The sequence below is a fragment of the Chiroxiphia lanceolata genome, chromosome 13 (assembly GCF_009829145.1).
Source record: "Chiroxiphia lanceolata isolate bChiLan1 chromosome 13, bChiLan1.pri, whole genome shotgun sequence".
In the NCBI taxonomy this organism is placed as follows: domain Eukaryota; kingdom Metazoa; phylum Chordata; class Aves; order Passeriformes; family Pipridae; genus Chiroxiphia; species Chiroxiphia lanceolata.
In genome coordinates, this window is record NC_045649.1 from 14,462,705 (window position 1) to 14,751,062 (window position 288,358).

General features: G+C 41.5%; 4 protein-coding genes and 1 long non-coding RNA gene across 7 annotated transcripts in view; 3 read left to right on the forward strand and 2 right to left on the reverse strand.

The window, feature by feature from the left end:
- Positions 1 to 77,304: 77,304 nt before the first annotated feature.
- VSTM2B (V-set and transmembrane domain containing 2B) lies at positions 77,305 to 218,746 on the forward strand. Its single transcript, XM_032701390.1, has 10 exons — positions 77,305 to 77,370; positions 100,214 to 100,265; positions 195,790 to 195,931; positions 196,649 to 196,739; positions 197,044 to 197,170; positions 197,626 to 197,895; positions 198,527 to 198,711; positions 200,306 to 200,335; positions 201,091 to 201,517; positions 218,039 to 218,746. Exons 6-10 carry the CDS (start codon positions 197,823 to 197,825, stop codon positions 218,125 to 218,127), a joined length of 804 nt encoding a protein of 267 aa, XP_032557281.1. The 5' UTR covers positions 77,305 to 77,370; positions 100,214 to 100,265; positions 195,790 to 195,931; positions 196,649 to 196,739; positions 197,044 to 197,170; positions 197,626 to 197,822; the 3' UTR covers positions 218,128 to 218,746.
- On the reverse strand, positions 134,501 to 135,571 carry LOC116793501. Its single transcript, XR_004359506.1, has 3 exons — positions 135,459 to 135,571; positions 134,996 to 135,089; positions 134,501 to 134,615 (listed from the first exon to the last, which is right to left on the reverse strand). It is a non-coding gene; the product is annotated as an uncharacterized LOC116793501 (long non-coding RNA).
- A 19,318-nt stretch (positions 218,747 to 238,064) lies between the features above and the next one.
- Positions 238,065 to 241,326, forward strand: POP4 (POP4 homolog, ribonuclease P/MRP subunit). 3 transcript variants are annotated; one of them, XM_032701115.1, is made up of 7 exons: positions 238,065 to 238,105; positions 238,595 to 238,647; positions 238,734 to 238,957; positions 239,607 to 239,684; positions 239,902 to 239,963; positions 240,301 to 240,402; positions 240,884 to 241,326. In XM_032701115.1, the coding sequence occupies exons 1-7, from the start codon at positions 238,099 to 238,101 to the stop codon at positions 241,018 to 241,020; spliced, it is 663 nt and encodes a 220-aa protein (XP_032557006.1). In that variant the 5' UTR covers positions 238,065 to 238,098; the 3' UTR covers positions 241,021 to 241,326. The 3 variants fall into 3 exon arrangements, with proteins under 3 accessions (XP_032557006.1, XP_032557008.1, XP_032557007.1); XM_032701116.1 differs by lacking the exon at positions 238,065 to 238,105 and adding an exon at positions 238,146 to 238,191 and having other exon boundaries at positions 238,593 to 238,647; XM_032701117.1 differs by lacking the exon at positions 238,595 to 238,647 and having other exon boundaries at positions 238,072 to 238,105.
- Positions 241,327 to 258,208: 16,882 nt separating this feature from the next.
- Positions 258,209 to 264,432, forward strand: PLEKHF1 (pleckstrin homology and FYVE domain containing 1). The gene is made up of 2 exons (XM_032701565.1): positions 258,209 to 258,269; positions 262,138 to 264,432. Exon 2 carries the CDS (start codon positions 262,150 to 262,152, stop codon positions 262,969 to 262,971), a length of 822 nt encoding a protein of 273 aa, XP_032557456.1. The 5' UTR covers positions 258,209 to 258,269; positions 262,138 to 262,149; the 3' UTR covers positions 262,972 to 264,432.
- Positions 264,433 to 279,032: 14,600 nt separating this feature from the next.
- Positions 279,033 to 288,358, reverse strand: part of C13H19orf12 (chromosome 13 C19orf12 homolog) — a 10,403-nt gene continuing 1,077 nt past the window's right edge. The window contains exons 2-3 of the mRNA XM_032701312.1: positions 282,668 to 282,844; positions 279,033 to 280,461 (exon numbers count right to left, since the gene is read on the reverse strand). Of these exons, the coding sequence (XP_032557203.1) occupies positions 280,196 to 280,461; positions 282,668 to 282,827 (426 nt within the window). The 5' untranslated portion in view covers positions 282,828 to 282,844 and the 3' untranslated portion in view covers positions 279,033 to 280,195. The remainder of the gene's footprint in view (positions 280,462 to 282,667; positions 282,845 to 288,358) is intronic.

A 288,358-nucleotide genomic window follows, 5' to 3' on the forward strand; every position in this document is an offset into this window, starting at 1 on the left:
GCCTTATTGCTTCCTAAAATAATTAGTTCCTGTTGGATTTATGGCTATCACACAGATTAGATTGTTGATGTTATGGAAATAGTAGTTGTCAAAAAGCTAATTTCCACAATTTATTTGTCTGACTTCTAAGGAATTTCTAATGCAGTTTGACCTTTATTTTGAATCAAGGTGGGTTTTCTAAGTTGTGGCTCAGCTGGGAAAGGTTCATAACACATATTTCAGAACCTGTTGGAGGTGATGCTGAACACTTAGCAATAAGAACTGATGCAAATCCCAGTTCTATCTAGGAAAATCAGACATGACAATGTTACCGAATATTCACTGTCTCATTTTAAATATGTATGTGTGCTCATCCTTGCTTCTTTTGGATAACTATATCAGAAATTCAAATCCTTAGTCACATTCCAAGCAGAGACCAGGATGTGTACAAACTTCTTGCTTATGTGTGAAACAACAGGGATTGCTTTTTCCACAGATTTTGTTTTGTTCGGTGGGTAAAGAAAGAAAATCACTTTTAGGTCCTAGAAAACCAGTATTTTTGTAAGTAGCATGATTTTTTAAAACATAAATGAGAATCCTCTACCTTACTTTTCTCTGTAGGAAAATAGAAAACTCTTCTTCTGTAGGAAAACCCTTTTTCTGTTGGAATACTGACATTCAAAAAATCTTAACTTTTAAAAAGAAACATAAGAAATCGAAAATATGGGTATTTCATTTTAGTGGTACAAAATTGTTTATTGGAATGCTGGGCACAGAATATTAATGTTTATGCACAGAGAAAAACACGTAAGACCTGTATTATTGTACATTTTATTTAATTTATTTTGCCTGCAGGCGCTAATTTCATTCATTTTCATTGATTTAAAGAATGCATTTGAGCTGAGTTACTATGCTTAAAGGCACCAGCAAGTGATATAATAGGACTGTACCTGTAGTTCAGAAGGAAAAGATAAAAGGAAAAGAAACTGTTATTCCTAAGGAGAATTAAAAAGGAGGGGAGGAAAGCCCTTTTTAATAGTGATTCATTTTCTTCCTTTTTAGTACAAAGTGATAAAAGGAAATAAGTTCATGTTCCAGGCCTCAGACAAAGTGTAAGGTCATTTACGAGGATGTTATCTTCATGGGTGAGGAAAAGTTTGTCGGAAGTGGTTAAGGTTGAAAGTATGGAAAGCGGATTAAAACATCACAAGGAAAAACCAGACTGTCAAGATGACAGAATAAACCTGTATACCCATTTTCCAATTTTCATCTCAACATGAAAACACAGCGTGATCATGAGTTTCGGTGATAAGAAACAGAATATATCGGTCAGCAGCTTGGTAGGAGGGGAATCATGTTTTTATAAAGCAGATATTGGGTTTCATAAAACGGAAATGTGTTCCTAAATTAATGGTTGTGTTCTCTGTTGCAAGAACTGTTTTTAGATAATGTCCAGTTTTTACTTGGACTGTATGAAAAGTGACAGAAACCCTCCTTTCCAGATACACGTCTCTGCACAGGTTCCTGGTCCCTGGGGTTTGAGGTGAGTTTTGAGCAAGGCCTTTGTATTAATTGAAGAACAAGGGCCAGGGAGCAGCACATGAAAGGGAGATGGTTCCTGTTTGCAGAGCAGGGTGTGAAGGAGACAGAAGGTTCAGTCACGTGTATCCACATGGATACAGTGAAAGGGATGAGATACTGAGGGATTTGAAGGAGGGATGTGAACAAGGGCTGGACTCGGTCTGAAGGATGAATCCTCCTGATCAACATGTCCAGCGGTGTCCACAGATGTGTGTTGCTGATGGCAAGAGAATGTGTAGATGTCTGACCTTGTTTTGAGACACACCACCTTACCTGAGGAATTGAAAGGGAAAATTCCATAACAGCACTGTCTGAAGTGCTGCTACAAACAGAATGGCATTTTGACTGGAGTATTTTTATCAACTGTTTCATGCAAAAGTGGCTTTGAACCTTCACCTCTGGGTGGTATTTTAATTCTCTCTCCAATTAAGGGAAGTTTGGCTCTACTTCAGATTTGTTATAAAAAAAGTATCATGATTTCTCTACTATTGCTCTGTGGTTTCTTGCAGGGATCATTCTGTTGACTTGTGCATGATTTCACTGTGCAGTTAGAAGAAAATGACATTCTTCCTCTCAGCCAAAGGGGAGAGTGTCTTAGGCATCAGTCCCATTTACCAAGTATTGCCATGAGATGTGTGAGTCTGCTGATGCCAGTTTTGTAAATTGTTTGCTGAAAAGAATGAATTTTAGAGGCATGCTTAAAAAAGATAAATACCTTCACCAAAAATTACAAATTTTTGCATTTGTAGAATGACAGCTTAATTATTATGGAGAAATTAGATCCGTTTCTTATTGTCTGGGTAACTGTGCATTTTCTGTTTGGCTTTGGGAATGTACTCCTCAGCAAATCTGTCCAAAATCATGGCACAGTACTTCAGTTATGCAGTAATATAAATCCATTACAGAAGTTGTCTTGGCTGGAAGCATGGGTTGTTTTTTACCTACCTGTTGGAATTCCATTTGATTTGCTTTCTTTGCCTTCCATCCCTCCTCATGAATTTTTTTCCTGTCTCATTGAGGAAAAAAATGAGAGATGCAAAAAGTTTGAGAGAAAAGAATATTAATGGGTGTATATGACAGTTGAAATACATTTAAATTATTGTTTTGTATCTTTTGTCACTAGTAGTGCTTAATACCAGATTCTCTAGAGGCATATGATTAATACTGTTTTCATTTTCATTCCTATGAGAGAGAACTATTTTTTTCTACAGAGCTTTCCTTCCTTTTATTTGCATAATTGTCTGGTTTGAGTGTAACTGTAACAGAAAAACCTGTTAAAAGCATCATCTCTTTGTTCATGCATGACCCCTACTGCATATATTGAACATCATTAGGATGTTTTTTTTTTTTTAATTTGCAGCAGTCTTTTGAAATTGCAGGGATTTTTTTCTGGATGAAATGTAGTGTGGCCAAATAATAACTGCACTTTTCCTCTTTGTCCAGGTGTCCTGGTTTGTTCTTTCTGTTTGGTTTTGGGTTGGTTCGTTGTTGTTGTGGGTTTTGTTTTGTTTGGTTGGGTTTTTTGTCGTTGTTGCTTTTTGTTTGGGTTTTTTTTCCTAATCAGTTTCTTTTTCTCATTACACTGTAACTTGGCTAAGATATCTTGGAGTGGAGGGAGTTGCTTACCCAGGGATGTATTTTGTTAACATCTGCTGTGTAAATTTTATTAACTGATCTGTGTCAGCAAGTTCATAATTTCAAAATACTTGTGTTAAAAGGTCTGTTTTACACTGCTTTCTCTCTACGGTGAGTTTATGCAAGGCAATCTCCTCAAATAACTAATTCCCTTCTTCCTTTGGGAAGGGTGTTGGTTTCTCCTAGAGAGAGGAGAGAGCACTGCTGACAAAATGCACTGCTCTGGGTCTCTGGTTCTGGAATTCTCTCCCCTGCTCCCTTGGTCAAAAAGCATCTAAAAAGCAATCTAGATTCTCACTGGGGTGTTTTTGTGGTATGTTTTGATGCATTATACTCCTGTGTATAGAAAAAAAAGAAGAAATTTAATTTGGATTTTATGAGTTGTGAGTTTTGGTTGTGCTTTCAATGGCTGTAGGTGTGTAAAAGAGGCTGGAAGTGCATTTATTGATCTCCAGGTAAATAATAAAATGTGATAATTTTCTATCTGCCCTGAGAAGTATGTGCTGAATGTATCACTCTTCTCCTTTCATGTGTTATGGAATTACTTAAAGGATTTTTTTTTTTTTAACAGAATATTGGGAAAGAATTAACACCATAGTTTCACCAGCTTGAAAGTCGTGGAGATACATTTATTCAGAAGAAATTTCCTCTTATGCTCTCTGGTATTGATGCAACCTTTGTAGTTTGCTGTACAAGCAGCTCTTTGCCAATTTTCACAATAGTGTTTGGCACTAAACTCTCAAGCTGTTGAGGCCTTCAGGAGTTCCTTAGGTACACTGAAAGTTTTCAGGGAATCAAGTGAGCTCTATTAGTTCTGTATTTGCCTTTCAGAATATTTTCACTGTGTTTCTCACAAGGAACATCCTTAACTGAATGCTGGAAAATTCCTGTGGCTTATGAAATACCCGAGGTTTTTGTTATGGTTATAATACTTGCTGTTTATTTCTTTCTGATATCACAAATGTTTGCAGAGAAAACCCACTTTGACAGGTAATAACTGATTTAAATAGTCAACATCAAATACAAAAGGTTTATGAATATTAAGCAAAACATCCTGACAAAAGGTGAGGAGTCTTTGCAAGGGTGAGATAGTCTGCACATTTTGATGTCTCTTTTAGTGGAATCCTCTTTACTTTCAATTCCATCTTTAATGTAACAGACGTTCTGTAAATATTGTTGCTACTGACAAGAACATCAATTCTTGTTATTCATAAAGAGACTTTCAGTATCTGAGCAGTAAATAGCAAGCAGGAGGAACAATGGCTTGCATTTTTATTTTCTAACGTACATCCCTTTGCTAAAAAAGGGAAGCAGAGTCAATTTGACACTTACCAAACCCATACTGCTTTTGGGAAAGGGCTGATTTTGAGCAGAAACCATAGTCAAGTAAAGGGAGGTAAATTTGTTAAAGTAGATTTATTTCCTTCATGTATTGTTTGCCAAATAAACATGATTGGGGAACTGAGATATTTTTGCAGCAATTATAAAATTGGTGGTTGTGAAGGGCTCACTTTAACAGACAGTGTATTGAATAGTTTTGCTCAGAGTGATTGGTGTAAGGGGTGTGGATGTGGGCATTTCTGTGGACAAAAATCTAGCTCACATCAGTCTCCATGAGTAAGGTAATAGTAAGTATGATTGTATGGCCCTATCCACACTTCACATCAAGTGGGTGCACAAGAGTTTGCTGCATTGGAGTCCTATTCAGTGCAGACATCAGTGAGTAAATAGCAATTTCAGCCAAACAAGGGGGCTCAGTGGAGTGCTGTTGCCACTGTTAAAGAGCCACATGTCCAAAAAGAAGGGTTTGGGAAGGGGGTAGAAAGGTGGAGAATGGGCATCATCTAGGAGTTGCTCAGTGGGTGTGGGAGGAGCCCTGTGGAAAGAAGGGGCAGAATATGAACGTGTACCTCCTCTTTCCAAATCCAGTGTCAGCCTCCCTCTCTGTTTGCCCAGGTCCAACCAGAGCTGCATCTCTCAGAAATGGAAAATGCTTTCCTAAAAGGCCAGTGCATAAATGCTAAGGCAAAGCTATTAAAATCCTTAGAGTGTGGAGTGAGCTTATGATCTCAGGGCTGGAATAGAAGTTACTGACTGCTTCCCACTTTCTAGTCATTACGAATTTCAGGTGCTTGTCACGTCTGAGGATTTAAGTTAAAACTGGGAAAAAACCTGAGTCATTCTGACAGTACAACTTGACACATTGCCAGTGAAGTCTAGGCAGGAGCCAGAGCTGCATTAAACAGCTTAGTGTGGTGTTATCTTCTGCCTTTTTCAGCTGCAGAAATTGCTTTGCCATGTAAAGCAGACACCACCAAACAGAGAAATGAGTTGTGCATATATGCCAGGGGACACTGGGAGGGGAGCAACGGGCCATGAAGAAAGGTCTGCTCCTGCCTTGGTAGCTCTGAAATATGTGGAGAACCAATTTGTTTCTGGTTTGTTTTTTGTTTTGTTTTGTTTGTTTGTTTTGGTTTTTTTTGGGGGGGGGGGGAGGGGGTGTTTAATTTTTTTTATTATTATTTTTAAGCTCCTTTCCTTTTTCAGTGCCCAGAAATGCCTGAAAGGAATAAAATTTGAATTAAGTTTTGCATTTGCCACTTTGTGTATGTAATTTTCATGCATAAAGTGGGAGGAAAAAGTGGTGTTCTGTTAAAAAATTCAGTTTGACATGTTACGCGATGAATAATAGCAATACTGACTATGCTGCATAAATACTCCATGGAATGACTGCAGCAGTGACACTGTAGGTCTGATGTTACCTGTTGGTGCTTTCAAACACTGGTAGATTCAGAGATGGAGTGAGAACAGGTCAATACTTGGGTTTATTCTGTTTTTCAGAGGGGTGGTCCAAGTATCATTAGATCTACTCATTAGATCTTTACAATAAAAATCATCTTCCAGCAGTTTCACTACTCTCACTGTGTCTTTTGTGAAGTGCACAAAATGACAAAATTCTGAACCGAATGATGAACAACACAGAGAAGGGAAAACAAACATCTGCCTCGTGGAAGCAAACATTCCTGAAATGTAAGGATTATTACTTGTAAGATGAGATGTTACAGCTTGGAGGGGATAAACTATATTAACTAAGCTCTTCCCTTTTTATTTTCTATTCAACTCTGTTGTAAAAATAACTTTTTTTTCATCATTATGGATATATATAGATGGAAGACCCTGTTCAAAATAAATACAAGAGTTCTGCCTAATAATATCCAATGAAGCCACAGGGCACTTTGAGTGTTTCAGTCAGGAGGACATACAGTTCATAATTTTTATTGGGGGTTTGCATCATTGACAGGAAAAGTTGTTCTCCCTCTCTTATTTTTGTGTGAGTGTATGAGGTTGCTGGTCATGGGCAGTTTTAAGTCCTTCTAAATATGCATTTCCTTTAATTCATTAAGAGACTTTCATGTTCCAACATATCCATTACAATGACAAACTGACACTGTAAAATTAAAAAGCCTGCAATTACTCACTTGGTTTGTATTTTAATCAAAGCTATTATAATATGACTCTAGGGAGCCATAAATGGCAAAACAAAGGGGTTGGGATTTATATGGGACTTCTGTATACAGAATATCTAAGTGGAAGGAGGTAGGGAAGAACAAAAATGTTGGATGTATCCAGGAAGGATAGCTTCAAGTGTAGTTTGACCAGAGCCTAAAACAAGTCTCTGGCCAGCTCAGGATCAGAGATCTCCAAACTATCACAGCTTCTCCTTTATTTTGGCTTTTGGGCATTGAGACTATTCAACAAAACCATGCTGGGCCAATACGTTATTTTTATGAGTCATCATTTCATGAAGATCTTAAGTAAAGAAATATAGAATAAAAATTTGCATGCATTGTGGCTGCTGGGAAGGTGGTAATTGTATCATTTACTTTTCTTATAAAGTGAGTGTGTGTATGTGTGCTTGTTTGTGTGTAGGCAGGAGAGGAGAAAAGTGTGCAGCCCCTCGCTTGTGATTTGTGATTTCAAGAGGAATTTTCTCATTTGGTGTAGAGCAAGTTGGATTCACTGCATCTCTCAGGCTGCAGAGGTGGGACATCAAAAAGCGAGCAGCAGTGGGTACAGCCAGAGTGAAACTTGTTCACCCAGCCCTGAGAGGAGCTGGTGTTTCCACTGCACTCTTGGTGCGGTTGCACCTCCTGTCCTTGCTCAAGACATGTATTTTGGATGCTTTTCCCTGTGAGGAGCAGGAATAGCTCATGTGTCACAAAGCAGTTCTCTCCTAATTTTTATTGGAATCTTTATGCTTTTCTGTATTGCCTACAGAATTTACACACGACTGTATAATTTTGAAGGAAGCTAAATGAATAAAACTGCTCTGACACTGGGATGGCAGCTGCGCCTTAGAACTTCTTGTTTGTCTCCGGGTTTCACACAGAAACTAATGCAGATTTAATGACTATTTGTCACTCCCCTGGCAAAGTTATGAACAGACATTCTCATTTTGGACCCAACTCTGTCTTTACAAAAGATGGAATAGCAAGTTCTGTAACAAAGGCAGCATCCTGCAGTGGCTCTTTCTTCATGGAGTTCCCCTGTGGATCTGACTGAGACGGCCAAAGGTCACCAGCATCCACAGTAACTAACCTGGCTTTCTTGTGGATTTGTGACCAGCTGGAATTTGTATCTCCTCTTCAAAGAATATACAAAACCTCCATAGGGTAAGACTAAGAGGTTCACTGTAGAATTTAATGAAAGCAACACTAGCAAGTTAAGCGCTGCTTCTCTTTTTGTTCTGCTCAGCTTGTTACCTGATGCATCGACCACCTGTCAATATTTAAGGTATCATGAGAGAAAGGGGCTTCCTTTCTGTGAGCAGTTGCAGGTACAAAGTTGGCCAGTGCCCAAGCACCAGTCTGTATGACCTGGGAATTGCTGTGAGCATTTCACAGGCTATTACTTGTTAGCTGATCATAGCCTTTTCTCATTCCAGCAAATCACAGTTCTATTTTGCTCCTGTTCAGAGCATTTTCTGTTTGTCAGCACAAAGCTCTTCTCAGTTGTGTAAACTAGGGAGGAGCAAGTGATACGGTGGAGAAAAAGTAGTCCAGCACATAATCCAGGTACTTCAAAATGCTAAATGTGTGACACTGATTGTCAGAGTGACAATTCCCCCAAGAGCGAGAGTGGAAGTATTTTTCTAATTACTGTCTGAGCCAGATTCCCTAACTCCTAGCAAGGAGCTACCATGGCCCCAGTGGAGAGGCTTTCCCTCCTGGGCAGGCAGTGGGGGTGCTCTGGGCTGCCGAGATTTCACCATCTTCAAGGCCTTGTTCGCACTAGGTGGCACTGCAATAACACTTGTTACACCTCCCAGTGGATTTACAAAAAACCCCACCCAATACCTAAACCAGTGGAGTTATCTTGGAGTGCAGCAAAGTTAGAGTTTTCATTCATTAGTTCCTTTTGAGTATCACTGCTTTGTTGGGAAACAAATATATACATGTTATATACATGTTGTTATTAACTCTGCATGCAACAAGTAGTCCAGAACCACCCTGAGCACACAACCCCACCTCTGATGGGTCTGCTCAGACTGGCTTGTGGGTTGCTTTTGAATCTTCGTTGGGTCATGCAGTGCTCTTTTAAAACTCTCTGATTTTGTCACTTCTGTTGTAGTTCATAGCATATAATGTTGGTAGAGCTGCAGTGTTTAAATATTTTTTCAAATATTTTTTCTCCACTGGAACCTCCTACTCTCCTGTTCGTAAATTCTTATGATCAGCACATCCTTTATGTCTGAATATCCTTTCAACTATTAACATGTAGTGCATTTCATAGTACTTTCTTTTTAAGCCTTAAAAAAAGCCTAACTTTAACTTAGGTTAAAAGTCTTTACACCTGTGTCTCATAATAAAACTTTTCAATTTTGTCTGCTTGCTCAGCCACCCCTTCTAATTTCTAAATGAGTTTTACATCTCTCTGGCATTAGCAGCGGGTTCTGGTCTGATTAAGTCTTGCATTTCTGTGATGATTCTCATTCCCTAGTGCTTTATAAACTTTATTAACTGGTGGAACATACTACCTATCCTTTGCCCTTGATCAAATTAATAAACCTTTAGAGTGAAAGACAGTAAATGATTTTGCTGAAGGTGGAAGGGGATGACAGAAAGCTTGGGGTATGATATACAAACTACTGCAGGCTTCGGGATTCTTCCACCTGAATAGGACAAGTGAAATATCTTATCAGTGTCATATAGATTTCTGCAGTGAAATCATTCAGAAGTGATTATGTGAACTAATTCAGGGTCTATGGTTTCTACTTCAAAGCCATAAAGCAGAGTTCATGCTGTCACCTAAAAAGGAACATCAGCTGTCCTAGATCTTATTTGCTGTAAACAGTGGTAGTAGGTGTAGCTTTGGATCTTTACTGCAAAGAGAGACAGCCTCCAAAATCCATCCATGAGTGTTTACTAAGAAGAATGGTCTTGCGAGGATGTTGCTGGAGCTTAATGTTATTATATTGGGTAGCTCTGACTGACATATTGTAAATAGATGTATGTTCAGTACAACTGTTCTCCCGTGTTCCTGAACAAAGCAATTACTGAAACAGAGAACTGCAAACTGCTGTTATAGGATGTGGCATATGGAAAGATGGAGTTCCCTTCAGCCTCAACCCCAGCAGGACAACCTAGTTAATAATTTCATGCTTCCTAAGACTTCTACAGATTTCCAAAGCTCTTACTGAACAGGAACTACAATTACATGTGGAAGAAAACAGCAAAATACATATAGAAGCAAAGCTGTGGCTCTACTACACAGTGTAAGGGAGGTTTGTCAGCTACTGAAATGTGATTTTTATTTACCACATCTGCTGGGTGTTTTGCTTAATAACACTCTAGCTAGAATGAAACTGTCAGGCTTTTCTCAACAGCTTGTCATTGACTTTAAGGGGAATAATAGATTAAAGTACTTCTGTACATTAATTTACAAAGCTTTTTTTATACACAGTTTCCAAAATGTAACCAAACTTTTCATGGTGGTCACTACTGTGAAGTATTTTAATTTCAGATTCTGAAAGTCTGGTGTAATCTTCAAAGTATCTTTAGCAGTTCTGCCTTTGGCCCCAGGCCCGCCACGCTGTGATAGAGAATTATCTGTTGGCATCTGTGGAATTCTGCAGTAAGTTTCATGGCAGGATATGGATTTTTATCTCTTTCAATTTGTCTCTTTTTAGCATTTCCTAAATCCTACCCATCAGTGTGTTTTAATGCAGCACTCTGTAATTCAGAGGTATTGCAATAGGCATTTTCCTCCCTCTCACCTGTGAGGTTTACTGTCTTTAGCACAGTGCTGATCCAAGGAATTGTTGTTTTCCCTGCAATTTATACCATAATATAGACCATGGGAGAAGTTTGTTTATATTTTTCACTCTTATCTAGTGTAATAAGGAAGTTCTTATTAACACCATCAGATATTAAATTTTATTTCTAAATTGCAATCTGATGACTACTTTGCATAGTTTATTGCCTAGACAGGCTTTTTATGTGTAGTGGAGGGATAGGAGCCCATGCTGTTGATTTTTAATATTTTTGGGTTAGCATGGCTGACAAAAAAGAGGATTTTGCTATTGTGGTAATGTTTTTTTCCGAAAAAAAGTAATCATCAGGTAAACATTGGATGAGGGAATGTAAATGAAAGAAATGTGGATCTCAGGCAGAGCTGGATGTGACCTGAAAGATTGCTGTTCCCTGACACTCTTTTAGGTAACACAAGTCACAGATGATGAGGTAGCTCTAATTTAAAAGTGAAATTCTAAATTTTGTTGTTTGTGTGGTACAACAAATATGATTTGAAATGGTCCCAAGACAGTTTTTTTCTTCATTGCTTGTCAGATTCCTTTGCTGGCAATATTTCAAAGTGCTATAAAGTTATTTTGTCAAATTGTTAAAGAGAGTTAAATCATAAGATGTTTTTAAAAACCCAGGAAACAGCTGTTTATATTCTGCAGGAGTGTAGACAACATTTGATTTGTGACTGTTATAATATTGTTTAATCCTGTCCTGTTTGATTTTTTTAATTTGTTGAAGCTGAATTTGACAGTCTTTAGGTCCTTAGTTTGCAATGAAATCAAAACCATGCTCAAATATAAGTGAGGAACATGACAATAAGTATGCAATAATTCTTTTTATATGGAAGCATTCACTTTGAATGAATAACTAATTGTAAAAATAATTGTACTCCAGTCTTTAACACCATGCCTGAATTTCTATATTTTTTGTATTTTAATGACTTTTGTTTGCAAGAATTCAGAAGGTTTTACCTGTAGTGATTAAAGTTGACTTCCAGAAGCCCTGCTGATAGAAGTATTAATGCCTGATTTTATGGGCCTGCAGTGTAGAGTACACACTAATAGGAAACAAGTGATTTAAATCTGAATGGTGGGCACTGAAGGACCCAAGCTAATTAATAGGCTTGTGAATAAAGCTCTTGAGAAAGCCCACCAAGAACTGATGGGCTTCCTTATAGCTTTACTCATAGCACACTGATTATATACTGAGCTGCACTGTAAATCAATTAAATGTTCTTGCTAGCACCACATTATTAAGTTCATGTGGTCTGATCATTTTAGCTTTGCATCCGTGCTGTTGCCAGTTCTACACAAGGGACAGACTGAATTTTAAAATTAAAATTACCTTTTTTTCTCTTATATATATGAAAAAGAACAACACTCTTGAAAGGTGTATGAACTGCACATGAAAAATACAGGTGAGTGGGCTGGGCCTTGAAAATAGGAATGGACCAACACAAAGGCTAACAAACCTTTAGAAAAAGCTTGAATTTGAGCCTACTAAAACATTTTATCAAGACATATTAGTTGTCTTGAACCTAAATGTTCAGGGGGAGCCCTGAACTTTGGAGACATCCAAAACAAACTTTACACTTGGAAGTACTCCTGTGTAGAGACAAATTCTAGGGAAGTGAAGGATAAAACAAAAAAACTTTAAATGCAGGTGATTCAAATGAAAATGGAATTTCATTGCGTGGGCTAGAACATCCACAGCACAGGAACCCACCCCAGCAGAGCTGTGAGATCATCTCTGATAAATCAAAGCCCAGAATTTGGCAAATGCTGTATTAAAGAAGAATCTGTAGCTGAAAGCAGTATTGCCACCCCAGAAACACCGAAAATACCGAACTGTACCAAATGAGATACACACATTAATACCTTGCCCTGGTGCCCAACTCTTTGGGATTCACTGAGCTTGGAGCAGATCAAGAAGCAAAATCTGCTTTGCACCATTTTGCTTGTTTAAGTCTGGGATCCTTGTACAAAATTGGGATTGGAACCCCCAGTTCCACCTTGCTCTTGGGGTGACCATGGGGGGACTGTGCAGTTCCATGGTCTACTGTCCTCCCTTTCATGTCCTCCCAATAAGCATCCTGCTTTCCCTTGGCATCCCAATTTCCCAAGAAGAGTCTGTATGGCTGAGGACTATATCATGACCTGTGCAATTCTGTGCAGATTTAGGTATTTCCTGTGTCAGTGAGTACAGGCCAGTATGCCTATTAATGCTATTTTTTTATTAATTATTACTTCTTTTCTTACATGATTTTTAAAAATTTCATCCTGCCTCTCAGCTCCAAGTTTCCTTTTTTTTTTGCCCCTCTGGAATTGAAATATATTTGTGTTTTGCAGCCTGAATTTAATTTTAATACAGTTCAATAAGGTGAATTTGTTTCTTCCTTTTTTCTTCTCCCTACATTCAAATGGCAATGAATACTACTGGTAATCAGGAATCTATAAAGAAATGTCAAATTTCTTTAATGTTTGGAAATCTCATTTGCATGGAGGAAAAACAGGTGAACATTTCTGTTGTAATAATGTATGATATCAATTGCCATCCTTAATGAAGAAATAAATTAAGAATATTGCATGCACAATAAAAATGTGCCAGATTATGTAAAAGTTATGAATGGTATATTACTAAGTCTAAAGTATAGTTTATTAAATGTTACATAATCTCTCAAGCATTTTGAAAAAATTAAAATTAGGGATTGGTTTCTCTGTGTTCAGATCCCCTTGAACAGCACCTGAGCAGTTCTGAGCTGTGCAAACAGTTCTACAGGAGTGAATGTGCTAAAAGTGTTGGATTAGTGGGATTGTTTATTTAGCTGTACCCATAGACACTGAAGAGAATCCTTTAAATTTGGATTTTGTCCTTTCTTTTTATTGCTGGGGTGCACTGTGTGGTGTAAGAACATAATCTGGAATTTGCCTGGACACTGATTCTTCTGGGCACGGACACCCCAACCATGGAAGGAGGTTACCTCCCAGGGCTGAACCTTTTTCTTTCATATTTTTGGTTCAATGAAAACCTTTTATGGTAAGAAAAAAAATTAAGTTTTATCTACTTTTTTCGTTGCTCAAAAAGACCAACACATTTCTGGTGATGGAAATCTACCCTCTGGTGCCTTCTGCTTTTCCTTGGCCATAGTGCTGGGTCATGCTGCACCTTTCCCTGCCATGGGCTCTCTGCCTGGTGATTCTTCTACCTGACTGTGAGTCTGTAGAAACCTGTGCAACCTGGGTGAGATCATGACCTATTTTGTGAATTTGCATGGTGCTAAAATGGATGCAGTGCTCACCAAATCGGCATGGCCTTGCTCCTCTGGTTTGATATGCCCTGAATTTCTAGACTGGTCTCCTGTTGTGTACAGCTGTTGTGATAGAAGGATGCACTTTTCACAGGGAAATATGGAGAGATGAAGAAGGGATCATGGAGACCCACAAACCACCTGCTTGCCTCAGGCAAAAGTCATTTTCTTGTCAGCATGCTTAGAGATTTTCTGCAAAGATTGCTGTGTTAACCTACATTAGTTACTCCCTGTGTCCTGATGTAGGTGGAATACACCTTATCTCAGTCTGCACCTCTCAGGCATGGGCTGTGTCCTCTGGCAAACTAGAATGGAGATTACTGTGTTCTTGCTAATCAGAGAGGGAGAAAGAAAGGTGCTGTCTTGGTAGTGTAATGGCAAGGTATTTGTACGAGTGTAAGTGGTCATTTGTTTAAACTCTATCGCTTTGTACAGTTCACAGGAATTCTGTAACTTAATTTTCAGAGGAGGAAACTTTCTGTGGCTTGGTGTGAGCATGAGATTGATTTGTGCTTTAATAGAGATTTTCCCCATAACTCTGGTCACATCACTTGGCCTTGGTCTGGTAAAATGGGTTGCTGGCAATTCCCTGTATTGCAGACATGTTGCAGAAGCTCACAATCATACCCTAAATTTGTGAAACAATTATATTGATAGTGAGGGAGTTGTTAGTGCCATAGAATTGCTGTTGCTCATTTTACATTGCATTGCCACGATGTTAATGCAGATATTTATGTGGGTTTCTGCTAAATTTCCCAACTGCTCTTTCCTTGATGAAATACATTATTATTATTACCTGCTACTAGTGTCACAAACAAAACTGCTTGTAGGTTTATCCTGGATGGCTGGATGTAGGGTGGGGTTTGTGTGGTGTTTGGGATATGAGTGGAAGGCTTCTCTCCACTCCTTGGGATTTTCTCTTATGATAAAATGTCTAAATGCATGTGTGGTAGTTTGAGTTAATTGACATTGGGGGGAAGAGGTAGAAACAGGTAAATGCAAATTGACAATCTGTCTTTTCTTCAGCACAAACTATTGGAAGAAAGAAGAACTGTGAAAATAGTGCAGTTGTATTTTCGTGTTTATAGGCAGTGCTTAACTAATACAACTGGAATTTTAAGGAATCTCAAATTGTGCTAGGTGTGTGACATGGTAAATTTGACCAGCTGTAGCTGAGTTGACCATGTGTGAACACCAATTATTGTGGTACATGGTAATATAATTAGGAGCATCAAGAGGAAATTAAGAAAAAGAGAAAGGTAAGCTGAATATCAGGTACTTTGTTACTCCCAGGGGCTTTTAAAATTAAACTACAGAAGCTGTAGACAGGGTCTGTGTAGGAAACAATTTTATTCTGAAAAGGCCTGGGCTGGCTCATTTTTATCTCAAAGTTCTGCCCTTCTGTGCTCAGTGAAGCATCTCTAGGTAGCCCCGACAGCTGGTGTGCGTGGGATATGTTGACTTCTCGGCTAATGATCCCAAACAAACAAAATAAATACTGGATATTGTGTGTTGCCCCATAAAAGCTGTCTGTGCTCTGTCTTGCAGCAGGTAGTAGCACTGCATGTCTCTGATTTGTGCAGCATCTCTGATATCCCAGACTCTCTCCTCGCTCTTGTGCCAGCCAGGTTCTTACAGATCGTGTTGGTATCTACAGAAGGGCGCAGGGAATCCTCAAAAGTTCCTGTGTGAGAGGTGTATTTATGCTTCATTTACTGAGTAACATGCGATGAATTTTAAGAGGACAGTAGTCCTTATTTCTCCTCCCTGGTTCCCTGCCTAGTAATATTGGAATATGAGTGAAGGAGGAGGTGGATGCCAGAAAAGAGAAATGTTGTTGGAGAAGCGTGAGGAGTATATATGCCCTGTAAAAGCCATCTGCCATGGCAGGCCTATGTGTGGCTGTGGCTAGATAAGAAACCCTTTTTCCAGCTGGTTGGCTTTTGCAGAGGACTTAAGTCCCAAAGAAGTTTTGGGGTAATAGATGAAATGACAGCAAAATGAGTTTTCAAAATCCAAGTGGTGTGTCAAATTGTGCAAAGGAACTTTAATGTCAGCAGGATTCTCTTCTAGGTAAAACTCAAGTGCACAGGAATAGCTTCAGTGTTCTGTGGTTGGAGAGACTGGTTGTGCATCTGAGGACTTAGAATTGTGTCCTGGACTCTTGATTTCCAGGTCAAATAAGTGCATGGTGTCAAACTTTAGATTCTTCCCAAGTACTAGTTTCAAGCTCTCTGAATTTTTGTTACCAGGAATTAGGACATAGAAATACTTGCCAGTGCTTAATTGCTGCCCCTAGACAATACATCAGTACATTCTTGTAATAAAATTCACGACTCCCTTTACATCACTATTAATCTCAGTGATGCCCAACTGTAACAGCATTTGGAGTCTGTCCAAGGAAAAAGTTTCTTAGATTGGCAGGGCAAAAGGTTTTTACAAGAATAATTTTTTTTTTTTTTTTTTTTTTAATTAAATGCTGGTTTCAAAATCACTGAAAAGGAAAACAATGTTTTGAGTCCTTTAGACTGTATTTCCTTTTTAAAGTTCTGCAGTATCCACCTCTTTCTGCAGATAGTAGATGTCTGAATACAGTTAAAATAAGAATTATAAAAATAGCAGGATTACTATTATTGGTCAGATTTTCCTCATTTGAATTTACATGTTTCTGCAGAATCTCTATGCTAAAATATTACAGAGAAAATAACTTTCCCCCACAGTGTTAATCGTATCTTTTTTAACCAAAATCTATCATAGCTTATTTCTATTTAAGTTAACCACAATGTTCCTGATACATTTTATAAGAAAAAGGAAGTTCAATGTGTTATTTAAGTTTACTTGTCAGAAGAGTGGCATCATCTATGACTTTGATTTCTTTTTCTATAATTTACTTATCTGAGCACAGGTTGTTTTATACGTTTAAACTCCCTTGTGACTCCAGCATTACAATTAGGCTTCTCGTTGCAAATTTTCAATACTGTGGATATAAAAAGTGATCAAATAAGAATTCCAGGCATATGAAATTTTTTCGGTGTATAACACATAAGCAGTTTTACCATTCTTCTGTACTTAATCTTTGAAAACAAAAAAACAACACTCTCCCCCCCCCCCAAAAAAAAAAACCCAAGAGAGGATAGAGTCAATAAAAATACATTCTAACAAGTCATGAAGCATGAACAAGGAATGATAGATTAGTACTATGTTTAATCCTCCTGTTTGAGTGGATGATCCATCCAAGACTGCTTTGATCTATTGTACTTTCTGGGCAGAAAGAAAGGCAAAGTCATTCCATTCTTGTCACACAGAATATACTTCATATTCTGTTGGCATTGGTAAAAGGGCAGCAGGAAATGTTATAGAGATGAATCCAACTACAATGTACAGTCCTGGGATTTTTATCTTAGAAATCATTGACATATTTGCTGAGATTTCAGTTACAGTAATTAAAATGAAGGAAAATGCTTAGCTACTGTGTCTAAGATCAGTATCTAATAGAGGTGGGTGGGAAATAGTTTGCAATCTCCTTCCTCTTCTGTTTTTTTCTTGGTTCACAAGAAGACAAGATGATGCTTTTGAAAAGATAATCTGGAGAGGGGAATAAAAAACCATGTTTAAGAAAATTAAAATGTCTCATTTTAGTAATTTCAAAACAATTTAATCTTTTGCAAAAACAGATTACTTACAAATTAACTTCTGTCTCAGAGTGTAATTTGCCTTGGCTGAATGCTAGATATATTTTTTTCATCTCTGTGACTGCAGATGAGATGTTTTCCTCCAAGCAGCTGAGAAGGGACAGGGATCTCTGGTACTTTTGTCCCCACTTCAAAATCTTTTTTCTGAGATTTTGTGATGTGTCGTATTTCAATTAGTGGGGACCTAAACCACCTTTCTGTTACTTCTGGTAATTACTTTGTGGCATACATGGCTCTGGAAGATCGTTAATGTAGTACTCAATAAATAATTGTCAGCAGACATGTAGGTGGAAAGGGCTGTATAATAACAGAGTGTTCTGTCTTCAGTAGTTCTGGGCAGTGGGGGATGCCCTGGAAGCAGCCTGGGGAAGTTTGCAATAGTAGAACTGCTCTCTTGTGAACATGAATTTCAGAGACTAAACTGTCCCACCGTGGAAGTTGCAGCACTTTTGTTACCCACGTGGTGTGTTGGGTAGTACCCTGTGCAAAGGGGAACTCACTTAAATACGAAGTCAGCAAAGTTAACTGTCCCATGCTGTGTCCACACTTGTTACAGCAGTCATTGGAACAGAAAAACCTATGCAGGAGCTTCTATTTTAATATTTTATTTTTATATAGGAGCTTCTATTTTAAACATTAGTTGAAAGGATTAATGGCATTAACATGTCAGCGATATTTTTTTACTCCTCAGTAATAACAACCAGCATGTTGTCTCAAACGTCAGTAAATTACCAGTGTTGTTTTTTCCTCCTGTATTGATGAGCTGTTGGGATTTCAGACTGCTTGGTAAGAGAAGCATACCAGAATACTATGGATAACAACAGTGTTTTCTCTGATGAAGTTAAGTTTGCCATCTTTGTACTACTTAGAACCAGGAAGTTTTTACTGACATGAAATATTGTGTGTGTTATTAAATCTTATTGTGCAGTGCCTTGAACACTGAGTGCTATCTAAGGGTTTGAGATCTCAGTCATATACTAAGTCTAATCCAAATGCATGAGGTTTTGGACGAGTAAGCAAGTTCTTAATTATCATTAATCATTATCATTTAATCAGGTTGTATTTGCATTAGATAGATTTCTTCATTGAGTTTTGACACTCAATGTCTCCATTGGGTTCACGTATTTTGCTGTTGTTGTGCTGGTACAATTGAGTTTGGAAGTGTCAGGAACTCCAGCAAGGGTCACAGCTGGCCATAGCAACCTGGCTGAGGACAGTGTGGTGCTGCTTCTGCCCTAAATAGGAGCTGCTTGATCAGGAGGTAAGAGCTCTGAAAATAAGCACGTCGACAGTTTGCATTACTTATTAATGGTGTGCTTTGGAATCTGCCCTTTTACATCCAACTTTTGAGGCTGTATTTGCTTTGAATGCATAACAAACACAGCATTAAAAATATGACACAACCAGTGCAGTCTTTGGCAAGTGCCTGGGCCCCTTATTCTGGGGACCTTACATGGGATAAGGCAAGAAAGGAAACAGATAATTGAATTACCACTATGGCTAAATCAGTAAGAAGCAATTAGTTTGGATGCATGAGGTGTGCAGTTCTAAAACCATACTCTTCTGTCACATGTGAGAGAGAGAAATGAGCATCAGTCATTGTGTACAGCTTCTGTGGGATGCTGGAATCTGTGGATGCAGAGCTGAGGAGTGAGTAGAGCTGTTGTGTGGCCAGAGGGATCCTGAGCAGCAGATCTCCTGCTTGCCATGGGATGAGGAGGACTCGTCTCTTCTGTGAGTCAGTATTGTCTGTTCAGAGCAGCACCTGCAATGGGAAGGAAACAGGGAATCCTGTGGCACATCAAATACTTGCTGTGGAGTGCATAGGTGCTCTTCAGCTGTATCTTTCTAGCTTTCTAGCTGTCCTGGAGAAAGATATAAATAGGGAAATAATCCATAAAGCAATAGGAGATCATATCACTAACCAAAGAAGATTTTTTTACTATTGTCTTTTCTTACATCTTTACCTACTTTTCTTCTATCCTGCTGTTGAAAAAACCTAATGTTTTTTCTTCTTTTTGAAAAATGTGATACATTTTTAATATGTCATTGATATTTGACCCTTTAAAAAAATTACCTGTTTCACAGATACATTGGTTATCTAGGGCTCAACCAAAGAAGCTGTGTTTGTAAAGAAATAGTACAGATTAAATAACCTTTTCACTGTGTTTAATATGTTGAAATAGAATAATCCTTCCAAGAAAGTTTGCTGGCTTTGCCATAAATGCCTTGTTTATAACTGTGGGGATGGCTGTATATAATTTTAATGTGTAAAGACATTGTAAAGGTACATAAACTTGGCATTCCTCTACAAAGATGGCCATGGTGTATAAATTAGGCAGTAGGCCTTTCCCACTTATAAAAGACAGATAGTTATCTTTTGTGGATGAGTATCACCCTTTGCTATAATTCCCTGTTTCATGGAAATAGACACTATGCTATTCCATTTCAGTATCTCTCTTTAATATATTCATGAGTCTTTTAAAGGTGTTTGGCTGCCTTACTTATCTTGAAATGTCTTTTTATTTCAGGATACTTTCCCATAAACTTGTGTTAACTCCCACTGAAGAAACTGTGTTAAGATTTCCCTGTTTGCCATGTTCTGTGGGGAATATATATTGCCAAAATCCCTCAAGCTGGGTGTAAGTTGATCCATGTCTGTTGTCACCTCCAGGGTCCTGGTTCTCTAAAAACCTATCTTTGTGTACTTTTAGAAAACCCAGTGTTCAGGGTTAGCCTTTGCATTACTCTTATCCTGGTGCAGTGTCAAGGGGCACATACAGCAGCTTGGTACCTTAAAGCCCTCAAGGGTACAGCAATCTATTTTGTTTGACACAAAATCTGCTATATAATCCTGAAGAAATACTGCTTTCTCCAGTCAGTGGAGTTTTCAGAAGCGACAAGTATTTGGCACTCTTATTTTGATTTTTTTCATTGGTGACACTGCACCGCTTTTCAGAGTGATTACAGGTTCTAAGAAATTATATAAATGCAGTCTACACTCTCTGTTTTTCTGTGCATGATACAAGTTTGTCAGTGTAGGTTATCACAGAGTGATTGCTTTCACTGTTCATTTTCCTATGTTCCTCTTGAGGTTTTATATGCTTATGATTGTTTAAGAAGGACTTAGGTTTGTGTTTATCTGCCACTGGCATCTTCATTTAACACTTTGAATGTTTGTTCCATTTCCCAGACAACTGATGATTATGGAACATACAGAGGTTCTGCAAGAGAGTGGGTTTTTTTACCAGACTCTTGAAAGTTTATTTTTATATTTTGTTCTTTCTGTTATAAATCTGTTTTTAAAACCTGTAATTAATCTTCTGGCTACCTACTTCCCCATCCACTGCACTGAGTGGTGTTATCTCACTCAGACATTTGTTTCTTTAGAAGTTTGTTGTGAGAGTAAATTGAAAGTGTGAATGTATTGATAGCAGCGAGGTAGGATAGATAATGAATGTGCTGAAAATGGAATGACAAAGGATTGAGTACAGACGAAGAAGCAGAATCAATCTCTAGCCTTTGTATAGTTATGTGTCAATCTGGGGGTCAGTTCCCTCCTTGAAAGTTTTCACTGATTCTTTTATGTTAAGTTAACTGAGCCTAAACAACAGTTTTACCAGCAGATGCACCACAGTTGTCTGTCAGTGCCTCTGCAGGTACAGCGTAAACAAAATGTGCTTTTTTTTCAGTGAAGAAAATCCATTGAGGAGACTTATGTGCTGGATAGCTGTGTGATCACCACTGAGGCAAAGAAACCATTTTATTCCCTGCTATCTTCTCATTTTCTATCACTTCTGTTTTTTTGCTGGTATTCTATCAGTTTGTGATGAGAGATTTCACAGAAGTATTAAACCAGTTAGGTAATTCTTTACACATTCTTTACACGTTTTACATACATCAAATATTGTACTGCAAAATATTAACAATTCATTAAAATATGAACTAAAACTGAGCAGGATTAGTCATCACTTTCTTGGCTGACATTGCATATAAAGAGTTTGCTCTCTTCTGATTCAGAAAAAAAGGCTCAACCTTGATTATTTCTTTGTCATCCTGTGAACAAACTTCTGAATTTCCTTTAACGTTGCTCAAAATTGTGTAATGTTGTTCCTATATTCTGTAAGACCAAAACAGTCTTATAGCTGAGACCTGGAACATGGTTTCTTCAATGAGGAATTCATATCAGAACAACGAATCCCCAGGATAGGCTTAAAAAATAATGTAAAAAAAAAAATCCTAAAGCAAAGCAAGCTTGAATTGGGCTCACATTACATCTGCATGATCAAAACAGTCCATTAAACTTTAATCTTCTTCTGAGACTGACTCAGGCTAATAGTTAATTGGCAGATACTAAGACTTTTATTTTTATATCAATTCAGTTGTATAACTTCATATTAGCTGAAAGACTGATATGGCATTCTTTTTATCAGCAACACCTCTATAGCATGGCAATGCAGAAATAGCTTGAAGCTGTTAAAACACTTTACTTTCCAAGTTTTGTAGATCTCTGTCTGACATTACCTCTTGAATTTTGTGCAACCTGTGAAGGATGGTAGATGAATGCTAAGCTGTCGGTTGGACAGCTGCAGCAACTGGTGAGCTGAATGCTTAAATTTTAATTTTTTATAATTCCATTAATAGTTTCAATCAAAGAAGGAGTAGCTGTAGGAATTATAAAAACCTTCCTGACCTCATTATGAGTGTTAGTTAACTCCTATCTTTCAGGCTAGCTGCAGTCTGTGTGCTGGACACTTGCATAGAAAGATGTTTTAAATTCTGTGTGTGAGGCCATATAGCTGAACAAATGGCTTAGATTTATGACAGAACATATGAACTGACACTTGAAAATGCAAAACTTAAGCCTTCCTAGATGAACAGTCACATTTTGTAATTTAAAAATATGTCCCAAAATTTTCAGTAGCAGTGTGTAGTTTAATCCTTGTTGTATCCTATGTCATTCGATACTGACCTTTTCACAGTCTGCTGTTCAGTGGTCAGATACCTCTGTTCTGCTCAACTAAAAGAGGTGATGCACATCTCTGCATTTATATTCTGGTCCTTTCCATTAATGGCACTGAACCCTTTGTATGGTATCACTTTAAAGGATATCCATTTTGACTTGGCAGACTCCTTCTGGATTTAGTGTTATATGACAACAGTGCTGTGATGCAGGACCTGTGACCTGCAGCCCAGGCATCTGGCCATTCTCAGAGCTGGGGTGAAGGATAACTCTTTTCTCTCAATAATGTGAACCTGTAGCATAGGGGACCCTGGAAAACGTGTTGTTAAGGGAGAGGAGTGTGAAAATTTCTGCTTTAGCCTTCCTTCTGAATATGCAAATAGACATGTTGGAATATTCTTTTATTGAATATGTATAGCATGTGCTCAGTTTTAATCTGTCTTTTGCAGATGAGCAAGAGCTGAGTATTCTGAAAATTATTCTAACCTTTGCTAGATGCCAATATACCCTTTAGTAAAATATCAGCAGCCAGGTATGAGAACTGGGACTTTACCCATTCCCTCTGGGATCTACTTTGAATAGCAGCCATTTATTCTGCTTTGTCAACAATGTACTACTGAGTTCAGCTTAGGACTGAGGACTGGCTGCTTCTTTCTCATCTGTTAGGTAGACACAAAGCAGATTCAAACAGGAGTCTGTAACTTCTCTCTGCTCATGGTCCTACTTTCAGCAGTTTTGTTGACAGTGTGCCTGGGGAAGTTTCTGGTATCTTGGTACCTTAGTGGTGCAATTTTTAATTTCCTGTTCACTGAGAGTCAGACAGATAAGTGGCAAAAGGCTAGGGACTCTAGAGGCACTTGTTCAGTAGGAAAGAGCTGGTGGCAGCACTAAGCATGCCATTAATATGAATATGATAAGCTCTTATGCTCTCAGTGCCATGATTTAAAAGGTGGGACTTGGTAACTCCACAGAGAACTATGATCAAAAAATATTGCTGGGGCTGTGACCTCCTTCTCTTGAGCTGTGCTGGGTGGGATGGTTCAGTTTAGCTCTACTGAGTCCTGCTCAGGAGCAAACCTGTCTTGGGGGAGAAATACGTTCAGCACCTGCTTTCAGCTGTCACTGTGATGTTAATGTTAATCACCACGTCACTGAAGAGCCACTGAATGCTGTGTTCTCACACAATTGACAGGTATACAGGACTTGAATCTTTTTAGCAGACCTTAACTTGTTAGAAGGGTTGTAGGAGCCACCTTGTCCTTTTTCTAGCATCTCTCCCCACAGTGCGATGTCATTTTTTCTTCCCAGTGTAGGACTCAGCTGGTCTCTCATTGTCAGTGTCTGTGTGGGCAGCCTGATCTCTTAAAGAACACCAAAAGTGGGGGTTTTGTTGGATTTGGGGTTTTTTTGGTAGGGTTGGTATTTTGGTTTTGGGTTTTTTACAGCTTGTGTCCATTTCTAAGGTGCCCAGCCAAAGCATAAATGGAGTTGTTAGTTTGTACCTTCTGTGACTCTTTACAGAGACTATTCTTCATCAAGCCTGAACCAAAGACCAACTAATGAGTGCAAATATTTGAAAACAGCGCTCTTCATGCAGGTCATGATTAGAATGGAGTAGAAATATTACTCCCACCAGGAACAATCATACAGAATCTGGATGCAAATTTTACCTTTAACTTATCATCATGCACATCTAGCTGGATACCTGCATTTCTTCTCTTTCATCAGCACTATTCAATGATGAAAAGCCTTTTTTGCTGCTGAAGGCATTTTAGAAAATGCCTGAAAGCACTGTGAAGACACTGAAGTGTGTCTGGGTTTATATAATTTGAGGGTGAGTGAAGTTACATGACAGAGCTTAAGATGGTCCAACAGCTTTATCAAAACTGGAAGAAAAAAACCCTTTTCCTTTCTGTTCCTCCTGTCTGCCATAGTCTCATTCCTATTGCTAATTGATTCCTCTGACTATGCCAGCAAAAAAAGGCAAGTCTTGTTGCTGACTAAATTCAGTCCCAGTGAACACCAAGAGTCAGTGCAAGAGAAAGGATGGGTCTGTCAGGCCATGAGATGGAAGAATGAGGGAGCATGATTGCATGGTCTACTCCTTGTCACTGCTTGGCTTTGCCATTATGTTTCTTCTGGATTACACAAACGAGCAGATTCAAACACTGTTGTGGTTTTGTGAGTTTTTGTTTGTTTGTTTGTTTTTTAGGTGGGGGGGTGTTTATTTTCGTTTTGTTTTTTAAATAAGTTCTGAAGCTCAAGAGATGCAACCTGATATTGGCTTCTCACGTGTTTGCCTAGAAGTTTTCCTCTCCTAAAGCTCCTGTCTCTCTGGTTGACATCCCAGTTATCAGATGCCTTGCAGCCTTTGCTGGAGAAGCCCTGATGTCAAGCTTTCCTTTAGGTTTGCATTAATTTAAGCAAATCAGCCAAATACCAACCAGGCAATTCAGAATCCAAATTCCAGATGCTTGCCCCCCTGTCCAGAGTTTAGAGCTGTGCTTACCTCAGGCTCACAGGAGTGGCAGCATTGTATTGAGGATTTCTTACTTGGCTGGATACATGGGTTGCCACTGGAATTATGTAGCATCACTGAAAACTCTTCAGGCAAAGTTTTCCTTAGGGAAAATTAATATCAAGCTGTGGGCTGGCAGGGCCAGATGGATGTTATATCTAAACCTGTGTGTAAGTGGAGATGGTGCCTTTGTGCTGTTCCTGTGACAGGACAAGGGATGGAGTTGAAAGCATTCAGTCCTGGCTGCCTGCAACGAGGGGCCCCAGTGTGGAGGCACCAGCTGTGACATTCCAGACTGGGATGTGTGATGCACAGCCTGGAGTTGCAGAGCTATAATTGATCATATAATTGACCAGTTTTTAATATGTATCTCCCACAGGATCCTGCCCCCCCTTCTGTGGAAAATCCCAGGTTTTAGTCTCACTGTGTTTTTACTTTATTTCTAGACCTGAGCCTTGTTTGTGACCATCGAATGGTTTTGCTTTGTCAGGGATGTTACTCTCTCAGTTGGCTGATTTGATGAGCTAGCCTCAGCATGAAGCTTCAGCCTGGGCTGAAATACTTTGGAAACATTGGGACTTCTTTTTCAGAATTAGAATCTGAGACATCTCTTAACATTTCTGCAGGCAAGAGCCAAAACAAGTATACTCCTTTAAAATAAGATATTAATTACTAAATCCAAAGTTCCTGCTTGAAATTTGTTGAAACCAAAGAAAAAAAAGCGTATACAATTTTATTTCAAAACAGTAAAGAATCAATAGCTGGGGGTTTGTTTTGTATTTTAGTAGGAAAAGTAAATAAAAGTTAATACAAAATTTCTATTAAATTCAATTTAAATTTATTGTAAAGGAAAGACAGCTAATATATCTTTTTTGGGTGAGAAAGGAGAAGAAATTAATTGTTCTTTGTGAACATAAGTTTTCAGTGGTTAGAAAACAGCGTGTGCAGACAATACATTTTATATTCTTGTCACTTGGAAGCAGAAAGCAAACACAATTACAGAAACATTTCATCAGCTCGGTAAGGAATCTGAATATCATAGATGCAGCTGCTGGCATTCTCTCTTGTGATAAGCTCAGTGTAGCAGAAATGGAAAAAATCAGTATCCACATGAATGAGGCAGAGGTTGACTCTTGGTTGTGTGATCCATTTTAATGAACACCATACTTTCCATTTGCTCCCCTTTTACACCAAACAATGGAGTTCCCCCTCAAGCACCTGCAAGGTAATAAATAGTCTCCTGCTGCAAATAACAGAGTTCACCAATAAAGCACTCCAAAACATTTTTGTCAATAAATCTATTAAGATTTCCATGAAGGACATCACGTGTTAGATGGATTGAATGGATGGAGGAGAAAAGGGGATAGGTTGGGCTTTAATGGAGGGAGATAGTTGTTCTCAAAAATTAATGACCCATAACACTGGAATATGAAGTTTGGTGGGTTTTTTCTCTCACAACAAGTGCTGTGCAGGCATATGTAACACAGCTTTCTACATATTTATGCAGATGAATGATCATAACCTTCCTACTACAAATGAGGCAGTTTTTCTTTTGATGCAAAATAGTTAACCCTGTACTGTAGCTAAGATCTCAATTTCTGCTTTTTGGGAAAAAAATTGAGATATGCTGGACTATATTGTTATGTAAAATTAATTTTTTCAAACAGATATTTGGAATGAACTGCATTTATATTTTTTCCTCTCCTATCAGAAATACATATGGGAATTACCTGAAAGTATAAAAAGGCTGAAAGATATAACTTGCCAGTATTTTTTTAGTAATAGTATTAAGTATTGATTATTTTACTGCATGATTGCCAAAATGAGAATCTTCATACTGGCACACACTTTTAGCAGCTACTAAATTACATGGATTTGAACTTCTTTTACCTATAGGGTTTCATAATTCAGCATTTGTCAATTTGCAGACATTCTGTGGCTCCCAAAAAATAAAAAGGACCAGTAGACTTTTTACAATCAGAGCAACCTTCAAAATTTCAGACCTACTCACCTACGTAGTATTTTAAATTAAGAAGTAGAACATGTGAGGAATTTTTAATTTGTAAATGTAATACTTTGTTGCATTTATGAGATGAAGATATAATAGGACCCACTAGAATACAGTTGCAGAGATTAATAGTAATACTATTATTATAGTAATAACTTTGGTGATGATGTAGGAAGCAACAGTGAAGGGGTACCTCAACGTTATTTTCTCTTGCTACTCTCATTCAAGGCATCTGTCAGGGACTCCAAGTGCCCCCTGCTCTGTCTGTCTTGCTTTAGTGCTGTTAAATGTGCACTAGAGCTGGATGGACACAAGCCAATTACTTTCACTGAGAATTTAGTTCATGTTTTAAAGCAGGTTTGCAGAAGTTCTTGGCTAGGACTATAAGCCACTTATAGCAGGATCTGTCTTATAAAGAACACTTGCTTTCTTTTCTTGCTATTAGGAAAGAACCAGATGGCAACAGTTTGGAATAAACTTGTATGCTCCAAGAAGTTCTGTCATCTTAAATTCTCTGACAAGAGAACACCTGTCATCTTAGCTGTTTGTGCAATATGTGTTGGATGGTTCTGTGAAAACAATATAAAAGCACTTTCCAAAATGATGCAAAAATCGGGGAGGTTCCCAAGGGTCATTAAGTGATAAAGAGATTTCAATTCAGTTTCTAATTAGGAGAACTATAGGCTTGAAAAGCTTTGTCATGCCTTCCAGACAAAGCTGAAATGTTTTGCCAGGTCAAATAGCATCACAATGAGATTTTTTTTCCATTATATTTGAAATCTAGAGAAGTAGCAATTGTTACCAGAAAAAAGCTGCATTTCACTCTGAGTGCTACAGCATCCAGACTTCATGGATTGATCTGGAATGGAGAATTGAGTCCACCTGCATTCCAGACTGCTCCAGGCTTCTGAAGCAGTAACCCTGAGGTTTAGGATATATTTATTACATGCCAGTCCCTTGTAGTGTTCATTGTTTACAGATAGTAACTCATGAAATCTTGGTCCTTCCCCCCGTGCCCAGCCACATGGAACTGTGTGTCTGCTACAGTGTTTGAGCTGACAGATCTGGATCATTTAGCTCAGATCTTGTGTTCAGCCAGCAATCTACTCCAAAACCAATGTTTTAATGCATACATTTTTGTTGAGCTTAAAAATGTGTCCTACCTAGAATGTCAGCTGGCTTGCTGGTGCTAGCACAGCTACACCCAGTCATTTTTGCCCTGTTCTGTCATCTGTTGCAGTGGCTGGGTTCCAATTATGTTGTTGGGAAAGTTGCTCTTTCTGCCTTGGCCTATCCTGCTCCCTCTGATGAAACTGCTCCAACATCCAGCACAGGCTGAATGGCAGCAGAGTGTGGGGTGTGCCTGGGGCTGAGCAGTGCTGTCAGGCTTCTGGGCAGCCCCCTCCCTGCATCCTGTGTTGGGAAGCCCCTGCAATGGATTTTTTGTCCTCTACCATTGCCTCATATCCCAGCACAAAGGAGGTTAACACTGAATATGTGTCTCTCCTAAGAAGCACTGAGTAATCCTTCCTTGTCCTAGCTCAGAAGGCACGTAATTCTGTGGGCCAGTTCCCCACTCGCAGTTATCATGCCAAATGTAACATGGAGGAAATCCAGGGACAGAGGATTGATAGTGTACAGAATTAAATCTCAGGTCTTTCAAGATTAGGAGTTTCACTGACCATAATTATGTCTCAGATTTTAGCAGATGATCGTTCTTATGGCTTGCTACAGATCCAAAATATTTCAGCATGTGAAATACTATGAAGTATTTGCTTGGTCAGAATTAAAAGGTTGAAAGCAATTCCTTTTTAATAATATCCTTTCTTTTTAATTAATGATTCAAGAGCAATTTTTTCCCCCTGCATTTAGTATTGAAGAAAATATTAGAGTAAACAACTTACTGTACCCTGTGCATAGCTCTGTATTAATCTTTATGTAAGTAATTGTAAACCATATTGTGCAAACAAAGATTTTTTAGTGACTTGAGCAGTTACAGATGAACATAAGTATGTACTGCATTGCAAATATCATGCCTCCTTATATGTTTTGGCAGACCTAGTAAGCAAGCAGAGCAAACTGAAGTTCCAAGCAGTTTTGTATCAGCTGGCTTTGATGGTAATCTGGATTTAAATAGCATCTGAAGGAATTTCTGCTTGGATGAGGGCTGCTGAGCAAGGCAGTTGAGAGGGTGCTAATAGCACCCAGACTAAATGACAGTGAGGGTTTCTGATCTCCTGAGTGGAAAAAAAAAATCTGTCAGAGTCATGCAGCATATGAGTGGTCTTGTTTGATCCTCAGGGGGCAGGTGGCAGCATCTGCACTTTTCCCCCACTTGGAATTGCTTTTAAGACTTTTGCATTGGGGGTGTGGTGAGGTTGCCACAGTGCTCTGGGTTGTGAGGTGGAGTGCTGCAACATGCTCCACTGGGGACATGGAGAAGAAATCTGCTTCACACACGCTTTGTGATTCAAATTTCTGTTGCCTCCTGTTACTTAAATCTTGGGCTTGATTTTTTTTTTATACTTTATGATTCCTATGGATTATTATTCTGATTATGTCGAACTACTGCCTGCATACAACAGTGGATGTGATTGACTGATCAGGTGGCACTTTTGGCTTATGTTAGTGCTTCTGTTAGGAGGGCAGGGGTTGGAAATTCTAATGAAAGATGAGGGGGGGTACTATCGTTTATCCTGATGGGGCAACCAAGTCTGGCAGCATTTAGATGAGGATTATAAGATTTTGGGTTGAATTGAAAGGCCATCTTTTCCAGGCAATTGATGGATGTTGTTCTGTAAAGAAGTGGTGAAAGATGGATTTCTCTGAATTTGGCCTGGGGATTTTCTTATAGATTTTTAAAATAATTTAGATTTGCTTTAATAGAATGATGTAGTGGGTTCTGGATGATAATGGTGAAGGTAGTGCCTGAGGTGTAACAGCAAAGAAGTCTTTGTTTCCTGAGGTTTTCAAATGTTTTAACTAATTAAAGAGAACAGAGTCCCATGCTACCACTTGAGTTACCACCTCGATTTTCCTCTGAGAGCCTTGCAAATGCAGAAACTTTCTGCCTAATACTCTCATAGTGTGCACTACAATATGCCAATTTCTGCAGATGGCATTACAGGGAAGCCCATAAGTGCAGCTGACTGCAAAGTTTTCTGTGCTAAACTGTTGGATTTAGAGGTTCTTTTCAGTGATTGTGCTGGTTTGGTGTTGGATCAGACTCGGTGCCACTTGTAGGTAAGGTGCAGACTATACTATGCAGATGAGATTTGGGATGGTGGTATGCATGGTCACATACTCTCTTCCTAGTCTTGATGATAGGCTCCAATCTGCTTCCAGATGTCTCCATCCTCCACAATATGTTTCAACCTTCGAACCATGCTAAAATGACTTTATCTTTTGTAATCCCCTTAAAATTTCCCCTGGCAGTGATAGCATCCATTTGGTTTTATTGCTTTATGTGCAGGGAGCAGGGAACTTTGCACCAGACAGCCCTGCCCACCTGTCCCTGGTTTGTGTGCTGTATTGGGGTCTGCCCTGGCTCCCCAAGCTGGGACAGGTGCCCCTTATAGAGTGATTGTTGAGCCATGTGCAACTCTGCAGGCTTTGAGAACAGGGGAAGATAACACTTGGACTTTGCTAATCCCTGCAGGGCTGTCTCCTCCTGCTTGTATCCTGCCTGGAGAAGAGGTGGCCAGTGTCTGTCCCTTATGCTCTAAATGCCATCTCAAGAAATGCTAAATTTTCTAATAGTGATCTTGGAGATGCTATATATTACTTTCTTACCCAGTTAGTTAAACAAATATATGATACTTTTACTTACAATGCAGATGCTTTCAGCAGAAAACTGCCAGTTTTCCCAAAAATTTTCATTATATAACTGCTTTCTCTAATGCACATACAGGCATTTCTTACAGTACTAAAAAGGGATTTTGAGCTATAGATCTCTGGAACAACAGCTACATCCAGTTGCTAATTAGATAAGTACCAGATGCTGGCTCCCTTCTTCTCGTTTATCAAATGCAGATCTCACACTTTTTCTTTTGCTTATATCCATTCTTGTTATTCATACAGAGCAGGAGTTACAACACAGACCTTCAAAGATTTGCCTTTGCTGATCTGTTTGCTTCTCGCTCTCATGGGTGTGTCAGACCTTCTCTGTAAAATGACACTTTCATTAGGATCGCAGGCAGGGCTACAACCACAGTCCTATGTGTTTCTGCTGATGCCAAAGGCTGGTATCCAGTGTGGCCCTGCAAGGATTCCTCTGTGTTTTGGATCAGAAAGGTTCCCACTCCTCGCACTGTCATGCAAGACAGAGAGCCCTCTGTCAGAGCCACCTGGACCAGGGCCCCGGGAGAGTGCAAGTCACTAGGCAGAGACAAAAACTGTCATTCTGTCCTCCTAATGTCATCTGGACTTATGAGGGGAAGTGAAGTGGTCCCCTTGGAGCCTGACTCCCCCTTGAGCTGCACCACAGGTGCTCGACCGTTCAAAAGGAGAGAGACACAATTGGGGGCAGAGAAAAGGTGCACGAGTGCATGTGTTGAACACTGCTGTTTGTATTCTTTGCTTGTTTGGCTGTTCTCCTAATCAATAGGATGATTTGCCTGTGCAGTTGCAGTAACTTTTTGCATAAATGGGAGAAAAGTGAAACAGATATCTACATGCATGTGTGCTAAGCACATAACAGGGCTTAACAGCACCAAACTCACTCTCACTCTCACTCTCTCACTCTCTCACACTCTCACTCTCTCACTCTCTCACTCTCTCACTCTCTCTCTCTCTCACTCTCTCACTCTCTCACTCTCTCACTCTCTCACTCTCTCTCTCACTCTCTCACTCTCTCACTCTCTCACTCTCTCACTCCTCACTCTCTCACTCTCTCTCTCGCTCTCTCTCTCTCTCTCTCTCACTCTCTCTCCTCTCCTCTCTCCTCACTCTCCTCTCTCTCTCCTCTCCTCTCTCCCCTCTCTCTTCTCCTCTCTCCTTCTCCCTCTTCTCTTCTCTCCTCTCTTCTCCTCTTCTCTCTCCTCTTCTCTCTCTCTTCTCCTCTCTCACTCTCTCTCCTCTCTCTCTCTCTCTTCTCTCTCTTCTCTCCTCTCTCTCCTTCTCTCTCTTCTCCTCTCCTCTCTCTCTCTCTCCCTCTCTCTCTCTCTCTCTCTCTCTCTTCTCTCTCTCTCTCTCTCTCCTCTCACTCTCTCTCTCTCTCACTCTCACTCTCATCTCACCTCACTCTCTCTCTCTCACTCTCTCTCTCACCTCTCTCTCTCACTCTCTCTCTCACTCTCCTCTCTCACTCCTCTCTCTCACTCTCTCTCTCACTCTCTCTCTCTCTCTCTCTCTCTCTCTAACTCCTCTATTTTAAAGGCAACTTCTATCATGTAGAGTGGCCTTGGCCAGGAAGGTTAAAAAACAGACCAAATTAGTGCAGAAACTAATGAAATCTCCTTCCCCATCCAAAGTTAAGCTAAGAAGCAAACACATTATGATGAAATTTCTTCCTTTTGATAGTTTTTTGCGTGCATATTTTCCAATATTTTTTAGACTGTTAATCATTAAACTTTGATAAAACTATGCCTTTTTGCCTTCTACCATATCATTATAGAGAAGTGAATTCCAGAAATCAGCATATGCCAGTGCCATACTGGCACTATGTTGCCTTGGCCATAGAATTTTTATGACAGCTACTATTCCCATCAGCATTCTGACACTTAGAGATACCAAATGTTACTGGTTTACTTCTTGGAGGATCTCTTGTACATAGTTTCCTTCTGCAAGACTTAAATGAAAGAGAGCTGATCAGGAAAGCTTTGTATAATATTGACAGAGAAGGCCCTGTACTCTTGTACCTCATACTTTGTGGTAGGTTGACCTTGGTCAGCTGCCTACCCAGCTGCTCTCTCACTCCCTCAAAAGAATGGGGGAGAAAATAAGATGGAAAAGCCCAGGGATTGAGGTAAAGGCAGGGAGAGCACTTGTCAGGTATTATCATGGGCAAAACAGACTTGGCTTGAGGAAAATTAATTTAATTTATTGCCAATTAAAATAGATTTGGACAATGATAAACAAAGGCAAATTGCAACACCACTGTTTTCCTACCCACATTTCCCAGGCTCATATCCACTGGTTCATTCTCAGCTGCCCCTCACCAAGTGTCACAACGCTGAGTTGGGGTCTGTCCTTAACAGTTTTTCTCTGCTGCTCCTTCCTCCTCATCCTTTTCCAGTTCCAGCTTGGGTCCTTCCCATGGGTTGTGTCCTTCAGAGCTCTTTCCTTTAGCCCCAGCATCTCTGACAAACACCACTGCTCTGTGTGTGCAGCAATACTATTTCTCCTCTTTCCTCATTGGCAGGAAAGAGTTGGAATCTGCCTGTGCTGCAGAGCAGGTGAAAGCCATTCACACAATGGTGGATGGTTTGGCTTTTCCTCCTTGCAGATGCAGCTGATTTTGGAGGTGAAGTCAAGAGGGAGAACTGTGCCTGCTGCTGGGTGTATTTACTCTTTGCTGTAGTTATTTCCACCTGTCATCACTATTTCTTTATCTCTGTGAGCATGTGGCATGTTAACAGAAGTTAGCTAAATTTAGCAGTTTCCTTTGTGAATTTAGCCCTTCTGCTTTTTAATATCATGGGTGATCACATAGCAAAGTGATAGGCAGTGAAGGAAGGAGAAAGCAGGACTATTTTTCACTGAGCTAAAATGTTGGCAGTTGCATTTCTACTCACTCTGTCAGTGCTGAACTCCTTTGGAGTCAAGTGAGCAGAACTGCTTGGTTATGTGAGAAGCACCTACCCCTTAGGAGCCTTTCCATTGCCCTCCTCCACAACCAGGGTAGTTCCAGCTCTCCTTGCTGCTCATTCAACTCAAACCTTGCTTTATGGGAGTTGTCAGGCTTTTCTTTCACTTGTATTGACTCAGTTTGGTTTTTTTTATTTTTCTTATTGTAGCCATCTGAATGGATGTGATTTTGTGTGATTTTGGGGTGAGGTCTTTTTCCACATGAAGGAAAAAATAATTGCATTTACTTTGAGGCTGACTTAGATGCAGGTGAAATATTTAGCAGGTCAAAGGAAGGCTGGTAAAAGTCAATTTTAATTTTATTGACCTGCTTAACAATCAAAGTGATCTGAGAACCTTGCAGTGCCTAGAAACATGTACTCTGTGCTCACAAGGTGGAGATTTTATTTTGCTTATGTGTACACAATTGCTTTGGAAATCTAACTCCTTCATAAATCTGTATCTGCTGTAATAAATTGGATTCAATGATCAGCAGGGAGGTGTCCAGATTAGTCCTTTTACTATAACCAAATTATACTGCATCAAATTTACTTCTTAAGTGACTATTTGACTCTTCTGTGCAATGAGCAAAAGAAACTTGGCACATCCTGTGCTGAGATACATGCAGATTATGCAGATTCAGTATCTGTTGTGTTGTGTTTAATCTTGGTTTATTTAGTCTATGATATGCCACTCAAATGTTTTTGGTTTTTTTTTTTTTTTTACTCCTCTTTCAAACTCCTAATCCTACAGTATTTTATATTTCACATTTCTGTAATTCTCAGTTTTACTGTAGCCCAATGTGTAAGTAACTTTTTGATGTGGCTAATTCTGGAAGGAATACAGGAACTGCCTAGGGATGCAGTGACATTACAGAGCCCTCTGAGACGGGGAGCAGAGTGGTGTCCAACGAGGGAGCACTGGAGAAAACGTTTGGAAATCTAAACATGATTAACTAGGACAGAATTTGGCACAGTACAGTAACATGCCAGGCACTGTGGAGGGAGAAATGCTTAGGCTCAGGTTCTCATCTGGAGGTTGTCATTTCAGTATGCTGCTGGTAGCAGACATGCTCCAGAAGCATTTAATTTAGGCCAAACTCCAATAAATAGAAGGGTCTGAGAACGTGCCTTGTGTCATTGCTGCACTCCACTTGGTGACAAAAAAGGTTTCAGCTCACCCTTGTCTCTCTCAGGGGCAAAAATGAAATCTTGGAAGACTCACTATTTAAGCATTGTGTCTGATGCAGCAGTTCTTTAGAGGTGCTCCATAAAACAGTGACTTCCCACATCCTGCTGGCTCACCATGTCTGGCAGGATGGTACACAGGGTTGGCACAGGGTAAATTGGCTGCAACTTAACAGTGGTATCTATTTCTTATACTGTACCAAATTTTGTTATAACACGTGACATCTAACCTCAAGACAGTGGTTGTATGAGATGAAGTTCTATTTTATTTGTGTACTGAAGTGCATCTACAGTAACAGCATCAGTTTTTAGAGTCTTTTCTTTTACAAAGAGGTGGCACAATGGCTTGGGCTAAAGATAGACCATGTGCATTGCCAGACCTAATAAGGGCTTATAATATAATGATGATTAGCAGACTAAATCACTCCGATTCTGCAAAAAGAGGCAAATTCTCTATGTGTCACTGGAAGCGATGGTGGAGATTTGACAGCAGGTTTTTGCTTGCTGCCTCACGTAAATTCTTGTGCAAAAGAATGTTTTTTGGGTGTAGTCACAAGATCAAATGTATCTGTGTTGATAAATCAAATGTAGAAATTGTAAGACTACTTTAAAAAGTATATGTGCTGTGTATGAGTATGCATGTGTCTACAGAGATGCATCTATATGTGCATACACGTCTGATGAATGAACTCTGAGGGTCTTTACAAACAGGACTCAGTTTCTCGTTGACCTTTATGAGATCAGTAATATGAGTAACACACTATGCTTTTCTAGACTGACACAGTCTGTTTCTATAGAAAGTGCTTTCTTTAGGGCTCTATCCAAAAGATCACCACCCTGGCACAGAGGAGAAAAATAATACAGAGCTCTTGCCGTCAGAGACAAATAGTTTTCTACCTCAGTACACATCTCTGCTACTAAAAGTGCACTGCAGCAAGGAAATCCATTTACAGTTTTTCGTTTACATAACAGTTGCAATGCCCTTAAGAGCCCCTGGTTGTTTCTATATTCTCTCCCCCAGTTGTCCTGCAGTAGAACTGTAATAAAAAGCCTGTTTATGGAGAACTGGTGGTGTTCTGCAAAGTGTCTCTCAGCCAACCTTGCAGGTCAAAAGCAGGTGTTTTGCCAGCTTTCAAAGTATTCTCAAATAATAACGTGGAGATTCTTACTTCTTCCATTACAAGAGCTCTTCAGCTGAGTGCAGGTACCTTTTACAATATCAGTGTTGCTGTAGCATACCCAGGAAAGGAAAAGGCGAGTGGGGATGGACTGGCCTTGTGATTGCCATGTGCCTGATTGGCCACAGTCTGTGTCTGGGGTAGCTGCTTATACCTGTGCTGGATTCCCTCCCTGCCATCCCTGAGGCATGGGCAGCAGTGCACCCTCACAGCTGTAATGCATTCTCGAGCTGTCTTACTGTGCATTAGCTCAGTTTCTTTGACTCCTTCACCTTTGATCCTTTTGTTTTGTTTTTTTGTTTTTTGTAACTGTGCATCCAGTGACCAGATTTTTGCATACAACAACAATCTTACTTCATATCATGGGCTTAGAAGGACTTTTGTTTTTTCTGATCTGCCATTTTTCCTCCTCAGTGCCATGCCTGCCCCTTTTTTTGAGCTCCATAAACTTGGTCCCCACTGTTTAGCAGACTGGGAGACTCCATGAGTCTTTTCTCTTATTCTGCTTTGATCCTCCACTAAATAGAAACTTGTTTATTCTTCTGCATCTTAACCCGTGTTCCACTGACAAACCTGTGGATGCAGCTTACCCATATGTATTTTCCACCACATAACACTGACACCCCAGTCAGCCATTTGTTTCTTCCTAAGCACTTTCAAATGCTGTTGTCTCTAACTTTTTTTTTTTGATCACCTTCCCCAAAAGAACCATAACCCTATGAAATTGTCTTCTGTCACCAGTAATTTTTGTTTATACTGGTGAACTCAACATGATCTGAAATTGGAGAACTGGACTCCAGCATCAGACAGGTAAGTGCAAGGAAGGAAACCCACAAATAGCCAATATTTGGGCTGGTCAGCAAAACCAGATCTGGTGGTTATAGCATATTGTCATCATAATACCAACATGTGGCCAAAATGCAGTGCTATTAACAGAAAGAAGAAAAGAGGAGCTAATTTTATAGTTTGGGATGTCTTAACTGGAGTTTTGTATCTGTCATGAGGGAGGGACATTGCTTTTTTTCCTGGAATTTTTGAGCCTTCAACTATATCATGCATTCAGTCCTGAGTTTCATCCTTTAAGACAGACATACAAAAATGAGAAAGAAAGGAAAAAACCAGAAATGAGAAGTTTGGCAGATTTAACCTCTGAGGGAAGGTTGAGGAAATTAGATTATTTTGCTCTAGGAAAAAAAGAAGGCTAAAGGAAACCACAGTAACAAATATCTGATCTGTAAATGATGATATAAAGAAGACTGTGATTTCTTTGTTTCTGTGTTCTCAGAGGCTAGAACAAGAAATAATCAGCTTTAATTGCAGGAAAGAAGATACAATGCAGGTATTTACACCCCCCCCAAACTTTTGCACTGTAAAAATACTGGAGCAGTAGAAGCAGAGGCACCTGGGTATGTGGTAGGGCATCCTTAGAGAGTTTTTCTTAAGGAGTATTAAAAAACATCTGTCAAGGGTTCCCTCGGGTATTCTTGATTTTCCCCATAGCACAGGACATGGAGCAGGTGATTTATGGAGATTTTCATTGGACTATTTGTATGTTTCTGCCATGGACTGTAGCCTCTCATTTTTACTGTATTTTGATTGCTATGATACAAAATTGAAATACTTCACTAGAACTCTTCCAAGGGCTGTAATAAGATCTCACGATGAGAAGTGGTGGATACTGCAGGAAATTCATTTTGTGTCGTAGAGCAGGTGTTGTACATCTTAGAGCAGGGGCTATTGTGTCTTGTAATAATAGAATTATGAGTTTGGGAGTTCTCACAAAGTGGCATTTTCCAGACTTGCTAGTTTGTCAGGCTACTCTTTTTTTTTTCCTTTGAAGTCCAGCCTGTATAATTTCTTTATGTAACACTGTAAATGTGCTTTTACCATTTCAGCTTATTCTGTCTCCTCTAGAAAGGGAGAGAGGCAGAGGAGACAAAACAAGAAGCAAACTACTCAATTTGGTTTTAAATACAAAAAGCTGACATTCAGAGATTTTTTGTTTTAACTTTTTCTTAAGGTCAAAAGGGACCTTTTAGATTATCTCATCTGACCTTGACTTGCTTTAATTAATTAACAGTGTCAGTGCTGGTGACAAGATGGTTTCTGATGATGGCATAGAAACATGTCCATATTCAAGGGCTAGAATATCTTCACATACCATCTAAGACTGTGCATTTCTGTATATGGACACATTCTATTTATGCTTTTATTTACATCACTGAAATATTTGGTCTTCTCTGTCATTAACAAATTTATTCCATTTGTACAATTCTCTTGCTTTCTGAGAGCATTTTTGAGTATTTATAGGAGTGCAGGTTTCCTGGAAGCAATATTTCACAGTGTGCTAAGAAATATATGACCATGTTTGCAAACTAACAGTTCAATAATTGTTTTAATACAGATCTTGCCATTTTATTTGATGTAGTAAATAATTTTTTTAAAGTCTTGATTTAGATTTTTCTTAAAGTACATTTCCACACCATTTAAACTCCATGAATGTGGAACTCCTGTGGACAGTTTTCATCTTTAACATATTTCACCTGTGGATAAATGATAATTTTCATCCTCATGGTAGTGCATTTCTCATTAATTAGAAAATGTTTGCTATAGTGACTGCGAAACAAGTTACCTGAATAGTCACTACTGATGGCTATGTAATAGGAAAGTATTTAAAAAACCCAAATAGGCAAATGTATCCTTTTTTGGGAGACTTGAAGATGATACAAATAGTTATGAAATGTTTATTATTTTCTTACTTCCTTATGTTTAGGTTTTTTTAATCATCTGTCTTTTATTGCAAAAAGAACTGGAAACACATTCTGCAATTGTATAAAACTTAACACAATGTATACTGACTCAGACTAATGGATGATTTCTAACACAAGTGAATATAGTTCCTTATATTTCTGACTTATTAGGATACTTAAGCTTGGACTTAGCTTTAGAAGTGTACTCACATCTTAAGTACATTATAAAACAAATTTAAGCACTGAACTGAAAAGAATGGAGGCAAATCCTTCAATTTTTTTACTTATTTAATATACATAGGTCAAAAGGCATTTCCACTGTTAATTCCTTCTTTATTTCATGGTCACTCTCAAAATACTTTTAACAGAAGTTCCAGTCCTGAGCCTGACTTTGCAGGAGTCATGTTGAGCTTGCAGACTCAGGACTTGAATCCTGACACTGTTAGGTAGTGAAGGCAGCTTGTTTTTGTCAGTCTTTTTTCAACTGCTCAGGAGTTCATTGTTTTCAACAACTGAAAAGTAGTTGATAATCACAGAGAAGCCAAATGAGATCATCTTGAATTGTGGGAATTCTGCCTGTACTCTGTGAGCCTTCCTAGCAAAGGTAAAGATTTTTTTCAGAATTGATGTATTATGTCTTTATAGGTAAGATTGGAGTGTTTGGAATAGAGAGCTGTTAAAGAGGCTTGAAATGAGGCACTGTGAGAACAGAGTTTGATTGAAAAGGTAGAGAGTAATGAAATCCACCTAAGAAATGAATTATGGGTCACACTGTATTATCCAAGGAACAGAATTAGTACAGCCCAGAAGAAAAGTGAGTGCACAGTATGACAATAGCCCAGGGCGTATCTGGGAGGAATTAGTAAAATGAGATTATTTGCAGTACACAGTGCAGAACACAATAGACAGTAATGGCTAAAAACAGCAGGAAAGGAAACAGGTATAGATAGCAGCATTCTGCAAAAACACCAATTAGGCACTTGCATAACTGCTGCTCGTTGTGCATGACATCCATGATAAGCTACCATGACAAGATTAGTCGAGAAATGTTGTATGGATTTCACAGAGACCAACAAACCCCATCCTACAGGGCTCTGTGCAGGCTGTATCCTTGTCTGTCACTGTAGAGTAGATGATTTCCAGGGGCTGCTGGAATAAGATTATTTTAATATAGTTTAAGCAAAACAAAAAAAGCCCCCAAAAGAATATGGTTTGTTACGTCTTTCTGTACTTTTAAAATGTGCTGTGACATGAATACTTTAAGCCAAGTCTAAGGGAGGGCTGGAGAAATGAACTTTTCTCATTCATGAGTCAATGTTTTGTTGGATCAGCAATGTATCACTCCTGCTTGTGCATGAACCATTGGAAATTAAACAAAACAAAGGCGAGAAAAAAAAAGAAGGAAATATAATTGCTTTAGAGTGAAAGCGCCCATAAAAACATTATATGCTTTATTCAGTGGGCGCTGATTCTGATAGTGGCTGTTCTGCCAGTTGCTAATGGCCACATACCTCTCCAAACCTTGCTTCTGAGGCAAGGTCCAGTTAGGCAGGATTCACTGTGACCTCAAGGACTCACAAGTTCTCCATTTCAAAAGGCGCAGAGTGTATATCTAAGTTTAGATTTGGCTTGTTGTATCCAGCTCAAGCAAATCTCTGCTGGTAAACTTTGACCTGGAGTGATGTCTGCCTGAGGTACATTTCCACTGTCGTTATGAAAATAGGAAAAAAGGTTGGTTGTGGAGTTGATGACATTTGATTTGCCACTGGGAACCAAACCCATTAATTGAAGCTGTGGTGACTAATCCATTTCTTTGCTCTGCTTCGTGGGATCCTGACTTAACAGTTTTTGTTACAATCAAAAATTCATTCATGCAAATGCACCTATTGTGATCAAAGTAATCAATTTTTCTAGCTTGTAGTCATCAGGATCAGGATTCTGGAAGCATATCCACGTATCACTGAGTGCTCCCAGGGTGGGACACATGTCTATGTGTGCTGGAGCGGACAGGACAGCAAAGCAAACATGAGCATGAAGCACTAATAATGCTGCAGTCTAATAGTGGCGTGAACCAAGACATGAATATGGATCTTTGAAATGAACATGTAGGGCTTGGTGGTTGGTTTTGTGGGTTTGTTTGTTGTTTGTTTTCTTTGGATTTATCTAGTTTATAACCACTCTAAGTTGAGTGTACAAGAGAAACTGCAGAGAAAATACAAGAATAGTCCAATGAGGTGGTTTTTTTCTTTGTCTTTTTGTTTGTTGGGGGATGATTTTTTTTTTCTTATTGATTTGCAGATTAGGCTCTGGAACACTTGGTTCTTGGGTTGTTTTTTTTTTTCATCTATTATTCTTGTGAGGGAGGAAAGAGAGCATTACTCAGAAACGGCTTTTAAAGAAGCAGGCTTTTAATCTAACTACATATAAAGTACAAGTGAAACATTACTAATGGAAGCCTCATGAATACATATGCTTTATGAGTTTATATTGGGGAATAATCTGAGGATCCCAATAATAAATCCCTTATTCACTGATTGATAGCACTTGAATGATGTAAATCACACATATCTTTGCTGTCAGGTTCCGGTGGCCTAATTGAGATTAGCAAATAACCTTTCCCATCTCTGCAATTTCCTGTCTGTGAATAAAATACAACTATAATGCTACATAAAGACAAGTGCAATGAGCTTCTTTATGTATTGCTGCTGCCCTTTTCTTAGCCTTATTATACTGAGGTATCTCAAAGCTTGTTTTGGTTTTGGGAAATTGGAAGTAGTTGTGACTTTCAGATTCTTTTGAGTCTGTGTCAGTGTGAATGTAAAATGCATAGGCTGAAATATTAAGAGGGTATTGTTATTGAAAGAGGAACAGTGAAATGTGCCTTGGATTTTTTTAGAAAAAACTGTCTAGAGGTAAAATGTACATATTAATGTCCTCAGTGGAAATAGTATCTTCTTAGTTATATCCAATGTGTGACTTGTGACTCTATTTTTAAAACACATATTGTAAAAGAGAAAGTTTGGTTTGGGGGGGCTTTATGGGAAATCCATCTGTTTTCATATGAGGGGAAGACTTTTGCCTGTGGTGGCTGAGGGTGCAATGTTCATAGAGCCCTTACTCTCTGGGTTATGGGGTAAATTTTTTTAAAATTGTCAGGACTTTTTTCTGGTTTTATGACAGAACAAATGTGAGGAGTACCATGTGTGTTGACATAAACAAGGTCTGAGCAGGTTGCTCAGGTCCACACTTGAGACACTAAATTGGGCAACATTTGGAGGCAATCAGGGTAGAAATGTTTATTCTTGGTCCTCTTTTCATTGAACATGTTGACCTGCAAATATCCTATAGTCTTAGTGAAAGTCCCAGTCAAGCTGCTATGTGGGCTTAAAGCATCGTTAAGTTTGGGTGAAAGGGTTTTATTTATGGATGGAAGGGAATAGAGGAGAAAAGCTATAGCCCTTATTATACAGAACTCTGTAGTAAATGTGTATCCTAAAATTTCATAATTAAGGAAATTTCTCATATTTTCTCATCATTAAGGGACAGTGCAATGCCCTTGATCCTAATATGTTCTCAGACTAGTATGTTATAGATAATTGGGGTTAGAGAAGGGCCATAAAATATGTAGGCTGGTGTAAATGTCCTTTATAATGTAGACTCTCTTGCGTAAGTGCAGGGTCTCAGGTTGATTTTTTTAGCTTTATAATAATTAACATAGATAAAATAAACCTGCATGTCCTTGGTTAAGACCAAGAGCAGTGTTAAATAGTACAATGACAACAGCATGTGCTTAATTTCTCAGCATTCCCTTCAGAAGAAATCTCTAAGCCTTTTGTACTGTTAATTAGCAAAGCAATATTACTTTGCTGAGCTGAAGCCACAATTCTCATTTAATAATCTTCACTGTAAATTCTACATAATTGCTTATCATTGCTCATATGCATGTGTGTGCACAGTTGATATAGCAGTGGCTGAAGGAGAGGAAAAATGCTTTGTGTTAGGAAGTCACTGAACCATGTTAAACAATTGTGGGAATAACTCTTATTTTCGTGACTTTTGCACATGTAACTCTGAACCATGAAACTCCATTCAGATAGATTTGTCTGGTTTAATACACCAGCACTGTAACTTTGTTAAGGTCAATTGCAGAGGACTTTTGCCTTTTCATTTGCTGCCTTGGAGGGGATACTTGCTTTTCGTTGTCTTTGTCAAGTTACAGCATTTTATCTTGTTTAACATTAGCATCAGGGATGTCATATCTGGTGGATGTTTTATTTCCCCAATTAACATCCAATACATTACTTTGAGGTTTCACGTGTTAGCTGGAGTGGCAGAAGTATTGCTTTATTCAAGTGTTCTGGGATTCCAGGAGATTAAAAAATCAGTATGTTGGCGTAGATGCTAAAAATTAGAACAGTTTTAAGGAATTATGAAAGCCTGAAAATGGCACATTTGAGCCTTGTTGATGGTGACATTTTAACCTCCCTCTATTTTTAATGGATGTGTAAAGCTTAGCTTTGTAGCCCTAGATGTGTGCTTGGAGCAAAGTTCTTTAGGTCCCTAGAGAAGCACCAGGAATGTTTCTTTCGATGAGAGTCTGTGTGCTGCTCGTCACCTGTGTGTGTTCACACTCCAGCACCAAGGCCAGCAGCTGGTCACAGTCACTCTCTGGGAGCTGGGGCTCTGCCTCAACGGGGGGCAAGAGCTGCTTCACCCACCCTGATGTGTTGTGTGTTTGCAGGAGGGTCATTTTAGGTTTGTAGTCTTCAAAGAAAGCCTGTGTCATCAGCCCCCACTAATGGTCCTGCCATTTAGGTTGCTGATAAGCTCAACTCTGCTGAAGGTCATGGCCATTAAACCCTTTCCACCAGCCCTTTGGAAGAGCTGGTGGGCTCTCCAATATAACTTCTAGTCAGAATGTTTTAATAAACCTCATCATCTAAGAGAATATGGTGAAGATAGATTATTAGTGTTCCTTCTGGTTAATAATCATAGAGAATATATGTATAAAATATATCAGAATATAGTAAATCAATATAATAGAAACGAAAGATCAAGTTTGGGAGGTGGGCAGTTTAGTAGGAATTTACCCTTGAAATTCTTTATTTCCTTGACCTATGTTTATAAGAAAGGAGTTGACCTACTGCAGTCAAGGACTCTTCTTTCTTTGTCAGGTTTGTTATTCTGGATTTTAGTTATCCAGTGTAGATCATGGAGTGTACCTGGAAAAAGGGAACATCAGGGTACCACAGCAGTGTGATTGTAGATCATGGAGTTACCTGGAGCTAGAATTTTATGGTGAATTTCCTACAGCAATCAGTCTTTTGTATGTACACTGTGTATATTAAGTATTTTGGATTCACATTGAAATTAAGCATTTTGCGGTAAAACCCCTTAAAATCCATGTATAAATTAATTTCAAAAGGAAATTCTGCAAATGGTGTCTGACCTGTTCTTTCTTATTTAATATTTATATTGTGTGTGCATAAAAGCTATGCAGTGCTTTCCAGGAACTCAGCATCTGGCCTGCTTCCAGCATGTTTTTCTGTAGCCAATGTTCTGGAATAGCTGGTGATTATATACCTGTATAAGTGATTAAACCACATTCTCATTACAAGTGAAGCTTAACAGGGTTTTTCCTTATGGTCCAGGACAACGCGTTCCTCATCAGTGTTCTTTAATTACTTATCTATTCCTCCTCTCTTCCATTTCATTTCTGCTCAGGGACATTTTCTGACTCTGCTGACCATGTTATCTTCAATAGTGCCCGAGGGATTTGCTTGTCTGCTCCTTTGGCATAGTCCTAAATTAGCTCTGTTCACATTTGTACAGTATATAGCACTGTATTTAATAGGACAATCTCTGTTCCTCTTTTGGATAATAGTATTCCAAGATAGTCTTTTGTCTGGTGATTTCAGTCAGAACATTTGTTGGCATGATATTAGTTTTTTCTTTCTTGCTACTAATACACAGAATATTTGTCAGCAAAGCCAGCAGTTGACTCTGCTTGTCCTGTACTGACAGGATCACTCACTAGATAGAAGGTTGGATTCCATTTTCTTCAGCAAAGCTCAAACTAAACAAATAATTCAATTCCCATATCGATGCTGGCACACCTTCCACATTTTATGCAGGCTGGGCAGATGTAACTTTTTAAAGATAGCTCAGTGGGCTTTTTGTTCGTTTTGGTTTTGCTTTTTTTCCTTCCCAGTGTGCCACGCTTGAACATCTCATTCGGGAGATAACGATGGTTACTTATTATCACATTTAAAATAAAATTCCCTAAACGTTGTTTCTTCAGGCTTTCATGTCATCATATTTGTAGTCACACCTGCTGCCTGCCGTTCCTCAGCTCCTGGAAAAAAATCTCTGGGTAGACAGAAATGCGAGGATGAACCTGCTCACTCACTGGTTGGTGATTTCTTAAGCTGCTGTCCTGTACATCCCATCATCGTAATAAATTGGACTTAATGTTAAGATACTTCACCTATAGCTTTATTTTGCCTGCTACTCCTGTTCTTTCCCATCCCACAAAGATTTGATGCAGTAAGTACCTAGAAGACTCTACAATATTGAAGCAGGAAAAAGGGTTTATCTGCCTGTATGAAATAGATGTGGTGCCTGCCTATGAGGGGTGGTTTTGGAATGCAACTTATCATAGAATCCAAAATTTTCTGTGCATGTTCAATGTGCAAATGATGAAGAATAGGAAAAACCCAGTGGATACGGATTAAAAATGCAAAGACTGGAAGAAATGTTTTAGAGGTCTCCAGCAACCTGTTGAAACAGCTGGTTGGAAGAACCATCAGCTGTGAGCACTTCTGGCTGTTCTGTCAATGATGCTCCACAAAGCTGTCATTAACCCATGGAGTAGCAGTGCATCCACTCGGAGTGCCCAGGAGTGCCACAGTGGATTGCACTGTCATCCCAGTAAAATGAAACATTGACCTCCTTGAATGAAGCTTCTTCCAGTAGGAGAAGAGCAAACATATTACAGGCAGCGAAGGAAGAGCCAGGGGAGGAGAGAAATGAAGCAGATAGCACTGGTGGTGCTGGGTATTTGTTTTTCTGTTTACTTACATTTCATTTCACAGAACGTGAGGAGACAGACCCAGAGCTAAGCTGAAATGTAGGTTTCTCTCAGCACGTCCTCTTTTTCTGTAAGGAAAAGTAGAATGATCAGAATTAGAGGAACTGAATGTTTGATATTTGGAAGCCAATCTACTTGTACAATCCGACTGCTCAGACATTTTAGATGCATTTGTGTTCTCTGTGTGCCATATAGACCTTGTATAGAGAATCACTGACAGAGATGCACAAAACTTAAAGGAGGGTGAACTGCTCAATCCGTTTTCCCACTGGCACTTTTGTAAAGTCCCACTGACTTCAGGAGGACTCCTTTTGACAATAAACAGCTTTTAATGCAACGATGAATGCTTGTATATTCAATGTTGCTTTCAACACCAGTCCTCATTCATAGAGGAAGGGAGAACAAAAACTGGAAAACAAAATCTAATTAATCTAAGCGTATTGGATGCTTGTTAAAATTCACCTGTCCTGGAATGTCCATTTATCATGATTATGACTGAACAACCAAGCTCAGAAAGGTGCTGCTTCTTCATTTGATGCAAATCATGATTTATTACCCTGTTTTTAGTAATGGTTAAATCTAATGAATGTTTCTGCATGACAAATCATTCATCTTCAGAGTAAAATTAGACATGTATTTTTCATGTAGAACATTACACAGCAATTCATGGGATACAGAAATCTTGTATCACTAAATTATTGCCAGGGCACTGGCTGCATATAAATTTGAAGAACACGTGTGCATATTAATGTTTTAATATGATTAGCCTCCTGTTTGTAAAATTATGTAAATACTTTCATTTGACCTAATCAATTTGCAAACTAATTTGCAAACTGCATTTTCCTTCATGCTTATACAGTCCTTGTCATAGATCTGAAAATACATGCCTTGATTGAATAACTGCCTTCTTTTTTCCGTTCATTGTACGTATATCTAGGAGTAGCATGTCCCATCTTTAATTAGAGGATTCCTAATTAGTAATAGTACTTTTCTACCCAAAGTACTACTGAACAGTGCAGCTACTTTTAAAATTATTTATTTTCTTTTTTTTAAAAAATTTTTTTTTAAGAAGAGATATTTTAGTATTACTGCTACTCATTTGCTTCCAGGCAGCTCTTTATAGAGATCCTCCTGAGTAATTCTGCAGTACAGTCAGCTGCCGGTTGGGCTCTTGATGTTACTTCTTTAACAGAAGCTCCATGGATTTCATAAAGGAGAATCAGTCTTTAAATGTCTAGTAGCAAAAGATGATGTAAATTAATTGCATAGATTTCTGTGGAAGTCTGCCTGCTTTATTCTTCTAACATTATTGTAGCAGCATATGTTTAATCTACTTCTAGGCTTTTAGTCATCAGAAAAACTTGAGGCAGACGGTGCTCTAATTAAACCATTTGCTGTAAACTGAGCTAATTCTGTGATTGTGGGATAAGACATTGTGCAAGAACTGGGGTTTACAGAAGAGCTCATGCTTCAGGTGTTCATACTCTGGCCTCTCCTTCTTGTGCACAAAGTGATTTGTTAGTAGGATCATGATACAATTATATAATAGTATTATCAGCAGGCCAGCCTTGGGAGCTGTTTTACTGAGGGCTGTGCTACAGGAGGGTTTCTAATCCACTGAGGAGCTGGTCTGGCATCTAAGGTCTGTTTTAGTGGTCTTGGACAGTAAAGAATACAGGAATCAGAGCAGGCTCTGAAAGGGGTAAGGGCAGTGGTTTGGTAATGATCTGTCTGGTTATGCTGGCAAAAGCACGTGTCCAGGTGAAGGAAATGGTGCTGTAATGGTGTGAGAGTGGACCAAGGGAGAGGGGAATTAGTTGGAAAAGCAGTTAGTCAGTTAGTGGGTCAACTGATCTCCCACCCCAGCTCCTTTCCCCTCTGACCACTCCTTACTGAATTGTCTTCCTTTGTGCCACAGGTTCATTGGTGCCCCTCAGTAACAATGTGATCTGCTCGGGTCACCTGGACACTGCCCTGTACTGCAGTCAGCAGGAGCTGTGATGATGGGATAGATGTGCAAATGGAAAGGGTCTGCGCTGCATTCCTTTGCTGTGAGGAGCTTAGTTCCATGTGAGAAGCAGTATCTGTGAAATGATGAAGTTAACTTCATAGGAAAAAAAAGTACTTTCTGTACTTTCAATATTTTACAATTTTTCAGCATTTCATATTATTTCAGTGAAAGTATTCAGTGAATCGAGATAATTATTTTCTATTATTTTCAGGTCAAGAGCTCAGAAATCCAGTGAAGGTGCATTAATACTTTTTTGTTCTTTGAAGCTATTGAATTCATTTGGTTAACACATCTCAGTGTTTGAAGTCAACAAGGTGGTGATTTTAAATGAAAGTTGGGAATTTATGCCACTATTTCATTGTTAGTGCTTGGTTGAAAGTCCCAATTATGGGAAGATTCATAATAAAACTGATAACAAAACAGCAGCTGAAGTGAGAGGCTAGAAGATAGATGAAAGTGGGTAAAATAATTAGCTGTCTCAGAGTTGATGTGGCAAAAAAAGCATCTCAGGATAACAAATAACTACCACTGAGAGCATCCATTATATACAGGGAAAGGTAAGACAATTACTAACTAAGGTTGTTGCAGAATCCCTCATAGTTTGGACATAAACATGATTTTACTGAACCACTTCTCTGGTTGTTGAATCTGCCTGCCCTTCTAAAGAACATCTTGGCTTAGTGTCGGAGCTGTGGGGATCTTCTGAGCAGACAGTATGTGTTTTATGAACAAAAATGGGAAAATTCTGCAAAATACATTTTACAGATGCTGAGTGTAGGCACTCACACTCATGCATGTTGGTGTTTTATCTCCAAACTGTGGAGATGAATGCCCGTTGGATGTGCCTGTGGGAGGAGAATTTTATAGTTTCTTATAAAAGTTATATAGACACCAGATTCAATTATGACTCTGGAGAAGGAAACTGCATGTTTATTACAGAAACTGGAAGAGACACAGTAAGTACAAGGTTTTGCTTTGACTGTTGGTTGCATCAACAGGAAACCCCCTTAATTATATATTTCAGAAGATTTGACCAATAAATCACCTCCTAAACAGCTTCCCCCGTTTTTAAACTGAACTATATATGAGAGTTCATAAAGTTTTGGGACAAGAGAAGGTCACTTGCTTCTCTGTAAAATGCAGAATGGGTAAATAGTACTGAGAAGTGACAACCTGCCTGTCTGGTTTCTGTCTGCTTTGGCTGGAGTCACAGAGGATGTGAAGTTCCCAATGGATTCCAGAGTATCTCCTGCTGCCATGTAAGAGATTCTTTGTCTAACATTCTCCTTTCCTTTTAAAGGGAGATTGTGTGTGTTTGCCATGCTTATGTGGACTTTCAGATTTTAAATTGAACATTTTAGCATACTTTATTTTAATTAGAAAGAAAAGCATCACTGATAGTAGATGAGGGAACAGACACTTCAAGCATAACACAGTCCCTTAAGTAGACAACAGGCAACAGAAAGATCAGTCAGAAGGTTTCTCCAAAGCAAGATAATCCTCAAGAATCTTCCTTGTTCCCCAAGAGCCCACCATATTAGCTTAACATTTCTCTGTTTTCAAGAATTTAGATCTTCTTTCCTCTCCTCGTAGTGTCCCTTTAATATCGAATAATGTTTGCAAACTTTGAAGCAGACAAAGTGTCGCTTTTCAGAATTTTGACAGGATACCTCGCTGGTCAGTCAATAAAACAATGCCCTAAAGGCATGTCTCAAAATCCCAAATTTTGACACTCATTCTCGGGGAACAGACGGAAGAAAATGTGCTAAATGTGCTGTGTATGTGCTCATGTAAAATGAAGAAACTCTTATGAAAGCAGTGGTGTGTCACAGGGGGAAAAAATGAGGACGATGGGAGAAAAATTAGGCTAAGCCGTGTTTTAAAACTGAAATACATATCTGATACATGTCAGAAACCAGTCTTAACTTCTGTGTGGCGTTTTATCACAACTCTGAATTTGGTGTTTGCATTATGCCGCAGAGCTCCCTAGCTTGTAGAGAAATTTATCTAAGAGGATTTGGGAATTACAGTTCATGCCTAAAGCTATGCTTGTCCATCAATAGACTGTGGGCAGCTCTATACCTCTAGTTCTGCAGTTAATTAGCTGGGGTTTTATGGGTCAGGGATTCTTGTGCAATTTTATTGTTCTCGTTGCTTAAAAGTAATACAGTGTTGTAACAAAACTTTAGAACTAGTAATGTTTGATAGTTGGGACATCACTAGTATTTGAAAAAGCAATACTAGTTTGTGTTGTCCCTGTTTGCTGAACACCTGGATTAAATCTTTGTCTCACAGTCTTAATATGCTGAGTTCCAGACATTCACAGCTCAGTTCTCTCTCCTGCCCATGAGGTTGCCAATGTTATGATTTTCCAAATTGGATTCTGTATATTTCTAGTTTAAAGACAGTGGGTTTTGATCTCTGATATGATGCAGTTTCATGGATTTCTTCCTTTTATGGATTCCTTTTCCTTTTCTGATTTATATTTGGACCTGTTTTTGTTTAAGCTGCCAAAATGATAAAAGCAATGAAAGAAATCTATGCTGTTGTTCCCGATTAACTACAGGATATGGGGTTTTTTCTTTATTTATTCTTCCCCATCCAAGCTAACTTTTTTCATATTTGTAATCAATGGAGAATTAAACAAGATGGAAAAAAACCAGTGCAACAGGTCATCAAGAATTTTCCACCACAATTCAGGGGTCTACCTATTCCAAAAAAGTTCTAAATTGGAAGAGATGATTATGGAAAAGTTTAGAAAATCTTCATTATAGTTTCCATTTCTAAATTATTAACCACTCATTGAATATATGACAAGAGTGACTCAAAAGGGTGTGGGCAACTCAACTGTAGAGTTCAGTACTTCAGTGTGATGCAGAAATTTAATCTATTTAGTAGAGTTGTGCTTTGTCAAAGTCCAAAAGTAAGTACTTCATGTAAGTGAGTAAAGCAGTCTCTGCTTCAGCCCCGAGTTTAGGACAGGCAGCTGTCCAGGCTGGAATTACAGTATTTTCAGCCCTTTGGATTGTAAAAGACCCTGCTGGGCAGATTGGCCCAAGAATTCTCTCAGCATGTTGGTAATTCTGGTGTTTGCTGTGTATTTGTGACTTTCATACCTAACCACTTCTTGAAGAGAGGTTGGTTTATTGAGGATGGTTTATAGAGACAAATTTTCTTCCTCTCCTTTTTTTCCTCCTTATCAGCATTTCCCTGCTAATGATTCACAAATGCATTAAAAACAACATTCATCCAAACCTGATACACAAGCCACCAAAACTGAGATTCAAGTGAAATTTCTCAAAACTGTTTGTAGTGAGTAAGGAAAACATCTTGTTAAAAAGGTGTATGTTGATTTACAGTTAGCCTTAGACACTGTGATGTGGGAGAGCTTTCATTACTAAGCTTAGTTGCTTTTGTCAGTGCTGCTCCATTTAGGTGAATTCTTCATAGTAAAAGTGGATAATGGAACTACACTTTAGTCTTGTATTTATCTGTGTATGGAAAGGGAAGGGGGAAAGTCCTAAATGCAAGTACCACAGACCTTGCCTTGAAGATGACTACTTTCTATTAAATACATAGGAGTCAAAGCAATAAATTAAAAGGCTTATTGAAATTCTAAGCATTATTCCATTCTCATTTTACATTAGTCTACAAAATGGCCTCTTCCTTGATAAAGCTCCAAGAAATTGTTAGTGGTGCAGTCTTTGCCTGGTTTACACTGTTGCTATTGCAAGCGGTTTGGCTGCTTATTTTATTTTACCTGTCTGAGCTGAGTAGCATTGCTGAGGATCCCTTTCTTTTCATCCTCTTTCTCCTACGACTTCTTTTAACTGGATCAGTGGATGGAAACTTTATTTTATGATAGCTGGAGCCTCGAAATGGGATTTCATGTTAAGACTCAGTGGTTGTGCTGCCTTTTGTGTCCTTTCGTTAGGCTGTTGGAGATTAGAACAGTCAGACTGTGGGTTAAAGCAGAATATTATACAGTCAGATTGTAGATAGAAATGTGCAGAGGAACTGGAAACATTATGCTGCAAAAGAAGTGAATGTACTTGAGAATGAGAGTTGTTAGAGTAGGAATGCAATGAGGAACCATTAGCAGGTGAAAACTCCTGTTAGACCAGCTTTGCCTCTGAGTTTCTGATATACAAAAGATCATATTACCTGTTGAGCAAATGTTTATAGTTCTTTAGACTTCTTTAAACTTCCTGACTGAAGATTAAAAATACAGTCGTGTATTCCTCTCTCTCGTGATCTCTGTTAGGGCTGCAGGTATTTTGCAATTCAGAATCTATACTATTGCTGAATAAATAATTTATTTTTTTTCACTGCATATCACATACTACATGTCTGGTCATGGCATAATCCATTGTCTGACTCAGTGCAGGTAGGTCTAATGAAGAACTCCTTGCAAATTAGTCCAGTGGCTATTTTATAAAAATTGATATTAACTTGCATTCTACCTGTGCTGTATCAGGCTGTGAGAATGCTGCAGGTGACAAAACTAAGGATCTTGCAGGTCTTTCTGGTTTTGTTACACCAAGAATTAAATTCCATCTCCAAACCAGATATTCTTGCAAAACAGATAACTCAGAAGTTTTATGAAAGCTTCAGATCCAGAGTACATTGAATTTCTCATGTAAATGTCTAGAGACTGTTCCTCAAGTAAGTTTTGACTTCCATCTGTCTTCTAAGTTACTGAAGTGCTACTCAATGGTGCTGTTTTCATGACTCATAAAGGTGAGTAACAGCTGCTGCCTTTAGCAGCATTTTAGTAGTTCATTCTGTGATAGTCTTCAATAATAGCTCTGCCCAGTGCATTGATGAAAATAAAATATTGAAAGAATGGCCATTAGTAGCTGAGGATTCCTCCTTTTAACCGTCCTTCATATGAGAGCTGGTGAGTTGCAAACCTTCACCATCCTCTGTTTTCATAAAAGGAGTTGGCAGGGCTGGTATTCAGAATTGGTCAGTCCAAGTTTGGAAGTTCTCCTCTAAAATGGGTGACCCAAGACTGAGTGAACTATGCCAGGCTCACTTGGAAACTGGAGTTTTCCTTTTCCCAGGTAAAATTCAGTCACAGGTCCTCCTTCTGTCACGTGCAGTGTTAATGAAACAGAACGTCTCCCTGCTCTCTCTGTGTGAGACTTGCTCTTCTGCTCAGTGCTACAGGGGCAGATTTACAGTGATCTCAGCCAGTTCTGTGGCTTTGCATGGAAGACTTGCAAGTTTTGTGATGTAGACATCTAATTGCCTTGCTTTTGAGCTACAGCATCCTTACACTGATCAGCTGAGCGGATTAATATCTTCCTTCTAGAACTGACATTCCCAATATCAGGTGTTTGAAATTTCTAAACAGTTGGTTAAAAGCTGTTGCTGGAATCTCACCCAATAGCTGAAAACAAATTTAAATGCTCTAAGGAGGACTGGTAGACAAACCTGCTAATTTCAGTAAGTCTTATAAATACGCTAGCAAGCATGCAGTGTGTGACTGTTGTGTAATACTGAGATCTGGGCACAATTTTCTCCAAAATATAGTATCTTTCAGGAAGAAAATTAAAGCATCTCTGACAACTAATCATTAATTTTCACAAAGCTGTGAAGTAAGTTTGGGCAAGGCAAGATACAGTGAGGAAAAGCAGGCATTAGCACCCTCCATCTGTGTGATAGCCTGAACGTGGAGAACCTTGGTCACAGCAGATAAACCCTCATGTGACGTTCTTTGATGGAGAAGAAATCCTTAAGCACAGTCTGCAGCTCTGCTGTAGGGCTCTCCAGCTCTCCTGGTCACAATATTCTATTCTAAAGGGATTAATGGAAATCTTGTCTGGCATCTCTGCTGAGTCTACTAAACGCTGAAGAAGAGGATCTGATTTGAAATATCTTTATTCACACTATCTTATGCATAATGATGTGGAATAAAAAAAAAAAAGCAAGTGTTTTAACATACTGAGTAACTGCCACTGGTGATGAATTATGTTTACAAGCTACCATTCAACACAATGTGCATAAGTACCTTCCTTGGCTGGCAGTAACCACATTCCTCAGTGGGACTAATCCAGGACTGTAGTTTCTTGCAGAACTGGGGCTGCTGATTTTTAGCCATTTCACCTGGAAAACTTGGGTAAAATGGAAATTTTCATTTCGAGTGGCATTTTCTAGAAAAACATCAAGTTGCAGTTTATGTATCATCCTTCAGCTATTTGATGTAGGAGAAATCGATGATAAGTTCATATCCTCAACTGGAACAAATAAATCAATTAATAGCCTAAAAAGGGCAAAGTCAATACAAAGCATAAAACAGTGTTGGCCTAATTAAAATGTCCTGTGCACCTCAAAATTACTTGCTGTCTAAAACTATTGAATAGCAGTTCCCAGTCTTCCATAGGAAGAAAAAAAAAAAGTAGATTTCCATAATTTGCAACACAAAGTTTAAAAGGAGCATCCTTTTTGATTAGGAAACTGAGAACACATAACTGCAACAAGCACCAGAGGTTACCTTTCCTAAACTGTTCAGCCCAAATCCTGCTGACTTTGGAGGAGCTTTGAGGCTGTTTCCACATGGGTTCTTGAACAATTTTCCTGATATGTCAGGCCTGAGCAAGTTTTCCATTAATTTTGGTCAGTCTTCATTTTCAGCTTGCTGTTTCTCTTCCTTCAGAGCACACACATTTAAGTGTTGCTTTTACAAGAAAAACTTGTTGTTTGTGTCTTGGCTTCCCTGGGTGTGTTCTACAATTGATCCGGGCAGTGATACAGTGTATGGAGCTGACACCTCCTCACACCTCTTTGTTTTACTTGTGAGGAAGATACCTCTGTATTCTATTTCTGGTCTTCTAACCCTTTATTTAGACTTAACTTGTTCATACTAATCTCTCTGGATGTTTTGGGAGAGAAGAAAAATAGGGTAAGAAACACGTAAGGTAGCAATCAGGCAGTGACATAGTGATTATCATTAGTATCCACAGTACTGTTATTATAGTAACAAACAAATGAAAAATGGCATAAATATCATGCTTTAGGATATATTATTTGTTATTTCTGTATTTGTTGTTGGAACAATAACGAATTAACTTTTTTTCCATCTTGTGCCTGCTAAGGCACATATTTTAGTATACTAAAATACAGTACATATTTTAGTAATACTAAAAATATGGTGTGTTAGTTTAGCTGGTCTGCCTGGTTTTCTTTTGATCTCTTTTTCCTGAAATACATACTTATAATGATAGCTTCAGGAAAAGACTAATGTAGGATTTATACCAGTATATATGTGACTTTTATCAGCGTTGTTTTTCTTATTTTGGTACAGCATCTTTTACACTCTTTTGTTTGCAGGAAGATAAGCAAACTGCTACAATTCTCAGCATGGACAAGAGCCCCATTTGGCAAGTTCTAACATGCGTGAGCTTCCTAAAATGTAAAGATGGGAGGGCAGCTGTTATCAAAATGAAGTTTACTAAGCCTCAAAAAAGGAACTGAAAGCCAGTGGGATGCAAGGTCATAAACCTGCCATAGTTTAAAATAGGTGGGGTTTAAGTTCCTTTTATGTTCTGCTGTAAGAAAGATTCACCAGGAGAATCTTTCTACTTCACTGAAATGTCTGACTGTACAGATTTCTTCATTCTATGGTAACATGAGATTTGGAAATCTTCTCATCTACATAGCACTAATACTGCTTCTTTAAAGATTTTATTTTGAAGGGAGGTTGTGTGTAAAGTTGTTCTGCCAGAGCAAGGGAAGACTGACGGTTGAGGACAGTCACGTGGAAAGGAAAAATACAATTTTAAACCTTTAAACTAAGTCAGGAATCCCTGATAGATGGAGATGACACAGCTGACTGTCCTGGTTAGAGTGCACCTCATTCCTCTTCACCCCAAATTCCTCTCCACCACATAGTGACTTCAGATTGATAGCCCCATAATTTATAATACATTGTTATTATTGCCAAGCAATATTGATTGAAGTAAATACTGGATACTGGAATATTGGTGTTGTATCATCCCGGTGTATCTTCCTGTAATATATGTACTGACTTAATTGCTTTTCTGATTAAACAGAAAACTGAATTTGATTTTAGAAGTTAAGACTTACTGAATTAGCCTATGATCCCAAGTCACTTAACTTGATCTATTTGGGTTTTTTTGGCAGTGCAAAGGTATGCAGCTCTGGGGCTTTTGTTTGTTTGTTTTAGTATTTTATTTTTAATATTGCAAGCTAAATAACCACATCCTGCTACTGAAACTGCTTGGATGGAATCAGAAATGACTATTACTCATCTAGTCTTCAAAAATTTGTTGACAAATGCCAGCAAGGGAGACTCTTTGAGTCACTGCGAAAAAACAAAAAGCAAATAAACACAGTAGAAAGTATGCAAGTAAAAATAAATGTCTCCCCTTTGTTATTGCAGACTAAGAAGTCTACCTGGTCTCTATCTGGTAATATTTCAGATTATCTAGTTCAGTTTTGGTAGGGTTTGGAGTCTTTTTGTTCTGTCTCTTTTCTGAATGTGTCAGGGCTGTCACAAAACTGGACAGATTCAATCTCCATATTTACCCTCTGGGAGCTGCAGCACAGGGCTTGTATTTAAACTACACAGGAAGAGCAGAGCATTTATCAGGATATTGGTGCTCAGGCTATCAGGCCTTTGATCCCTGTGTAACACAAGGCAGTGATGTGAAGGCTTTCTTTTACAACTCTTTTCTCATTGTTTTGGTTATGCAAACGTGTGCAGACCCCACTTGGGCTATACAGGTGATACTGCTTCATTCTATTCTTGCTAATGCTTGTATAGCTCCTAAAGGCTCTTTGTTTCCATATATTAGATATGGGGGTTTTTTAATGAGAAAGCTTTTTCTTACCTGATAAATTGGGGGGGGGGGGGGGGGGGGAAATGGTGTGTGTGCTCCTCTGCTCTCCCAGCCACGCTGTGCCTGCTTGGGGCACCTTCCAGCCCAGGAAATGTAGCACTGCACAGCCTTTCCAGCCATCTGGGAAATGGGTAAATGCACTCATCCAGAAAGTGGCAGCACTGGTCTTTGCAAAAAGTTGTGAGCTCCACGAATTCAGAGCTGTAGCATGTGTGTTTCTCATTTTGTCTTTAAATAGGTTGTTGAGTAGGTTTCCAAAAGTCATTGAGGTATTCTCTGGTTTTGGGATTCACTGAAATATGTTTATTGCTGTTTTCTGGGGAACCTTATTATCCTGGTTAGTATGTTTACACATATTTCCCATTCCCTTCCTTGAGGGATTACAACTGTATCAATATAATTATATACGTGCTGAATGGCACGGAAAGTTTCAGTGGGGTAAGACTTTCCTGTCAAGAGAAAAGCTATGTTGTTTACTTATAGAAATTAGACTATTGACAGTGTTAATGGTGTTTAAAGCAGACATTTAGAGATGCCACTGTTTGTGTATAAATGTTTTATAATTAATTGGAAGTAGACTTGAGGAAAGCTAAGCTGATGGGATCATAACCATAAGGCTGGTTTGTTGTACTGATTGGTACATTGTGTGTCTAATTGTTTGTTGATCTGGCATGGCTCACAGATGCATTTAATGATTCCCTCTTGGGTTGCCGTAGTTTGCATTGATCTTCCCAGACACATGGGAGGATGAGATGTGAAGGATGTGGTTTAATTAGGCTACAGCTCTATTAAAATAGCTCGTCTGGGAGCTCTTCAGCAATAACTTGTAAAGTACAGGTCATGATGTCTCGAGTTACTGCCAGCTGGTAGAAGTTAACATTTGCCTCCCCAGGCTTTTGCTGGCACCTGCTGCACCCCATCATGTGAGGATTAAAGTGCTTGAGGTTTCTAAGCATAGTAGTAACTGTTAGACTGTGGCCTTATTCCTCAATTTCTTGTTCTTTCTCAATATGGACCCAGGTCTCTCTTAATAAGTCATCTGCATGGTGAACTGCTGGAAGGGCATCAGTTATTGATTAGCTTATTTGTCCTGCCCATGGTTTATGGGTTGCTAATAGTTAATAGCTTTACAAAATATGTTCCCTGAGTGGAGTGTCCCCCTTGCTCCAAAAGGGCTCAAATCAGCTGTGACTGTGGTTAGCAGTCACTGATTTTTATTGTTGCATTTCCTGTCCGTAATTTACACATCTTCTGGCTTTGTAACTCTGTAAAGGGCTGAAATAACTTCTCCACTGCAGTGTTTCAAAATCAGGCATGTGCAGACAGCGAGTACTTAAGTTTCTGTGATAGATATTCCCTTGGAATAATTGTATTATGGTCCTGTCCATGCCATCTGGATTTCTTTGTTTTACCAGCAAAACTCTGATGTACAGCAGTGTGGCTGTAAAAAGAAACTTTTTTTGCAGTTACTTTTTTCCCTTTGAAGAACATTAGAGAAGTTAAGATGATTTCTGGTTGCCCTCTTTTTCTGTAGGACTCACCTGCTGTTGCCCAGTATGGACTTACAGGGTGTCAGGTCTTTGCTGCTCCCTCCCTGCTGTGAGCAGTTGTATTGAAAAACATCATATAAATCTTTCCATGCAGGTTTTTATTCATCTTGATGGATATGACCCTTCCTGTAGCATTACCAGTGACAAACTAATTCAGCACCAGGAAGTATAACTGTTCTGATCATGAGGGAATGGCTTAAGCTGAAGGTTATAAGGTCTACATACCCCTGCAGGATGCAGAAGAGGCAGTGATTGCTGAACACTGCTGCCTGCTTCTTTGCCCTTGTGCCCTGCAGTCATTCTTGTCATCCCAGCACAGGGAATAATTAAATCCTACTCGGTTTTTCCTGTTAATCCAGATATAGCCTAAAGCCCTGCCTTTGAGGCAGGAGGAGTGTGGTTTAGGATTCATTTTTAATATGTGCTATGGTATTCTGTTTTTCTGGATTCAGAGCAGTTTGTACAGGTTTGATTTCAGGAAGACACAATGTTTATCCTATGCTATTTTAAACTATCACATACTTTGCTAAGTGTAGCAATTCCTGATTGTTCCACTTCTAGAAGGACTACTGTTGGTGCCTTTTTAAATTATTCATATTGAACTGTAGATTATGAACTTGTATAGCTGGAAAAATATTTTTTAAAATGTCTTTCATGTTCAGTTCAGAGGCAGATCTTGTTATGTGGGCATGGGAAGGAATTTGGAAGAAAACATCTGATGTCTGGATATGTCTATAAAGCATGTGAAAGATTGTGCAAATAGATGTTTACTTCTTCATAAGCACAAAACCTTTGCCATTCTTCCTTTTATTTTTACAATGCCAAAAGCAACGCAGTAGGCTGGTTATAGCATTTACGTGCTGTTATTATACAAATGTTTAGGAAAACAAATTGGATTACCCGATCAAGAAGGGAGTTTAAAACCAGAGTCTTGGTTCTTCTGCTATGCTTTCAAATTCCGTTGTCTCTGTAGCATTGGCTTGCTAGAAGAATAATTTGCATGTTAACTTGTTTAGTGCAGTGCTGCTGCTTGTTGTAGTCTGTATGGTTAATTAGGAATCTGGAATCGTATGCAGCTCGTGCCTTGTTTGTTCTCAGCTGGCCTGTGCTTGCATAAACTGTTAGAAAATGCTGCACAAGCACAATTCCTTTGGAATTAGGTTTGAGTTAAATTGTAAATAATTTAGTCTTTTAGCCTCTTTGAGATAAAGATATTCAGCTGTGAGTTTGCTGACTGACAAGCCTCCCTTTGGAAAGAGAGGGGTGAGTTCCTTTTCTGTGAATAGTTTAAAGTACAGATAAATTATTGCTATGAAAAAAATAATCATAAAGTAATTCTGCACTGTTTTTACTTTGGTTTTGTTCTTTGGCTGCTTGTGTTCTTAAAAGATTTTTCTCTGTAATAACTTTAATACTAATGAAGTTATGGCTGCTGATGTACATGTTCTCACTGTGTCTGAATATTTCTGGAGTGCTAATTATTTTTTCAGAGAGCACCATTATATTATTATATAGATATGTATTATTACCAATTTTAAGGCAACAGTGAGACATGATCTCTCACAGACAATTAACTTTTTTTACTCTGTTGCAGTTTTCCCAACTATTGATGTAAGAGTTGGGTGAACAGCTTAGTGCACTAAATAACAGTATATTTTACCTTGTGGACCTCTTTGTTGATCTGTGGCCTTTGTTAGCTTTGGTGGATTTTAAGAGCATCTGCTACAAGTATAGACTGAGTCATTGCTAGCTAAAGCAGCCAGTTCCCAATGTATTATGTATTGAATTTATTTTGCCTTACTCTAGGAAACATTTTTTGTTTTATGTTTTTTTAGGGGGGGGGGGTGTATCATTGCCCCAAGTAACTGTTGCAGTCTGTCAAGTATTCCTTTAATCAGGCTTTTAATCCATTAGCTATAAAAGGCAAATAACTGGAATTATGAAAGTTTCAGTTCAAAGGAAGCAATTCTGCCTTTCACAGAAAAGGGAATGAGGGGCTAAAGAGAAGGTGGAGCCAGACTCCTCTCAGAGATGTGCTGTAAAAGGACAAGAGACAGAGGACACAAGTTTCAACACGGGCAATTTCAATTAGATATCAGTGAAAAGCTCTTCACACTGAGCATGTTCGAACAGAGAGGAGGAGCAGCTTCCTACATTCTTGGGGAAGTGGACAAGGAAGGCCCTTGTCTGTTCCCAATTTCAAAGCTTGCCCTCCTTCAAATGATACCTTGTGTTTCCTCTCTGCTGAAATGATTTTAATATTCTTAGTTAACTCAGAAGAGGCCAACTCACCTCTGTCATGTTCTGAGGATAACTCAGAGATAACCTACATGTGACGTGTGGGGGTGGAATCAGCCCCATCTGTGCTGTGTTCAGTGTTCTCTGTTGCCTCAGTGCTGCTGTGCCAGACCTCAGGGGAGAAGGGTTGGATGACACCTGGTTTCTTTTGAAACACAGATTATGTAATTTGAAACACAGGTTATGTATTCTGAAGCACAGATTATGTCTACCCTTAACCAATGTATAGTACTTCAAGTGCATAATTGTAATGTCCAAATTTGACCAGTCTCTCCTCTCATTTTGGACTGATGCCTCAGAACTATGAACAGATCTTCCAGGTAATCTTTTACTCAATCAGCTAATCTAGAAGACAATTGTAAAATACAAATAAAACATCTCATGATTAACCTATATCATACCACACTTCAGACATCTGACTGTAGTTGCTCATTTCAGTTTTTGCAAAGAAAACATGAGACTTTAAAATGGATTTTCAGCTATAAGCACTGATATCCTATCTGAAGATCTGCCATGGAGGGAAAAAGAAAAGTAGATTTTTTTTTTTTTCTTTTACGTGGCTTTATGGTTTGTTTGGTTGAAGTTTTTTAATTGAAATGGAAAGTTTTGTTGTCAGAGAGCCTGAAGCATATGAATTCTCAGGTCTTATTCCCAATAGGAATATTCACATAGTGAGGAATATTTTTGAAGAGTGGGAATTTTCAAAAGTAACCGAAGAAAAATTTTAGAATATTACCTTTGTAGATTTCTAGAAAAGATCCTTTAAAAGCACACTAAAAATACCCTTTTTGCATCTGCATTAAATTCCTAGCAAGTCTGTGCTTTTATTGATTATCTTTTAATGCAAACATAATCTTGAGACTAGCAAACATAAATGAAAGAAAATATACTGTACCCAGTCATCTATAAGCACTATGGAGTATTTAACATATGTGTGTGAATATTTGTATTAAGATGATGAGTTCTTATTGATCATCTTCATGTTGAAAGAGACATTTGTGCATTATAAATATTGAAAATGCTTGTATGCTGAAAACATGAATGCAGATTTTTTGCAATTGGATATATAGGTATAGAAACTTGCTCTTATTAAGACCCTACCAGAAAGCAGTGGGGCTCAGTGCAGGCACATTAACATGCATGAAACAGATGAAAGAATCCAGACCCAGATTTTCAGCTGTCTGGAGACCAGGACAAAAGTTTCATCATTACCTTAAATCTAAAGTAACAAAAATAGAACAAATTGGTTCAGGAGACAGAGAGAGATGTATGTCTGGCTAAGGGATGGAGTGCGGGGAATTACAGAGGCACCCATGAGAACATACTTAAAACAAGCTTGGGAAACTGGAACAGACATTATTTGGTCTCCAGCTGTACACAGTACATGACTGAGCAATTAACTATGATTCACTGACTTCTGCAGATTTGAAGTAAAGCAGGATATATTTTTATCTAAAAAGTGGAAAAAGTTGACAATAGCAGCAGGCTGGCTGTGTGTGTGTGTAAGCATATTTTAGGGAAATCCATTTTTCAGAAAAAGGAGGCAGTTTGTCTTAGCTTAGGGTAGTGGAGCTGTTAGCATACCTAGGTATTTTTTGCTCACAATCTAATCCAAAATTTAGGCTTGATTAAAAAGGATATGACTAGTCTAACAGAAATAGATTAATCATGTTGTAGCAAAATAATCTCTGATAAGTTAGTTTTGGCTTGTCTTCGTCTTGACCTGTAAGATAATTGCCTTGTTTAGAAGTTCAGCTTCTGTAAAGTCTCAGATGCTGTTAGTGAGTTTAATCCCAAAGTCAGCTCTGTATTGAAAGTCAAACTTTGATCTTTAAAGATGGAAGTGGTAAAATCTGAGGATTTATTCAAGCCTAACCCTACTGAAAACTGTCAAGTCTCTTCAGAGATGTATGGCCACAGTAAGACAACTGTGCAGAAAGACAGGCAGCAAAAAAATATGAGTACTAAATAAACCTAAGATGTACCAGAATTAACAGTAACGTTTTACAGTTATAATTTGTACTTCCATGTTATAGGGCTCAGAAAGCCATACAGTTATATTAAACGATATCAGTTTTCTCCTTTGGAAGGACTTGTAGAAGCAAATTCTTCAATTATTAAAATCAGCTCAGAAGATTTAGTCCAAGATTTATTTAGTAATTAAACGTGGCAACTTGGATTCAAATTTCAAATCTCATCTGTATGGAGTTTTCATAACACACAGTAAAAAGTTCTTGAAGATTTGTAGCTGAAGATGTCATTTTTGCCCTCCATTATAATATTTCACTACAGTACCTCTCCACCATTCAGGGTACTTTTGTTTATAGTATGGGCTCTGAATGGTAGATATTTTTTTGGGTGCAATTCTCTTGTACACATACAGAAAGGACATAGGAAAATAGCAAGAGTCTGTTCTTTGCATTTGCCCTGCCTCAGGAGAGATGTTACTTACTTGTGTGTCTTATTCTGTGTGTCACTGTTCATACCACCATTGGTTTATGCTGCAAATAACTTCTAATATCAGTTTCTACTAAGTCCAGTTCAAATATTTGTTGCTCAGGTCTAAAGGCATAATCAGACCTTAAAATGTGTCCTCAGCTTATGTCTTGAAGGTAGTGGGGGAGTGGTGGTGAATGGAAGAGAACCAAACACAAGCTTCCTCCCCACCCCCACCTTCCCAAAAAAAAAAAAAAAAAAAAAAAAAAAAAAGCCTATGGATGTATAAAATCCAGCTGGAATTAATGACATTTAGGCCCTGGGCAGATGAGCAGGTGTGGGAGATATTCCACAGAGCAGCACCCAGCTCCAGCTGTGTCAGGATGCAGGAAACTGTGGGCCTGGGACGTGGGATCTCACCAGCATTTTACCCTACAATGAAGCTGTGTTTGGGGAAAGGATGGGTAATGTTGGGAAAGGATCTTTCCATTCGTGCAGGTGCTCAGGGTTGTGATGGTTGGATATTTTTGCTTGTAATGTTTGAATCCTTATGGAAGGAGGGGAATTGGTACATCTGGTCTACCCTAAGTTAAACCTAAGTGTGAGTTATCTAGTGGGGTGGTTGTTCCCAAAGGGCTTGGAGGAGAACACTCCCATCTGTGTGTTTCCAAGGCTCTGTTATCACCAGAAATCCCCAAAGGGACTGTTTGGGGATTTTTCATAGCTCAGCCCAGGAAAGTGAGAGGGGCAGGGCAGCAGTTGGTGTGAACTCTTGAGGCTGCATCTCCTCTTAAGATCTATGGCAATAATGCACCAGCTTTATTAAAAAAAAATTTTAAATCCAAAAGCTCTTGTCTTCTCCCCAGAGACTGGATTTCTTTCTACTGTAGATGTTTTTTTCCTTGACTGGTGAAACTGTTGAAATCTTTTCAAAGTATTTAATTGGCACCTGGGCCAAGAGAGGAACAGTAACTGGTGCAGGTACTCTTCTTACAGGTTGAAGTTCTGGGCTGGCCCTGCCAGAAGTGATTCCAGCTGGCTGTGCAAACAGTTATCACCTTAATTTCTGTGCATGTTTTCTGCTTTTGAAAGAGATTAATTGTGTATGGGAAGAGGTGATGGGTTACCTTACTACTTGCTGTAAAATTTCAGATCTTTGCAGAGAGCTGTCATAGACCTCACAAGAGATATTTTATTGAGAAGAATTAAATATAAAACATCTCTAAGGAAATAAGTAATGTTTTTGTTGTCAAATTAGTTTTATTCATTTAATATTCAATATTTACAACAATGATTTAAAATAGCTGAAGTGATTTGGGACCCTGAGATTTGAATCTTTTTAAATGTTCATCTGTCAGAGTGTTGTATTATCCTGAGACTTATTTCCAAAGCAATGTGCTGGAATACTTTATTTGCAGTGACTGGATGTGGGCTCTGTATATTCATTCTAGCAGCACACCATTAGCCTAAGCTTAGATGCTGCACTGCACTTACCTCCTTTACAAATGCAGCTTTAAGAACTGAATGTTTTCTGTTGTATCCTTTGGAGTTTAATGAGTGCTAGCAGCAGACATATGTATAGAACTTGATGACAAATTAAGCATCATCTTTAATTTGAACTACCTCAAAGTTTGTGTGTAAATGAATACAGAGGAGACAAATAATTCCCATTTAACGTTAGTCGCTTTTGTGGTTACCTGAGCTACCAAAGAGCAAGGAAACTTGTTCCAGGGAAAAGAAATCCCTGGGGCAGTAATGAGATTAAAACGTGTGATCGATCACCTGTGTGCTGCTGTGACCTGCTGGGCTGGAAGATGCAGTGGCTTTCTTGGTACCTGGCAATAGCAGCACCGGTGGCTGCTCTGTTCTGGGTGTTCCGTTTGCTTCAGTGCTTTTGTTTATTGTAACTCAAAGTAATCTTACACAGATTCTTCTGCCTTTGCACACTGTGACAAGAATTTTGCTCCTGAAATTGTTGTGACATGCTAATGAGGCAGAGGACAGCACAAGTAGATTGGAATGCACATAATGCCTTGATGTGGAGGAGGCAAAGTGGATTCTGTGTCATTTTAGAGTCTCTGTGCAGACAGGTGTGTGTCTAAAGGACTCCATCATGCAGAAGGGGTGATAGAGGTTGAAGCTGTTTTTATATAATCAGTACATATTCTTTTCTGATGTTGCTCTAAACACATTAGGGAGCAGTGCCATACTCTCAGCCTCAGACATCCCAGAGAAACTGTTTTATGGCACCCTACCTGACAGCTTGAACAGAGATTGTAAAACAGAGCTAAAACCATTTTATTCTGCACTCTGTGAATTCTAGGCCTTAATGCTGAGTAGGGATGAAACAACTTCTTGCAAATACTTAAATGCAGAGGAAATTATAAGGTTAAGTGTCAATTCTTGCTAGTTTTACAAGACTTCAGTTTTATTGACTTTAATATTTCCTGGGAGTATATAAAGATTCTCGGCTCAGAATGTGATGCTGTTTCATACAATCTGGAGTTGAGAAGCCCTGTAGTTTTTGTATGTTAGTCCTTCAGTTTTACCTGTGGTTTTGTTATACTCCACTAGAGATTCTGGTGGCTTGACAGTTTATCTCAGGATGAAAAAGATGAAAAAGGTCTGAACATTCATCTTTCTTAGTGCTAAGTCTGTGTTTGTTCAGTTGGTTTCTTGAGAAACTTGAGGGCTCATTTGCATGCGATGAATTAGGAGGAAATTAAAGTACTGGAATTATAGAAACTAGGGGAAACAGGATGATACCAAGTGTGCTGTTTGGAGGCTCTGAGCCAGCATGATGTGTGGCACGAGAAATTTGGATTCCAAATGGACACAATCCAGGGGACATTCACAAAAATTATCACTAGTCTGGAAAAATAGTTTATGAAGAAACACTGAGAGTTACAGTTCTGTCCCCTCACTTTACTCTTTGTAGCTTCATGAATTTTTATAAATATACTGAAGTGATTGCACAGAGAGGGGATAAATTTCTCTTTAGATGCAGGAGACAATGTAGGCTTAACTGTGGTGTGCTAGGAAAGGTTCCCTGGGATGGAGTGGGGCCTTTGCCTGTCTGGAAGGTTTTTTCAGGGATGCAGCAGAGCTGGTGCTGCTCTGCTCGTCACTGCCTTCTGGACATCCGTGTTCAAAACAGATGGATGGAAACTGTAAGGGGGTGGGAAGAGGCTGCTGGGGGGGATGGACGTGGTGGCAGAAACTGGAGGGTGCATAGCTTGTGATGGCAGGAGGGTACCACAGCAGCTGCCACTGTGCTGTCCAGGGCATGTCTGCTGCCTCTGTATTCCTTGGGAACAAAGGCACAGGTGGGAAAGATCACCAAAGAGCCCTTGTTCAACCAGCTGGAGCTTTGGGTTCCTGTGGAAATCAGAAAAAGATGCAAAGCTTTTAACAATATCTGAGGTTTCAATTTAAGATCATTACTTGGCCTCACTCTTTAAATAATACTGCAGTACTTAAAAAACAAACAAACAAACAAACAAGACCAAAAAAAAACCCCCAAGCATACAACAGTTCCTCAATTTTCAACCCAATCTTTTGTTTGCTCAGGTAGTCTTGTTTCTTTTAAGTACCCTGAGATATGGGACTTTAAAATCTGAATAAAAACATTGCTGTGTTGGTAGTGGTACAATGCGAAAGTTTCTCTAGTGTGCCTTTAACTGGAGTCAACTTTTAAAGCCCCAGCCTACTCCTTCTGATTTTGCACAGTGCAATTCACTTTATAGTGATTTTTTTAATGGATTTTTATTTTTTTTTTCCTTGCATACTTCTCACAGACAGTAAATTGATGCTAGTGCCTCATATACTGGATACAGGGAAGAGGCTGGGGGCTAGAAAGCCTGATCAGTTAAAATATGTGAGAATACTTTAACCTGTGAAAGAGAGTAACAGCAAGAAAAGGTGATATTTACACCAGAAACAGTAGCACAGAGGTATTTTATTGTATACTGGCTTCTATTCTTGTCCATCTGTGTCTGTGTTGGAAAATCATGTAAGAATTCATCAACTTACTTTCTGTCAGCTTGATTTGTTCCTTTTTGACCTGAGCTGTGTGGTTGGAATTGTAGCACTTGAATTGTAGCCTTAAAGACTGCAGGCTCAATAATAGTTATTTTCTGAAGTGCTTTAGAAAAGCATTCCATATTGTTCATACAACTTAATTGTTGTAAACTTGTGTGGTTCAAAGTTATTGTTTGTTTTCTCTGATGAAAGTTGTGGTATGGGATTTGTGGTGGGGTTTGTGTTGTTTACCTTTGAACATGGAAACAAACCCAATGCTAACATATTCTTTTTTAAGTGCAGTTGTGTGTGTGGTAAAATGCTTTGTTTAGTAGATTTTTAGTTTATATTTATTATAAATCAAGGATTTTAGAAAGCATTTGCCCAGTTCCTCCTATTCTTCTACCAAGAGAAGTAAGGCTAAAAATAAACTAAAATGTCCAAGTAAAAAAAAAAACAACTGGAAGAAAAGTCAGAAAGGTGCTTAATTATTGCAGCCCATTAACATCTTAGATTTTTTAATTGGGACTATCACATATCACCTTAGCAGTGACAATGCGTTGGGGCGCTTTTTTTATTTATTTATTTTTATTTTATTTTTTGGGGGCAGGGGGGATTGAGGAGGAGGGATGGGAATACCCAAAGGTATTTCAGGCAGGTGAGATGTAGTAACTGATTACTTGTGAATTTATGCAGGAATGAGAAAAACTACCCAACTACCCATTACAGAAAGCTTGCTTTTTTGGTTATGTGTGTCTCTTGATTAGTATGAAGATATTCATATGTATTCAGTAGTTATTTTGTTTACTATCTTTGCCAAGTGAATGTGATTTACCTGTTCAATAATTCAGTAAACCAATGACGCAAGTTGATGGGAAATATATGAGGTTGCATTAGACCATTTATCATCAGGAGAGAAAAGATTAGGCATTCAGTGAATAAATAGCACCAAATTCATGACAGCATCCAGACACCTGCTGTTGTGCTTCTGGTCTTCTCCAGATGTGAGGGAGGACTGTAAGCAGCATTCTTCTCATTCATAATTATTCATGTAAGCACAAATTAGTTCCAATAACTATCTGCTGTAAAACCTGCTATAATTATTGCCAAAAATGGCACAAATGTTTCAGAAAGCAAAGCTCTGAACCAAATCTAGTACAAATTTCTTATATCAGATTTTGATCTTGCTTACATCAGTAAGAGCAAATCCAGCAAAGCTGATAAAGTTAGTAATTCCTGACTAATATGAGGAATTAGTTGTACACATGTAGCTGATAAGTTATTACTTTATTCTTGATTTTAAGCCATTCATTGATGTGGAAACAGTTGAGCTTTGCTTGAGCTCATTTAGACAAATGATTGTTAAGCGAAAAATTAGAACATTCAAAGAACTCTCCAAGGAAGTGCCCAACTTCCCTAAGGTTTTGGAAACTGTAATTGAACGTTTCCTTTACTTATTAGCAACTGTTGTCACTATCTCCATGACTATTGGCAACTGCCTGGGTTAGTTTTCATTTCTAAGTCTTTTGAACTTTGCTGTTTGGAGCATTGTGTGGGTTCCCCCTTCCCAGAGACTTTAATGCTGGTTGCCACAATGGTTCTTGTTGTGGGGCAGATACCAGAGTGTCCTTAGTACTTTTTTCGCAGAAAATTGAGGAGACCACAAGGCAAATCAACCTCCTTGTATGTGAATGGTTTAATTAAAACTCCAAACAAAACAAACAAACAAAAACTCCACAAATGCTTCATTATACCCTCTCCTGGTGAACTTCCCTTGCTGATGCTGTCCAGTAAATTCTCTGCTTGTGTCAAGGTTAACTTAGAGCTCTGGAAAACTTACTGTGCAAAAATAACACAGACTCTTTCAGCTACTTACAAGTAACATGATTTTTCTAAACTCTTGTGTTACCGAGATACAACAATCTGGAAGAAACTCAGAATTTTCCTGTCTTGAATTTTGTTTCTTGATCATATTTTGTCAACTTGCATGCATACACCCCTATAAATTTAGATGCAAAGTGCCTGATGTTCCAGAGACCACAAAAATCTCTGAGAATACTCTCATATTGCAACTGTTCAGTGCTAATGAAAACAACAAATTGGCAGGTCTGACATTTTTATGTTTAGGGTAAGAAGGGGAGATTACTTTGGATGGCACTGACTGGACTGAGTAGTGATGGGTTTGATTCTTGAAGTTTGAGTGTCAAAATGTGTGAATGAAGGCCAAGACTGCACATAGCAGGGAAAGCAAGGATGGAAAGTATTGGTGTGGAAATAGAAAAGCTAATCTTAAAAAAGACTTAGCTAAACCCCATTTCTGCATGATATAGAGAGCCCAGGTTGAAATGCACTGTGCAGCACTCTTCCTGTCTGCCAGCTCATTTTGTATTTCTCTTTAAGACTTGATCTCTTTGAATTACTGTTACAGATGTGAGCTTAGACTCTTATTTTATTCATTTGTTTTATTCTTGTGGGTTCTTCAATAGCAGAGACCCATTCCAAAATGAAATGTGTAGGACTGGTGCTTAAGGTAATTCAATTTTTTGTTTTTTCATGGTTTCTGATTTTTCTCTTTTGGTGCCTTATAGACATCCTTAAAAAAAGCCTACTGAAGTTTCTATGAGCAACTGGGTTATTGCATTGAAGATAATTTCTTGTAAGGTTTAATTGCTGCAGAATCTTGGGCAGATTTCCTGATTAAACTCTCATCATATTTTGTATTTGAGCTTCCTGCATCAGATGTCTGCTTTGTCAGGTCTGAGTAGGCTGATCTAAGCTTCTCTGGCAACAGGCAAACGAACAGAGAAATGCAGTTTAAGACAGAAATCTGGAGCAAATTGCATCTACAAGGTTGGGTTCAGCTGAGGGCTGAATTGTTTCCTGACATAAGTTCTCAGAAATCACGTAATACAAGGTTGGAAGAGGCCTGAAGTGTTTGTCTTGCCTGAAGTCAGGAGCTATAACTTGGTGTTGTCCCTAACAGGTCCTTACTTAATGTCTTTATACAAACTTCTTATTCTGAAACCTCCCAGCCCACCTATTCACTGCTTCACTGTCCCTGCAGCTTCCTTATGCAGAATGTGAGTTGTCTTTGTGTTGGATTAATTTTCTTCTCCCAAAAGTGGTGTTAGAAAATAGACCCTTCGTTTCTATGTATTTGAAGCATAACATTCATCTCCCCTGCTCCTCTCTGTGTTCAGCTCTTTTGCTTTATCCTTGATTCATTTTTTTCAGCCTGCTCATTCCATTCTTTTCCTCAGGATTTTTTTATTAGGTTCCTGTCTTTTTATTCTTTTTCCAGAAACTGAACTTTGAGCTGTCTGGCTCCTTTTTTGGTTGAGGATCACTTCTACAGGTAGTTGGAAAACGGTGACTGCAGGACCCCTTGGGTTACTTCTGTTGTGAAAATATTTACTTTGAGTGCAAAGGGATTAATTTGTTACTAATTTGAAATTTCTCAAGTTTGGTTTTGTGTTTCTCGTTTTTTTCTTTTTGGTACTAAAATTGCTTGTATACATGTGTCAAAGGCAAAATTGTGCAAAACCAAGAGTTAATATATGATGTACCTTTGGCTAACAAGGTAACACTTTTGCAAATTAGTTATGTTTGAAACCACACTGCAAGATTTTATGATAAAAATTCCACCAAGAAACTCCATGATGTGAAAGTCCAATTATTTTGAAGCTGTAACTAAAAATTGCTCAGAATAGCACTTTTGTTACAATGCCAAAAACCTAATAGAGATACAAAATAAAACAGTGGAAAAACTTTTCAGATATTCACTCAAAGCTCTAATGAGCTCAGAACATAGTGCACAGGCAAAGCCAAATTCTGTTTTCAGTGCAGGCTGCAGCTGAAATTTATGGGTGCATTATGCAGAACTTAGTGATAGAATTGTAGGAAATTACCTCTTTCCGTTAACATTGCATTTACTCAGTGCTGTTAAATTGGTGCCTTTCCTTTTGAGTAATGTTCAGTAGAACTGTAGTTGTCTCTGCTTCCTCTTGGAGAGGTTCTCTGGGAAGAAACAAACTGTCAATAAGTTGGATTACAAGGAAATATGTTGACTGACATCATTCACGTGCACCAATACTTTCTGGATGCCAAAAGCATGCAAGTGTTCCTTGAAATGGTACACAGCAAAGAGGGAGTCTTTTGGCAGTGATACAATGAGATTTTAAAAGGAATTATTGTACCTGAGGTGTGGGAATTTATGGTATCCCTTTGTACAGGCAATCTAAATGTTAATTGGTAACTATAACAGTTTCCATTTTTAATATCTTCAAGCTTAGCATTAACCATTTTGTCTTTCCTTGCTTTGCAGTTTTAGTTGCTTTGGTTTATGATGAAATGTCTTGGATGTGAAGTTCCACAGTACCTTGATCTCTTAAACCACAAAAGCAATAAACTTGTCAAACTATCCACTAAACCCTGTGCAAACACACAGCATAACATTATCCATCATTTGCAATACCTGAAAATAGCCTTTTGCCCACAGCTCCCAGGGTTACTTGCTAATTTTAAGACCCAAACCAAATGCCACAAGTCTGGAGCCTTTTGGATTTTTTTCCTTCACATCTGCCTCTTTTAATTGTTCTTTGTTTCTTCCAAATTGCCTCTACAGGACACAGTTGCAACCCTGCAAGTGTGATACAGCCTCTGAGACTCTTGTGTTTGAGAGGCAGTGACTGACCCCAGAGCAGCAGTTGGAGCCACCCTGTGTGACATTACAGACTAGTTACAGGGACAGCCCAAGAGGCTTAGGGTGGTGCAGGGCTGTGTGTCAGGGGAAGACAGGGGAATAAAAGAACTGTGATGAAGAACAGGGCAAGGATGTTAATGATAGTGAGTCAGTTAGTGATAAAATGTTTTGAGGGCCTCTTTTTTTTTTTTTCAAATTCTGCATTTAAAATCATGTCACATTGTGTTTCTTGGGGAATAACATCCTGCAGTATTTGAGATATGAAATGAGAGCATCACAAGCATTTTGTTAGCAAAAAAAGCAGAGATACTCTCTCAGAGGTGGTGTTATAGAAGTTAGACACAGTGGAGATGTGATTAGTCTGGAAAGTTGTTTGTGTCAGAGGCTGGACTGTCAGATGATCTTGGGAAGCCACAGGAGAATTTGGTGAATGAGTAAGGTGAATGAGTAGAGATCAGAACCATGTTTAGGCTCAGTAATAGCTTATACTGAATCCAGAAGAGGTACTACTTAAATTTGGGATGAGAAGGGTGTGAGATTGGGAAAGAGCTGCAGTAGCAGATGTAGAAACCAGTTCTAAAAGTTCCTTTATGAAAGAATTGGAAGTAAGGTCAAAAAGTACTTAAAATCTGAATGAAGAGATCAACTCCTTTATCCCAATTCTTTCAGTGACAGGGGAATCTTTCCTTAACTACAGAACTCTTACTGACTCCTGAGTGTCATTCCAGAGTTGATAACCAGTGGCACAGCAGTGACCAGTGAACCGACAGACCTGCTCTGCTTTTGCTGATTTCTTTTTGGTTTGGGGATGTTCCTTTGATTGTTGCTTTATTGATTTCTTATGTGACAGTATTTGAATGTTTCACTGTTAGAGAAAACTCACACTGGCTGTGTCACTCCTCACACTTCACCTCCGTTCTGGCGAGCTCTGTCTCTCAGGGATGTTCTCACACAAATGGTACTGTGCACGGGCAGCAGTTGCTGTCCCCAGGACTGGGTCCAGGTGTGTGCTGTGCCAGCAGCATGGATATCTCCATGCCTGGAAGTAATCTGATTTCACTGGCTGAGTTGTCAGCAGCTGGAGTGGATTCTGAACACCCTGGATGTCCAGACTCAGGCTGCTGCTGCCTGGTGTTAAAGCACAAGGAAGTGACTTATTGCCTGTCTACTCCCAGACAGGAGGAAAGTGCCAAACTACTTTTCATGGTTTTCCTTTGTGGAACCCCTCTATCTCTTCTGCTTTCTGTAGCTGGAGGAAGCTGATTCTGCCTGTGTGCAAATCCCTTTAGATTTCCTTTTCCCTGTCTTTCAGTGTCATCCGTCAGCCTGTGAGCTGCCCAGACTCCTTGTCCTCCATAAACCTCAGCAAAATGGCTTAGGAGGGACTGGAAAGGGCAACAGGTAACCTGACAAAAACAGTAGAATCTTAGAATTAATTGAATTTATGTATTTCTTAGTAAAATAGCATGTCTGATAACAAACCCCATATGTCTTAGCATTGATTTATGTTTGCAACGTGCTAGAAGTATAGTGTTGATTGGTTTGAATATTTTTGACTGAGGAGAAGCAGCAGCAGGAAAATGTTAGGGTGTGTTTATGTTTTGCAGCCTGTTTTCATTTGAAGCTACCTATCTTGTAATTTCTTTTCACTTTCAGAAAAGGGAAAATGGCAGACCTGGGGACAGTTTCTTAACTCAGTTCTGTTCCTTTTTATAATGTAAGTCATTGAGCACTGTGAAAACTGCCTCCTAGGGGAAAGCCTCTCTTCAACAACTAACACCACAGCAGGGCTGGTTTTGGTCTTCCAGCTGCTATCATGTTATTGCCTGGGTGCTGTCCCTGCTGAGAGGAGGAATGCAAGGAGAGCTCAGCATCAGCAGTGCCTGCTGCAGGCTTCTGTTTGGACATACTGGAAACTCCTCTCTTGCATGGGAGCTGCCCAGGGCTTTTGAAGAGTAGTGCTGTGCAGTGGATGCCATCTCCCAGGGAGAAGCCTGTTTCTTGGGCATAATAAAATTCAATCTATCTCAAGTAACAAAACCACAGGAGAACTTCATCAGTGTGCCAGCTTTTATGACTCCTGATTTTAAACAATGCGCTGATGAGCTGTAGGCATGTCCCCTAATGGTACTGAAATTAATTTCTTTTCCTTCTCTATCAGTTTTAAGTCTTGCAAGCTCTGTGTGAGCAAAGTGTGTGGCTGGACACAGTCTGGGGATAACTGTGCTTCCTTGAGTGGCTATTTCAGTAACCACTTCTGTATATGGGATATCTAAACAGACAGAGGAGGCAGGTGGCTGATTAGAATTAATTACTTGAGGATTCAGATCTGTCTTGTTTAAGTTCCTGTCACTGAAACCAAAAGAAACATAAACCAGAGCCTGAAGTGGTATTATTTGTGTCAAATTTCTTCCTGAATCTGAACTCAGAACAAAAGCTGTTACAGCTGTCTCTGCTTCCAAGGAGTGCTGCAAAATCTTGCTTGGTTTATCAGTTACTGGAATCCTTGAAAACTGTCATTAGCAAACTCTTTTCAAGTTTTTTTATTTTAAAAGTAATCTTTTTCCTGTTTATATTTTGAGAAAAACAGATTGAGAGTTTCCAGAACTAAGTTAGTGGATGACTTTCCCTGATTTGGAGCAAAGAGATTATAAACAGAGAGTTGGTACAATGGTGAAGACTTTCTTGTAGGGCCGTGGGTGATTCAGTTTTGATTGCTGGATTTGGGGAATGGGTGAAGATAAATGGGATCAGGAAGTGGGGGGGGCTGGGGAAGGAAGGGAAAGGAGAAGGTCTCTGACTTCTAAGGTTTTATCCTAGATCTGTGAAATCAATGCACTCATAGTTCCTGACAAGTCAGCATTTTCTAAAGCAAAAGCATTTAGGAAAATTCAGTATCTGTTCAGTGCTTAACAGCATAAATTCTGTATCCTCTCACTTTGTTTGTTTGTTTTAGTACTAGCCAAATTTGCACAAAAGCGGGATCTTTTGTTTCTTTGTAGTTCAGTTGATCCTCAGCATAATATTTATACCGTTTGTGTTTGTTAAGTGGTCGCTGTGTAAATTAGCATATTGCATAAGGTTGTAACTTCAGAAGGAGTATATGGACTACAAAAACATCTAAACAGCATACTATTTTTTATGTAAATGTTTGTGTTAATCAAAATTGAAGAAAGGAATGGGGAGAATGAGGACTTCAGAATTGTTTTGAAGGTGTTTCTATTGGGGTTTATTCTGTTCTTTAAGCTGTGAACGTGAGTGAATATAACCTGTATTCTCATTATATGCACAGACAGAAGTTTTATGTTGCTTTCTACCTGCTTAAATCAGATTTTCTTCTTTTCTCTTGTTATGCAAATAGGAATGGGAAGAGCATTTAGCCTGCAGTAGGCACTGTGTAAGCATCTTGACTTCAGTCCCAGAGCACTCTTTACAGATAAAACTTAGAAAATTATGAGTAGTATTACATACTGGAGTGTATCAAAGAGACTCAAGCAATAATGCTTTAAATTGAATTAAGTCACTGATGTTTTGATGTTAAGTAATTTTTGTATGACTGGTAACTTCGTTCAGTGCCCTTTCTTTTCTTTCTGCAAGACATTTTGCGAATAAAACTGTAGAGATCTAATTATGTAGGAGTTAGAATAAAATACCAGTTTCTGTGCTGGTTTTTTTCCCTATTTTACTCAGGAGCCACTCATTGAAAAGTATCAAATCCCTAAGGAAGGCAGATCTTTCCAATCATGGGTTACAGTTTGAAATCTTAACTGTGATGTTGATTTTGAGGTCAGTAACACTTATCTTAGAATAATTTTAAAAAGAAAAGGAAATTGATTTTAAAAGAAAAAGACATTTTTGCTAAATCAGCCTCCTACAAACATATTTTGAAACTGGTATTTATAGTAGAAAAAATATTCTAAATTATTTGCTTAAAAATGAATTTTTAAACATTGATTTGAAAATATAATAATTTCACAATAAACAACAAAATGGGTCATCTTTTATTAAGCACTTATGAGGTCTTTGAGAAAATGCTGACCAGTACCTGCTCTTATCTTGTTCAGATGCACATTGAAAACAAAGGTTGAACCTCTTGAAGAAAAATGTTGAACTTCATAAAGAAACAAAAAATCTAAGATTCAATAACTTATCAGAACTTTTTGTGTTTATTTACTGCTTGAGGAGAGACTTATCAGAGATTTCTTGCAAAACTAAAAAAGTTTAATCTGGTAACCTCTGTAACTTTTCTCTCAGTGGCACCTTTTCTCTTTTGAAATATCAGCCACTCTACTCCCTTGGACTTGAGAACTGAATAAGGTTTTTTTTAATTGGTCTCCAATGCTAATGAAGCTTTTTTTTCTTATGAAGACATTTTAAGAAACCACAGGAATTGATACTACACAAAGGGCAGGATTTTTTGTCTGGTGTATTTGTTGGGGTTTTTTGACTTGTTACTTAGGACCTTAGGACCTTTTAACAGTCAGAGGAACTCAGTAAAAGCCTCTTGGCTCCTACTTGTTTGTGAAACATCTGCCCAGAGGGCTGTATAGAAACATGGCTGAAAAAAGGAGTGAAAAAAGTATCCAAAAGTTTCTCTAGAGAAAGAGATGGAGAAGAAATACTTCAAAATTATGTAGAGCTCACTTCCTTTCCGTTGTTTGTTTGTTGTGTTTTTTTGTTTTGGTTTGGTTTTTTGTTTGTTTGTTTGTTTTTGGTTTGTTTTTTGTTTTGTTTTTTTTTGGTGGGGAATGTAAGAGAAGCCAATTCTTCTACATGTTGTCAAACTGCACAAAAATAGACTTTCAAGAAAGTATATTTGACCTGAAGCAGAAGTTGCAGTGGTTGTGTAGGCCTCTAAATTGAAGAAATAATCTTTGAACTGCCTTCAAATGTTCGGAATGGTGTGGGTCAGAGAGGCAGACATGGCACCTAGAGGGAAATTTTTGTCTATTATGGAGAGGGCGAAAAAGTGCCTGAAGGTACCTAAAAAACACTTAAAATACAGATGTGCTGTCAAACTGGAACAGAATCTGTCATTTTGGTTGGGAGCTTGCTTTATTTAAAAGAGTGGAGGAATGACAATTTATATTTTGAGCTTTAGCCGTGTGCAATTTCCAATAGCAAAGTTATCGGCCCCTTGAAGAGTGTGGTAATATCAGGAAAACCGACAGACCTCAGCCCACAGTGGCTCCTCAGAGCAGAAGGCTGTGATGTCCAGAGATAATTGCAAGCAGAGTAACAGGGATGTTCTCTGAGCTGCACCACAGGACCTCACTCTTCAGTGATCCAACAGCTCGTCAAAACTATGAACTGAAATACAATACTGGAAAATAAAACAGCTTGTGCCCTATTGCAGCTTGCAAAAAGCTGCAAGATTCAGGGGTGCAGTAAAATGTTCTCAGCCTTGGGTTCCCCGGCCCCAAAGGGAGAACTTTGAGGCATCGATGTTCTGCTGACCAAAACATCGAGGCAGCTGTAGGTTCCTTCCACAAGTGACTGAATGCTGAGGTTTGCTGCACAAAGTTGTCTTTAATACCTTGTGGGAAAACAAAACCCAGATTTTAAATCTTACACCTCTCTCACTTGTCAGTTAACGTGTAACTTCAGTGCAAAGTGAGTGGGGACCTCTGTGTATCAGGTGCAGGGAAGCTGCCACACATTTAGTTGATGGAGGCTGTGCAGTGTTTTAGCAGCATATAATGAATTGCTTAACCATGTAAGCAGCAGCTAGAGGTGATTGTTCCAGGGAATAGCAATGTAGTTTAAAAATTGCACCATGGAAAATAGTAGATGTTTATGACTCTACTCTTGTGCAGGATTTACAAGAAGATCTTTAATAATAGCAGTGTTGAACAATACTAATACTTTATTAATTCTTCCTATTTTTTCTGTTTATTATATTAAGAAGTTCATTAACTCCTTCCCTCCTTCCTTCAGATAGGATTAGCCATTGTACAGGCAGTGCAGAAAAAACTCTGTGTGTTCAGGAAAAATATTTCGTACAGAAATACAGTATTGCTTTCCTCTCCTCATCACTAAAGCACCTATATGCATATTCATTGAAACGAAAATCATTAAAATAGAAAAGTGAAACAGGTTATATGGTCATACAGGGGCCTTTTAAAGAAGGTCTATTCTTACCTAAGCCATATACCTGACCCCTCTTGTGCTTCTAAATCCAGTAAGTACAAGTGAAAAGAGCAACACTTTTCATCATGCTTCTTCAAGAAACTAATGGCCTATGTGACCATCTTTGTAATGTGGGAGAAGTCCTCTTTACAAAGATAGTTTTATTTCATCTTAGCACTACATACACAAGAAATATATACCTGATGTGTGGTTACCCATTACTCCCTGTTTTAAATGTATATTCCGTAGTGGTACCCTTCAGGAATCCCACAGGTCTCAGCCTGTCTCCTTTTCAAAATTCTGTGCATTCCTTGAGATGCTTTGAATCACAGTTGAGATTCTTCTAATACTTGCATATAAACCATGATCCCAGTAGTAAGCTGTGCTCATCATATTCTTTTAGAAGTTATTCTTGCCCTAGGAAATGTAATTAGCCAGAACAGACTGGGTAAGTGACCCTGCTGGTACCATTCAGCTATAAGGAGGCTGATGTTTTACATTTTGCAGGCATAGAGGTTGCAACCACTGTCAGGCTTTGTGTTTAGTTTGTTACTCTTTATCAGTAATTCCTTGTTGGCATGAAGAAATATCTGTGCTTTAGGAGTTTGGCACTATGTAGCTTATTTTAATGGTGTTATTAAACCTATCTCGGTTTTATCTGCATCAGGCAATTCCTTTTTCTGCTACATATTATGAAAACATTCTTAGTCAATTTATTATTGATATTAATTTTTAATGTTCTCTGTACTATATGCTGGATAGTGTTATGAACTGTTTCTGAAACCAAAGTGGTTTGTAATCTAAGGAATTACTTACGGGGATGCTTCAGTGAGTACCTGCTGCTTGCACGTGGGCTCATGATCTGGTCCTGCCTCCCAGCCCCTCTCACCTGCAATCCCTGCTGGACCCTGGAGGTTGTGTAGGGTAGTGTGATGTGCTCTTTCATGTGCAATACCACATCCCTGCTGGGCTAGGGGCAGTCTGATATAGTGAAGAGGGGGAGCAATGAACAGTTCAAAAGCTCAGTTATGTGGGGTTAAGGAAAAGTAGGAAAAATATGTTAAATGCAGGTCATGGCAGAGTTGGATTCAGAAAAGAGGTCCAAATCTTGTATCACCTTTTTTTGCATTGATATGTTATTTATTCTATTTAATTTTGACACGAGGAAGTGACTGAGGAACTACATGAAAGCCCATCTCTTTTCCAATTGCTCAAAAAATACAATAATTAGCTGTTGAATATTTCTTCTAGTGTACAGAGCCCTCTTAGCTCCATTAACAATACACTGTTATGGAAGTAAAATGCCATAGCCAGTGGATCTTTGTTGTAGATAAAAGCAGATCACAAAAACAGTTCTTTTCTTCTTCACAGAAGAACTTGCTCTAATAAGATTTCCTTCATAATCTTAGAACCTGAGCTTTGCTGCAGGTCTCAAGACTTAGAGGTCCCAACTTTTACAAGTCCAGCTTCTTCCTTTTAATAAACAAATCTGCATCACTAAGGACCTCCAAATGAGTGCTCAGAGATCCATGACTCTGCTAATGCATTATGAAAATGAAGTGGACTCTTCTAAATGGAATACAGGTGTTCATCCAGAGCGCTGTCAAACTTGGTTATTGAGGGATAATGGGCTTCCCAATGTAAATGACAGTGGCACAGGGACCAAGCTTTCCATTTTAAATACAGGCAGTATGTGAAGGCCCATGCCTGAAAATCAATTAAGATGGCTATCATGGTGGAGATTTTCCAGGGTCAGAGTCCACCAGTGCAATAACTATCATGTCGTTGTTAATAAATATCGAATGCTTTGCATGCAACCCTGAAAAATGATTCATAAATGAACATTTGGATTTGCCTCAGATGTAACCAGGATGAGCCATGTTTAATCCTCTGAAAAGGAAAACATGATTGAGCAGCCTGCATTCCTCGTACCAGTAAGGATCTCCTACCTGAGGAGAAAATGCAGGATCAGGCTTGATGTAAGAAAAAAGAAAGAATTTGTACACTGCGTAAACATCTCATAATGAACCACACAGATGACAGCAGTAAAACAGGATCCATTATTCATGCTCCAGGCACAAACAACAGTGCAAGTGTATTTCCAACACATACAGATGAAAGGATGCCTAATAACAAGCCAAAAATGCCTAATGTTTGCCAGCAGTCCTTAATCAACACCACAGATGTGATTGACCATTCAACGGGGAGATAATTTCTCAATATATGACCATCTCTCTTCACTTTCTGGGCAAAAATCTTACAAGCAGTAAGATAAAGATCATTTTAAGGCCACTGGCATTTCAGAGTGAGGGATTAAAATAGGGTACAATTCCACCTCTCTCCTCTGTAAAAGATGAAGAATGTGAAATTTTTGAGACCTCTGTGCACTTTTCATGTGCTTCTGCTCCAAATATACCAGTGCCTCCATCTCTGCAGGTGCCTAATTCTCTCTTCCTTTTGAATTGGCTCTAAAATAATTTCAGAAATGACATCCTTCTATGCCATCTTCCTCGTATTTCCTCAGCTTCTACCTTAGGAACTTGAAATAGCAGAAAGATTGGTAAAAGGAGTCACAAACTTTTCTCTTTGGTGGTTTCTAATTTTGACCCAGTGAAAATTAATACAGTGTGTAACTTTATTGCTAGCTGTGAAAGAAATCATTTGAATTGAAAGCAACAAACATTGACCACTAAGAGATTATAATGTCTGGTAGATCCATGGTTCAGTACATCTGAGCAAAATTGCTGCTACTGTCCTATGCATTGAAAATGTTCTAATGATAATCTGTAGTGTAATTCAGGGGTGATTTTTTCCCCCCCTTCTTTTTGTCTTGGTAGTCGAACAAGGCATCAAATACAAGAAAAAAATGGTCAACATAATATCTTGGGAGGGGGACAAAACTACTGTGATTGTTAACTACCTTTATATAAATGTTTTCATTCTTGCACTCCACAATAGGTGGTTACAAAATTAAGAGTTTGTTTATTTAAACAGATAAGACAGTATCTAAAGGTATGCAAACTGACAGAATAGTACAAATATAATACAAATTTACAGATGTTGCAGTATAATTATAAAGCAAAATCTATGGAAAAATGAAGGTTGTAAGTAGAGTTTATAGAAATAAATATTTCTTTATTATTATTGTGCAGCCTTGGAGGTATTTTAATGCTCTTTCTTCCTGGGATAAAAATGACTACTTGATATGCTAGAAGCTAAATCTATGGAAAATTTTCACTTAGTTCTATGTAAAATAACTATGGACTGTGTCTCATTGGGGCCTGGCCAGCTTGGTGATGCTCTGTATCTGATAGTGGGAAGAATAAAAGCCTTAATTTATAGTCCACTTTTTAAATTTGAAGGATTTTCTGTGCACTATATATCTTTTTATGGTACAGAATACCTTGGAGGAGTATCTGTGGCTCCACAGTTCACTTTCTGGATGTTTAATAACAGCAAACAGTAAAATTTATTTAGTGATGGTGAAACAGAGGAACAGAAATTCCTGAGGGGGCTAAGTTCTGATTTACTCAGCTGAAGTTGCAGGGAATAAGTAGCAATGAAATATGAGTAAAAATATTATGGCTAAACAAATGTACAAATCGTTTCAATCTCTGACTTTCTTTGGGCTGTTAAGAGAGCTTCAAATCCCTAATGATCTTAGATTTCAGATGAAAGTGGGTCAGCAAGGTGCAACTCTTATGAATAGTTGTTATGGAAAAAAACCAGCACTGTCTTTCAGTCATTTTTCTGAAACAACATTCATATTTGGTCCTTGTGCTGTTGGAAAATTTTCATCAGAGATGTGCACATGGCACAGCATTGAGCTGGATATTCCCAACACACCCACACAGGCAGAAATCCCCACCCAGGTTGCCAAAAGCAGCATTCTTGCTGGAGGCTGTGCTCAGTCTCCACATGCAGTCCAGGTTTCTGGCCCTTACACAACCCAGCTTAGCTAGAAAAGTCTGCATGAAATGCTTTCTCCTGAAGAGAGAGATGATCCTGTTCGATCATTCCTTATTTTGCAGCTGATGTTTATAACTTAATAGGCTTTCTGTGTGTCTCTAATAACTCAGCTGGGTTCAGAAGTATTTAGTGTGACGGTCAGGGAGTGAATTTTGAGGTGAAAATTCTCAGATGTAGACTGTAGAGTAATTGAAGGGTGGTCATCCAGGGAACAAGAACTGTAACAAGCAATAAGACTTGTAATAAGTAATAAGGTTTGGGATCTTTGAACTGCAACAAATAGAGCATTTGAAAATATTTTTGTGAAAAGTGAGGAAGATTCCAAAAGAGTAACTCCAAGGCAGTGGAGTGTTGGATGATTTACATACTGTGGGAGCAGAGACTGATGGGATGACATGGATTTAGTGACCGGGACACTTCCCCAGGATGTGCAACATCTGAACTGATATCCTTGCTTCATATTTCTTGACTAGCAATTCCCTTCCTGACCTTGCAATTGATTTCTGACAACAGCCTTTTCCTGAGGATGGGGAGTTGCTGTAAGAAAGTTCTGGTTTTGCTAATAGCATTTTGTAGTTGAGGGAAAAGTATTTAATTGCATTGGCTCTGATGTGAACACAGGGAAATCTTTTAGGAAAAAACAAACAAGCAAAACCCACAAACAATCAAAACTCTTTCAGCAAGTAGTCCAAGTAAGAAACTGGAGATCTGAATAAGTCTCAAACTTCCTAAGAAGTTGTCATGTGAGGATTACAAGTATTTTACTGGCAGATTTCTGTCCTGTGTTACCAGTGTAATTTGAGGCCCTTATTCTCTGTGGATTCTGGTCAAGAATTTAAAAAAAATTTGACTATAATCTTTCATGCAGATAAATATGAAGGCATAGTTTTAGTTTAAACATAACTTGAAAAAATCAATTGTACGCATTAAGAAAACAAAATAGCATGTGCATACAGAAAGACTCTCTTATAAAATCTCTCTTATCCTATGCAATAAAAAACCTCTTACATAGGACTGCTGGAAGGAGTGAAGAAATGAGAGCCTTTTTTATTGTTATTTAATGTGACCTGATCAAAGATAAAATTGCTGATGAGTGTCAGTCCTCAATAATTAGTGAAATACACATTTTCCTTTAATGTCCCCACTGTCTACTCTGTAATAAAAATTATTTAGTTATCAGAAATATGTTGTGCTGTACTTGTGTTGAGCAACATAATTTCATTTGTCAGTGGTGATGCCCTGTTCTTCTGGATTATTTTGGAAGGTACAGCTCAAACCTTCTTTCTTGCAGCAGTGCATCTAAATTTGGACTTGATTTGCAGGGTGTGTGCAAGGGCCCCAGCACTGCTACCCAGGCAGGGTATGTTAGTGATGTCACTTTCCAAAAATTATTTTTATTTCTTTTAAATCTGTCAAGGTGTTATTGCTAGAGAGCCAAAAGCAAGCACACTCATAATCTTTGATTTTTCTTTTCTGGGCTGGAGAGAAAGGCAGAATATCTAAATGGGGATTAAAAAAAAAACTCTGTAGTAGAAAAAGTAAATTCTCTAATTCCATGTCAAGGGATGGCAAGAGAAGGCTGTTGCCTCACCTCCTGGCTCCTGTACAGCTCTGCTGATGAGGCAGCCCATTGCCAGGGCAGACAGGCACTTACCCGAGAGGCTGCAAGGGAATCAGGTCAGGACACGATGGTGCTTCCCATAATTTATCTGTGGAGAATTGTTTTACTCCAATCATCATTATAGGCAGAGGTGAAGGGAAAATTTAAAGGAAATAAATTTGTCAGGTCTGTTGTCGCTGATTTCACACAGTTGAACTTGAAGCACTGTTGGTTCTCCATTGCCTCTGTTTCACTTGAGCTGAACGTGGACAGCCAGCTGAAACAGGAGATACTCAAAATCACGCTCAGGGTTAATCTCTTGCAACCTAAAGAAATTTCCTAAGCTGACCCTCATCTGTGCTTTTGGAAATAAAGGAATCATTTGGCCAACGCTTTCTCCATTTGCAATTAAACGTGCTGGCAGCTCTCCAAAGGGTGCTCTATCAGCAGGAATATTTAGCAGCACAGAGGATATCATTTCAATATAGTGACCCAGCCTGTTGCCAGATGGAATAGAGGGCTGTTGAGTGAAAGTAAAGCTACAAATGTTTTTGTGAGCAAAGGAAACCATCTCTGATTTTGGGTGGGAGTGTGATACAGCGATAAGGAAAGAAACACAGATTTCTTTGTTCTTTTCAGGATTTTCTACCCTTTTGTTTTCCTTTTTCTTGTTTGTTTTCATGTTATCTTGAAAAAGAGACTGCAAAACTTCTTTTAAACCATATTATCTTTCATTTTGTGCCAAACTATGAAGTGACATGCAGCAGAACTGCTTTTTCATGCCAGCAGCTGGGAGGTCTGCCCTGAGCCCAGAAAATGGGGGAAGAGTTGGGGGAAACTGCAGGTCTTCACAGTTTTTGTTGGCAATTTTGCTGGGCTCTGGTTTCAACAATGCTGCTGGGGAAAGAAGCTGCCAGACTGGCACAAACAGTCCACTACTGCCCTTTGTTTCCTGGTCTCCATCTCATGTCAAGGTTCAGCATGGTCCTCGTTGCAGTGTGCTGGTTCATGGTCATGGAAGTGGAAAGGTAGCTTATGAATCAACTTTTCAATTCCATTCTCCAGTAAATGAGCCTCATGCAGTGTTTGTTATGTTGACAGCTGACATTTAGCTTTGATTATTTATGTTTCATAATATTTTGGAGCCTGGATTTGATGGCATAGGTTTTAAAAGTAATGAAGACTTCAAAATAATGAGACCTCAGCATTTGGCTGCTCCTGCCACAGTGAGAGCTGGGGAGGGAGGGGTGAACCTGCTTGTTGGTCTCTACAGACTGGATGGCAACAAACTACATGGGGGCTTCTTGAAGAAATTGTCTTTTTGTTGCTAGAAGCAAAAGATCTTTAGGCAGTTCTTGGTTACAGAAAGAATACTACATTTCTGTTTGTAGTAATTATTTTTTAACCTAATTAAATTAATCGTCCATTCAGGAATTTCTTTGGGATGCTTAAGAATTGTCTGGTTTGGGGAGACATCTTCCTTGTCCAGTTTTAAAAGAATCATTCTTTCTAACTACTATATGGCAACTGTTTTTAAAGTTGTAAGTCAGAGAACATAGTATACATTACCTTCTTACCACAAGTTTCATCTGTGCATTTGTACTTTTGTAAGATCACCAGGCCTTGATCTTGTTTCTGCTAAGCACTTTTTCCTTGCAGTAATGAATGTCTTGCTGTAAGAGGATTTCAGCTGGGCAGATGTACCTTAATGTCTTGCAGCAGGATTTACTGTTTTATAAGACTGATTCTGGATTATTGTGTTCTTGGTTGGAATGTGGCAAGTACTGCCCATCCTGGGACTCAGGTTAAAGGAGCAGTGCTTGTGGGAAGCAAACTTAGACCTATAAAAATGCAGAGATCCTTGTACTACAAACAAAACAATTTAATTAAGCTCAACTGTATAATTAACTGTTATACTCAAACTAGCCCATACTGTACTGCAGAAATAACAGACTTCCAGCAGTGATCTGAAGCTGGCTGAATCCTATTATGCAGGGACATGCCTTCAGTATTGTTCTAATTAGGTGTTGTATTTGAAACTCTTTCTAGCTGTTTATAGTTAAGTTTCTGAAATTACCATTATGCAAGTGCCTTTCCAGAATACCTCATGGAGAAAGATCCTTTTGGCAAGGGGAAAGCTCCCAATCTGTGATTCCCATACTCAGTTTTATGAGCAAGCCATCTGTTGGCTAGAGGGGGTTTTTAGAAGGCGTTAAGGCAGTTGAGCAACTGCAGTTGCTCAAGATACTGCAGTGGAGAAACTCTACCTGCAAGGCTTTGTGTGCCCCTCAGGGCAGTCCTGGGGCATGTCCATGTCCCTGCCCTGTCCTGCAGAACATGCTAGTCTAGTAAAGAGCAGTGATCACACTTTGCAGAATTCTTGTCTGTAGATTGTTTTAGCCACATACAGAATTATAAAGCTATTAGTGCTACAGAGGGCAAACACTCAGAAAGCTCTACAGAAACAGGCTTGTTCCCTAAAGTCTTTGGAGGTTTCATGCATTAGCTAATGTAATATATTTTGTTACCATCAAATCTTGTTGCCTGAATTTTTATATGTGGTTGTTTTATTGCTTTTAACTTGGTAGAATCATGCTAGTTAGGATTGAGCCCTACAGGATGTAGCTGCTGTTGAGTAGCTTCCTAAATGTCTCATGTACACCTTTTGTTGTTGTATTTCAGCCTTACTTTGACTACTGTTTCATTGCTGTCATTGCTGTGGGTTTCCTGGAACTGCTGCCTTTTGCTTTAAGACTCAGCATTTCAGCGAAATGATGCTCTTTTGTTGGAAAATTAAGCACAGAAGGTATGGGAGAAATCCCAAGAAAGACATAGTTTTCCATTTCAGCAGCAGACCTTCAACTTCTGTCAGTGCCTACCTTCCTATTCCCTGTCACATATATCTGACGGGTTTGTTGTTGAATGTTAATTTTTTTTGTACCAGTTTGACACTTTCATATGGCAAGAAGTTGGCATCAGAGTTGAATGTTGAAGTTGAGTGTTATCCTTTTTTTCTTGCTTCTTACAGACTTCTTCCTAATGTCTTCAACAATCTTATGCTTTTGCAAATGTGCTTGTCTGAAGTACTGCTGCAAATTAATTTCCATATCTAATTCTTCTTTATTTCCCTCTGAATGTTATTGGGGAATAAAATCAAATGTATACAATGTGCACCAAATGGGATTGCCTCTTCCTTTAAGGTCTAGATATTGTAGACGTTTGTTCTTGCTGTGCAGAAAAATAATGTTAACAGCTGCTTAATCTAGTTAGAAATGCATCTTGCTGTGTATTAAAAATTACTTCCACTTATCTTTTCTAGTGGTATAATTTGTAAAATCACATTTAAAGAACCGAAACAGCCTAAATGTAACCTTGTTCAATATTTTTTTGTGTTAATATGCAGAGGGGGAACATTTAAAAGGCCTTTGAGCATATGACAATTAAAATAGATACCTAGGAAATATCAACCTTTTAGGCACTATAGTACTCCTAGAAATCTTGCCCAAAGGGCTTATAATGGTGCTAGATTATTTCAATTAAAAAGAAAAAAAAGAAATCATTCTGCTTCTTTTCAAATGGGATTTGCTATTTCTGGAAACTATTAAATGTTCAGATTGAGGACCCACCCTTTATAAATTAATGCAGCACAGAAGAGTAATTAAATTTGGTAATCTCATTAAAGCTTTTAATGGAATTGATCATTTCAAAGAGTTTTTCTGGTTATTGGGATTTCTGAACAAAGGAGTCACTATTGGATTATTACTGTTCTTTTCCAGTAGCAGTTTGTTTTCAGCTGCCATGCAAGAAAGTCTTTCTGGGACCTTGATTTGTTTCTGTTGAGGATGGGACCAAAGTGCAATTCCCCAAGGAGATGAGAAGCTCATTTGTAGTGTTCTCCTCTAGATTGTTAGTCACTAGTTACATAATTTTTTCCTAAAGCTGATTACAAACTTAGGTCTAACATCTATTTTGAAAATGCTTGTTGATTAAAGCAAAAAGCTAGAGCAGTCATTTTTTACTTTTTGTAAGTATATTTAGCAAATAACTTGCTCATATCTACCTGATTGAATTCTTCAGTAAAGAACCACTTCAGCAGTCTATGGTTACTGTGAAATAAATAAAATCCTTATTCCCGTTTTTTTCCATTTAGAAACTTAAAGTTGTACTATTGCAATATCATGAAACTGTAGTGTATCGCTGTAGTTATTTTTACAGAACTTGGCTCGTTGTGTCCAAGTTAAAAGAAAACAATGTAAAAAGGCAAGAATAATCCTACTGAGCTTTTTTTTTTTTTGTATAGCAGTAAGTTCTACAGTGTGGATGTGTATATTTTCCTTATTGCTGTATGCATATATATTTAAACCCATTACCTTGTTTTGATGGCCCCCTTCTCCACGATATATCTGACTTTTCTTCGATCATATCTTTTCTAAACTGAGAAATTCCACTAATTAATCTCTTTCTACATGTAATTCTGTACCTCTGAGTAATGTTTTCTGCTCAATGATATCTGTTACTGAGATAATCTTTTACAGATGTGAGAACCGTGTTCACTATTAAAGGTGAATGGTGACGGTAAACTTAAAGGAAGTGAGAATACAGTATAAATGACTGCTTTATGGGTTAGAAATAAGATTTGTGGACATGTAGCCAATTTTCCTGCCATACCATACATTTTTGGTTAATCTACAGGTCAGAATCAGGACTGCACAGTAAGATTGTTTTATGCACGAGTAGAACAGTAGACCAGGTTAATATAAAAGGGAAGCAGAGAGAACCACTGTTTCCATTCCTAGAACAGGCCCTTCAACAAGATACTTTGAAACCCTAGATAATACTTAATCTTGTGCCACCCTGTGAGTCCATCCCTGTCACTCCCCTCCAGTCTCATCCCAGCTGAAGGGTTGGGTCAGGAGCCAGTGCTCTGTAGGCAGTGACACCTCTAGAGAGACACAGACTAAAATTTGTTCTCAGGTCTTAATTCTGTCCCAGCCTCTCCTGGGAGAGCAGATATAATGGTGGACTTGGTGTAATTACAGCAGTTTTCAACAATATTTGCTGTTTTTATCCAGAAATGTACTGTGAAAACTTTTATTGGCGTAAAATCGTAATTAATGTCAGACTAAAATTTTTCATTTGTCCCTTACATCTCAAGTGCATCTCCAGAAATAAATGTTGAGAGATTGCTTCAGACCTCTGTGAGTGTTTGCTGTTAGAGATACCATTTATTTTACTTCACTGCTGCAAGATTTATTGTGAGAAATGTTTGTGGAAAGATTGATAGACCTCATTTCAGAAACACTTGCTGGGGACCCAGGCAGCTGATTTGCAGGTACTTCCAGGCTTCTTGGTAAAATAACTGAGTGGGGAAAACCAAAACAGCAAGGACAGAAGGTTTCTGCAGGTTTTCAGCCATTTCTGTGCTGTGACTGTTCTCTCAAGTGTCATGTAGGAGACAATCAGATGCCAGTGGAAATCCTGACTGCCTTCCTTTTATGTGCAGTGACTGGGGGCACAGGGGACAGCCCTGTTCCTGCCCTTTCCAGATTGCTTAGTGTGCAAAGCAAAGGAGCAGCCGTGGGCACTCGTTTGCCTCCCGTTAACACACACAGTCTGCAAAATGTATCTGCCAATCATCGTGGTGATTCCTGCTGTGCTTTTACGGGAAGAGCCGATGCCTGTGTCCCTTGCTTATCTAAGATTCTCTGCAGTCAGTGATAGAAAGGGAAAAAGATGCCTCTGATTCTCCAGCAGAGAGGAGGGTTCTCTCTGAAATTGCACAAGTAAATCCACAGTGCTTGATCCGAACACTTCCTTGTACAAAAAGGGTCAGTTTTAATATCAGGGACATCTGCTTAATCACTTCTCTACTACCTCAAAATTCTCATTAAACTATTTTCAGTAACATCATCACGATTAAAGTGCTAGTAAAATACTGTAGGAGCTACTAAAATGACATTCAACTTAATCTTGGCTTTGCTAATTATTAGTCTTATTCCTATGAATGAAGGGTACATTAGACTTTTTGTTAGTCTCTTCTATCAGGCAATACCATATACTAAATTGAAAAAGGAAAATAATCTTGATTTGACAATAAAGGAAGCAAGAAAGGAAAAAAAATCATGCAAGGTTCTCTCTAACAGCTGATTTTCATGCGAGTCTGGTGACTTCAGAATATTGAAACATGGAAAGAAGGAGAGTCCAGTGGTGAGAATTAGGATGCAGTCTCTTATTATTGGACCCCCAGCAATGCTCAAGGAATAGGACTTCCATGTGCCTGATGTACATAATTCCATCACTAGTTCCTTTAAATGAAACAATTTTTAAAATTTCTGGCTTCAGACTGTATTAAAACAGCTGCACTTTCCTGAGGAATGCTGTTCAGTATAACTACAGTTTATCAGCTCACAATAGAATTTCCCTACATTTAAAGCATTTGAAAATTAGAGTACTCTGAGTCTAACAAAGACTTATGTCTCTGATACGAAAAGCTTACCAATGTAAAAGTGTGCCAGCTAAAGACTGGGTGCTGGGAAATCAGATAATGGGCTTCATCAAGTTTTCTGAAAGAGTCAAACTGAAATATTTACTGTTTGAGGTCCCACCAGCTCCTTCTACAAAGAGATCCCTCTGTTCTGGACTCATGAGCTGCAGGCTGTGCCTTGCCAGCAGTATGAAAACAGGCTGGGCAGAGAGGGAATGGTTTAGGTGAGGGTGTCTGTAAATATTCTCATGTACAAGAGATAGTTTCTTTAGTGATAGTATAACATGATGCCTGTGAGACTGTGAGATTATTTACTGAAAGAGGCTATTCACAGGAGCATGTAGTGACAGGATAAGGGGGAATGGCTTCAGACTGAGAGTAGGTTTAGATTAGATATTAGGAAGAAATTCTTCCCTGGGAGAGTGGGGAGGCCCTGGCACAGGTTGCCCAGAGAAGCTGTGGATGCCCCATCCCTGGAAGTGTTCAAGGCCACATTGGATGGGGCTTGGAGCAGCCCAGTCTAGGACTAGTGGAAGGTGCCCATGGCAGAGTGGTTGGAAATAAGTGTCTCTTCCAATAAGTGTCTCTAAGGTCCCTTCCAACCCAAACCATTCTATGATTATATGATTCTGTGCCTACAAAAAGCTACAGGATCATACACATTTTGCTGTTCATGCTGTCTTGAAGTGCATCCCTTTTGCCTCCTGAACTTCCCTTTAGGGTGCTTTCTGGACTTCTGCAAGAGAAGGGGGGTCAGTCCTACAGGGATACAGATGGAGACTTCCCTGCTGGAAGGCATAATGTCATTGTCTGTGGTTAACCACACAGTATCCTCCTGCCCAAGGAAGCAGTTTGATGTCCTGGGAGCAGCCTTTAGCAGTTGAGAGCTCCATGCATTACTTGGTTACAGTATTTAGCAGACTTGAGGTCCAGTTTTAAAATGCAAAGTGAATAGAAACCATTCCTGGATGAGATTAATTAATAAATCAGAATGGTCCCTCTCTCAGCATGCCCCAAAGGCTTCATATAACACAGAGGTACTGACCAGCAGACTCTGGCACATGGGCTTTTATTAGTGCAGTTTATCTTTTACCTGGGGCCTCAGCTAATTGCATTGGCTTTAGTGTAAGGTGTTTTCAGATGGTTTTGGATGTGCTTTGTAATGTATTGTATCCATGAGCATATGATCTGACTGAGGTTTTTTCCAAATGGGTTTAATTTGCCCACTAAAAACTGAAATTAGCTGAAATTCTCTGGACTCTTTGAGTATGGAGTTGGATTTGGGGGGGGGGGATTTCTTTTTTTTTTTTTAATATAAAGTTTTCTTTTCAAGATATTTGATAAAATGAAGGCCATTCTTGAGGCTTTGTGTTTCCAGTGCTGCAATTCTAAAGGTGGTACAGGTTAGAGGTGTAGTTCTTTTGTTTGCTTTTGAGGAAGTAAATTTTCATGAGAAATATTTGCTATACTGCTTTTCACAGTATAGTATAAGCGGTACTGTTAGATGACAATTTTTGGATGTATTACATCAAAAATGGAATTTTACATCTATATAAATTCAATTATAAACTGTCCTAAATATTTTCTGTAGGCTAAATGTTAAGTTTTTCAGACATATATTTCAAAACCAATTTCAATAAGAAACCTATTTTTTATGACTCTTAGCCCATAATGTTGAAATATCTTGGCATTTTCAGAAAGATAGAACTTCAAAACGTCTCAGGTTGTCTTGCAGAGACCAGAGTAATTCCTAACAGTATTTATTGTCCACCCACTGTTAATAAAAATGTTTTCATGCAATTTACAGCTGATATTATCAGCTACTCTTGAAAAAAAAAATATTTATTCTCTTGAAATTTACACCAGCAAATATTTAAAGGGAGTGAGGAGCAGGCAATTCTTCCTTTATATCTTGCTGTACAGTGAGGAGATTTCCAGCATCAAAGAGCACCTGGTCCTTCTGCTAAGGAGTGTGCATGTGTCTGTGTAGCTGGGCTCGTGCACTCTCTGATCATCACTACATTATTCTTGTTCCCCAAAACATGCTGTTGATCTTGTGTGAGACTGTACTGTGGGGACTTGTAAAAGTCGCACATTTTCCAGGAGAAGTTAGGCTTTGTTACACTTAACAGCTTGTGTGTGTGTGTGTTGATTAAATAGCACATTATTTTTATGAGAAAGTCTCTTTGTATATAGCTTAAAGATAAGGTGGAAACTTGACATCGTTGCTTTAACAGTGCCAAAATAAACGTCTGGTAAATTAGTACAAATAAATGTACTTGTGGTTTACTGTCTGTGGGGAAAAGTGTTTTTCACTTCAAAATGTTGGAGCTAGCAAATTGGGAATGTTGATTTATCCTCGCTCGTGCTCACAGTCTTTTAAAATTCTCAGGTGTTTAGCACATGTGAGTGTTTAAGCTCCCTTGTGATTAAAATGCCAGTCCTGCTTGGCCTCATAATAATTATTAGTGAGACTGAGAGTGTACCCAGTCAAACACCACATGGGTATTTGAAACTAGTTTGGAGCAGATGCAACACTGACTTGTAGGAGGCGGCTCTGGATCCCTCCTGGGCACATGTCTGGTTTTTCAGACGTGTACCCAAGGTCAGGGAAGATCCCTTTGGGGTGCCTTAGGTCTGGGCTGCAGACAACTATGTAATTTCTCCTGCACTTGGATGGTGGCAAGGAAGTGCTGGGAATTTTCTGCTTTAATAATACTGTCAGAGTTCAAGCTCAGCACCAGCTCACATGAGTTAAATTACAGAAATAAGCTGTACTAGACTTGGTGTTCCCATGCAAGGGCTTTGTAAGTGTATATATTAGTTATAGTGCTCCCTCTTTCTGTGTCTTTGGTGACCCAGTTTTCCTGCTGTCTTCCCTATCCCTAAGCATAACTGAAGGAAAGTTGCTTAGAGATTGGTGATCTAATTTTGATTTCCTTTTATGACAAGGTAACCCTCTTAGTTGATCAAGGGCAGCCAGTTGATGTAATCTTTTGAGATTTTAGTAAAGCTTTTGATACTGTCTCTCCCAGGATCCTTCTAGACAAAGTGTCCATCCCACAACTGGATAAATACACCATGTGGTGGGTCAGCAATTGGCTCATGGGTCAAGCACAGAGGGTAATAGTGAATGGGGTGACATCAGACTGGTGACCTGTTACTAGAGGGGTTCCCCACTAGGTAGCACACTGCCTATCCAGGAATCATAAACTAATTTTGAAAAAATACTTATCACTCTGATAGACAGAAGTTTATCCATGTGAATATTTTATAATTGACACAGCGTTCTCTCATCTTACTGGAAAAGGCAGATAACTCATCTGACCCTGTCCCTTACTCTGTAGTACTTCAACCTGGCACATTTCTTGGGGGGTTTGATTTCTTTCTCTTCATGAGAAGTTATAAATGACATTCACACAGCAAGTCTGTGGAGGGGACTGAAGATGAATTCTGCACTGTCTATAGCAGAAATTGGGTGAGGGAAGACCAGGCATTTTTCTATGCTGTTGTATAGGCTGTTGAACCCTATAATACCTCTGGGCAGATGTTTTGGTGCCAAGTGAATCTGGGAAATTGCAGTTTATTCTTCTGCCTCCCCCATAAGTTCAGGCCTCTCTGGAGATGAACTCCCCTTGTGTCCCTTCACTGGGGGAGCTGTGCTGGTCAGTGTGTTCTGTGGAATTTCATCAGTGAGTTTCGTTCCTCAGGAGCTACTGTCATCCTTCAAAACATTCTTTTCCTGCTTTCTTCCTAAGCCCAGCTGGAGCTCTAGGTCTGCTATCCCGTTTCCCCCAAGCCGCAGGTTAGGACCAGCTTTCACTTGCTGTTACTGCTGATACAAACCAATGTTGATTCAAAGGTTTTGCCCCATGACATCACCTCCTTTCTGAACCCAGACTTAATGAATGTCAGTAGAGTCAGCAGTACTGCCTGAAGGGCACGTGTGAAAACCAAGGCAAGAGTATCAAGAGTATCAAACTCTAGGCCAGAAAGTACTTTATACATTCACCACTAGAAATCATGGAGCTCGGGTCACACCGTTACTGATTTCGTCCGAAGCTAAGAGAAATAAATAAATCTTGAAAGAAGCTGTTAGGGATTAATTTTGAGAAAGGTCAGCTCCTCAACATTTTCTGGATTCCAGAAATACTTGTTCATTCAGTTGCAATGCCGTTGGCAGTTTAAAATATGGGTTTGGACTTGTCAGAAGGGGGGTAATCTATTAATCAGTACTTCATCATCTACAACTGCTTATCTTCTCTTTTCTGTGGTTCCTCTTATTAGTTGGACATCAGCATTGTCTACATAATTCATACCATCCATCAGCAGGAATGAAGTACACAGCAATATATCAGTTTGACTAAGCTCAATAAAGCAAAAGAGAAGTAGAAAATTATTGCAATAATCTTAAATCTTTAATGATAGTGGAGTTAAATATATATCATTTTCTTTACTCATTACTGTAGCGATAAAGGCCTGTGCTAGTACATAGTTCTAATGGGACATAGAAAGTTTCTTCTTATTCTGTTAGAAAAAATATTGTTTCCTTTTTCTTTTTTTTTTTTTTTTTGAACCTTTGGGACAAATGGTTTGATGCCAGAGTTCAGATAGATCTTGGAGAGTACTTCTTCCGAACTTTATATAAAAAAATTAACTGAGCTTCTGATGGAATTAACTTCAGTCCAACTGTGCCTCTTTCCTGTGTGTTTGACAACCAAAAAAAAAGTGTGTTAAAGTTTTCAATGGGAGAGATTCAGCTGTTCCAAAGAATGAATGGCACTCATTTTTGTCTTGGTTAAAAATACTTGCAGATGTTTCATTAATAAACTGTGTCCTCCTATGAGAAGGGATTAAATTTGATGGGAATGCAGGAAATGTTCTTGCTGCAATTTGCATGAAAGTTTCCTCAGCTTTGGCAGAACCATATGATGCACAAGGCTTATTATACTTGTTTGACAAATGTTCTGAGGATTCTACAGCTGGCTAGAAAGCACCACCCCAGGGCTGCAGGGACTGAGCTGAGCTCTCCCAGCACATTTTCCTTGGACTAGGGCTTGGATTAGAATGGACCTTAAAGCGAAAACAGAGCTGCTCTTCCTGTCCTTACAGACGTGAGCCCAGGCACAATCAGGGCTGAAAGGAGACAGAGGAGGGAAGGATGAAGGAGGTGATGTGAGAACTGCAATCTGGTGAGGCTGGAGTAGGTTGGAGCTGCCCAGATTGGAGACTCAGGCTGAAGTCATGGTGTGAGGAAGGGCAGACCCAGATGGCAGATGGGACACAGAGATGGAAACAGGAACCGTGTGGGGCCCTGGGGAAGACTGGTCAGTGGGTGAGGCAGAGCATGGAGCAGAGGCAGAAGTGCAGACAGTGCTGGAAGACCCTGTGGAGGATGAGGTGAATGGAGGAGGCATGAACAAGAACATGTGTTAGCCCCACCAGAACTGGGGCAAACCCACAGATTTCTCTGCTGTCAGTGTTAAAGGGTTCTCAGGAGTTTTACAGTGATTTTCTAAGTTTATCTGCCTTTACACAATTTCGTGCTGTATGTTCAGCTCTGCTTATTAAGCTTTGAGACAAACATTAACGTAAGGCTGAATTAGGAAATATTACAGGGAGCAGAAGGAACAGGTTCAGATTAATTTATTGGTTTTCTCCTTTTCTTTTAGTCTAGGACATCCCTGCAAAGAAACTATAAGGGGAAGCTTTTGAGACTTGACAGGTTCAGAACTGTTGGGATTACCTGTACAATGATGGATGGTGCTATACAGCAGCAGCACAGTAGTGTTTTGGCAGCCCATTTGCCAAATCTTGCAGAGGATTGACTCAGAACCCACAGTGCCTCAATCAGTGAGAAACTTTCCAGGTTAAGAGCAATCCATGGGATGAAAATCACACCCTTTTTGGTGCAAAGGCTTAATATGAAGTAATTGCTTTTAATTAAACTGTTCTGAGTGAGTCTGAACTTTGCAACTTCAAAGCAAGTGTAATAGATGTTTTTGTTGCTTTATACCTATCTCCATAGTCCCAAGAATTCTGGTCACGTTTTAGGTAAGTGCTGGTCATGAAAGCAATTTATGGATTAACATGGATTAAAGGGAGGTTCTTTCAAAGGAATATTTCAGCAGTAAGAATGATAGGCCTAAATGGCACTTCTTGTAAAGTTTCTAAAACCTGCACTTTCTGCTGTCTATTGGACTTATAATCAAAGCTCTGATTTAAATTTTCCTTAATAACTTCATGTGATAACTTTTCTGTGTCCTCTAAATTACTTTGTCTATTCCAGATAAATTGATCTCATCAAGAGTGAAAGGACATCTTTTTTGAAGCATCAAATCTTTCTTGCTAGAATCTAGATTTATTAACTTCACATTAGGAAGTTAATAAATGTTGTCCCTCTCTCCCTTCTGGGGCCTTTAAGGAGAGAATGGACCAAACATTCAGAGGTTTAGGACATTTATGTGTAATGAGGAGTACTTAAAAATTAATGCATCTTTATGCTTAGAGGCTGACACCTTATATTTGAGAAAAGCACCTTTGGAAGGTTTTGTTGTTGTTGTTGTTGTTTCTGCTCTTTTTTGTTATTTGAAGAAATCCATCTGGGACTTTCAAATCTGTTCTCTCAGACATTCTGTGTGTAGTAAGATGTTCAGCTCCTTGCTTCAGGCTCCAAATTGAGAATTAATGAAATGGATAGTTTTAAAGCACCGGTCTAAACATAATTACAGCAGAAGGTGTTACTGAGATTGTAACCTCGAGTTGTACGGTAGCTGTAGAGATATCATTCCCCAGGGACACCTCCCAGCAGTATAAAAGGATGAATAGCAATCCAGCAGCCCAGACCAGATGTGTAGAGCAGGTACATACAAGATAGACAGCAGAATGGCAGAAGCACTGATGTACAGATTTCAGAAGCAATACCATCTCTGTGCTCCTGAAGAAGCCTCAGGAAAAACTGGGAGATGTTCTTTTTAAGTGCTCAAGATGTCTGCTGATGACAGCTATGCTTCTAGAAAAAGATGAGTTTTCAATTATAAACTGTAGTTATTCAACCTATAGAACGCTGTTCCTTACATATACAAGCTATTCTCAAACGTGGTTGATTTTTATTTAGAACATTTAGGATACTCTACAAGTATTTGGACCCAGGAAATAGATTTATTCAATCAGAAATACATAAATATTGATGTGGCAAAAAAAAAACCTCAAAGAATCTACTTTTTAAAAGCATTTAATGGAAATATTTACATTCTATTTGTTGAAGAGGTATAATTTCAACTAAAGCAACATTTGAAATACCTTTAATTTGCATGAATAAGTACAAATTCTTTCCTCTGTGACTATTCTTTTGAAGAAATCCAACCAAAGTACTTATGACTTTGCCTGAAAGCTATAGTTAGCACTAATTTAGCTAAAAGTATGTAACAAAGAATATTTTATCCAGCTGTAAGTGTGTGATGAATTGGTGGGAATATATAGCCATTTGTTATGCTTATATAGCAGTTCATAGCTGTAATAATCCTGGATCACTTCACTCTTCTCTGTGAATTAGGCAATATTAATATCCATTTTTGTCAATGGAGATTGAGAGACAGGGAGCAAGAGAGCTCTTACCATCTGCTCTTAATGGAGGCTTAACCTTCTATCTCTCTCTGCCCATGCAGATGAACTTCTTTCAAAACTTTGGAAGTACTTTATCTGTAAAGTTCAGGTATCTCCTAGGACCACATTGTCACAGTTTTGAACTTTTGAACAGAATATCTCTGTTCAGGGTTGAACCCAGAGGTAAGGCAGAACCAGTGTGCTACAAGGTCTCCCAGAACATCTTCAGAATCACAGAATCATGGAATCAACTGGGTTGGAAAAGACCTCTGAGGTCATGAAGTCCAACCCTTGATCCAACACCAACTGTGGTTACCAGACCATGGCACTAAGTGCCCAATGGTTTGGGTTGGAAGGGACCTTAGAGATCATCCAGTTCCAACTCCCTTGCCGTGGGCAGGGACACCTTCCACTATCCCAGGATGCTCTGAGCTCCATCCATTGTGGCCTTGAACACTTCCAGGGATGGGGCATCCACAACTTTTCTGGGCAACCTGTGCCAGGGCCTCCCCACCCTCCCAGGGAAGAATTTCTTCCTAATATCTGATCTAAACCTACTCTCTGTCAGTTTGAAGCCATTCCCCCCTTGTCTTGTCGCTACATGCCTTTGTAAAAGAGCCTTTTTGGGGGCTCCCTTCCAGCACTGGAAGGTCACAATTAGGTCACCGTGAAGCCTTCTCTTCTCCAGGCTGAACAATCCCAACTCTCCCAGCCTTTCCTTGTAGCAGAGCTGCTCATCCCTCTGATCCTCTTGGTGCCTCCTCTGGGCTCACTCCAGCAGCTCCATGTCCTCCCTGTGCTGGGACCCCAGGGCTGGAGGCAGCTCTGCAGGTGAGGTGTCACCTGAGGGGGCAGAGGGGCAGAATCCCCCTCTGCCCTGCTGCCCAGGCTGTGGGATGAGCCCAGCACACGGGGGTTCTGGTGCCAGAGCACATGGCTGGGGCAGCTCCAGCCTCTCACCCACCAGCACCCCCAAGTCCTTCTCCCTAGGGCTGCTCTCATCCTGTTCGCCCCCAGCCTGGACTGATACCGGGGTTGCCCTGACCCAGGTGCAGCACCTTGTGCTTGGTCTTGTTAAGCCTTGTGAGGTTCCCATGGCCCACTTCTCGAGGAGTGGGATGACATCCCCTGCTGCAGTTGAATGAGTGCCGGCTACTTTTTGAATTTGTCCACTGGCATCTGTGGTGAATTCAATAACTCTGTGCCTACAATAGCCTGGAAGATAAAGCAGTACTTTTGGGGCTTTGCTATGGGCATGTCTGTATGAAGATTTACTGAATTTGGGCTCCTGTGTCTGGCTAACTAAGGCTGTAAAGCCTTCAATGATTTGCCTGAAGTTACCTAACAATTCTATTGTGGAGCAAATAATTTAAATTGATATCTCCAAAGTTAGTGCCTTCCCACTCACTGTCGATACACTGATTAGAAGCTGTCTGAGGCTATAAGTTAGTACTTGTAACTCTGTTAAAGCTGTTTGGAGTGTGACAGCTTCCAGCCTGGTGCCTCTTACCAGGCAATTTGCAGTTGAGTTGGAGAGCAGAGGAGCAGCGTGGGAGCTGCAGCTGTGCCATTTCCAGCCCTACACCAAGCACTACCAGGCATTACCTCTCCAGCTCTGAGGCCTTATGGGCTGAAGTCAGGAACTGGGGAGAAATGTTTTCTTCTTGGTTGTTCTCCATATTCTTTTTTACACGTGTAAAATACTGATTTATGTGGAAAAAATACTCCTTACCTTGGCAGGAGGTAACTCTCCTATCTTTGAATTCAGTTTCTGATAACACTGTCTTATCTTTATATTAAAGTTGACTCATAATCTTACCATAGTACCTTTGCCCATTTCAAACCCATCAGGTTTTTTATAGGTTCTTTTCTTTTGTTTCTGATATTATTGTTAACACACTTTTATTAGGCAATCTATAGAGCTCACATCAGGCTATTTCACAATAAGTGTTCCTAATCTTCTCTGTAAAATTCACTCTGTGCATGTTTATCTTCTGGTGATTCAAACTTGCTTCCAACTGTCTGCTTTTTGTATTATCATAATCTTGATTCAAATCTAGCTGGTTAGGAGTTGACACAAACAGGTTTATTAAGGTGTCTTATTCTGTCTGACAGATCTCATATTTAGTAATGCATTGTACTCCTACCTTATTGATCAAAAAATCCTTTTACATTATTCATCTTTTTCTGCCAGTTTGCAGAGCTTGTTGCTCAATTGATTCAATAGTTCATTTTACATTACAGTATTTGTAAACGGAATTTCTTATGTTCTAATGTAGACGTAGGGAATACCTTAAAATTCCCTTCTAAGCCAGTCAGTATTTTCTGAGTAATAAATATATGTATCAGTGTTGTTGTAAATGAATTTTACTTCTTCTGAAGGTTTAGGGGACTCTGCTATGAAGTTATCTACTTGCATTAAGTATCAAGAAAATACCTACACCTTTTAATGCACAAGAGCTTTAGGCCTGTGACTTCCCAATCCCCAGCAAGTATTCTGAGAGGCAACTGCTGTATAATATCTGAAATATCTACATCATCTGCAACATCTATATTTTTTACAGATATGCTGATCAAAAAAAAGCCAGAAATGGACCTCACCTGGGCAAACTAGAGGTAAGTAGCAACTCTTCTGTAGCCATTCTGAGCTATGCCCTTTTGTTCCCTTATTTCCAGAGGAGCCTGCTACTGCTTATTGTACCTGGTAAAATTGGCAGAAAATGTTAATTTGTGTATATGTGTTTATGCTGTAGGTACAAGTCACCTGTGCTACAGTACAGAAAAGGAGGATAATATAATCTATACTGAAGGTTTTTTCAGTAAAGACTGGAGGTTTTTTTAATGTGAATTATGCCCTGGTGCCCTCAAATCACAAAATTTGATTTTCTTCTTGTCGCAAGGAAAGTTTCAACGAGAAATTTAACGGGTCTGATGTCGGTGTAACTCTGGAGCTATATTGTAACTTCACTGCTTCAAAACTTTTTCTTGGCTCCAGCCCCACAGCTGTGTTAAAGTACAGGTGCCCAGAGGAAATGCACTCAGACACTCAGAGTACTTGCAAAATACTCAACTTTCCTGAACAATACAGGCTGAATGTTCAGGCATAGCAGAATTCCTGCTTTCTTCCCTTGGAGCTCCTGTCTGTGGACTGGTACAGTTGCCTTTTGTCCCACATCACCTTGTGGTGAACACTGAGGGCAGCAAGCACACATAGGGATCAGGAATCTCCTGGGGCTGCTTTTGCATTGTGTCTCCATCCTCTGCCACCACTCCCAGAGCAGAAAATGTGGCCTTGGGGTCTCGGTAACAAGTATTCCCATTCCTTAGACATGCCCTGACTAGGTGTTTGTCTCATTACGAATGTGTTAGGCTCACAAAAATCTCTTACCTGCTGGCATGATGAGGGACCTGGAGAAATATGCCTTCTATGTAGCATCTCATAGTGATAAACAGTTTCCATTCACAATTTTAGGCATCTGCAGGCTTTGACTGACTTCACAGTGCTCACCTGCATGACATTAGACATTCATTAGACATGGTGATTTGTGTTTCTTTTCTTGCTCTCTCAGTTGATGTAAATTGGTATGGCTGACAAAACACCAATCAGTCAGGTTGTCTTACCCTAAAAAAGCCTCCAGCTGGGTGCTCTAATGTGACACAGACTTTCCCAGGGCTTAAAAAAGGGTCTTTGAAAATTAAAGAGACTAGTTTAGTATATAAACGGTTGTGTGGATATACACTGTACTTTATATGATATAGCAAAGGTAGAATGGGAGCAATTGTGGTTACTCTCTATAAATGGACCAAATGGAAGGTAGAAATGTTGAGTTAAAGGGCAGCGTTGGCACCAGAACTGATATAAACTTTCTACAAATAAATTTAGTTTGGTAATGAGAAGATTGAGGTTCTGGAGCAACTTTTCATTTAGAGTAGTGGGAACAAGAAACCAAATTACTTCTAAGATGGAACTTGCTTGTTTATGAAGTGTCTGTGCCGTGTGGCTGCCTGTGATAGCCGGGAATTGCATTTGATGACCCAGGAGGTCCCTTCCAGTATTGCTTCCTATGAATATGCAATCATTATGAAAATAAATAAAGCTTCTGGTGTGCTTCACTGGTTGCAGAATCCTTTCTGTAATAACCCTAGGAACCTTGCTGGAAATAATTAGCAGAATTACCAGTTATAATCTGAAAACACAGAAAGCTGAAGTGACTGGAGGAATAATGTGAAGAATTTTTCACTCTCTGGATTTGGGTGGCAGAATTGTGTATGATGCACTTCCTTGAAAGGGTAGTTGCTATTAAAGCAATTTGCTTTATGTCTTTTGCTTGCATTTACAACAGAACATCTTTGTATTGAACCGTATATTCCCTCTGCTATTGTGCTGTATCTGTGTGCATTTTTAGCTGTCCATCCCGTGCTTCTATGCTGTATATTTAATTGGCAAAGGAAATTGCTGGCATTTACTGAATATCCAGAATTAACTTGTCCAAGATTTCCTTCTCTGCTAAGAAAGCAGGCCCTCCTTGCTGTTGCAGTAGTCAATGGTTCCTGAGTGACCTCCTGATCCTCAATTCAAGCCTTTCAGGTGGCTGCCTCACTTGTGCTTCTGCAGGTGGAATACAGATCCTCCCAGGGTTGCTGGGGCTGCTGGCTGTATTTCTGAGCAGATCAGGCCTAACAAAGCAACACTGCTGGAAATCCAAATGTGCTCTGTAAAGCATCATCAAAATACTAACAATAAATCACAAGAGTCTGTGCTATGCTACAAATCCTGTGATTCAGTGTGTCAAAAAGGAACTATTGGGCTTCCAACTTGGGATAAAATAATCACAGGGAAATAGGTGGATCTGTCAAGTTGTTAAAAGATAATGCTGAAATATGCAGCAATCTGCTCAGCAATCAATCTGTCAAAGATGGTAAATATTAGTCTAGAAAATAGGAAAATAGACCTTTTTTTACGTTAGTGCTTGTGAAAATAACTTGTATTTGACTTTGCATTTTAATACTTGCATCTTTAACCCACACTGGAAGGTTAGAGCCAAAAAAAAAAATACAAAAAAGAAATTATGTTTAAAACAAATGCAAAACACGAATTAAAAAAAAACCAACTTAACAACCCTAAATCCCTGCTGTATGACTTTGTAGAAGACAAAGAAACAGTTTGTATTTAGAAAAAAAATTACTTAGCCAAATCCAGTTGTAGTTTAAACAAATCTTTAAGGTTCATTTACAGTACCAAATCCTAATGGCCCTAGAGACCTGACAAGAAGGAATGGAAAGTTTCAGCTTCTTCCTGCGAAATTACAAAGTCACCTTATCCATTATCAATTGCCATAAATCTCCCCTGTGTACTTAGTGACCTAAAAGATGGTTAAAATACACTGACTTGCAATGGCAAAAGGATGACTGGACATATTTGGCTAGTTCTGTACTCAAACTGTGTACAATATGCAAACACAAACCCTACATTTTCAGTTTTTTAGCATCATGAGGGAATCTGCTTTTGGGATTGCTGATAATTGATCATCTCACAAATGAAAGGAACATTTATGGTGCAGCATTGCTATTACTTGGTGCCTATTAAAGAGGGTGAAGAATTCTGCAAATGCTATAGAGTGCAAGAGGCTGTTTTCAATCCACTGCAGATGTTCCCATTCCTCACCATTTCAGACATATGGCTTAGCTAGGAAGAAACTTATTGTCCTCTTTAACTTCTCAAAGATCATTAAAAAGCAATGCACTTAGCTGTGCTGTGCTTTGCTGTCACTGTGCAGTGCAGAGGAAATGCAAGCCTGTAAGATATGATGTAGATGTAGCTGGTCGTGCTTCCTAGAGTTAAGGTTTCTTTGTATGTCCGTTTTGTAAGATTTGTTTCTGCTGAGTTGAGCTTTGTCAAGCTGAAGTATACTTGGCTGCTGCTATGGGATGAATTTGAGGCTCTGTCAGCAGAAATAATTGAGCTTCTTCTTGGAAGGAGACAACATTCTTAATTGTTGGCTGGAAAGCTCTCACACTTCCACGTTTCAGACCAGACACATTGTCTAGAGGGTTGTTTTGTTGCTGGGGATGAGCCTTTTTTGTTATTCTCCTAAGAATCCAGCTAAATCTAGTCATGTTACTGAGTTACAAAGCATGTGCTTTGTTAGAGGCTGAGCTGGCTTCTAATTAAGATCTCACTTTTCCTGGACCTGCCCAGGCTCAGGGATACATTCAGACCTGCTTTAATCAAGCAAGTTCCAGAAGGGCTGGTAGAGGTGGTGGGTGCTTGGAGTGGCAGCAGCTGGGATCAGTGGAGTGCTAAGGGCTGCTCTCTGTGAGAGTTGTCCAGCTGAGGATGTTCCTGGGGTAGGAAAAAAGCATACATTCATGGAATTGTGCATGCAGAATGCTGCTTAACTGGACTTTGCAAACTGAATGATCTGTCACAACAATATTTTGCATGCAAGAGAGGTAGGTAAGTTTAGTTTCAGCTGGATGTCGGGGTGGTTCAGTGCAGAGAATTTATTTAAACAGTGTTCTTTCATCTCCCTTACCTCAGGATTCACTACTCCCTCCAGTGAGCCCCCAGTCAGTGCAGTTTGTCCTTCTGCCTCCTACCAGCTTCAGGGTGATCCAAGATATGTATCCCTGTTGTAAATACGTTTTATGTGAAAGATGTAGTTGTAATGTGAGTTCCTGGATTTCTTCCTGTGTATTTGTGGCAGACAGCTCTGCTGGTGTGTGGCATTCTCAGTCTGTAGCAGATGTCCACCTATGTAGCCTCTACAGATGCTGCTGACAGCTTAACAACTGATGTAGTCTAAAGATAATTAAATATTAAGTCTTGAATAGGCTCTAGTATCCTATCAGTAATTGAACTACCATAATATATTTGCCTCTGTTTACTGCTGTGCACTAAGCCAGATGCATTTCATCATTCTGATCCTTTTCACACAGCTTTTCTCCCATAATGCAGCTTCATGTGTAAGCAGTTGTGTTAAGTAGCAGCCCTACAAGCTTCCCATCTGGCTTTGCCATAAGAACAGGCTACATGCAATAAATGCACCTCTGTTCTTAAACCAAGGAAGAGCAATTGCAGAGACATTCTGCAGTCACCTGTGGGGAAAAGTCTGTCCAGGGTATTCATAATTCCTTCAAGCTTTTATGACTACTGCTTGCTATCTTTCTCCTCTCCTTTAATTATCCGGTTTGTTTCCTATCCATGATGTTTTTCCTTGCACCCTATATGTAGGTATATTTATTGTTACAGGATTGAATGATCCTGTATGGTTCCCTGAAAATGTTCCACACAAAAACCTATGGCTTCAGTTTTGCCAGAACCATACAGATTTTGCAAATGCATCAATTTTGGAGACTCACTTCAGTTACTCCTGAGACAGCTTTGCTGGGGCAAAGGGAGGGGGGGAGGCAACATTGCCTTTGAAATTTCTGGCTCTATCTGGTCTTTCACTAGCTGCCTCTCAAACATGAAGTGAATTTTCTGCCTTGCTGTAGCTGCTAGTCAAGTCTCTTGATATGAGTGTATGCAGCAAAGCAGTCTCTTTCAGGAGGGAAAGAAATGACAACTGAAACCGTAAAAGCAGGCTGCGTGACAGAGAGCTAGATACATGATATCAGCTAAAGGTTTGGGGTTGTTTTCCTTTTTTGTTTTGTTTTGTTTTCATTTTTGCCTTAAGGGGCAGAACTCAGTTCTACTGGTTCTTCATGCAGTCCATTAGACAGCAGCATCCAATGGTGTGTATTCATTATTCACTATAAATTGAAAAGTTATTCTAATTAGACAGTGATGTAATCCTCCTGCTGCTTTGGATCAGATGTCTTCCAGTGTAAACAAAAACCCATCAGACTTGAAGAAGTGGGTCAGATCAAGAGACATCACGGTGCATTATAGCATAATCCAGTGGAATTGGTTCTAAAATGGTGCCTCTTGGTGGGGGAAGGGGACACTGGACTACAGCCTACACTTTGAAAAGGTCGCTGTAGTGGAAGAGTGTAAAAATTGTTTCTTCATGTCATGTTTTTTTATTTCAGGGTATATTGTAGGTGCTACATTTATACAAGAAACCCCATGTTCTTTCATGTGCTTTGCCTGTCAGTGCTGCACGAAAATTTGAGTGAAATATTCTTTCAAAAGTCCATTTGCAGAGCAATGAAGTGAAACCATCTTAATCTAACAGTATGTAAAAGAGTATAAATTTGGCAGTGACATATGGATGTATAATTGTACAGCTTATGTACTGCTTTAATGAGGTATAAAACTTGTCTCAGAAATGCAGCTATGCAGTGACTTTCATTCCACAAATCCATCAGAACAGCATATCAATGAAACCATATTCTTTCCACAGTGTTGGAAGACATTTGTTAAGCATTAGCACCAGTTGTCATACGGTTCAGAGAGTCCCCATAAGGCCTGAGAGTGTTGCATTTGCCCTACTTGGACTTACTCTCACTGAATGATTCTGTTATGATTTAATATTTCTGTCAAATGTTAGACTCCCAGGCTCAAAGGACCATCCTGGATGTGGGGAAGTTTGTTGCAGGCTTTGCTAGCTCTGGTTTGGAAGGAATTTGAAGGGGGTGCTAGAAGAGGTATGAACACAGCTGCAGGGAAGTAGAGGCAGAAACAGAAGACTAAAGCACCAAAAGAACACACAAAAGAATAGAGGTTTTGATCTACTGGAAGTGAGGATTCTGGGGAGAGCGATCTTGGAGGTTTCTCTGTCTCCAGGCTGTTTGCATAGCTCAGCTCTGTATCTGAGGGATCCCTTTCCATAGTCTGTATGTTGCTCACAGTCCCACGTGTTTGGGAGACAGTGAACAACCCCGGCATTGGAGGAGAGATGCTTTTGTCTGTATGGAGCTGGAATTCAAAGCTCGTGGACACTACCTTGAAGATTTACAGAGGTAAACGGGGGGCATGCAAGGCTCTCAGTTAAGATCAGCACCATGGATAGATAAGCAGACTAGTGAGAAAAACTCAGTTTTAAGAAGTTTGAAAATAAACTTTCCATCTTGCCTGAGTAGTTCAATTTATAGAAACAAAACAAAACAAACAATCCTCCAACAAACAAACCCCAAACCAAAATATAACCCCCTTACCCCCCCCCCCCAAACCCTCCCCACCTATTCCTTGTTTCATTTCTTAATAAGTAATTTCAGCCAGATCTTTTTTGTTCATTCGTTAATGGTGTAGCTAAATGCAATGGAATGCCTTTCCAAAGCTGATCAGGGTTTCATTTTGCACTTTATCAGCATGAAGTAGGTAATCTGAGCCTTTTCATCTCTGGGTACTCATCTGTGCTCAAGAGAAATCTGTTAATTAGAGCCTTCTCTCAATATGGATTTTCTTTCTTTCTGTGTGTATGTGAGTGGAATCAGTCTTTTAACAAAACAACCAAGTAAGTTTGTGTTAAGTGCTCTGTGGCAGCACTGGATTTGCAGACACAGAATGCAAGCCTGTTGCTTTTTGTGTTGGGAGGAAGGCTCCATTTCTTCTGTGGAGGAGAGAACTGAATAGAAGAACAAAGAGTAGTTTCATACCTAATTATTTGCCAGTGGCCTAGGCCCTGTATGAAATCAATAAATCTGGCATCTATTTTCCCCAACTGCTTGTTGAGAGAATGGATTGCAGAGGTTATATCAGCCCAGGATATCAGTATGATTAAACATGTCATATGTGAGCTTTTGTATTGTCTTTGTGACCTCAAAAAACGTATGAGTCATAAGAGAATTGAAGAACGCCACAAATAACCCCATTTTCAAATGGGCCCTGAATAGAGCTTTAGTTCAAATACACAGGATCATGTCTATTCCACTGTCAGAATTATTGTTATCTGTCTTCTAAATATGTAAGGACTATCACAGTAGACAGATGATGTGCAGATGTTACCAAAAAAAAGAGAAAAGAAATAAAAGAGGGAATGTGAACATCTCTATCACTAAAAATATCAAAATCAGTGGTGATCAATGACTGAGCATTGTCCAGCAAAAACTAGAGGGACCAAAAGAAGTCTGTCTTTCCACAAATAAAAACAAAACTATACACAAGATTTATAAGCATCTGCTTGAGATAATGGGAGACTTGGAAAGGAGATTGAAGTGATAGAACAAGCAGGCAAAAAGTAATGCATGGATGATCCTACAACTGCCTATAAGATTTTAAAGTTTATCACTATAATAACTTCTCCACAATGTACTGATAAAAAACAACTTGAGAACTTTACTGATGCAATTTTAGAAAACGATCAAAACATAGTAAAATTGTGTTAAAACAACATGGAGTTTAGATTAATGAGTTAACTGTCTTTTGCACATTTTCAGATAATTTACTTAAACCAAACTCTATGAGGAAAAAAGATTTTATGAGTAATCCTAGTAGCAGTGCATGTGACTAGGTGGTATTATAGTATTGTATATAAATAGATGTATTTTTCCTTTCAGTACCTGTTCATTAAATGCAAAAATTCATTTATACATTCCTGGGTTTATTTTACTGTATTTTACCCTTTTGCAGTCTTGCTTAAAATCTCTTACAGTGAATGTAAGTTTTTAAATTTCAGTAAAATTATTCCATTGTTTATGTCAAGGGGATTAAAGGAGGTCACATTCCAGTGCTCTTTTTTTTTTCCTTAGAGCTGAATTACTGAGAGAAGTCATCACCTTTAGGCACTTAAAATTTTACACAGTGTTTTATCAAATACTAGAGCCATGTCTTTGGCTTGAAAATTCAAATTTAATTGATTTTCTGGCCATGCCAAATTTAACACTGACAATGGCAGGGGTCCAGTGTACGTGAGTCACACATGAAGCCTGTCTCAAATACAGAGGCATCTCAGCAATGAATTATGGTTTCATTCTTTCAGATAGTCAGGTCATGGTGAGCTGACAATAGTAATAATTCTTGCCAACTTAAAACTTATTTTCTTAAATATGATACATAATATATGATTGATAATATAATTGAATATAACTTATATAACCATGAGAACAATGTTTTTCTGTAAGGACAGTCAAATACTGGAATAGGTTCTCTGGACATTTTTTGGATTCTCCCTGTATAGAGATAAATTTAAGTCTCCATTGGAAACAGCTCTGAGCAAGGAGGTTGGGATGAGGCGATCTCCACAGGTCCTGTCCAACCTCAGCCTTTCTCTGATTTAATATTTGCAACGTGCTTACTGTGATTTTGTTAGACTGGGCCTTTCCATACCAATTTTCACCCTGAAGTGCATTTTGATGACAAAGTTTCAAGTCCCAGTAAGAGGTTTATAGTGGAAGTGCTGACAGAACCTTTCCTCTGAGAGTACAAGTGTGTCACTATTACATAGAGCAAGAACATGGAACAAGGTCTAGAGTTAGGGATTGACCTATAACTCCTGCATGATAAAGCATTAGTAATGACTGTAATTAGCAATTATCAGTAGCAGTCTCCTATGATTTTCTAGATCATATAGCCCTTTAATGTCTGCTTCCAATTTCCTCTTAAATTAGTAGAACATTTATTTCATATAGAACATCTGTTTCATAATGCATTTGATCTAATTTTCTTATGCTTTCAAAAATTATAAAAAGAACCAGCTGCACCTACTTTTATTTTTTTGGTTCTAGGATTACATTTTATCATTTGTGCAGGGAGACATTTTCATTTTGGAGAGGTCGTCCTCTATGTACAATATCTGTTATTTCAAACTCTAAGGAAGCTTAATTTTTGAACTTAGGCACCCTTTTTTTTTCTGTTTTCTTTCTCTTTAATGTCGTACTGGGCGGGATTTGGAAGCAGGAAACTGTTTCAGAGAGAGATGTTCAAACCTAGTGAATGTTAGTCCCTTCCCCTACCATTTGGGATCTGCTGCTGCATTTGAAAGAATAAGAGGAGAAATGTTGCTGTTCCATATTTCGTATTGGCAGTGGTTTAATTTCTGCACTGAGAACAGTGATTTGGTGTTACCCAAGTGTTATCACATGGACCTAACTCTGCAAGTTGCAGTGCACTCATTTCCTGTTAATTTTATCAGCTGTTGGGACCCCTCAGAACTTTGAAGCCAAATTATGCAAGGCCAGTTGGGAACCTTTGTGGCAGAGGAAAGGTATAAAGGTAACCTATTTAACCTCGTAAACTCAGCGACAGGAAAGTGGTTTGAACAGGAAGGTGGAAAAGGACTGAAGGGAAGAAGAAAGGCTCCTTGATTTAGGATTGCAAAGCCAAACTTATTCTTCTTGTAGATGCCTGAGAATTTAGTCTTCAAAGAAAGGACAGACATCAAACTGATTATTAGAGAATGTCATGGTTTTTATTTTATTTGCAGCTATCTACTCCTAAATTTTAGTGCCAGGTATAGTAACAATCAGTTATATATGTTCATTCGGGAATATTTACCAGTTTATTTAAATTGAACTGCACTTACTAGATGAAGTTTTAAAGAATAATCTGTAATATCCCAGAAGCTTCATTGTGCGAATGCACTCTACAGCAGGGCAGAGCTGTAGAATGGAAACTACTTGGGCAACATTTTTCCCCTCCAATCTTTCAGATTTTCTGTAGTCCTTCTCAGCAGTGGTGAAGGATTTAGTACTCTTTATATTAGCTGAGTTCTTATAAGCGTATCTGATAAATTACTCCTGTATAAATGCATGAAAATATACAATATCTCTGGAAATGACAAGAATATCAGAAGTGACAGATAATTTATTTGTATGGTTGTTGACTGGACATGAAGTCAGTATGAGCAATATGTCTCAGACAGTGAAATACTGACTTTAAACCTCATCAGGCTTCAAGGTTTCTGCCTACAATGCTCTGTAAAAACTAATTGTTAAATATTCTGTGGGACCTCTGGCAGCTTCGCTGGTCAGACGTAAAGCTGAGTTTTCTTTTTTTCTCCATTAATAGTTTAACTGTGTATGATTGTGGAGAAGGGGGCTGAAAAATTCCACTGGCTGGATTGCTCAGGTGCATAAAGCCATGCACACCTGGGTGTCCTCGAGAGCAATGAATCCAGGAGCTTCCGTGGCTCCTGCTGCTGGACTGGCATTGCTCACACTGGGGAAATTCCCACAGTACTCCCAAACACTCACAGATTCCTCAGGTCCCAGTTGTAGCTCCTGTCTCACTTCTGTTCTCGTGTGGTCTGTGGGTCTAGATGCTGAAGGGGAAGATTTTGCAGGCTGCTGGGGTGTGCACACTGGGGAATCCCATTTCAAAAGTCCTTTTAAGCCATGTCAGTGTTGCACCACTGTCATTTGGCTGAAGCATTTTGAGTCCTTGTCAGCTCTTCACATTGTTTTCTGAACTTTTAATCTACTTCCCCACATTTAAATGTCCCTTGGTAAGCCTCTCAGAGAACTACCAGGCCTGCTTGCTTGCTTGTTAAGCTATTGTTGAGATACAAAGTGAGATGTGCATGTCATTGATACACAAGAAAACAGAAGCAAAGTGCAAAAGCCCATTACCTTACTGAGTTCCCATACATTGGGAATATATGTTGCTTTGCTTTTTGTCAGGGGTTTATAGTTTCCTTCTACTTAACTGTCACAATTAAAATATAACTTATTGTCAAATATATTGTCTTTGAAAAAAGAAATTGAGTTCTCTCTGGGGCAGTGAGAACCTTTGGTCTTTAAAGTCCAGCAAAGCTTGCATTTTTTGGGCTGTATGAGCCTGGAGGAGCAGCACTGTCATTCAGAAGTCAGTTCTGCTCACCCATTAGGAAAACACATTCACACTAATGGCTCTACAGTCAATCAGTGACAAAGACCTACAGGAAGACATACCTGTTTCACTGTTCACTGATCTTGCAATTTGATCAATATCATTTTGAATGAATTTTTTTTTACTTTGTCTGTAACATCTCTTTTTACAGCCAGACTGAATGTGCACCATAAAACTGTTCTGCAGGTATTGCTGAAAGGACTAACCATGTCCAAGTCCACAGTAGAGGCTCGACTTCATTCAGCCCCATGGTTTTATCTGTTTCCAAATGAGCTCCTATTATTCTGTAGTACCCTGAGGGAGTTATAGTCATGATCTCTTTGCTGGCTCTTTGAGATGTTGCTGTTCTCTGTAGCAGAATTTCTTAGCGTGTACCACAGCTTTCTGTTTGCTTCCAAAGTGTTAGGGGAGCTTTCGGGCATTTAAATTTTGCTGTTGTGTTCAGAGTTGTAAAACCAGAAGAATAACTCTGAGTTTATTAAAGGTGGTGTGTGCCTGTGGTTTTGAGGTCCTGATATCCCATGGTCCTGGGGTAGGACCATAGAGAGATCTCCCTGAAATGTCTGTGCAGGCTGTGCAGAGGATGGATTGGTTTTCTGTGCTCACCTGTCTCTGGCTGGCTGAAGAGGTCCTTCAGCTGGGAGAGTCCGTGGGATCTGCGTGGATGTGACTTGGTTGCTCTTGTGAATAAAAGCTTCTGCCAGTGCTTCATTTCCTCTCTGCTTTTCACCACTGCAGCTGCATTCAAGCTAGATTTCCAAGGAGAAGGTAAGAACTTTAAATAAAAATACCTACACTTCTGTGAGTCAGTTGTGGTTCCATCCAAAGAGCCAATATCATGTAACTTATGGAGCACAGAGGAGATCAGAGGCTTGTAGCAGAGCAGTTTGTTTATTTATTTTTAGTCAGTCTTTCATTTCATTAAACACGTGACTTTCTGTAAGCTGTGTATTACCCAGCAACAAAAATATTTCTGCACAGAGTAGGAACCAAGTAGATGGTTCTCTGTTGTTGCTTTCAGTTGAGGGGCGCCAGAGGTTACCAGGTAATCTAGTTGTTATCTAGAAGGTGCCAAATTAGGTACAATATCAAGGAAACCATGTCTAGAAGATACTCTATAGCAATATGTAAAGCAGTTGACTCTTAGATGCCTTACATAACTGAGAAGTTAACTGTTAGAGCACAAGTGTTAGTAGAGGCAACAAAAAGATATCTGGATGTTGACATGTTTTGTAGAGATTTTGCAACAAAGGGGAAGCCTGTGACTGGGAAACTAGGATCAAGAAATTTCCTCAAGCCATATAGTCTGAAAGCAGAGAGGAGAGTTGCTGTTAGTTGTAAGCAGAATACAAAAATGAAGCAATCATTGTAAATAGGGGTTAATGCAGTGCTAATTAAAAAAAAAAAAAAAAAAAGATTTCTGCTGCATAAAAAATAAGGGAAAGACACAGTCTGTGTCAAGTAGGATGGAAACTTGGCTGGGCTCCACTCTTATGGTCTCAAAATTTTTCAGTGACCTGCTGGATGGTTCTCCCATCTGTAAAATGGCATAGAATTAATAATTACCTTCTGAGGTGCTATAGTATCCTACCTTAGCAAATTAATCAGATTCATAGGCTTAACAGCAAACATATGTAACTAACTTCTTCCTATGACATGTAAGTAACTTGTCAGAGATGCCAGTAGGTCTTATCTTCTAAAATGTGTCTGTTCTTTCATGGGTTCATGGACAAAATGTTCAGCATATCACCAGCTGGCCCACAGCAGAACTAACTTCTAAGTTCACAGACTATAAACAGCAGAATTATGGAAAAGTAAGAGTGTAACTCTGAGAGAAATAAAACCCATTGTTATGATAATTCTTGTGTGCTGCCCTTTGTTGGCTACAGACTGTAGTCAGAAGGGCCATTTTTTATCTAACCCAGATTGTGACATATCTGCATTTTACAAAAGTTATCAGTAGGTTTTCAACAGAGATGTCTGGAAACTTTCTGTTTTCTCAGTCTCCTAGCAATACAACTCCATGATAAACTTGAGGTATTGTGAATAGAAAGTCATGTTTTTGAAGAGCATTTAATAGAATAAATGGTAGAAATGCATTTGTAGTTCATATAACTGGTACCATGTAAGAAGAGGTAAAGCCAAAACTTCCACTTTTTAATGTATAAAATGTGTTTTCATTTGTAATTCATTGGCAAGACATTTATTGGCATTTAAAATAGACACTATTAGATGTCAGTTAGTGGTTTTTTTTCATAAAGGTTATATTTACTTTTTTTTAAATCACTTAGTGAAAGTAAGCTTTGCAAAAGCACAGACAAGATGGTCAGCCATTTATAGACTTGCATTGTCAGCACACTGTTTTGCAGTCAATTGTTACTTGTCTCCTACACTTGAAAACAGAGGCTTGGTGTTCTTTCTTCTCTTTTTTTTCCATTCTGCACAGCTAAATGCATATATTAACACAGTGGTATCTGTCTAAAAATGATAGCATGAATTTTAAGAAAAGAGTAAGTGTCCCTAACATGTCAATAAAATTAAATGACATCCTTCCCCTTCTAGCTTTTCTTAAGCTCAGGATTTCCTGTGTCCTTTCAGCAGTGCTTTTAATGGGCTTTGAGTTCATCATGTTATTGCGTGGAGGATAATCTCCATATGGTGGAGGTCCTGCCAGCCCTACCAGAAGGGCATTGCTGTTCCTTAGTAGCTTGGAGATTTTGAACAGAATAGCAGGCAATGAATTTTGGAAATTACAAACATAATCAAGTCCCCGTTTCCAAAATTAAGAACGTTACTTGCAGTGTACCATAATTTTTGAAGCTGTTTTCGGAGCATGTACTCTCTTTGTCAAAATGAATCCCCCAGGGGGTAATGTATTAAATGAGGGTGAAAATGGGTACCTTCAGTGGGAGTGCACTGGAATTAAATTCATAGCACATTACCACAATTGTAAAGATATTGCTAAAGAAGTTTTTATCATTTTGTATTTGAGGAGTATTCAAAAAAGTATAATTGAACCAACAACCGTGGCATGATTTTAGGAATGCGTGATAACCAAAGGTCTGATTGCATTCATCCGAAAGGATTCTACTCGAATCCCTGAAGGCCTAATGAATTAGTGTCTGCCCCAATCATGTTATAATGAGGCATAAATTATTTATAATGTTTGTTGAGGAAAGGAAAACCTCTTTAAAACCCAGCTTTTGCTACCGGTATTTAGAAAAGTGCTTTTTTTTAAGTTGATACACGGAACGGTTGCTGTGCTTCCCACATTTATCTTCAGTCTCATTCACTTGTCCCATAGCGTCAACTTGTTGATATTAGTGAGCTATTCATATTCTGATTAGAAAATATCTGTAGGTTGTTCCTAAATTTTTACTTTCCTGTGAAGACAAAGGCAGTCCTGGCATGAGCCAAAGCTCTTGAAGTCACCAAGGACATTCCTATTGCTCTTAGTGGGCACTGTCTCCTTTACATGGCATTTAGTGACTTAGTTGGCTGGGCTGAAGTCCTCTCTCAGAAGGAAAGGCTGGCAGAGGCCAGGCTGGCATTGCACTCCAAATGCAGCTGGGAGATACTCAGAGGAAGAACCCATCAAGGCCAGAGTAACCACAGAGCTCTGCCCTGTGCTCTGTGTGTCAGCAGCCTTGTCAGGTGGGAGGGAGGAGGCACATGGAGTCCAAAAGCACCCCTGTTCTGAAGACTTCAAACAGGGCAAGGGAGAAAAAAGAAAAAAAAAAGAAAAAAAATAACAGCACCCCAAAACCAGAGGTCTCAAAGTGCTGCTCTGAACACACACATTCACATCCATGTGCTGTGTTTTACACTAACCAGCTGTTCCATGCAGGGCTGAAGTGGGTGAAGGGTTCACTCTGACCTCACTGTGCAGTGGGTCCAGGCTGACCACCCTAAGCCCTGCCTTGGAAATACTGTAGGCTCAATACTGTCTAGTTCTCAGGATAACCCCCAAATTTTAAAGTTTTACTGTTGTTTTATTCTGTTTATTTCAATCAGTACGGGTGAACAGCATTTTTACACTCCATACACACATATTTTTTCAGCATGTAGAATCTCTCCCTGTAATGGTGGTACATGAAAACACATTTCTTTGACAGGAAGTGAAAATCATGGCTAAAAAGACTACTTCAGAACACCTGCTGAACAGTCAGAAATCTCTCTTAGACTACTCTTTTTAACAGACCTGTAATTTCACAATCTATGATATTAAAATAGAGTTTTGCTATATGGAAGGTCAGAATGGTAAAAATGCTATTGTGAGAGAGCATTATCTCAGCATTCTCAGTTTGGATCCAACTAAATCTATCAGATAAATGACAGGTGATTTATACTAACAAGGAATTGTCTGAGAGGAAAAGAGAACTGAAAGAGAATTCAATTGAGATAGACATGAGTGAGGAGAACAAGACACTCGAATTTCTCAGATGTGTCTAAGCATGTCATTGTATAGACAACAGCTAAGGGAGCAAAAAGAAATCACTGATCAAGCACAGAGGCAACCACCAAACAGTAACCAGGAAAAAAAACCTCTGGAGAAACTAATTTAGGTATTCTGGACAAAACTAGATAATGAGGAATGTACCTTAACACCAGTTTATTTCACTGACAGCCCTAAAATGTCACTTGTGTATTTACTAAAAGCATTTATCATCATACTTTTAAATCATAGCTAATAAGAATGCAGCTGAGACACACTGGCAGCTGGTGTGAGGGGAGCATGGCAGGCAGAGGAGGTTGAAACCTGCCTGTGCCTCTGAGTGTCCTCTGCAACACATCACTCGTGGTGCCTGATCTCACTGGAGCCAGTCCTGATCTCAGTCAAACTGGCATTTCCCTTTCCGTATTTCTTCCCTGTGCCTTTTTTTTTTTTTTGGGGGGGGGGCATGGTGGCAATTCTTACAATTGGCAATTCACTGGAGCACAGTGAACCTTTGTGAGGGAAAAGGCCACCATCGTAGTACACCTCAATTGTTAACTTCTGCTGTTGGAAAAGGAGACTTTGTTCCAAGAAAGAGCCGACTGAGCTGATGGTTCAGGTCTAAATAAAGCCCGTGCAGCTTTTGAGGACTGGCTTATTGCAAGGCTCAGGGGAGTCCTGCAAGAGGGTGAGAAGCAGAGCAAAGAAAGGAGCTCACAGAGCCCAGCTGCCCACACGATGCTGCTGCTCCCCAGGGCTTGGGCAGCTGGAAACAGGGGCTGTGTCACTGGGAGGGAACATGTCATGGGGTGAAGGGAGAGCTGTGTAAGGAGGAGACCACCAGGCCACCTGCCCCCTGGCAATGGGGAGACAACAGTCCCCTCAACACCACCAGCAGAGCAGGGCAAAGGGACAAGGGAGTTGGCTGGTGGCTGGGTGAGCTGCAGGGCTGGCAGCTGAACCACACGGTTGTCAGTGACTTTAGGCATGTGTTTGTCAACCTGACGTGCATTAGGAAGGGGGATGTAGCAAGGAAATTCGCTTAGATTTTCACACTTTCATTTTATGAAAAGCAATGAATATTCCACTTGTTTAGAGGGCAAATATAAAAGCTTGTCTCTGGTGCAGCTGCCATTTATTCTGTTGCAGTGTACCTTTCTCTTTTTTGAAGTGAAAAATTCATTACTTCAGACCAACTGCTCCTTTTTTCCTCCTTTATTATTTTTAAATAATCTTTGAAATTCTAGAATAAAAAGCTGGAAAGAAGTGTCAGAGCTGAACAGATCCAGTTCCTACACTTTGGTTCCAGCATTGCATAATTAGATCTTCTACAAACTTAATTAAATCTTCTTTTAGTGCTGTTCAGACCTGTCTACAGCTTTCCATTTGGTTATATAATAAACCTGTATCATTGTTTAATTACATCAGCTATGTTGGTTGGCTGAGCTGAAACCAGGTTGCTTACTTGAAGACACAGCATGTAAAAGAGAGAGAGCAAACATTTATTCTCATTTTCTTCAGTGTGTGCTTTGATGTGTGTAGTGTTCACCTGTGCCTGTCTGTTCATTGTTTCCAGGTAATTATTGCAATTTAAGATCCATTTAATTATAACTTGTTCCTTTTATTTTATTAATAAGTCAAAAGAGTATATATTTCTCCAGTCTGTACAATGAATTCATTTTATGGTAACAAGGGAAGTTCTCTTTTCAGTAATGATGGTTATATTCTGGTAATTTACGTAGCCTAATTGGAATACTTCTTGTCGTAGTCCTTAAAAATAACTTTTTGGGTGCATTGCCAGTGCATTCTAATGCCAATTACTCATACAATTTGTCTTATTGATGCCACTCTTCTGTGACTCTACGAGTATTAAAAATTCTTACTGTCATTCTATGGATCCTGTTAAATGTTAAAACTATCTGGGAACGTCTCAATCGATTAGTCTTGTGCAAACATTAGATGGAGAACGATAGCAGTAAATTCCATCTTGAGCTTATGCTGCAAGTACTAATGCTTTAGTCCTTACGAAAACCTTCTGAATTTTTTTAAATGTTTAAAGTGATTATAGGGAAAGCTGACAGGTTTAGGGCCTAGAAGTCAGTGCAAGTATCTATTTTGCATTCATATTTAGGAAGTTTGTATAAGAAATAGCAGTTGTAGATATGCAATTTATACCCTTCTGCATTAGTTTACTGTATCAGGGCATGTTTTGCAGTTGAACAGGAAAGAAAAATCCATTTGCTGCCTGGGTAGTTCCCATTTTATGTTTACATGTAGTTTACAGTGAAGAAAATGCATTTTTCTTTCCTCTGAGAAAGATGACTTGTATCCATTTGCAGTTTGTATGTTATCTGGGAGACAGTGTATACTGCCTATAAAGTGTAGTGTCTGTACTGAACTATAACAAATAGTCAGATTCTCATATTTTCCAAGGATTTCAGTCTTAACTGAAGCAGAGTAGGCAACAGCTTGCTTTACACTCAGAAGATTCCCAAAAGATTGTTGTCTTTTGAGGCAAATAATTAAGCAGTAATAATAATAATTAATCACTGATGACCTCCATCCACTTTTCCTTCAGAGGTGTCCTTCACAGGACAGTGACTGTGAGACACATGCCCTTTGTAGGCAACAGGCTCTTTTCCCCAGTAGGTCATGTTTATCAGTGTGATCCCAAACTCTGGGCCAGCAGTGGAAGTGGGAGCCCACATGCTGATTCTGCCCCAGTGTGCTCCTTCAGACCTGTCATGGATCTGCCTCTGGCAGGTCCTTGGGGATAGGAGTGGTTCAGTGGGACAACAGATCATTCCCACTCACTACCTGTGCCATTGCATTCCCTCAGCTGTGCTGAGCCTGGCTTTGTTTCTGCCCAGAATCAAACTGGATGGCCAAGCTGAAGGATAACATTTTTAAATGTCATTGTCTTAAGGCAGTTTTTATAGATTTTGCTCTAAACACATGGAACAAAACCAAGCAGCTTTAAGAGTCGAACATAAAAATATCAAGAACAGAAAGTTTCAGTGCCTGTGACCATAGAAGCTCACTAGAAAGCTATTGTATTAGTCTTTGGTATTCCCTTCCCCTTTCTCCCTAACTTCAACCAAAAGTATAATCCACTTCTGATCAAGGACAGTGTGGCAGATCCCATAAATTATTATTTGTCTGTGGCTGCCGGTGCTGATCTCTGACTTGAGAAGCCACCTGGGCTGGGAGGCAGAGATGGAAGGGGTGGCTGCCAGGACAGAAGGGATGTGCTACTGCCAAACCTGAAATGCCCTTTTAAAATAGCAGCAACTGCTGGAATCATCTCGGTTTAATTTTTTAAAACATGGAAAGTTGCTTTCCATGACTGCAGTCCTGTTTCACTCAAGAAGGGGCCCCACAGTACCTTACCTGTGTTTCACCTGGCTCTGCCACTGTCTGTGACAAAATCAGAGAATGTAGTTTGAAATTGTGGGCCCAGATAATCTGTGGAGACCAAAGGGGATGCCCCTGTAGAACTTCTGACTGTCGGTATCAAAATTTTGAATCATCCTTAAAGAATTTGAATCTACTTATAGCTTTAGCTTCTAGTCTTATCTAATATTGTCTGCTGGAGAAAATACTAGGAAGCCCTAGTAACACACACATGCACATGTATCTTGAGCAAAGATCAAGGTAACTAGCTAGTATTTGGCTGGTAATTATTCAAGCCTAAGGACACCATTTTCTTGAAAATACACACAAGGGAGAAATGAAAAATAACCATAATAAATTATTAATTTTAAGGAAATTAATATGCTAGCTGCAAAAATAACCACTCTGAAATGCAAATATGGCTAGTATAGTTTAGCTGGTTAGATATGTTATAAATATAACAACTGTTTATGGAAGTTATCATAAAAGGTTATTTATAGGTTATCATAAAAGTTAGTTTTGGATACACAGCTTCTCCCACTTTAATTCTATGTGAATTAGGTAAATATAAATTATGCTATTTCCTGCAAATTTTTTAGACTAATTTTATTTTTATTTTGACCTGAATACTTATTCTGTTTATATTTGTAATTCTCCAAGGTATAACTTCATCTGCTATACAAATAGAAAATTTGCTTATTGCTGAGAGAGAAGCCTTTAAATATTTAACAAAATCATGTTATGATTGCAAAAGCAGAAGAGGAAAAATTTTGGAAATCAAAATGCTGACTATATAAAGTTTATGTTTTTAAGGAATGTGTGATAAATTATAGCTTTGTCTCACATGTATGTGTTTTGAGTGTAATAGTCCTTTGGACTTTTATGCTATGGACTATAGGTAAAGAAAGTCACTCTATTATTTTAATTTTCCCCTTTCTCAACGACTTTTACATGTTTAACATGTTTGCTATTAAAAACTTGCATTTCAAAACAATTCAGGCCGATCTTACACTAAAAAATACTTAGAAAAAGTTGCCAACATTTCTAATCATTGTAGTCAATTGTGATATTTAATGTTGGAAATTCAGTATTTGAAATATAACGTTATATGTCTTGGATTGGATTGGCTTCAGATGAGACAACAATTTGCTTCATCAGACAGATATAAACTGTTCTGTATATAGACATGCACAGTTTTACTTCAGTCAGGAAACGTTAAGTGGATTTATTTATGCAAACATATTCCTCACCTGCTATGCTACATGGCACTGATAACTTATTCTGGTGGGAGATGCCAGTGGTATCCCAGTGTGGCTCCTCCCAGCTCCTGGAGGAATTCTGTGCCCCTGGGTATGGAGCAGTTCTGCAGCAGAGCCCTTCAAATGTGCCTCGTTGTGATCCTTCCCTCAGGAGACACAACAGCAAGATCCTTTTCAGACAAATTAGATACTTTGAAACCTTAGGGTAACTTAGTTTGCATCATCGATAGTTGAAGAACCCACTATTTGATGGTAGTTTTATAGATTCTTATGATCTATGTAACAAACTAGCTGATAATAGCTAATTTGATCAGTATTCTCTTGGAAAAGATTGTCACTGGTTGTTATTTGTTTGAAATCTGGCTGTTATGGAAAAAAAGGAACATTGTTAGAATGTGTTTCAAATCCTGGGCTCTTCAGTTTCAGTCATATCAAGGTAAAAGTGCAAATGTGTAGGTTGGGTGTTTAAGGTGAATTTAATTAGGAATTGCTGTACAATGTTATTCTGTAGAAAGATGCTTTTCCTAGTAGCAGGTATAGTGCTACCATAAGAATATAGGGGAAATATTTTAGTCTATTGGGTGCCTTGATTTCAGTCTTCTAAACTCTTTTGTTCAGAACCTTGTGTTTTAAAATCACAAATGTATCTCTCAATAGTGGCAGATGATTCCCCTTCCAGACTGTAAAAACTAAAGCCAGAAAAGGGGAATTGTTCACAGCAGTGCTCTCACAACTTGATCTTTTGACAGTTCACCTGTAAATCTGTTTAATTTCTTGGACTTTCTAGAGGATTCTGGGTGATGTATCTTTGTTACAATGCAAATCATGGTCACCCAAAGAGCACCTGAAGTGCTTACAGGGTTGCACTGGCAATTAGTCTGACTGAAAGCAAAACAAATAATTTTTTTATTGCAAGAAAAGGTCCATATGCTTACAAAGCTCAGTACAAGGAACCTTATTCAGTAATTTTGGTGTTAAACTCCCGTGTGCTTTGGTTATGATAGTTATCCAAGTCACCAGTTCTCCAGCAGTGGGGTGACATACCACTTCTTGAGGACTAGAGAGGAATGCCAAAGGAACTGGAAAGGAGCTGAAAAAGTTTTAAAGAATTCAGATTATTCTACCAGCTATCTCAGAGTTTGCTAGCAGATGCAAACAGAGGGCCAAAAGGTATTTTCAGTAATCTGGGAAATACTGATGGAAGAAATCCTTAAATAGCTCCTTTCCTCTTTATGTTCAGATTGTTAAACAAGGGTATTTGAACTGCTTTCTGTGCATGGAAAAACACAGAGGGAATCTGCTGGATATTTCTATTCTAATTTAAAAGAATATAGTATATCAGGGGAATATGAGGGGAAGGAATATTATGGAAGTGTGTAATCTATTTTTTGCTAATCTACTGTAGTACATGAAAATGAGTGGAAAAATAATCTTGGCAGTCTCTGAATCACTTTAACATCAACACTGACTCCATGCTTTGAAATTGCATATTCTGCCTCATCCACATTCTGCCTCCTTCCTTGTCTGTAGCTGTAATGAATGTCTGGATAATGCCTATTGATGCAGATGATTGTACTGGCATTTTTGCCTTTCAGTAACCTTCCCTTTCAAGCTGTGTTTCTGCACTGATCCTTTGCTCTGCCAAAATTCCTTCCTTTGGTTGTTTTATATGGAAATGCCAAATACTTACCATTTTCCCTGTGTTTCATTTCCTTGGGCTTATTTAATTTTGTTCTTGCAGGTAAATGATACTGTGAATTACTAGGGGTGTAGGGGATAACAGATGTTTGTGAAATGCAAAATTAAGCCTTCCCTGGCTTTGTTTTGAATTACTGTTTTTCATTCTAATTACATTTCTGGCAGAATTCTAGTTAAAATGAATACTCTTTTTATTTTGTGACAATGTCAGTGATTGCTTTTTTGGACATGCGGTTTGTCTGGTAAGTTCTATGTTTGGGTTTCTTTTCTCTTCATGCAACCTCTCTCACTGCCTTCTTCACATGTTTCTGGAGCTCCTGGCTCTGTCAGTGATAAATTTCTACCCAGGATGGGTTTGTTTCTGTCTCTTCTGACTTATTCAGTGTCTTTGTATTGGGAATAGGAGAAAAAAAGTGAGAACTTCTTTGGGTATATGAGAAGACAGAAATCTGCAGTTCAGTACAGTTAGCCTTTAAAAAAATACGGGGGTGGAGGGGCAAGAAAGAGGGATTACTCTGGAAAGCCTCATAGATTATACATCTGCCCCTGTAATTCAAACTGGGACTTAACACAAAAGTAGTGAAGTTGATTGAGTAACTTAATAGTGGCAGAATAATCTCCCTTTTTCCGTGGCATGTGTCTTGGAAACCCTCCCTCACTAACCACCCCCTCATCCTCTAATGTTTGAATGCTGTTTGCTGTACCTGCCAAATATAAAATTAAACACCTGCATGGTTGTTATGCACAGCTGTATCCACCTGCTGAGCATGCCACTTGCCATTTGCTTTGATTAAGAGCAGGTTAAGAGAGACTTCAATTAAAGAAAGTTTGTAACACAGTTAAGCATTCACCTCTTCAGCCTCTTGCCTTGATTATATGTTTTCCTGCTTTTCTACTTGATAAAGGTGAGGTATTGACTCCAGAAGAGACACAATTTAATGATAACAATAGATACTGATTTTTCAGTTTAAATATAGAGCATCTAGACAGCATGCTTAGGCTGACACATTGGCTGTGATTTTATGAACCAGCAGTTCTTTCTGAAAGTGTGGTAGGGGGCTAAAAAACTGCTCTTGGTTGCACAGCCATCATGTAGTGTAGTCATATTGTGTTGTCCCTATTTGTAAAGATAATATATTTCCATGATTAGGATAGGAAATTATTCCATGGAAAGGCACATAAGCCAAGAAAAGATTTCACAGACCTGTGTCATAATGGGGATGCAAGACAGCCCAGCAGTATTGTGGAGTTACCCCTCTAAATGGCACTTGAGGGCACTGAGGGGAATGACCTCAGTGCAATCCCAAATAAACATTACAGCACCCAATCAGTGTGTGCTCAAATCACAAACTTTCTTCTTTCTAACTGCTGTGACTCAGTAGATTTGTGTCTTGACAAGAATTAGCTATACTGAAGCAAACAGTGATAAAATGCACTCAATTATCCCAATGTACAGTTGATACAGATATTCTTTGTGTAGCACCTTTTGCCTTACAGCAGTCACAGCCCATGGTCTGTAGGTTGCAGTAAGAGGAGTAATCAACTATACATTTAAACAAAGACAAAACATATCCTATGTGTGCATGTGATTAAGAAACTCAGAGTGGCATCTGGAGGCATGTAGTCTAGTTTGCTGTTAACATCCTGAATTTTACAAGGGAAAAGAGAATGACAAATAACTAGTGATGTTAATCTTCAAGGGATACTTTTTGGTTCTTGGTGGTCATTCTTCTCAAAGGGAAGCCCAGAGGACCTCTCTGGAGTGAAACTGTGAAATTTATAAGCCCTATTAATACTACACACTTCCTCTGTTATTCCCAAAAATGTAAAAAAAATGTATCTGGATTGCATCGGAAAATTGCTGTTAAGTCGTCATGGGTGAAATTAAGCTTCCCTTGTTATTTTCCTTGTTTGGGAAGTATTAGGGAACATCTGCAGCTAGAAAGTATGTCCAGAGTAATTTTCTGGCTTTTTCAGCATGGTTCATCCAGTTTTCCAAAGGCAATAAAGTGAAATAAAGAACTTCAGGAGAGCACTTAAACAAAGCAAGTTTGAAGCTTTGCATTGAGGCAGCACTCAGAAAAAAGGTGCAATGTATTAATAGAACAAACCTTATGAGGATTATAGAGAAAAGAGAGACTTTCTTTTCAGTTGAATGGCAGTCAATTTTTGAATTAATGTCATGTTAAGAGAATATGTAGCTTTAAATCTGAAATGTATTGATTTTTGCCTCTTTGTTTTATGACATTTACTTTTCAACTTAGCTGGAGTGTCTTCTGAATCTTTGCTACTTTTCATCACGTATTTTCGTATACAGACCTAGCAGACGTAATCTAGGAGTGAAAGTAGGAAAGAACAGGTTTCAAAAGAAATCTTCCTCTAAAACACAGGCAATATGTTGAGACTTCTAGCATTTTTATATTTATTAAAATTTTATCTAACCACATCTTGTCCACAAGTTTGAGACTTATTTTGGATGCATGAAAGATTCCTTTGTTCAAATCCTGCAATAAGCATTATAAAGAATGTCAAAATTTTGTATAATAATAATTTTTGCATTATCTATTGAGGTCGTAAATTAGCCTTTCCAAGGTAAATCTTGATATCTTCCTAGAATTTCACACTGCAGTAATGCTGTAATAAATGTTTTCTTCCTGACCTTCTCAGCCTATTGAAATAGAGCTTTTCTGAATGCAGAATGTTTTCGACATTAATTGGCATTTGGGAATGTGTGGCTTTGTCAAGACTCAAAAAAAAAAATCTGTTTTCGTGACAAAAAGAAATGAGAAGGGTTTTTTCTCACAATTCATTTATCTGTGTTCTGGGAACTTGCTAAGACAAAGAATAGACAGTTTCAAGTGTCCATGCTGAACACACAAAAGATAGGGTGAGGGCCGTGTTTCATCTCAGGTACCTCTTGTCTTAGTAAACACAGGGAATTTGTGGGTGTTCTGAGGTCTCATTCTGACCAAAAGTTTTATCTCAGACATGAAAATATGTCTATGTGAGATGATCAAAATTTATGGTCTTGTAAGGATTTGGCTTAAATGAATCTGATTTTTCTAACTGGAAGGAACCATTTTGCCACAATCTTCTGTGCTGGTGTTGGTAAAGATTCACTCATGCTCAAGAGGAGCTGCATGAACTGGCATGTTGCCACTGGCAGCATCTTTAGCACTTGTTGCACACTTCAGTTTTCTCAATAATCTGGAGGAAAACAGCCACTGCCACTGCAAACAGCTACAACTATCAACTAAACAATTTATAAAAAGGTTAGATTAGAATATCAATCAAGATGACAGGTTTTACAAAACTGACCTTTGTAAGCAAGAGAGAACTGGGTGAAAGTCACTTTGCATTCTGAATAATGCTGGTAAACTGCAGTGCAGATACTTCAGCCACTTTGACTGTGGGGACGAATGATCTGTGGTGGGATTTAGATTATAACAAGAAAAGTCTGTCTGTTCTTTCCATCCAGCCTCAAAGCTCTATCAACTGACCTCAGAATTGAGGTTAAAAAAGAATCTGTAATGTTAGCACCTAATAATATTGTGGTGTTACTGTGTTCTTTGAAATCACACTGCAAGTTTATAGCACTTTATAGTGATTTCATATTGATTTAGCATCAGAGGTTATCAAAATAGAATTTAACCCAAAGGTTATGTCCTTTCAGTGAGCCAGAATCTGAATTTGCTTCTTTATCTTACTCCCATCCACTAGCAAAATCCTGCCCTAGATTAAATGCTTTCGAAAATAACATCGTGAAACGATCAAGACTAGGGAAGAAATCAGCCTATACTTTATAGTGAGGTGGTAATAGGAACCAGCCTGGCTAGGATCACCAATATCAAGTTAATTAGACTGTGCCCAGGGCTGGGGCACCTGATGAGGTGAAACTCCAGGCTGCAGCTGTGAGTTTATGCAATTCATCATCAGGCAGCTGTCCTGGGCTGCAGACACCATCACTCTGTGGTCAGAGCTGTGTTTGCTTGCCTGGATTAGGCTGACTCAAACCTGTGCTTATGGGAAGGAGCAGCTCAGTGAAGACAAGCTCCAGAAGGAGAATCTTTAGGGTTTATCCCAGTCCTTGTACCTCCTATATTATGTTTCCCGTTTGATCCTTTCTAACTCAAAACAATTTTTTCTTTTGATTGATAATCTAATGTCCAAAAGCAAACAGAATACATCTACCTGGCTCTCTGCATCTTGTCATGATTTGCCAAAATTATTTTGGAATTTGATTTTTTTTCTGGGAAGTCTGTTAGCAGAAAAAGCAATCAGACTTAACAGCATGTATGTCCTCTAGCAAAACAAAAGCCCACATCTCCAGTATAGTAGGAGTAAAAGAAAAGGGGAAATTGGGACAGCAATAGGACTGAAACTTTTATTCTAAGTGCTTTTTTCTTTAGTACTGTGGTTCAGCTACTAGTCAGAGGCTGTCTAAACCATATTCTGCTTGTATTCTGAGATCTGCAGGTCTTATGGTTGTCTTATATGTACATCTGGCTTGCTGTGAGTAGTCTTAATGCTTTTTAAAATGTCATCTATCTCTGATAATGGGTTATTATTCAATACACCAAAGAACTGATGTCTGTTGTGAAGTGGACACAGCAGGAATGCAGCAAACACCATCAGTGGTGTCCTGGATAGGAGAGGAGCACAAAATTCAGTGATTTATTTCTCTGACACTTTATTCGTTAAGGCATTTGTCATTCCTGCTCTGTTTGGGGAGATATTATCCCACTGACTCTAGGCCAAACTGATGATATTTCACTTGTATCCACTGTAACTATATCTGTTGAGATTTTTCTTTTCCTTATAGGCTGTTTTTTCTTTTTGTGGAGTTATCTTGGCGAAATGGATAAATAAGATCTGTGTGCTGAAGGATTCAAATCCGGTTGTTCACGCCCAGCTCCCAGCCTGTTTGTAGCCTGCCATGGTCTGGGTGCAGAAGAATATCGTTCCTTTCACAGAAACACAGCTTGGTTGTCAGCCAAAGTTTCCTGTGAGAGACTTTCCTTCAAAATCCCAATGTTAGCATGAAGGGGAGAGCATGGAAAATGGTGCAGGCAGGAGCTGGGCTTGTGGCCTTGTGACATGGAAGTCTTTCACTGGCTCTGACCTGCTCATAATATGTTCACTCACAGGAATGAAGGTGAATTCCACTTATTTGTCATTCCCCCACTGCCAGTTCTTTTCTGCTGAACTGCCAGAGCCTTTGTTGCTGCTACAACTTTTAGTCTGAGACACAAAGTGAAGATTCACTAGAACAAGAAGAGATTCAGTTCACTGGTATTATCTGCCCATTTTTCCTGCCCCTTTCTTGTTCAGTCAAGGTTTGCTTCAGAAAATCTTTGGAGCAGACATAAAGGTGCAGAATTTCAAACTCAGTTATGCTGAGAAAAATGCCATCAGTGTTTTTTCAATAAACAAATAATGTCTCTTCCCCTCCCCTGTGCAAAGACACACAGTGTCAATAGAAACAATTACTTTGTTGTCAGTTAATTTAAAAAGCTACTTGGAGAGAAACAGGCAAGCAGTTTAGCAAGATTGATGTAAATGGTGGATTACTTAGGATAGATGTGGATCCAATCTAAAAACAGGAGGCTTCTTCTGTGTGTTGAGTCTTACATATATGTTGAGAAAGATTTGAATTAAGGAAAGTGATGTTTGGTTTTTTAAAAATATCTTTGTTTATAAAGCCTGCAGCTAAAGTGAAATAGGACCTGGATCCCAAACTAGTAATAGTAATTTTTTTTTCCCCAACTAAACTCAAACTCTGAATTTTTCTAGTAACTTATCAAGTTTTGCCCTTAAGTTTGCTCTGAGATGTCTGATGTAGGAACTCTAGTTTAATCATGTGTAACAATCAGTTTTAACAACACTGTTACTTCTTGAAATCACAATAACCCAGGTTTGCTGAGAGATCATATGGTGAGATATCTTCTTATTCCAATAAGAACAACAAATTGCTTTAAACAACTTGCCTTGAGGCAAACATACAAAGGTGAAAGTTCCTGCAAACCCTGTAGCATCTTTACCAGTTTTACTCTTTCATCAAATAAGTCTTGGCTAATCTGTAGTTACAGTATGTAGATGTTTTGTGATCAGTTTTCTTTGAAGCAGTTCAGTGAACATTAGAGTTTTGTTCTGAGCCTTAAAGGGCAGTAAACTTTATGGCTTTCTGGTAAACTTTTAAACTTTACACAGCCAGCTTTCTTCTTAACACCAGCCTAATTATAAAACTAATATTTTAAAAAGAAGCAGTTATGCAGATGACCCAGGTGTAAACACACACACAAAAAGAACAGAGAGTCTGCTTTCCAAAACTTGCAGGTGAGCACCATATACTGAACAATTCACCCAGACTGTGCTTCTGCCATTCCTGGCAGTTAAGCATACAGGCATTAGTACTTCTTTTAAACTAATTTGATACAGATCATTTTGGGCAGACTGTGTTCAGGGGAATGGTGATCTTGAAAACTTATCCTTGGGTATGTAGAAGTCTGGGAAACTGGGACATGAGTCATGGAAATGCTTGCAAGTCTGCTTTCTTATAACTCTGGCAGTTTGGATTCTTACTTTGTCTGCAGGGCACAGATTAGGCTGGTGCATGGAGATGCAGGCAACTATCCCTATTTCAAAGTGACTTTTTTCTGCAATGTCTCAGTTTCCCTTTAAAAATGAAGTATAAAGGCTTTTCTGTGTGAAGAAATCAGGGTGAAGCGAGATGTGCTGCAAATTGATGGCATGACATCTTTTCTGCTCTACATACTCCTTCATGCAGTCTCCCTGGTCATGGTTAAAGACATTCCCTTTCCCCTGCCTCTCCCAAATGAAATAGTTATAAGTGATGGAGAGATGTCAACTAAGCCTGAAGGGAACCTGCTATGATAGTTTGGAGAGCTGCAAACTGCCTTATTTATTCTGGCACAACGTTAATCAGCTGTCCTGCACAATCAGCTACATGTCACCCTTGTTAACAATTTAATTCTCCCTGTGAAAAAGGGAGGGAGAGGATGATGGATATTTATAGTTCTGTCTTTGAGACCTCTCATTTAGTGCCACCAAGAGAAGGCAGTTACTGCCTTCAGCATGAGCACCACTACGGGTGTCCAGAATCCACCCTGACCAGAGTAGGATAATGAGGAGCCTGTATGGACTCAATGAATTTATTGCAACTCACATGCCAGGTTTCTTTTCAGCTTCCAGAGCCTTGTCATCCTTTGCTTCACATGGATCTATAGCTATGCATGTATCTGCATTTCCTCATTCTCTGCCTCCTGCTTAAAGAGATTTAGCTGTGCAGTGGGAAACAATATTTTTAAGGAAAAAAAAATTGCCTTTCTGAACCACAGCTGCAGGTTCAGTTGAAGTTTAAGAGGTTTAAGAGGTTTATGTTGCAGACCAGTTCTTAATCTGAACAAAATTATACCTGCTTTTAATACAGGTAAAGACTTCCCACTGGGAAGCAGAAAAGAATGAGTTCAGATAAGTGGCAAAAACAGTAAAACAGAGAGGGCAAAATGTAAATATTCAAAGTGACCAGCAGAAAACATTTGGCATTCATAAAAAGGCAGATTTGCAGGCACGTGGAAAAAGAGGCTGATGGCTGTAATAGCAGGAGCAGCAGCATCTGAGGCAGAAATGAGAGAAATGGTAGTAGCTGGGACAGGAACAGATGCTGAAATAGCAATAGCAGTAATATCTCCTTGCACTGCACACCCGAACCACCCATTTAGGGGTGGCCAAATAGACTGTTACAAAGCAAACAGACCATTATGGTCCATTGTACAAATATGTATTTGGAAAAATGTTGATGTGCAGTGGCGTGGTGGAACAGAAGTTGCTGTGTGTGTTAAGCAGCCCTGGATCCAGGCCATTCATTAGCAGCAGCCTCTCTGCAGAGGGGCCTCTTTTCCTTTCTGTGAGAGGCAGTAATAAAACCACTCCAAAATTTCCAGATATACTTTTAGATTTTTAGTCATTGGGTTTTAGTTTCATAATTATTTTTTTTAAGGGAAAATACTTTGGGCACCAAATCTGTCTTCCTCAAAGGTTCTCTACATTCCTTAACACATTTTTTCCTGGATGATTTCCAGGGTGATTTTCACAGCTCCTGTTTAAGGCCAATGCCTTCTCCTTTAAAAAAAGTTGCTCTGGTCTTTTAGATGTTACAACTCCACATTCTCCCTTTGAATTATGTTGTGCTGCAGCAACTTAGCAGAGAAACAAGCCTCTTGACTTCTGTTTGAAAAGTGGTACTTCAATTCTTAATTAAAAATCAGTTACTACAGTTATGTCAGCTGACTTTGCAGTGGGTTTGGATTAGGAGCATGCATGTACATACATTGCCTATGTGGAATAATTAGATTTCCCATCCAGTCCTCATAAGACGTCTTCACACATTTAAAATCTCAATTCATTGTTTTATTGGAAAAAAACAAAGTATAGGGAAGACCCTTTTTGCCTTTCAGCATAAAAAGGACTCTCTGAATAGTCTGTGTGCAATATAAGTTGCTTTAAAGACAATTTCTTAGAGGAGCAGGACCTTGATTCAGCAAATTCTGAATCTAAGCACTGGTGCTTAGCCCTGCACTCAGGAGCTGCCAGACTGCAGTAGCAAAGCACTTTGTTCAGTGCTGTGCGTGACTGGTTTTAACAGTTCAAGTATCCTGTTAATCAAAATTGGGTGTCTGTGCTGTGGGCATCTTCCAGCACTTGCTTCCACTGGCCAGGCTCTGACCTTCCAGGCACATGTGCACAGCTCTGCTGCCCTTGTTGAAGTTTTTGCCCCCAAGTATAACCTAAAAATGTCCAGTCATTTAATTGTAATAATAAAGAAATTGTCCCCCATGCAAAGATGTCTGATGGTGCCTTTAACCTTGGAGCTAAATTTTAGATCTAAATTCTAATTTCTAGTAAACTTAGGATTAAAATGGAGATGTTGATACAGCAGAATCGCTGCCATAAAGAGAGCAAGTCACACTCTTTATTGTAACAGCTCTTGATTGCCTAGCAAAGAAATGCATAATGAATAAACATTATTTTAAAAAGCTTGATAGCACAATGAATTTTTCAGTGGGAGAAACAGAAGAGAGAGTATTTAAAAATACATGAGTTTCATATTTGATTATAAGTCAAGAAGCAGCAGAAAGAACCAAAAAAATTGATAGCAATGGCAGCAGGCACCAAGCTTTCAGTCTTGAATTAATGAGGTAATTCATAATAGAGAGGGAGTGACATAGTGATTAGTTAATTACTGTGCAGAAACATACAATTAATGCACAACTGGAATTAGTATACAATGAATTAAACTGCCACAAAATGCAAGCACCAAAAATTGAGAAGGAAACCTTGATTGTTGATTGAAGCTGTTATTACAGCAAAAAGTCTATTGAAATCACAATAGTTTAGCTCTCAACGTGTTTTGTTTGTGTGATCTGATTCCAACCTGTTAATAGGAATGCTGTGATGGGGAGTGTGCATTCATTACAAACTCATGTGCACACAGGGGCAAATGAGACTGTAGGGCCAAAGGGCTACCAAGGCAGACTGATGGGAAGCTTGTGTGCTTTGCAACAGGAATCCTCTGCAACTTTTGACAAAACTAATAGGTATTAGTTTTGGCTGGGCTGCCCTGTCATCAACCTGTCATCGACCCAGGGATGTTTCATCCCATCCCAAGGCTGCCAAGGAGTGATGAGGCACAGAAGAGAGCTGTTCCTGCCCATGGATCCCACACCAGAAGCCCTGTTGCAGCTGCTCCACGGGCTTTGCTGTACATTTGGTATCTTGTATGAGTGCAGAGGTAAGGAGTGATTTTGCACATGGGTGTAGGTATCTATTTTGTGTGATCTTTATGGACCATAAAGCGTAAGGGCAGCTGCCAGGTCAGGAGCAAATGGTGTTTACCAAGGGAGTCTCTTTTCCTTCTGAGAGAGTAGGGGTTAGAAAAGGTTCAATAGTGTGAGGGAAGGAAATATCTCAGACTACATCACATCATAACATGCCTTGGGTCTGTTTTAAGCTATGCCAGTGGAAAAAGCCTGTTCATCTTTATCTGTCTATCTATCTATCTATCTGTCTATCTATCAATCAATCTGTCTATCTTCTATATGTATAGCAATCACAGTATAGCATGTTGCACAGCACAGGCTGCATGGGGGCTGCAGGAACTGTGCTACAGCTCACAGCAGCTTAACAGAAGGCTGCAAACCTTGGTCTGCAGATGCTGCATTTGGTGGAGCATTTCTGCAGCAGTTCAGACAAGAGTTTGCAAGTGCATGTTTTTAGCTTAGATTGCAGGAAATTGAGCTGATAGGATTGAAAGATCATACTAGTCTCAAAATATTATCTCTCTTTCCATTTAGCAGTGTAAATAAGAGGTATTTTAGATCTAAAATAAGATCTGGTTTCTATCCCAAGGAATTAAAAATCTGAAGTAGAAAAGTAATTTATAATAGTGTACCTAAAGATATCCTTAAGGGAATTAGGTGGAAGAGGAAAACTAGAATCTGCATTTTGCAGAAGGTGCTTTATGCGTGGAAACTCTGAAGTCATGATCATTGATTTAGTGTCTTGGATATTTGTTGTGGTCTAACATGTACTGCATTGCTGATACTTTATTTCAGCTGAATTTGAAAATAAGTGGTAGTGCATTTTCTTGGGACATGGTATTTTACCCTTTACCCTTTTACTTCAGATGGCTTATAAAGATCAATGAATTAATAGCAAAAACATTTTCAAAATAGTATAGTCAACTTTTATGTCAATATGAAAGTATTAGTGGTATATAGTGTTACAGCGTTATAAAAATGCAAAAATTTCTGGACAGAAACAGGAAAAAAATTATTAACTGATAATTTTAAGTGTCTTACTGAAAGAAAGCTTTTATCTTAGAAATAGTTAAGATTTAGAAAAGAAAATCTAAAATAGAAATTCTAACACTCTTCTTCCAAGGGCCCCAATTTAGCAAAGAACTCAAACACTGTTAATTTAGTTACTCAGAAAGACTCTGCCAGACAAGCAAAGGTCTCTGAAAGCCTTTCATTATTGTCACCAGAAGCTGTAAGAAAGTCACTAATTTTGTCCAGGTAATTTCTGAAACAGACCTTTTTTCAATAAGTGTGAGAAAGTCCACCTTTAGTAAGTGCTGAAGTCTGACCCTTTAAGTTGAGGACAAAAATCTCACTAAATTAAATTGCTGGCATTGGTGATGCTGGGAGTTACAGCAGGGATGAGGCTCCTGGGCTGTGTGTGACTGCTGGAGTGCTGCATCTTCCTCTCCTCTTCCTGCTTTTCCATAAGATACCACAAAGATTTCAGCAAAACAAAACCTTTAGAAATATCCCCCACCACAAATCAGCAAATTGCTGGCTTTGTCACATGTGAATTATTTTGAAAACAGGCTTGGACTTCTCTTCATTGCTTGCTGAAATAATTTTCATAATCAGATGTCTCTACCAAGATCTGGTTAAAATTGGTACTATGTCACTCAATCTGCCTTTACCAAATTAGAAGAAAATTGGGGTTTATCCAGCCTTATCTCAGATTTCTTTCTCTTTCTCCTATCCCTCTCTCCCACTGCTGTTCCACTGAGAAATTAACTCAGCCTTTCTGTCAGTGTGAGGGCTGGGTTGGGAATAGCAGGAAAACCTCAGTTACTAGGAAAGGTATTAGTTTATAATAAAGTGCTGATCCTTGAAATGTTATTTTGCTGTTTGAATACAGTAAAATAAACAGCAACAGAAAACCAAGTACTCTGTTAATTTAAATGGTTGGCTTCTTAATATTTACAATATTCTAAGCAACAGAAATAACTGTCTCTGCTTGTAGAAGTTATTTCAGCAGTATTGTCATGAAATGATCATGCTTTTTCACAGATATTAAGTGGGTATGAAGTTTTTGGTATTCTGTGCTGTAGCTGAGGAGGAGGGAAACTTCCCAGTGATTAACAGTTACAGGCTTCTCTCCTCACCAATAAAGCAAATAATTTACTAATGACTCTTCTCAAAGATGCTTCTGTTGACATGAGCGAAGCAGAAAAACATGCTGCTCATCTTCAGCTCTTAGTGTGGGGAGAGCTGCCTTTCTGGAATAGGTGCCATTTAAGGTAGAAATGGATGTGATTCAGTGTTTGCAGCCAGGAAAGCAGTAAAATCTGGATCTGCTAAACACACCTGTACAATAATGCTGACTTATATGCTGTAAGTCTTTTTTCTAAATTAATCATTTTGAAGTATGTTGCTCTTGACCATTGGCTCCCAAGCACTGATGAGGTTTTTTCTCTAAAGTAAAGTATTAACAATAGCAACAAATCTCAAAAGCTGGGAGGTTTTAATTATTTGCCATTTCCATGGTTGGGTTTTAGCTGAGATCAAAACCCCTAAGAATGATAAAGGCTGATTTCAGAGTTCTTGAGTCCAGGATTTGCCAACACTTTCACAAGAGGCAAGTGGTATTTCAGGCTGTAAAAGAAATTGTCCTTTACAGAACATGTGACAAAGCTTTTTCTTTGATAACATCATCCTGTGTCACAGAAAAATTTCCTGTGCTCCATTCTGAGGAAGAAAATATTTTACCCTAATGGCAAACTAAAAGTAAATTGCTGTGTGCTGAAGAGCAGAGAGTGAGTAGGGAAAGGTTCTGCTGTAGCCTAACAAGAAAGGAATTACTTTGTATTACCTCAGATGCTTTTTTTGGTACAGCAAAGACCTGCATCATAAAATACAAAATGGTCTGAAGGGCTTTAAACTTTGCACACCACAAAATGCATTATGCAGCTCCATCAGACATGAGCGAGGGTTGTGCCACTTTCCACCCTGCACAGGTAGAAGCTGGAGTTTACCTCAGTTATTCTTCTGCAGAGGTTTGAGACTTGAAGGAACATTTTTCTTCTCTCTGATGTGAAGCTTTAGTTCCTTCTTCTGGAAATGGGAAATCTGCAGGTAGATTTGGAACAATTCAACATATTGAATGTTCTTAATCCAACAGGTACTGAGTCTGACTGGATAGACAGTGAAACTTCAGTTACTCAGGCAGGGGATATGGGATTTAGTTTGGGGGCAGAAAGATTAACAGCCAGTGACCATGATCTGTGTCAGAAAACCAGCCCCTTACTACAGGGGCTATGAAGATGTACTTGCAAGTTTTTATTTATTATCCATTCGGTCAGCTAGTCTCATCTTGGAGTCTTTATTCTCAAATTAAAAAACAAACAAACAAACAAAAACACAAACAAACAACAACCACCAAAAAGCAAACAACAGTTCCCTCGTTTGTCCCAAAAAATTAAACACAGATTCTATCACCTTGCCCCAACAAAACCACTGCACAGGGGTGGATGGCAAATTGCTGCCATGGCTTCATGAAAACTTCAGAAAACACAGTGTGTTGTTTCTTCAGACTCAGTTTTGCCAGACTGAGTCTGAAAATACTGTGCTGAATTCCCTGAGTTCTGGAATTATAACAACATGTCACAAATAGATGCCTGGCAATGCACAGCCTCACCAGACAGAGTGACAGAGCAGCACATCAAGGCTGCCCCTGGTGTATCTCCACTGACATCGTTGCACCAGGGATGAGTTCCACAGACACCACAGGAGGGAAGGGTCCTGTGCATCAGGCACAGGCACAGATCCTGGCTCACGTGAGTGATTATCTCATGTTAAAAAAAGCAAATGTAAAACTAAATCATCCCCGTGAATATGTAACTGAGAAAGTTTTACTTATACATCAAATGATTATTCAAATAACATCTAGATGTGGATGGCCTCAACAGAGATCTAAGCACTGAAATAAGTTTTAGTCTAGTATATATTTTATGTTTAAACATAAATATAAATGTATAATATAGATAATATTTTTGTACAAAAATACCATTTCAGCGTTACTGTACGGAGGGGTTTTTAAGTGGGCATTTGGATGCTATATGTGGCTATACCTCTTATATCTAGGTGAACTGAGAGAAATAGGGAGGAAATACTCACCTCCTTAGATGCTAAAAATGAGGTGCAGCTACAGTCTAGCTCTGCAGTGTTCCCTTACAGCAATGGGGAATGGAGTGAAAAAAACACGAGTTCATTTAACATGGAGGAAAAGAAAGGAAGATGGTAACATGTTGACCAGTACTAAATGACATTTACACAAGAGGTTTATTCATCAGGCTCCTGTACCATTTCTGAAAATGTGCTCAAGTGTTTTTTTCTTTTATTTCCCTCCCTTTTCCTGCATTTCTAAATGCATCCCTCGTATCTGTTGTTTTTAGAGCACCTGCAAACTTAACGTTTAGGTGCAAGGTCTGGCAGCAATCAGGTATCATACTCTGACATTCGCTTTCCTACATGTTATATTTTATTTTACAACGTCATAGGAACACCAAACAAGTTTTCTATTAGCTTTAATTTTTCTTTCTCCTTTCCTTGCTCTGTGAGGGTAGCACACCTCTCAGGATATTTTAAAATACCTTCAACATTTTCTCTGGATAATTCCATTTCTGAATGCCTATTCACATTCTCCCCACATATTTCTCTTAATATCTGATATTTTTCAAAGATTGGAAGGCAACATTGCACAGTAAAAACAGTTGACATATTTGATTTCTCTCTCTGCATCTCTCAGGTGGTAGCATTTGTCATCCCAGGGCAGAGCAGCTGTTACAAAGCTTTATGGTGAATTGTCCATGTTTACCGTCCTTCAGAATGGCATTTTTGCAAGTCTTTTCCTTAAATTGTTTATTGCAGAGCCCTATTTTAAGCTCTGTCTCTCCATACAGGCTGAACTGAATAGAGGGGCACTTACTGCCTTGTGGGAAGTGCAGTCTGGTCTGAGCGCTCTTGCCAACAGTCGGGTTTTTACATTGATTTCAAGGGGCTGCTGATCAAATCTCTGTACTGTGAGCTGCAGCTCAGTTTCTCCCAGTGAATAGCTTCCTATGCTTGAGGTATTCAGGAGTATGATCTCCTCCACTCCAAAAAGCTCTGTGAGAAATTTGTCTAATATTTCTCATCTTCCCATTGATGCCAGTCCCTCAGATGTGTTTGTATCTGCTCTGGCAGAGCTAGATCTCCTGTAGTCTCAAACAAGATTTTTCTTTTTTTCTTTTCCTTTATTTTTGAGGGGGAATAGGAAAATATGGTCCTGTGCTTTTGAGTCCTATGTTCTTTTAATGCTCATGGCCATCTGTGCACTGAGGCATGACTATGTATTAAGAACTGGATTACAATGCAATACTCTTTTCTTGGGTTTGGTATTGTTCCCTATCTTTCACCTTCTTTATTCCTGCTTTTTTCTGATTTCCAGACTGTATTTCTTATGCAGTGCCAAATTTTTCTGTTTCTTTTGCTCATCAATAGGACTTTAACTTCACTTTCGGTGAAATTAAATTATAAAATAGGTTATGCTTTAATATAATTCAGATACTACTATCTGGTGGACATTTTTAACCTCTGAACTTAAAAATTCAAAAACATACCCTGAAATATTTTTCAGTTCTCTTGGAACTAAAAAACTTTTCATTTGGCTAAGCCAGATCTGACACATGAAGCAGCTCTGTAGGATGAACCTTCCTTAGTCTCAGGAAAGTGCAGCATCATTATTAGGGAATTCCTAAACCAAGGCCACTCTCATGCAAGGGAGCAGCCTCATGGTGGAGCAATATATTTTAGATGAAGATCAGTTTTCTGAATCAGTTTTCTTTACTGATATCAGTTACTTTTTGGGGTGGATCAGGACCAGCTACCACGTTAGATCCCATGTATTTTTCTATAATGTCTTCTTTAGTGTGCTGGTATAGATGGACTGATTTTCATCTGTTTAGGGAGTACAGAAAGGTGAGGGAATGAGGGTGGATTCCTGAGGAACAGGATGTGTCTGGGATACTGTGGAGGCAAATAAATTTTTGTCTATAGGCAATGGCTATCCATGACAGACTCCATGCAGATTAAGCAATTAAAGATTATGGTAAAAGCCATGGTGATGAAAGCCCTTGAGACTGTTGGCCAATTTCCACAGGAAAGAGCAATGCAAATATATGCAGAAATGCCATCAGTTCAAACCTCTGCTCTAGATCCAACATGGAAAGGTTTCAGCAGGTTTGAGATAATTTGGGAGGAAGGAGAATTACTTCAGATCCCTAGGCTGCACTCAGGGTCCCTCCTGTGTTCATCAAACACTCAGACAGCCCCATGGATAGGATGATGGCCTCTCTTGGATATCCAGTTTCCTTGCAGAAAGTCTGTTCTCTCCGGCAGGTTTTGCCACAGAATGTTTTTCCTCCAGCTTTATGCTGCATATTTAGTTCTTCAAACTGCTCAGAACCCGAGTGAAAATGAAAGCAAGAGGCAGCAGGAGGTGCTTTGGATAGTTTCCAGATACGTACTTATCTTCCTGAGCATACATCCTCTGGCTCTCCTAAGCACACTGAGTGCTGCACTCAGGGCAGTGAGGAAAGTGCACGGTCAAGTAAAGCAATCAGTGTTATCTGAAGCCCACTGAGTCTTTTCCTTTATCCAAAACTGTCCCCGTACCATTAGCCTTAAATGACTGGTGGCTGCTAAAATATCTGTAATCTTTGCAAACTGGAGACACAGTGAGGTTTCCTGACTTCTCTGCATAACCCAGCATTTCTGCAGTGTATAAAAAGCCTCTGTGAACACTCACAAAGGGCCAGTGCCTCAGCTGAGGCCCTTTGACTTCGCTGGACCTTTGCCAGCCTCCACCAGCCGAGAACCTTTTTTCTTGTATTTTCTAAAGATACTATTGGGAAAACACTTTTGAAATCCAATGAACAAAGTTCAGTCAATAAAAAGTGAGAAAAAAATAGCAAGTACAGCAATTGAATGAGTAAAATTGAATTCAGAGGTGGCTGAATGCTGCTGGTTGATGCATTTTTCTATCTGATATTACTGATTTGGCAAAATGGGAACATTTCCCAAAAATGCATCAGGTTTTATCAGAATGCTATGGGAAATCATTGGAACCTTTTCGTGTCAAACATTTTATTTTGGCTATCATGCAATGAAGATTGAAAAATCCCTCTGGACACAAAGCAGTTTGATCCTCCTGAAAGAAAATATTTCTGAAATCTCATTTTGCTGTAAATTGCTACATTTCAGCTTGTTACTCAAATCTGACAAGAAAACAAATGCCAAAATTCCCAACAGAAAGGAGATTTAACACAATTTTAATAAGGACCTGTTTTAATAGGAAGTTGAGAACTATGAGTGAACTAGGCAATCTTATTTTTAGCAGGGGTATGCATTACAAATGAAATCCTCACAGTCACTTAATAGAAAACAATATAATATTAAATAGTATCACAGCATTTAAAGACAACGTGTCATTTTCCTCTGCCTGTGTTTAACCAACACGAGTTTCACAAGCTCTCAGTCTTAAGTGCAGAATGCAGACACTTGCTGGACTCAGGAACAGGTTATTGGCATAAGCATATCTGACTTTTCTTAACACATTTCTAGATGAAATATGAGAATGCAATAGGCAACAGAGTCAGAGGCAAGAGGATGTCTAAGCCTGCCAGTCCCACTAAGAGCTGGGATAGGAAGAGTGATTTTTTACTTGGGCGCCTTCTGCTGACAAAATTGTTGAGGATTGTTATTTGGAGTATTCAGCACTTGAGTTTCTGGTATTTTCATGCTGTTTTTCCCCACAGATTATTTTCCTGTTGGTAAGCAGTTGACGGAGGAGATAATACATTACCTCTGCAAAATTATCAATGCTAGAAATTTGATCCATTCTCTGAGGTGGGCTGTGCTGGTAAGGCAGGTATTTTTAGAGATCTTATATTGAACAGGAATATTTTTTTTTATTTTTTTTTTATTTTTTTTTGCTTTGAATAATGTAAACCATTTATCTTCTTTTCTGCCTCTGGAGAGAACATTTTCTGTAACTTAAAAAAAGGCAATAAAAATACTTATCTGAAAAGCACACCACACCTTGGAGGTGCGTAAGTTTTCCTTGTATCAGAGCTCCTTTGGAGTCATTCCCCTGGCAGAGTTCCTTAAAAACTGCAGGAATGGGCTTCTCCATTAAGAATAAGGTAAGTCCAAAGTGCACTTTCATGACCCAATTTGGGGATTTATTCCTCTCTTCTGTATTGATAAAAAGTCCCTTCTATTTCAAATGAAATATATTCACAGTACTGGGCCTGAGTTCTCAGCTCATAAGGATATTTGCATTCTGAAGGGGAGCTGATTTTGCTCTAATTCCACTGATTTCACATATTTTTTAGTTGTAAGGAGTAAAAGGTTTCTTAGAGCAGAGGATCATTATTGAGAGAAAGGATCTTAATATTCTCCTTCTGTTTCCTACCTAGATGTGGTGGGAAGATGAAAGTTAATCTCTAACCACTCCATTTCCTTTCAAAGAGGGAAGAGTCACTGAAGCATCATTTGTGTTTGTGAGCCCCACTGGAAAGAGCAGGTGAAGCATCAGATTCCTGCACTTACTGAAATTTTCCTGATTAGTTTTGCACCCTTTTATTCAGGAGCATGAGAGTGTGCCTGGCTTGGTCTGCAGAGGACATGGAGTTACACAGCTGCCAGTTCCACTGGGGTGTCACTGACTCTGAATCCACTCCCACCCTGTGCTGTTGGTATCTGTGCTAAGCAGCTTCCACTGCTCAGGCTGGATTTTCTGAAAACACTTGGGGCAGTGTCATCTTGTTCATCCTGTGTTTCAGGGCAGGAGGGATGGTTCTCATTTTGCTGTGCTTTCTGTGTGTGCTTATAGCAACTGCAAGAAATTGTGTACTTCAGTAATTCCTTTCCTGAGTCAGAACACTAATCCTAATCAGTTACAGACCATAGATTTCACAACCCATAATGTCAAAGTTTTCCAAAATTATGCTGCACAAGACTTTTTATGTTCAAGTCTTTATTTTCACCTCAAAGCCCATCGTAACTAGGGGAAACATAAATTACTATCTCTATATAAATAGATATTTTATGTATATATTTATTAATTTATGGAGCTAATTTTATATTTATATATCAGTAATGGTTATGCAAGGAGTAGAAATCCCAAATGCTTCCTTTTTTTTTTTTTTTTAATTTAGAAGGATGAGTCAGAATTTCCTGAAAAGTAAGTGTAGGCCATAAAATCTATACTTATTCTGAATTTTAAAACATTTGAGTAATATGCAATATGAATATTTGCCTTGCTTACCTCTCTCTGAAACCCCCTGATAGATATCATACTAGATTAAAAAAGTAGTAGAGTGACCCCCATTTGCCCCAAATGCCTTCTCTTAGATTCCACTGATGCCACCCTCGCTTAATTAAGGAACTCTTTAGGGATTATGCAAAAATCACACTCCATATCCTCTGCCTCTGATGCCCAACACACATCCTAATCCCAGGTTTAGCCATGGTCAGGTTGGCCACATTTTGCCATGAACAAAATCCAACAGGACCCCTGTGATGTCACGTCATATATTAATTCTTGAAGGCTTCTGGCATTCCAGCAGCCAGCGAGTTCCTCTGCTGCCCTTATACCTTAACCCAACCCTAAACTAGTTTTGCAAAGAGTATTGAGGTTTTTTACTTCCTTCTAAATTGTTTCCAGGCGGGTCAAACACATTATTTTGTTCCCCAGGTCAAACACAGCCGTTTTTAGTGACTCAGTGCACTGCCCTGGGTGAAGCTGACCCCCACCATCACAGGCAGGACTGTGCTCGTTTGCAGTTTTCCAGCGCCCAGAGGACACTTCTGTTTCTCCTGCAGGCTGTGCTTGGTTCATCTCTGGGTTAATGAAGATGCATTTCCAGCGCTGAGTGTGCTGTTGGTCTGAAGGAGCCCTGCAGCTCCTTGCCTGGCACTGAGCAGCCCCTTGGGGAAAGGGGACAGCTCCCGTGTAGCTCCAGGAACAGCCTCAGGACCGTTTCACAGGGGCTGTGTAGATTTATCCCTTGTGCTCTTGTTCAGAACCTGTGAAAGTGTCAGAAAGTTGTTAAAGACTGCAGTTGGGTTTGGCATGTCAAAGTGCTTTCCATAGAATATACACTGGTGGGCAAATGCCAGTAAGATCCCAGATGTCAGACATATAAATCTGTGCAGGAGAAGGAGTGCAACCTCAGTAGCACCAGATAATTGCTGTTATAGTTGTATCTCTCTGTACCACTTAGCTGTTCTTGGGTTTGTTTTTTTTCCCCTTGTCTAGTCTTTACTGTCACCTTATTTGATTTTGTGTCTCTTTTATAATTGAGTACCCATGAGCTACCTTTGTCAATTGCTGTATAAAATATTAAGGGGAAAATTCCTGTCATACAAGAAGGTGGGTACAGGAACAGATACTCTATAATAAGGAAGAGTGGTGTGAGAACAGGCTTGCCTGTTTGGGTTAAATAAGATCTCCTTCTTCCTGTAAAATTATAATTTAGTCAGGGTAAATATTAGTTCTATGACTGATTGACATACAAATTAGGCTTTCCACAATGCTTTGTCTCAGGCAGCAACAACAGCATGACATTCTCCAGGCATTCAAGCTGTTTTGTGTATGCAGGGGCTTTACAAGAGAGCTCTCTGGTGAAAAGCTTGCCCTATTCCTAGGTCTCTTTTCATAGCAAATCTGACCCATTCATTACTGCAAATGGCTCTGGGAGGGCTGTGTGCTCCAGGGAGTAAGGAGTAGGTCTTTGGCAACAAGCTGCTGAATGCAGATTTCTGTGTTAATTTGTTCTGTAGGTCACTGTTCATGGGAAGCTGTTGAGTAGGATTATTTTTATTGTTTTGGCTTTTTTTATTTTTTTTTCAACTTGCATTTTATACTTTTAAAAAGTGATTTTTTTGTTTATGTCAAGACAGTTATCTCAGTCTACCTTCTCTTGATAGTGGATTTTTCTCCTTTTGTACCCCAGTTTTGTCCTTACTCTTCCTTCAGCTTGGGTTCTGTCACTGGGTTTTGAGTAGTCTGTATTTTGTATCCAGTAAGACCTATCCATCTTTGCTTTATTTTCCACTTGCCCTTTTTCTAATTGCTTTTGTGGCTAAGTGAAAACTATTACCAGAGCAGTTCTAATACGAGTAGAGATTTCTGTTAACCTTAAAAACCTCAACTTGCATGTACTTCATGACGCTGAGATGTCTCTTTTGAGGCTGTGAGTTTAGATACCTCTTGCTACTTGGATCAAACCTGAAGCCCTCAGCAAAGATTTTTGGACATTGGGATTTTATGGTGATCTGTTACCCTGGGAGGCTGAATGGGATGGGACAAGAAAATACATGTGGAAGTTGCTACAAAAATGATGCTTTCAGTGTGATGATATGTCCTCTGCTAGTGAGCTGTGGGCTGTTCCTTACACTGTTGACCTCCACTGTCCATCAGGGCTCTCCAAAGGCATTATTAAAAGGGTAGAGAAGCTGGAGCTGTTTCTTGTGGCAGAGTAAATCAATTCCCATGACTTTTGTCAGATAAACCCACTTTAAATGTGAAACTTACTGGATTTTTCCCATACTCTTGGCAGCCTCAATATATGTTAAAGTGTTTGACTCCAGAGGGTTCCGAGGGGTATGTGTATGCTCTCTGCCACCCTCCAGGAAATAACCTGTTCTTTTGAAACACACATTGTATGTCAAAAATAACAGTTTGATAGTACAGAGCAGTGTGGTATGAAGTGGTTTAAACTTTGTTGACTTAAGTGCTTTCCACAGGAATCCAGGGGGCTGCAACCATTCCCCAAACAGCTATGTTTTCCTAAGAAAATACATTTAGGTAGTCAAATTAAAACAATTACCATGTTTCTTGAAAGAAATTAAATATTTCTTTGAAAGAAATAAGGTAGAATAAAAAGAAGGGGTCATTTTTTTTTTTTCACTTTACCATTAAGCAGACTGTCTGACCTCTGGCTGACAGAAAAAGAAGCAATTCCACTGGAAAAGAACTTATTTCATTCACAAGTGATGAAATGTCATTGCTGGGAAAATGCAGAAAAGATTGTGTAGGACAGATTCTGGATGGCTTGTGTAGGGCAGTGATCCCAGGTGGCCCTCTCCATTTTACAGCATCACAGCAGTGCTCCTGGAGGGGAGCAGCAATCCTGACATCTATGTCAGCCTCGGATACAACAACTGCCTGTGACAGACAGGTCACTCTCCGCAGTCCTGCAGCAAGTCACTGCTGTTTTAAAATTCTTGGGGTGATGTGGAATTGCTTAGTGCCCACCACTTGATAGGCTGGCTCGTTATTAAGTTCAGCTGCAGACATGCTTTGATTGAAGTATGTCAGCACCGAGTTGTGAGCTGCCAGAGTTTGTGGTTGAGATAGACCATCTCACATTAATCAGCTCTTTGGCCTTGGCACTGACCCCTCTGCTTTGTCGAGTTGCCCAAGGGGACCAGGCCACTCACCACAGCCCTCACAACTGCTGCAAACCCCCGGGCTGCTTACAGGACTTTAGCCCTTGTAAACACTCGGGCTGTGGCCTTTCTTGGCTTTCTTTTCCAAGGACAGCAAAATGAAATAACTGCTTCTCTCCTTTTGTACTTGTGTGCGGACACTGATCGTTAACGGGCTGGCTTTTCTGGGCTTGTGTTTAATGTATCAGAGCATCTTTTGTGCTGCACAATTGCAGTTGTTTCAGGCAATTGTTGCAAGCATGTTAGAGCAAGCTTTTGCAGAGGGTTCTCTAGGCTGCCTGTCTGCTATCCAGGATAAATTTGTAATCAGGTTACTTGTGTCAGAGCTGCATCCTGGCCTCTCCTGCTGATGTTGATTGTCCCAGTCTGTTTTCCCTGAATGTGAATTTAGGTTGTTTCAGACTCAGTTCTTGTGCTAAAATTTAAACAAAGGAGAGGATGCCACTGGCACACAGGAGACTTGCTTCTCCAACCTGGGAAATGCTTCTGGTGTGAGGAATGGTGGACAGTTGATAATCCAACATAAAGTTCAGCTGCAACCTTGTCCTCTTCACTGCCTTTCTTTAACCAACAAGATATATAAAGAAGAAAAACCCACATTATCCAAGTAGATTAAGTAATAATTCTTCATTTTTTTTTTTCAAGGCATATATACTGTGATCATTAAGGCCAAAGCCACTGAGAGCACTTGACCTGTGAGCTGACTCTATTGAATAAGCCAACTGGCTTATTTCTCACAAAGCCAAAATACAACATTTGCAGATGTTGTGAGTGTTCAAGCAAGCTACAGTGGAAATGGGAAAAGGCTTTCTTTCCAGTACTCTTCATGATCAGAATTAAACATTTACCATTGACACTGATCTAGGTGGTAGACCTTGGGTGTTTCTCACTAAATTTCCTGTGATACACCAATTTTCTTCACTTCTTCACATCCCTGGTTACCACTGCATTTGTTCTCTGCAGTTCAAAAGTGCAGAGACCATATCATTACTCAAGGATGTTTTGGCATCTTTACAAAGGCTGAGAAAAAAGCTCCACAAAACTTTATTAGAAAACTAGTGTATCCAATACCCTTCTACATGATGAGTACTTGAAGCTTGGAGAACCTTCTTCTGCTTCTTCTGATTATTGGCTTGGTTATTGTTATTTAAGCAGCTCAGAAAAAGATACAGACCTATACAAATGGACAGGAGACAGTGGAATTGCTTCATTAGAAATCTGAATCAGTTCTTGGATGGGCAAGAAATTTTTTGCAATAGTTAAGAAATGAAGTTCTTCATTCATTATTAAATCCAGCTGTGCCATATCAAGGAACAGATTGCTGACATCTAACCAGTAAAATAAATACTCATTTTTCATGGCAGTCATGGATTGATGCACCATGAAATCTTCTAATAGTCCAGATCTAAAAGCACGGAACCATAAATTGTTCTATTGACACTTCTAGTAGCAGTTTTACGGATGCACTTAAACTGCCGCAAGTAAAATTTTAATTGCCTAATTTTGTGGAAATTATGGACCCAGATCCAGGCATTTATATCTGCAGCATGGTATTTGGAAAAAAGAGCTTATACTTCATTCTGTAAGATTGAGAGAGTGTGAATTTGAGCACTCTGCAGCTCCTAAGTCAACAAAAGTACGAATCATTGAAATTCTTGGGAGTGAAGGCCAGGGGACCTGGAGAAAAGATGTCTGAGGGAGCGAGTAGGGAATTACAGTTTGATCTTCCTTGGTTTGCTTGAAATGCCAGCTGAATGGCTTTGCATCCATGGTCATGCCTTTAGGCATTGATAGTATATGTTTCCTGCCAAAATTGATCAGAGGTAGAGGGAACCTCCTCCCAGATGGATCTCTAGAAACTCATTTCCCTGGCCTGTAAGAGGATTTTACAAACCAATTGCTCTGTCGACTCATGTCATAGTGATTTCCAATAATTCATAATCCATTGTACATGGAAATCAACTGCTTCATTTCAGACAGTTAATTAATGTTGCAAACAAACCCTCACCCTTTTGGATGGCTTGATTTTGTCTTCCTTCTCCCCCTTCTCCCCACTACCTCCTCTTGATTTATACTATCACATTTCAGAGGAGGTGCTACATTACCAGCTTTGTGCAGTCTCCTTTTGTGGGGCTTCTCTGAACCCACGTGGACACTCAAAGGTCGTGTTGAGAATGCTTTCCTCAACACTTAGACCTAAATGCTTTCATTTTCCAGGGCATCCACTAGAACAGCTTTCCCTTGGAGGAGTCTCTGGTTATTTGTGCTTGAAGCAAAAGTTAGTGAGAAGTCTATTGACCCTTTAAGACACCAATATTCAGCTATTTGCTTGTTGTTCTTTACTTGATAAATTACTAATTTAGGGTGAAATCATACTCTTTAGTGGCTCCCTGTTCATAAATCACAATCTGACATTTTTCCTCTAGGGGAAGATTGTTGTTTGCAGTATGCTCTGCCACCAGAACAGATGACAATATTAGTTTATCAGGAGAAGCCTATATTTTAAAAAATAAACCCTGATACAATAAATTCCCAGCTCTCTGTATTGCTGCTTGATTTTTTTTTTTTTATTGCCAGATTGTCTCCGTGATCTTGAGCTCAAAAGACTTCTTATAGAAAACAGAGAAATCCAAAATGGAATGTATGATCAAATGGACAGAAAGGGGAAAGCAGTGTTTCAATTTGACAGTGGTTTTTACAGCCTGCACAGGTATTATAGCAGATTATTTATGCTGATGAGAAATCACACACTGCTCTCAATTAAGCAGCATGTAATCAAGAATAAGAATTTACTGAAGCTAGAATCCAGCCTTTTCAAGAATCTGTGAAGGTGTTCTTGTTTTAAATTGCTACTACAATATTCGAGGGTAGATTTTTAAAGATGTATGAAGCCCTTGACTCTTGCAGAACTGGAACTTTACATTGTGTGTTGTTGTCTGGCCTTTCTAACAAGCATACAATGCACTCTGAACTAGCATCAAGGTCCCTACACGTATAACTCACAATTTCCCTTTGCAGGAAGACTGAGACAGAGAAACTTGGCCTTGGGGTGAACCCAAGAGTGAACTGTGGGGCTTTGCCTCCGGTTTCTTTGTGGTAAAACAGGAGCAGTGTGAGAAGCAGCACTCAGGGCTTCATTCTGAGCAGGTTGTGTTCTTTGTTCCCCTTTTCTCAAACACTGCTTCAGAGGAAGTTAGAGAGGAATGACTAAAAAGCAGGAGGGAGGGAGGAGGGCAGGAGAGGATACTCAAACCCAGCTCTGCTCCTGACACCAGCAATTTCCATGTCCATTCCTGCCTTGCTGCCCCTTTCCCTATCTGCCAACCACTGCCGAAGCTCGGTTGCTCACACCTTTGTCTTCTGCCATTATAAATGGTGCTGCTGATGGACTTGGATTCAAATGTGTCTTCTGGTGTGCATCAGGTTAGAGGACTCTTGGACAAGGTGCTCCTCACATTCCCCGTGCTCAGGCCCTGGGATTGACAGGGACTCGGCAGCCGCAGCAGCAGTGCTGAGCTCTTCAGTCGTGCTAAACACATTTAAAAAAGCAAGACCCACAGGTTCTTTTGTATTCCAGTGGAGTGCTGCTGGCGTAAGAACATTGTTCCGATGGGTCTGGAAATGTCTTCACATCCTTAATGTGTCTTTACTTCAGAGAAAACAGGCATGTGCAATTAATTCTTATACGTATGCTACTTGACCCTATTTGAAATTATGTGTGTATATGTGCAAGGCAATTGATTCCCATTCTTCTGAAGTAAGAGAGTGAGGGAGATTTTTTTTTCTCTTTTTCCTTTTTGCAGTGGCAGGGTAAGGATTCAAACTTAGGGGTTTTTTCCCCCCTGGATCTGTGCTGCTGCTTCCAGATCACGCTGTTTGGGGAAGTCCTCATACAGAGGAGCTTCAAGCAATAGAAAGTGCATGATGAAGAAAGATGTATTTTAGTGATTATCAGTATGCAGCACAAATCAAGGAAAATCCAACAGCAATTTCTGATTTAGTCCTTAATGAATTTAAGATAATTCACTTATTTCTGGGAGAGAAATGGTCTTTCTGAAGGATGCTGTCATGATAAGAGCAATAAGAAATTGTTATCTCTTGGAACTAAGGCTCGTGCTCCAGTGCCAGTTGCCTCATGAAATCAGTGTGCAGTGTACTTAATGTACAGTGGGTTTGGTTCTCTCTCTGGTGCCTATTTAAAATGTCCCTTGGGATAAGAACTTAAGTGCATAGCTTTAGGGTTTGCAAATTTTATTCGCCATCTAGAACCCTCTTCAGTGTTCAAGTAGGCAGGGGTATGACCTCTGTCAAAAGGAAATACAGGCAAAAGAGGAGAAGGAAGACCAAGTGACAGACTCTTCTTTGTGCAGTATCATCTTTAACTTTGCTTCCAAAAATAATTTTAGCTCCTCAGAAACAAGGTTAATGCACACAGGCAGTTTGATACAATTGCTGTTCCTTTCCACTCGTGTTGTAACTCATAAAAATGTCTTGCACCATTTATGCAGAGTCTGTTGTACTTGACATAAAAAGGTGGAAAGAAGTTGTTTCGTGAAGACTGTACCATGGTCCTCTGGGAGTCATGAAACTCAATTTTCCCTGAACATAATTAATATCTTTCCCATTATGAACTCGGGGAAGGTCCATGTAGCCCGAAATGGCAGCAGACTAATCGTCAGAAGAGACACAGGGCTGAGAGCATCATATGCTGGATATTCATTTAGAAAATGAACTTGAGGGAAAATCAGAAAGAGGCACTAACCTCAGGCTTTATGGCTGTGCCCCACCATCTCTACAACCAAAAGAGGGGACTTTCACTGACCTACAGCAGTTGCTATGCAGTGGAGTGGGTTGTTTCAGCAGCACCACTGTCACATTTTGATGGCACACAAGGGGCCAAAATCATTCCTTGATGCAATCCCTCTCACTTTGCTGAAGGAGCACCATAGCTGAATTTGGCTCATGCTTTCTGTGAATTGCAGCTTTTTACCAGAGATACAACTACTAAAAGGAGAGGTCAGCACAACATTTTCCATCCCCATGAAATATTTTTTTCCTCAGTAATTATGGCCCATGACATTTATCACCAGGTAGCTGTGCCCATGTTTTTGTCAGATGTAATGCAGGCTGGCCAAAGCTTACAAGACCATACATCACTGGTGAATGGTGGGGATGAGATGGCCTGGAGCAGCTGGTTATTCCAGGAGAGGGCTTTTAACAGTTACCAGTTAGTGAAAAAGGGACAAGTGGCCAAACGGGCCAGATGTGATTTTCATTCTCTTTTTGTGACATTGTGGGGTGACAAAACAGTACATGGCCTTCATGTGAAGCCTTGATTAGCAGATTCAAGTGACAGTGTAGTTCCAGGGAGGAGGTACTGCTTGATCACCTACCAGAAACCTGAGGAGATAAAAAACATCTTTTATCCATTGAAACATGGCCATGGCAGCTGGGCACAGTAGCAAAAGACTACTCTGGATCAAGAGTTTCTGCCAGGATGTAGTGCATCTCTGAGGCTTTTCCTCTTATTTCCCAGTAGGTCTCTCTCCTGGACAACCGAAGTATCACAGTCATTTTCCCAACAGTCAGAACAGAGCTAAATGTTCTGCAGATTTGAGTGCAGTGGAACAGCACTGCACCTGTCAGGTTGGGTCTCATCTGCTGCCCCTTGGACATGTCCTGCTTATCGGTTTCCACTTTTATCACCATTTTCTGCTCAGGAACATTGAACAAAACCTTCTTTAATATTCCAACAAAATAAGTTCTCTAAAGTGATTTTGAACATATGTTTGATGTCTTCAACTATTAGACTTGTGTTTTTATAAAAGAAACCTCTTTTATATGTTATTCTGGATGAACTAGTTCAGACTTCTTCAGGGATCTCACTCTGCTAACACCTCTGAGCAAGCACATGGGAGCTATGTGATGAGCTAGATATAGTTAAGCCACCATGGAAAGCTCCCCAGACCTTGAGAGTCAGGCCAATAATAAGCAAAGTATTTACTGGTGAAGTGAGAAATCAAGGCTTTGTCTGTGTTTCCTGAACAAGCCTCTGAAATATTTTCCCCCTGGGAAGGAGACTGACTTGTGGCTAAAAGTGCTCTGAGGGAACAGCCTGAAAGAGCCTGTGGCATGGCATAAGCTCTGCTGTAGGAGTCAGGAGCTTGTCACACAGGGGGAGCTTTGGGAGGGCAAACAGGGCAGGAGCCTTGTATGGAAGTATGTGGTATTTCTCCCATTATAGCCACCTCTCCATTCTATGAGTTCATCTTCTGGTTACTGCAGGTAACGAGCTTGTGAATGTCCAAACTTTGATAGGTTGTACCATCTCAGTGTGGCACAGGATACTAAACCTCCCATGGAAGCCAAGGAGAGTTCAGCATCTATTAATTCTGACTGGCTTCACAAATTAGGACCAAGTCCTTCATTTACCAGTTATCTTCACTTGTCTGGCAGTGATCAAGCCCACTGGTGTTATCCTATTTGTATAGGTCAACAACATTAATTGGTTTTCATGCATCTTGTATATTAAGCATGCAAAGCATGGACTGTCTTGCCAAGAATAGAGGCAGAAGCAAATTAAAGAGTGCTTATGTTGGGGTAATCATAAGATGCTTCCAGGTAATTTTAATAAATTAGTTGTTCAAGTCACTCAGATACCACTAAATTAATATGTCTAGAGCAATGTGCTGTATTTTCTATCAATCATTTTTTTTATTCTTCTTAATTACATTTCCCCCGCTTTAGCTGTTGCCTTCTAGCTGTGGAACTGCTACACTTTAGCTGCAGTAGGTACAAAGATTAGAATACAAACAGTGCATTTAGCTCTCAGCAGGAAACTGAGTTTAAAAATGGTTCAGTGAGTGAGTGCACAACAATGTTAAATGTGGAGTGTACCACAGACTGAGGAGTGGTTGTGAGAATCCTGTTCAGCTAATGCATGAGGAACATACCTAGGGCTAAAGAGTATGCAGAGATACTAGAAAAGACAGCCCTGAGTACCTACCAGGCTATTTTTGTGTAGATAATGGAGGCCACTTGGCTTTTACTAAACATCAGAGTTGAAAATTTTAAATAAAATAGGTTACTTTCAACCTAGCAGAGACTACCCTTCTCTGCACAGTGGTATTATCGGAAGTCCTTGCAGCTAAAGAAGCCATGGGAAATGTCACTTGCATCTTCAAAGGCCATTTTTTTCTTTTCCCTGCCACTGATATGTCAGGAGCAATTTTAGTAAAGCCCAACCAGTTAGACTGGCAAAGAACCACTCCAGACCATCCCTTCAGAATATAAGGCCCTGATCCTGCAAATCTGCCCTGTCTTCACAGGCAGCTTCTGAGATTCTGTGCAAGTTTACAAGTTACCTGCACTGTGCTCTTCACCAAATGATCTTCTCCAGTAGCATCTCTCCAAAACTTTAACATCTCAGCATGCACTGGAACATAGGATTTCAGGCTAGTGAAACAGGAGCTTCAGCAGAGAGTGCTGAACTGTATTGAATATACCAACAGAGCTTTATTAGCTTCTTCTTGTTTCTGGAGACAATGACTTGGCAGGGCATATGCAGAGAGATTTGGAAAAAAACAGGGAATTCAGTGCAGAAGCCCTGGCTTACAGCCATGGCTTATCCAAGCCTGAGGTTGGAATGCATTTTCTTTGGGTGTATTCCAAAGGGAGGGGAATGTCTGATGTACTGACAGGAGGGGATGTAAAATTGCAAAATTGGCACAAATCTGCTGAAGATACGAGTGAGAAAATCATTCTTAACTGGCACCAATAAAATCTTTATGATGAAATAGCTATATTTAGATTTCTCCCTGTTTCTCCATGCATTTTCTGGGTGTGGCTTCTTTTCCCACTTTTGCTAAATCTGTGAGGTTTTGCATGTTTTTAATAAGTAGAAATGTTAACACTGAACTAGTGCATCCTTTAAAACAAAACCTACATGTTGGATGAGCTACAGCAAGTGCCCTAGTTTTTATTGTTTATGCATGATGTCAGCCACAGTGTTGCCTGGGCATTAAGGTCCAGCCCTAGAGTCTGGATTAACTGTTTGCATTTTCCAATTCACTATGTATTTACATATGTCCTGCTGGATATATGTAAATACATATATATGCTACATATCAATGTAAATACATATATATGCTAGATATACATATCTAGCAGAATTGTTTTGTTCATATATTTAATAATCTGGCTAGAGATAAGATACATAATCAAACTGTAGCAGTCTCTGTTCTTGAGAGTCCTGTTTAACAATACTTCACTTGCATCTGCTTAATTCAAGTGTTATGTTGTCAGTCAGATTGTATGATGGATGTTTAGGGGAAATACCAACCTAGTTTTAGCCAAAGTGCATCTTGAGTTTGAGAGTTCTTGTTCCTTTTCCTCTTACATTTTATCTTTTTTCCAGTGTATTACTCTGAAATATGTATGAATGCTTCCAATCATCATTTCTGGCCATCTGTGCAGTCTAGTGGGGATTTCAGAGGCTATTTCTAGTAAAATTCCTCATTTCTTGTACATTTTCTGGAGGACCAAACTTGTACAGGAGATACCTGAGAAATGCCCTTGTGGTTCTGAAGTGCTGAAGAGAAGGGCACATAGAGAACAATACAACCAAACAAAAGCTTAAGTGCCAGTGGACTGTCCATAAATACTTGATAAAGCTGAACACACCGTTCTGTAAAGCAAGGCAATGTGTGCCTCGTATTAAAATGAAGTAGACTGTCAAAAAGTGGATACAGGTTATCAAGACAAATATATTTAAAAGCAAGATCTGCTTTATTGGGAAAGCCTCTCAAGAGAAGGAGTGGAAAATTCTTCACACAGATCTTTGCAAAATGAGATAGGTCAAAAATAATCAGTCTAGGCTCAGTGCTGAACTAACTAGGTAATAGAAGACAGCCTCAGGTCTTTTCCATGTCTAATTGTTATGCTCACATGAATATTCTCCAAATTCAGGTCACTCAAATCATTAGGTGCTGATCACAGATGAACATTTCCTAGCTTATTTGCATTTTGCAGTATGTAGTTAAAGGTTTAGGAATTGTGGATGCAAATTTAAGAAGAGAGGTTGGAAGAGCTGAACTAACTCTGCATTTCATTGAAGATCTAAGGCCAGCAATTGTCCAATGTGCCTGAAGCTCTTAGAAACACAAGTCCTAATTTCCCCTGAATGAATTGTAAGTGTTCAATTTTGAAACAATGGTTCCACTCTTCTAATTTTAAATCATCTAAAATTTCTATTTACAAGTCGTTCCTCTAGAATTTCTCATACTTAGCAAGAATAAACAAACTGTTCCCACAGGCACAGTATTTACAGCTCAGCATCCTCGTTGTTTCATGAGTAGTGAAGAAACTAATAGATCTGTTGTTAATCTACCTCATCAGACTGAAGAGTCATTTTTGCAATGTGAAGTCCCTAAAAATACAAACTAGTTTAGTTTTGGACATGCTAGCAATCCCATTTCAAGAAACACTTTGCTTCTTGAGTATAGAGTTAGGTTTTTATGATGTTTGTGTAACATTTATCTCCTAGGAGAACACTGTTAGTGTAAAATTCTCCTTTGTATGCTTTTTGTTCTGTTCCAGACTGGGGATGGGCCTTGGTAGTTCAGTGGCATATGATAAAATATGTATGTTATCCTACTGCAGTTTGGTTTCTGTTTCTCACTGAATGTAGCATCCAAAACAATTTTTGTACCCATTTGCTATGGCAGTTGATTTTTAATTTTTTCCTTTCTGATTTTGTTGTGAGAACAAATTCCACCACAACAAAAAATGGGTTTGTGTATTTCTGGCCCAGCCAAAACCATCTTCCAATTTAGAGCTGCTAGAACAACCCCAAAGACTTTATGCTTGCAGTGAGACCCTTGTATGCAGAGCATAAGAGCAGCTTATATAAATTGGAAATATCCAGGGGGCTTTGAAAGAATCTTGAAGCTGTAGTTTTGTTGTTGATCTCAGAAGTCTCTGGTTACGAATACAAAGAAAGTTTGCTATAATAATTCATGGTAATGGGGTCATGCACCCAAATAAGAACATGTCTCAGAAAGTGTATTTACACTGCAGTCCTTGTTGAAGCCCCATGGATGAAGGAAATATAGTTGTAAAGCTGAACACTCACTCACCAAAAGGTGACCTTGAGAGTTTTGGTGTTGCATTTCCATTCATGAGGTAGAGAGAGGTTATAAAAGCAGAAGAGGCTTAAAAGGCCCTTGGCTGCTAAGGCTGTGAGTGCAGGTGGCTAACAGTGTCCTGAACACCTATCTCAATGTGCAGTTCCTCACCTTCTTCCTCTGCATTCAACACAAACACACCAGCTTGTATTTTCTGTTTAGAATAATAATCCATAAAATACCCCAGGTATCGTGTCCAGCCGCTCCGCCGAGCCCAGCTGTGTTGTCTGTGACCCTCCCAGGGCATCATTCACTCCAATCGTTCACAGCTTGCCAAAGCTTTTATTTCGTTTTTGTGACAGGGTTTGTGGCTTCATTTCAGACATATGAGACCTCCCCAGGACTGATTGACTCATCTCTGAAAGCAGCAGATAGGTCCCCCAGCTTGCTCGGCCACAGCTCCAGCATCTGACAATCACAAAATTGCATTATGGAGCAATTCTGCAATTGCAGAACCAGATGATGTCACATACTGGGCTGTTGTCACAAATTGAGAGGATGCTTTGGGAAACTGGGCTCTGTGGAAGGGGGTAGTGGCGATGCCTTGGGACTGCAAAAGCCCACAGTCCTCTTTCAGACCTAGGAGTGAGAAATGGCACAGCACCTTGAAAGATTATCTGAGCTTTAAAAACTAATACAAAACTCATGCTGCCTCCATTTTTTAAAACTACTTGAAACATCATGTATCAAAGTAACTGGAAGCTAAGCTGAGGAAAAACCTTTTGTTTTTTGCTAAGCAAATTCATTGCAGCTTCACTGGGAAAAGTTCACTGGAACATTTTTCAGTGCAAGACTGTTGCCTAAATTTGTCACATTTCCTGAATGTGCTGTCAAGATGAAAAATGTCACCAACAAATCACCTACAGAAATTCAGGAACATGGGAATTGGGTAGTTTTGGGGGGGGAATTTTGTCCTTTTTTTTTTTTCTTTTTTTTTTTGCTATGGGAGAAGGAGCCAACATTTTACTGCATCTGAGGTTTGTGTCAGCTCCTTCACTGTTTGAATTTGGAGCAGCAGGAACAGCTAAGTCAAACCTGGAGTCAGGCAGTGTAGGTGTTCTGGTTCTGTGGGAAGCAAAGGGGTTTATTTTGGAAGAATCAATATGACTATTTAATCATCTGTCTGTGTCTACCACCTAGTATGTTAAGCTCACTGTACTCCCAGTAGTGTCTGGGGATGATGGAAACCTGGTTTAAAGTTAGTGCTGTTCTTTGGTACTTAGTTGATGTTTAGTATTTGTCTTTGGCTCTTTGGTGATTTCACCAGAAAAGAGCTTGGAAATTCACTCAAAAGGACTTTTCATACTGACCTTCAGTGAGGGCAGTGACAATCTGGGTCTGATGCAAAGTCCTCTCCAGGGAAGAATCTGCTATAAATTGCAAAATCCCATAGAATCCACTGAAGGAGAACTCTGAGAATTTTTTTTCCCACCCCTGAAACTACTACATAAACTTGAGTGTCCTAAAACCTACATATTTGTGTTTTTCTCTTTTACAAGGTCCACTGAAAGAGCTACGTTAAAAATGAAAAATAACATATATTTTTGAAATTGCTGGTGACGGTAAGAAATGAGCAGGTTACTCTGCAAGGCTTAGCTCTGTAGGATCAGATAGAATATTTATATGTAACTGTTGGGATACTTTGATGTCCTCATTTTCCTGTGAGGACCTCTGCCATCACTGTGAGAGGGAGATCACATCAGAGCTGAGAGGGACAGAGGACCCCTCAGAGTAGAAGAGCAGATATCTAGAAAGAGAAATCTGGCCATTTTAACAGGGACTTTGATCTGAGTGGAGGCAGCTGTATTCTGTAAATTGACTCTGAAAAAACATCAGAAGAGTATTCTCCAACTATGCACTGAGCAGGAACTTTTCCTGTTGCAGTAGCTATCATGCCTTTGACATAAAGCTGAGAGAATATCATGTTATAAAGTTCAAGTATCCTATTTATATTAATTTTTTTCAGCTTTGTTTCCTCTACCTTCTGATTAAAATGTGTAGCCACTCTGATAGAGGTGCACTGCTGGAGCTTCTTCTTTCATTTGAAGGTACTGATAATGTCAAGAAAACAAATGGAAGAGAAAAGCTGTCTGATTGAAAGTAAATACTTAGAGCAGTTTCAGCAGTCCTTTGGGCGGGAGCTAATATAAAGTTGCTTAGTAAATCAGTAAACAAGTTAAAATGTGCACAAAAAAGATAAAGAAGTAGAATACCATCTGAAATGAAGAGCTCCCAGGAAATAAATCAAACAATCAAATATGTGAGGAGCTGGGCAGAATCTCAATCCCCTGTGCTGCAGAAGGCAGACACGACTTTCCTCTCACACTTCTGCATCTCTGAAGTTATTGGTCATAATTGTAACTATTTCACAGTTCTGTCAAGACTTACTTAACCTTTATGGCCAATGTGCCTTGATGACAGTCTTTTCAGTGGAAGACTGAGGAAATTTGAATCACTGCCATTAGCACTGTACCAGTAATTGCTGTGAAGCTCGAGCCTAAGTTTGATATTTATAAGTCTATGAGAGATGGAGATAATGATAATTATTTTAAGGTTTAAGGTAAGAGGTCAACTTGTTCAAGGTTCACAGAATGTATTCATTTCACTAAACAGGTAAAACTGCAATAAAGTTACATCTCTAACAGAACTTGGACTTAAAAAAAGGCAAGAAATCTGTAGCTTAGTTTCTCTGGAAACTGAGCACACAGAAACCCACTGTGCACCTTTGAGAAATCTTTAATAATGCTTAAGCTGCTACTGCCCCATTTTTTGCATCCCTAGCAGAGTCTTATAGTTTGGATTGGGCTTATGTATATCTTTTGGGTTGTAGGAGGCATGTAGTGAGTCTTATTTCAAGTGTTTGAAGCTAGATGCTATTTTTTTCATATTTATCTTACTAGAAGATTCTCTCATTAATAGTCAAAGCATTATGATGGAAAAATGTTTCACACTCATGTGCTTATGCAGTGTTTGCAGATAGGATGATATTCACTTTAAGGATACACATCTTCAGAACCACAGCAAAGTTTTACCTGGCTCCAAAGGATCTCTCCAGAACTATGGGAGTTCAGGTTTTAAATAGATGACCTAGGTGTCTTGTTTGAAGACATATAGCCAGTGGTGTTGACCAACATTTTAAAACACATGATTTTTCTTAGAAATTAAGACAGATCAGGGGAAGAAAGTTATGAAGAAGGAATTGTCTGTGTGTGTATGGTCTTACCCAGTACGTGCTGAGCAGGACAGGCCTTCCTTTGAAATTAGAGGAAAAGTCTGGACCAATTTCCAGTCTTCTGGGGCTCACCTGCTTACTAGTAAAAGTTGTGCTGGTGAATGCTCCCAACAAATATTGCTGCTCAGAAAGGCTGCTTAGGCACAGTTTTGCTGATAACATTTGCCCCCATGGTACCTCATTAGACTGGCAAACAGAGTGGCATCCCTGTGACCGTGACCAGACACCAGCTTGGAGGAATGTTGGCAGTGTTATAACCCTCCACACAGTCCCCCTGCTCCCTCCTCATGGAGGCTGTGCTGTAGCATGCAAGTACTGTATTTTGGATTTGATCCATTGAAAATCCTTCTCTGTAAAACCATTTTGGGTGTTCATTTCCTCTTTTGTGCCTTGTCAAAATCTGAGTGGTTGTTTGTTTTTCTTTACTGTCAGTGTACTTCATCTGTCTCTCACAGTGCAAGCAAAAGCAAAAGTGTTCAGCAGCTTGTCAAAAAAGGTTTCACTCTGCTCTCTTGCACCCTGACCAACCCAAAGGGGACATTGCCAGTCCCCCTGTGTGCCGGACTTGCGTCAGCTCTGGATCCAGTCTGGATAGTGATTAGTGACCCCTGCACTCATCATATGCATCGGGAACTTTTTCTAAACCAGAGAATTAAACTTCTGTCAAGCACTACGTGAAGCAATCAGTGTGACTGGACAGTTCTGCCTGGTTAGCCCATAAGTGTAGACAAGAATAAATAATGATTCGAGGCTGTTCAGTCAGCCATAACCACACTCTGTTAGGGACTCAACAAGACCAGGGACTGTGGCCAAAGCCTTTAACCACTAATCCAAACCAATTTCCTCTCTTTCTCAAATGCTCCACGATTTGAAAGCTTTTTGAACAAAGAAAAAAAGTTTACAAATTACACCCTTTCTAACTGAGTTTAACAAAACTCTCACAGAAAACAGAATTTGTGATGCAGTCACATTTTCTAAGTCAGTATGGCTTTGTACCTAAAATTGTATAAGGATTTTAAATCTTCCTGAATTGAGCTGAACTTGAAAATGTTATAAATACCAATGTTCTTTTAGATCCAGAGATGGGGAAAGGAATTCCTTACCACTTGCTGTCCCTTTTATTCTTCTGGTATTTTGAGTATGTCAAGATTATGTGTCAAAACTATGCTTAGACTATACAGGTGACCTGTATGTTCAACAAATCTTGCTTTCAGAGAAATAATTGATATGGGACTGTCTTTTGTTTCTTCTATGCTTAATCATAGATCATGAAGTGGTGTGTCTAAGCCCTTGAAAATTTATTCTGAACATTCATTCATTCTTTAATATTAAGCAAACTGACTATTGCAGTTTATCTTTCAGTTTTTCATGTCTTTTTTTTTTGCTGCACATTACTGTCATTGGGCCACATTGCTTTCTCTTTAATTTTCTTTCCTTTTTTTATTACTCAAAATGAATAGAAAAATTAAATTAAATTAATATTTGTGCTTACTGCAAGGCACATCTTTCCTCCTCTTATCATACAGTTCCCAATTATGTTAATGGCATTTAATGAACTGGAAGTACTTAAGATAAAAATTTGGTTTCTGTTATTAAAGTGAAAATATTTTGTCATAGAATAGCTAATTTGTAGAGGATAGTGGTCATTTTTATAAGTTTTATTTTCTTTATTAATGAAATGTTTGTAAACCAGTTCCACAAGCAGAAAGCTGACAAGCTACGTATTGTTTATGAAGCAAATTTTGAAATTCTGTTTTCAAATTGTGTGTTGATTCAAGCAAAATAGATCTTTCTTTTTTTTATAAGAGTCAAAGATATCAACTTACCTGTTAGGCATAGCTTAATCAACAATCACATAATGAGATAAAATATACTCAGTCAGAGAAGTCTGCTTCTGCCTGCTGTTGCTTCTGACAGGAGCTCTGGGCAAGTTATATAGTACACCTGTATTTCAGTATCACTTGAACATTGAATTGTCTAAATTTTCATCAGATATTAGCCAAAACACTTGCTAAAATCTTGCAAGAGTTTAGTAAACATAAATAGAAAAGGAAAAGAAACTTCTAGATAAGTAATGGTATGTTTAAATGGGCAACAGTTTTCTGGATATATGTTTTTGGGAATGAAAACTATTCTTAAAATAGAAACTTGAGCTTACAGGTACGTAGTGTTTCATGAATTCTTCTGAATTCCTGCTTTCTTTGCAGCTCTTTTCTGGCAAAAAACTCAGTTTATTAACACGTCCATCTCGTAATGGGAAAGACAGTTCCATTTGATAGTTACTTCTCTCTTTTCATCCTGTCTGTTTCAGAATTAATGCCAGTTCCACAGACCTGGGTACTGTGTTCTGACGTGCAGTGTCTGGGTAATCACCACTCAGAGATAATCCCCTCTGCTTCAGGCCTTCCATTCCATAATGTGAGGGATGACACAGAAATGGGTGGGTTTGCCGTTGTCAGGTTTTTATCCTCTCCTTTCTGATGACACAGTTTAACCCTTGTGTTATTTTAATGAGGTTTTAATTGTGTGTCCTGCCTCGTCCCCCCCTGCCCTCTCTGTTCTGGGCCACAGCTCTCCTTGGCTTCTGGCTGCAGTGCCCAGGAGGTGGGTGGGCTGGGACAGAAGTAGGGCAGAGATTGTCACCTCCTCGTGGGCCAGGCACAACGAGAGCTGCTCTGCCTGTTGCACGTCAGGCTTTTTGTTTGCATGTCACTATAGCTTAGCTTCATGGTTTAGGTCTTTAGAAATGGTGGTGTGTTTAGCACTGATCAGATTAACGTGACAAAATTAATAAAGTACTTTAATACACAGGGTGAAGAGACTGAAGGGAATTGAAATTAGGGAGATGAAAGAACAAAGGCAGTTCTTAAATGAACATTTTTAGCAGTAGCTTAACATTATAAAGATTAATAGGAATTAATTTGCATGTATAATGCAATATACAGAACACAACTCAAACTGACTACGAATTCCACAAATGCTATTATGGTAGAAGAAGAGCTACATAAAATAGGCATATCTGTTTTCTTCCCCTGGCCCAGTAAATGTGCATGACTAAAACTACAGCAAGTGCCAGTCATTCTCAGACGTTCTAATGTCACGTGCCTTCATCTTGGACTGTACAAGCACAGCCATCCCACGTGTTGATTCTTGTATTCTGATATTATAGTAGATAATATTATAGCAGTATTCTGATTTTATAGCAGATCAAAGCATACTTAATTATACATAATTATAACATCAATAAACAACATTTATGATAATGTCGAGCCAAAACAAATTGATAATCTGCTGCTTGGTTGCTTAGGAAAGTAGGAATAAAAAAGTCTAAGGAAGAGCCAAGGAGTAATACAGGAAGAACAGAGATGTTATGCAAGCTGGCTTAACTGAAAGAGTCTCCCAGTACATTAATGGGTAAGTTTCAGTCCAAAATATACAGGTCACTGAATAGGTTCAGCCTCTGTTTTCTCTGTTCCTCTGAGTATTCCCTGCTCATCTTTTCTCAATGTAGAGTGCTGTAGGGATATACCCATTATCTGCCCAGTTGCAATGTGTATTTATAGTGCTATAGGAAGGCATAGTTCTGGGGAACACAGAGTATATGTCCAAATTGAAAGCTCTCCTAAAATCCATCAGCTAGGGCTAGGATTACTAAAACTAATATGGGATTTCCCGTATTGTCTGATTGAATCTTAGGTTTTCAAAATCATCATAATAAATAGGATGGTATTTACTGTCTTTCCCTAACATCTGCTATTTCCTTGTATGTAGACAAATAGCACATCCTCAAGCTGCAAACTAAATGTATACACAATAAGAAATGTCACTTTGTGCCTTGTCCACTGTGGATGGTCACTGGGAAAGGGGAGGGAAAAATGCCTGAGAATCAAAGATAAGAATAAGGTCTTTCAAAAGGAGTAATTGCAGCAGATAAGCGATGACACCTTTGCTCATCCCTGCTCAAGCTGCATGTTGTGGTCATGCCTTGCTGTCTCAGAGGGCCCGAGGTACCATGTCATTTAGCCCAGTAGGTTGCACAGTTTTGCAGCAGCTGCAAGCTGCTGTCACTCCAGGAAGGGGAGGCAGAGGTGCTTGGACCACAGGGCTGCTGTTCACAGAGAGCAAATCTGGAATTTCCAGGATGGGTGCCCACAGCGTGTCCGTACAAAGCCCGCTGGAGAGCGAGTGGTGGGCCTGCTTTTGTTTGTGTCTGGCCATCTGTGGTTGTGTGCCCTTGCAACAATAGCCCAGCCCACTTGCAATTTGTCCTTTCCACACGGCTGCCTGCTCTTTCCAAACACTGCCAGATAATACAGCAGAGGAAGCTGGTCTTTACAACTCACTGTGTCTCCCTCGAAACCCAGGCTTTGTGTGATGTCTGCACTGAAGTCTAAGACCATTGGGAAACCAGGGGAATGAAGATTCTAATTGTGAAATAAAATCTGGGGAGAGGGTATTTTAGAGAGAGAGTAAATTTGAATTTTAGAGTTTTCAGAGCTCCTGTTCCTTGTCCTGTCCCATAACTAGGGTTACTGTCCTGAGTGCAGATCAGCCTGGGAGCTGCTCACCATCATCAAGTACAGTGGTGGGAGAGTTATAGTGTTTCTCAGGGTGCACTCTGAAGCCCTGCTTTAGTTCTGCACATGGAGATAACAGGACTTGCTTCTGCTTCCAGTCTGTACCTTTTCCAAAGGAAATGTAAAAGAAAGAATATTGTGTGCAGTGCTAGATGCTGTGAAGATGTTTGTTATGTGTGTGCAGGGACAAGTTTATGTACTGCAACAGGAAGGATCTTTCAACAGCCTCGAGATTTAGTTTCTGTAGTTTCCATATTGAATGAGAGAATGAGAAAATGAGCCAAGGATGGTGCCTCCCTGAGGAATGGTCTGGAAATGAGGTAGCATGGATGGTTTTGGCACACGGCAGCTTTTTCCTGCTGGCAGTGCACAGACCTCTTGAGTGGAGTAACCATGTTCTTTACTATGCTGCAGTTTCCAAAATTAATTTTAGTTGTAGAAATGATGCTGATTGATTCTCATTGCAAGAATTACCTTCAAATTCCAGTTTTGGACAGTGAAGAGGACGCTGAATCTTTCCTGTGGAAATGACCAAGCTCGTGTTCATTTTCTGTGTGTTTAGAGAGAGTTCATTTTTAAGTAAATCCAACAGACAAGTTCATTATCTGAAATACTGGCAGTCTTGGAATAAGTATCTGCCTTCAGTAAAGGCCCTTTGTAATTTTGGTTGCCTATATCAGAGTGTGTGGTCTAGATTAGAAAATTGGCTCAATTCAGAATCTGGGTTTTACTGTGCAACCAGCAAAATAGTCTAGAAAAATTGCTGGGTTTTAAATAATTCTTTATTGACCTTTTTTTCTGTAGTTCAACTATGTCACCAAAGATCCCAGTGCAGTCTTGATCAAAGACCTACATCCTCCTCCTGCAGGAAGGTAGATTGACTGGCTTGGTGGGTCCATTTCATTTCTAGCTTCTGTAAACCTCTGTCTTCACAGGGTGCTCCAGAACTTCTGCACTGGCATCATCTGCCTTGTTACCTTGGGTGAAGGGTTGCATGAAGATGTTACATAAAAAGCAGTAGAAGAGAAGCTGGACACGCTCTCAGGAAACTTCTAGCTGACAAAATGAGGTGGCTCATATGGCAAGAGGTGTGCAGATGTGTCCTAAAGGACAGCTAGTTAAGAGCTAGGCCAGAGTAAAGTGCTGGTTGTAGATGCTCTTTGTGTCAAAAAATGACTGCTTTTGGGGGGGGGATAGTGAATAGAGTTTATCCTAAGGCTCAGATAACATTCCAGTATCGTGATGCACTATCCAGTGGCATTGGAGTGTCTACAGGATATGTTTAGTATCACAGAGATCACAGTTTAGACAGGTGCAGGCTGCTGCACTTGTTTGCAGTTACTGTGTGCTTGCTTGCTTTTGCAACTGCATTAATTGTTCTGTGATGCAATTCAGTGTTTATAGATAAAAGCTTCTTTGAGCAAAATTTCCTTTTATGTCACCAGGATAAACATGTCCACAAGGCCAGGAGTCCCTTGTCTTCAGTCTCTGTGTACAACAGCACTTGGATTGGTGACACTGTCACACTTGGATGGAATAGCTGGGGCCTCAGTTTTAATTTTTTGCATTACTTACCATCTTACAGAATATGTGGGTGTTCTGCAGGTAGCATACTGCCCTCGGCCATTTTCTGCTCTGCAATAAGGAATTCCCCAAGTCCAGGCAAATACAGAATCAGTGGATTGATCCAAGTTTGATCACACCATTAAGGGTAGCCTGTCATTTACAAAAAAGATTTGAGATTGATTTGTTTGCTGCAGCTGGAAACCTTCATTTCATTACGCAAATTATTTCTCTGAAAGCTGCTAAGAAGGATTGTGGTCTATAATTAGAATAATACCCCACAGGATTACGTTCACAAATGTAATTATATAATCATTTAGAACTAAATTGTGCCATGAAACTACAGAGTTTTTCAAAATGGTACTAGCATTTCTGGAGGCCTGTTTTTAAGATTTTCTGTGGTAATGCAGTTGCCACAGGCCGATTAGAAAGATTTTCAGTTCAACTGAGAGCTCCTTCCTCCTTTCCCCATCAATAGTTTGAGATTAATCAAGATTGGGGTTTATGTTCAAACGTCTGCTGTGTCTCAGAACCAGCAAGCGACAGTGAAATCGGATGAAGCTTTCAGTATTGAAGGTGAGGTGGTGTAAATTGGAGTGGGTCTGTTGGAAGCCCTCAGTGGAAGGCTGCTTTGGTACTTCAGTGTGTCATTCAGAAGTAGACAATGAGGTGGTGAAGTTCTTTGGGGACCCTCAGAGCTCTGTGGCAGGGAGGCTGTGAGCTGTATTGGCGTCCACGCTGCTCAGAGCAGAGAGCAGTGAAAAGGGGAGGAATTCCTCTGTGTGTAGAACCAGCCTGGTGGTGCAGCCTCCCTTTGCAGTGTGTTGTTATGGGGTGGTGCAGGGTGTACTGTCCCTGTACTCCCTGCAGCCTCAGGGCAGCCTGCCTCTGGTTTCACAGTGATGTGAATGTGAACATGTTGAACTCTTTCCATACCTGTGAGAATGTGTTGGTGCCATTCAAGGATGAACATTGTCACAAAAACATTTTGCACTAAATTAAATTTACTGGCTCTTCTGCCCAAAATGATGAATCGTAAATATGAAATAGAGCCGTTTTGCTTTTCTTCTTTAGGTCTGCAAAGCCCTTTTTATTGGCTTTACATTGTTGATATGACATCAAGTTGCATCCTCTTTTACTGTTTCCCCACAGTGCCTGGTCTCTTGCACAAATGAAACTGTTCCAGAGGGTTTGTTTAGTGTACTAAACCTCCAGAAATAAGAGCAGTACATTTCCTTGTTTTATTAAGAATTCATCCACTGTCCTTTCAGGTTGCAACCCCCTGGTTAGCAAGTCAATGGGCAATATCAGGGTAAACTAATGAGGTACTGTGATATTTGCAACATGAGAAAGGTAAATATTTCACCAAGCTCTCCAATTATCTCTGGTAGCCTCGTACACTTCTAATGAGCACAGGGTAATCAGCCTATCTCTTCCAGTGTATTAATGAGAGCCACTTAAAATTCTCCAGGATTCCTGTGGAGAACTGATATATGGACCCAAAAGGATAAATAAAGAGGTAGTGCAATTGCTGCTTCAAGGGCTGCCGTACTATCCCCAGGGCTGTCTGTGTCTCTGCCTGTGGTGTGTTTTGTTGCTGCCTTTATTGTATGTAAACTACAGAGACAGTAATTTTGGAATTGCAAGGGTGCTTGAGCAGCAGCATAATCTGGCTGCTGGGAGACTACAAAATCATTCTCCTCAAAGACAGCATCTCCTAACAAGGTGTTCGGTTGCTAGCTCACATCTCAAGCAGTGCAACTGGGCAAGAAATAGGATGTCAGAAAATGCAAACCTGCAAACACCAGCAGTTACTGGCTGGGCTTTTAGCATCCCATCCCATGTCAAGGAGAACAGGATGATCTCAGGAAGCAATCATGGCACGATGACATCTGGTTTGGGAGGCAGTATCCTTTCTATAACCTCCTATATAAAGGAATGTCCAGGACAAGACCTGGAGCTGTAGAAATAGGAAGCACAGGAAAAGTGAGCGGGGTGATAGGAAGAGCTAAATGTGTTCTGTTTCACCACATGCATTAACACCCTGTTAAGACTTTTTTTTTTTGCTTTGAAATTGTTTGCTTCTGATCAGCAACAGCAGCTGTATTTACTTGAGATTTTTTAGAAAAGGACGGGAAAAATTGTTACTCAGATAGATTTTGCCTGTGAAGTTGGAATGTACAGATACTTGTTATTACTCAACAGAAACTTGGAAAGGAAAGAGAATTTGAGAACATTCTCCAATCCAAAAGTCTATGTGATAATGAAATCCATTTACAAGCAGATGTTTACAGGAAAAAAAAACAACTGGTCATTTAAAAAATGTAAACTGACAGCCAGTGTCCTTTCTAATTCCTTAATCTGCAGCTGTGCTGAATTCAAACGTGCACTTTTGGATGCTCAGGAGATTCGTACTGAGAGATGGTCTTCCCCTTGTAGTACTTCCATGCCTTAAAGTTACACCACAGGGTTGTATCTGCTTACAACTCATACTATGAGGTTCTGTAGCACAGATCTAATTAGTATTTTTCTAGTCACACTAACACACTTCAGCTGGGTGACAAAGCACTGCAAGTCTGTTGTTCCTGTATGAGAATCAAAATTGCACAGCTGAGTTTTTAACTAGTGTCTTTGTCTTGTATGTAATTAGCAACAACTGCCCTGAACCAGGAGGCTGAACTTGACCCATCACTCCTGTTTCACAGTCAGTAAGTGGCTGGTGTGAGGTTTGGGTGACATTGGAGCTTTCACTGGGCAAACACCTGCACAGCAATACCAGCCCAGTCCCCTCCTCTCTGTCCCTGCTGGCTGAGTGGAGCCCTGGGAATTTCAGTTCTCACAAAACACCAAGAATATCAAAATTCAGTCTAATGTACAAGTAAAAAGCTTTATCCAGGAATGCAGCAGGTCCAGGATTTGCTGCTGAGGGAGTTGAAAGCTGAGAAGCAGTCAGAGAGAGCTGGGAGTGCCATGAGGCACCAGCTCAGAGGGCTGGCATTGGACCCAGCAAGGGCAGCAAACTGGGGAGAGTAAGGAGAAAAATAAATATTAATATGAGTGAAGTGTTGTGCCTGTGTATAAAACCTCAGTTGTAATCTTGTGATACCTTTTCTTGTAGCTTATGATGACATTAGACTCTCTAAAGGTTTATTATATGCAGCTGGATGTACATTAGTCTATTTATTAGTCATCACAAGGTTGTTGACATTATTTTCACAGTGCTTTTACATTAAGAGCTTACTGAAATGCTAGATTTATGTTAGGCTACCGAAGTAATTTCCTCATATCAAGACAGCTTAGAAATACTGGGACCTAATCTGTTGCTGTAATGAATTTTCTGCCTCTCACAGGGATATTTATCCAATCTGTTCTGTAAACAGAGAAATTAGTTCAGACTTGTGCAAATGCTTTAATTACACTTAACTGGATTAATGGCTGAACTCTGAGGAAATGTTGTTTCTTTAGGCAAAACAGTTTGACCAGGTCAAAAATGTATTTTTAAATTCAGCCTGGTGCCTCTGGAAGGCAGGCCTGTATTAGCTGGGCTGCTGGTGAAGCAGTTGCTGGCCCTGGGCAGTTGGGTTGGGACGTGAGGATCTGTGACATGAAGGGCTGTTTGGATTTAGAGTTCATGCCATCTCCTGTCTTCGAGCTGACTTCTCTTGGACAGAAGTTAGTCCTTGGAACCTGATCCAAACTGTGGCAGTCTCACAGCCTCTTTCTTACCACGTGAGCGAACTATTGGCTCCAAAGGTTTTTATGGTGAATATTTGCCAATCAGTTATCTAAAGGTGAATGCAGCAAATCATGTTAAAGGCTTCAGGTCTGGTTTCCTTGACTGTATTTTGTTAGCTTTAGCAGCTTGCTCACAAATTTGATAACTTTTGGAGGAATGCCCAATTCTTTGTTTCTTCGGTAGGTTTTCCATGCTGTTCCCCTTAGAGCAACCTCAGCTATGTCCTGAGTGAATCATGTGTCTCCCTCTGCACTGGGGATGGACTCCAGGCAGCCCATCCCAGGCACAGCTCCCTGCATCTTCCAAAAACGCTCTTTGGCCCTGAGAAGGATTGGATTTCTATTCCCACCTTGTTCTAAGCTCCTCATTAAATTGCTACAGCCCGGCTTCCTGCTCAGCGTGCTCCTTTCAGTGTTGTGGTGAAGCATTTCTGTTTCATTCTTCCCCTTATTGAAACTAAGGACGTCTTAAGACAGGGGTGCAGGTCCCATTGTGGAGCCAGGACCAAAAAGCAACAGCTCTAAATGTTTCTTGATTCTGTTTAGTCCCCCAGGAGCTCAGCACCCTCCTGGTCTCCCTGTGCCCTCAAGTGCTCACTCTCTCAGTGAGTGCCTGTGTAAGCCCCGGGCAGAAACTTGTTCATTGATGCTGACAGTAAACCCTTAATGTAAAGGAGCCACCTCCTTTCTTATTGCATAAAAGCTGAACTTGGTGATTATGGTCCAGGGACTCGTGGACATAAGGCAAAACAACACCTTGAAATTGCACTCTTTCTCACCTTCTCAGGGTTCTTTGCAGAGGAGGTTTCTGTGCTTTCCACAGATATGCAAAATGTCAGCACTGTCACCTCTGTTATTTCTATATGCTCTAAAAATTGTTTGTCAAATGATAATGCTCAGCTTCCTTTCCTTCTTCTCCACTTCTGCAGCACTGCAGCTCCCCTCTTTCAGCCCTTTAGCCATTTAAAGATAATAGCTCAGCTTCCACTTTTAGTTGCCACTGTTTGAATCAGAAATCCTGGAAAGCTGTGCAGTTTCTCTTGTTTGCTGGAGTTCCTGAGACCAGATTACCTTCTAAGCCACAGCTGCAGCATGAAAGTCTTCATGGCATATTTCAGCAGTGTCTTTGAAATGAATTCTAATTAACTGTCTCTGATAAAAATATGTTTGTTATAAATATTATGCACACAGGTACATTTCAGGCATAGAAAACTGGAAGAACTAAGAAAGTGGATGTATGATTGAGGATGAAAAAAATGTGCACATATATGGACAGACCTATTTCTTGCAGTGTCTGCAAAGCTGTGCTCAGTACAGTACATGAACATACCCACTTCCATACAAAGATGAATGTTGACTTTGACTGTTAAAAAGAAAATAAAAATTTAAACTTTTCTTTTTCTCAGTATGGTAAAGATACTGTTGCTACAAGAACATCTGTGTTTAAGGCTTGAAATAGCTCAATGCACAGAACAGGGAAAGGCCAGGATTGCCAGAACCTTCCAGAAGGGAATTTGGCCATAACCAAAGTGTGGCATGCTATGGAATACCTCACCCCACCCCACAGATAGAGCTCGGCTAAACGGAATCCCTAAATTCCACATATGCCAGTTCTGTGTAATTTAGAGTTCACTGGAAGTTGGCCTCAAGTCTCTTTTGATTTAAAATATTCCTGATTTGCTGTGGTTCACCTCAGGAGAGGGAGTCTTCCCCCGCTTTTTAATATTAACAGTGAGTGGAAATGCCATCAGCATTCATCATTCAAACTTTGCTGAATACATTACCCTGCAGATTTCATTGCTCCTTCTGCAGAACGGGAGAGAGGGGATTGCGTTAAATCCTCCACAGTTGCACCAGGAGGCTCTTACTTCTCCTGCTGCCAGGAGCAGTTCTTCCCAGGAATAGTCCATTCCACTGCCCCTGCAGTGCCCTGCATGGCTGGAGAGCCTGGCCTGCTGCTGGGAAGATGCCCAGGGTCACCTCCGTGTGTGACCTGTGTCCCCGAGCAGAGGCTTGGGAAACAGGCTCAGGCTTGTGTTTCCTAGAGCTCCTCTTTTAGTATTTTGAACAGTATTGTAGTGTTGGGGGTGAGGGGGCAGCAGGGGGAACAGTAGCAGAATTTGGCTCTTTCCACAGTCAGCACACAAGCAGAGCCCTGCCACTGTGGTGCACAGGGAGAGCAGGTTTGTCCATCATATAATTCATTGAAAGGGGGGCTCATTCTCCTTTCTTTTATGTCCCCAGAAACAGGAGCAAGTCAAAGGAACTGCACTGGCACTGACCGGTCAGAACAGAGAACTGTTTGAAAGTCATCTGCTTTGCTTCTTGTCCCTGAGCTGGAGATGGGGAAGGGCTTACAAGTAAAACCTCGTTTTAGACAAGTAGAGAATTTCTCAGCACTTTTTTGGGTTTAGAAAGTGTAATCACTTGTGTTATTACCATAAAACAAATACCTTGAAGGTTCTGCCAGTTTTTAATAAGCTACTGAAAGCTATACCAGAAAATGGTGTTAGAGAGAAATAACACACGAAAAAATAAAAGTCACTGGTCGCCATTTGCACAGAGGCAGCAACAGAAAAAGCTAAGTATCAGTTTTCAGAGCAAAATTGCTATTTGTTGGTGAATCAGTTTTATGCATATAAACAGTGCTTGGGGATTTTGCTCCCATGCATGTTTATTTATGAAATGGAAAGCAAGCAAAAATTTTGAGTAGTCCCATGGTACAACCCAGAACTGAAATGTAAAGATAGAATGAAAAAGCCAGTGATGCTAATAATAGAAATGCAAGGTCTCTGAGAGTGCACCCGATCAGTGAGGAATGCCAGGGCTGTAATAATCAGGAAAGAAAGGATTCTTCTGCTTCATTTCTCCCTAAAAATTCAGGAAAGCTTTTAGTTTGTTTTAAACTTGTGCTTCACAAAATCTGGTGGCAGTCGTGACCTGAAGGAGCAGTGCAGAAACAAACCACAAACACAGCAGCTCTGAATGTTTGGGGACAGAGAGAACAGGCTGGATTTGGCTTGATGACATCCAAGGGCAGCTGGCAAATTTATTCCTTCTAGGTTGACTTTGGCAGTTCCAGCCTGCAAAAGGCTGAGGGGTAGCCTATCTAAGATAGAATACTATGACTTCCCCTAACTGATGACATGAATAGTGAAAGAGCCCTGCATCTCAGCAGCAAACTAGCATGAATTCAATGAAGCTCCCCTGAGAGGTGCATTTCACCTTCCCTCGTCCCCTCACTGTTGGGTTAAGATCCTTTGGTGATATTTATTTCAAATTCCAGTGGCTTGTGTGTACTTTCACATCATACAGCTTTGCCACTGGAATTGTTTCTGTGGTTGGTTGTCTCCCTGGCAGTGTTTAATGCCTTTTTAAGCTTAGTTTCCTCTCCTTTCCCCTCTGTTCCTGTTAGTTCTTCAAGCAGTCTGCCATGTGTCCCCTCCAAAAGTGACATAAGCGCCTTAGCACGCTAAGCCTGCATGGATGGCTGCTCCTGCTTCACCGAGTGGAGGTGGTGATGATAGAGCCCCTCTTTGCAATCCTATTACCTCCTCATGCTTTTCTTGTAAAAAGCAGGCGATGGTGGTGAGTTGGCCACCAGCAGTGTTGTGCAGGACACCTCCACAGTCACAATTTAACACTATCCTTCAGCAGATATAAGCCACTAAAGCTTTCAGCGAAGTTGTAAGGCTTAACCCAAAGCACTTGGAAACAAGATAAAAGCTTAAGCATTTCCTCATCTCCCATTCAAACCTGGAGATATGTGTGTGCTGACCTTTCATATTGCTGGAATCAGTGTGTAGTGAGAATCCCTCTGTAATTTAGTGCTACAAGGAGTGCAGTCTGACTCATCTCAGAGAGAACATTCTGTCTGCCACTCAGGGTCCAGAGCAGCTAAGTGTATTATTTGTCTATAAATGAAAACACCTAATGAAAATGGCATTCTAGCCAGGGAAGGCAGGCATATTTGATCCACGTGGCTGTTTCGTCCACAAAATACAGAAATTGAGGAACTGTGAAGCGGCTCTGGGTTATCCAGGTCTACCATTCACCAACTCCTGCCGGGTCCTGCACTTTGGCCACAACAACCCTCTGCAGGCTGGGGGCAGAGTGGCTGGAGAGCAGCCAGGCAGGAAGGGACCTGGGAGTGTGGATGGACAGGAAGCTGAACATGAGCCAGCAGTGTGCCCAGGTGGCCAAGAAGGCCAATGGATCCTGGCCTGGATCAGGAACAGTGTGGCCAACAAGTCCAGGGAAGTGATTCTTGCCCTGTACTCAGTGCTGGTGAGGCCTCACCTGGAGTGCTGTGTCCAGTTCTGGGCCCCTCAGTTCAGGAAGGACATGGAGGGGCTGGAGTAGGTCCAGAGAAGAACAACAAGGCTGGTGAAGGGACTCGAGGAGAGGCTGAGGGAGCTGGGGCTGTTCAGCCTAGAGAAGAGGAGGCTCAGGGGAGACCTTCTCACTCTCTACAACTCCCTGACAGGAGGTTGTAGCCAGCGGGGGGTTGGTCTCTTTTCCCAGGCAGTGATCAGTAAGACGAGCGCATGGTCTTAAGCTGTGCCAGGGGAGGTTTAGATTGGATATTAGGAAGAAATTCTTTACAGAGAGGGTAATCAGGCATTGGAATGGGCTGCCCAGGGTGGATTCCCCGCCCCTGGAGGTTTTTGAGATGAGACTGGATGTGGCATCAGTGTCATGGTCTAGTTAATAACCATGGTGGTAGTGGATCAAGGGTTGGACTTGATGATCTCAGAGGTCCTTTCCAACCCATCTGATTCTATGATTCTATTCTATGATTCTATGATTCTGTGTCCCATTAGGTAGGCAGTGGCAGGCTCAGCAGCCAACTCTGGTGTCATTTGTACTCTATACCTAGAACTTTTATTTACTCTCTACGTTAAGTAACTTTTGGTAGCAGCATTCATGATAATCTGTTGCCTGCAAGTCCTTGGCTTTTCCAGCAGAGGAAATATATTGGACTAGTCAGGTTGTCTTCTGTGATACCTGTCAGTTTAAATTGTATGACCTTTTGGTGAGCTCTGAACCTCACCTGTCAAAGCCAATTTAATCATGTGTCTTTGTAAGGCTTCCCAATTCCAGAGTTCTTTCAGCTGAGGAAACTAATTGAAAAAAGTTGGCAAATGCTTCACTTAAGAGTAAGTAAACCTGGAGGAGAAATAGATCTTCTTCTGCATGGATTTTCCTATATTGTTCAACTTAACTTCCTTCAGAGGACTTCTGCTGAAAATGTTCGCTCCTAAAGCAGCCCTTTATCTTTTCTAGCTCTGCATTTGACTGGTTCTCAGAGGCTAAGACCTGTGGAAAGTAATTAAATTAAATCTTTTTTCCTAATGGGATTGAGTCACTGCAGTTGTTATCTCTTTACTTCAGACTTCTCAACATAGAGTCAACTATTTCCTCTTGGATTTCGAGTTTCCTATTTCAATCACAGCACCAATATGCTGCATTTCACCTTCTCATCCGGGCAGTTCCTGTTTGCTTTTTCCAAATTATGACAGGATCCATATTTCTCATACTGATGAGAGATGATCCCTCCTATTGCCTTTTCTTTAAGAACTTCATAAAACCTCCCCAGGTCTGGTTTTACTTACCATAACCATGTCTCACTCTTCTCTGGGGCATTTGGCTTGATACTTGCTGTAGTGCTGGCACAGAGAGAGGTTACAACCTCCTTTCAGACAGTTGTAAAGTTCTTTTGCCCCCTTTCATCACTTCAGCTTTCCCAGGGAATCCTCCTGCTGTACCTTGAGTCACCAGTCCCAGTACAGGTCATTTAGAGTCACTGCACATTTATCAAAGGTAAATGGTGCAATTTAAGTTTAACATAATTGAGACAAGAAGGGGCTATTCATCAATTGCTAATGGTATCACCAGGCCAACAAGTGCCCCTGGAAATGCTTATGAAATCATTTGCCACCCTCAGGAGCCAGAAAATTTCCAACTCTAAATAAAAATCCTATGTTATGTCTTAGGAGCATGTGTTGATCATCCCCTGCCTCTGTTACAGGCCAGGCACACTTTATTGTAAAAGAAAAAGTGTTCAGAAAACACATATTAAAACCAGGGCAGAAATATCCCTATTTTAGCTGACCTTTTAAGAAAAATGAAGATTTCCATGCACAAGAATTCTAAAATCTAGAGACTCAAATGTGTGTGGTGGAGGAAAAATAGGGGAGAGAGGCAATCAACAAAGATCTTAAAATTTTTTTTTAAAGTGAAGAAAAAAGCTGTTCTCAGCATCTACTGCAGAGTGGCCTTGTTATCTTCGGGGCTGGGCACTACAGGGGGGAAGAGGCTTATCCATCCTGGTCTGCATTCACAGTGTTACTGGTATTCCTGCCCAGATCAAAGCATCAGTTCTCAGTTATGGGATGGAGTTATCAACAGTGCCCAAAGCAGGAGGTAACTAGAGACAAGGCCAGGCTGGAACACACTTGTCCACAATGAGTTTTCCTACGTTTTGAATCTTCTTTTTCCATTGCAGAGCAGAGATGAGCCTGGTAATTCAGAGAACAGTGCACAGGAACACATCAGAGGAAGGCAGTGGCACTTCCTCTAGCAGGGGAAATAGATTCAATGTGCATCATCCAACCTAAATTTTCCAACTTGTCTCTGCACAGCAGAAAGAACCCAAGCATGTAAATCCCCTCATAATGCAACCTGAATCTTGGAGTCCTTGTTTCATAATTTATCAGATCACATTTTGACTTGCAAGAAGTGTCCAAATTGTGGGACTGGTAGAGCTGCAGCTGCCTTGGCATGCAGCACTTGTGATTTCAGTCCATCAGTGATCACTCAGGAGCCACTCAGCAAAGTGAATAAGAAAAGGTCTGGTGTAATTGACAGTAAAAGGCCTCTGAATTGAGTTACTCCTGCTTTTCCTTTTGAGGTTTCTGATTAGAGTGCAACTGCTGCTCAGTAGCAGTCTTCAACAAGACTACTATTTTTCCTCATACATGTATTTTTGGTTTTCTTATGCCAACGTTAGCCAGGAGCAGCTCAGTCATTTCAAGGACTCGGTGCTGCATAGGCCCCTCCTGTTTGTAATTAAGCTGTTATTTCACAATTCCTAGTGCTCATCTGGCTTTACTTTAGCAGAAAATATGGCTGTTGAATTAGAAATCATTGATAGCAACAAATAGGATAAGGTTTTAATTTGTCAACTGCTGTTCACTGGGCACAGGAATTGTTTCGACTTTCTGAGAGATTTCACACAAAGTTCAGGAGCCAAATGCGCAATGGGCAGTGCCCCAGACAGGCAGCACATCACTGTGCTAGTGCAAGTGCCCCAGCAAAAAGCTTAGATGCAATTAAAGAAGGGGCTGGGTCACAACAGAGTGACAGTGAAGGACGAAGACATGTCAGGCTGGGAGAGACACTGAAACTCTGGCACTTCACCTGCACTTACAGCATATTCCTTTATGTGGATTTCAGGCAAAGCACAGTAAAAGTTTCCTTTACAGCAGAGGCATTCAGGTAGAATGAATAAAGAAGATAAATTGTCTTTTAGAAGGATGGGAGGGTTTCCAATATGCATAACAACCTTTATGGTTTTATGTCAAGCAGTAGTGGGGTGGGGGGGAGAGTTCTCTGCTATGGGATCTTTCCTGAAAGGATATGATAGATGATTAGGTGCACAGAAAGCTTCAATAGTATATATGTGAAAAGTTCTCCCTGCAAGGGTTCATTGTAAAACAAATGTGCTGCTTTAAGGATAATGGCATGGTATTATTTATGTAGACAGTTCCAGCAGTTCCCAAAGAGAAGTAAATGCTGTAATCATACCCATAAAGGCCTGCCTGCTTGCTTGCACATTATTTGGCATTAATTTTAGTACAGAATAATTATCAAAGGAACATTTGGATTTATTATCTGTAAAGGCAATTTTAAATGAGGTATGAATTCAATACAGTAAGTGTTCTCTCAGCAGTGTGAATCCAAAATAGAGTCGTTGTCTTTCACCCGCTAAGTCAAGCTGTGCTTGGGCATATGGAGATTTTCATAATATATTCCATTCAAGAATTAGAAAGCTGTAAATATTTGTGAAAGCAATAATCAGCAACTGCTTCTGAGGGCAGCAGCAATGTACTGAAGGATTTTGAAATGAATCCCTAAAGTTAGTGATCCTGCTTTGGATGCTGAAGCCTTGGCTTGGTTTAAGGTCTTTTTGGGGAGAGAGTGAGGCAGGAGAGTGAGGTGTTAAAACGCTGAGAATGTGGCTGTGAGACAAGAGCCTGAGTTAACACTTCTCAGTACCATGATCACCTGCAGTGAAACGTTCACCTAAAGTTCCAGCGCTTCCATTTCTCAGCTTCTAAAAGTAAATGGCTTAGGAGATGGTACAAGCCATCTGTAATGCTGCAGACTGTGGGTTTTATTGGGCTATTTTTGTTCTCACTGGACTAAACTCTGCTCCTGGTTTGCTAGATGGCAGAGAAAAGAAGTGTCCTTTTCCATCTGCCCAAGACAAGTAATTTATTTTGCTCTTCAGGATTGAAATGTGCTTTATGCCCTCATCACCTCAAGGCTTGACAGTGCTGTAATGGGAATTATACAGTGCTAACCAGAAAAGCCACGTTCAAGAATCAAGTCAGATCACCCCCCTTTTTGATTCTTTTTGATTAGAATAAGCCAGCAGAAGCATAACTTACCTTTGCTTTGTACTCTAATGCCTGCACTGGAACCCATGTCATTATGTAAATACTGCAGGTATTTCCAAGTATTTCCTTTTAGGTGAGTTTTCAGCTGTTGCTTCTCTTTCAGTGATCCCCTGGAAGTGGGAAGAGCTCTTAGAGAGAGCCAGTGGAGCCTGCTCTGATCTTTCTCCTGTCACTGTCTTTCAGTTTGTGAGTCTGGCTGGTTTTGAAGATCTGGTAGTCTTCTGTCTGTACAACTGTTTCATTTATTTAGTTATCTATATATTTATTTAATAGGGATGGTAGATTGTCTGGGCTGGCAAACCTTACCCCATAAGGGTGAAAAGGGCTTGAGGGCAGTTTGCAGAGAGGATAAGGGAAATTGATACTTAGACAGCTTCTGGGATGGAAATATAAAAGCAATAGAAAAGCTTAAGAGAGACAGATTAGGCAGAGAAAGAATGAGAATGGCACTGTGTCAGGAAGGAGTACAGGATTCATGGCACCATAAAAAAGTAGTAGAGCAGATTTTCATGTGGTGTAACATGGGGCTGTGACCGTTCTGATTTTCACCAGGTAAGGATCCCTCTCACTCCTTGCACAGGGGCTGGTGGGCTTGTGTAGCTGAAAAATGTCCTGCTGCTCAGTGAGCACCAGTGGCACCGATGCAGAAGTTACAGGGGGGTGTCCAGTCACCAGCACTGTGCTGGAGGTCAAAATTAGATGATCATAATTTTCCCCTCTAGCTTTAAAATCTATTAAGAGCTATTTTACGATGCTGATCATTTATCACCGCACCGCAGACTCCAAGACCAGGACCACCATGATATACTTCATAGTTAATTTATTTCCATTAGTTCACAGCTAAACTTCATTTAAAAGAATTTCTAGAAGTTGGATTATAAAAGAGAAAACCTAGAGATTTTCCAGTGTAGAACTGTTGGGAGGGGAGAAAAAAAGGAATTTCTAGAGCTGTGAGTTGGTGTGGGGTCTCGGAGGCAGATGTTTGAGACTTGGTGGTGGCACCGATACCCTGTTTCCCAGGAAATTATAAGGAAGATTAACATTTGTAGGCAGACATCTGCTCAAGGCTGGTTCAGTATGGCTCCCTTCATGGCTGAAGCTTTGCTAATGAAACACCTTTTACAGCAAGGACTGAGATACACTTTAATTATTTTCTATTTGTCCTTCTAATGGGTAATAGTAACTGTTCCTGAAAACAAAGCATGTCCTGCTGCTTCTGCAAACCTGTCAGAGCTGACACACACCCTGTCCCTCAGTCTGCATCATCCCAGGTGAATGGTGACAGAAATGGGCTCTGCTGATGAAAATAGGAGAGAAGTGACTTGGTCTGCACCTGGTGCAGAGAGGGAATGGAGGCAGAGGTGGTGGAGGACAAAAGGAGCAACTGCTTGCACCATTTTCCCTGTTTTAAAAATTGCTCCCTTTCTTCTCTTTTTACCTTTTCTCCTGTCTTGACCTTGCCACAACATGGGGAAAAAGGGATCCTTGGAAAAGTGGCCTGGTCTTCTCCAAGGGCTGCTTCAAGCACATGTGCTTCCAGAAACCAGATGGGCTTAGTTGAAGCTTAAATCTCACCATACATTCCCAGGACACAACTGTCCCACAGAAGGATGGGGAAGTTCTTCTGATGATATAGGAAAAGGTTAACATTGTTTTTGCACTTTTGTACATTACAGTAATTTTTTTGTCCTGAGAACTTAATCTTCTACATTAAATTAAGACAAATAATCCTCTTGTCACTATAAAAATAATTATCACAACTTTCTGAAAAGAACATAGGAAATAAAAGGTTTTTTTAACCCCCAAAACCAACAGCTTTTCTTTCCAGCATTATTTTAATGATTAAAACCATGTTAGATTTAAAGTTGCAATTAAGATGAAAGTACAGGAATGACCAGATTTATATTTTTGACATATCTGCTGTTGGTGGTGCAGCTAATAGGTTCCACAGACACTAGTACTAATTGGTCTAAGACCAGATAAAACCAGATTTTCTTTCATGCAGACATTAAAAAGAAAAAAGAAAAGGAAAAAAGAAATATGTAGAGAGTAAAATCACCTTGGTTTTCAAGCATAACAACTCCAGAGACAAGGAATCAACTCCTCCAGGTCTCATCTCACTATTGAATGTTCTCTCCTGATTTCTGTCATCCATCCAAGCTCTTCCTCCTCCAGCCCAGGCTGGTGCACCAAGCACTGAAAGAGTCCCAGTGGGAGAGGAAGCAATGACCCTTAATCAGTAATATCCCTTTGCATCTCTAAGAATTAGCACTATTTTTAGTAGTTTTCCTCGCAAGAATTACTTATATTCCTGTGCTTTTTGGCAGAGATCCATTAACCAAATGTACTTTGATGTCAGATGTATGATCACTACAAAACACAGCTGAACTAACATGACAAGGTTGCTGATTGCTAAGACACACAGGGCCAGGGTTTTAATCCCTGCTGGAGGAAACTCTACTCCCTGTGCATTTTCTGCATTGGGACCATAAGTCCTTAATGGAGCTTCCCAGTGCAATTCCCAAAGGGGACCAAAGCTGAAATCTCTGTGCTGGCTCCAGCCCTGGCTATAAACAGGGCTACTCTCAGATTAGCCAAGGCCTGAGTGCTTGTGTAAATCAGGACAGCAGGAATTGACCCAGTATTTGTAGAGTGCCTTTTCAACTGTAAAGTTTATTTTCTCCTATAAACTCTCCTGTTTTCCACTGTTAAACAACAAGGATTTTATTTCACTGTTACTAATCATAGCAGCAATTTCTCATCAGTCCTGAAAAGCATCCTGAGATCAGTTCTCTTTGCTCACACAGTCCTTGCCTTGTGAAAGGGCTGAGGGGAACAGATTTGCACAGTGACTCAACACGTGTTGTCCTTTCCAGTGTCAGGATGCCTTGGTTTATTCCCCAGCCGTGGCTAATGATGTCTCCAACATCATCTGCACAGCTCTGGGATTTGTTTGTTTGCTTGTTTGTTTACAGCAGCAGCTTCAACAACAGGCAGGAGCTGAAGCATCACACAGCTGATGTAAAGAGAGCAAGAGTCTTTTGTAATTCCTTGTAGCTCTTTCAAGTACATCCATTTGTTTGACACTGATGCTGTTGTATGTTTTAACCAAACACACAGGAACAAAGAAGCCAGTCCTGAAGCCTTTGCTTATTCAGTGTCTGAGAAAGGACTTTCAGGCATTCCTTATAGATGTTTAAACTCTTTTAATGTAAATTTGAATTTGAAACCTAAGATCAGTGGGTGTAACTCCCAACCAGAATCTGAAGCCCGACCTGGAGGAGAAAGTTAAATCATCATACTGATGTCTGCTAGTGGAAAGCTCTCCTGAGATATTTTGACTCCCAGGAGAGGATGCCAGCTTTGTACTCCAATTTGAAGATATTCCTAAGCCTGGTCCTGCAACTTTAGTAAAATGAAGGATTGAGTGGCAATATTCACATTGCTATTGTGCAGAAAAGTCTCTAAATGTAGAGGTACATTTCCCTCCCTCTCATGCCATCATCTACTATCTCCTATGGTTTTCTGTTCATGTGATTCCACTAATTTACTGAGCTGATGTCCTTTGATATAATTTCAATCCATCATAGACTCTAAACATCATGGGTTTGCATGTGTTCTACTCCTTTGTTTTTTAACTAGATGTACACAAATGAATACTGACTTCAGGCCTAATACCCGATTTACACAGATGCAGATGGGTTATTATGCCTTTAATTTGCAAGCATGGTTGATATAATTAAAGACATTTGTGCTTTTTAGCCACACAATTGCATATGGCTTTTTAAAAAGAATGATCCTCCTGAAGGATTTTTCCCCACTAATGAACATAATGATTGAACATCAGGTACAGAGCCATTCTGCAGGCAAGAGTATGATATTATAGTAAAATGAGGTATCTCATATGGGTTGGTAGTTGCATGTTTGAATATAGCAATACTACCAAACAGACTTGATTTTTGCTGACCATTCTGACATACTGTCCTTTCTTTTTGGTGATGGAGGGGAATGTACAGGAGGACAAATATATAATAGTCCATAAATATTACACTCTTCACTTAAGTGATCTTTCCAAAAAGTAAAAACTTTCCTAAAAATGCTTTAATACCATATAATATATTCCACTTCCTGGGTAAAAGCAGGAACAGTTTAAAAGTTTCAATAATTTTATGTAGAATATTCCTGAGCAAGTCATTTGTATGCTGGATTTCCACTTGATGCAATATGAAACCACAGAGATACCTTATCATACTCTGAAAGCTGACATTATTAGGCACTACTGGAAATATTGCAGAGCTTTGCATAGTAAAGAACAGTCAGCCAAGTAGCTGGTGAGTGTCCTGTGTTTTTCAACACAGACACCTTTGCCACTTCAATATTATTAGAAGTTCAGGAGACAAGAATCTAGCCCATAATATTTATATCATTTTTAAGTGTCGTGGGGAAAAAAAAATCCAAAATGGAAAGGAAAACAAGAAGCAATCTAGCTGGGAAAGCTCCAGGGCCTCAATACTTGCATGCTGTCATTTTTACCACAGTCAGAGTTTCTTTTAATGAGGGGCTGAGCAGACAGACAGAGGGGTGTCTCTGCTTTGGAGAAATTACAGACTAATCTGATCTACCAGGTGTCATCTGTCCCCACACAGCAGAGCACTTCCAGGGGGTGATGGCACAGGCAGTGACCCCAGCACAGGGACACTGCTAAATACCAGAAAGGTGCCTGCCAGTACCTTGGTTAACACAGAGGACTCACTTCTCACCATATCCACTGCTGTCAAAACACACCATAATAAAAAATTAGGGATAATCTTTAAACCAGCTGGTTTTCATGCAAGATGTGGGTTGGTTTTGAGGTTTTGTCTTCCTGCTTTGTGTAAAACTTGGTATTTAAATTGTGGCTTCATTAGGGAAGGTTGTACTTTCAGATACTTCTTGTTTTCAGATAAGATCTCAAGATTTTCTGCCTGGTTTTCCTGAAGCCTTTGGAATGGGATAGGATTTTCACGTGGAATCAGAAACAGTGTTTAGGTAGATTTTAAAATAATTGGTTTTAAAACATTTCCCAGTCGCTGAATCCTTTGCTTGCAGGTGACAAGAAAACACTTCTTTGCTGGCAGTTTACTGCTGTTTTCATGGCTTTGTGAATCTAAGCTTTAATTTTTCTTCCCATTTGTGCTTATGTCCAAAGGCGTTGAAGTTGAACTATTGTAAAATTAATTGCATCGGGAAACACAATGTTATTTTTCTCCCATCTCTGATGTTCATATTGTAACTGAGGGAGAGAAAGAGATGGAAGGGGAGGTTTTCTGAATGTTGTAGTAGGCAAGCTGCTTGTTTCCTTCACTGATAAAGAGAGGGATTCCTTCAAAGTGGAGTAGAAAGATGTCTTGGTGCTTTGGCTGTGAATAACATCACACACAGCTGCACCAGGAGCAGAGTCAATATCATGCTTTGTGGCCACTGAGTGCCTGGGAATGAATGCTCTGTGATCACGTTTAGAGGGGGCTGAACCACATCTAAACAAGCAAAGGAGTTTTATAATCTGAAAACTCTAACCTTTGCAGAATGTCTTATATATTCTGCACTAATAAGAGCTGCAGTAAAAAATGGCTCTGAAGATTTACACCGACATATAAACACATATAGATGCAAATGTGTACAAAGCGCAGTGGAAGAGGGGAGGTAGATTTAGATGTGAATGCAAGAAGGAAAAACTAAACACAGTTGGACTGTTGTAGCCAGAAAATGAATTAGTACTGCACTTTTCTGCCAAACACAGAACATGCTCCTCATTTTTAATTGTCTCCTGAGCTGCGGATATAGAGCTAAATAGATGTGATAAAAGGTCAGTGGTTTCAAGCTCCACACTGAAACAATAAAAAAAAGATAGAACTAATTGTTCTGAGACCTTTTGCAGTTCATAAGAAGGACAAAGAAGACAACTTTGGTGTGGTAATTCAGACCTTCTCCTGCCTCATGGAGTTTGGGGATGTATTGCCCTTTTTCTGTCCCACAGAGGAGTAGATTTCTTCCTCACCTAAAAATTTATGAACTCTTTGCTCAAACACTTTCCAGGCAGGACAGGAGGTTACAACAATACTTCTAAACTTCAGGTGATTTGCAAATTTACCCATTTTAATTATCGGATTCTCCAAACTTTCATTTCTCTCTTGGGACTTGCTGTTACCTCAAAATCTCATAAGTCCCATTCCTCTGTCAGTAATGAAGTAATGACAAAACTACAGGGGGAAAAAACAGAAAAAAAGCAGTGCTGTGAAAACAGTGAAGGGGCAAAGTCCACTTAAGTTTCTGAGGCTATAAACTATAAATACAAATATAAATATTAGAATTTACCCTCTCTGCAGACAGATTTACCTCCATCTGCAGAGGTGATCTGGGTAAACCATAATCTGATTCTTCCACTTCCTTCTTGAGGGCCCAAATGTCCTTTCCTTGATGACCTTCTCGGAGGGTCAGTCTGCCTCGTGCCAGCCTGTGCAGTGGCCTCCTCACTGCTCCGTGACCTCCCTCCCTGATATTAAGCTTTCCCCTTTCTGCTGCCTCCCCACAGGGGCTTTCTATCTTCCCCTTCCCTCCTCCAGCTTGCTCCCATCCTTCCCTAGGCACAAGTGATTAGTGTTTTGATCTTTGGCAGGAGTGGTGATGACAAATATCTCGCTCTGTTCCACCTTCCTGGCGCTGGCGGGAGCTCCCTGATGTCCTGCTGGGCTGCAGCTCCTCTTGGTGAGCTGCCAAGGAAGAGTAAGCTTTGGTAGACTCTGTGTCAGCTCCACAGCAGCACTCTGGGCTTGTTCTGCTCCAGACTACTCCTAATAAATATGATTTATGAGGGCATCTTTTCCAGGATGGCTTTGAAGAAATGATGCTGATGTCTATATCTATCACACACAGTGTGGGTTGAATTTTTTTGGCTTTTCTGGTTTTTTGGTTTTTGGTTTTTTTTTAATGTTAGACATCTTTGTGGAACAAATACACGATTTTCCTCTTCTTTCTTTTTTAAAGTGTGGTCAGATTCCTTGGATTAAATTTCAGCATTACCATAAAGTATTTCACATGTGCTGTGTAGTGTTGCAGTGGTGTCATACTGAGATAAAGTTACAGAAATCTGAAATCAAGAAGTTTTTTATTTATTTTAAGAGCACCTCAAAGTCATCCTAAAGTTAGGAATCAGACAGAAGGTATATCCTCAGGAAAAGGAGCAGACATTTCACTGCAGTCTGTTTATTCCTATTTTTTTGCAAAATAGTCCTCTTTTCACCTTAATAAATAGAAGAATTAATGAAAGGTTTTTTTGACACCCTGGCTATTACTTTTATATAGCCATCAAAAGGAAATGTGAACAGGATTGACAATTTCATTTATCTTTGTGATAGGAATGCAAAGTAAAGAATTTGTAGCAAGTTGTGTGCGCATCATAATAAAAGGGCAGCAAGAAACCCTTTTCCAGCCAGTGCAATTTATTTACCTCTTTTCAAAATCAGCTTCTTATTGTGTGCCTACAAATCTGCCTGCTCTGAATACGCATTCAGAGAGAAAGAAAACAGGACAACTCTGAAAGGATATTACATAGGAAATTGCAAAAAGTACTTCGTAATTAGTTGGAAAGTTCTGTCAAATTGGACAGTACATTTTTGTGCATTTCAATAAGGTATAAAAATGCACTGGGCTGATGACCATGGAAAAGGGAAGCCAGCGTGAGACTAGTGAGGTCCACTCCTGCTTTCAGCAGCACCTGTGAGCAGCTGTCCACCCCCAGTGAAGCTGTGACTGCCTGCAAAGGCTCTCGTCTGCAGAGGGTCAAAGAACAGAGGAAGTGATGACCCTGAGGCAAAATTGGTTCATATGTGCTCTGATTAGATACTGTTATGTGAAAAGCAGCATAAGATGAAGGAGCTGAAATTCAGTCTTTGAAGTCCACCTTCTCCTTCTCCATTGTGCCCTGAGGATGGAGGTTATAAACCAATGTGTGTGATCCCACTGAGTCTAAACCACTGTTTTAAAATATACAATTTTAGTATAACAATTTGGAATAAATGACCCAAACCTGTCTGCCCCACCCTGCTGTGTCCCACCCAGCCAGGTGCACTGGGTGTGTTGACCCTCACTGCTGCAGGCAGGGGCTACAGCTTCACACGTGTATCTGTGTGACACTCCTGGCTCATCCCACGTTGGAAGGAGGCCCTAGTGGGAATTCAACAATATCAAGTGCCCTGAAAGCCTTTTCCTGGTAAGATGGTTGGGTAAAGAGGCCATTCAGTTCCATGAGAAGGCCTCACACCCTCTGCACTTACCAATCATAACAAATGTCAATAATAACATTTACACAAAAAGTATAAAAGGCAGAATTTGTTACAGGAATGGAAGAAAAATTTACTTCTTGGGTTGAGGGGAGAAGCATCACCAAAGGTTTAGAAATAATTGATTGTGGGCAGAAGCAAGGCAGGTTTTTCAAACACAAATGCTATAGTGCCCATCGAGCACCTGCCAGAGAATTTCAGATAATCAGCCATGAGAGGTGAATCATGACAATGAGCAGCTGGGAGAAAATAACAGACTCTCTGTGCCACTCCAAGCTGGTGTTTCCATAATGTCCTAATCAAGGAACGGATCCCCATTACTGTTTAATTAAACCAAAGGTTTATGGGGTTCTTTGTCCTGAAGATATGATACACTCCCTACACAGAAGAGCGTTAAAACTAGACTCACAAAACCTCCATTCCAAAGGCAGGGATAGACCCAAAACCATTGTTGAATCCAAGAAAAAGTGGCTTCTTGGCATTCAGTTTGGCAGCTTTAGCATGTGGTATCAGGAACACCTTCTTCCTTCCCTCTAAACACCAGCACAATAATAATTCTTCAATAGAAACAATGCTGCATTTTATGTGCTTTCTCAGTCTGGCATTTCCCTGAATTTGCAAAAATCTGACAAATCTAACCAACCGTTAAAATGTGTAATAACAATGGTAACAAAAAAGCCTGCTTTGAGGGAGCATACACAAGCAAATGCAGATGATGAAGAAATGTAAGTAGAATTTCTGACTCCTGATGAAGAGATTGAATAATTTGGTCAGACAGTTTTAGTAATTCATCATTTATTCATTAACTTGTACTGTAGCATACTCCTATTTACTTGGAGTGCAATGGCAAAGTACAGCTGCACAGAATGTAGGCAGAGAGCTAGATAAAGGATAGTTTTAGGACAGGTGGTATCCTAGATTTGTAAACAGATATTTCTATAATTAACAGTGGATTCACCACATCCAAAACATTCATTTGTGTAAAGTGCCCTCATATATTATCAGGATTATACTAAAGCCTATACTAAACTTTGGAGAAGTCATAAATAACATGGACATCTAATATATTTGGAGAATAAAAGATGCATCATTAGCTGAATTTTTGTTTTAACAGCTATGGTATCAAATTTCATGAACTACAAAGGTGATTTTCAGTCTGTGTGGAATATCGTGTAAAATTTTCTGTGCAATACAACTCAATAGCACAGAAAGTTGTAGCCCAAACACTTGCTCAGTATTTTTGGAAGCAGCTCTGTGTCAGAAGTGCAGTGTTTTTTTCTACCTGAGTAAGCCACAAGTTCAAGTGCAATCAGGTGAACATTTTAGTCTTAGCTTAACCTCTACCATTAGACAAAGAGTCTGGAAAGCTATCAGCTATTGCTCAGGAAAAGGTCAAAAATAACTGCCATAACTGCCAGCAGCTGTTGCTGGATATATGGGTTGATCCAAGTACAGCCAAAACAACAAAAGATATCTTGCAAGAAAAAATAAGTAGACATGACATCATCTTAAAAACTTAAATCGTTGTAGTAGTTACATTGGAGGAGAAGTCTACCTGCTTTTTTAATCATCTCTGGTATAATTAACTTTACACATGAAAAGCTGAGATGTTTTGGAGGCTTTATGAGAGTAGTGCCCATGGGCTGCAGCAACCCAGCCCTGGGGAGGCCAACCTGGCCTCACTGCCCCCGTGTCCCATTTTAGCCATGATGACCACCACCATCTTCAGGCCTCTGGTTTCCAAAGATCTGCTTTTGGCTTGATGGTATCACATTAACAGAGAAACTATAGAAAACAGAAGAGCTTCATGATACAAAAAAAAATGTTGCTTGTTCTTATCAGGATTTTCAGTAATTATTAGCTAATGTTATTCACTGCACCCGAGTCTCATTAGCCAGCCAGTCCTGCCTACTTGACTTGGCATTTCTCATCCACAAAACAAGGCCATGAAGTTGGACTTTAAGAGACACCTTTCCTGACAGCAGAAAATGTTTGGTACAAAATCATAAGCAGCAGTGAGAAATCATCACCCATAAGATAAAATGATACTTTGTCAAGCAGATAGTATAATCCTGGTAATCAGGTTAAGATGAAGCATGGAAAGGTTTTTATTTGAAAGCCAAGTAGGAGTTTCCCATTCAAAGCTTTCTGTGAAATTATTGGGGGTATTGTTTATAGCAAGAGCCACGTGTGTCATCCAGGAAAAAAACACAGAAAACATTTTGGTGAGGTTTTGGTCTCAGAGACACATCTGGGTAGTCCAGGCAGTGCAAAGGAGCCCTTTTCCAATGCAGTGACTGTCCCCAGAGGGTTGTTCTTTGTGCCCATGCCTGTTCCCTCGTGCCAGGAAGGCAAGGTGTGCTCAGTCCCGTGTGCCGTGGCCGGTGCTGGCACCGAGGAGCGGGACTGGTGCGCCTCACTGCCCAGGTATGCAAGAGTGCTTCTGACATTTCTCTCCATTTGTCAGAACAACCATCTGGCCAACGGGCTTGTTCTGAGGTGTAAAACACAGCTCAGAGAGGCTTCATTGCCAAGGAAGATGCAGTAAAAATAGGTAAGCAGAAAACGTTCCACGTAGAGCTTCCATACGCAGAATGGTAATGGTGGGGAAACAGGCTGAACTTCCACACACGGTGGCTTAAGTTGGAAGCAGTGGAATAGACTGTAAATGCACACACAGCTCTAGGAAAAATACTGATTTTGCTGGGGTAGAAAACCCTAATCAGTGCTTGGAGTTTTCCTCTCAGTGTTCACCTGCTAACAGTGTTGTGGCTGAATTTGTCCTGGTTATCACAGCAGTTAACACCTTCATAACTTCTTCCCAATTTCCTCCTGAAAACCTGAACTCCACAGTACCCAAAACTAGTGAGTGGTAGCAGGATCGCTGCTGCATGCAAAGAGCTCTAAGAGAGAACAGATATTATAGTCAACTTTATACAGGATTATCAGGATTATCTCCTAAAACAGATCAAAATAAGGCAGACCTTCTGAACAATGGAAATCTCTATCTCTAACTAGCAGTGTAGTCAATTTATTTAAACAAACATCTATTTTTACATAGCAGATTAATCTCAGATTATTGAAGTAAAAGCCTTAATATTTAAGCTTCTCTAAACATTTGAATTCTAGAATGTTTACAGAGTTGTTACCATTTACTTCAAATACCTTTCTGCTTATGATTTATTCTGTGGCTAATCAAATACATACCTTTATCTTCTTCCTATCACTGCACTATGCTGGAGGCAGGTGCTGATCTGAGCAGGCTGCAGGTCCCTGGGGCTCGGGCAGGACGTGCCTGGGCACATCTGGGCTGGAGCTGCAGTCCCCCAGCACCGTGACCACTGCCCACCGGGCAGCTGCCCTGAAATGCCTCACAAATGTCAGCCCTACAGCCCGAGTCCCAGAGACCAAATTAATTCCGAGCATGCTATGAAGTCTCTCCTTTCCAATTCACCTGGATACCTGCCTCTGCCTTTGAATGACTGCCTGCAGTGAACTGGACACGACTGAATTACAGCTTGAGAAATAATCATCCTGCTCAACATTCTTCACCCTGTAGAAGGTCTAAATCAGAGAAAAATCACATCTGAACATCAGGACTCTCACCCAGATAAGAGACAAGGCAGGGTGAAACATATTTATGTGTCTGAATTTTGGTATCTATGTGTTATTACCTAACTTTGCCTCCTGACAATCATTAGAGCTTTCATAGAAGGAGCACCTGAAGTCAGACATGTGCCTATCCCTGACAGGAGCCACTTTGAACAAATGTGTGTTGCAGTTTTATTCTAAAACTCTCCAAATAGAACTATTTGTCCCTGAAACACTTTGTTAGAATTATTTGCTCACCTCTAAAGATTCATTCAATGAAGATATTTTGTCTCAGATTCTTCCAGGATGCTTTTGCAAATTAATTGCTGGGACTTGTGTATTTCTGCTGTGGTCATTATCATTATTTTAAACTAGCAAAACCTTATTGAAATTTTTGTAAAAGTTAAACTCTCCAGAGTGTTTCCGTGAACCCATCTTCCCAGACTTTCCATTGGCAATACCTCTTCTGAATATTGGGCTTTGTCTACAGCCAGTATTTTCTGCCCACTCTCTTTACACCTGACAAACTCCTGTCTGCTGAAAATTATTAGTTATCGCTCTGTAATGCACAACTTCTAATCCACACCTACCAAATGCTGCTGAGGTTGGGTTTTGGTGTTCCTTATTAGAATCTGTATAAAGGGATGACCTGCCAGAAGTTAACCAGTTCAGATCTTGGGATAAGGGAGGTGAGAAATTATTATTTTTAATCTCATTTCCCTGAAAACACAGAGAAAAAAACATCATAGTCTGCACATGAAGGATGTGGAATCAAGAAAAATCTGCCTTTTAGTTCCCATCTTCTCTCTTTTGCTTGTGGCAGCATCTCCCCAGGTCTTCTGATGCCACAATCTCTTTGGAGAAGGGGGAGAGACTCCCGTTCCTGCATACTGTTGGTCCTTTGGGGCTGTGCAACTCCTTCTCCTCTGAGAAAAATTGCTTTACATCTGTGCACTGCAGGAAAATTACCCAAGAGAAAATTCAGCACAGCCAGGAGCTGGCTCCAACCTCGCCAGCCAGAAGTCAAGAAGCGGAGAGAGGAATCACTGCCATCCATCAGTTTCTCAGGTCACTGCCTGGAGTGGTCCCTGTTTCCAAGCTCTGAACACAACCCTTCACAGCCGGCTGCCAGCATCTGCCTGACACACCCACTGGCTGGTTCCTTTCATTTGGGGGGATAAGCATCAGTTTTCTGGATGGATTTTTCTTCAGTCTGAGTCCTTCCTACCATGTCCATAAAATGTTAATGTGTCAACAAGCCATAGCCAAACTTCCTCAGTGTCACTCCCCAGTTCAGCACTTACTCCTTACTTACCCACCCATCAGCTGTGCAGCTTTCTAACTCCCACGAGCACTGAGGAAACACCAGCAGGTAACTGATCCCGCCTGAACCAAGCAGTCATTTCAACTCTAATTTAGGAGCCATAGTCTCTAACAGTCCTTCTGAAACAGTGGGTAACGAGTTGATTGACCAACAGACTGGGGAGGTACATTATTAATGAAGGGGTTGTCTGCAAACCAAAAATACATATCCTTTCACATTCCCTTCTCCGTTCCACAAAATCCAGCTGTGATGGGAGGGGTGTGGAGGTGACTCCCTCTCAGTCAGACTGCTGCAGGCTGCCGAGGTGCTCTGCTGGCAGCTCCATCCAGGCTGCTTTCTGCTTTCTCCCCATGCCAGGAATGCTGAGAGGAATGGGAACAGAACAGGGAATCTGGCCCAAGGTTTCTTTTTATTTCATACAAAGAAAAGTAATATAAATGATTAAGTCAGAGCATCTAATTCATCTGTACAGCATGAGGTCAGGTGTTTCACTTGATAAACGAAGACATCGACTTATTAGCCTCGTTTTTGGCAGAATTATTAAGAGCATGTTTACATTCAAGCTCATTAAGACAGACATCTAAAACCAGAAGCATCCAAAATTAATGGATGCTTCTTGAAACTGTTGGCTTCAATGAGTTGTGTTCCATTCTTTTATTAAGTGGATAGGTTTTTGTGGTTTAGGCAGAGAGCAGATGAAGACAATTCCTTAAAAATAAAAATACAGTCTTGATCCGTAAAGGAAAATTAATTGAATACTTAGAAGCCTTTCTGTGCATCAGCCCACACATAGTGTGCTTAATACAAGATACTTGTACCCAATATGACTTTCCATGTTGTATGTGTTTTATATTTACCATAAATTCTTGTCCTACTTGAACTTTTCTTTTCTTTGCACTCTGATCTTTTATGCCCTAGAATTAAATGGAAAGATGGGATTTCTGTACATTTCCTGATTACACTGATTTAACAAAGGTCATGATTTTGGCTTTAACAGCTAGCCAGATTCACACTGTCAACATCTTTTCTCTTGCTGTCTCACTCACCCATGATTCAAAGACGTGGTATGTTGACATGCTATGGACTCAAACCCTGAACTGCCAGCTGCAGTAACTCACATCCATTTGGAGTATTCCCTTATGTTCTCACACCTTAAGTGGTATTTATAAAGGTATTTAATATAGAAAGTCTTATAAATAATTTAAAGCTCAACCACTCTGAATACCATGTACCTATATATATACTATATATATGTAGAGAAATATAGATCTGTATAAAATAAAAAGCATTGCATGTTAAACAGTTTTTAAAACAGTTGGTCCTGGAAAAGGCCCATAGGTGAGCACAGGAAGGTTACCCTTGTACCTGGGTAGTCATTGTGGTGAGGCCAGGAAACAGAGACCATTGTGCTGCAGAGGATGCTGCAGGTCCTGCTGACTCAGCTCCCTCCCTCACTTCTGCAGGAGCAGATTCCTCTCTGCCATGGTGGCTCATTTCCGAGCTGCCTAACAGCCAAATCAGGAAAACTAATGCAACCACATTCAATCAAAAAATTTTCTAGTACCTTTAGCTTCAACTCTTGACCAGGGGGATGCAAAGCATGATTTTTTAACAGCAACTTTTTTTTCTTCCAATAGTTTATGACATATTTATTATTTAAAAAAAAAAGGATAGTAGAATAAATCAGTGCATCCTAAGCAAATAAAACTCACTTCCACACCTCTAGTTAATCAGGCTTTATTTGCTTAGTATCTGTGATGTTACAGTAATTATACTAATTCTCCAGTCATTCATTGAATCTCTCTAAAAGAACTGGGTAGATGTGACATAAATTTCTAATTATTTAGATTTTTCTAGCTTCGAACTGGTGGAGAGCCTAGCATGATGTGATCCTGGCAACGCAAATAAAGTAAAGGAAAGGAGAAAGAGTCAGCTTTTTTACAAAGTTAAGCAAACTCTCCAGTTTTACACATGGAAAACATGTATTCTTCTTTATAATATTGCACATATATCTCCTCACCCTTTACATTTGGAGATTGTTGAGACATTTATATTGCATCTCACAAAGAAACATTTGCAGAACTGAGGCCTAAACGTTTAATAGTTCACTGCAGATCTTGGCTGATCTGTTGTTTTCTTACATGGATTTATTTCCATATGAGGTACTGAGAGTTCTTTGAGGTCAAACACATGTCAGTTTTCTACATGGGAGATGTTACTAATTTCTGTGAGCCCAGTAGAAAATATAAGGTATTGCTTAACTCAGTGCTGTTCTCTCCTGGACTTAATGTTGGTTTTTAGTAATGTTTTTTGTAGCGTTCTTTTTTCAGTCTTTGCTAATAGTATTTTGTTTTCAATTCCCCAGTAGTTATACTGCTTTCAGAATGTGAGGAATCAGGATGTTGATAAACAATTGTTAGAATTATTTTGTAGACCCAAATATGGTGTGTATTGAGTTTTGCCAATGTGTTCATCTCTTTCAAAAGATGATTATATTACTTCTTACCCAGAAGAGGAATAAATGTTAACTTATAATCTATAAAATATTATTTTATAATAATACAAGGTATTGCAATATGGTGATTTAATATACTTTATACAGATTCTGGTGTAAGTTAAACATAAACACATCACTCAAAGGGAGTAATCACAGTGTATAGGTAGAGACACTTTACAGGCAAACAATACTCACCTCCAGACTGTCAGGCACTTCTGGGACATCTTGGAGTTAAGTTTTTCATGGTAATGTTGAATTTTGGCTGCTTCCCTGTATTTAGCATACTTCTGCAAAGCAGGGTATTTTCTGTAATTCCCAGGACTGAGCTGAGTTGGCTTTTACTCTGCTCTCTGCCTCCAGGTGATCCATCTCATTCAAGCTCTTCCCAATAAATTTACCAGATCCCTTTCGTATGCAGGGGTTGCACTGAGCAGTGGAGGATCAGCAGCTCCCATCTGCTGCAGGATGAGCTGCCAAATGGCAACCTCACATGCTGATGGACCTGACAGATTTTTACATGTTGTCTTCTCATGCCATCTTATACTCCTGTCTGTTAGGCAGCCAGCAACATGTCTTTTATTGAAACAGACTATATACCATAAATTTCAGATAAATTTTACAGTTTGGAATAATCTGATTTTCTGACTGCCCTTGGTTTTACTGTAAGCATGATGTACTAGAACATGAGATTTCGTTGCATTATTATGAATATATGTTGCCTTCTCTTTCCATATGTTCTTGCATAAGCATCTCATCCTGTTAGATCATTCAACAAAGAATATAAGATAAAAAAACGAAAGTAGAAACTGAAGACAGTGAAAAATGCATTTGGTGCATAAAGTGAGAGCTGTGCCTGGCCAGAATGCAGAAACATGTTTTCTATCTTAATCAGTTTCATGGAAAGTAAAATGAAGCTTTTTGGTGGAAATGTCGCTTGTCCAGAGTAAGGATGGATAAAGCAAAAAGATAGCACAGTCTGACAGTTCTAACCCAGAAATTCCTCATATGAGACCAATCAGTTCTTTCTCAAACACTGTGTTAGGCTTCTGCATATCACCTGGATCCTGGAATAACTTCAAGGCAGTGCAGATGGGAAATAGGAGAGTCATTGTGTATATTGAAAACAATCCAGGCCTTTGAACTTGCAGTTTTTGTGACCTTTTGAAGACTTCTTACGGGAACACAAATACGCTGTCAGTTTGGTTTGGGCCTGATCAGGACTGGAATTTATGGGGTGGGGAGAAGGAAGAAAAAATGCAATTATACCTCTTGATTTGATGTTAAACCAGTGACATTTTAGAGGCAATGAGGCTGGTAGTTGCCAGCCTGTTGTTATGAGCTACCCTGAGACAGAAGCTCCACAGTGAAGGTCACCGTGCTAGAAGCAGAGATGTGAACATTTTATGTCTCTCTCTTCTTGCTTTTTCAGGTTTCTTTACATTCAATATTCACTTCTGCCCCTCGTCTATTTTGTAAAGATATACAGTAATACAGTTTGCAGAAGCCACTCAGCAAGCCACCAGCACTTTCAGGTTCCTGGGGACATACCCTGAGCCCCAGAGCCTGCTGGAGCCCTGCCTGTGAGCTGAGAGTGGCAGCACTGCCAGATCCACCACAGGAGGAGAGGGCCAGGACTGCCCTCCATGTCCACAGCAGTCGTGTGCAAAAACATTTACTTTCTGTCACTAGAAGCAAAACTGGCCCCCTGTGACTATGAAAATATGTCAGCCTAATGAGAAAAATGAGACAAAAAAAACCCTGACAAAAATCTAAGCACAGAGTGTTGAACAGGACTTGTTTCTGCCAGAGGATTTAGGGCACAGATGAACGTTGCTTAAATGTGGTAGGAATACCACGTCACATCAAGTAGGTTACTGTGCTTTTGCACCAACTCAAAGTATAGCCCATCATATATGCTTTGTGTGTGTAAAACTGGATTTTTTGCAGCTTGCTCCTTTCCAAAGATGCCCTGCACTGTTTTAATTTCTGAATGGATTAACTCCAAACAGTGGGGTATGAATTAAAGGCTCCTCAAGCAGCCATTAGAAAGTATTTTGGTTATTCAAATAATGGAGCTGCTAGTGATTTAAAAAAAATCCAGGGAGAAATGTTCTTAAATGTCATCAGCTACACAGTGCTGGAATCACTTCAGGGATTTCATGAGTTGCTATAAAACATGGTCCAGCAACATCAAAAGAGGTCTGCCACTACCAGTCCTGTGAGTCTCAGTGTCTGCCTAAAGTGCCAGACACTCATCCACTGCTAATTATCCATCTCCTCCTGAGGTCAGTGGTGCTCCTGCATCTCCTATCAAAGGAGGATTTGGGCTGTCAGTGGAGTATAAGAATGGGATCAGAGATGACAAAGATGACTGTCCCTTCAGGAGAAATTCTGCTGGTTTCGTCCAATGGTCCCTTCAGACTCCTTCTGGCTTCCCTGGAAAGATGCTTAGGAGCCAGGAAGGGAATTTCAGAGCTTCTCCCTGCCACCATCTCCTCGGGAATGGTTGAGGGATGAAGTCACATGGATTACGTGAGGAAGTGTCCTGTTACCAGAACAGTGTTTTGGCTTATCCTACAGCAGAGAGAATCTTCTCTACTACAATCAGATTTGGAAGGGGAAAGCTATGGAAATGCCGTAGGATTTCTCCATGAAAACAACCCACTTCATTTTGCACAAGTCTAAAATATTGTTACCTATCTGCTATCTGACTGACAGCTGCAGCAAAAAAATACAGTCATCAGCAAAACACAGCCTTTGCTTTAAGCACCTGAATAGTTTCCCTGATTTCACTGAGAATTGCTGGTGTGGATGATGCTGCAGGATCAGCAACTGCAAAGGGAGATTCTACCTGTGCTACTCCTGCCATTCATCCCCTGTTAGGGGTATGAGTGCAGCCAGGTGAAAGCTTCTGCACTGCCAAAGCCCCTTTTGTTGGCAGGATTGAATCAATAAATGACTTCAAAGATTGTTATGATCCTAAGAGCAAGATGATTTGCACAGAGTACTTGCTAGTGAGTGTAGAGCACAATAGTCCCCCATTATAGTTTTAGTAGAACAGGAGAACATAAAAAGAGTCTTGAATTACTCTAACTTAAGATTGTGAAAAACATGTTTGAGTTCCTAATTCCTTACTTTAATTGAATACAAAGATATGAGCACTTCAATGTTCAGCTGCTACATATAAAATCAAATTTGGAGGGTAATAAATACTGAAAGCTTCATGTTATAAATTAAAAGAAACATTCAAGATAGTACTGTCTTCAATTCAGCAACACTATTGCTAGAATAACAACCTTAGATTTATTAAAATAGAACTAATTTTAGATGCATATGCCTTCCCTTTCATTTTTATTACTTATTTTTATCTCTAAGAAACAAAATTCAACATACAAAGAGTATTTTTACTTTCCCAGCTGTTATAAATTTTCACGATGTAGCAATTTCCAAAGAAATTTTTAAACATCAATTTTAATAAAAACTGGAGTAAAAGTGTTTAAAACATGATTTTCCACTACTAATTTTACATTAAAATTATTTCTGTTTTGATTCTCTTTATCTAATAGGAATTTTCTAATCAATCCTAGTGCAGAGGTCACACAGTCATGGAATTGCCTCACTAGCAGAGGACCCACCTAACCCAGTCTTGGGATTTGACTGAAAGCCTTGTGCTGCTGAGTGGAGTGGCTGCTGGATTTACTTCCTCAGGTATGTCTGTCCTAATGGCCTTTCCCTGCCTTCACGTGGCCTGGTAGGTGAAGAGCTACATGGGGACTCTGCAGTGCTACATGGCTTGAGGCCACATGTGAAAAGAAGGAATGCTTCTTACTTACTGCATGGAGCACACTGAGCTTTTGGGTGCAAAAGCAAAGTGTAGGTGATTATTAGACTATTTCATTTTAATGGTGTTTACTAGTTTTTACAATAAAGGTTTTTTGTGATTGGCAGGGACTGACTCCTCCTGCCTGGGGGGAGGATTTAGGCTCCCAGTAACCAATATGGAGAAAGGCAAGGAAAGTTGTCATAGCCTTGTCAGGGCACTGTCACAGGATTCAGGTCATGGTATGATCAGTAGGAACGGCTGAAAAATGCTCTGAAGAAAAAAGTCTACAGCAGGAAATATTGATTTGATGCAGTTTCAGTATTCTTCAGGATTGTGTGAGTTTTACTGAAACTTCCTGATGGAAACCTTGCAGGAGGGTTTTCCTAGCAGGAAGCCAGCAGACAGCAGTGCCCAACTGCTTAAGCCTCCAGCAGTGTGTCTGATCAGACAGGGAGTCAGTTAGCTGGGGAGATAAGAGACTAGCACCCATTTAAAAACTGGTCTGATTTAGTTATTCAAAAAGTGAATGTTTCTAAATAATTTGTTCCATAGAAATCTTCATGTATCCAGCTAACACATTCAACATTTTTTTTATGCTACAGAATGAAACCATTAAAAATATAAAGTAAATTTTCTGCAGCACACTTCCCAGGCCATCCCAGTGATTAAATGAAGTTGTGGCTGAACAAAATGGTAACTTCTAATGGAATTCCAGGGCAGGGAAAGGGCAAATATTTTAGAAAGGCACTTCAAATTTACTAAAATACAGCTCCCTTGCATTACTTACTGCAAAAATCAAGCTCTGTTTGTGTTTGCTACTCACTGTAAATGACTTTACTGATGACTTTTGAGCAGTGCTATTTTTTAATTGGGGACATTTTGCCTGAGAAACAGCTGATCCATGGAAACATTTTCTTTTTATGATAGCTGTTTTCCAAGTCGATAGTTATGGTGGTTTGGGTGGGTTTTTTTTTTTCCCTTAATGTATTTTAACAAGTAATAAACACAGCGAGTGTGGAAGCCCTGACAGCAACCGAGCCATCAGCTGAGGACCCCCAGACGTGGATGGGGATGCCGCAGATAGCAGCATCGCTCTTATTGCTCTGCGTTCAGGTGCCTCGCAGGTACTTGCGGAGGGGACGGGACGGCGAGTCCCGGTGAGCCCGAGCGGCACCGCGGGCGGTGCGGGGGCTGCGGGGCGGTGCCTGCCGCGGTGGGCGGTGCGGGGCGCGGCCGCGGGGCGGGGGCCGGGCCCGCGGGGCAGCTGCGGCCGGGGCCGCCGCGCATCGCCCGTGCGGGGAGAGGCGGGCCCGGGGCTGCCGCCGCCCCCGCCGCGCAGGGGCTGAGCCTGAGCCCGGCGCCGCGACGGGCGCTGCCCGGGCGGAGGGAGCGGAGCCTCGTCCGTGTCTCCCCGCGGGATCCCCGAGCGCGGGCCGGGCACGGGGATGGGGCTCGGAGGGGCGCCCGGCGCCGCCTCCTCGCTTGCGGGCTGCGGGAGCCCCCACGCAGCGCAGGGCAGTTGAATCCCGCCCGCGGCGGAGCGAAGGACCGGGACGCGATTTATTTGCTGCATTCCCAGGGACGTCGCTTCCACCTGCGAGCGAGTTTGAGCGGTCGGCTGTGGATTTTATAGTTGCTTCTCCGCAAACCAAGGGTTAGCCGGGTGGCTTTGGCTTTTTGGGAAGGAGCCCTGCCCCGGCCCGCTGTGTGCGATGGATTGAGGCGTGCCCGGCTGCGCCCCCAGCCCGGCCGCCGCCCGCAGCCCACATCGATGCGATGGAAAGTCGGGGGCTGTTCTGCACCCTCTGTTACCTGATGTTCAACGCGCCTCTGCTGTTCATTGTCACCGGTGAGTAGGGAACTTTCGCCTCTCCCTGCGGCGATCCGCCGCTCCGGGCACCACTTGCTGGCGGGGGGCTGCGGGGCCGTCGGGGCTGAGCTCCGGCCGCGCCGCTCCCGCCGGCAGGTGCCGAGGGACCCGTCGTCCCCGGCTCGTTCCCAGCGGCAGTACTGGGGGCTGGGGGCTGGGGGCAGGGAGCTGCCCGGGCGGGCTCTGGCAGAACAAGGTGGCACTGTTGGGTCGCAGCTGCCGGCAGCGCGGAGCGGAACGGAGCGGGGCGCGGCGGGCGCGCAGCCCGGGACAGTCCCCGCGCCCGTCTGCGGGAGGGGGCAGTGGGACACCGGTAGCTCTGAAAGCCGAGAGCTTTCTTGGGAGGACGAGGCGGTTTAAGATCCTCTTCAGACTTTCCCGTTGGAGCCGCGGCTGCAGGGTGGCGGGGACCAGCTTGGCCCTGCCCTGCCCCGGGTGCGCAGTGCTGGATGCTCCGTTTGCTCTGCGGTCACTGGGCTACATGAAACCCGTGTCTCGGTCAGCGCGTAGCCCTTGAGCTGAAGCAGCTCACGTTACGCTGAAAAGGACTGATCTTGTCTTTTAATGTCTCCCGTTAACCAGCCCTTGTAACTCTATCTTCCCCTCCCAGCTACCTTTACTGAAGTTCCCAAAGATGTGACTGTTAGGGAGGGAGATGATATTGAGATGCCTTGTGCTTTCCGAGCCAGCGGATCCACCTCTTACTCCTTGGAAATCCAGTGGTGGTACCTTAAAGAACCAGCCAGAGAACTTGCACACGAATTAGCCATCAGTGTCCCTGGCAGCAGGAGCAAGGTAATACATTGCTATGGAGATATATCTCTTCATTGATTGCAACGTGCTTAGAGGTGATCAAAATAAACTCAGCAGCCCCAGAGAGGAGACTGCTTCCTCTACCCAGTGCCAGCAACTGGTAGGAAGCACTGGTGTGCCCAGGCCCTCCGTGGGATGCAGGACTACAGGGTATGCACCATGGGGGACTTTCATCTCGGGGGGGAAAAAAACATCAGTGCTTAAAGGATTGTAAATAGAAAGTGATAAACGTCCCACCACAAAATCCTCAGTGAGGTCCCCAGAAAGCCAGTGAAAATAGCTTTAGTATGAAGTGTGGACAAGCAAAAACCTTGTGCTTCTGTAGACTGAGCTAGGAATCATTGTAAAAGGTGGGAGAGCCTCTGCTCTCTGATAGTGCAGAGAAAGGCATGAGGGATACACCTCTCTCTGTTGGTATGTTAAGCTGATATCAGTCTGCATATACAAATGTACAACTTCTTGTTGTACTTGTACAACATCTGTCTATATCTGGAGCTCAGCAAGACGTTTTCAGTCAGATGTAGTAATTAAAATGCATGAAGCAGAGTTAAATCTTGCATCTCCTTTCCCCTCCCCCTAGCAAGCCACTTGGCACGAGGGCAGGCTTTAGACTAAATTTTTCAGCTGCATTTCCCCAGCATAAGCCAGTTCATTCTATAGCCTCCCCTCAGTGCAAGACACCTTCCTGGTGCCAAACGGGGCTGTACAAGGAGTGGGGTAAAGCAGGACTTGCGGGATGTGTTGCCCTACTGTGCAGGGCACGTCATCCTCTCCAGCCTCCGTCCCCTGTGCCAGCAGGGTGGCCCGCGGCAGCCTCTGTGCCTGTGCCAGCTCCCCTCTCTGTGGCACGCTTGTTTTCCTGCAGAGCTCAAATAGAGATGCAAAGCATATAGACACTGAGCTAATGCGATGCCGCCTAGCTGGGGAAAGTGTAAGTCACTTGTCAGACTGGGAAATGAATTGCTTGGATTTAAATGTCTTCTTTAACCTTATATAAAAACTGTGAATTGCTTTTGCAACAAATGATGACAGAGCGTGCCTGGAGAATGATGACCGTCTCCCCGAGAGGCGCGTCGGTGAGGTCTGAGGCATCACTTAGGTTTACAGTAGTCGGCTGGAGACAAAAAAATAGCCAAATACAAAACCTGCTGAGTGGTACCTCTTCCCAGGGTGTCTCCGGACCGGAGCTCTGCCCTGAGCAGTGCGGGATCCAGCTTGCCCAAGCACTTCACTGCGGTGCTGCTGGTAAAGCATCTTCCCCGGTGTTTGTCAGCAGCTGTGAGCAGCACAGCATGCAACAAGCGTTTCTTTGGCTGCTGTTCGCACCCTGGGTGAAGGCAGCACTTCTGTGGGCACCACGGGAGCTGTACCAAAACAATCTCTCCAGCTGAGCACTGGTTTGCTGCCCTACCCATAATCTGGGGAACTCCCCCAGGCCACACACGAGCTGTGTGATTGGCAAGTGGAGAAAGTTGTATCTGTCCATGTCCTGTCCTTGCACTGGGGTGGGAATATGAGCATCTTGTTGAGGTACTGGCAGCACTGAGTCTAATCTCCCTTTTTTCTGTTCTTTTAGGTAACAAATAAGGACGCAACCAAAATCAGTGTAAGTGCAGCTCGAGATGGGTGTGCACCCCTCCTCCCATGCACGTGGGGTTTACTGCATGCCCCCCTCCTTTCCTGACACACGAATGCAGCTGGTCTCACTGGCAGCCCTGCTCCTGCAGCACGGCAGGACTGTGGCACGTTTCCCCTCCTCAATGTGTCACGGCTCGATCAACGCGATACCATCTGTTGCTGGTTTTGCAGTCACGTCTCATTCTTTGCAAATCCAGAGGAAGTGATGCTTGCCTTACAGCTCTTCCTTAGCCACGTTTGGAAAAGACTGTGGGCCAGATTAGGAGAAAATGTCGCAAAGCGACCCCCTTCTCTGCCTGTCCTGCAGGAAACACGCCCCTTTATTTGATGCGGGCCCGGGGTGCCGCTGCCCCTCTCCGCGGTGCTGAGCCGCTCTGGCGGAGCCGGACTCAGGTCCCCTGCTCGGCCCCGGCGGGGTGTCACCGAGCCCAGCCAGGCTTGTCCCTCTGCAGCAGGCGCGGGGCGACCCCCGAGGGGCTGCGCGTTCCCCACGGGGCGATTCGTGCGGGCTGGAGGCTGCCCGGCACCGGGCACTGCGCGGGGGGCGAGGGGAGCCCCGCGGGGGCGTTGGTGGTGAGGGGGGTGTGCGGCTTTGGAACGGCGAGGTGGGGCTTTAAGGGCTCGGTGTCCGGTGATTCGGGGGGAATTCGCCCCGCGGCTGGGGCCAGGGCCGGGTCGCTGCCCGGGGCTGAGGCGGTGCCGGCGGTGCGCTCTCTCTTGCAGACGGTCCGCGTCCAGGGCAACGACATCTCGCACCGGCTGCGGCTCTCGGGCGTGCGGCGGCAGGACGAGGGCGTGTACCAGTGCCGCGTGTCGGACTACAGCGACGACGAGACGCAGGAGCACAAGGCTCAGGCGCTGCTGCGCGTCCTGTCCCGCTTCGCGCCGCCCGACGTGCAGGCGGCCGAGGCGGTGTCGCACATCCAGAGCGGGGCCGCCCCGCGCCGCCACGGCCCCGCCGCCCGCCCCACGCCGCCGCCCGGCCCCGGCAAGCGCCCGCCGCCGCCTTCGCCGCCGGCCCCGGCACAGGGGGGCACCGCCGCCAGCGCCACCGCCGCCACTGTCACCGCCTCGACGGCCGCCGCTGCCGCCTCCTCGGCCTCGCCGCCGCCCGGGCAGGCAGCCATCCTCCGCCAGCAGCACGGGTCAGGTAGGGCGCGGGGGCGGGAGGGGGACCCCCACTCGCGGGTCAGCCACCGTGACCCCTCCTTTGCTATGGGTGGGGCTGTCGCTGCGATGCTAAAGCTAAATAATCGCACCCAAATCTGTAGGCAAGTGCGCTTAAGTTGTCTCAAAAGCCGGGGCTGGTGCGTTGGCCCAGCCTAGGCGAGGACTGGGGAGGTGCGTCTGAGCGCAAGGCAGGGACCTGCATCCTTTCGGTAGGTGCTATGGGAGGCCCCGCCTCCAGAACCACCTTGCAGCTTTTAGGATGAGGTTATGGGAGGCCCCGCTTTCAGAACCCCCTTTCAGCTTCTAGGATGAGGCTTTTGAAACAGTAGTTGCAGCCACAGGTGAGCGCAACGCCGTGGATGTTCTACAGAGAATTTAGATCAGCCAGTGGTTGCAGGGCTGGTTGTCCCCGACAGCTGCAGGGCCCATGCAGAGTGGGGTGCAGGTTCGGAAGGGAAATGTCAATTGCTGTGTAATAAGGTCCACATCTGATTTAATGGCAGGATAACAATTGGAGATACAGCACTGTATAATGGTTTTCAAATGTAAACATCATGCTAATACCGATTGTCTATCAGTTAATACTGTATTAAGTTATTAATGCCACATTACCATATTACAGCTTGACAGAGAAGGCCGTTATAAACCTTTAACTAATGACAGGAAAGTCTAGGACAAAGAACATAATCTTAAATCTGCATTGCAAAAGTGTTTCAAGCTTCAAAGGTGTGCTGCTGCTCTGGCTGGGCTTCAGCTCCTCTCTCAGCCACTGTCACTTAGCTAATGTTGAACAAATGTTCCTGCCAAGTTGTCTGTGCAAGAAGGAAAACAATTTTATGCCACTGACTGTGCAGGGAAGGCCCTGAGCTCCCCTCTCTGCTGAGTCTCTTCTGACGCAGATTCATAATCCTCATGCAGAGGTGTTCACACTTCTTCCTGATGCCTCTTCACACTCTCAGGGCAAACAGTTGCAGGTTTTGGCTCACAGTAATGGAAATAATTTGTATATGGGTCACCATGACCTGCTGGTGCTTTACAGGTGCTGTGTTTTATCTGGCTACTACCTTTTGTTGTTTTCTGAATAATTAGTTTTTTCTCATGTAGAAATACATATGAAAGCTGGGTTTTACTCCTTGTCATTCCCAAGACTAAGCTGGCTGTTCACTGATGTCTGGTGGAAGATAAGGTGATAACTACAGGTGCTTGTGGGCATTTTAAAAAGTTCAGTTTGCTTTTCCTGAATTCAGGGACCACAAGAAATTGAAGTCAACACTAATGCTCATGATGTGTTGTTTTCCTGTTGGAAAGATCCGCTTTCCTCCTAGGACCCCAGGGCTGGGGGTTTTTTTTCATGTTTCCTCTCCACTCAGTGACTGTGAGAATTCTTGCAGTGTTTTCCATGCTGACAGTAGAAGTTGGGTTTGGGACTCACAGCACTATGCACCCTGCCTACTGAACCCAGAGCTTAAGTGGTGCATGAAAACTGAAAACAGGGCAGTGGAAGCGCAGTGGGCTCAGTTCCACGTCAACAGATGGATGTGAGCGTGTGCTGCCAAGACAGCATGTCACATATGTCTGTTAGGGCAAGACCTCCTGCCCAGATCATCTAAACTGCTGTCTGTCCCAATTTTGTACATGTCTGTGGTTTGGGGATGTGGCACTACTGCATCATTTCTAGGCTGGATTAAATTCTGAAAATAAACTAATAGCATTGTGGCCAGCAATGGAGGTAATGGAATGATTTGAATTAGTGAAAAAGGTAGTAGAACACAGAAGAATATTTAGTGGGGATCTCCAGATGGAGACTGATGCTGAGGGCTACAAAACTGGCTAAACCAAAATTTCGTGCTGTGAGCTCTCTCCTGGGCACGCTGGTGTCTGTGAACAGTGCCACTCTGTGGCAGCTCCTGTGCCAGAGAAGCTGAAGTCAGTGCAGAGAGCACAAGATCACTGCTCCTAGTACTGACTTAATTACGTGTAAACCAGCACCTGCTTTTTTCTCTGTAAGAGGGAGGCAACTAATTTTGTATTTTGGCATGGTCCCCTGTAGAAATAATGGCTTTTTACTCTGCTTGAATCAAAGACCTCCCTGAATAACGGGCTTCTACTTGGTTTGTTGTAATTTCCGTACCTGTGGCAGTTTGGAGCTGCCTGTAATTACTTATTAGAAGCTGAGGGATTTGACCCTCAAAGTTCCTAGTTCAGGTGCCTTCTAGACCAGAACCATCTGAGTCTTGTAACCACGAGAGATCTCTTTGGTTGCTTTTGTGAAGCAGATTGCTGCCATCACAATCCCCATCACTCATGTGTCTTAGAAGGACTGTCTGTGCCAGGGTCCTGGTTTGAAGCAGAGAGAGACAGCTTGGTGTAGAGGCAAGAAATCTTCCCTAGACATGAAGTGTTGCATAAAGACATGTGGATAAAATACTGACTTAGCAGTCAGTGTGATGAGGACTTGCAGGGACGTCACCTGCTTTTGTGAGGAAATGGAAGACTCGGGTCTCCAGTGCTGCCAACTTGGGTTGGATAAGCACTAAACTATCTTCAAAATGTCTTAAAAGAAAATTACATTTTGACCTTCAGAGTTTCCCATTTGTATGTTAAAGTGGTGTTCTTTAGAGCTATTTTAGGTACAGTAATTATTGTTCTCTGTAAAGAATGCAGTTGCTTTATGGAAAATGCCTTTTTTTCCTCTTTTTTTTTTTTTTTTTTTTTTTACCTCTGGGAACTAGAAGCCCTGTTTCAAGTCCACCCCCTCAAGGCAGTGTTGTAACTGGTTTTCCACACAGTAGGGCCAACAAATCAAACTAAATCTTTGTTCACATGGTGTGTAATTCTGCAGGACCTAACCTTGTGCTGCTGTATGAATTATATCTGCATAGTAGTATAATACGTGTTTCATTATCCTATTTTGAGCCCTGTAACACGTACAGATAAGTAGTTGCACCAAATCTGTGTGTAGTAATTGAATCATCTAATCATTTGCTCTCAAAAGTCTTTAGCATTTTTAAGTCTTTTTCGTTGTATACAGGGATATTTCCTCTGTATAAAAGCAGAAATGTGCTAGAACACTGGATTTGTCATCAGCAATTAAGAAACACCCTCATTTAAGACACCAGTGAGCTCTGCATAAGAGCTGATGGCATGGCACTAGCTAGAGTGTCCTGCATGAATTGGGTTCTAATCCTATTTTCCTTGCAATAGAAATCTTCCCAGTATGTTCAGTGTAGTAAGATAGGGCCTCTATGTGCTTGTATTCCAATAAATGTGATTATAGATCAAATGCTACATTGAGATGTGCCTTCAGGGCTCTTGTTGACTTCAGTTGCTGTCCCAGTCACGTACTGTGGAAAACTGTGATTCTTTACATCTTCTACTTGAACTGAAACATGAACTTATTAGAATAAATGTGTCCCTTACTGAGATTCTCTAAAGAGCAGAGAGTCTCAAACTGGATATACATAGAAAATGCATTGTTTTGGGCATGTCATCAGAATGGTATTTGGTTGAAATTCAGCATTGTGGTATTTAAGGAAATAGATCGAGCCTAACAGAAAAATTGACCAAATGCCAGAAACATTAGCTACTCGCACAGAATTTTATCTGTAATTTTTAAACAACCATGTAAAAATTTCGTGCTGTGGTCTCCTGAGTCAAAAAGGTCACTGCTTGAAAGGTTACTGCTGGAAAGGTGGACTGAAGCAGGAATCTAGGACATGGGACTTGGGCTGTGAGGAGGTAGAGATCTGCTTGTAAGATCATTGCTTTTAATACTATGAGGGAAGCAGTTGTTGTCCACGTGGTTCTAAATATCTGGCTTGCAGTTTAAATACCTCTACACAAGTGGAATCTTCTGCTTAGGAAAAAATTGGGGTGAGCAAGTGAAAGTGTGCATATAGTGTAACTGTTTGGAAGCGTTCCTAGTTTTTACTGGGTAGAGTTGGGGCGATATAGGAGAATCACTGAGTGAAACACAGTGTCTCTATCTTAGAAAGTTTGTCATCCAAAGGGATGAGATGGACAAATGGCAGGAAGAACAATAACTGGCTTTGTTTAGTCCTGTGACAGCTGCGAAATTAAATATGAAAACTTAATTTCAGATCTCTTAAATGCAAGTCCTCTGCCTTAGTCATGAGACTTTGTCATCTGATGGTGAAGTAATAAACAAGGCTCTTCATACTGACCTTCTGGGAGGGAAACTGGCTGTGTTATATCCTACAAAACAGTCTCCAAAATGAGTGTATTGGCTTGGGGGCAATTTATAGTTTAACTTCTGAGCAGAATGCAGATCAGACACTGCAGCTTCCAAATTCCCTTTTATTTGTTTGATCTCTAGCCTCAAAGCTCAGAAGTGAAAGCTTTAAATAAAATAAACAAAGATGGGAGTGTGAAACAAGAAGCTGTGCTTCGTTGTGCTTAGAGTGCTCCAGGAAGGACACAGAGTCACGTGTTATGCAGAGATGAAGTGTTCATAGCAAGGAAGAACAGAAGTCTTCACTTCATGCCTATCCCTCCCCCCCTCAAAGCCTTTTGTGTCTGAGGCAGAAGAAACTCTGCTCGTGGGCTACATGGCCCAAGATAATAAAGCACCAGGTCCCAGTTCTGCAGCCTCTGTGCATGTGCAGCTCCCAGTGGTGCTCATGAGAGCAACACAGGCACAGTCAAGCTGTGGCAACCCACCTTGAGGCAGGAGATTGTGTCAGAGACACGATCTGGGTTGTGCATTGGGAAGAAAAGGGTGTGTCTTTGCAGCTTAAGAGACAGCAAAGTAAATGAACACATGTTTTGTTGAAGGTGATGAGCTGTGGCGGGTTAGAGGGTCTCTGTTTGGAGGTGCTGTGGGTGGGTTTGGTTTAGCTCTGGGTAAGGGTTTGAGTTTAGAGCTCTCCTGGCTTTGTCAGAGCTTCAGTGACTGTGTGCTAGTTTGAGAGACAGCCTGTGGAGCTTGTTTATGTTTGATAGATGAACATTACACGAAATAGCAAGAAAGGAGAGCCTATGTGGCTGTTCTGCTTGGGCTCCCTGCCTTTCCCACTCAGTAATGTCTGGGTCTGCTCCACTCCTACTGCGCTTTTTATGAGCCCATGTATGAGCTCACATTCTGTTGTTACTTGTAGTTAAATGCAACCTCGGTCACATCACATTTTCCTTTACATTAAATAAAGTAGCAAGACAGAGGCCATAACTGAATTATCAGGCTGACCTCCTAAATGTCACTGGATAATAAACATGCAAAGAGAGTTCTCATTAAGTACACATCACTAGCACTGTAATATCTAGGCAAATTAGACTGCTTTGGGGACAAGTGAGGTCAAATATCTTCTTTTGTGTCTGTGTAATATGGATTAATTCTCGAACTGGACAAAAGCACAAACTGCTGTACAGTGTCACCTCATTATCTAGGGCAGAAACAAGCTGTGCCAGGATGTTTTTGTACTGTGGAAATGCAATTTATTTGAGTAACCTCCTTTCAGCGGTTCTTGCTTATTCCCTGGAGGACAGACAAAACTGTACCAACCCATTCTACTATAGCATGTACAGTACCCTTGAAGAAATCTGAATAGTATTTGAACTTCTTTGGTATCTTCAAGTTATAGATGAAAAAATATTTTTAAAAATATTACTAAACACAATGAAAGGGGTATTCCAAGTCTTCTTAATGAAAGTGGAAGCTGTACCTAACGTTGGTCTAGATTTCTATATGAGATTGATTCATTAGTGAGCGAAAATTGGAAAATTTTATGAAGAAAGGATCAGTGGTATTTTCGTGCAAATACCCCCACATGTGTATTTGCATAAAAAAACATCATTTTACTGCTAATTCTAATATATACTGCTAGTTCTTTAAATACAGTTTCAGTAGATACTTCGCAAAATGGCATCTTAGTTTGTAGAACCAGCTAACTTTGTATGTTTTACAAGAGGCAATAATTGTTAAGCACTCCCCACCTCCACTATACTAATGCAGCTTTACTGATGTATAAAATAACACTTGAACTGTGTTGTCAATTATATAGGTCCCTAATACTTTAACTGGCAAACTTAGCAGTCATGGCAGAAAGAAATGTCCAGACAGTCTTGCTGGTGCTGATTCTGAGAATGCTTTTAATACTGGTGATCTGTAGTTGCAAAGCAAATATAAAGTAGGCTCTGCCAGGAAACGAATCTTGCACAAGTCCTGTGAAGGTGTTCCTTCTTTTCTTAAGACAGCCTGACGGGACTCTGCTGGTAATAAAAGGGGTTTGCTTTGGGTTTTGATTTAGCTTTGCTAAAGCAGTAAGAATGCTGGCAGGTTCGCTATTGCTGTTTACTATGTGTTTTTTAAAATTAGATAATAGTGGCGCAGCCCCATATGTCAATAATAAACAGTTCAAGTAGGTTCGTATTGGAAAAAATGGGGTTGTCAGCAGAATGGTATTATTTGTCACAACAGCGGCTAACAACCAAGTACTTTATATTGCTAGGCTGTTATCAGCTGGGAGGCAATTTTATTAGCTGGAAAGAGGAGCAGTTTGGCAGAGCAGCAGCCGTGCTCCGTGGAGGAGCCTGTGTGAGCGAGCGCGGGGTCGTTGTGCCGCGGCTGGAGGAGGGAGCTGTGCTGACAGAGCTCACACAGGGTCCTGAGCAGGTGCCAATGGAAACTGCCAAACTGGAAAGCAGGGAAGGGACCTGGGGGTCCTGGTTGATGGCAAGTTGAATATGAGTCAGCAGTGCCCTGGCAGCCAGGAGGGCCAACCATGTCCGGCGGGGCATCAGGCAAAGCATCACCAGCTGGGCAAGGGAGGGGATTGTCCTGCTCTACTCTGCACTGGGGCGGCCTCACCTGCAATATTGGGGCAGTTTTGGGCACCACAATATAGAAAGATGTTAAGCTATTGGAGAGTGCCCAAAGGAGGGCAACTAAGGTGGTGAAGGGCCTTGAGGGGAAGCTGTGTGAGGAGCAGCTGAGGGCACTTGGTGTGTTCAGCCTGGCGAAGAGAAGACTGAGGGGAGACCTCACTGCAGCTTCCTTGTGAGGGGCAAAGGAGGGGCAGGTACTGACCTCTTCTCTGTGGTGACCAGAGACAGGACCCAAGAGAATGGCTTAAAGTTGTGTCAGGGGAGGTTTAGGTTGGATATTAGAAAAAGATTCTTCATTCAGAGCGTGTTTGGGCACTGGACCAGGCTGCCCAGGGCAGTGGTCACAGCACCAAGCCTGACAGAGCTCAAGGAGCATTTGGATAATGCTCTCAGGCACATGGTGGGATCATTGGGGTGTCCTGTGCAGGACCAGGAGCTGGACTCGATGATCCTTATGGGTCCCTTCCAATTCAGCATATTCTGTGATATTCTGTGATAATATCTGTTCTTACCCTGCCCTTGCATGGCTGTGGCTGGGAAGCAGGACATCCTTGTGTGTGCTGGGAGCAGCTGCTTCAAAGGAGGCAGAGCACAGTAAGGTCTCTAATGGACATCATCTTCTATGTCTATCATTTTATTGTTATATTCCTGGAAGTGTTCACAGAATATATGGATGTGGCATTAGAGGACATGGTTTAGTGGGGAACATTGTGGTGGTGCTGAGTTGATGGCTGGACTTGATGATCTTACAGGTCTTTCCCAACCTTGAGATTCTATGGGTAAAACTCACCAAACTGACATAATTAGAAATACTTTACTGCTTTATAAATTTTAAAATTGGCATTCTAATCTGAACCCTCTCACACCAGGGAGCTGGAGATTTCACATGTAAAGAGGGCAGTGAGGAATATCCCATGTCCACAGTTTTGCCAAATAACCCTTTGCTGGCTTGTTCTGTAAAGCTTGGCCTCCCTTAGACCTAGAGCATAGCAATGTCTTTAGTTAGCTAGTATCTAGCAAATATCAATCACTGGAAAGGTTTGAAGGGTCTGTGTATTTGTGGGTCAATCCCAAAATGCTACTGTTTGTTTACAGCAAAAAGGTGATCCCTTCTTTATGGAAATCATGGAATCATAGAATCAGCTGGGTTGGAAGGGACCTCCAAGATCATCAAGTCCAACCCTTGATCCGCTACCATCATGGTTACTAGACCATGGCACTGATGCCACATCCAGTCTCATTTTAAAAACCTCCAGGGACAGAGAATCCACCACTTCCCTGGGCAGCCCATTCCAATGCGTGATTATCCTCTCTGTAAAGAATTTCTTCCTAATATCCAACCTAAACCTCCCCAAATCACAGGCTCTGCTTTTCTTTTTTTTTTTTTGACACATGCTCTCAATACAATACAGCCGTTTTTCATGTGTCATCATGTATTCTGCTAATGCACTTAGTTAGCTCTGTTCTTTAAGTACCAACAGGATAGGGTTATTTTTCAAAAAAAAAGTCCTTAAATAATCTGCATTTGAATCTGCTTAAGTTTAGTAATTCTGATTGGAGTGATAATTACAACTACATTGGCAGCTTGCTCCTAATCCTGATCAAGTAAAAAATACTGTAGAAGACAGTGAAGTGGGTACTGCACGGAACTGCAGAACTTCTGGATTGCAAATATTTGCAGCTTGCATCAATTGCAGAATGTGAAGTCTGTGGTCCAGTCCAGAGTGACTCTTATTACAAATCTTTTTCACAAGGTGTCAACCTATGGAATTGTGTGACCATACCTAGCTTGCCTGCTTTTTTGCAACGTGGCTTTTAAAGCCTGATAATATGGCCCAGGCTCATTCCAAAGCTCAGCAACTGAAACCAGCTCCCAGTATCCTTCGTTGCCTCATGATCCAGGTAGTGAGTTGTGCTTTTTGCTATTTGTGTGTATTGATATGCTCTGGAGTTGCTCATACAGGAGAAGGATGTGTAGGGCTGGGTGCTCATTTACAACCTGAACTACCCTAATTTAGTTAGTCAGTTTTCTATATGCTTTAGTTTAAAATTCACTTTCCGCCAAATCACATTGCACAGAATTTTGTATCTCTCATTATTCAACTTTTAAGGGATGAATTAATGGTCCTTGATTTTGTTAAGTTAATTTTAGATCATGGAACTGCAGAAAATTCTGGAAATTAAACAAACCCATAGTTGCATGGTTTGAGTCTCTTAATAAGATATTTGGTGAGATCATCTCGCAGATGCCAAAGCAGAAATCTGTTTATGTGAGGGTAATACAGAGTAGAGACCAGCTGCAGATCTCAAAAGAGGAAAGTTACTGGCTTTTTTAAATGCAGACCAATAGCAAGTATTTAAGCTGTATAATCTATATAGAATGAATTACTCTTTTCAAGTATTCAGAACACGTTCCTATTCTCCATTGACACTATCTATAGCTGTGGTAGCTTTTGGAGCTTGTTGTAAATTCCTCCTGGTGTTTTCTTGAAGTTATTACTTAATTTCTCCAAGAGTGGATATTTGGAGTGGCTGAGTGGTTTATTTGGCTGTTTGCAGTGTAGAACAGATCCCAAGAGCAGCCCCTCAAGGGCCTGGCTCCATCAGCTCAGCTGCTGCTCTGCTGGGCTTTGCAGGGCCCCGCCTGCTCTCAGCACAGTGGTGTTCATAGGCAGATGCAGCATCTGGAAGAAGCAGAGTCAGGCTTTTGGTAAGACTGCTCTGTACATCTTTGGCCACCCCAGAAGGGAAGTGGGGATATTGAGGGAAAATGTACCAACTGTTCCCCATATTGTGTGTCCCCATTTCTTGTAGCTTCAGTGGGAGGTGATTTTTTGCCACTCTGTTGACAATGAAACTGCACATTTCTTTGGTAACCTAAGAAATAGAAATTTTTTTAGAAACATAGAGGTATTTCTTGCTCCTTAGCTGGTGTTGCACTTCCATACACTCATCAAATCCACTGGTTCAGCCACCCCTCTTTCTGTTTGTCAGTGGCTGTATTTAGTACAAAAGTGTTGTGCCATGCAGACCTGCAGCAGCTGTTAAGCTGGGTCAGATCAATTGTCCATTTAATCCTGTACCTTATGTCTAATAATGTCCTTACAATCTAGGAGAAGGGAAGAGCCTCCCGAGGGGATAACTCAGCACTTGACTGGTTTGTGTACCATGAGCTTGTTCAGAAGGGATTGTCAGCAATAATATTTTGAGAACAATTTGGCCTTAATGAGTCTCAGTTAAAATAACCTCTACTGCGATCCAAAATGCACCTCAATAATTGCAGGTGCCTTAAGAAACACATCCCCTACTCCTCTGCCAGTGCCTGCATCTGTCCTGTCCCACAGGCACTCACACAGATTGACTTCCAGCAAGGCACTGCAGTACTTCAGAAAATCGATACTGCAGAAGGAATCTTTCTTTTCTTAGCTTCTTATCAGAACCAACCTTTTATTTCTGCATCATTTCTTTGCATGACTACAGCCCCCTCTCATTGCCATCCAATTTATTTGTTTACTAATCTGTAGCCTTATGCTACCATGCTGTGATTTGCCACTAAAATACCGAAGTCTTCTGTCCTAGGTGGACTTCTTGAGATGTCATATCAAGAATAATCAAAATTAAGAACCAGGCTTCTGCAAAGAATTGGCTTTTTCTCAAATACACTTTTTTTTTTTAATCTATGCTGAAAATTTGCATTGTGCTGCCCTGTATGGAGCCTCTGTAGAGTTACCAAGCTTTACATTCTACCTCATCTCTGTGTTGTCAGGTCAGCTCAGCCCAGCACATAAATAAAATACGGTCATTTCAAGAGTGCTAAATACTCTAAATGGAATCTTATTGGAAATAATAAAACCTGTTAATTTTCTGAAATTAGGACAGGAGATGCTTTCAGTTACTCCTGTTACATGGTATTTTGGCAATTCACCTCTAAATATAGGCTGGAACACAACAGTGGATATCTTGAGAGAAGGCAGGCAAATGGTGAAACCTGGGTGTATTTGAGAAGACCTCAAATGGTGACACAGTTTTACAAAACTTTGGTCAGTGTCTTCTGGCCAGTAAAATTGGCTTCAGCTTCCTGGACAGTTGAGGCTACAGTGTGGTTAAGGAAAGTGAAATGCGGGCATTTTCAAGGAGAAGAGTGTGGAAGGCAATGCTGGTAGTTTCATCCAGCTGCATGAGAAGATTTGCTCTTGACCCTAAAAACCTTTATGGTGTGGCTGAAGGAAAAAAGCAGGATCACAAGCTCCTACCTTGTACACAGCGTGGCTGTGTACAAATAAAAACATGTACTGACTTCTACAAGGCATTTTTTTGAGATGAGCTACGGAAAGCTGTTCCAAAATTCAGTGAATCATAAATACAAATGTGTAGTGGATAGAAAACTAATTTTGTCATCATGCCTTCTAGGCAGGTTCAGTGGCGAGCAGATCCCATGCTGGTGCTCATAAATATGTGGGACATCACCATGGCTGAAATTACCAACAGCAACAGGCAGCTCAGGAGCTGTTTCTAGTGGTGCCTGGGCGTGATGATCTGCAGCCAGCTGAAAGCCAGAGGCATTGGGGACCCTGTAGTTTGGTATTTTTTTCTATATACCAATACTTCTTTTAACAAGAACACCTCCTGTTACATGCAGTGCTCTAGGGTTGAGCTGGGAGAGTGTGCTAAAGTTAGCACAGGCTCTGGATGCACTTCTGCACAGCCTCCTGGAGAATTAGTTCTTGGTGAGAAGTGGGAAGTTTAAGGCACCGGGTACAAGCCTTTAAAAAAAGAGGTATCAAAAATGCAGTGTGTGGATTGTGCTGGGAGTATTTCAGAGTGGGAGAAGGACAGCTTACAAGATCTTGTCTCCAGCCGTGGAGTAATTCTAATGGGGTGTAGCATATCATATCTTCGGTTCAGTAAGTCTATAGTAATGGTGTCTTTTTAATTAAAAACTTCTGAGAAGCCCCTTAGATCTGAAGTTTGGTAAATTCCCTTCAATTCAGTGCAGGTGCTCCAAATGTGTGTCAGTAAGTGAGAATTTGTTTTATCTAGGAGGTTATTGCTTGTAATGATCCTTGACCAACAACCCATGTAAAACTCTGTTTTTCCATAGATACCAAGTAGTAGGAACAGTTTCTCCAAGAGCACGTCTCAAGTGCAGTCTAAAGTTTCTGGACTGAGAGAATAGATCAATCTATGTGGTCGGCTTCATCCCTCACCTCTTAATGAAATGCCAGGTTTGAGGTCTTTAATTGGGCATTGTTCTGTAAGGAAATAGGCTGAGGCTGACAGGTCACTGCATAAAAGCCACTACAGAGAAATGTCTCGTGACACTGCCAGCCAGGGCCCCAGCTCCATCATCAATAGGCAGTCTGATTTTAGGTGTTATCATCTCATCTTTCAAGGAAAATAGGCTACTGATGTCTTTCAGCTTTTTATTATATGGGCCACTGCATTTTACTACCATCTCGGAAAGAGACATCAAAGTACTTTTCAGATTCTTTCTAGGAAGAAAAATAGGTAACTGCTGGAAACTGTGGGTTTTGACCATTTGTTAAATATAGCTTGTAAAAGACTCATCCCATTTTTTCCTTGTGTCGCACGTCACTTGGTTAATTAATGTTTGGTTTTGATTGAACTGTTTTAAGTCCAACTTTGATTAATTCTGGCATTAAAAAAAATAATTAAATAGAGAATTACAGTAAAACACTATTATGTCATAAATCAAAAAGAAGGTTGAGTGATGCCAGAGAGCAATTCAACGTACACAAAGAGAACAATTTGTTCTTGCTCTGCATGGTGGTAGACTTTCCCTTTTAGCCATGTTCATATAAATAATTTAAAAGCAAAAATCTAAGTCTGAATAGGGATAAATAGGTTTGCAATAACAAATCATCAAATGAATATTCAAAGTATCGATGAAATGTTTTCTTGTAAATATCTGTAGTTTGCAAGTAACTGTGCATTCCTGATTTAAAGTGTCTGAATAGAAACTCTCTGTTCTCACATCTGGGACAGATGTGTGTCCAGATCCTTGTGCTCAGGCACACATTCAGTTTGTTTACATCTACAGATGTAGCAATTTATTAACTAAAAGTCAAGACTTCCGCTGCTGCAGTAACAGTGGAATTGAGCAGACTAAGTTCAGTTTGTTTATAAACAACAGTACCTATAATGGAAGGAGTTCAGGTTAACTAAATAGGGAGAAAATACTGGAAATTATATTTCTGGTCTGCTTATGTTCAGAGGGAGGAGAATTCTGAAGTTCTATGTACTTCCTATTGCCTGAAGTCTTAGAGCAGAACAACACTGAATCAGTATGAAAAAAGAAGCCTTGCATTTGGTGTTCAGTAAGAATAATTGCTTTCAAATAATTTTTTAAAAATACGTTTTATTTAACTGCTGAGATTCTGTTAACAGACTCTGAACTCACATTCTGCTGTCCAATTAAGAAGATGAAGAATGTAGGTTAAAAACAACAGCCGTTTCAACAAAATGAAAAGACAAAATTTGGACTGTTGAATTCACAGTTCTGTATTGAAATTTAAACTAAAATTAGTACATAAAGGTAAAACTGACATAGGAATGGTTTCAGTGAGCAGGCACACAGCTGCTGCAAGGAGCTGGGACTAACACTGCTTTGCATTCAAAGCAGAAACAATCCTAACCTGGTGTCCCTGGCAGCCCTTCAGTATCGTGGTTGTAAGAGCACTTGAGCTACAAGAGCCTGCTCCTCCAGGTTGAGCTTTCTCAGTGTTTCCAGAGGAATTCCCCCTCACAAAAGCACACCTTGCCTTCCGAGTAACTGGCAGCATCTCCTCAGACTCAAGTCCTCTTCACTGAAAGACTAAGTTCAGCCCTGGCAGGGAAAAAATGAGTTCTCACCACCCTCAGGTTTCAGCATAATAAATACCCAAGGCCAGATCTTCCCTGCAGTGGTGGGCAGGTGTGGAATTGGCACCAATTTGGCACCAGTGAGCTGCCTGCAGCTGCCAGGAGTGTCAAATGATGCCAGGATGCCCCTGCCATCCACAAGCACAGGGGACAGCAATAGCATGTGGGGACTGTCCTGGGCTGGCAGCTGTGCCATGTGCCAGAAGGGAGGACAGCCATCTGACAGCTTGGAAACGGGGATGTGCTCACTGGAAGTGTGGGTCTGTTGGGCCCAGGACTGCAGTTTATGAATAAGCATCTGTCTTCAGGTACCACATGGCACATCAGGCTCAGAGGCAGACAACAGGGCTCACCTTCAGCCTTCCCAATCAGCAAGCTCTTTTCTCTCCTTGGTGTAGGTAGATTGGAGTTTTATCCTTGCCAAAACCATAGGATATAATGTACTTGTGCATTGGCTGTATATTTGTAAGGGAAGGGGGAACCTGCTGAAGGAGGGAGGTCCCTGGGGCATGGTTGTCACAGCCCTATGTGCTGTTGCTCCCAGGTTGGCCCAGGGAAATTTGGCAGGGTTGGAATACACACAAGGCAGGGCTCCTGCTGCCCACACCCTCTGAGCATAGGAAAGGAGGATCACTTGCCTGCAGGTCTCCAGGGGCAGGACCTCCTTGCCCCTCAGCTCTGCAAGGCTGGATCCTGGGGCAGGGAACTCTGAGCTTGTGAGCTTCTGCATTGCTGCATTTATGGTTGATGACTGTCTGTCCATGTGCTGGCTGGGAACCTGAGCTTTGGCAGCTGTTGTGCCCTTTCCTGCACCCACTTTTAGTGTCTTCTTTGCACAAATTTGAGTTACTCCTTTGGTTGCTAAAGGTAATTGTGCTTGCTAATGATTTTTCAGCTTTCAAAACAAAAATCTTGTATTCATCTTAATGCCTTGCTGTTGCTACATAGGCAGTCCTTAGCATGTGTTTGTGCATGCAAGGATTTAATTAAAACCTTAATAACTAAATAATCACCACACAGTCTGGGAGTCTGTGAGATAGCACTGTGGGGACATTTCTTGAGTTCCTCAATTGCACACCATATTACTGTGTACTATTTTTGATGCTGGGTAACAATACTCCAGCTTTGCTGGTGAGGTGTGTATAGATTATGAGGCAGCTGGAACAGTGAGCCCAAGAGCAGTGGTTTACTCAGATCTGTCTGAGGCATTTCCTTTGATCATGCCACAGCTGAGAGACACTCACATCTCCTAGAGACCAAGACTAAAGTATTTGCATTAGGGTGCCTGAAGTGAATATCCTAAATAGAAATGCCCTGATTCCTTTATCAGAGGTACTGAACACAGAAAACTTTTTTTTTAAGTTGTCATGCTTTGCAAAGTGGCTCTGACAGCTGTGTTTCTGAGTGATGGTCAGTATTTTGGGCATTGATTACTCCCACAGATCAGGTGTTCAGCATTGATGAAGCCTCTCCCTAGGTGCCTCTCTGCCCTCCAGCTGCAGGGCAAACCCCAGCTGGGCTCCTGCTTTTGCATCCAGCCCTGTGGAAATGTCCCATGGCCTCGTGAGACATCAGTCCCAGCCCTGCACTGTCATGTTACCGTGTTGGTGACAACGGCATGGCTTTGGATGGTGTCACCCATGGGCACTTGGTGCTGCTGTGGCCCAGCCCTGTGTGGGCTCTGCAGGGGTCAGGGAGCTCCAGGCAGTGATCTCCTGTCCCACAGCAACAGCCTGGGCTGCAGCAGGACAGCAGAGCTGCTCCGTGGGAAGGGGCTGTTCTGCCCTTGCCTGGCAGCTCAGCAGTGACTCGTTTCAGAGATGGAGCAGCCCCACACCTCACACAATGTCTGTGTGTCTGCTCTCCTGGCCAACAGACCTCAGCTCCACAGCCCTCAGCACACAAGGGAGAGGGGCCAGACCACGGTGCACACAGTGAATATCTGTCTGTTTGGCACATGTAGCTAGGAAATAAAAAAAAATGAACAAGTATCTTAGTGTAAGCGGATATGAGGCAGGGACAGCTTTGTTAGCTGCAGCATGGACGTGGCTGAGAGCAAAAGCACTGGTGCCTGTCCCTGCCCAGGGGGAGCTGTGTCCTCCCTCAGCAGCTGCAAGAGCACAGGCACCTCTTTCCTGCCCCAGCACGTGCCTCAATGCCCCACAGCCCTGTCCTGCCCCATGAGGTCCCTCCTCAGAGAAGGAGCCGTCTTGCCCTCCCTTGTTTGGATGGAATGACTGTGACAGACGTGTTCCACATCTGACCTCTGTCTTTCTACAGCTCCTGTGCACGTTTTTAATTTAAAATTCCGCTCTTTCCTATAAAAGGTAAAGAAGATGTCAAGGTCTTGCTGTTCCCATTCCAAATGAAATGGGTTTGTGTCCTGTTAATCAAGGAGTACAGCTACAGCATTTGTCATTTCCCTTTAAAGTAATGGGTGGTTGATACCTGTCATTTCTCAAGAAACTATATACCAGATTAAGGTGTATTTATAGAAATCTGAATTGCTGGTAACTTGGCTGAAGCCAAGTTTAGGCATACCATTAGTAACACATAATGGAATGAGCTAAGTGGAGTTAGATTTGGGAGGGGGAGGAGAAAGCTCTTTGAGTTGGATAGCTTGAGGATGCTGTTTTACTATTAAAATTAAGCTCCTGACCCCTGGCACTGAAGTGATAAAAATAAATCTTCCTATATTTCTCTTCTGCATTTAATCTTCTATATTGGAAAAGATAAAAAAATCAAATCTCCTTCTCTCCCTTGTCTCTTTCTTTTCTAGGTACAGGACCTATTTATGCTACAGACCCACTCCTATACGTGTCCCTGTTAATACTGCATAAGCTTGTACATTTATTAGTAAACCACTGACGGACTACTCCCTCCACTCCTCCTCTGCCAAACAGAAAGGAACCTATTTAATAACAAACAAAATCCCTGACAAAAAAAATACCTACAGTTTTAAAGATGGACAGAAAGAGACTGAAAGAAGCATGATAAATTCTACATGGGGGGAAAAACATATTTTTTGGGATGCCACAGAAAAGTAAATCACATAGAATAATGCATCTAGTTTCCAGACTCTATGGTGTAAAGCCCTGCTCTGTGCATGGCACTTATGATTTCTCTATTTTAATGTAATATTTTTTCTTTTCTAAACCTTTCCTCTGACTCTTCATTTTGCACGAACTGTTGAGCAGTTATCTTTATGACAATATGTAAATATGTTGGGTCAAACCCTTCCTAAGAAAGGAAATATTTTTAGTAGATTATTGTGTTTAGGTTTTTTGGATTTCCTTTTTCTTTTTTAATTAAATTATTTCTTTTGGAGACATAAAAAGGTACATCTTACCATAATTAATATTCACTGTCAATAATATTTATTTTTAAATGAAGATTGGAAACAAGATAAGACATTTGTTTATAAACTGTATTGTATATTGCTGAATAACAGTTGAATAAAAAGATTTTGAAATAAAGTTGTTACAGATGTGTGTGCCTTTCCCTGTGTTCTGAAGGTCCCTGAGAAAGCCTCATGGCTGGGTGTGTTCCCTACCTTGTTATAACTCAGAGACTTGAACAAAGCAGCACAAACAAAATCGAAACCAGTTATTTTTCAGACACCCTCACCTAATGCCAAACCCTACAGCAGAATGTGCTGGCAGCTACTCATAGGCTGCAGCTGTGTTTTCCTGTGGTGACACCAGTTAACTCTGGGCAGTTAATCCAAGATCCATAAGATGGGCAGTGAGACAGTGTGCAGCATTCAAGGTAAGTTGCTTTGGTTTGCTTCAGACTTCTCTGAAAAAAAGATGAATCTCAAGTAGTGGAAAATGAAAATAAAAAATAAATTAACGTGGAATGTTGTATTCCCTAGACCTGGTTCCAAGATTTGTTTAAAATGTATTCAAATTTCTAAAAATACATAGTTGTGTCCCTTTTCTTACCCAAGTGAACTTTTTCCAATTAAGCTTTTTTACAGTAAATGCAGCAGTTATTTTTCTGTTCCAAAATACTTGTTTTTCAAGGGAGGTAATAGGATGACTTAGTAAAGAAACACGACCTTCTTTAGCTGAATTTGGTGAAGTACCTTGAAATCTCCTATGTCTGACTGTGACTCTTGTCCTTTCATTTGAGTGGCATTTTAGAAAGGACCTTCATTGTGGAAAAGGTAAAGTGACAGCTCCAGTGCCAGCAGGACTCTGCCTGCAGGAGCTGGGGAGCAAAGGCAGGACATGCCACTGTACCTGAGTCCTCACCTTGTACCTGAGTCCTCTTCTAGAATTTTCTCAGATGATCAGAATTTCCTTTTTCTAGGACTGCCAGTGAGAGTGAGGGATTTGTGCTGCTCACCCTCACTAGGTTTGAGACCAAAGCACATCTGTGTTTCATACGTGTTACTACCGTGCAAAATCGCTCTTGTACTGGGGCAAACCTAATATGGGAATCCAAAGGTGGTAAAATCTTTGCAAGAAGGTTCGTCCCATTAATGCCAGCTGTAAGATCCCGTGGATTGGGGAATAATCCATAATCATCCCACAAGAAGCAGAAGTGCTCTCTGGAAGAACTCAGAGGAGGTGGTTGTTGCAAGCCTGGAAGTGCATCAGAGCATGAGACACTGAAGAACACAGGAGGGCCAGGCTTTCATAAACTGCAAGGAAAAGACAGATGGAAAAAAAGATTTACATGTTGGACCACATCTAGCCCACGTCTAATGCCAGCATTCATGTCTGGGAACTTGTTCAAGGACAGTTACTCCAGCAGAGGAATGTGTGGAGTCTGCAATGTCAGGAGAGCTCTAACCCTTCAAGCAAGGGCTGGTGCAAGTGAAAGCTGCCTGGGTTTGGACTGGGACTCCTCTGCCCAGCTCATCATCACTGCTGCTGTTTCCTCAAGGGCAGGGAATATTTCTCAGGGCCTCATCTTCCTTCTAAGGGAGAGGACTAAAATTTTTTCACAAGCTGAAGAAGAAAACTGCCCAGAAATTGACCTAAATAAACGGCAGGCACTTGGAGCAGTGGAGCCTGTCTATCTAGGAGTAGTTATGATGCTCTTTCAACTTCAGCCCCACCTCAGCTGGTCTCCTAGTAAACAGGTATCTGCTTTGCTCTGACACTTTTCTTTTGTCACTTTTGGAGTACATTGTATCTCAAATTGAATACTGTGTGGTTTGGAGGAAATACATCATCCTGAGCTTGCCCTTCCCTTCCTTTTGTAGCCTGTTACCTGCACAGGGATGTGGCAGCAACTTCAAGTTTTGTGTGCAGTGACAGGAGTAGAATTATCAAGGTCTTTTAGACTTTAATCACATTAAAGGTGAAAAAATATTAAACCTGTGACTAAAAATAACATTTTTATCCCTTCTGAGATCAGAAGTAAGTGTACCACAGTAGGAATAACAATTCTTATATTCCAATTCACCATAAAACCTCAGAACTACTAAACAATAACCTGAGGATTTGATGAAAAATTTCATCTAGCGAGAGTAATAGGCATCTCTTCTTTCCAGTGAAGACCTGCACACATGCATAGATAACTCACTACCAGCACACAGGATGACTTCAACAAGGGAGCAGATTGCCAAGATAACCTGGCTCTACCTTTACCTTCCCTATATTTTTGCCTTCAAAAATGTGCAGAGTGAGTCAGAGAGCTCAGCCCCTGCAGCCCTGTTTTGGGGCCGTGGTTTCCACATTCAAGCCAGCTTTTTTTTGCAAAATATATAGTCTAAAACTGGCCTTATAGTCCTGTAGTGCAGGGAAAATAACTGTCTAAAGGGGAGACTGCAGCTTTCAGTACAGTATTTAGTCTTTAAAAAGCACTTAAAGGAATGAGCAGCATTTTGAAGAAAAATGGTAAAGAATTTGAAGCCTTATTGCTTGTGAGTGTGTTAAGAACTTTTGCTAAAACATCTGTCCTTTGAGAGTGCTCTTTCTTCTGAAAAGGGCAACTGCCTCACTTCTGCTGATTGTATTTACAAAGGGTAAAGAGAGGTTTTGCTGTACCCTTAATGGACAGAGGCTAGTGGCAAATCTTGCTATTTCATAAATCTCAGCATTCCTCACGGTGTCTGCTGTCAGAATCGATTAGGAGTAAGTGCTTGGACTGCAGAGCCGTGGAGAGGCAGTGTGTCTCCTGTAGTGCCATGCAAGGCCAAGCAGAGAGTCCTCCAGCACGGGTGGTGGGGTGGGTGTGTGCCCAGGCACCCGGGAAAGCAGCCCCGGGTCCCTGCCGTGGGGACAGCACAGGCATCGGCTCCTCACACAGCCAGCAAACAGCTGAGCTGGGAAACATGAGTGATGGCTGGTAAGGGCCAGAGCTGAGTCATCTGTAATATAATCATAAGGAAACACACATTTTTCCTGTGAGAAAATCAATAGAACTTTGCACTTTTCCTTGTAATATTTCCAGCCTGTGCCATCAGCCACAGCTCGCTCACAGTTACACTGCCATAAATTCACTGCGAGTTAATGGATTCCTACAAAAATGAATGGATTTAAAGCAGTGTAACAGAGCTGAGGCTAGAGCCATGCACATGTAAAAATACACGGAGCAAAAGTAGTTTCACGGCACACAGGTGACCTTTGAAGTGCCACGACCTACCAAGTAAAAACCAAAATTAGCTAGTTCCTGGTGTGTTCCTTTTCTGGCAAAAGTCCCAAGGGAAATGCAGCCTGCAGTGCTGAAAGCCTCGCTGTGCATGGCAAGAGGGCCAGACCCACCGAAGGGAAGATGGGTGGTGAGCAGCTTCACACTGTGATGGAGAGTGCAAAAGGCTATCTGAACATGTCATTTGTCATTTCCTGCATAAAACATTTTGGAGCCTAGTCTCACTTAAAATTAGTAAGTAAGTAAATAATGTGCTCCCAAACTGGTGTGTCAAAACTAGGTTGGTTAATGTATGAGCTGCCTCCTTTGCATTTGTTACTCCACAGCAAATTTCATGCTTAGCCAGAGGCTGGCAAAGTTCATTTATTCATTATCCCCAAACTTTGGACAGTTATTATTCAAATTCCCCCAGTACATCCATTTAATAAGAAGAGAACAGAAAATTGATGGGATCAGAAATGTTAAAGTCTTAATTAATGCTTTTAGCAAAGACTGATTGGAGGGGGGTTGTCGTGCGAATATTAATGTGCCGCAAGCGCGTGTGCTGGCTGGCGTCGCTGAGCACGGGGAGGGCTCTGCCAGCCCTGCCAGGGAGCTCAGCCCCTGCACCCCAGTGAGCTCAGGGCCCATGGGGACACCACCTGAGTCACCCCGGGGGACTCTGTGCCACCAGAGCAGGGAAAACCAGTGCTGCACACCACGGGAGAGTGCTAAAATACCAGCGTACGCTGATTATTGCTGATAATGAAAAAAGCGGGTGTTTAAATGATAAAACATTGGTTTACAGCAGGAAAAAGAGATGGGATTTTTATTCTTCGCTGTTTTGGGGCTTTTGCGGTGTTTCTGTCTCCCAGCAGCCATGCAGTGCTGCGGGTCACTGAGCTGTGATGGGGGGATGTAGGGCATCCGTGGGCTTCACTCACTGAACAGATGCCCTGAGGCAGCACCCAGGGCTGTGGGCACACGGGGTTTGGGGTCTGTGCACACAGGAGTCGTTACAATTATTCCATAAGAAAATTAACTGGCCTTAAAACAAAGGGAATGAGATGAAGGCTGGAAGAATCCCAGCAAGGCAGGAGGGCATCCTTGAGGGCCCCAGACATGCCCCAGAGCAGCATCAGCTGTGTGGTTTGACAGGGGGTGGGGAAGAGGAGGGGTGGCCAGGGGGGTTTGTTGCTGGCTTTAGACCATGTTTTTAAAACCCAGCAATCTCTGCTAAGTAAAGATGGATATTGTTATAAATGAAGCCAGTCAGGGAAAATGTGTGCTTCAGATCTGCATCAATGACAATCCAAAATTTAGCACTGAACAAGGTGGCTTTTTTAAAGGATCTGTGCTAATGCCAATGAATGGATTTAAATCTCCTATTTCTCCTCTGGTGAGTGCCTGCCTTCTAATTATACCAATTATGGACATACCAAGCAAAACACAGTTACATTAAAAGTGGAATCGAAGAGGACTTTGATGTAGAGTTATTTAATGGATTTCCCTATTTGTTGCCTATAGATTTCCTTTCCTGTTATTGTTGAAATGTATCTTAAATCTCACATCGAAAATCATCTGTAGTGGAAAACCAACTAAATTACCAAGATCTTGATAAATAACTGAAAAATGTTTACAGGTCAATTGAGGATTATACTTTTCCAATAGGAAATTTTTGGAATTTACTCTAAGGAAGGTGGGAAAGAGGGTGTTAAGCAACTTTTTTCTGTTGCATGAAATGACCAGACCTGTCAAAAACTTTAATTCATCTCTGTATTAGTATTACCCTTGAAATAGAAAGCAGCAGGTTAAGACTTTGAAATTGTTATGCAGGATGAAATAAACAGATGACCACAAAAATGGGCTCTTATTTTTTAATTTCTTTGTTATTTTCCTTGGAAATCTGAAGTAATTGATTTTTTTTTTTTAACAAATTAGAATGAGAATTCTTCATTATTAATATTCTTCAGGCTTGTTAGTTGCTCTGACAATCCAGTGAGTATTGTGACTCATTTTGGGGTTTAGGGTGATCAACATAGTATGTAGGCAGGTGTTAATATTAAGGCTGATGGTCAAAGTCAACTGTTTGACAAAAATTAGTAGGTTATTTCTGATTTCCAAGTTTTGTGTTTTTATAATAGCTTTTAATTTCTTCTTTTTTTCTTTTTTTTTCTTTTAACAGAGTCCTTCTGTATTCACATTCTATGTTAGACAAGAAATTTAGCTCTCAATTCCCATGGCAGAGTCTTTTATTAATGTATATGCTGTAATTTAGTTACTTACTGTTCCGGGCAGTTGCATTTCAGTGCTTCCAGGGTTGTCAGAGTTGATCCAAGTGACTGATATCTGTCAGTATGTCATTAAGAACTGTCTTTGCAGCTTTGCAGATGTGTCATGTCTATGCTCTTAGGCCGGGTCTGAGGAAGGTCAGTGCCAGGACTGACACCCTGCCTTGGCTCACCTCATCCTTCCCTCACAAGAGCAACGTGGTGGGTTGCTGTGCCCGAGAGATGAGGAGCTTGGCCAGATGTCAGCAAAGGACCTGAGAACTAAAATTACCCCCTGGGACACGTGCCCTCTGATGGCATCAGGCAGCCCTGGGCTGGGGGACAGTCTGTGCTCTGAGACCGGCACTCAGAGAATCAGTTCTCTGGAGCCTACAGAGAGCATCACCAACGTGATGGTGAGGACTTAATTTTTCTCTGCTTTCTGGGATCTCCTCAAAAGCACTGAAAGCAGGATGGCAGGGGCTGTATTGCCTGGCCCCAGTGGCCAGTGCAGCTCAGGAAACCTCTTGCCCTGTGTCCCAGTGTCCCAGCATGGCACACCCTGGTCTGGCAGGACAGCCACCACCACTCCCCAGCTCTGAGCAAGCGAGGACAGCGGGAGCACAAGGAAGGGCCACCCATCAGTTCCTGAAGGGACTCTCAAGTGCCTCAGGATTTAAAAGCCTGCTTTCCCTAGGTAAACCAATCCTGTGTCTCTGACAGGAATTAGGATGTTGTTGAAACCCCCCCCATTGCTATACTGAACTTGCACTGCTCCGAGCTCTGGCAGGTGGGCAGTACCTGCTCAGTCTGTCTCACTGTGACTAAGCCAAGCAGTACATGAGCTCGGGAGCTGTGCTTGCTTGGGAATGCTGATAAATCTTAGGACAAAGACACAGTGTGCACACCTAAATCCAAGTCAAGCCAAGGAGTAACTGTACTGAATGATGATCTAGACCCAGCTATGTCTGTCAGTGATACCTGTTAGCCTGAGGGGAATGCAGCACTTGAGAAAGTGCACAAGAGAAGGTAAAGGCAACAAAATCAAATGAGACAATGAAAATTTACCATTTGATAAAGGAAACATCAGTTACTTTATGGTCTTTACCAAATATGCTCGTGTTTGTTATTCATTTATGTTAATTCAGTGCAAGACAATAAAAGTACAATCATTCAGTGCTACAAATAATAATAATAGTGTAATCCATTTACAGAGTGCCTGGATATAGTTTCAACTTTTATAGTGTAGTGGTATTAAAGTCTCAAGTTAGTTAAATGCACAGCAAGGTGCTAATTGCAATGCTGGTTAAAATGAACCTCCATTTATGGTTAAGTCACTGATAATGACTTTGCACCCGAGCTATCCACGTCCCACTGAAGTCTGCAGCCAGACTCCTTACATAGTGACATCTTTTAATAATTAATAACCCTGGCATTTCAGTCTCTAGAGAAGAAAGCAGGGTTTGACAAGACATGAAGACCAAAACTGAGTACCTATGAGTGTATTGATCCTGCGAGGGTCTGTTGATGTGGCCACCTTGCAGTTTTCCAGCACCCAGGGAGAGATGGAAGGTGGGCTCACCCTTCTGCTGCCAGGGCTGGGGGCTCCAACCCCAGCAAAGAACAGTCAGCCACCACACCAGGCACCTGTCAAAATCAGAACTGTAACATGATTTAATATCAAGACTGAGTAAAGGGAACTAAATCCATCTTGCCATGGTGTCAAATGTGAGTAGCTGAACTTTTTGCAATATTTTTTAAGAACATAAACTGCCTTTATTAACCCGAGTTAATTATTTTATGACCAGAGAGGTCTTATGCTACTCCTGCGAGACTAAAGCATTTCACTAAAGCAAACCATCTCAAAAGCAAATGCTTGGAGCTTTGCTGGGTTCAAAAAGTGTTTGTCAACCTGTTTGTAAATGAGCATGGAAAAGTCAACCCAGTTTAGGCTCATTACCCCGGGTAATTCAAACATTACCACTGCAGGTTTTTGAGCAGAGCAGCACCAGAGAAAGCACTGCTCATATTTAGGGCCACGAAAATGCCATGTGTTCACCCAGCACGTTTCCCTTCGTTCAGTGCTGATCTCTGTTGCTGCTGGCATTTACTGGGCTCGGGGAAATCATCCGTCCAGTTTGTTGTTTACAGCTGGGAATGTGACTGCAAATGGCAAGGGAGGAGGGGGGACACTGGGGCCATTTACCTGGGGACACTAAATCTGTGGGGTCTCAGGAGTAGGAGACAGATGTGCTGCATGGCCTGCTCAGGGAATGGGCTCAGTAAGTTCTGCAGTCATGCTGAAGCCATTTATTTTTATTTTAGCAACACTTAACATTCCCAAAACAGATGGATGGAGCTGATGGACAGGTGAATAAGCAAGAGCAGCACGATTAGCCACAGCTCTAAGTTTCACTCTGCTCCAAAATGAGCTTTCCTCAGTGGAGAAAAAGGAGGGGGGGGGGATGAGTGTTTTTCCTTCATGTGCTGAATCAAGAAGCAGAATAAGGTGTTTTCCCAAATAAATGCACTGATAATGGTTTTCATCATGCATCCCTAACTAATTGGGGGGCGATGAAGTGCATAATTCCAATGCTGTCAAGCCTGAGGGCTTAAAGAAAAGCTTCACTCTGCCTGCAAAGCAGAGTGAAGATAGCTGGTGTGACAACTGCCTATCAGTGGGCTGCAGGCGTTCAAACCAGCCGCGACATCGGTGCACTATCTGATTGCAGCTCCAATCCTGCCCACGGTCCTGCCTCCCGGGTTCAGCACCGTTACTCCATGGCCAATAGGGCCTTAAAGAACCACAATGCACAGCTTATTTCAGGAGGAAATATTTTAACAGCACAGGTGACTGTCATGCATGCATTAAGAAAACCAGGACACAGCATACCAAATTTAGTTTAGCTACAGTAAAATAACTGAAACAGAGCAATGCTGACCCCAGCTAGTGAACGGCGAGATGTGGCTTTTGCTGCACAGGAGAGATTAGGTTCTTCTGATTTGTTTTCCTCCCTGTCTCTCTCTCCATATATATATTTGAGATATATAGCATATATTCACATAATATATAGCATATATTCACATAATATATAGCATATATTTAGTGTTCAGATGTTTGAGACAAACCCCCAGCATTTTAGAGACAGAAGTGTCCTTCAAGCTCAGCAGCACAAACTGTGGTCTCACAGAAATAGCAATTGCAAGTGGAAAATAGCCCCTGCTGTGCAACACCTCTACTTTGTTATATTGCAATATATTTTCTTTTTTTTCATCTGCCTTGTTCATATGACCCTGCCAGTATGTAAAAATGGTCGTTGACAGTTTCTTTGGTTTGATTTTATTATGATGTAATTTATGAGATGCTGAAAGTCTGCAAGTACTTGTACTTGACTGACATTTCTCTGAGAGTCAAAAGATTGCTCTTGTATACTTGACTGAGATTAAAATGGGTAGACTGCTTACAGCTGTATCCTGCTTTCAAAGTGCAGGATTGGACAGCTTCCATTAAATTGTTATTTTCAGTTATTATTAGCTTCTAAATCAGTTAATATAATTCCTTTCCCTTAATGAATGCACAGCATTGTAAGCCTAAATGCCATATTTTCTATTGATCTATTTCCACAACCTGTTTAGTGAAATAATTAATATGATTTACAAGGCTGACCCAATATCTCAGTGGTTTAGTAAATCATGCTGCCATCTGGGAGGCTCAGCTGGTTTTAAGATCCCAGCTCCCAGCAGCAGCAGGACCTGGGAGCTGAGCTGCAGCACATGCTGTGCTGCTCCTGAAGGTGTGCTGGGCTCTGGAAACACCTCCTCCAACGCTCAGGGAGGACAAGGGCTCCAGCTGCTTTGCTTTGTTATCACCTCTGTTCAAAGTAGGGAAATTTCTTGGTGCTACCCAGCCAGAGCAGAATCTGAGCTGCAATCTGCAGGGAATGTATCTACGCTGGCAACTTGAACATCCATGTTTTCTATCCCCAGAACTGACCCCACATGTCTGTGCGGGCACCAAAAACGTCTCAGCTGTGGAGCTTGGTATTTTTACATGCAAGACAATGTGGGAAATTATTATTTCTATCTTTTTTTGTTGGTTTTTTTTTTAACTCATTAGAAGAGGACAGCTATAAATACAGTGTCTGTTTAAACACCAGGGTTATGTAAGGGCTCAGTTGGATTCAGTACTGCCAGGACAGAGGTGCACTAAGGCATGGCCCAAAGTCTCTTACAGTCTCTGGAAGTCCCTTTGGCAATCCCAGAGTACCCCAGGGGACTCCTCAGGTGAGAGGGAGGGCTTCATTTAGATGATCTCCGCGACACAGGAACCCCTCCTGTGGTAATACAGGCTCTCCTGACTCCTCCACATCTCTCACAGCTCTTACAAACACACAGAGCTGATGCTGGTAGGGCTTAGAGAATATTCCTGGGTTTGTTCCTAGCTCACCTCCCAGTGTTATGGAAGCACCAACAGAGAGCCCTTGAAGGAGGGACAGAAGGACACTACAGCAGTGCCTGGGAGGAGATACAGTAGCCAGACTCTCTGGCAAGATTGGAAAGAGCAAACTCTACTAAAAATACTGTAATGAAAAGCAGGTAACGACCCTCTTTTTCATGAAAAGTGTGGATTTGGACAGCTGCAGTCTGGAACAAAAGGGATTGAGGTGACTTCTGTGGGATCAGGGCAACGGCTGCAAAGCAAGGAGTGTGCAGCCAGGGCCAGCCCTCGTGGGGATCTCACCCTTACAGGGTCCTACCCTGGCCAGCCAGGCAGGGAGGACATCCCTTGGGTACACATGTACGGGCAGGAAAGGCACAGACCTCCATCCAGGAAGGACAGAGCCCATAGCTCTGAAATCAGTCAGCATTTGAGAACCACTTATAATGCCTTGCAACCCCTGAGCAAGCCTTGACTTCACTTTTAGCATCTAGTATATTTATTTTTAGTTCTATTATTTTGCATAATTACACAAAGAAACGAAAAAACCATCCTAGACAAAACTTTAAAATTTGAAGACAGTTGTTGGATGCACTTTGCAGCAGATGTCATTATCTTCCTTCCCTGACCCTGACTCACAACCATTTCTATTTTGCTTTAAATGGACCTGTAATTTCACAATATGTATTCAGCTAGAACTATTCTTTTTGTTAAATAAACTTTACCCTTGTGCTGAATGCTTCAAGCTCTGAAAAGAAACATTCCCTGCTTGTGACTGTTCCAAAATGTAGGTCTGAAATTCATAAAGGAAGTGTAGGTAAATGGGCTGTAATCACACTGAAGGGCAAGTGAGTATTCTTCCTCTAAGGCAGAAGAAAATAAAGGAAAATCTGCTTTGCTTCTGCTGCCTCAATGCTGATAATTTTACAGATCAGAGGGCTTTTTTTAGAAAGAAGCCTGCTGTGCTGCTGTGTGTGTTTCAGTGCTGAAATACCTGTAGTCAAGCCTCTAATGCCACAGCTGGATGTGCAAATCAGGGCCTCATTTCATGACCTGGCACTGCTGGCAGCAGAGAGTCTGTGCCCTGGCACACACCACCACGGGCAGCAGCACCCTGGGATTCACCACAGGGCAGAGCACGCACTGGTGATGATGTGTCTGTCCTCTTACACGGGCAGCTGTGCCCGTGAGAGCTGCAGGGGTGTTCCATGAGAGCTCCATGGCTGGGATAAATAGGACTGAAGTGATACAAGAGTTAAAAATGACCTCAGAGAGGGACCCACTGCCTGAGTGCACAGCGGGGTCACAGTCCCCTCCTCCCTGCCTTCACCTCAGGTGAGCATCCCTGCTTTGATGTCTGTCTGGCCTCAGGGTTGATTTTCTTCCAGAACAGGACAACCACAAACCAGGAGGTGCTGGGCAGCTCTGTGGGTGGTGTGTGCCACGTGGCTAAAGCTGAGGGGTCCTGAGCAGAGACTGGCTCACTGCCCTGAGCCCAGAGGGCACGCACAGCTCTGTTGGTGATTACCAGCCCGCTCTTTCGTACAAGTTAGTTCTTTCCTGCAGCTTCTCTCTGCACCTGCCAAAGCATCCTTGAGCTTACTGTAGTCCCAAATAACCTCTGTTCTTCCTGCAGGTGGGATCCACCACTGCAGCACTCCTCATTTCACACTCACATAACTCCCAGAAATCCTTTAAACCACAGCAACACAGAGCAACTCGAGCTCCCTGCTAACTAGGGCTCTGCACTTACTGAGCTGTGGCAAAGCCAAGGAGCCCCTGGCAGCTGTCTGCAAGTGTGCCTTGGGTCAGGTGTAAGCCTGTGATTAGTTAATTCTATTTAGAGGATCTGATTAAATGAGACATTTTCTCTCTCCCATTTTCACACCCTGTTCTGTTTTTAACAAGTATATATTATATACAAGGTCCTTAATAATCTCTACCACCTGAAATAATCACTGGCAGGATGAAACCTCTCCTCCTCCCACCCTTGCCATTTTGTCCCACTGCAAAACTTATAAATTAATCCCATGCTAAAATTAACATATATTACTGAGGCAAATGAATTGGCATCTCCATGTATATCTATTAGTTTCCAGCATTTCCTGAGAGGGCTTTCATTTAATTACCAGTCTGACAGGCTAACTCACTCCTAAACTGCAGCCACATTTATTACTTTTATCTCCTTGGACACCTGCCTCTCTCCATGGTTTATCAGATTCCTACTGAAGAGAGAAACAGAATATTTTCTATTGCACCAGGTTATTGTTTCTTTAAAAGGCACTTACCAGAGCACTGACCTCAAACAGAGTGGGTTTTTTTTTTTTGGTTGGCTTTGGATGGGCTTTTTTCTTTTTCAATTATCGAAGCACTGCAGCAGCATTAACCCCCTCACTGCCCCACCACACTCCAGCAGTTTAGAAGAAATCAGATTACAGACAGGGAGCTGAAAGCCTCACGTCCAGCTCCGTGCAAGCAGCTGACCACCACTCATAAAGACCTTGCCTGCAGTGGGAGCCCAAGCCCTCAGATGCTGTGGCTGCTTTTCACACTCCCATGGATGAAAACTTCAAGTGAAAAAGCCAAGAGATTCCTGAGCATGGCTCAGTGCCCTCCACTGCAGTCCAGTGACAGGGATCTACCTGAATTCCTCTGGATGGTTTGAGTCACACTTTATATAGTCACTGATGCCTCTATAGTTGGTTGACTAAAAGTTAACACAGATACATGGAACATTACAAAAATAATGCTGTCTACATTCATTACCAGCATAGTCACAGGCAGCACTAGGGGTTATCAGTACTCTGGGTGACTACACACCACCCAGTCACAGCTGGATATCACAGCTCTTCTCTTGGATTGCCTCTGGCAGCAGCTCCAGGACCCTGCTAGTTCAGGTGCTGACTGTGGCAACAGGGCTTATTCAGCCCAGTTTCAACAGACAAATAATTTTCACTTGTTTTTCTCTGGGTCACACTTCCTGAGACACACAGATCCCCTGGGCAGGGCTCTCGTGAGCTGGTGTATTGTGACAGACACGCTCAGGTCCCAGTGGGTCCTAAGGCTACATGGTCCCTTGGCAGATGAGCCCTTCCTGTGTGTGGGCTCAGCACTGCATCCCTTTGGAGATGCTCAAGCTGATGTGCCCTGTTAAAAGGAATGGCTCGGTCCTGACAGCCTCAGTGTGCTGCTTCCTAAGAGTCTGGTGGGAACAGGGCCTTGCTGGTAGTGATGCCTTGGAGAAAGGCACCTCATTACAGAGGAAAAGTGAGAAATTCGTATCTGTTTCATTAATGAACCTTTTCAACTTTCTTGGGATTTCATGCCCGTTCCTAACTCCAGGCACAGTGGATGTTTGGCACAAGCACCTGCTGGCTCTGAGCTGTGCAGGAGGTGGCTGTGCTGGGGACACTGCCCTGTGTGACTGCAGCCTCCTGCTCCTTCATGGATGGGGTGGCCCCAGCCAGAACCCCCTGAGCCTGGGGAGTGCCCTCCCCCTGGACTCTAATCCAAGCAGTTTGTGCTTAAGCACCTGCTGGGACACGCAGCTAAAGATGTTCAGTGAAACATGAATTATTTTAATGTACCTTGCCTTGTGCAAAATGTGCCCCTTCCTTCCTGTCACCACAGTCCCAGTAAAAACTGGTTTGATTCACTCGAGGGCCTTGAGGCTGAATTACACCCAGTACATGTAACACTCCTGTTTATGTCTTGGAGCTCATGGTGTGGGGTCTTTGAGCTCGTGGGTGCTGTGGCAGCACTCAGGGGTTTGAGGTGACCAGAGGAAGCAGCTTGGCTGATACGGACTTGACTTACAATGGGTTAAGAAAAAAAGTCTCTAGAAAAAAGCCCAAACAGTTTTTATTAAAATCCACCATAATTGATTTTTGACTCTAAAGCCTTTTTATTTGTATAATTTTCAAATTTTAATGAATTATGTTAATTTTATGCAGTTTAACCAAAACCAAATGAAATACATTAAACTATTCAATCTGCTACAGCTCCAGTGACTATTATTACTTTATAATTTATTATTTTAAATACTCATTTTTGCATCATACATCTCTATCACATATGAGCCGATGTTAATTACGTTTTAAAATAAAATATTCAACAAGATACAAATGAAACTCAAAGCATAGCAAAAGGAATGATTGGGAGACAGACTGTCATGGAATAATACGTGAATGCCTAATGCTGGTATTAATTAGTAAATCCAAGCTGTTCAGGAGCAGCAGTGGTGCCTGTCATGCTGATGTGTGTTTGGATCATACATGATCCCAACATGCAGGAAAACCAAATATCAGCTGCCAAAGCCTCAGCTTTCTGACTGCTCGCTGGTGTTTTGAGGAGCAAGTGCTGCTATTTTAGCGCTGCTCTGCAAGGCAAGGCTGGGTAGTTCTAGTTTGCAGTAGTTATCTCCAGATATTCTAGGGTCACCCATATTTTAAATATTTTAAGAAGGATATAGCTTCTTATTATGACATAAGAATATAGTGGTGTTTAAAAAGTGGCCTCCTTAACTCGTGGTGAAATTGAATTCCTTCAAAATCCTCTTTCCGTTGATAATGTTACTGTGATTCAGAAGAGGTTGGTGTATGAGGGAACTGGAGTCCTGTACGCTAAACCGAGCTGCAAACAGGCACGTTTCTTCCAAAAGAGGAAACAATTTGTAAACTTTTTTTTATTTTTATTTTTTTTTCACTCGAAGCAGTGAGCTGAATTCTAACAGACAGTCTCGGGCTGCCCTCTAGTGCGAGCAGCAGCAGAGACAGGGCACCAGCCTGCCCAAAACCTGCCTTGTCTCGCGCTTTGCTTTTTAAAACACGGCTTTTAAATCACGGGGATTTTCCGAAAACATTTAGGGATTATTATTTGCTTCTGATTTCTGTGCCACTAAGATCTATTTGGATTATGTTTCCAGGGGGTTTCTTGTTTCTGTCAGGCACAGACAAGCCAGTCTTTTGTCTCTGCCGTGAAGCGGCAGCTGCGATTCGAGATGAGAAGGAGCCGGGACTGCAAGGAAATAATGAACCTTCAGCTGGGAAGGACAGTTTATCAGCTCAGGGCGCGGGGGAAACACGATGACGCCAGGAACGTACATCTCATCCTAACCCCAGTTAAGGATGAGCTGATAAATCAGAAAAACTTAGGGAAAAATATATGGGAAAGAAACATTTGAGGGATACAGGTTACTTCAAAAGATGATGCCATCTAAAATCAGTCAACCCAGCCCATAATGCAAGAGTTTGGGCTACCACACAACAAAGCTTACAAACCTTCCTCTAGCAAACCTACACTGACATGAGATGAAAATTCAACACTCCATGTACCCACTGGGCTGGACAGCAACTCTCACCCTGCCCACCCACCACCATCCCCAGACACAACCCTTTCCTAGACAGGTTTTTCCAGGGAACACCGAGGACTGACTCCCTGGAAAGGAACCACTGATGGCCAGGCAGCACTGGCCTGGCTGCCCAACCAGGGCTGGGAGGAAGGAGGTGTGCCAAGGTGCCCTCAAACCGCTGGCACTGAGCAGCTCCACACTCCCTCTGGGCCCAAAGGAGATGTTGGCAGGAGGAGGCCAAGGCCAGGTGCAGGCAGGAGGTGCTGGGACAGTGGCAGGGCTGACACAGGCTGACCCCACACTGCTGCTTCAGTGCAGCCATGGGAGGGGGGTGGGAATTGTATTAGCAGCTTGATATCTGGGCAGAGGAAATCAGATCAGAGGGCTTTAAATGGAAATTATTTTCACGAGTACAGATGTCCCTAAGGAACAAGTTCAGCTGCTAATACAATTTGGCCAAGAGGAATAAACTATATTGATCTTGAGAGCTCAAATGCTTGCTGAGACAGTCTTGTGGAGAATTAAAGTATTTATTTCTTGTATCACTGACAATCAGCAAAAGTGTAACAGTGATTATAAGCCCAGTGACTTTTTATACACACCAGTTAACTTCACGTTCATCTCTCGCTTCAGTTCATAATTACTCTTCCTTAAAAAAATCACAGATCTGCTATTCTTGTGTCTCACAAATATCTTTAACTACTGCCTCTGGTCACTCTGCATCTCAAGTTTTAGCTTTCTGTCACTATAAAGCTCATTCTGTAATTGCTCCACAGCCACCCAGCTTTCCCAGGACACCGGGAAAGGACACTGTTCCTCAGCCTGGTCTGCACATGGGTTTTTGCCCATCACTGCAGAGCAACAGCCCTGACAGGTACAGCAATATCCTCCCCTAGGGCACACAGGTAGACTGTGTCCATGGTGGGGCTTTGCATAGGTGGGGGGTTTTATTATAATTTTTAGAGAAAAATAAAGAAAGCCATACATATATATTTTATGGGATAAGAAAGATCAATGTTGGCACCTATAAATTTGTATTAATAACATATATTAGGGAATTATCAGAACAAATCTATTCCATGGTGATTTCCTTGAAGTAAAAAACTTCAAAACTCTAAGATAGTAAGACAGGCAGAGCAGGTAGTGCTGCACATTCCAAAACAGGCATTACAGTTATTTTGTTGACATATTTCCACTTTATTTTTTTATTCACATTTTACCCATCTTTCCTCATTTCTCTGAGCCTTCTCTTTATTATCTACAAACTGTCTTTGCCTATTCTCTGGTTTCTCAGTTTCTTCCCCTGTTCTTTTTCATGTTTAATTGATGGGAATCTCAACTCCTGACACGGAGCCTTCTTGCTGGGACACACACTTACACACCGTGATCTCACTGCCTCAGACATTATACCTGAAGATAGATTAGGAAATGAAGACGTAGAGCTGTTGGAAGAGACTGGTTTCCCCAGGCACCAGTTTAGCCTGGATCATTGGATTTACAACACCAGCACCGCCAACACTGATTTGACTATTAATCCCTGAAGTGCCCTAGGAATTGCAGCATAAATCCAGCGAAGGAGCACTCATACGGCCCTAAAGACCCATAGCACTTATCTTGGTACTCCATTCATGAAAATTGATCTTCTCTTCGTAGCAATGACAACTCAAGGAGTCCATGCTTTGTGAAACCCAGAGATCCACTTGCTGTGGTAATGCACTGCCAGGAGGTCTGTGATACAAACCAGCCAGCGCTCATGCTTAGTACTCTGCAGAGAGCAGCCCTTTCTCCTTTACACACACACACACAGATCTACTATTTCATTCCCTGACAGGAATCATTTTAGTACCTTTGTGCCCCACAGCAGCACTCAACAAAATCACCATGTCTCCTATAGGCTGCCTCAGTAACTCCCTTCCTATGCATCCTTTACCAAGTGGAGCTCAATTAAGTGCTAAGCCAATATCCCCACGTGACAAGAATATAAACCTCATCTGTATTTGGAGAACAGTCATGTCTGAGCAGAGAAACACATGAGTTGGGACTGGGCTGGTAAGGAAAAGGAATTGGCTTCTCTGGTTGTCCTATCCCAGGAGGAAAGAGGAGGTAAACCTCATAGACAGTGGCATCTTCCTGACTTTTTGACCTTGATTTTTTAGAGACATGAGGACAAACTTTAAGCAAAGATCTCACGTTGCTGGATATGTGATTCCAGGCACGGACTTGACACACTACTGAGAACAGAGCCAGGCACTGCCTGCAGCAGCAGCGAGGGCTGTGGCTGGAGAGGCCTTGAAGGACAGGCTGGAACTAGAAAAAAACCTCTCTCCTACCAAGAGAAGTGGGATGGGAGGAAGTTTGGCAGTGAGCAGAGAGGGCCTGTGCCTGCCCACGGCCCAGGGAGCTTGGGCAGTGGCTGACTGCAGCACACTTGTAAATCCTGGATGGGGGAAATCTACAGAACAAATGAGGCAACAAAAAGTGGAAGGTGAGAGGACTGTAGGATGGGAGGGTGGAAATGGGTGTCCCAGCATCTCTGGTGGGAGTGATCGCAGGATTAGAGAGAAGAAGTGAGGGTTGACATGTCCAGGCTGCCTATCATGAGTGTCCAAACTCTGAAGCAGTGCTGTTATTATGGGAAGGACACTGACAAATCAATACTCAAACAACAGTGTCCATGACCATACTGAAGTGGTGGATGACTACAGAAAATGAGGTGGTCAATGTTATAGAAGGTATGATTGACAAGACAATAAGACTTTTTTTTAAAAAGGCATTTCCCTATGATAGTAACTTAAATACCTGCTGCTGAACTTCCTCTCCCAATTCAGAGACTTTATTAGTGTAAAAGCAATAAATAATAGCCAGATTTGTAAGACTGTTTCTTTGGCTAGAAATCAAGTTAATTCTGCATCCCAATCTCTGCTCAAATAAAACCTTGACTTGAGTAATAGTAGTAACATGACTGTTCAGACACCCAGCAACAGTTAAAGGTATTAAATTATCCCCACCTAAATTAATTGATTGAAATTAACTAATCTAAAAATCTGACCACAGACCCCCTCTTTGTAGAACCTGTAGAAGGCTGCGATAACCAAGGTCACTTCCCTGGTTTACATTCTTTCCTTTGGATTTTTGACTTAGCAATGTGAACCAGCATCCAGCACAATTTGTGTTTTATGAGGGACACCGAGCTCTTCAGGACCCCAGTGCCAGCCACGTTAGGGAATAACCCAGGAATGCTGGTGTATGCAGGGAGGCTCCTCTTCCTGGGACACAAAGTCTTGGTTACCTCTAGCAGTGCAGCCTCCGAAATTTGAGGTTAAAGCAGGGATTTCCTTCTCTAACCAGATGATAAAAAGACGACATTTCTTTTGATATGCTGAGTAGTATGAACTCTCTATAAAAAGCTTTTTAGGAAGCAGAATGAGATTGAGCGACCACCAATCCCGGATCAAGCATTGGGCCACCCAAAGGGGGTGTTCAGTGTGTCGGGAGCGCTGTCCTGAAATCCCACCTGATAGCACACCGTGCCCTCTTTTATCTTGCTGTCCTAGAATGGGAACCCCCTTCCAGGAAGTTTTCCAAGGTTTCATTTCAGGACCTTTACACAGGTGGGTGCCTGAGACATCTCTCACAGCGCCCGGGGCTCTCCCCGTGCCCCCCTTCGGAGCCAAGTTGTGTCTCATCATCTCACACATGAACCACCACCAGAGCTCAGTTCGGGTGTGTTTGTTTTTCTGCTTGGTCTCCTACACACACACACACGCGCGCACACACACACACACACACACACACACACACACACACACACACACACACGCTTTTTCTGGCTCCCGTTTGCTGAAAAACTTCTGGGTGTGTTTTTTTCCCGTCCCTTCTGTCCCTGATGGCTTTGCCGCGCAGGCAGGGCTGGAGGGCGAGGGCTGGGCTCCCCCTTGCCTCCGCACCTCCGCGCGTCCCTGCGGGCTCTGCCGGGAGGTCCTTCATCCCAAAATAAGCGCCGTTCTGGGTGTGTTCCCGGTGTATTCCCGGTGTATTCCAGGTTTATTCCCATTCCCAGACCCATCACTGTCACCGAACTCCGGCAGCTCCCACGGGCGGTGGCGCCGCCTGGCGGTCGGTACGAGCAGCGGCGCTGTGCGCAGGCGCCACCGCCCCCGTCGTCATCGCCCCGCGCCGGCAGCGCCGCGGCCGCCATGGAGGGTGAGGGACGGGGAGAGGGAGGGCGAGCGGTGAAAAGTGAGGGGTGAAGGGAGAGGGACGAGGGTAGCGGAGCGGTGAGCGATGGAGGACGAGGGGTCGAGGAGTGAGGGATGGAGGGAGAGGGACGCGGGGTGATGCAGAGCCGTGGGTGGAGGGTGGAGGGAGAGGGACAGGGGTCGAGAAACGGGGGGCAATGGGAGGAGAGAGATGGAGGTTGTGAGGGATGGGGGGAGAGGGATTGAGGGAGAGGGGTGGAGGAGTGGGGGACGCGGGGTGATGGAGGGCGAGCGGTGGAGGATGAGGGAGTGAAGAGGGATCAGGCGTGAGCGGTGGAGGGTGTGAGGGATGGGGAGTGAGAGATGGAGGATGAGGGAGTGAAGAGGGATCAGGGGTGAGCGGTGGAGGGTGAGGGACAGTGGGTGGTGGAGGGCGAGCGATGGAGGGTGAGCGGAGCCCGCCCCGCTGACCCCGCTCGGCCGTACCCTGCAGAGCAGCTGTACCGCCGGCTGCCGCCCGAGGACTCCGGGGACCTGCGGATACAGGTACCGAGGGGCCCGGGAGCACCAGGCCGGGAGTTCTAACTTAATTGAAATGTGCTGCTTTAAAGTCTCCTTTAACATATCTCTAGCCTCAGGGCTCAGAAGAGGCCAAGGTGTTTGTACATGCCCTCCTGAAGCGTAGCATGCCCCAAATGAAGGATGAAGCCATCCAGGATATGTTAACTCGGAAAGCTGTAGTTCTTGAGCATTATCCCAAAAAAAAGACCAAGCAAAAGAGGAAGAAGGTGAAAGGTTTTACTGCCAAGCAGAGGCGGGAGCTGCGCCTGTTTGAAATTGAACCTGAACAGCAAAGGTAAGACCTTGAATGTCTTCTTTGTGTAGTAAAAGTGGAAGTACATCGAAAGTATGGAAAAGCAGCAGCATGTGCACGTGGATATGAACCCGTCAGTATGAAGGGTCAGTCTGAAATGCTGCTTGTGGCATTTCACCGTGAGAAAACAGTTCTCTTGTCTGTATGGCTGGAAAGTTCATTTCTCTTTGTTACTGGTTCTGTTTCCTTTTGCATACCTAAGTATAACATGAAATCAAACCCAAATACAATCACCTCTGATTTCACTTTTTAAAGTTGGACTGCCTGTGACCGGAGAGCCAAAATTCTGCATAAGGTCCCTCAGTGCATGTTGAATGAAGCCCCTGCTCTGGGTAACAGGGAGTTAGTGGGGAGATAAAAGAGTAGAAATCTCTTCAGTCTTAGGTGGTCTGATCCTCTAAAACATATCAGTGCTTGGGGTTGGTATAGAGGAGCATGCTTGTTTTATGAAGTAAACCAGCTGTTTGGAATGGGGCACTGTGCAGGGTAAATGGAGAGCAGATTGTATATATCTTGTAAATGTCAGTCTTAGCTCTCTTGGAAATACAATCTGTTGACTACTTCGATAAACAAACAATACTTTTCTTATAACTTACGTTTTGTGTGTTATTTTATGTCTTTTTTACTGCAGGTATGCCATCTTCCTACCACTCCATGAACTCTGGAAACAGTACATCAGAGACCTGTGCCACGGACTCAAACCAGACGCGTAAGTTGAGTTACTTAAAGATTTACGTGGTTTTCATTTAGTAAATACTTCCAGGTTTACTGAGTTACTGCTTGAAACACTGGGGTTAATTGATAAGGATATGTATTGTTTCTGTAAGCTTTGACCATGATTACAATAGTCATGGTCTCATTCTGTTAACCTGATTTTCTGTATGATTTTTTTTTCCCTTCTGTCTGATCCCCCTCTCTTCTTCAAGGCAACCCTATATGATTCAGAGCAAACTGCTAAAAGCTGATCTCCATGGAGCTATTGTTACAGGTATTCTGTTTGTTTGCTTTTATATCATCTGAAGTTAAGTAGATGCTCCTGTAGTTCAGGTGCTTATTTTTAAATTCCTTTCAGCATCATTAACTCTAAAATCACATAGTTAAGATCATACATTGATGGATTATTTCTCTCCTTAAAATGCTGATGATCTTCCAACTGCTCTTGAAAATCATGTTAGTTTCAAAGTAAAACTGCATGTTTTACTAGTGATGGCTGTAAGTACATTATTTCATAATACTGCAAACTAATTTTTAAGATCATGAGGTGACAGGAGAAGAGCAAATAAACTGCATCTGAAATTTTCTAATACATATTTCTGTTCTTTCAGTCACAAAATCAAAGTGCCCCTCTTATGTTGGGATAACAGGAATCATTCTACAGGAGTTTAAACATGTCTTCAAAATTATCACTAAAGAGGACAAATTAAAAGGTATGCAAGACATTTTTTTCGGTGCTTTTACAGCTTTAATTATCAAAAGTTTCTTAAACACTCTATTCATCTGGCACCTCTGAGTACATTGGTTTATGTGCATAGAATTGGAGAAGACAGTGTCTTTACTGACCACCCAACAGCCCAATCAATACCTTACCAAAAAGGCATCTCATTTTTAGAAAAAAGGCATTTTCAGTGAACCCAGCATGATTATGCCCATGGCTCGTTCATCTGGTTCACATTAGATGTTCTCTGCAACACTTAACTGGATGCTCCTGAAAGAGGACTAACTTTGGTAATTCCAGTTAAATTTGGAGGTTTGGGTTATTTTTCTTCTCTTGCTGAAGTATAAAAACCTTGAAATGTGGCAAACCTCAAGTCTATGGGTGAATAACATCCCCTGGTACATCAGTATATTTTTATAACAGGGATTCACATTTGCCCACTTTGGTCACTTTGTTTCCTTTTGCATTTTCAGTTGTTCCCAAACTCAACAACGTATTTAGCTTGGAGATTGATGGATTCATTTCCTACATCTATGGAAGCAAGTTCCTGCTGAGAGCAAGTGAGCGATCTGCAAAAAAATTCAAGCTGAAAGGAACCATTGACCTATGATTTCATGGAAAATCAGAAGTATTAATAGAAATATTTGCTGTTTTCCTGCCATTTAAAGAGATGGAAAATGGAACAGCCATGTGAAATGTTTTTAAAGCATTTCATTCTCATTCTTAAAGAATGAGCAGTATCCATTGTCTTTAAGCAAGACTCGCAGACTGTTGGAGTTGGTGTATCTGTTTTGTTACTTGTATATAGTATTCTGGCTTTTATTAAACTTATATGATATTAGTGTTGGTTACCTGACTTCTGTTTCGATTTATAATTGTAAATTTGCACAATAAAAATTATACCTTGTAACTCTGATAAATGTTATTGCTGCCTTCTGTATAAATTGGGCTTTAGCTGCCTGCTACTGCTTGCAGTGAGACTGCAGGTGATAACTGCTCTTTAGAATCATTGCTCCTGGGCCCAACATCAACATCTTTGCCTTCTGCAAGCACAAGCAAATAAGCTGACAGGTTTTACTGTGAATATCTCCTTCCCTGTGGATAATATTGTTAAAGATAACAGGTATATATGATATAAACATAGTAAGCATGTTATGCAGCTCTAAAAGCTGTTTGCTTTCCCCATACTTATGAATACCCTGCTACTTGAAGGTTGAGTCAATATGTCTCATATGTCTGTGTCAGTAAATACATGTCATGCCAGAGTGCAGGGAACACAGTACAGCACATCAGGGAAGCACTTGAAGGTGGAAATTCAAAGATGGAAGTGACCCCCTTTCAATCTTGTCCTTAAATTACCCACAGAACCCTTATGAATATTTAACCTCTGCCCACTGAGCTATTGTGCTTCATGTATCCTCAGGCCCTTTTTATATTTTTTACTGTAGACTGCCTCTTTTGATTGCCCAGATTACAATCTCTCATCAGGTGGGCAGGTTTGACTTGTTTGGGAGGTGGAAGTGACCCCTATGTTTAGATCACTCAACATTTTTCTGTTATAAAAATGCTCTACTGATGTTTATGTTCTAAAAGTAGTTTTCAGAAGCTTTCAATTTCAAGATCAAATGAAAGACCTGTGTGTAGAAGTTTTTTCCTGTCCCCCAGCATTTGTAGCCAAGCAGGGCCATTTCTTTAAAGAGAACACAGCTGTTCCTCACATACATCACACCCCAAAGCCGAGTAACTGGGGTTAGGAGAACAGCTAGAGCTCTTAACTGCACTGCAGGGCACAGAAGCCAGAGATCATTGCCACCTCCAACCTCAGTCCTATAAAAACAAAAAAAAAAGGGTGTCTATTTGTAAAAAAACCTCTAACTATCCTCCAAATCTCCCACTTCCTTTCTGGATCTGTTGCTGGCAGAGGTTACAGAAGAGCTGCATCTCCTTGGAACGAGCCATCAGACACAACCAGATTCACCTGAACCAGCCTCTGATCTGCTGAAGTCACAGCGTAGGCAATGCTGGTTTTCAAGAACAGACCCTTTGGAATCAAGAAATAAAAGCATTTGGTACAGAAATAAATCTTTGTTGCAATTACATGAAGTGTTACCCTTGAGATGGGGAAAACTGTTTTTGTCAGGGAGAGATATACAGGGAAATACAGTTATTTCAAAGCAATGAGAGTTTCTGTCCATGAAGTAAGAACAAGATGTGTTGAAGTTGTTAGACCCAAGTTGTTATTCTGCCTCGTGCCCATTACTCCTTTCAGTGTTCTCTAAAATGAAATCTCTTGGTTTCCTATAAGAGGTCAGAAGATAAAACAAACAAAGAGGTAGAAAACATAAATCATAGCAGAAACCTTCAGGACAATGACCTAATTTTAATTTTGCTCACAGCCTTCAGCGTAACATCTAATTAAGACATCTGTTAAATGCCTATAATATTAAATTAATAGGGGGAAGCTAATAGAACTTTATTGGCATAGTCCAGTTAATTAACATTAGGGCCCTTTAATGGATGTCTTAAAGAGACATTAATGGGAACGCCATACAAATTGGAATTAGGCACAATCACGTTTCATTGTGCTGTGAAGTACAAAACACATTCTACCATATGGACACATTCATGAACATGATACAAGTTCCCAGAGCTGCTGGCATTTCCATTTTTTTAACCAAAAAAGACAAATGCTGCCTAGCAGTGCCTTGTGATAAATCCGAGCAAGGCTTTTGTTATTTACAGTGCAGAGTGCCCAGGAGGTGTTCAAAGGGCTCCTCAAGGTAATCAGGGTAGTGGCACAAAAGACGAGTGACAAATGAAGAATAACAAGAGCTGAACAGTCCACACATTCAAGACTCCTTTACTGCAGCTGGTAAATCACCTGCAGAGGCCTTTTTGCAGTGACTCAGAGGTGTTCCAAGCAGCCCCATAAATCCCTCGAGCTGAATTGCTCCTGCAGACAGCTGGAATCTCTGTCCAGCCACCAGCAAGTCGAGACCTGTCCCACCTGCCTTCTCCAGGACATGGCCCCGTGGTCACCTGTCCCTAGAACACGTTACACTCCTCATTGCTTTTCAAGAAACTTCCTTAGAAACAGGGAAACATGAAAATGATGGCTCACCAGCCCTCCCCTGCCGATTCATGGCCATTCCCCATCTCTTCATTAGCCGAGACAGTAAACACTTAATGGATTTAATATTGGAAAATTGGAGAACTAATCACAGCTGTCTCTAATAGGCTTCTTCCTTCATGTGTTCCACTCTGAATTGCACTCAGCAGAGACACGTTTTTTGTAATGATTTTTATACCTGAACTCTCACTAAAGAAAAGACTAACCAGGGAATAACAACAGTGAACGTCTCACTACCCTACACACATTTCTGCTTTCTTATTACTGTGTATATGTAATATATTTATAGCCAATATGAACTAAAACAGTTGTAAACAATCCAGTTACTCAATTTTGAACACTTAAGCAAGAATGGAAAAACAAAGCAAAAAATCCCATTTCTGTTTAAAACCTCAAAATACTTCATTGTAGGAAATGTTTGAAATTAAAGCCGAGTCACATCCAAGAAAACACACAGAATATTCCATTTGAGGGGTTTTTCTTATACTTCCTCTTAAAGATGGATTACACAATAATACAGTGGGAACCCCTAAAAGCCTTCTGAGACTCTGCTTGAGAAACTCACAATAAATCACTGAAATAACAGCAGCACGTAGCTGATGTTAACTATATATTCAAGCCACTCAATGTTTTTGAGAGGCATAAGAGAGAGCATAAAATTCTGATCCAGACCATGCTCCCCTTCCTTAATTCTGTCATTCCTATGGTAACTAACTTCAGTTCTAAGTCACTTTCCCTACTGTGTGTAATGAAAATGTATTATTTTGGTAAGGCAGAACTTTCCCTCAGTGTACTGATTTAATTAAATTAATGAGCAAAAGTGAAAAATAGAGGATCAAGCATCCACTGCTGCTGAGAGGAGCAGTTACATCTGGCAAACACAAACCTCCTGGGCTGCAGAACAAACAGGACCTGGTGCTCTACCTACAGATGGGTTTTGACACGTACTTCTGCACACTCTGCCTGCTGGATAGGGATTAGGGAGAACTACAGAGTACCCAGCAACATTTAATGCTGAATTAAGAGCTCTCTTAAGAGAGCTCTCTGTTGCTTTGTATTATTAATCAGATAAGCTACAATACCTAATAGCCATTAAAAAGAGGGGGGGAAAATGGGTATACAATTAATTAAAATAACTGATAGGAAAAGGCACAGCCTAAACTTTACAGTCTATCCTGTCCTCAGCCTATTTTTAGGCAATTGCTTTTTTTTTCATTCTGCTAAGAACTATTCCCATAGCACCTAACTATTGCCAAACTATACTGATTTAAAACTTGTTATTTTCATATACTTTCAAGCACTGACCAACAGCCATCCCTTTCTGTAGGTAACTGAACAGCCCATTAAAGATCTGCAGTACAGGCCTGTTAATCTGAAATCCCTTCCTACTTTATTAGTTAATAAATTCAGCCTTATTTCTTCCAGCTCTCAGAATAAGCTCCTACTCTCATGACATATGTGCATATTTTTGGCTGAGGAACTAATCTTAAAAGATTCAAAAATACATAATAATATAGTTAGAACATTGTTTATAATATTCATATCAAAGGGCTTTGGCTTCACCTCAAAAATTTTACATCAACCAAAATTAAATATAAATTCTGAAGTCCTATATGCTTGTTAAAGGCAAAACACTTCAAAAACAGAACCTCAAGCATGGCTGCCTTCACTTGACTGAGTCAGGGCTCCTCAACTGAGCCTCGTGGCTCTGGGGCCACAGGCTTGTAACAGAATGTTTAGGGAAACATTTGTTGTGTGTGTGAGTCCAGCTGCCAACACACACCTCCGGCTACAAGCTCCTTGGACATTCTCTACTGTACACACAGTATCAGCCCCAAAATAGACTCCACTTTATAGCACCATTATTCTGGGAGGGAGGGAAAAAATAGGCTTATGCACTTCTTGTAAATGTTAAAATAATCCCATAAATCTGAATATATTTTTTTGTGTGTGTGAAATTGTCTGCAACACTCTGCCATGCATATTCTTCCTCTAAAGGATTATTTCAAAATTATGGACTCAGAAATGTTCAGCTGGATAGTTCTTGGGTGGCTGAGGTGCTCACTGAAGAATTTAAATGATGTAATAGCTATTGAACACCCCATTATATGGCTGCCTAATTAATGTGAATGATAGTTATGTCTTACTCGCAGAAGATTATTTTACACGGAGGAAAATCTACTCACTGCCACAGTAGCCATTTCGATAGTTTTTATAGGAGCAGTTGCATTATGGCTTCATTGAGTAAAAGGTAAGTAGCCATCCTAAATAATGAAGATTGAAGGTTTAACAGTCCCAATAAAGAATCTTGCGGGTTTTTTATTTCAAAAATTAGAGTTTGATTGCGAGTGTATGATAATGAGAGGGAAAAGAGCACTGGCATGTGGAATCCTTCTGGCTCCTTGGGAACTTCCATTTCTTCTGTGCAGAAATGCCGAAGAATAAGGACAGCAAAAAAAAAGAAAATAAGCCCTTCTTTGCTTTTCCTGACAGCATGTCCAAGCTCCAAGCCTCTCCCCATGGCAACATTTCAGTGGATAAGGACGTGCTGGATTGTGCCTGCTGCACTCAGAAGGCTGACGTTACTGGAACAGCTGCACGCGGCTGATCACGTACACACAAATAACCTCAAATAATGTGAAGAGCCCAGCTTAGACCCATTTGAATGATGATATGCAGACATAAGCCAGCCTTGCAAACTTGTCTCAGAATTGTAGCCTATTACAGCAACCCTTTTTTGCGAGGCAATAGTCAAGGGACTCGGCATTTCTGTTACGAGACCCTATTTCCAGGGTTATATATCAGAGATTATAACAGCTATAAAAATTCAAATGAGATTTAAAACTTGGCATGAGCATTCTCGCTTGGGATCTAATATTTTTTAAGCAAATCTTTGCAGGAAAAGCTAAAAGTTTACTTGTTCCACTTGTTATTTTAGGTCTCTGTTGGTACATAATTCTCAATCTAGATTCTCACATGCCCCCCATTGCAGTACCTGAGTGATCTCTTTTCACAGCTGCATTTTCAGGGTGGCAATTCAAAGCTAGGACAATTGATTTGACATTTGTTTCTCCAAACATCAAACTTTCAGGAAGGGTTTTAAAAGAACTTCTGTTCCAAGGCAGCCATTTTTTTTTTTCAGCAATAAAGCACCACATGTGTTTTAGCAAGTAAAAAGTGGCAACAACATTAACCTGAATTATGGTAACAATGACTACAAAACAAGCTGTCTGGGGATTTGCAAACACAATTTCCAGATGTCTGCAAAAGATCTGATTTATCAAATACACTCCAGGCAGGATTTGTTGTGGGTTTGTACTTCCTAATAAAAGAGGTCTGTAGTATTTATTTACTATTAGTGCCAGTGAAAGGTGCTACCCTCGTGATATCTTTCAGAAAGATGAGTGTATCCCTTTTAAATAATCCACAGGATACACAGAGAGACACAGACTTCAGAAATTAGACCTTGAAATCACCAATGAAACAGGATGAAGCTGAAGTTTAAATATAAGGAGGGGGAAAAAAGATTGTAGGCATTGGAGGCACCTCAGGAGAAAGCCTCAGGTAGTGCCAAGGGGAAGTCCAATGTACCCCGGCTGCAGGGACAGGTTAGAAACCCTAAATGCAAGCTATGGAGGATGAAATTGTATTTTGTCAGCATAGCCTGTGGCCATTTAAAATGCTTCCCTCTGTGTGGGGCCTTAAAAGCACCACAGCGAAGAGTAAAGGCCAGTTCCACCTCTAGCTTTGATCCACAGCCTGGCTGCTGAGGCTGTGATGGGGAGCCCTGGCTTAGTGCCTACTTTAGGAATGATTTTTTGATATGATTCCTTGCCATACAGGCACTGGACTGACATGAACACACTCTTTCCAAGCAGGTCCCCACACAGCCCTCCCCGTGGGTAAGTGCTGCATGCAAATACATCATCACTCGTGTTAGTGATGTCAGAGTGGCACAAGTACGGGTAGAAGCAGCAGGACCATTAAATTTATATTCCCTCACCTTCATTGTCACAGTTCAGCCATGCAGCAGTTGGACTGAAAACTCATGCTTTACACAAAGAATATCAGGTCGTCTTATCCTAGACTCACTATCCAGGGGAATAAAAAAAACTTACATATGTACACAGAAGTAAAATAGGTAAAACACATGGTTCATAATTTTAACTTAGCATTTACAGAGCAATACCTCCTATTTGCAGTGACTTGCAAACAACAGCTTTAGGACAGCACCACATCAAGATAATTATCTTTGTTTCTGGTTTGTTGAGTTGTTTCTTGGGTTTTTGACGGTAACAAAGTTGGGGCAATTCTTTAGGATTATTTAGAAAACCCAAGGCTTACCCAGAGAAGGATAGCACCTCCTGGTTTTGAACAATGACTTACTTCTGTTTAAAGGAAAATGAGTTAGTAAGGTGAACAGACTGAGTATCAAGCTCAATTAAGCATGCGCAATATGCACTGTAACAACATTCACTGTTTGGTGAAGTAATAAACCAGCTTTATTTTCTTTTGACTTCTGGCAGTCTACCTCCAAGAAACATTCACTCTTATTTCTACCCAGCTAGCATTTCCACAAGGAAGCATCGTGAATTTCAGCTCCTTTGCCAAAGATATTGTTGTGGAGGAAAACAAGAAAAACATCCTACTGCTATAAGCAGGAGACAATAATAGCACCCACAGAGGCATCAAGCTGCACTTGTACAGCCCACACCCTGATCAAACATTGCTTTCATACAGGACAGCAGGATTGTGCTTTAGAAGACAAGACACTTTGGGGACTACATGTCTAAGAGAAAGTTTCAAAAGGCAGTTTTCTTCCCATGCAGCAGAATGGTTTGTAGCTTCAGGAAAACTACATTAACAGTTTGCAGCTCGACCCCAGGACACATTTACTTTAATCTAGTATCATTAATTTTTTTGCTGCTCTTTTTGTTGTTGCTTTTGTTGCAGCTAACATAAAAATTATACAGAAATCTTACCTCCGTCTATTTCCAGAGCAACACATTTTGCTTTGGTACCAGAAGATGGAGCCACATGCTCACAGTTTTAAAGCGATTTTTTTTTTCCTACTTTGCCAGAAAACCCACCCACGAAAGCAGACAGTGCCTAGAAACTGCTCCCTTACCTTACATGAACTTGCCTTTTGCTGTGTCTGTGTGTACAGCTAATCTGGTGCGTGCGTTACCCCATGTCAGCTGCCTCGCTCAGATGTTTCCATAACAACTCCATTTTCCTTGCTGCAAATATATTTTCTGAATTGCCTACCATGTCAAAATGAAATCAGGAAACAGAACCAAACTAAGCCAGGCATTTCCAGCTGCTAAATCATCACCCTTTTCATCCCCTTCATGAAAGATTATACTCCTAAAGGGAGCCACACATACCCCAGAACCATCAACATAAGAATCCTAACTCCTCATCTTCTTAAAAGGCCAAACAATGCAGATATAATATCATGTTTATTCTGTGTCCTAAAGCCCAAAAATATGTGCTCAGATGGGAAAACAGGCTGGATTTGTGCTCTGCAGACTCCAACACCAGGCATGGTGGAGCATCTCCCTCTTTTTGTTTGGGGCTTTTTTGGCAGGTCGGTTTTGAAGCAGCCCCCATCCACTGCCCTGTAGGGCATCCTGTGCAGGGCAGGCAGGGAGAAGGCAGGGACAAGTGAGAGCAAGTCTGCTAAACCCTGCCCCTCATCCCCTGCATCCAGCCATCTCCACAATGCACAGTAAGATGAAAAGAGCCTTTGTAAAATGACATACATCAGAGGGGAAGACAAACTCTTCATTAAAGGTATTAAAGCCTGTTAGGGCTTTCCTTTGTTGGCTACTTGCTCTGTGTCAGCTCTACGAGCAGCCAGTCCCAGAGAGTCAGATCAAAGTAAGATAATGGCATTCTTAATAAAGCCAGCAGAGATCTTTCTGGTAAAAATATTTATTGTTTGAGAACACTGTCAGGTTCTTTCATGTCCTTTCCTGACCTGGCAATGTCCCAGGTTACTACAGAACTGCTTTAAATACACAGGTTTAATTATTCTTTTTGCTGCTCTTTCAGACTGATCTCAGGCAGCAGCAACAGGCAACTAGTTTTACTCTCATTCATTTCCTCAGTACAATGCTGTAACCTCTTTACAACAAATCCTCCACCACAACATTTAATGTCTCTCTAATGCAACATTAAAAATGAAATCAGCAAAACATTCTATCAAAGTGTTCACAAAAAAAAAAAAAAAAACACACCAAACTTGACATAATTTAGTTTTTACAAAATCTAAACAGGGAGAAAGCACACTGCCTCTATAACCCTGAATGCTGCAACCTGTCAGCAGTAGATACTCACACATGGCTTCAGCTCCCATCAGTCCTTGAGGAACCATGATTTGATGGGGAAGACCAGAAGGATGTGCATAACACTGAGTGGAGCCCACAACGGGAGAGATTGACACAAGTGTCATCGTCTATCCAGAGCCTGTGGGTACCATGAGAAGACTGTGGCATCTGGAACAACTAGAGCAACAGTTACCACTAATTCTCAGCTTTTACTTAAAAAATTGTATTTGCAAGTTTATCTCCACCAGTTAAAGGCACCCTGAGTGACAAATCTGAAGAGAATGTCATAACAACCCTTTCTGCCCCCAGTGCTGTGGCCAAAAGCCCAATCAAGCTTTGACTGCCAAGGTTTCTGAGCAGTGGCTCCATCACTCCCTGTATGATTTTTCAGACAAACACTCAAAAACTTGGATTTGCTTCCTTTGCCTGTAACATGTGAACAATACTCAAAGTCCTTAGGGCAGCACTGAATTTGGGAATCACCTTGGGGCTATGAGAGCACTCCCTAGAGGTGTAAGGGAGCTTGGGATCGGGGTTCTGTGGCATTCCTCAGCACAAGCTGAAGGACTTTCACACTCTTCCTATCTGCAGTCAGGGTCCCTTGCAGAGCAGCCAGAGCTGTAGCAGTTCCCAGTCAAACTGCAGGACCTGGAGACATCTCAGCCATGCACCCAGAGCAGGCAGAGATCAGCTGTGGACAAAACCCCCAAAAGTGGATGTAGCCTGCACCCACCAGGCTTAATACACGTCAGACTGCAGAACACACCAAGGCACCACTTGTGTGGTGTGCAACATGTACCCCAAATACATCACCCACACTGCTCGTGCTCTCCCTACCCAGAGAGCCATGGCAATCCCAGAGAGCAGTACAGGATTCCTAGTGAAGAGCTGCCCTGAAATGATGCAAGCTGAGGAAATCTCCAGGAGGAAGTAGAAAAGGCCACAGTGATGACTGACTCCTGTGTCTGCAAGATGGATGAGAGCTTGAACCCCTTTGTAAGGGACCAAACATATCACTTAATAAAAACAAGGCATCCTACAATGAACCTCTCTTGCCCATATTTATTCCCCTCTAAACACAGCAGTGCACAGATTATAGGAAATGGTTTTACATTTAACTTCAACCCCAAGTGGTAAAGAAACGGATTGTATCTCACAATGTAAATTTGCATCTACCATCATTTAATGGATGTTTTATACATTCTATCTGCTACTGTGTTTTTATGGAAAGGCAAAAAAATTACTTGGGAATTTGTTTTTAATTAAGCAATAAGGCTCAATGGGGTACTGCTATCGTGCAATAAAACCACTCCTGGGGTGTTGTGAGGCATTTGGTCCAGATGAGTGCTTCAAATCACCCCCAGATTGTGATTAGATGATTACTCCCTGGAGTTAATATTAGATGGTTCTCTCTAGAGTTGTCTTATTGCTATTATAAAAAGTCTTCAACATGGGGAAACTAAGTAGTTTTTGTGCTTGAAGAAGATGAAGTTTGCAGTTTCCACTGTTGAGTGGCTGTGTGAGCTGTGTGGGTCCCATAGATCAAATCACCTATTTAGCATGCGTGAAAGATCATCTCGGGGCATTTCTTTGACCCAAACAGTTTTACAATTAAGTGGCTTTCTTCTTTTTTTTTTTTTTTTCTAGGAGATGGAAGGATATAAAGAGCAAACAACTCCACAATAAAGCAATCCCAAGACAAGGCGCAGAGGAATTTGATTCAGAGATATGTATTACGGGCTTTATCTTTTTGTAGGGAATAATGAATCCTAATCGTTATTATGCTAATGGTATTAATGAAGGCTAATGCATGTGGTAGCAGCAAGAGATTCTCCCAGGTTGGGTACATGAGGAGGTGCATGGCCTGAGGCATTTGTGGGGGCTCCCAAGATAATGAATTCAAACAACCCAAATGGTAGAGAGACAAACTGTAGTGCCTTCCCCTGCCTCCCCCCAGCTGGTCTTCAGGGCTGAGGTTAGAGAAGAAACATTTCATTCTGAAAACAGACAGAAAACCCCAAAACAAACGAAAACCCCCAACAAAACAAACAAACAAAAAACCAAACCAAAAGAAACAAAACCAAAAACAACAACAACAAAATCCCCCAACAACAGCGTAACACAGAGCTTCCTGCATTTCAGTTTACCAGTAAGAGAGAAATCTCAAGAAAACCTTAACTCTTGCAAAACTCTCCCCAAAAGGCAGGATGGTACCACAGGCACATGGACAGTTTTTGCACAACTTGAACTGAAGTACAGACCAGAATCCTCAGCTCCTCCTCTCTCAACAGCCCACCACACACCTCCTATTACACAACAACCCTCTGGTTTCTCAACCAGACAACAATTTTTACACTTCACAAATTAAGGTGTGATAATTCAGACATCCTCTATGTCACACCTTATACACCCTGCACAGCCCAGGCAGCAACACAATCTCTTTTTTCCCCCCTTCCCCTTTCACAGAGCTCTTTGCAGATGTACTTGATGGCTGAAACTTCCCCTGGCAATCACAGCAGCCTTCCTGTACAAAAGGCACTGATGTGAGGCAAGGCACAGGTCTCTTATTTTTCCTTTTGGGGCAACACACACACACAGCCTGGTCAGCAGTTCCAAAGGAAAGAGACAAAAGCATGTTCTTCACAAAAATAGAAGCTATATCCACGGGCAAAGCAGGGTTCAGGAATGAAACTCTTTTATGTGTCTTTGACTAACCAGTCAATCATAGATGAGCATATATACATCTTTTTGAGTTAACTAGTGATTATCACACTCTTGATCCCTCTGCTTTTTCCTCATTTCCATGTTTAAAATGCCTAATTTACCTCAGTTTAGTGTTTGAAACACACCTTTGTTCACCATGATTTATCTTGTGCAATAAAAGCACACTGAATATGAGATCACTGTTTAGACAGTAGGAAAAGGGTTCAGAAGAACATACACAGAATGGTGTATTCTGGAAGAAAGGCTGAACCCAGAAGATGCAGTACTCTCTCACAGCATGCTGCAAAATGCATTCAGCAGCTTTTTGAGACACATCTGCTTTTTCCACGTTCATTTCATATGTTTTTCCTTTAATATTACTCCTCTCTCTGCACTGAACACCTGCATCTTGTCACAGTTCTGGCATTTCATATTCTCTTACCTCAGCTCTTTCTCACCTTCACCTTCCGTATTTCATCTAGAGCCTGTTCCCATTACTGGGGAACACTACTTGGAAACAGTGGTCTGGCAGCATGTCAAAGCTCCTGCTTGTTTGGCAGTCTGTGCTCACCTGTCCCACTCCTCAGGAGAGCACAAACTTCTGAGCTTTCCCTGTTGTAAGGCCCTGCACTGGGCAGTTCCTGGGTGCAACTTAGGGATGCATCACAGCCAACCCATTTGATCAATCCACCCAGAAATTGGGCACAAAACTCATGCTGTTAAGGAAGAAAGAAAACATGAGTTATTGACACAACCTGCAAAAAACTGAGACTAGGTAACCTGGATTAAAAAAAGAAAAAAACTCAAACCTTTTCCACTGAAACGTAACTCCTTCCTTGTTTGGTTCTTCTCACTTTTCAGCTACAAACTGCCCTTGCTGCCTTCAACCCAACAGCCCACATGGGAGAAGCCACAGAGCTGTCAGGAGACACTGGGAAGAGGCAGGGAAAGGGCTGTCAGTGTGGGATGGTGAGGGCATTTCTGCATCACAAGATGAGGTGCATCCACACTCCTGGTAGCCCCAGCTCCTCACTCACCCCTTCCCAGAGCCAGGTCCAGCGTGCCCTGCTGACATTCACCACGCTCCTGCACACCCTCCACTTGACCCCATGACCAAAAATCAGTGTATTTGGTTCACTCATGGTTTTAAATTTCAAGTTTTATCTTGTCTCCTGCTCACAGGATACTCTATCAGGCAGAATGCTAAGCACTGGTGACATCATATAAAGATTATTTCAGTGACAAAATGCCCTCAGTATTTTACAGTTTAGAAGGGGGATATAGATGGAACTACATATTATATGCTGGTCCAAACCAGAAATCAGAACTCTTATCAAGCTTTGGATCAGATCTTCTAACCACTTTTGTGATTACAGTTACAGACCACTGTGAAGAGAACAAGCTATTAACACCAAAATTGGCTTTGCATTCCTCTCTCTCATTGTATGTTTCACTATCACTGTTTATCACTGAAAATTAAGAAGGAACAACCAAAATACCTCATGTCTTCACTGAGATCCACAGGCAACTGCCAAAGCTTAGCTCAAACACCACCATATGGCCTAGAGGTAACACAGGTTTCAAACCATTCTCTTAGTGCTGCTCCTTCTTTCTTTTTCCTATAACCCAACCAAGAGCAAATATACATTATGTATTTTGTACACAGCATTTAAATTTAGCCTCTGCTGTTTACCTGCTTGGTCACTACTAGTTATTCAAGACTGAAGCTCCAACTCTACCTGAGAGCCATGCACAGCACTGCACACATGTGGCCAGGGGAGCAGGGATCTGAGATCTGAGCAGGGAAGGACAAGGCACAGCAAACACCAAGGCTCTTATCATGTGAATTTGTAACATTAGAATCTGCAGGCGTGAGTGGTTTGGTGATCCTTGCACACAACAGCTTCTGTGAGGATCACAGATTTCTGAGCTGGGACATGACCCTCTGGTGAGGCACACGGGCTGTGAGTCAGGAGCTCTGGGGGTTGTTCCTCACCCTCCCAAGTGACTCACTCTGAGCCAGAGCCCATTGCTACTGAAGACAACAGCAAATAACCCACTATTCCTGTGTCAGTGATCAAAGGCCATATGACCATACACAACTCTCCAGGAGTGTAACTCTGTGAGGTGGTAGAAACCCTCACACAGTTATTAGAATTTATGCTGCACTCCAAGATCCTGCTAATAAAGTGCTGCACACATGGAAAGCACAGTAATGCCATGTTTGTAAAAACAAAAGCACATTGATTGTATATTGCTTCCCCATGCAAAAGGCAGAGGAGCAAGCAGGTCTCAGGACTGCTTCCAGAAGTACTTTCATCACTCTGACAATCATTTTGCAGCCAGGCTCCCAGAGCCACTCAAGAAGTGGGGAATTTCCTGTGTGAGTGTCAAGATATGCCCCAGAGACACAAGCACCCTCTAAAACAGGTTTGCTGGGCAGTGGTTTCACGGTACGTGGAGTAGTGAGAATTTGGAAACTTATGCCCTGAAGTTTGAGTCTGTACCAACACAGCCAAGCAGGGCTCTGGTTTCTGCATTGTCAGACTTAGAAGCAACTCATTTCTAAAGCACACAGATGATGCTGGTAGGGCTTCAAAGATACAAATCAATCACAGCAAATCACACATTTATAAAATAGGCTGATTAGCTGAATCCACTGGGAGCCAGATCAGACAAACATTCATCCCTCCATGCCCACCACGCTCTCACAGAGCACAGGACAGAGGTCATTCATGCTTACAAGAAATACGTATAATGAACACACTTTGTCTTATTCCCTCATTAAGTAAGATTATTCCAAGTTCAGTTCAATAACATCTCCATTGCTAAGAGGTGTCTTGTCCACTGATGAAATGCCCCATGTAGTCAATTAGTAAAAACCACTTCCTATGATCACAGTGGGTTCCTAACATCCCAAACTGAATCTAGAGTTTTATTCAAAAGAATTTTACCAAATGCCTAGGTTGTTGTTTCTCTTTTTTTTTTTTTAACATGCACTAAACATACACTGAGCTCAGAATTTAACAGATGTTTTTGTTCCTATTATAATCTAATCTTTTCCTGCAGGCTGTTGTAGTAATTTTGCCACTAGAAGATAATAAAAAAACATTTTCTCCCCTGCAGAGTTTACCTTTGGCTGACTCAGCTGAGCAGCTGCAGTTTCCTTTACTTGCTTTGAAATTATTGCATCCCAATTGGGCAAAATATTTCTGCTACTGAGAAACAAGTGGTTTTGGAGAAAATGCCAGAGGCAATAGATCAGATAAAGTCTCTTTACCTTGCTCCAGTTGCATTAAAAGCTGGTAATTTGTGCTGCAGCTTTTTCAAGTGGTCCCACAAATGTTTGCTTTTGCAGCCAGGAAAAAAGAGCTCCTGAGTCTGCCTATCAAATAGCTCTTAAGATTACTGGTGAAACTCAGAGTTTGTATCTCAGTAAGGAATTCAAACAAGGATGTAACAGCTTCCAAAACAAACAAACAAAATACCAACAGAAAGTCAGCTCTCTGTGCAAGTGCTTCATACTGACTGCATGCCCAGCGTGGATCTCAGGGCTTCCCTCACCTCATGCAACAGTTGCCTGAACACGCCTCCACTTCTGACTGAAGAGGGAGAAAGAAAAAAAAACCCATCAAATCCCAGGCTGTTGGGCTAACCCAATGCTGTGTTTGGCTGATGTGTTGTCCAGGTGAGCATACTGAGAAACAACAAGAAAAATAAACCGAAGTATTACATCTCAGTAATAAAGACTATGATTAAGATAACATGGGAGCAAATTCAGAATCATTTTAGCACATAGGAGAAAAAACGAGTTTCAGCATAACAATCCATGGCTGGTTAGGTCTGAATTAGTCTGCTAAGACAAATTCTGATGTATTTACTTTAGTGCCTTGTATACTTACATAGCTACATAGTTAGATCATGTAAAAATAATTATTTCCATAGTTAGATCATGTTAAAAAAAAAAATTGTTGAGAATTAATTTCTTAGCTGGGCAGATCTCCCCAGACCTAGTACACTGCTTGCAAAGTTGCCAGGACAGAGGCAGCTGGTAGCCAGGCTCAACACAAAACAGCTCCCAGCTGCAAGAACATGTTTGCAAAGGCAAACCACCCTCCTTCCACCGACAGATCACTCAGTCCTGCTCTCCTGCAGAAAAGGCAAGAGGACAGAAGAGGCCTCCCACTAAAGCCCTGATGATAACCTGAGTGTGCTCAGCCCAGCCTGCCCTCTGTCCTGAGCTCTCTTCTCCCAGGTTTTGAGAGGTTTGTCAATGACCTGCAGCCCTCTCTGTAACCCTCCCTCATGCACTGCTAGGCAGCCACAGACTGCAATTAACTTAGTCCATGTCCTCGTTCATCTGCTCATATGACACAAACACAAAGTGTGAAGGAATAAGCTCTTGTGGAAACTCCCATGGCTGCCTGAGCACTTTAGCTCAAAGTGCACCACGAGCTTCCCAGCCCACATTATTATTTCCAAAGATAACGAAAACCTGGGAAAAAAAATATTTCTAATACCTTGACAGGTCCATCAGTTCCCATTAAAGATAGAAAAGCTATTACAGAAAGTGAGCAAGCTCCTGAATTATAGATCAGCACAGGCCCAGGCAGCTGGGCGTTGTGTTACTGCACCAGACAAGGGCCAGGGCTCAGCTGCCCTGCATCCTGTGGCACCTGCAGTGGGTGCTGGGGAATGCCCATGGCCTCTGCCCACTCATCCCACCACCCTCATGGCAGCAACATGTGGTGGCCTGTGGCCCATAACAGTGGGAGAGAGGAATGCAATGGATATCCCTGCAAAACCAATTTTGGTGTTAATAGCTTGTTCCCTTCACAGTGGTCTGTAACTGTAATCATAAATGTGGTCAGATCTGATCCAAAGCTTGGTAAGAGTTCTGTTTTCTCTTCTAAACTGTAAAATACTGAGGGCATTTTATCACTGAAATAATCTTCATATGATGTCATGCCTGTGTACCATCCTGCATGACAGAGTATCCTGCAAGCAGGAGACACGATAAAACTTGGAAACTTAAAACCACGAGCGAACCAAAGACACCGATTTGGCGCATCTTTGTGACACTCGCGGGGTCAAGTGGAAGGTGCGCAGGAGCGCGGTGGATGTCAGCAGGCACACGCAGCCCCGGGGGGTCGGGGGGAGCTCGGGGAACACCCAGCCATCGGGCACACGCACCTATCACACACACTCACCTATCACATACACGCACCCATCGGTCACACTCACCCATCGCACACACTCACCCATCTGTCACGCTCACCCATCGCACACACGCACCTATCACATACACGAACCCACAGAGCACACTCACCCACTGCACACACTCACCCACCGCGCACACGCACCCACCGCGCACACGCACCCACCGCGCACACGCACCCACCGCGCACACGCACCCACCGCGCACACGCACCCACCGCGCACACGCACCCATCGCGCACACGCACCCATCGCGCACACGCACCCATCGCGCACACGCACCCACCGCGCACACGCACCCACCGCGCACACGCACCCATCGCACAGGGCAGCCCCGGCCCCGCCGCCCCGGATCTGCGGGCCCCGCGGTGCCCATTGGCCGGTGGTGGCGGTGGGCGGGTCGCGGGGCCGGCCCGGGGAGCGCGGCGGATCCGCCCGGTGCGGGCGGCGGGAGCGCTGCCGGGGGAGGTCCGGGAGGTACGGCCGGAGCGGGGTCCGGGCCGGGGGGTCTGCACGGGACTGAGCGGGCGGCTGGTGCGGAGCGGGACAGCTCTGGGAGAGCTTTGGGACACTCGGGGGTTTCCGCCGCCGGGGCGGTGCGGGGGGAGCGGGGCGGTCTGGCGGCTGCGGGGGGGAGAGAGCGGCGGGGGCTCGGCCGGGGGGGCTCGGCCGGGGGGTCCCGCGGCGTGTCCTGCTCGCCCGGGGGTCCCGTCCCGCGTGTGCGGTGCCTGCAGCCCCACGGTGTCTGTGCGTGACCCGAGCGCCGGTCGGAGGGGCGGGTTTGTTGGGGTTTTTAGAGGGACGCTTAAATTACCAAGTTTGACCGTGTACCAAAATCCCAGGAAGTGCTCCGGCCGCGGAGCTCTAAGGGGAACCCTCCCCTGGGCTGTGCGCCTCTCCCAAAGGGGCACGTGGGCTCTCGGGCGCTGGGAAGGACGGGGAATTGTCGCCCACCCTCGCCAGCCAGCCCGGCCCGCGCGTGTCGTTCGCACGAGCCCTTGTCCAGCCTGAGCGTGGCCAAGTGCTGTCACATTGGTCCTGTCAGCTCCAACACCCAAGAGTTCCTTACGGGGGGCTTTTCCCTGTGCCTCCCCAGCACGGGGAGGCCGATAAGCGGCGGGGAGGGGAGCAGGAGGTGCGGGCGGAGTGCGCCTCGCTGTTCTGCCTGGGGATGTGTGCGTGGATAGAGCAGGGGAGAGGGAGGGAGCGAGGCATTTCGTTGAGTTTCGGGTTTTCCTTCCTCCCTTCCTATGCTGCTGAGGCACCTCTGAGCCTGGCTGGCACTCGCAAGAGCCACAGCTGAGCTCAGGCTGCCAACGAGTGGGTTTGGTAGCATCAGTCTGAGCTCCTCAAAAGCCACTGCTCGGCAGTCCCTTTGCCCTGGCCCTATACTGAACGTGGCAAGAAGCTTGGTAGCTCAGTCAGTCCATATCCTGCCGGGACTGGTGACATTCTAAGGCGTAATGTGACAGCCAGTGCCAAAACGTACATGTGCTGAATTGGGTTCCTCGTGAGCATGGCAGGAAGGGGGTTGCCAGAGCCTGTCCTCCTTCCCCCCAGCAGTTACAGCATGCTGGGAAAGAGGGAGAGGCAGGCTGAAATCCCCTCAGGCAGGAGAAGGAGAGGAACTCTGGTTTGCTTGCTCTGAGTGCCTGCTCTGGCAGCTGCATCCTGCTTACTGTGCTTGGTGAGCAAGAGCTTATACTAGCTCTAACTCCAGGAGACAGTGCTCAGCTGAGCAAAGCAGAAAGAGGGAGTAAGGGAGAGCTGCAGAGAGATGAGGCTCGGGGCATTTTCTGCTGTCAGAGCTCAGCAGTCAGATCTCAGTGCACTGATCCTCATGGGCCATCCCATGCATGTGGTATGCATTAGGTATGCAGTGGATACCAAGGCTGTCAGCTGTGTCTGATGGCAAGAACAGAAGGATCAGGTAGAACAGCTCACTACATCACTACAACTAAGCCTTAGATACACACAGTCTTGAAAAACATACCCCAGACTCAGTGACCCAGGAACTTAAGTCGAAATGCTCTGCCTGGCATGCATCAACATGGCTGTTTATAATCCCAAGTGAACAAGCACTCATTGTTAAAAGTTGTGGCGTGCTTGCTTCTGGAGTGGAGTGCCAAGAAGTGTGTTTTTTCCTTTGAATGTCAGTCACACTCACTGCATAGTATTTGATCACATGTAGAACCAACAGATCTTGATGAAAATAACCAGCCCCAAAATTTGCCATGCCAAAAACCTCTGTGAAAAGCAGCATGCTGGTAAAGTACATCTTCCCACCCTCATTTCAACTGGATAAGCTGCTGCTTTATGTGGCACATGGGCACATTGGTAATAAGCACTTTGACCCTGCTGACCTGACATGGTAAACAGGAAAAAAATATTTACCAAAATGAATAAAATAGATTAGACTTCATATCCTCATTTTGTTCCAAAGGGAGAGGCTCTCATCTCCCAGGAAAGGAGACCATAATAACACTCAGCAGCTATCTTTATTTACCCAAATCACAAAGTACTTGCATTCCAAAGCCCAACTGTGCATTATTTGCAGTGAGTCACAATATTAACATGAAATTGGGTTTTATGTGGTTACTCAAGCTGAGCACTCTCTGGATCTCGGGGCAGGATTGATCTGGCTTGTGGTGGGATGTGGTGAGTCACCCTTTCAGATGGCTGTTGCCCACCCACACGAGTGGATATGCTTAACACTGTCCCAGCTCCATCCGAGGCATTCCAGTGGTTTGAAACCCTGAGGATACACATCCTTCCCTCCAGTTTGAGGAAGCCAGCTCTTGAGGAGCACTGGCCACTCGGTGTTTCTCTGTGAAAGCTATTTCTGCAGGGTAGGTCACTTCATTTAGGTCTCCCAGGGCTAAACCTGGGTCTTGGCCTTGTGGGTTTTTACCCTGTCATGTTCTAGAGAAGAAAATTCTGGGAACTCAGCAGAATTGACTTGTCTATCTGCCAGTTAGCTCAGGCAAGAGGTGAATGGTGTGCAGCAGCCTTCAGCAGCAGCTCTGTGGTTTCCTTTCCAGCATAGTGAAGGGGTGATTTGGGGTGAAGGACAAGGGTAGAATGTAAGTCATCGTTATCCCAAACACACAGGACCAGGCATGTTGTCATCCTCCTCTTCCCTTTCCCTCCAGCCTCCATAGTAGAAGGCACTCTGGACAAGGAGGACAGGGAAAGCAATGGAGGGTGGCTCTGCATTAGTGGTTCAGTGAACCAGGGCAACACACATCCCTGTGATCTTGGAGCTGCCTCGTGATGGCTGAGCTACCTCTCTGGAGGAGGAAATGACTCACGTTCCCATGGCCAGCCTGCCTCAGGGCAGCTCCTTCAGTGCATGAGGGGTAGGGGCAACAAAAAATGAACTTACAAGGAGTGCCTTCCTTACTCCAAACTACCTTCCTTACTGCAAACATTTGCTTTTACTTCAGAGTTACCCTTATCTAGGTTTTCTAGTAAAACAAAACCCAATAGACTAACAAAACTCCAGATTGAAAACTCCAGATGAGAAGGAGGGTGCCGAGCTGTGGGAGGGATGATTGTGCTGCATTCCACTTCCCCTTCAGCAGAGAGCAGAACTGTTTTCAGAATGATGTGTCTTGCAACTGGAAGCACTGGCATCCCTGGGGTAGTGGAGGAAAGGCTTGGCTCATGTGGATTTATTCACATAACAGGGGCTTTTTTCTTTTCTCTTTTTTTCTCTTGTCATGTGGGGAGGACCAGTGGGAACAAGTGATACCACAGTGTTTTGTTTTGTTCCTGCCCCAGCTCTGGTCCAAAACGGGGCTGTGGGGTGTATGTGTCTGTAATTAATCCTTGAGAAAGCAGGTGTGCAGTCAGAAATGGAAGGCTTGCTCCCAAAACCATGGATGTCCTCCCTGAGCCCATCATAAGTTAGCTCCCAGCACCCAGAGGGATAGACAGGGCAGGCCCTGGTAACCTTCAGCTGTCACAGTACAGTGACTCCTGAGCCAGTACTTACACCTGCATAAAAGCAGGTTCAGAGCAAGCAGCTTCCTTTACTAAGGGCATGGAGTTATACTGGTGAAAAGCACAGCTGTAATGGAAAAGCTGGCTCTGCTTCCGAGGGCTTCCATTGCTGCAAACTGAACTATCCCAGTCCAGACTGGGCTGTTGCAAAGTGAGGCCAGAAAGTTTGGAAATTTAATTTTAAAAAGTAACAAGCTAAAGTGCTAGAGGGCTCAGGAGATTACTTGTACCCTCGGGTTGCGTTAGGAGCATCTCACCTGTGCATGCATTAGCTACTCACCCCCACCCAGTGCAGATGTTTGCAGCTTCACCACTTCCCTCTTTGTTTTCCTCTCTTCAGAGTGAGCTGGAGATGGTGGACCATCTTGCAAACACCGAGATCAACAGCCAGCGCATTGCTGCTGTGGAAAACTGCTTTGGGGCTTCCGGGCAGCCCTTAGCCTTGCCTGGAAGGGTCCTTCTGGGAGAAGGGATTTTAACCAAAGAATGCCGCAAGAAACCAAAGCCTCGCATATTCTTCCTTTTCAACGACATCCTCGTCTATGGCAGCATAGTCATCAACAAAAGGAAGTACAATTCCCAGCACATCATTCCCCTTGAAGATGTCACTTTGGAGACGCTGCCAGACACTTTGCAGATGAAGAACCGCTGGATGATCAAAACCTCCAAGAAGTCCTTCGTGGTTTCCGCGGCCTCCCTCACGGAGCGGAAGGAGTGGATCAGCCATCTGGAGGAGTGCATCAGGCACCTGCTGACGAAGACGGGCCGGCAGCCCTCCACGGAGCACGCGGCTCCCTGGATCCCAGACAAGGCGACGGACATCTGCATGCGCTGCACGCAGACCAAGTTCTCCACGCTCACCCGAAGGCACCACTGCCGCAAGTGCGGCTTCGTCGTCTGCGCAGACTGCTCCAGGCAGAGGTTCCTGATGCCCCGGCTGTCCCCCAAGCCCCTGAGGGTCTGCAACCTGTGCTACAGGCAGCTGCTGGCGGAGAAGAAGAAGGAGGCAGAGGCAGATCTGAGGCAGACAGAGCCGATCTGCTCTGCCGTCCAGGGCTACGAGCCCTCCAGCGGCGATGACAGCGACAAGTCTGATGACGACAAAGCTGACCGGTGGCCAGCAGACACGGAGTTTTATACCTCACCAGTATCCTGGTCATCGTTCCATAGCTGACCTCCCTGGGAGCTGGTGGAGTTTAGACATTGGGAAGCCAACCTCTGGCCTCCAGTGCGTGTCCTTAGTGTTTTCTCTGGAGGCCGTGCCTAGGAAGGTGGATCTTGGCCTCCGTATATGGTGTCTGTGGGAGAAGCAGAGGAGAGGTTGCCCCTCTGAGAGCGTGTCTCATACGTGTGTGTGGAGAAGAACAGCTCAGTGAATAGCATGGACTGGGGCACAGGCCTGTGGATCAGACTTGGCCAATCAAGCTTACCCTTCAGTGCCTTACTCTTCTCCACAAAAACACAGCAATACTAACTCCTATTTTGAAATGTTTTGAGATTGGCTCTTGGGAGAAAAAGAAGCAAGAAATCCTGAAGTTGAACATGTTTGCCTGCTTGCAGTGTGTTCCTCTGTCATGGCAAGGGGCTGTTTTCCATGAGCATTGCCAGAGATTGTCACTGCAAGTGTGCCAGCCCCAGGGAATAGCTGCTCATCCTGGCATGGTAAGGCTGGCACTGGCTTCTGTGTCTACACCCGGGTCTCTCAGTGTTGGAAACACTAAGAGAATGGTGCTCTGAATGAGTTTTGGTGTGAGCAGCCCTAGCAAAGCACTGGAGTGTCCAGCTCTCACATGGAAAGAGGCCATGGGGGTGGTACCAGGACAGGAGGGAGGAAGGAGAGGAGAAAGGGACAGGTAAAAGCACACTGAGCAGTGAAATAAGGAGCTAGGGATGTACTACAGTTGACTCAACTAAGTGCAGAGCCCAGATCTCAAATACAAATATCAGATTTCTAGAAACTTGAAGAACTCAAGCCTACCAGGTAAAAGCACAGCCCAGGGAAGACTTTTAACAAGTCTTGAAAAATCCAGGATATTGTCCCAAATTAAGATCCCTATGAAGTACAGCACTCCAACTTCCCCTTCCCTCCTGGACTGCTGCCCAAGGCATTGAATTCCCACTTGTGGGCTCACTTCTTGTCTATCAGTCTCACAAGTCCAAAGTTAAGGGGCTTTATGTACTTCAAGGATTGGAGCCAAAGACCTTACAGTTAACTTGAGATCAACTTTAAAGTTCAAATTAAGTTAGAAATAAACTGTGTTTATCCAAATATTCTATCATAATGTAGCATGGGAGTAAATATACAGGAAATCGGACAACAGCAATTTTTTTGCAGCAGACGTTTCTACAAACTCCATTATTGCTTTTAGTGTATTTTTCTATTGTGTATTTTATGCTCTGGAAAAGTAACATGGCTGGGAATACATGGGCCAATGTTATAAACTATTTCCTTACCATGACCTGTTACAAGCAGTGCATTGCTTGACAGGTGGCCAGACTTGGGGTTTTTTAAATTTCAGTTCAAATTGATCATTCTTAATGTCTTTGATAAAGTGTCACTGTTGCAATGAATTTGTATCACTTGACTGTGTGTGAATAAAGATATGGCCAACAGGAAGAAGCCAGGAAAACAGGACAATAAAGTGTGTTGTTATTGAACAAGAGTCTTAAACAAGAACTGGGATTCAGGCCTGGCCAACCAGCATGAATTCAGATTCCTCAGCTGTGGGGAGACTGCTCTGGGTTTCTGTTTACTGCTTGAAGGTAAGAGTGAGTGAAAAAAAAAAAAATCCAAATCTGATGCTTCCTTTCTATTTATACCGTGTTATCATCTGACAGACTTTTCCCAAGTCTTTTGCAATCCCCTGCAGTAGTCTGTATTCATTGGAATGGTATTTTTCCGGTGGGGACACAGCTTAGAGTGGGCCAACAAACCTTATGACCTAAGCAGATGGTTTTGGTTTTTAAAGCAATAAATACACCAGGTTCTGTTTTTTCCATCACTCTCCAAGGTTAGTTCCTAACTCTGCCCAGCAGTGACTGTTTTTACAATGCCTCCCACCCACCAGAAGGGTGTACATGCTATGCAAACAGAAAATGACCTTAAAAATAAACAGCCATTAGAATGGCTCACAAGCCAAAAATAGCCCAGCTGCTGAATCCGTGTCCATTGCTGGCGTTCCAGTTCCCTGCTCCTGAAGTGAAACTCCCAGTTTCGTCCTAGTAACTGGCTCCAGAAATGTATTCCAGTTTTGAACCTAATCCTTAGTTCTCTTTGAGATCAGCTTTTCTTTATCTTACGTGTTCAAAGGTCTTACTATTATCAGCCCTGAAAGAGCTATGAACTGTTTTTATCCACTGATGAGAGACAGACATGCCTCTAGCGAATGCCTTCTTGGTGAGCAAGAGCTTTTCTTAATCACAGCAGGAAAAAAAGAATCTGAAAAACCAAACAAACTCTATCAAAAACAACCCAGCCCCTTGTTTTGGTGCATGCTGTTGATGACCTTTGGGGAAACACACACACCTTCCACCAACTGGTACAGCCCCAGCCCTCAAGATGGAAGAGCTGGGACACTTGAGGTAACATAAGAGTGGTTCACATCACATACACTGCAATTCTGAAGCAGTGTTTTGGAGGTGAGGAGGTGCCCAGGAGCACTTTCAGAGGCTTCTCACACACTGCCTGGTGCGTTGCACTGTCTTCTCCCAGTGCTTGTCCTGCTGTTGTCCAGCTCCCAGCTCTGTAGCCATGCAGGAAGCATCAGGCATTGCATAGCAGCTCCTGCCAGGCAGGGGACACGGAAAGGCTGAAGGCAGCCACAGGTTCAAGAGGACACCTGCCATGGAAGCCCCAAGACTCTTAAAACTGTTAATGTGTATGGTAAAAGGATCCTGCCCAGGAAAACATGAGGAAATTTAAACAAAGCCACTCCCCCTCTTCCTGTAGCGCTGTTAGCCAAGTTGCAGAGCTCAGCACTGGGATTAGAGCCTGGGGCTCCTGGCTTCTGGCCTGCTGAACACATGGGTTTTACATCACAGGCAGTGCTGTTACAGTCCAGCCTAGAGTTTTCCAGCCTGATTCTGTCTCCAGTGCATTAATGGGGCATTTCCTGATGGTTTGGGTGTTTTCTTTTTTTAGCTAAATAAATGCCTTTACCAGAGATTCGTTACAGTTTGCAGCTCCAGGCGACTACAAAAAGAGCAGTAGCTTGAGTGCTCACCTTGGGAAACATCTGCAGGCTGGGGGTTTTGTGGGGTCACATCCTCCTCCTGCAGGGCTCCCAAACATGGAGATCCCAGTGGGGATCAGTTGCCAGAAGGGGTTCCTTGCTCAGCCCCTGCCTGAAGGTGTCACGGACCAAAGGCACAGCAGGGTGAAGCTGTCCCTGCTGCACACCAGCCTTGGCACTGCCTGATCCTGGGGTGTGCTGCCTCAGGAAAACAAACTGGCTGAAAAATGCTCCTTCTGCTTCCTCAAGCAGAAACTGGAGCCCAGGCACATTTAGAAAAATCCAAGAGGCAGCAAAGTGGTTCCTTTTCAGTTGGACACACATGAGCCAGTGGACAGTGCCTGTAGCTGTCACGAGTGAGAAGAACACTAGTGTGCTGAACATGGAGAGCAAAACTTGAATGTTAGCATCAGACCTGCTGAAACTGCTGGGAATCCTCCACCACAGAGGAAAGCAGAGCTAAGGACCATGCAGTAAAGCATTAAATAATAAAAATTCTCTTCTGCTCTTCAGTCAGTTGGAAGGGGAGGAAGAGGATGGCACTGGTGCAGCAGCCACTCACAAAAGCCCAAGGAAAGGTAATGGGGAGATGTGATCTGTGAATAAACTGAAAGGATCAAAGAGGTTCAATGAAACCCATGTGTTCTGCCATCCCAAGGCGCAGCCCAGGCACACCACAGCTCCCAGCATGGTGCTGACTCAGCATTCACGGGCATTCAGCAGGGAAAAGCGAGCCAGCTGCTCAGCCAGAGCCTTGCTCCCAGTTACTCAAACACTCGGTTTCCATCCAAGCTGGAATTCTGGCTCTGCCACAGCCCACAGCCTCTTCCGACTCACTGCTGCTGCAAGGCAGTTTCTCATGTTCCTCAGCCTGGGATTTTTGATTAGCAGGAGGAACTGAGGAGCACAGATGGTCCCAGCTGCTGCTGAGCTGTGAAGTGATGTGTTCTCAATGAAAAATACAGGCTTCTGTTTTTGACTCTTTCTGCTCCAGGCCGTGGACTTTAGGAAAGGCGTTGACAGGAAGATGCTACACTACTGTCACTTCATGGTGGACACAATATAGCAAAGCAGCTCCAAGAAACCCTTGCCTGAGAGCTGAGTGCTGGAGCTGCTCTCCAGAGCAGCTGGGGAGGAACACTGTGCTCCAGGGAAGCACAGGCTGCACACTGCGGTGTAAAGCACTGCAGGGCAACACGCAGTTGTGTTCATGTGGCACATCACAGGCAGGAACAGCCCCAGTGCCCCACAGGGGTGTGGGAAGGAGCCTCTCCTGCCTGTGCACTTGTTCATAAAACCTCCTAATATACAGCCAGTGCTGTGGTCCTGTGCAGCAGCTGGAGGAGAGGCAGGCAGGGAGGTGGTATTGAGTGCTGAGGAATGCGGAGTGACTCTCTTTGAAGTTGGCATTTGACTTCCTATCCAGTAAGGCCCAGAAATGCAAAGAAGCAATAAGCAGGTTTTCTGTAAACCTCTTACAGAGAGGTTTATGGCCAAGACCGAGTTACACAACATCCCCAGTCTGCTACTGTAGGAAGGGGAGAGAAAAAGGAGGAGGGGAGTTAGATAAGAGATTTTGTTTTAGCAGAGCAGTCTCGTGCAGTGCCTTCTGTTGTACAGCCAAACCAACCTGGGGCAGAGCATCTGCTGCCATCAGCAATCCTGCTGCCTGGGATCCTGCTGCCCAGACTGCCCCATGCAACAAGGGAATGCTGCTGGCTTTGTCTAGCCTCTCCTTTTTTTCTGTCCTAAACACAATGTGTTTTGATGAGAACCTTTGGCAAACAATGTATTTGAGAAGCAAAAAGCATTAACTCAAGGCTAGACAGGTCTCTTTTCCTCTAACAGCAACAACAAAAAAAAAGTCACACGTGGTTTTTTACAGGAAGAGTTACACATTAGGTAAAAACAGAGCTTTAGTGGTTCATATATGAAGGATCTTCCAGAGGCACCGAGGGAAAAGTAAGTGTGGCACTGAGGCCTCTCCATGGATTTGTTCCCCCTCCCATTGAGGCCTGCAGGAGGAACCATGTCCCCTAACACACATCACATCCTCATGCAATCTTCAGCCTGTGATGGCCACCTTACAGGGCAAGCTGGGCAAGCCCCTTGGCAGCCTGCCTGAGCCTGCCTGAGCTGCACATCACCTGTGTGTGGCACACGGGTTCTGCCAGAGCTCCAGAGCGAGCCCCGTGCCCAGCAGTGTGCAGGAGAGCAGTGCTTTGTGAGCACAACCATCCTCACATGGCTCAAACGGCTCGAGGTGTGAGCCAGCAAACCAAGCCACAGACCAGAGCCAGCAGCACCCAGGTCACAGCTTCCTGGCTCCATCAAAGCCTCTGACTTGGTGAGCGCTCAGCAGCAAGTTCCACACAAACCAACGTTGAGTGTTTTGATCCTTCCAAAGATGTCCTTGAGCTCGCTTGTTTACTGTTTGAGCAGCCCGAGCAGCCCGGCAGTTTTGCTGTGCATGGTGTTCATAGTCCAAAGGTCTTCCATATGCCACCATAAGGCTTTGCACACTCCGTGCAGCCAGCCCTGCTCCCCAGGTACCCAGCACCAGCCCTGCAGTCCAGCCTCTGTGGCTGGGGCCACAGAACCAGGGCAGCTGCCCTGTCATCTTCCCCCCACACAGCTCCGTGGGCAGCAGGGAGCCTCACACCCCCTGGAGAGCTGCCTTCTCTGTGGGAAGAGGCTGTTTTTCACTGGCTCGGCAGGATCCAGCTGCTCTCCCTGACACACTCCTAACCACAGCTGTCTGTACACCCCAGGGAGCAGAGCAGGGAGTGACGCTGTGCATTAACCCTGCCAGGGCCTCTGCAGCACAGCCTTCTGCTGCAGTTCATACCGGGGAGATGCCTTACCCTTAAACCTCAACAGAGACAGGCTGGTGTCAGTCACATCCATCCCGTGGGGGAGGACTTGTCCTGCAGGGTGTCCAGCTGCAGCTGCATTTGCTCATTCTGCCAGTACCAGGTTCAAGGCAGATACAACACCCGAGACTGAGCAAGCCCCTCTGTCTGTGCTGGGTCCCACAGGCACTCAGGATGTCACACGCTGCAGCCATCTGTTTGCAAGGGAACAGCTTGAACGATGAGAGGTTCTACAAAATCCACTGGCAAGGAGCTACGGTGCTAATCTGGGAAGGATGACATCACACTTTGCTGCTTCAAGACTTCAGCAGTATGTTATAAACCCCCTCCATAAAAACGGGGTCTGTGATGCAGCTGGTGTAGCCCCTGAGCTGGGGTAGCTCTCACAGCATGGCCCTGGAGCCCAAGGAGAGCCCTCTGGAGCAGCAGCTCTGCCAGCACCATGGCAATCACCAAGCAAGCCCCTCACACCAGCTCACACCCCTCACACCAGCTCACACCCCTCACACCAGCTGACATTCTCCCTCTCTCCTCAAGGACAGGCAGTAGCCAAAGCTGTTCCTGTGTCACAGAAGGGATTCTAAAGGATGTGTTTGTTGGTTGAGACCTTACAAGTTAGGGGTAAAAATAGAGTTGCTACTCTACACAGCTTCCCCCCATTTCAGCACCCTCACCACGCAGAAGAACCATCTGGGCAATGCATGAAGAATGGGGGAGCCCCCAGCACTGTAAATGCTGTTCCGCCTGGGAGATGGGGAAGGGTCCTGTGCTGGAAGCAACCAGAGGAGCTGGTCATTACCTGAGCACACACAACGCAGCTCCCTGGAAACAAACTTTCACAGGCTGGTCCAGAACAGATGTGGTGTTAACAGCTCTTTGGAGCACAGCAGGCTCTGCCTCCCACCCAGCAGCACTTGAACAATCTCTTCCTGCTCATCCACCAGTATTTGCCCCTGGAGGCTGGATTTCCCAGGGCCAGCTCTCCCAGCTACACTAGTGGGATGCAGCTGCAGTGGGCAAGGCATCCCTCCATCTGAACCAACCCTGCACAACAGGTGCCTCTGTGAGCTCCACAGGGGGTTCCTGGCTGCAGGTTTAGGAAGAACAGCAAGACAGGGGAGGAGAAGGATTTTTTTTTTAATATAAATTTTAAATCAGTTCTGTGAGAACAGTTAAACATTCAAAAAGAAACATGAGGAACTTGACCCAAGTAATCTCTGTCAAACAATTTTCTTTCTGCAAAATAAAGTAATAGCATGACCATATTTTAACACAACTTCCACTTTATAAACGTGTGAATAAAGAAGATTTTCTTCTTTAAAAATACTGCCTAGTGCTTCGGATTCTGGAGACATTTTCCATGAGGTGCAAGCAATAAAGATATTTGGTTTAATTTTTAAGTTGATATTGCAGTTCTGAGATCATGAAATAACTGATTGCAACTGATGGACATGGGTTAGTGTCTCCCACCTCTGTTTAATCACTTTTTTTGTACACAGGAAAGCACTCAGGGAGGAAGGCTCCACTCCTGAGTGGTATAAAAGGCACAAAGGCAAATGGGCAGGTCCTCCCTAGCACCGGAAAACCCTTTAGTACAATACAAAGCATACTACACTTTTTTCAGAACACGATTGCTTTGGCAGCACGTACGTCATGTTTTACTCACAGCACACATGTTGGCACAGCAGTGCAGAAATGGTGTGCAGCTTGAGTTTGGGAGAACATGAAGGCAGACTTAATAAACCAGAGCCAGAATTCACCTTCCCCAAAATCACAAGGGGGGCACCTACAGAGCGATACTTCTGCTGCTTTAGTCTCTTGTCAGCCCGTGGTGAGAAATTTCTGGAGGCAGTGGTTGGTTCTGGACCCGTGTGACCAACCCTCTCTGACATGAAGCTGCCTAATCGCTTTCTGAACACATTTCTGTTCTGGCACCTGGAGCATCCTGTGCCAATGAGCTCCACAATTCCCTGTTACCCTGTGTGAACAAGCACTTCCTTTCACTTCTGCCAGTTCGGTGGGTGCACCCTGCCTTCTCTGCCACGGTATTGTTCCTCCTATTCATCCCTGTGCCATTCACAGATGTGATCAAATCTCTCCCCATTAAGTGCCTTCTCCAGGTGGAACAGTTTAAATCAGCACATCTTTCTTTACACAAGTGCCCTCTCATTCTGTGTTATCCTTCTCTGTATCTTTCCTAGCTCTGCAATGCCCTTTTTGGCTCCAAAAGGAGTAACCTGAGTGGATCAAGCAGACTGCACAGACTATTCAAGATGTGGCTGCTACCTGGATTTATTCAGTGACCTAACTACATTCACTACCTTCTCGGTTTCCTTTCCCATCTGTCCTAACCTTCCCATTGTCTTCTGACCCACTGCTGAGCACTGAGCTTGTATTGTCAGAAATCTGCCCACTGACCTCAAAATCTTTCCTGAGAGAAAATAGGTCACTCAGAGCTCAGCATTGTATAATCAGGGTTATCTTTCTTCTGGTGACATTTACCAATACCCACTGTTCTGCTGACTGCAGGCTCATGAGGGTGTCTGCAGCTGCTGTTTTCCATGAATATCTGAGGCTCCCAAAGATGCACCAAGGCCAACCAAAAGACACGGGGCAGCTTTGAAGCTGGCTTCAGTTGTCGGGATGTGAGCAGCCAGTAGTTGGTTAATTGATTTCCTGTTTGTTATCTGAAGACACCATCCAATTTTGGTTTATTGCATAACAATACAGCACAGTTACATTACACACAACAGAGACACACACCTTTTTCACAAGGCAGCTTAATTAGTTAGTAGGCAGCAGAGCACTTTGAAGACGTAAAGCACTACAAGAGTGCTCCTTATTATCCTCCGGTCTACTTATCTTTAGTGGCACAATGTGAAGGCTAATCTTCGCCCTATACTCACCGGGGATGTGCTGCTGCCATTGTCAGCAGCACCAGTCCCACGGGGCCGGGCTGGGGATATGAAAGCCCGAAATTAGGATTACGCTCAGCGTCAGCACAGGCTCCTGCAGAGTTAAACTTCAGAGACGGCAGAAAGCCTCAAGTATGCAGGCGGCTGCCAGGCGATGGGAGGCTGTTCGCTGCGGTTATGGAACAAATATTTTTATACACAGATTCCTGGAGAGAATGGCTGGGAAAAGGCATGCAAGCCCCTTTTATGGAAACCAGCAACATCAGATCCAGGAGCCTGCCTCGCCAGCACCCTGGTTAGCCTTTTATTACTGACTTTGTTCCTGCATTAACAATTAATAAACTGCAGTTTGGTCAAGAGGCTGCTGCATGAACTCTGGCTCACAGACAGGCACAGAGCAGGCAGCTGATTCCTCCCAATGCTCCAGCAAGTATTCTGCTTCCACTTAGTACTTGCTGAACTGTTTGCTCTATTCCCTGCTCTCTTGAGTACCAAAGCATTTGCTCTTGCACTCCATCTCTCCCAAGCCCAAATATTACATTCAATTGTTGCATCTTTTGTATCCTTGCTCTAAGAGGGAGCAAGCCTTTAAGTTAGGATTTTGAAAATCTGTAGGGCTTCAAATTTACCTGAAAGAGTAAGGTAGAAGCAAGGGAGATGGCCCCCTCATTTTTGGCCTGGAAGAGTAGGATTTTTAGAGTCAGAAAGGTTTGAGCAAATGCAGGTGGCAGTCAAAAGTCAGAGCTGCCCTGGGGTCTTTCCCTGCAAAAACCTTCCATTAGTATCAAGAAGAACTGGGGAGAAGGCAGAAATCTACAGGAACTATCCACTGACACAGTTACCTACGTGAGAACAGAAATTGAAAATCTATACCAATGTCAGAAGAATGAGCCTACCTACATTTCTGCACCCAGGATAGGCTTTACCCACTGGCTAGGACACTTTGTAAGGAGACATGGATCTCCTCCAGCTGAGGGAATGTCAGGGCCTGAGGAGGTACAGTTGAGGCTAAACACACACCTGCCCTGGCTCCATGATCTCTCTCACTGGAAACTTTCAGATCTCTGTAAGTGTTCAGGAGCTGATTTTGATTCTGATTCTCTGATTATTTTGCCTTAACATCTTAACAAGCTGCTCAGGGAGCTGCAGTAGGGCGAGGTAAAAATGAGACTGTCAAAGCTTTTATTTTGTTATAATGATCCCAAATTACAAAGATTATTCATCGTATCTCACTGACTGATACAGAAACAACAAACCTTTCATTCTGTCTTCAGATTATGCATACAAGGTAATCTGAGAATGCTCAACTCCATGGTAGAGCATGTTAGAGCATAGGAAAGATTTAATTTCACCCTAAATCACTCCTGCTCACTGAGGCTGACAAGGAAATCAGGAATACAAAACATTTTCACCCTGTTAGACACTCCTGTGCAGGGTTTAATTAGTTAAGGTCAAACAGCAGTGTAGATTTTTCATTCCCCTGCCACAAAGAATGTAGTTACATTTCAGAACTTGGCAGTTTCTTCTTCGTCCCAACTGCTGTGAACCTTTACTAACACTTATTACATTCCTTCTTTGATCCTTATGTCCTGACAGCAGGATCAGAGAATGGAGAGCTGTATAGCAGTGCTATCACATTCCTGTAACACACCATTTCCTATTGATAGGTTACAAAATGTTTAACAAAAAAACCCATTCAAGATCTAGATGGGAAGTTACTCAAGGTCATTCAGCAAACAAGCAGAAGAGCAAGAGAAGGTGATACCTCTTCTGAGGCCCAGCAAAATGGGCTTGCCTTGAAGCTACACTTCTTTCCCCGCTGACAGATGAAGGGTAATCTCGGGTGAAAGATCAGCAGTGACATGGAGGGAATTGCAAAGGTACAGGTGTCCAAATGCAGTGTCTTTACTGAATGTTGAAAGCTGTAATGCTCACATTAAATCCTTCCTGCTGAACAGTCATCCAAAGAAATGAATACCTTCATTTTTGCAGACTTCAGAATAATTTTATATATTTACCTCGTAGGCTCTTCTGGAATTCATAAATCACACTTAATGAGAAGTATTAGCACACACTTACTGCAATTACATGATGAATGTTTGATTTCTGGCTTACAGCCTGAAAAATACATAGATTTCTGTGATCTCTAGAAAGGTAGAGATGAAACCTCATGTTTTAATTAGGGGCTAATAGCTTTAGTTCACTGTAATGCAAAGGCCTTTGGTTTTTTAAAAGCTTTCTAACCCAGCTGAAAGTCTGCTATTCAATTAGTCTGGAGTTATACATCAGCTGATCAAGCAATGACAGCCTAAGAAGTTATTGCTTTCTCTGTAAGAGCTTTTACTTGGGGGAAAAAAATGCATGGCTTTTACATCCTGTGGCTGCACAAGTGTTGCTAAACTGCTGATGAAGACTGAGCTCAGCAGGTCCTAACACTGCAGCTACACAGGATCAAACCCCTGAGCCTGCCTGGATTTCACTAGTGAGCACTGCTGGAGCTGCTGCAAAATTTAATCTCCACATGAACCTGCAGTTTTTAACAGAAATATTATTATTGCAATAAATGATGTATGACTGGAAGCATGTGTATGTGAAAGCACCAGAACAACAATTAACAGAGAGGCCTATCTGGACAAGGAGGGATGCCATTCCATCAAACAGAGAATGCATGCCTGCTATCCAGCCCTGGAGGCCCCACACTGGTGAGAACACAGCACAGGGGCTCCTGAACAAGACCCCACACTGACAGCAGGACAGTGGTGAAAGTTTCAGCAAACCACATGTGCCAGTCCTCCTTCTGTCAGCCCATCAGCCTAAGTGGCTGACAGAAGACTAATAGGAAGGCATAGCAGTAGGATGTAAAAGATTTGCCCAAAAGGTTAGCTGATCATTGACAATCAAGAACAACCCAGGAGATGAAAGAGGATTTGACTGGTCCTCCATGCACAATCAATCCTGGCCAGAGCATTTGAGCAGGCATGCCATGAGAGTATGGCTGTGCAAAATCAATTGTTTAATAACTATGACTATTACAATCCCCTACCCCTTCCAGAAGATCTTGCAGTGAGTTTTGTAACCCTAATTTCCTATAAACCAACCAAAGTGAGAAAAGGTTGACCACCAAAAGGCTGGATTGCAATCATCAAAGAGGTGTCATCTGAAAGAAATGTGGACACACACTGGGTCTCAGTAGCTTTATGCTGTGTGTGCTAAACAAAATTTTGCTTCAAAAGAGCAGCTATCCTGGCCCATCTGAGTGCTCTGAAACACAGGGTTTCCTCCCTACAGACGGGAGTGTCACTGGGAACAGGTGACAAAGCTGTTCCACCCCATCCACACTGAACCACATATGGCAGGAGCTATAAATTGTGACCTATGAGAGGGGAAAGCAGTTCTGCCAGGGCACAGTGGCCTGTGATTGGCTACAGTGGATGGTACAACACACCACACTGCTGGAATCATCTTAAATGATATGGTGAGAACAAGTCAAATAATAATGCTGGTAGTATCACACCCCACTGTTACCATCAGTCAGCAGCCACCACCTCAGACAGCCCCCCATCACCAGCTGGGCATTGCCCTCACCAGCTCACACACAAGCAGCTGATGGGGAAGCTGGGTGACTCTCCCAAGACACCCAGCAAACTACTGCTGCAGGAGATCTTTTGGTTTCCTTAAACAAACTGCCCACAGTCAGGCAGCAAAGCACCTCTCCCACCCTGCCTGCACTTCAGAGCAGCAGGACAGGCAGGGGACAGCAGCTTGCAGAGGAGCCTCAGCCTCTGGCTGCCCCTGGCAAGTGAGGACAGAGGTGTGTGCCCTGCACAGATGGTTGCACAGCACCCCCTCCTGCCAGCAGCCCTCGGGAGCCCTGAGAGAGATGGAGACTGTCTCTTTTGGGGACGTTCTTCTCCAGCAAAGCTCCTCCATAGGTGTGGGTGTGCAGCCCTGGAAGGACAGAGGAAAAACTGCCCATGAAACACTAATCCCTGTTACTTTTCATACTGGACTACAAGGCGAGAGATGATGTGACAAATACAATGTAAACAGGCTCAGCCACCAGACCTTCCTTTCCAGGGGCATATTTCACCCTGCAGAACCTCAGCTCTGAGGTTCACAGCAGCTCTGCCTGCTCACCTTTTGAGCAGATCACTGATGTTGGTGAGGTTCTCACTGCCTGCTGCACACTCAGCATCAGACAGTTAAAGGGATCTCACGACTGCTTCCAGAGCTCTTGTGCACTCTGGAGGCAGGGGGTCAATACAGGATCTCACCACAACCCTGAGAAACCTCCAGCTAATGAGAACTGTAGTATCTAACTAAGCAGAGAGATGTGTGCCACACCAGCACTGTTCTCTGTGGAGTCATAGAGTATGCTGAGTTGGAAGGGACCCATGAGGATCATCATCCAACTCCTGGCCCTGCACAGGACACCACAAGAGCCACACCATGAGCCTGAGAGTGTTGTCCAAATGCTTCTGGAGCTCTGTCAGGCTTGCTGCTGTAACCACTGCTGTGGGGAGCCTGTTCAGTGCCCAACCACCCTCTGGGTGAAAAACTTTTTCCTGATATCCAACCTAAACCTCCCCTGACTCAGCTCCACCCATTTCCTCGAGTCCTGCCACTGGTCACGAGTGAAAAGCTCGGTACCTGCCCCTCTGCTTCCCCTTGTGAGGACACTGAAGACCACAATGAGGACTCCCCTCTGTCACCTCTTCTCCAGGCTGAACAGACCAAGTACCCTCAGCCTCACACGTTCTCCTCACACAGCTTCCTCTCCAGGCCCTTCCCCATCCTCATGGCCCTCCTTTGGATGCTGTCTAACAGTTTAATGTCTTTTTTACAGCCTCTGCTGCAGTTCTCATGCTCCTCCAGAGGATAAAGCCGGGGAGCCCCACTGGGAATGGGACCCTTAGGAAGGCTGTGCTTTGACAGTGACTAGCAAAAGACGGGATCCAGGATCCAGGTGAGCAGCAGTTACACCTGGGCCACTCCAAAGGCTGTGTGGGCCCAGGCAGAGCTGCTGCAGGTGCAGACTCGAAGGTGATAGAACTGAACAAGGAAATGCAGCCCTCCAAGAAACAAACTCCTCTCTGGCTTGCCAATTCTACTGTGGTCAGTCCATCTTTGCAAACTGGCTGCTGCTCAGCTCTCAAAATCCACTTGTCCTCCAGTAGTCACAAAGTAAACCACCCTCTTTTGCCTGATTGTGTATTTTCTCACTATAATTAAACATGACATGCAGCTGCAGTAAATATTTGTGCTGTCATAGCTCACATATGATTATGACCAAAAAAACAACTTCAGCAGGGAATGCATATAAATTCTAGTCTAGTCTGTAGCTGGGCTGATATTTGTAGTCTAATACAAATTCACTGAAGCCAGGAATTTGACAGAGTAAGAGAAAATAAAGAACTTAATTTTACTTTTCATGGAAAAGGTAACTGTGTTATCCATATACTGAAGCAGCCTTGAAAGGCTGAGTTTAAGAAATAATCTAATTGCCACTAGATGGCACATCTCAATTACTAATCTATATTTGAATTCAGGATTGCCTTTTAAAAACATACATTCCTTCTCTTTGCTAACATAACACTTTGTGTTGCTTTCTATTTTGAAATCAGAAAGCTTAAAAAAAACACACATAGAAAAAAAAAGGAATTGTAAACTAAAAATACACCATCTGCCAGTAAAAACCTAGCTTGATTCTGTCACATCTACAACCAAACCAGGTTAATAACCAGCATCACAGATGGTTTCTTAATATAAATATGTACATCTCCCCATAGTGACTCTTTCAGCTGCTTCCCAAAACTGCTGGCACTGTTACCTTGTTTCCTTGGCAATAGCTGTGCCTTACACTCAGCCTGAACGTTATACAGCTGGGATGGATTTCTGAAGATGCCATCCCCTGCCTGTGGCTGTTTCCAGCACCAACAAGGGATGCAGGGGTGGACAGCCATGTCTTTCCCAAAGAACAGCAACAGATGGATATTAAGACATTCTTGTGCAGCTGGTCTCTTCCTCAGATGATCAAATCTGCTGAAGGGTTCTTTTAACTTGCCCAAATCCCCACATAAGGCTACACACCAAATATCATGGTGACCTTGATATGGTAGCACAGAGCTGTAGACAGAGCAGTAAAGGTACAATCTGAAATGTCAAGAGCATCAAACCTGTTAAATAACGATACAGAAAACAAACAGAATCCAATTCATTTTTTCTGGTTCTACTTCAGTCATCTGAAAAACTCTAGAAGTTAAATTTGATATAATGACTGAGACCATGCTACTGTGGCATGGAGTCTAAAGCTTCTTGGGAGCTCAGCAGCAGTGGGGTTTGACATAAACTGGATTAGCATTGACATGGACATGATTTCTCTTGGTATCCATATGGCACATGCCCACTTTATACCACAGCAAAGGCTAAAAGATTGTAGTTCTTGCCAGTTTATAATTTCTATGGGGGTAATAAAAAGCATTTCAAGGAGAACTCTAAGAAACAGAATAACAAAGGAGAGCACAGAGGCTGAGACACACAATCACAAGTTCCATCCACACTGATACAAGTGACAAAAATCAATTCACTGCTTATGTTTGGGCCCAAATTTATGAATACTTGTAAAATGAAGGTCATGATATTGATGTCTGAACTATTCTGAAACTTGTAATGATCTCTTTAAATACTAAATACTACCATAGATGAACTGGAAACCCCATCTTTCCTATGACCTGCTCTACACTCAGATGTCAGCTCCTCTCATTCTGGGTTTGAACAGCTGAGCATAAGATGGCAAGTTCCATCCCACTGGATCATTCAATCATCTGCCACTGTTAGCAGTGTGTTATTTTGGAAATACTAATTTAATTTGTGACATAACCAGAAAATTGCAAATAGAAGTAATTCCAGTCATAAAAATAGTATTCTAAGATGGATATACAGAGTTTGTAAAATCTTGAAAAGGCTACAGTGTGTGTAATCTGTCAATGAAACTGAAAACCCACTGATTTCAGACTTGGCATTATGAAATTGTGACAAGGTTAGGAGTGCCCACTTATAATTCACTTCCTCTTTCACATCACTGAAAAAGTGAGAACAATCACTGCCCTGCACTCCAATGAATTTATCAATGGCAAATGTACCTGCAGAAGTCAATTAACCAAATGTATACAACAGCAACTTCTGAGTTCAAAGTTTTATCATTTAAACCTCAACTTCTAGAAACCTCACCACACACAGAGCTAGACCTTTATTTTAGGCAAAAAAATGAACTATCAGAGCAGTTTCACTTGTTTTTACATAAAAAGAAGGCACACCTGCACAATTTTCTACTTCGAAACTTGTTTTACAAGTGCCTTGAAACCAAATGTGAACAACTGGCTGGGACATTCAGCAACATGGCATTTGATGCTTACAGTAATAACTGCAGCTGGCACATCCCTCCACCCCACCACCACCACTGCTGCCAACTGCTGGCTGCCCAGTACAAGCCTGGCTGAATTCTTAAAGAGTTAATTTCATTTAACACAAAACACAGATCACTGTGATGCTTCTTATGAATATTTTAATGAAAACAGAGGACCAGCTGTTCAGATTCAGTCAAGAAACCAATGCTGAAATGACAACCCTGATGCTGGGGCTAAGATAAAACCAGCAGACTCAGCTCCCCATTTTTTAAAAAGAATATTCTTGCCATGCTTTCCCATTCTAGGGCATCAGGAACTTGGTGAAAATGAAACTGAAAATTGAATTGAAATTGTTCACAGTTTGTTTTCCTGTTGCTTGAAATCTTGTTTAGGCATTTGCTTCACTTCTTACATAAAGAAATAAATAACTCAAGAATTACAATAAAAATGTGACAAACAACAAAGTAATGATTGAGTCCTTTGAGTTCACAGTAGAAGAACATATCTTCTTATAATTTCTCTTGGCAGGACTGAAACAGTAGGTAAAATCTTTTGAAGTGCCCTGGCTACTTTGGCACCTTATTGTCATTCACAGAAAAAAATTAAAGCACTTACACAAACAGAAATAAATTTCCTAAATAAAACACAATGACTTTGAAAATTTTCACTAGTGTCACATTAACATAAGAGAAATGTAATTCCCTTCAGCAATTTGAATCAGTCCTAGTGCAGAGTAATTCAAAATTATGCAGCGAGTCAGTGTCAGGTTAATGCTTCAATCTAACACTATCCTTAAAAATCCACATAAAATAAAAATAATAAAAAAATCCCAAATGCCAAAACCCAACACCCAAACAATACTTAGATCTGCCTATATTTATAATTGGTACTGCTAACTAATAATTGCTATGTTGCAGAATCACAACTGCCAATAAAATCCACTGCAGTGTAAAAGGCCTGCTCTGCCAAGGTTCATTCTCCGTACTCTATCTGTGCTCTCAGCTCTTTGGAGAGATAATTGACCAGCACCGCTGTGAGCTTCTGCTGCAGACCAGCATTGCCCATGACCAGAGCAGTCAGCTGAACAACATCCGTCCAGTCTAAGTGCCTGATAACATCAACAGCTTCATCATAGAGTTTCTGCTGCTCAGTAGGAGGCAATTCCAACAAAATCTGAGGGACTGGTTTGAACTGTCCAGAAGTCATCCAGGCACCAAGCAATCCACCAAATGCTCCACCTAGAAAAGACAAGAGAGTTAGTCTTTACCAGCTAAAGCCTGAAATCCCATCCACAGCCTTCATCAACAATGTGTCTTCTTTAACTAGGTTTATAGACGATACTCAAAGCACCAAGAAGGATTTCTAAACCACTTTGCATTCACAGCAATCACAAAGAAACTCTTTACACAATCAATGCTAATAGCTTCAAGCTAGAAATCAGAAACACAAGGACGCTGGTCTCTTTAGGATAAGCTCTACTACTAAATAAAATCATGCCCAAGGAAAACACCAGACCAACAACTGCCATTAACACTACTCTTACTAGAGATTGCCAGACTGATCCAAGCTTTCTGCTTCTTTAGAGTCACACATTGCAGCCTCAAACTCCCGTGAAGTCCAGCCCTGAAGGTGCTCAGAGACTAAACCATTGGACACATTCATGCTTTCATCTACTAAACCCACAGCCCACCCACACCAGCTGGACAAGACATGCTCAGGGTAAGAAGAGGGTTCTAGGTCATCAAGGTAACAGCAGAGGGATCCTCTATAGCTGCTGTGACTGTGGCTGCTGCTGAGAAAGCAGCCTGGCAGTCCTACACACTGTTCTCTGACACCAGTCTGACCTGCACCACAGCAACTCACAGGACTGACACCACTGCCCAGAGCACACACCCTGTTGGAAGGAAGGAGAACCCTCACCATGGAGAGGTGTCAGAACCCACCCTGCCTCCAAAACTGCCACCCTAAAAACTGCTCCTAAAAAGTCATTTATGCACTCACGGGGATGCAGTTTTTCATTAGACAAAAATTCTGTAATTTGCAGCTTTTACTCAGTTGGCAATTTTTCCCATGATACCACAGAAATACTTGAAAGCCTAAGATGGCTGAATTCATCTTCAAGGGACTTTTATGAGAACATCAATACCTGATTTAGGGGCACTTAATGCAAAAGGCACTAGAAGTATTGATGTCTAAGCTCCACATCCATTGGCACAAGATTTGTTACATGATCACACTTTTCCCCCCCAGGCAACATACCCACAACCCATTCTTCTCAGAGCAAGCAGTTCTTAAAAAGCAGGATTGCTGCAAGTACCTCCATTTATTGTTGCAGATGGAAGGTAACTCATCCTCTAATTCTTCATGCGAGGCAGCAAGAAGTACAATGCCTGGTACCCAGTCCCACAGCCATCCAGGCTGTTTGTGTAAGTGAAAGTGCACTTGACTGCAAATGTTTCTCTAACTGTCCTAAATACTCAGGGTTGTTTATATATACTTGGGACTGGGAGACATTGTGAAGGCCTAAATAAACACTTAAGAGAAAACACATCCAAGAATAACTTCAGTGTTTCTCATCACCTCACTCAAGAATCAGGCCACTTACATTATTATCTTTACTTCTGATTTTAAGCTTACAAATCTCTTACAAAAGCTTAATTTCCCTTCTTTGTTCCCAATAGCTTCAGTCATGTTTGTCGAAACACTATTTTGGCTATTAATTAAGCTTTGTACTTGTAATAGGAGTAAATACATAGCTTCACACTCCTCACATATCATTCTCTTATTTTTTTGTAACTCAACCTTGCTAACCCTCACACAGCAATATTGTAATTCACTCCAATACCAATAAGCCTGTGAAATTGCTGGAACTGCTTGCAGGACTAAGGAGCATTCAAGGACCAGGGCTGACAGGACTTCAGTGGCAAGGCAGCTTTTAAACTAGTCAACTTTTGAATTAAGAGTTAATAGAGGAGAGACAGCTCTTTACTATTAGACTTCGGCTTTCCTGTAATTTTCCATGCCAGGAAAAAAAAAACAAAGTGGCAGGGAATAATGAATCCCAGAGGACAAAAAAAAAAAAAAAAGTTCATCAAGAAATTAACAGCAGGAACTTTTAAAATAAAGAAGTAAACATAACTTGTAATAAGATCGTTTGGAAGATGATCCTGTCACATGCTAAGGCTAAGAATGCTTACTCACCTCACTCCACACCCCAATTTTCATTCTTCTGTGCCACCAGGTACCAACATCCCCCTGACTGCTGCCATCATCTCTGTGCTCCTTCCTCCCTGTCTCACCCCCCTCCTCTTCACTCCCCACCAAGGCACGAAATCTCAACACTGAATGCCCTTTTCCTTCAACTTACACCTACTACACAGACTTCCTAGTTTCTCCACTCAGGGATTTAACCACCCTCTTGTTCCCAAAGCAAAACTCACTTACCTACAGCGATTCCAGGGGGACCTCCCATCAGACCCCCAAGAAAGGCTGTGGCACCTGCCAGCAGTGCTCCCCGACCAGAGTGTTTGACAGCAGCTTTCATCCCCCTCGCCTCAGAGACGTGGCAGAGCAGCTGCATCACATCATCAACAGGGATGGGCATCTTGGCGAGTTAAGATCCTGGAAAGAATATTTTAAGTTATCTTTTGATCACTGCAACAGAGATTAAACCTGGCTGCTAAATGAATTTTAGGAATAAAACCAGTGTTTGCGAGTCTGTAAGACAAAAAAGGACAGACACACAGAAAATGCTGTGTGCAAAACTGCTTTCTCTTTCACTTCTTGGAAAACTAACCCTACTGGCAAACAGCTGAAGGTTACTGAAACTGCAAATGAGACCTCTGAGCAGACCAGAGAAAACTGGTTTCACAGAAATTTTACAGAATATTCTGAGTTGGAACGGACCCAGAAGGATCATCAAGTCCAGCTCTTAAATGAATGGCCCATACAGGGATTGAACTCACAACCTACATGCTCTAACTAGCTGAGCTAACATGAGAAACTCAGAGACTCTACAGTATGTAGTACCAAATTCTACAGTACACTGCTTTTGCCTTGAGCAACTCCCATGTGTGTTGAGCATCATGCAAACACTCTGGGAAAAAGACAAAGCAGAGCCTCACTCTACCACAACCAGCAGAATGTAAATGACAAATCTGTCAGGTATTTTCTCCCTGTCCTAATTCTTGCCACAAATCAGTTGGTTGTTTTCACATACCAGTTCTTCTCCCTGTTTTGTTACAGACTTAGACACTTCCATGCTGATTTCTGAAGGTGGTAGGCTCTCTGTAGCAACCAAAGAGCCTGAGGAAGGGAACAGATTTCAGAAGGAGTCAGAGGAAAAACCTGGGACTGGGAAAAAATGCTCTGGAGACAGACCATCAGAAATGCAGGGGTGTATGTGTACAGCAGTCAGGGCTCAGAGCAGACACACCAGACAACTCTCATGTATGAGGAGGCAGAGACACGGGACCCCAGCCCTGTTACACACTGAGACATGCCCTGAACATGGAGCAGAGACCTGGCCCTGAGAGTGACCCCTCTGAGACCAAAACCTTTTCCACTCCATTCACTTGCTGCTGCTGCTCATTTAGCAAATACCTCCCATCCTGCACATCAAATGAGGAAAGGGCTTGCAGGGATAAAAAAAAAGAAAAAAAAGTATTCGATAGGATTAAAAATATAATCACATATACACAAGCAGCAGATTTCTTGTTGTACATGTAATGTCAGCACTATAGAACAGATGAGCATTTGATTTTCAGCCCCTAGAACACCTCTTATCCCAGAGCATGTGCAATACATTCTCAGCCCATGCCAACCTGTCTTCAAGTCTTTCTTGAATAGATCTCAGTGCAAAGTGAAAGTGGAGTGGTATCACACCATTTTTCATATTAAAAATTAACTACTGTGACAGCGGAAGCTTTCTTTTGCAGTAAAATGGCTGACTGCAAATCATCCATGTCCCTGCAGTATCCAAGTGCTGCTGACACTAAACAAAAGTCTGGGTTTTGGGAAGGGACTGCTTATGCTCCATAGTGGCAAAGAGGCACAGTAGGAAATTCATCAAATAGTTGGTTTCTCTCACTACTTCATTCATCTTCATGCCAGTCTAAAGAAAACATCCAAGTGTCATCATTTTACCACCGTTGCTTTTGGGTTTTTGGCAGGCTGATGACACAGCAGTGGATCAGCATGGCAGTGTGTGCTGGTTAGAGACATGCTCTTCTTCCAGAGTTAAACATCATCTCATTCAATAGGATTCAAGCTCAGAGTAATAAAATAATGGCTGCTCTGTCTGACCAGTAGGGGAAAAAAACCCCCACCAAATACACAACTGGTACAGCTCACACTGTCTGGGAATGATGGCAAATGAGACAATTAAGTGCTTGTCTTTATCTTCCTAGCAAAGGGTGAGCAGTTTGCCACTCAAGAGTAACCTTCTCACCAGCACCAGGCAGCCTGAAGTGCTGCAGGATTCACTTCCTCCCCTCAGTGAGACAGAAGCTGAACCGTGCCTGTCCAGCACCTCCTTAGCATGCCCTAGGACTAATCCAATGTGCTGAAATGAATTTGCATCTCCTCTTTGGGCTTAATCCAACAAATGTCTCACACGAAGCTCTACAGCATGAAGGCTCTGCAGCACGGGTGGGACAAGACAAGTTGGAGAGCTGACAACACACACAGCTCTCTCTCAGAGTGATATCATCTGCTTTCCCCCAGTCAAACTGATGGAATTCCACAGTTTCCTAAACCAAACTAACTGTAATAGATGTAAAATGATGTTTTGTGAGCAGAGACACCCGAAGCTGAAGCCTCAGGTTCCTGCAGCAGGCCAAAGCTGGAACCTTAGAAAACAAGCATGGAAAACAACCTGCATTACTCCATCCTCCACATGGCCAACACCAGGACATGTCCTTACGCTGACCTTACACTGACATGGCATTGCAAGCAGTGCAAAGGTGATCAGCTCTACCCTGGGGTTCCTCTGAATAAATAAAACACCCTTTTATCACCAGCTTCAAAGTGGCTTAAAGGTGAAAAAACCCAGACTGTAATAAAAACAGAAGTCACGCTGCTTTCTGGTGGTGTACAAAGCGTGGCAAACACACGAATTTGTAACTGCCTATTAAGGTAAAGCAGAAACATGCTGGAACTCAAGCAACTGTAAGTAGCCTTTCCACAGTAAATTATTTTACAGTTTTACTCCCCTCACAACTTCCCCGAAGGAAATTTCCACTCGCAAAATTAATATTTATTTGGGTTTTTCTGGCTTGACTGAATAAAGTTCTTGGCATAGAAAAGCCATTCCTGCTTAATTCTGGATGTGAGCAGAACACTCAAAACTCTCAAAGACATTACAAGCAGCATTCATTTTCTCTCAACTCTTAGAAGTATTTCTATGATCTCTTAGCATAGTCACTATATTTTAAGTCCTGCAGTAAACCTTAGTGAATACAGTAGCTGATGCACAGCACATACAAGTTGTCTTTTTTAAACTGTACATACAGAGCACTAGTGGAAGCCACTGAAACATAAGCCATGTATTACAACATGTAAAGTAATCCCAGATTCCTACATTCAGCACAAAGACACAGATGAGTGGATCAGCACTGTAGGGATCTTTTGCAAAGTCATATAATTTCTGAGAAAATTTCAGGTTTCAATGAAGAATCAAGGTGCTCAATCAGGCAATTTTCAGTGAGTAGTACTTTTTAAATCATACACTGCAGGCCATCAAAGCAGGATATTTTGACAATACAGTAACAGACAGAATAGAACAAATGGAGCTCTAAGTTTTGTGTGTCAGAGGTAGAATCCGATGATAGCCAAAAATATTTATAGACTCTGATTGTGTAAGCGACAAGTAAACAAAAGTGCAATTTGATCCTATTACCAAATTATTCACTACGGAATTCACCCAGATGTTAAGAAACACCAGGACTGTGAAATACTGGATTTCCTCTAACGGAGAAATAGAAATGTCAACAACATCCTTAAGACTGTGCCCAGCTTTCAGAGGTGCCAAGTCCCCACAGCTCCTATTGACTTTACATGGCACTGAGAATCTTCAGCACTTCGAGAAAAAACCAAAACCAAACCCAAGAGTTTTGGAACATGAAGCCACTGAGAAATCAAGATTTGTTGTTTAACTGACCTTCCTTTGTTGTTCTACTGCATTCCTTCTGTATTTGTGGTCTCCCCAAATACTCATCCGAGGTATTAGACTCTCTACTTCTCTCTGACTAAATTAGATGATGCTCTCTCTTTCACCTCAAGGATAGGGGATCAAAGTGAGCAATGATCCTGCTCTCCCTATCCAAAAGGAATGGTAATATTATGTGTTTGTATCTCGATTTTGAACCTACAATCAACAGGTTTTCCTAAGAAGAAAAATGCCATATGAAGAATTAAAATAACAACATTGTACCCAACTCACTCAAAGTCCTGCTAATGCAAATAATTAAAGAGGGTCCCCAGATTACCCTGTGGTGTGAACCTCATTTCAGCTCTTCTCAGTTTTACACTCCCATCTCATCATCCTACTTCCCCCTTCACAGAGTGATGACCTTAGACAAGCAAAAGCACTTTTAATCCTTGGGCTCACTGTCCCACTTACAGAAAAATGAACACCTTCCCAAATGTCCCCACAGGAGATATTCTAACACAGCCTGGCTCACCACCCAGCTGTCCTCACTGCTCCTTGCAGCCTCTTACTGAGTTAACTCAGTAAACTCTTCAGTAAACATCTCTGCAAATGTGCACAGCACAAAAAAACACCCACACAACAAATTCCAAACCTAACAAGCGATGAGGACATAGGGCTAAGTCCTCTTACCTGGAGCTATCTTTATCCTGGTGGACACCATTTGGTGATAAGCAAGGATGTGAGGTGAGAATCTCCACACAAGTGCTAGAAAGCATACAAGTGCTCTGTGTAGATCTTCAAACTTTCACTTCAAGGGCTCAGCAAACATTTATGCAAGCCCGTGTGTCTGGGAGATCACACAGGACAATTTCGTATCTCAGTTGCACAGCAACAGCTCTATCTGTAGTGCAACTTCTTATAAGGAACATCAGAACAGCACTGGAGCAAAACCAAACACAAAGTACTCAACAACTGAGGCAGACTAAAGAACATGACTTCACAAACAACAGTGTGCACAGAGATGTGACCTGATGATTGACCAGGCCAGAAGTTCATTAATTATTTCAATAAGAGTAGGTGGACAGACAGGGAATCAACATATTCCCATCTGCAAAGGAGGACTGTCTCATCACTGGTCCATACACATACTGTTGGCTTGAGGAGCACCTGTGCTCCTAAATCATCACTTTTGGAAAATCCCACCTTTAGAGCCCAGTCTAGTACTCGATATCTGCAAAGCAGGTGGTCTGTCTGATTTAAATCATGACTGGCATCAGTAGCCAGTAAAACCTGGTTTAAATACACCAGTTTTAAACCTGCTCTGCATTTGTAATTTTCAGTTATTTTGCTAAGAAGGGTTTACTCCTACTTAGTGGTGTAAAGATTAGAACATGCTGATCACCATTCTTATCTTAGCTTTTGGTACTCTTCTTTCCCAACCGTGAGGATTCACTACATCTACAAATATTTGCTGTAATAATATAATTATGTTGCTGACTATACATATATTCAGATGTTAAATTTTTTTAGTTTCAATTATATTAGGAGAAGGTAAAAAACTCTTGTATTTGCTAGACAATCTGAATTCAATTGAAATGCATAAAAGAGCATTTTAATATTGTTTTGTAAGAACTGGGACCCTAAGAGCATGGCTTACTCCTTCTGTGTATTTATCAAAGTATTTAATTGGTTTATTTAACACAAGAGGCAACAAATTTACTCTTTAGATGAACAAACTACTTCTAGGAACACAGAAGCTCATTTTTAGGCTCCTGGATGCCTAAAAATGCAGGTAAATATTCAGTGGGAACTATGTCATTCCACTGATATAAAAGGAAATTTGCCACCTAACCTGCCTAGGCACTTGGGATATCCACCTTACCTGGTCTGCTGAATTAGAAAGTATCTGTGAAAGACTGGCCATAGCTCCTTCCACCCCTGAATTTTTATAGACCTATTCAATGTCTTTCTAATTTATAACTTGA

Bases quoted from the DNA above. Each gene is read 5' to 3' on its own strand.
- PLEKHF1 (XM_032701565.1), top strand. From the start codon at position 262,150: ATGGTGGACCATCTTGCAAACACCGAGATCAACAGCCAGCGCATTGCT.
- POP4 (XM_032701115.1), top strand. The intron at 238,958-239,606 runs GTAAGACCTTGA...TTTTTACTGCAG, and splicing joins ATTGAACCTGAACAGCAAAG to GTATGCCATCTTCCTACCAC. The intron at 239,685-239,901 runs GTAAGTTGAGTT...CTCTTCTTCAAG, and splicing joins CACGGACTCAAACCAGACGC to GCAACCCTATATGATTCAGA.
- VSTM2B (XM_032701390.1), top strand. From the start codon at position 197,823: ATGGAAAGTCGGGGGCTGTTCTGCACCCTCTGTTACCTGATGTTCAAC. The intron at 197,896-198,526 runs GTGAGTAGGGAA...TTCCCCTCCCAG, and splicing joins TCTGCTGTTCATTGTCACCG to CTACCTTTACTGAAGTTCCC. The intron at 198,712-200,305 runs GTAATACATTGC...CTGTTCTTTTAG, and splicing joins TCCCTGGCAGCAGGAGCAAG to GTAACAAATAAGGACGCAAC.